At 36.5% G+C, this 288358-nt stretch overlaps 1 protein-coding gene and 1 pseudogene across 4 annotated transcripts; one reads left to right on the top strand and one right to left on the bottom strand.

Annotated features, from left to right (window-relative positions):
• Nucleotides 1–36973: 36973 nt before the first annotated feature.
• On the top strand, nucleotides 36974–38235 carry LOC104681698 (annotated as a pseudogene). The gene has a single exon (XR_750603.2). The product of XR_750603.2 is annotated as a doublesex- and mab-3-related transcription factor B1 pseudogene (transcript).
• A 21516-nt stretch (nucleotides 38236–59751) lies between these two features.
• On the bottom strand, nucleotides 59752–227475 carry HNF4G (hepatocyte nuclear factor 4 gamma). Of its 3 annotated transcripts, XM_030937775.1 has the most exons (12): nucleotides 227164–227475; nucleotides 151717–151748; nucleotides 147316–147435; nucleotides 83095–83263; nucleotides 78989–79083; nucleotides 75902–76008; nucleotides 74214–74369; nucleotides 71329–71416; nucleotides 68732–68884; nucleotides 68364–68600; nucleotides 66094–66216; nucleotides 59752–62629 (listed from the first exon to the last, which is right to left on the bottom strand). In XM_030937775.1, the coding sequence occupies exons 4-12, from the start codon at nucleotides 83238–83240 to the stop codon at nucleotides 62508–62510; spliced, it is 1227 nt and encodes a 408-aa protein (XP_030793635.1). In that variant the 5' UTR covers nucleotides 83241–83263; nucleotides 147316–147435; nucleotides 151717–151748; nucleotides 227164–227475; the 3' UTR covers nucleotides 59752–62507. The 3 variants fall into 3 exon arrangements, with proteins under 3 accessions (XP_030793635.1, XP_010386345.2, XP_010386352.1); XM_010388050.2 differs by lacking the exons at nucleotides 151717–151748; nucleotides 227164–227475 and adding an exon at nucleotides 226966–227092 and having other exon boundaries at nucleotides 62120–62629; XM_010388043.2 differs by lacking the exons at nucleotides 147316–147435; nucleotides 151717–151748; nucleotides 227164–227475 and adding an exon at nucleotides 86976–87181.
• Between the last annotated feature and the right edge of the window lie 60883 nt (nucleotides 227476–288358).

Here is a 288358-nt window from a genome sequence, read left to right as displayed (position 1 = left end):
ACTGATTTGCTTTATTACACTTGGCCTGATTATTTGTATAAAGTGCAGCAAAAATAATTAGTTTTCATATAGGCTGTGTGTTTGTGTGTGTGTGTGTTTGTGAGAGAAATACTGGTTTTTGTTGGTTGGCACAAGATTACAACCTACAATTTCAATGCCCTTCCCTCCCACACAGCTCGAGTGGAAGGAAACTGATCAACACATAGAAAGGAACGGCAGGCTCATAGGTTTAAGCATTTGTTTTTACAAAAAGGAGTAGGATATAGGGGTGGTCAAGTTTTACGGATAGTAACTACATTCTCTCTAGATTGCGGGGGTAAGTCTGCCTGTCTCCCATTTCTGGTACCACATAAAGGACACAGTAAAGTAGGGAAAGGGTTGTATGTGTGGCTGGCCTGTTCTTAAGAGAGGAAGGTGGGATGGTATCTAGTGTGTGCCTGTCTTGGAAAAAACCTGGGGCTGGACCAGTGCCCCTTTCTTCTCAGCCCTCCTCCACAACCTGACTGTACTGCCAGCCGCACCCATGGGAAGGAGGTATGAAGGAAGCCTGAGATCATCCACCTTGAGAAAAGGAAACAGGAAAACTACTTCCTTCCACCTTCTCTGGACCAAATTCCACTTCCCTCAGCTCCAGAGAGCACTGCAAAAATCTTCCTTAGGAATGCTGTGAAGACAAGGGGAAGAGGCCAGCCCAGACAGGTGGTCCTGAGTGGGCAAGAAGAAAAGCTTGACTTTCCATGCAGTACCAAGCAAGGTTGTTTTGGAAACGAGCAAACTAACTAAAAATAGAAACCAATACCATATTGGGTAGCTCCTAAATCCTGAAGAGCATTTGGATTAGGGGTAAGGGCAATTTTACTCCAGCTCCTTGTTTTATAACCCACACCAGGTGCCAAGAGGTTTAAGAACCACGACTGACCTCTCTTTCCCTACAAGCACCATTCCTTGGATTCCCAGTTTTGTTGGGTTTATTTGGGGTTCCTTGCCATCCTCTTCAAAAATGACTCAGCTTGTTGGTTCTTCCGTTTTCTATTAGAAACCCAAGTAGGCTGAAGCCTACTGGGCTGCATTCCCAGATGGTTAAGGCATTCGAAGCCACAGGATGAGATAGGAGGTCAACACAATGTACAGGTTACTGTAAAGGGGCCGGCAAAACCAAAATGGCAACAGGAGTGACCTCTGGTCATCCTCACTACTACACTCCCACCAGAATCATGACAGTTTGCAAATGTCATGGCAATGTCAGGAAGTATAATCCACCCCTTTTTTAGCATATCATCAAGAAATAACCATGAAAGTGGGCAACCAGCAGCCCTCAGGGAGTCTCTGTCTATGGAGTAGTCATTCTTTTATTTCTTTACTTTCTTAATAAACTTGCTTTCACTTTGCACTGTGGAGTCACACTGAATTCTTTATTGCATGAAATTCAAGAACTCTCTCTTGAGGTCTGGATCGGGACTCCTTTCCTGTAACTGCTACAACAGAAACAATTGCTGCAGGGGCAGGGACAGTCAGGGAATGCAAATTTACCTATACAGTTGTAAAGTTATTGCAATGTACATGAAGTGGTACAAGTTTAACACTACGTTGCCTGTTGAAAGTGGAGGACGTGTATCTAGTTCTTAGAGCAACCACTTTTAAGAAGAAATTCTATCTTTAAAAAAAGTATGTAATAGGCAATGCAAAAATGAAAATACATAAACATATAGAAAATAAGCTAATTTTGAATTGGTGATGTATATCTTTGAAGTGATATAATTCTAAGGGAAATAAATATAAATAAATACACCTTCAGGTATATTACAGTAACACCAAAGATAAATACAACCAGAAAAAAAAAAGCCCAATTTTATGCCTAGGGCTCATTAAAATTTAGATGAAAGCATAATTCTTATAAACTAAAAGATGTCAAAAGACAAATTAATATTTCAAATGCTGGGGGAAAAACTCTCAACCTCGAATTCAATATCCAGTCACATAGTTATCATAGAAAAATGAGAAAATAAAGACATTTTCAAACAGAACCAATACATAACTTTCATGTCTTGAAAGAAATGTTAATATTCTTAAATATTTGTTAAGAAGGAAATTGAAGTCTATAGAAAGGCTATTTGGAAATTCTAAATAAATACTAGCTACAAAAACAGGAATTTTTTTTAGCAGAAGTGAAAATCAAAGTAGATATAAAGTACTAGATAACAATAAAATGAAATGAACCATTGGGAAGTTATTTGGACTTCAGATGTTATGTGACTTTGTATTGTTCATGGTGGTGGTAGCAATATTTATAATTTATAATTTAGTAAATGTAGGATGAAAATTAAAATATAAGAGTAACTAATAAAATAATTAAAATATAGTCAATGTCATAATAACTATAACTCTCTCTCTCTCTTTCTCTCTCTCTCTCTCTCTATATATATATACATACCTCTCTTAAACAACGGCAATTCCCACATTGGGGGAAATACACAAAAAGCATAATTTACGCAAAAAAAAAAAAAAAGTTTAATACACACACACACTGAGAGAGGTAAAAAGAAAGGAGTAACTGTTGAGCAACATTACCACCAGACTGAATGTACCTTAAGGGTCAAAGCATGTTGGGATCATGGATTGCCACATAATAGTAAAGTAAAAAAATTACCATAAAGATATAACTAATTATCAATCTATATACATTTAACGTGTTGCCTATAAATTGTAAAAAAACAAGATTAAAAGAACTAGAAGTAAAACAAATGACAGAGTTGAATAATAAATTGGGGTTAAAGTTGAATGTATGTGCTTGTGCATGGATGTAGGAATACATACCTATGTATGTGTATGTAATAGATGCAGGAGGCAGATAAAGGAAGCTACCCGGAGAATCTCCAACCTGCCCTGCAAGTGTTTACATCAGATACCTTTATGCAGATGAGGAAATCTGTCCAGGGTGTCTGGGCATGCAACAGACTGGGGGCCTGCCTGCAGTATTGGTAGAGTGAGGTGGAGCCACCGGGAATTCATGCCTTATGCAGGGAGGAGGAGCCTGGCCTCTCTGCTCCTGTGTCCTGGCCTGTTATTCAATCTGTGAGATGGGGGCCTGTTGGCAGGACCTCTTTTATTCCCTAAGAGCTTTCTTTTAATAAATTCCGCTCTCCTCATCTTTCAATGTGTCCATGTGCCTAATTTTTTCTGGTCATGTGACAAGAACCTGGATTTTAGTTGAACTAAGGAGCAAAAATCCTGCATCATTAGATAGATAGATAGATAGATAGATAGATAGATAGATAGATAGATAGATATAAAGAAACAGAGAGAGAATTCTGAACACACTACTTAAAGAATACATATGGTTTTCTAGTTACTTGGATAATTACACAAATTAAGATTAGCCCACAAAACAAATTTTACAAATACCAAATATTATTCCAAACTTTTTTCAGAGCATACTGATTTAAAACTAAAATTTAGGATACCAGCGGAGCAAAATGGCCGAATAGGAACAACTCCAGTCTCCAGCTCCCAGTGTGAGAGACACAGAAGACAGGTGATTTCTGCATTTTCAACTGAGGAACTGGGTTTATCTACTAGGGAGTGCCGGACAATCGGTGCTGGTCAGCTGTTGCAGGCCGACCAGCGAGAGCTGAAGCAGGGCGAGGCATCGCCTCACCTGGGAAGCACAAGGTGGAAGGGAATCCCTTTTCCTAGCCAGGGGAACTGAGACACACAACACCTGGAAAATCGGGTAACTCCCACCCCAATACTGTGCTTTAAGCAAATAGGCACACCAGGAAATTATATCCCACACCTGGCCGGGAGGGTCCCACGCCCACGGAGCCTTCCTCATTGCTAGCACAGCAGTCTGGGATCTAACTGCAAGGCAGCAGCAAGGCTGGGGGAGGGGCACGCACCATTGCTGAGGCTTAAGTAGGTAAACAAAGCCCTGGGAAGATCCAACTGGGTGGAGCTCACAGCAGCTCAAGGAGGCCTGCCAGTCTCTGTAGACTCCACCTCTGGGGACAGGGCACAGCTAAACAACAACAACAACAAAAAAAGCAGCAGAAACCTCTGCAGATGCAAATGACTCTGTCTGACAGCTTTGAAGAGAGCAGTGGATCTCCCAACACGGAGGTTGAGATCTGAGAAGGGACAGACTGCCTGCTCAAGTGGGTCCCTGACCCCTGAATAGCCTAACTGGGAGACATCCTCCACTAGGGGCAGACCGACACCCTACACCTCACACGGTGGAGTACACCCCTGAGAGGAAGCTTCCAAAGCAAGAATCAGACAGGTATACTCACTGTTCAGCAATATTCTATCTTCTGCAGCCTCTGCTGCTGACACCCAGGCAAACAGGGTCTGGAGTGGACCTCAAGCAATCTCCAACAGACCTACAGCTGAGGGTCCTGACTGTTAGAAGGAAAACTAACAAACAGGAAGGACACTCACACCAAAACCCCATCAGTACGTCACCATCATCAAAGACCAGAGGCAGATAAAACCACAAAGACAAGGAAAAAAGCAGGGCAGAAAAGCTGGAAATTCAAAGAATAAGAGTGCATCTCCCCCTCCAAAGGAACGCAGCTCATCGCCAGCAACAGATCAAAGCTGGACGGAGAATGACTTTGACAAGATGAGAGAAGAAGGCTTCAGACCATCAAACTTCTCAGAGCTAAAGGAGGAATTACGTACCCAGCACAAAGAAACTAAAAATCTTGAAAAAAGAGTGGAAGAATTGATAACCAGAATAATTAATGCAGAGAAGGCCATAAACGAACTGACAGAGATGAAAACCATGACATGAGAAATACGTGACAAATGCACAAGCTTCAGTAACCGACTGGATCAACTGGAAGAAAGAGTATCAGTGATTGAGGATCAAATGAATGAACTGAAGCGAGAAGAGAAGTCTAAAGAAAAAAACAAGAAAAAGAAATGAACAAAGCCTGCAAGAAGTATGGGATAATGTAAAAAGACCAAATCTACATCTGATTGGGGTGCCTGAAACTGAGGGAGAAAATGGAACCAAGTTGGAAAACACTCCTCAGGATATCATCCAGGAGAACTTCCCCAACCTAGTAGGGCAGGCCAACATTCAAATTCAGGAAATACAGAAAACGCCACAAAGATACTCCTCAAGAAGAGCAACTCCAAGACACATAATTGCCAGATTCACCAAAGTGGAAATGAAGGAAAAAATCTTCAGGGCAGCCGGAGACAAAGGTCGGGTTACCCACAAAGGGAAGCCCATCAGACTAACAGCAGATCTCTCGGCAGAAACTCTACAAGCCAGAAGAGAGTGGGGGCCAATATTCAACATTCTTAAAGAAAAGAATTTTCAACCCAGAATTTCATATCCAGCCAAACTAAGTTTCATAAGTGAAGGAGAAATAAAATCCTTTAAAAATAAGCAAATGCTTAGAGATTTTGACACCACCAGGCCTGCCTTACAAGAGACCCTGAAGGAAGCACTAAACATGGAAAGGAACAACCAGTACCAGCCATTGCAAAAACATGCCAAAATGTAAAGACCATCGAGGCTAGGAAGAAACTGCATTAACTAACGAGCAAAATAACCAGTTAATATCATAATGGTAGGATCAAGTTCACACATAACAATATTAACCTTAAATGTAAATGGACTAAATGCTCCAATTAAAAGACATAGACTGGCAAATTGGATAAAGAGTCAAGATCCATCAGTCTGCTGTATTCAGGAGACCCATCTCACATGCAGAGACACACATAGGCTCAAAATAAAGGGATGGAGGAAGATCTACCAAGCAAATGGAGAACAAAAAAAAGCAGGGGTTGCAATACTAGTCTCTGATAAAACAGACTTTAAACCATCAAAGATCAAAAGAGACCAAGAAGGCCATTACATAATGGTAAAGGGATCAATTCAACAGGAAGAGGTAACTATCCTAAATATATATGCACCCAATACAGGAGCACCCAGATTCATAAAGCAAGTCCTTAGAGACTTACAAAGGGACTTAGACTCTCATACAATAATAATGGGAGATTTCAACACCCCACTGTCAACATTAGACAGATCAACGAGACAGAAAGTTAACAAGGATATCCAGGAATTGAACTCATCTTTGCAGCAAGTGGACCTAATAGACATCTACAGAACTCTCCACCCCAAATCAACAGAATATACATTCTTCTCAGCACCACATCACACTTATTCCAAAATTGACCACATAATTGGAAGTAAAGCACTCCTCAGCAAATGTACAAGAACAGAATTATAACAAACTGTCTCACAGACCACAGTGCAATCAAACTAGAACTCAGGACTAAGAAACTCAATCAAAACCGCTCAACTACATGGAAACTGAATAGCCTGCTCCTGAATGACTACTGAGTACATAACGAAATGAAGGCAGAAATAAAGATGTTCTTTGAAGCCAATGAGAACAAAGATACAACATACCAGAATCTCTGGGACACATTTAAAGCATTGTGTAGAGGGAAATTTATAGCACTAAATGCCCACAAGAGAAAACTGGAAAGATCTAAATTTGACACTCTAATATCACAATAAAAAGAACTAGAGAAGCAAGAGCAAACACATTCAAAAGCTAGCAGAAGGCAAGAAATAACTAAGATCAGAGCCGAACTGAAGGAGATAGAGACACAAAAAACCCTCCAAAAAATCAGTGAATCCAGGAGTTGGTTTTTTGAAAAGATCAACAAAATTGACAGACCGCTAGCAAGACTAATAAAGAAGAAAAGAGAGAGGAATCAAATAGACGCAATAAAAAATGATAAAGGGGATATCACCACCGACCCCACAGAAATACAAACTACCATCAGAGAATACTATAAACACCTCTATGCAAATAAACTAGGAAATCTGGAAGAAACGGATAATTTCCTGGACACTTACACTCTCCCAAGACTAAACCAGGAAGGAGCTGAATCCCTGAATAGACCAATAGCAGGCTCTGAAATTGAGGCAATAATTAATAGCCTACCAACCAAAAAAAGTCCAGGACCAGATGGATTCACAGCTGAATTCTACCAGAGGTACAAGGAGGAGCTGGTACCATTCCTTCTGAAACTATTCCAATCAATAGAAAAAGAAGGAATCCTCCCTAACTCCTTTTATGAGGCCAACATCATCCTGATACCAAAGCCTGGCAGAGACACAACAAAAAAAGAGAATTTTAGACCAATATCCCTGATGAACATTGATGCAAAAATCCTCAGTAAAATACTGGCAAACCGGATTCAGCAGCACATCAAAAAGCTTATCCACCATGATCAAGTGGGCTTCATCCCTGGGATGCAAGGCTGGTTCAACATTCGCAAATCAATAAACGTAATCCAGCATATAAACAGAACCAAAGACAAGAACCACATGATTATCTCAATAGATGCAGAAAAGGCATTTGACAAAATTCAACAGCCCTTCATGCTAAAAACGCTCAATAAATTCGGTATTGATGGAATGTACCTCAAAATAATAAGAGCTATTTATGACAAACCCACAGCCAATATCACACTGAATGGGCAAAAACTGGAAAAATTCCCTTTGAAAACTGGCACAAGACAGGGATGCCCTCTCTCACCACTCCTATTCAACATAGTGTTGGAAGTTCTGGCTAGGGCAATCAGGCAAGAGAAAGAAATCAAGGGTATCCAGTTAGGAAAAGAAGAAGTCAAATTGTCCCTGTTTGCAGATGACATGATTGTATATTTAGAAAACCCCATCGTCTCAGCCCAAAATCTCCTTAAGCTGATAAGCAACTTCAGCAAAGTCTCAGGATACAAAATCAATGTGCAAAAATCACAAGCATTCTTATACACCAGTAACAGACAAGCAGAGAGCCAAATCAGGAATGAACTTCCATTCACAATTGCTTCAAAGAGAATAAAATACCTAGGAATCCAGCTTACAAGGGATGTAAAGGACCTCTTCAAGGAGAACTACAAACCACTGCTCAGTGAAATAAAAGAGGACACAAACAAATGGAAGAACATACCATGCTCATGGATAGGAAGAATCAATATCATGAAAATGGCCATACTGCCCAAGGTTATTTATAGATTCAATGCCATCCCCATCAAGCTACCAATGACTTTCTTCACAGAATTGGAAAAATCTACTTTAAAGTTCATATGGAACCAAAAAAGAGCCCACATTGCCAAGACAATCCTAAGTCAAAAGGACAAAGCTGGAGGCGTCACGCTACCTGACTTCAAACTATGCTACAAGGCTATAGTAACCAAAACAGCATGGTACTGGTACCAAAACAGAGATATAGACCAATGGAACAGAACAGAGTCCTCAGAAATAATACCACACATCAACAGACATCTGATCTTTGGTAAACCTGAGAAAAACAAGAAATGGGGAAAGGATTCCCTATTTAATAAATGGTGCTGGGAAAATTGGCTAGCCATAATTAGAAAGCTGAAACTGGATCCTTTCCTTACTCCTTATACAAAAATTAATTCAAGATGGATTAGAGACTTAAATGTTAGACCTAATACCATAAAAACCCTAGAAGAAAACCTAGGGAATACCATTCAGGACATAGGCATGGGCAAGGACTTCATGTCTAAAACACCAAAAGCAATGGCAACAGCAGCCAAAACTGACAAATGGGATCTAATTAAACTAAAGAGCTTCTGCACAGCAAAAGAAACTACTATCAGAGTGAACAGGTAACCTACAGAGTGGGAGAACATTTTTGCAATCTACTCATCAGAGAAAGGGCTAACATCCAGAACCTACAAAGAACTCAAACAAATTTATAAGAAAAAAACAAACAACCCCATCAAAAAGTGGGCAAAGGATATGAACAGACATTTCTCAAAAGAAGACATTCATACAGCCAACAGACACATGAAAAAATGCTCACCATCACTGGCCATCAGAGAAATGCAAATCAAAACAACAATGAGATACCATCTCACACCAGTTAGAATGGCAATCATTAAAAAGTCAGGAAACAACAGGTGCTGGAGAGGATGTGGAGAAATAGGAACACTTTTACACTGTTGGTGGGATTGTAAACTAGTTCAACCATTATGGAAAAGAGTATGGCAATTCCTCAAGGATCTAGAACTAGAAGTACCATATGACCCAGCCATCCCATTACTGGGTATATACCCAAAGGATTACAAATCATGCTGCTATAAAGACACATGCACATGTATGTTTATTGTGGCACTATTCACAATAGCAAAGACTTGGAATCAACCCAAATGTCCATCAGTGACAGACTGGATTAAGAAAATGTGGCACATATACACCATTGAATACTATGCAGCCATAAAAAAGGATGAGTTTGAGTCCTTTGTAGGGACATGGATGCAGCTGGAAACCATCATTCTCAGCAAACTATGGCAAGAACAGAAAACCAAACACTGCATGTTCTCACTCATAGGTGGGAACTGAACAATGAGATCACTTGGACTCAGGAAGGGGAACATCACACACCGGGGCCTATCATGGGGAGGGAGGAGGGAGGAGGGATTGCATTGAGAGTTATACCTGATGTAAATGACGAGTTGATGGGTGCTGACAAGTTGAGGGTGGTGACGAGTTAATGGGTGCAGCCCACCAACATGGCACAAGTATACATATGTAACAAACCTGCACGCTATGCACATGTACCCTAGAACTTAAAGTCTAATAAAAAATAATAAATAAATAAATAAATAAATAAAATTTAACTTTTTAGAAAGCTTAATTTAAAAAAATCCAAAAGTTTAAAACATAGTTCTAATTAACATTTGAGTAAAAGAAAATCATAATGAAAATTACAAAATATTTATGACTAAAAGATAATAATATTACTGCATATTATATGCATGTGTACATAGCTAAAATTAAAAAATTACAGGTTGAAATATATATTAAAAGCTAACAAAAGATTAAAAATTAATAGTTAAAGCATTCTATTTAAAATATTTTTAAAATAATGAATTAATAAAAGACAGTCAAAAAAGAAATAAGACAAAATATAAAATGAAGAAGCAAAAAGTTTATCCAAATCTAAAGCTAGTTCTTTATTATTAATCTTTAATTAAACAGACAAAGGACTGAAGAGTTTATGCAAATAAAATTGAAAACATTAAAAATATAAAAATAACATAACTATAAAAGTAAAATATTTTTGAGAAAGCATCAAACTATGTCAGTCAACATTAAACAGAATAGACAATTATCTATGAAAGTATAACTTTTGAAAACTGATCTAATAAGATACAGTAATCCTGAATAGACATTGAACCATTAAGTTAACTGCATCAGTAGTCAAATATTTTTTCTGAAGTCTCCAAATAAATTCACTTAAAAATTGAGAGTAAGCGATTATGAAGACATGCGTTAAGCAGATGTTTTATAAATACCAACAGAGTTAAAGCATTTGAGATATGGTGCAGCTGTGACGATTTATTTAGTGAATGTTCATTCAGTACTAAAGGATGAAAGTGATGAAATAATATAAAGAAGGAAAGAGAAACGTATTATAAACTTTTCTTGCTGGCTTGTTATTGTTGATTTGGGGTTTCATGATTTTCCTCATTTTATTTTAAATAATTACATAAAACAGTGGCATAGTTTGATCTCCTCCAGTCTTCAATAATCAGGGCTAGCCTAGACACATGGTGGCCCTAAGAAGCCTCATAAACTGATACCCCTTCAAACATATATTGTCAAACTATTTGTAAGCACATTTTGATAAGGAGGATGCTAGCGTGCACCCGGGGAAGAAAGGAAAATAAAGAATTGCTGTGTCAATACTATATTGTCTTCAAGAGTTCATCTCCAAACTCCAAACTCCAAACTTGCATTTCCACTTAGCAAATGATATGATTTGACTGTGTCCCCACCCAAATCTCATCTTGAATTGTAATCCCCATAATGCCCACATGTTGAGAGAGGGACCAGGTAGGAGGTGATTGAACCATGGGGGCATTTTCCCCTATGCTGTTCTTGTGATAGTGAGTAAGTTCTCACAAGACCTAATGGTTTTATAAGGCAGTTTTCACCGCTCTTGCTCCCTATCTCTTGCATTCCACCATTTAAGATGTGCCTCTTCTCCTTCCACCATGCAAGTTTCCTAAGGTCTCCCCAACTATTCAGAACTGTGAGTCAATTAAACCTCTTTTCTTTACAAAGTACCGACTCTCATTTATGTCTTTATAGCGGTGTGAAAATGGACTAATACAGCAGAAGACTGCAATTTCCTCAGAAGAGAGTTTATGTAAATAGATGGGTTTGGGAGCCAAATTTCACCTTAAACATTCCATCTTCAAACTACTCACAGAACTTTTCACAAGAAGAATTCTAGGAAATACTTTTTTTTTTTTTCTATCTTCTTACATTTCTGGTGGTGTTTAACTGCTTAGAGAACATTGAGTAATTTTCATTCTGGTCTTCCCCTTCACCCAGTTCTGACATTTTCAGCATTAATCTTATTAGTGTGAATTCTGAGAAAATCATTACTTCTTTGTCTTGCATGCATTATACATACGATGCTTTCAAAAAATTCTGTTTGTTCAATATACAAATGGTCATTTGGAAAATAGAGACTAATAGAAGATATTATATAAGTGATACCCTAAACATTCTTTTAGTACTCCTCTTTTTTCCCCCCCAAAGCCCTGTATCAGAACTGCTTTTCCTGTCTTGATTTCCACATGCTAATCCCTTCAACTGAGATTCATCACAATCTTACCTAGTCCTTCATAATGTAACTTTTTGGGGTTATATGTCTTCAAAATAATAGCCATGGATAAAATGAATGATAAAACAATGGAAGGTAGGTGAGTTCCATGATAATTTGTTTGCACTATTGAATAATTGCTACAAAATTTAGACTGAACCAGTAATAAGTTTTTTTCCAATGGGATAGCTATCTCAAATCCCTTACATAACATCAAGTAGGAGACCTACAAATATTTATTTATGTATTTATTTACTTAGTAATGAAATCAAATACCTATAGAAAGATCTCTATATAAATCCAGGTAGGCCATGATTCAGAGTCACCTATTACTGCCATTTACTGCCTTTGTCCTCTGGAAAAGTCATGAAGCTTCTCTAAACCTCTATCTCCTTGCTGTAAAATATAGATACTAGTAGTACTTACTTTATGCAAGGGTTTTGAGAGTTAAATGAAAAATGCACATATAGTACTTAGTACAGTGTGTGGAAAATAAATACTTCCTACTATTGATGTTATTTGCTCCAAGTAAACATGAAAATAATTAGGATCCTGTTGATTTAGTGGCTAAATCTAACATGTTTGGTGCTAAAATATTACAGAATACAAACAGCAGAATAAAAAATAAATAGTTTCTATGATATCCTCAAACTCTGGAGTCTAGTGACTCTTGAGTTATACAATTGCAAATTATATTTTTAATATGTATCTATTCACAAACAATTTTAAGCACAATGCTAATGTATTTTTCAATATTACCTTTTTATTTCATTTTATTTTATTTTGAGACTGAGTCTCACTCTCACCCAGGCTGGAGTGCAGTGGCGCAACCTCTTCTCACTGCAAGGTCCCAGGTTCACTCCATTCTCCTGCCTCAGCCTCCCGAGTAGCTGGGACTACTGGCTCCCGCCACTAAGCCCGGCAAATTTTTTTTTTTTTTTTTTTTTTTTTTTTTTTTGGTATTTTTAGTAGAGACGGGGTTTCACCATGTTAGACAAGATGGTCCAGATCTCCTGACCTCGTGATCCCCCCGCCTCGGCCTCCCAAAGTGTTGGGATTACAAGCGTGAGCCACCGTGCCCGGCTCAATTTTACCTTTTTAAAAAATAGATTCATAGCAGCAACCTGGTGGCACTCGAAAGCAATGAGACTCTAGTGTCAATTTCCTTAGTTTTACTTGAGCATCAATATGGCAAATGCGGGGGCAACTGTTTTACTGATGTTGAGAAAATGAAAGTAAAATCACCATTGAAACAAATGGAAGTTGATGACACCCCCATCACATTACATGAGGTAATTGTTAAACATCATTTCTTTGGGGATGTGATTGTTCAGTCCTATTGACATCAGTGAAGATGCCTTCATTATCTAATTGTCCTGACTGTTCATGCAGTGAAACTTAGAAAGTTTTTCTACCAGTACACAGCAGCAATTTGATGAGTTTAATGCTTTTGCTCTTTCAAAACCAAGATTTTTTTTTTTTCTCTAAACGGCCAAAGGCAATAATGCCACATTGCTGTCCGATTATTTGATTTAAGAATCAAACTAAACTCTTAAGTCCAGTTATATCTTTTTGACAGATTTTGAAACACACCACCAGAGCTACACTACAAACTGTCAGAAAAAGTTGTGTTTCAATTGTGTAGCCTCCCCAAGGCCTGGTTACCATTTGGTATCCTTAACTTACTTATTGAATTTTCACTCAAGTAGTCTGGGTTTCTGAGAATTGTCAAGCCTCTCTATTAGCAAGAAAAGCTTATCTGTAAAATGGCAATGAAATCATGGCGCAGCTAGAATTAGGACAATTCACTAATTTTCACCTCTCACATGGAGTATATGTCATATTTGGACATAATCTTCAGTTGGCTCAGAATAATCAATGTCTGGAGAGTTCTTGGTGGAATAAGTACAGATAAAACAAAACTGATCTTTTATGTCAAATTTAAGTATTTTGTTTCAAATCACTATGAATATTGCAAAATGGTTTTGAAGATTATATTAATAGGTTGTAGTAGTTTTCTAAACAGAAGAATCTTTTGGAATACATTCTTTTCTTAAAAAACAGGATAGTAATTCTTTTACACATTTTTGACATTTTATTTTGCTGGCAAATATATAGCGTGTGTGTATATACATACACAGGGAATATATATAATACATATAGATATCCATACACATGTGTCTATGGATATATATATGGATATATATGTGTGTGTACCTATGTGTGATTTCTTAAATTCTGTCCCAAATGTAATTTTTTTATAATGATCAATTACTAATAGTCCTAGAATTCAAGTAATTTACGGATTATGGATCTCCTAGATATAAATTAAACAGAGCAAGTCAAACTGCCATATATGTGGCTAAACGTTTGCTTAAAAACAACTCTTTTTTAAACAGGATATCAGGTAGATTTGCACTTGTAGAACTGCATTTTACAGAATATATAGGATAATTATCTCATTATACAGATATGAGGGTACTGTACAAATGAAGACAGTTAACTTCCCCATAGTCATAGCTATAGCATCAAAGCCACCATTATCCTCATCCCCAGTTCTGATGATTTGCCATTAGTTCATGCTACCAAACATTTATTTATTTATTTAGTGACAGCACCTCGCTCCGTTGCCCAGGCTGGAGTGCAGTGGCGCAGTCTGGGCCCACTGCAACGTCTGCCTTCCAGGTTCAAGTGATTCTCGTGCCTCAGCCTCCTGAGTAGCTGTGATTACAAGTGTGCACCAGCATGCCCAGCTAATTTTTGTATTTTTAATAAAGGCAGGGTTTTGCCATATTGTCCAGGCTGATCTCGACTTCCTGGCCTCAAGTGATCCACCCATCTCAGCCTCCCAATGTACTGGGATTACAGGCATGAGCCACAGCACTGAGTGCCCAATCATTTATTAATTCCAACTTTGTCAACCCAAGCTGGTGTACACAGCAATGAAGTTAACAGAGAAGAGTTCTGGTAATCACTCACCAATTACCATTTTTCTAACACTCTCTCTACATTTCAAAATGTTTCAAAAATAATAGAATGAGTATTCAAAACAAATCTACATTATTCAGAATCTACATTCTGAAACTTTTTCCTCTAAGAATAAAAAATGACTAGAAAAAAATTAGTGTTCAAATATGATTTTCTTTCAAGTAATTTTGGTGGTAAATGTGGTAGAAAAGATAAAACTGAAAAGGAAAATATTTTGTACTTTCACAGTGGGGAGTTTAATTTTGGTAGGTGTAACCTTCTTTATTTTAACCTCAAATACACAACCAACTGGTAGAAGTTCCACAGTGTTACTATTTTTATATATTTGCATACATGGATATACCTAAAAATACATACACACAAACATATTCAGAAAAATAAGAGAAAAGACAAAAATTATCCTTAGGAAATTTCATTTTTGTTCTGTATGTGAGTCCTTCCTTCATAGTATTTCTGTGTTAATTCTCGACTTCAAAGTTCTTTTACATTTTGTTTAAAGATCATGACCTCTATACTTTTATACTCTTCTCTCCTTTAAGTATGCAGCTGCCTCTCCAAAATTCCACAACTTCACACTGTGGCCACTGGCAATAAAATGCAGTGATAGAAAAAAAATTATCTGGAGTGCTATGTGGTTACCATATTAATACTTTCTGTCATTTTTATTCAGGTGCCTGAATGGTGTACTCTATAGCTTGTTTAATATTGAATGATAATATGACTATTCTAATTAAAATGTGTCAATCCAAATAAACATTATGGAATATATAACAATTTTAAAGGAAAATTGAATAAGATTATTTGCTTTTATGCCAGTTGCTGGGGTGTATGTTATTATTTAGATTGGGGAAAAAAAAAAAAAAAAAAAAAAAAGCTTTTGCTATATTCTGATGATTTGGCATGAATTAGTGAAAACAACAGTCTTTTCAAGAAATTCTCCAGAACTTCTTTGGCTACTTTTGACCGATCATCTCAGAAAAGAAATGGAAGAGACGGAACAAAGGAAGAATAGTTGCTTAAGATTTATTCTATGTCCAGCAGCATAATTTGAAATATGCAGTCTATAGCACAACATTTACATTGATAGAAATGTAACATATGATGCATATACCCTAATGTCTATCAGTTTATTCTATCAGATTATTAGAGGATACTGTGACACTATAAAATCAGCTGTTTTTTTGCCACATAGAGTAAATATCCAAAATACTCAGCATCTCAAACTCAGATAATACATACTGGTTTCAAAGAGCTTTGCTGAGTAAAATGTACCTTGTTCTTTATAACTACCTGCTCTCAGTCTTCCTTCCCCTCCCTCCCTCTCACTTTAGATCAGCAGCATAGGTATTCTTTAAAAAGCAAATAAATATATACATATATATTTTTATGTATATATTATATTGTATATTTCTATATATACACATATGCATATATAGATAGAGATATAAAAAATAGCATTGACAGTGTCTATAACTCCTAATTATTTAGTTCTCCGATCTTTTGAGACAAACTTCATTTTTGCAAATGACTAGGTGGAACACTATGCAACTCCGCCTACTACTCTCTTGTTAATTCCAACATGGTGTATGAACATATATCTGGGAAGTTTGCTTTCTAAATATGTTACAGCAGAACCTAAAATCTGCTCAACTGTGTCAGTGCCCTGCAGCAGTTCTCATTTATTTCACTTGAAAAGACAAATTGCATTTTTTGAAGTTGTGCAAAATATTAAGCCAAAAGAAGCAGAAGTTGATCTAGCATAAAGAATAGAAAACAGAAGCAAAAATTTGGAAATTATCTTCAGAGTTACCTGCCGGTGTGGTGTAGGCAGGAACCCAGAAGAGAAATTGGTAAGAGGGTGCAGGGGAGTTTTGTATCCTTTAGGAGAGAATAGACGGGTTGAAGTTGGACTGTTTTGTGTTCGGGCAGTATCCAAGAACTACAAGACAATTAACATGAATTCCCAACACTTAGAAACTGTGCTTGAGGAAATGCTTGACAACCAAGGTCAGCACATCAGCCTAGAGAAAACAGCAGCACGGCTACCAGGTGGAACAGGGAGCATGTCCAGTGTGGAGTGAAAAGCTGTAGCACCCACTAAGCCATTTGTCCTGGGAGTTTCAATTATTAGCAGTTTCCTCTACATGGTTTGTCCTAAGCGAGGCTGGAAAAGAAGCACTTAGCTGACATAGTTGGTCATCTATTGAGTGGAAACAATAGCTTTTGACTTTTTTTAATCAAAATTACTGTCTCAAATCCTTCTGTCGCCTCTATGAAACTCACAGGAGGCCACCAGTATAATGTTGACAGTCTTCTTCCACCTCAACATTGAGTTCATTTGTCCTTCCTAACAGTTTCCATTCAGCAACATGACCTGCATTATTTCATGTCACACTAAGCTTCTTTCATTAGTTCTGATTCGTCAAGAATTCGCTTTTTTAAAAAATTAGCTAAGAGGTTTATATACATCCACACATGAATGTGGGACTAATAAAAATTAGTATTTTAATAGAAAGCTATACTGAAGGAATGTCCCCAACTAAAGCAATTAAGAGAGTACAATGAAAATATACAAGTAATTACATGTATATTGGATAGAGTTATGTACTAAAATATGACTTGCACAGACTGCAGAGAAGAGAAAAAAATATCCTGATAGGTAATTTTTAATAGTAAAGATGAGGATAAAGTTGGTCACTAAAAAAAGCCTTTAAACTGGTTGATATCTTATGAGCTCATATCTCACATACCAGGAAGAGACATTTAACATGATTATGTTCTGAAAAGTCCCTTAGTTAGCCAATTGATCACACATTGAATCTAATAATTTTAGTCATACACACCCTACCAACAAAATAACACAAAAAAATTCTAACATCCAAATTAGCTTCACATTTTTTCTAACTAGTCTTTTGTTTCCACCCAAAAGTTTTAGTTAAGGTGTCAATAAGTCATTTCATAGTCTTAGTACATTTACTCCTCTATAGAAACGCAGCTACTAAAAAATTTTGTTCGTTTGTTTTGCCAAGGTTTGAAACATTTGTACTGCATTTATGGAGAGAAAAGCACCTATTTCTGTAAGCTAATAAACATAGCAGCTGCATCTTTAAGGTTTCATGTGGCACACATTTAACTCTTAAGTAAATGGTACCTTAGAACCTAATAGGCTTCTATGACTAAGTAATTTTAAAAATTTTTGTTTCTCAGAGTATTCTAAAAGTTAAGTTCCAACCATTCATAAAATGTATTTGGATACTGCTTGGCATAATTCAGGTCTTTAACGAATGTTTAATAAGATGTGATACTGAACTGACACAAACAAACTCTAACAATGGAAAATTAGAATCAGATACAGTAACATTCACTCATTGAGATTTGAGATGGATAACACCTGAGATGTTTCTTCTGTCCTATTTCTTATGCTTGAAGTGTTGCCATAATTAACTGTTTTTATTGATATGCTCATTAATTTACTTCATTGCTTCTGAAAGAACAATAACACTATGATGAAGTCATTGAAACCAGTTAAGAACACTGAAGACTTGATACATATCTCATCAAGTATCTGATGTATGAAGTGAGATGAGAAGTAATTTGCTAATTTGTAATTTTTTATAGTCTCTTCTTATTAGGCATTTTTAACATTACTTTTTTACTTCCCTTTCTGTTTGTCAAGATCTGCTATTTTCTCCCTCCGTACATTTCTTTATCTCTCTCTCTCTCTGTCTTTCTCTCTCACACACACACACATCCCTCATTTGTAAAATAATCACAATTACTGTTTATACATTGACAAAACTGAATTTTTTCCCAAATATCAACTTTTTATTAGATCCTATCCCTTTGGGTCCTCATGAATTTTTGTGCATTAGGATCAATTATGATACTCAAGGTATTTTTCTCTTGTCATTTTGACCAAAATAAAATGTTAATTCTACATTTTATTATATTCTTATCTCATATAGTTCCTTAACTACTACCTTATGGTTTAAATAAGAGATTTAATATGATATTTCAAAGTTTCTTCTACCCATCCAAATTATATGCAAAATGTTGATGTGATTATATGTGCATTACTATAAATTCCATCAGTCTCACAAAATTTTCAAAGCTTTTGGTTGTTGAACTTTTATGACTAGCTTACATAACAGGTAGGGACTGCTAACAAAATCCCTCAATTGGCCAAGTAATCACATACTGAATCTAATAATTTTCATTATATACACTTACAAAAAGAAAACACACAGATAATTATTCTAGCATCCTAAATAGCTTCATGTTACTTCTTATTGGTGTTTTTTTTTTTCTTGTTATAACCAGCAAAAAGTTGAAAACTACAGGTTAATCTTAAATATAGCAAATATAGCTATCAATGATAGCAAGTATGCAAGAAATTATTGAGGACATGAATAATGAAGGAGATAATATACAGAAGGAAACAGAAATACTTGTCTACTTAATTTTGCTGAAAACTTTTTAATGATTTATATACCGCCATATAAGCTTTTTTTGTTCATGTATGTACTATTAATGGTAGCCACATTATAAAAAAAAATTTGACAGTCTCAGGGAGAATGTTATTTTTTTCATTAGAACTCAAGCTATTAAATCCATTATCCATTTTTGTTTCCCTGTCAATGCAATCTGTCTCTTTGCTTTGCCCCTATTAATGCCACATTGAAAAATTGAATCTGTTCCCTAAGTTAGTCTCTAACCTCTTTTATTATTTGAAAGAGAGTTTAGTGCTTGGAAACTTGCTCGGGGAAATAGAATTCCCTTCCTAAAATTTTCCATTGCACAAACATCAGTATTGCAAGCATGTTCACTAGTGAGCCTCTGGCCTGCTTTTGAAGAATTACTGAACAAAATGACTGAGGTCAATATAGGGTTTCTCAGAGGCTCTGCTAATTCATATGTTATAGGACGCCGATCCCTTCAGACTGAACAAAAAGCCACTGCTTTCTAATGCCCACTGTATGTGGGGGAAGTGGAGGTGGGAGACAGGATGGGGAGAGATTGTCTGTTTGGTCTATGGGCTGTATAGAGAAAAAACTTAATAAACTCAATGCAAGTTTCAGATATCTTAAAATACATTTCTTTTTTTTGTCCCAAATGTATTCTATTTTTAATATTAAATTATTTTATATATTTCTTGACAAAATTATTGCTTATTATACATAATTTGCAGACATTAGATGAGCTAGAATAATCTGAGTGCTCAGCTCCAACATGTACAGCGGATGAAGTAATCTAAAAAATAAATCAACATTTTTTCCCAGATGAATAAGAAAATAGGGTAGACACATTAGCAGATTTCATCCACCTCAGCCACCCTAAACTCTGATTTCTGTCTCCTGGTCTCTTCAGCTCATTGAGACCACTTTGGTCTGTGTTGGATTTCCCTGCCTACATCGTGGGTTACCAGGTTGGACTGATCCTCCAGGCAAAAAGCTGGAGTGTTTGTAAGACTCACAGCACTTGAAAGGAACACTTTCCCACTTTTGCATTTCCTGCTCTCCAATGTCTAAAAAGAGTATTTTCATACATTTTGTTTAGTTTTCTACGTGTTTAAAGTGGGAAAGTAAATCGATTCCCATCTACTCTCTCATGAAAAGAAGCAGAAATCCCTACCTTTGTTTTTGAATTGGAAAATTTTAAATTGAATTACATGGCCAAGCATGGTGGCTCACACCTGTAATCCCAGCACTTTGGGAGGCCAAGGCCAGCGGGTCACCTGAGGTCAGGAGTTTGAGACCAGTCTGACTAATGTGGCGAAACCCTATCCCTACTAAAAACACAAAATTTAGCTGGGCATGGTGGCCTGCGCCTGTTATCCCAGGTACTCAGAAGGTTGAGGAAGGAGAATCGCTTCAATCTGGTAGGAGGAGGTGGCAGTGAGTTGAGAACATGCCACTGCATGCCGGCCTAGGTGACAGAGTGAGACTGTCTCAAAATAAATAAATAAATAAACCTCTTATTAAAAAGTAAACAAATTATAAATTCAAATATTAATTTTCATAAAAGAAACAAACTCATGTGTATGGCACCCAGAGTAAGAAATAAAATATTAACAACACCCCAAAGCCCCCGTATGTCTCTTTTTAATCATTGTAAACACTGTGCTGACTTTTAATCCCATTGATGAGTTTTGCCTGTTTTTGAACTTTGTAGACAGTTCACACTCTCTTGGGCCTGACTTCTTTTGCTCAGCATTAGGTTTCTATGTTAACTGTGTTGTGGCATATGCTCATTCATCTTGTTGTTGTAGAATATTCTTCTCTATTCAATTTTAGATATACACCACAAAAATGGAGCAGTTTTTAGTTGGGACCTATTACTAATTATGTGGCTACAAACATTCCCATATGCTTCTTCAAAAACTTATATTCATATTCTAGGTATATACCCAGAAATTAAATTGTTGCATTACCAGTTCATTTAACGAATTCCTACTGCACAATAATTATGTGGAGTAATTTTTCTATAAGTCCACTAACAATGAATTATACTTCCATTTGATCCACATCCTCAGTAACACAAGGTATTTTCAGTTTTTTTTAATTGTTAGATATTTGGGTAAATGTGTGTTAGCATTGTAGGGTTGTATTAAATTCTATTTTCCTGATGATGATTAAAGTTTAGCACCATTTTCCTTTTTTAAATTATACTTTAAGCTCTGGAAAACATGCACAGTACGTGCAGGTTTGTTACATAGGTATATATGTGCCATGGTGGTTTGCTGCACCCATCAACCCATCATCTACATTAGCTATTTCTCCTAATGCCAACCCTCCCCTTGTACCCCACTGTCCAACAGGCCTCGGTGTGTGATGTTCCCCTCCCCGTGTCCATGTGTTCTCATTGTTCAACTCCCACTTATGAGTGAGAACATGCAGTGTTTGGTTTTCTGTTTTTGTGTTAGTTTGCTGAGAATGATGGTTTCCAGATTCATCCATGTCCTTGCAAAAGACATGAACTCATTCTTTTTTATGACTGCATAGTATTCCATGGGGTATATGTGCCACATTTTCTTTATCCAGTCTGTCATTGATGGGCATTTGGGTTGGTTCCAAGTCTTTGCTATTGTAAATAGTGCTGCAATAAACATACGTGTGCATGTGTCTTTAGAATAGAATGATTTATAATCCTTTGGGTACAAACCCAGTAATGGGATTGCTGGGTAAAATGGTATTTCTGGTTCTAGATCCTTGAGGAATCTCCACACTGTCTGCCACAATGGTTGAACTAGTTTACAGTCCCACCAACAGTGTAAAAGCATTCTTATTTCTCCACACCCTCTGCAGTATCTGTTGTTTCCTTATTTTTTAATGATTGCTATTCTAACTGGCATGAGATAGTATCTCATTGTGGTTTTGATTTGCATTTTTCTAATTACCAGTAATGATGAGATTTTTTTCATGTATTTGTTGGCCTCATAAATGTCTTCTTTTGAGAAGTGTCTGTTCATATCCTTCACCTACTTTTTAATGGGGTTGTTTGTTTTTTTCTTGCAAATTTGTTTAAGTTCCTTGTAGATTCTGAATATTAGCACTTTGTCAGGTAGATAGATTGCAAAATTCTTCTCCGATTCTGTAAGTTACCTGTTCACTCTGATGATAGCTTCTTTTGCCGTACAGAATCTCTTTAGTTTAACTGGATCCCATTTGTCAATTTGGGTTTTGTTGCAATTGCTTTTGGCGTTTTAGTCATGAAGTCTTTGTTCATGCCTATGTCCTGAATGGTATTGCCTAGGTTTTCTTCTAGAGTTTTTATGGTTTTAGGTCTTACGTTTAAGTCTTTAATCCATCTTGAGTTAATTTTGTATAAGGTATAAGGAGTCCAGTTTCAGTTTTCTGCATATGGCTAGCTAGTTTTCCCAATACTATTTATTAAGTAGGGAATCCTTTCCCCACTGCTTGTTTTTGTCAGGTTTGTTGAAGATCAGATGGTTGTAGATGTGTGGTGCTATTTCTGAGGCCTCTGTTCTGTTCCATCCGTCTGTGTATCAGTTCTGGTACTAGTACCATGTTGTTTTGGTTACTTAGACTTGTATAGTTTGAAGTCTGGTAGCGTGATGCCTCCAGCTTTGTTCTTTTTGCTTAGGATTGTCTTGGCTATAAGGGCTCTTCTTAGGTTCCATATGAAATTTAAGGTAGTTTTTTCTAATACTCTGAAGAAAGTAAATGGTGGCTTGATGGGAATAGCATTGAATCTATAAATTACTTTGAGCAGTATGGCTATTTTCATGATATTGATTTTTCCTATTCATGAGCATGGAATGTTTTTCCATTTGTTTGTGTCCTCTCTTATTTCCTTCAGCAGTGGTTTGTACTTCTCCTTGAAGAGGTCTTTCACATCTCTTATAAGTTGCATTGCTAGTTATAGTATTCTCTTTGTAACAATTGTGAATGGGAGTTCACTCATGATTTGGCTCTTTGTTTGTCTATTATTGGTGTAAAGGAACGCTTGTAATTTTTGCACATTGATTTTGTATCCTGAGACTCTGCTGAATTTAATTATCAGAGTAAGGAGTTTTGGGCTGAGACATTGGAGATTTCTACATATGCAATGTCATGTGCAAACTGAGACAATTTGACTACCCTTTTTCTATTTGTATACCCTTTATTTCTTTCTCTTTGCCTGATTTTCCTCGTCAAAATTTCCAATACTGTGTTGAATAGGAGTGGTGAGAGAGGGCATCCTTGTTTTGTGCCAGTTTTCAAAGGGAATGCTTCCAGCTTTTGCCCATTCAGCAAGATATTGGCTGTGGGTTTGTCATAAATAGCTCTTATTATTTTGAGATATATTCCATCAATACCTAGTTTACTGAGTGTTTTAGCATGAATTGATGTTGAATTTTATCAAAGGCCTTTTCTGCATCTATTGAGATAATCATGTGGTTTTTGTCATTGGTTCTGTTTCTGTGATGGATTACATTTATTGATTTGCGTATGTTGAACCCGTTTTGCATCCCAGGGATGAAGCCTACTTAATTGTGGTAGACAAGTTTTTTGATGTTCTGCTGGATTCACTTTGCCCATATTTTATTGAGGATATTCCCATCAATGTTCATCAGGGATATTGGCCTGAAATTTCCTTCTTTTGTTGTGTCTCTGCCAGGTTTTGGTATCAGGATGATGCTGTTCTCATAAAATGAGTTAGGGAGGAGTCCTTCTTTTTCTATTGTTTGGAATAGTTTCAGAAGGAATGGTACCAGCTCTTCTTTGTACCTCTGTTAGAATTTGGCTGTGAATCTATCTGGTCCTGGATTTTTATTGCTTGGTAAGCTACTAATTACTGCCTCAATTTTAGAACTTGTTATTGGTCTATTTAGGGATTCAGATTCTTCCTGGTTTAGTTTGGGAGGCTTTATGTGTTCAGGAATTTATCTATTTCTTCAAGATTTTCCAGTTTATTTATGTAGAAGTGTCTATGGTATTCTGTGATGGTAGTTTGTATTTCTGTGAGAGCAGTGGTAATCTTCCCTTTATCATTTTTTATTGTGTCATTTGGTTCTTCTCTCTTTTCTTCTTTATTATTCTGGCTAGCAGTCTATCTATTTTGTTGATCTTTTCAGAAACACAGCTCCTTGATTCATTGATTTTTTGAAGGTTTTTTTTGTGTCTCTATTTCCTTCAGTTCTTCTCTGATCTTAGTTATTTCTTGTCTTCTGCTAGATTTTGAATTTGTTTGCTCTTGTTCTCTAGTTGTTTTAATTGTTATGTCAGAGTGTCAATTTTAGATCTTCTCTGCTTTCTCATGTGGGCATTTAGTGCTATAAATTTCCTTCTGAACACTGCTTTAGCTGTAGCACCATTTTCACATGTTTATTGATCATGTGGATATTCTCTTTTGTGAGGTAACTATATAAGTCTTGCACATTTTATATTGGCATGTATTTTGTTTTTGACATTAATTTGTTGAAATTTCTTATATATTCTGATATGCCTCATTCATCAGATATTCATGTTGAAAATATCTTCTACTATATGACCTGTTTTTTCACTATGTCAGTAACATTTTAATACAAAATTTTTAATTTTATTTTGGCATATTGTTTCCTGTTTTTTTTTTTTTGTATCTTTTTAAAGCTTTGCTTAATCCAAGTCAACATTGATATTCTCATTTTTTGTCCCAAAACGCTTTGTTGCTATGCTTTTTAACATTCTGAATTTGATTTTTAACATGGCTGAAGTACATTTCTTGATTTATTTTGTAGATATGAAGATTTAACTGACACCACAACTTACTGAAAAGATCAACTTTTCTCCACTGTGCTGAAGTGTCACCTTGTGATAAATGGGTGTATCTGTTTCTAGACTCACTATTCTGTCCAATTGCTTCATTTTCAGTCTTCACACTATTTATGTACTCTCAATTTCTGACCTTCAAATAGGTTGGTTATATGGCAGTATCCCATAAATTTAGGTACATCACATATACAATTCCATTCAATTAAACATCATAAATAATTTCATACATAAATTCTTGTTTTACTCATGATCATATAGAAGTGTATTGCTTAATTTTCAGGCAGCTGTATATTTTTGATTATTGATTTATAAGGGAATTCAGGGATACTTTGACTCATTTAAAGTCTTTTGAAATTTTTTGAAGCTAGCTTTCTGATGCAGAGAGTAAATTTTACTAAATGTTTCCTGTGCACTTGAAAAAAAATTATTGTCTTATAGCAGGATTCATTGTTCTTTATATGTCAATAAGGTTTTTTTTTTTTTAGATTTGCGACTCAGATTTTCTTCTTTTTACTGATAAGTTTTGCTTTTTTTCTATAATCTATTGACACAACAGTGTTAAATCCCCCAAGCATGATTGCAGATTAATCTCTCTCTCTCTTTTTTTTTTTTTTTTTTTTTTTTTTGACAGAGTTTTGCTTTGTTACCAGGCTGGAGTGCAGTGGTGCAATCTCAGCTCACTGCAACCTCTGGCTCCCGGGATCAAGTGATTCCCCTGCCACAGCCTTCCAAGTAGCTGGGACTACAGGTACATGCCACCCCTACTGGCTAATTTTTTGTATTTTAGTGGAGATGAGGTTTCACCATGTTGGCCAGGACGGTCTCAATCTCCTGACCTTGTGATCCGCCCATCTTGGCCTCCTAAAGTGCTGGGATGGATTCATCTCTTTAATCCATTAATTCTGACAAATTTTGTTTCACGTATTTGAAGCGGTTAATTGCCCCATAACAAACTAGAAGTCTTTGCCTTAATATTTGCATAGCATATCTGCCATGCATTCTTTTTCCAGTTCTGCATCTTTTACGTGAATGTGTCCTCTTGTAAGCAGTATATAGTTTTGTCTGTTTGCTTTTTTTGTTTTTTTATTCTTTTTCCCCAGCCTCAAAATCTTAGTCTTTTAAAGGATATTCTCCATATATATAGTGTACATATTTGTACATTTGGTTTTATAGCAATCATTTTACTATTTTTTCATACTATACCATCTCTTTGATAAACACCTCTTTTATTCATTTAGATCAATCAAATAATTTGAGTACCCTTTTTCCATTAACTATTTTGTTATACATATGTTACCCATATTAAAAATGCATTATTAATTTTATAGTGTAATGCAAAGTATTTCTATTACTACTTATATATCTGACAGTGTGTGTGTGTGTTAATGCAAATGTGTTTGCATTAAAATTTCTTAGTTTTGTTTGCAGCCAAGCATCTTTACATTGCTGACGTATTTGCAGGATTTTTGCTGGGTATAAAATTTAGAGTTAGCAGGTGTGTGCATTAGTGTGTGTTTATGTGTTCAAAGATAACATTTTATCACCATCTACCTTCCATAAATTTTTGAAAAAAATAGTTTTCAGTATTATTTTTACTTTTGGAGTGCAATGTATTAATTTCCTGTTGGAACTTTTAAGATTTGTTTTTGTCCTTCATTTCTAAACTTTTGTTATGATGTACCTAGATGTCACTGGTATTGTCCTATCCATTTGTTTTGTTTTCTATTTATTGTTTCTAGCTTTCATAGATTGTTGCCTCTAGGGTAACAGTTTGAATGGTTTTGGAAAATTCTCAGCCACTATTTCTTCAAATATTACTGTGCTCCTCCTCTTCCACTTACACATATGTTAGACTTAAGCATTTCTCACATCTCTTAAACTGATTCATAAGTTTCTTTATTTCAGATTTCTAAAATTCAGTAATAGAATGTTTGCTTAATTTTTTTAGAAAATTTCTATTTTATGGTAAGTTTTACAATCTTTCAATATTTTTCCATTTTTTTCCAATATTTTCTTTTAAATATTAACCATGATTATTTTAAACTCTTCCTCTGATAACTCTAAAATCTGAGTCATAACTTATATCTTCTTATTTTTCTTGATTTCCTTAATATATCTGTGGTCATTGGTCACAATATTTATCATATAGCATGATAAAATAATTTTAGAGTCTCTAAATAATATAGTGGTCCAGAGATTTTTTCCATTTATTTCCTAGTCACATAGAGGGTAAGTTGGTTACTGAACAATTTCAACTGAAGAATTGGTTTATTCATCACAGCTCTTCTCTCACAAAGATTTCCCTTTGGTACCACAAGATTACTGGAAACTCCACTCTTACTTTCAGAGTCTTTCCAGTTGGCCTCTAGTCACCTGCCATGCATAACTTCAAAATCCATCAAATATCTTGAAACAAATTTGGCTTTGTGTTGGAGGTGTTTAAGACTATAAATTTTCTATTCTACCCCAGCAAGACCATCAGAAACTTTACAAATATCTCTGCACCAGTAATGAACTTTGTCTGGTCCAAATCTGAATTTCTAATCTTTTTCCAGTGTCTAGAGTTGATAATTGTCCCAGAGAAAAAGAAGCCATAGATCATCAGCTTTTCTCCCAAAATATTTTCTCTCCAAAATCATAACACTTAGTACTTCCTTTGCTTTATCAGCTTTTCCTATGCTTTTAAAAACATGACTTTTAAAAATGTACCTGGATTTTTTAGCTTTCATAGTCAGAATAACAGCCTTGCCACAAAGAACAACATCACACTATATCATTTCTATGGAACAGAAACTTCACATTTTTTTCTAACATCGACTGTGTTTTGGATGATTTTCAGGTACCGCATCATTTAACACAAAGCCATTTTATAAGATGTTATCATATGCTCAGTCAATATACTACAATTCTTTAGTAAGAAGACACACAAGGTTAATATTCTTATAAGTTGGTGGTTGAATCTAACTCTCTTGTATAATGACAAAATTGATCTAGGCCTTGTAAAGGGACATTAGATCCCTTGTAGTAGAATTTCAGAGTTTTCATTTGTCGTTGCAAGTATTGTAGGAGTGACATCAGCAACATGGGCAAATAGGAGGCTCCTGACTATACCTCCTTCCACAGGCACATCAAATAAACACTTACACATAGATCAGTTTTCTCCAAGGTATAGCCAAAATCCAGTTGAAAAGTTCCTATACATCAGACTACTGAGAAAATATCCACACTAAAATGGGGAGGAAAAGCAAAGGTAAATTTTTACACAAATCCCACCCTACTCATAATACCTTATATTCAAGAAGAAAACTCCAATTCCTAGCTTTTTCTGAGGGATGAAGGGCTTGTATCGCACATATAGCATCCAAATTTTACAGTTCCTGCCAGAGAACTTGCTTTTTAAATCACTATACTTGACAAAAAGCAGGTACAGGACATCAGAGGATTTCCTTCAATCACAAAGAATAAGGGAGCATTTTGAACCATGCGAGCACTTCTAGCAGCGGTAGCCCCCAGGATCAGCTCAGCTTCCAGCTTCCTCCTGGAAAGCGTTTGGATGCATGCTTTTCCAGCAGTTTTATGTGGCCTGGCTTCTAACAAGCTAGTATCTGAGAGCCTGTGTAGCAAATAAAAAATAAATTTCTTTGAGCTTAAATGGAAATCACGATATTCCCACACCTTCTTCTTCAGCTTGCTCTAGCAATAATTCTACCTCTACAACCTCTGTATGAAAAAAGGTTGGAGGCCTCTGCCTGGAAGAACAGGAAGGACAACACTCCCTGAGCCTTCATTCCTGGCTTGTTCCTGCTGTAAATTTCAGCAGCCTCTCATTAAAGGAGGGCTGGAGAACTATTTGTGCCTGAAAGGGGAAGTGGAAACTCCATGTGCCGTCCTCTTTTGCTTGGTCAGTGACAACTCCAGACAAGATGTCTCCTTGGGATAGAAGAGTTTGAGACATCTCCTTGCTTGAACAAGAGAGAAGACACTATCTTCCATGATTGGCTACAGAAATAAATCCAAACCTGCAGACTTTCCCTAGAAGTATTATCTGCATGCACTGAACACCTCAACTTTTATATCTTTCATCCAAGGGACTGGCTCTTAAATTAACTGGCTCTGGGAGCTGACTAAGCTTTGTACTCTTGTGTCAACTAGACCACACACATACACAAGAAAACATAACTTTTTTTTTTTTTTTTTTTTTTTGAGTTGGGAGTCTCGCTCTGTCTCCCAGGCTGGAGTGCAGTGGCGCGATCTCGGCTCACTGCAAGCTCTGCCTCCCGGGTTCACGCCATTCTCCTGCCTCAGCCTCCTGAGTAGCTGGGACTACAGGCGCCCGCCACCGCGCCCAGCTAATTTTTTGTATTTTTAGTAGAGACGGGGTTTCACCATGGTCTGGATCTCCTGACCTTGTGATCCGCCCGCCTCGGCCTCCCAAAGTGCTGGGATTACAGGCGTGAGCCACCGCGCCCGGCCGAAAACATAACTTTTAAACTTGCAAACATTCAGCATCTATTTCTCCAGCTTCAAAGTAAACAGTCTTATCAAAACTATGGGCATTGCCTTGGACCCTCTCCTTCATGTAGGGCAGAATGAGTGGGATATAAACTTTGGCTCTCAGCTTCTCTGTAAGGAAAGAAGGAACTGAAAAATGCATCTAACACCCTAAGTTTTCCAGTTGTATCCCAAAGGACTAGCTTCCTATCTTTATCAAAGCAATTGCATGAGGTGACACTCTCAAATTTCTTGAGGACCACTAAGAACAAAAACAACATGTTAGACAAGCACAAATTGCTTAGAGGCACCTAAACTCATCCCTGGATAGCTATATAGGGAGAAACATCTCCTACACAAGACTGGTCTGACAAGACTGTGAGAAGCGTTTCTTCTTTCTACTGTGCAGAAACCACCAAGATAGCAAAAAGTAAATAAACAAACAGGGAAATATATTCCAAATAACATAACAAAGTAAATCTCCAGAATCCAACACTAATAAGATTGATATATGTTATTTACCTGTCAGAGAATTCAAAAAGACCATCAGAAAGATGCTCATCAAGGTAATGAGAACAATGCATAAACAAATTGAACTTCAATACAGAGAAAATATTTAAAAGTACCAAATATAAATCAAGCTGAAGAATTTAATAACTGAACTAAGAAATGTAATAGAGTCATTCAACAGAAAACTAGATCAAGTAGAAGAAAAAAATTAGTGAACTTGAAGACAGACTATTGGAAATCATTCAAGATGAGGAACAAAAAGAAAGGAATAAAAAAGAGTGAAGACAGCCTAAAGGACTTACAAGAAACCATCAACTGAAAAAATATATACACATTGTTGATGTACCAGAAGGAGAAAACAGAAAGTAACACAATACCTATTCCAAAAAAAATAATGGCAGAAAACTTCCCAAGTGTGAGGAAGAAAATAGAAATCAGGTCCAAGAAGCTCAATAGACATCTAATAGTATTAATCTAATGAGAACTATGTCAAGACAAAATATAATCAAATTATCAAAAGTTAAAAAGACAGAATATGGAAAGCTGCAGGGGAAAAGCAAGTTATCACATATAAGGGGACATCTGTAAGACTATTAGTAGATTTTGCAGCAGAAACAGCAGGCTACCAGAGAATGCAATGATATACTCAAAAAGCTGAAAGAAAAAAAAAATCCTAACTAAGAATACTATAGCCTTTAATCCTGCCCTCAGAAATTGAATGGAGATAGAAAACTTTCTAACACAAACAAAAGTTGAAGGTATTTATCAGCAGCACACTTGCCTTACAAGAAATGCTAAAAGGAGTCTTTCAAGCAGAAAAATAAGATCACTAAGCAGCAAAATAAAAATATATAAACATATGAAGCTCACTGACAGAAGTAACCATGTAGTCAACCTCAAAACATTTTTATGCTGTGATGGTGGTGTGGAAATTATATCTTTAGTATGAAAATCAAAAACAAAACTATTAAAAACTACAGGAATTTGTTAAGAGACACAAAGTATAAGAGATACTAAATGTGTCAATACAACCAAAAGACAGGAAACTTCAGGCAATATCTGCAATGAATATAGATGCAAAAATCCTCAACAAAATACTAGCAAGTCAAATCAAACAGCACATCAAAAAGCAAATCCATCACAATCAAGTAGACTTTATCCTTGGGATGCAGGGTTGATTCAACACACACAAATCAATAAATGGATTAATCACATGAACAGAAATAAAAACAAAATCCACATAGTCAGAAAAGACTTTTGAAAAAAATCAACATTCTTTAATGTTAAAACCCCTCAATATACTAGGCATTGAAGTAATGTTCCTCAAAATAATAAAAGTCATCCACAACAAACCCAGAGCCAGCGTTATACTGAATGGGCAAAAGGTGAAAGCATTTTCCTTGAGAACTGGCACAAGACATAGATGCCCATTCTCACCACTCCTATTCAACGTTGTTCTGGCTGGGGCAATCAGGTAAGAGAAAGAAGCAAAAGACAATCAAATAAGAAAGAAGAAGTCAAACTATCTCTGTTTGCAGATAATATGATTCTATACCTAGACAACCTCATAGGCTCTACCCCAGAGCTCCTGGATCTGATAAACAACTTCAGCAAAGTTTGAGGATACAAATCCAAAATCAATGTACAAAATCAGTAGCATTTCTATATATCGGCAACATCCAAGCTGAGAACAAAATGAAGAACTGAATCCCATTCACAATAGCTACAAAAAGAATAAAATACTTAGGAATATAGCTAACCAGGAAAGTGAAAGATCTCTACAATGAACATTACAAAACACTGCTCAAAGAAATCAGAAATGATACAGATAAATAGAAAAACATTCCATGGATAGAATCAATATTTTAAAGTGGCATACTGTGCAGAGAAATTTATAGATTCAATGTCATTCCTATTAAGCTATCAATGACATTCTTTATAAAATTAGAAAAGACTATTCTAAAATTAATATGGAACCAAAAAAGAGTCTGAATAGCCCCAACAATCCTAAGCAAAAAGAACAAAACTAGAGGCAGTACATTACCTGACTTGAAACTATACTATAAGACTATAGTAACCAAAGCAACATGGTACTGTTAGAAAAACAGACACACAGAGCAATGCAAGAAAATAGAGAGCCCAGAAATAATGCTTCCCACTTACAACCATCTGATCTTTGTCACAGTCAGCAAAAATAAGCAATGGAAAAAGGACTCCTTATTAAAAAATGGTATTGGAAATACTGGCTAGCCATATGTAGAAGATTAAAACTGGACCCCTTCCTTACATCATAACAAAAATTAACTCAAGATGGATTAACAACTTAAATGTAAAACTATAAAAGTCCTGGAAGATAAACTAAGAAATATCAATCTCAACACAGACTTTGGCAAATATTTCATGACAAAGATGTTAAAAGCAATTGCAACAAAAGCAAAAATTGACAAATGAGGCCAATTAAATTGAAGAGCTTTGGCACAGCAAAAGACACTATCAACAGAGTAAGACAACCTACAGAATAGGAGAAAATATTTGCAAACTATGCATCCAACAAAGGTTTAGTATACAGAATCTATAAGAAACAAATCAAGCAAAAAACAAACAACCTCATTAAAAAGTAGACAAAGATGTGGGGCTTAAAACCTAGATAACGGGTTGATAGATGCAATAAACCACCATGGCACATGTATACCTAGGGAACAAACCTGTGTGTTCTGCACATGTATCCCAGAACTTAAAGTAAAATTTAAAAAATAAATAAATAAAAATGAACATGAACAGACACTTTTCAAAATAAGACTGTACATAGCCAATAGGCATAGGAAGAAAATGCTCAACATCACTAATCATTAGAGAAATGCAAATCGAAACCACAGTGAGATACCGTCTCACCTGATTTAGAATGGCTACTATTAAAAGTGAAAATATAGCACATGCTGGCCAGGTTGCAGAGAAAACAGAATATTTATACAATGCTGGTGGGAATGAAAATTAGTTCAGCCATTGAAGAAAGCAGTTTGACAATTTCTCGAAGAACTTAAAACAGAGCTAGGCCAGGTGCGGTGGCTCATGCCTCTAATCCCAGCACTTTGGGAGGCCGAGGCTGGCAGATCATGAGGTCAAGAGATAGAGACCATCCTGGTCAACACATTGAAAACCCATCTCAGCTAAAAATACAAAAATTAGCTGGGTGTGGTGGTGCATGCCTGTAGTCCCAGCTACTCGGGAGGCTGAGGCAGGAGAATTGCTTGAACCTTGGAGGTGGAGGTTGCAGTGAGCCGAGATCATGCCACTGCACTCCAGCCTGGGCACAGAGCGAGACTCTGTCTCAAAAAAGAACCAAAAACAAAACAAAACAAAACAAAACTACCATTTGACCCAGCAATCCCAATATTGGGTGTATACCAAAAGGAATAGAAATCATTATAACACAAAGACACATGCATGTGTATGTTCATCACAGCACTGTTCACAATTGCAAATATATGGAATCGACCTAATTGTCAGCCAATGATAGATTAGATCAATAAAATGCAGTACATACATATCATGGAACATTATGCAGCCATAAAAAAGAACAAGATTACACTGTTGGCAGCAACATGAATGAAGCTGGAGGTCAGTATCCTAAGCAAACTAATCCAGCAACAGAAAACTAAATATACCACATGTTCACTTATAAGTGGAAACTAAACATTAAGTACACATGGACACAAAGAAGGAAACAACAGACACTGGGGTCCACTTGAGGGTGGAGGGCAGGAGAATGATGAGGATCAGAAAACTACCTGTAAAGTGCTATATTTATTTCCTGGGTGATGAAATAATCTGTACTAAACTCCCATGATATACATGTAAGTTACCAACATAACAAACATGTATCCCTGAACCTAAAATAAAAGTTTTTTTTTAATATGTCAACAAAAACAAATTGTGGAGGGAAATAGTAAAAGTTTGTGCAACTTATCAAAGTTAAGTAAAACTTACAGGATGTAGCAAAAGCAGACTTGACATGGAAGTTTATAGCAATAAATACCTATGTCAAAAAGAGAAAAATCTCAAATAATCTAATGTTACACCTCAAGAAACTAGAAAGAGAAAAGCAAAGTAAGCCTGAATTTACCAGAAAGAAAGAAATAACAAAGATCAGAGTGGCAATAAACAAAACAGAGACTAGAAAAACAACATAAAATATCAACAAAACTGAAACAGTTTTTTAAAAGATAAAATTGACAAACGTTATCTAGATTAACAAAGTGAAAAAGAGAAGACTCAAACAAAATCAGAAGTGAAAGTGGAAAAATTACAGCTAATATCACAGAAACACAAAGTATCATAAGAGACTGCTATGAACAACTCATTGCTATGAACAATTCATCTGTGTTCATCAAGGATACTGGCCTGTGTACACACATACATATATATGTATATCAATATACATGTATGTAGGTATGTATTCCAAGATCTTAGATGAACACGGATATAAAAATCCTCAAGAAAATAATTGCAAACCAAATTTAATAGCACATTGAAAAGATTATTAACTATAATCAAGTAGTATTTATCCCAGGGATGGAAGGATGATTTAACATATGTAAATCAATAAATGTCATCAAAATATTAACCAAATGAAGTGTAAAAGTGATATAATCATCTCAATAGATATAGAAAAAGCAATTGAAAAAATTCAACATTCATTAATGTTAAAAACTCTCAAAAAAATAGGTATAGAATGAATGTACCTCAATGCAATAAAATCCATATATGAAAAGCCCACAGCTAACATCATGTTAAATGGTAAAAAGTTGAAAATTTTTCTAAGATTAGAAACAAGACAAAAATGCCACCTCTTCCCACTACTATTTAATTAGTACTGAACATCTAGACATATTAGGCAAATAAAAGAAATTTAAAATTTTATATGAAAAAAAGAAGTTGAAATTGTCTCTGCTTGCTGATAACATAATCGTATATATGAGAAAGTCCTAAAGACTTAACCAAAAAACTGCTAGAATTGATAAATGAATTCAACAAAGTTGCAGGTTACAAAATTAACATACAAAAATTATTAGTGTTTCTCTACACTAAGAGTAAACGATCTGAAAAGGAAATTAAGAAAACAATCCCCTTTACAATAATATTAAAAAATAATAACATTTAGGAGTAAATGTAACTAAGAAGGGGAAAGATCTATACTTTGAAAACTATAAAACATTAATGAAAGAAATCGAGGAAGATGTGAATAAACAGAGATATCCCATGTTCATGGATTAGAAAAATTAATATTGTTTATTGGCTGAGAGCGGTGACTCAAGCCTGTAATCCCAGCACTTTGAGAGGCCGAGACGGACGGATCACGAGGTCAGGAGATGGAAACCATCCTAGCTAACGTGGTGAAACCCCGTCTCTACTAAAAAATACAAAAAACTAGCCAGGCGAGGTGGCGGGCAACTGTAGTCCCAGCTACTCGGAAGGCTAAGGCAGCAGAATCGTGTAAACCCGGGAGGCGGAGCTTGCAGTGAGCTGAGATCTGGCCACTGCACTTCAGCCTGGGTGACAGACCAAGACTCTGTCTCAAAAAAAAAAAAAAAAGAAAGAAAGAAAAAAGAAAATTTAATATTGTTTTAAATATCCATACTACATAAAACTGATCTAAAGAGTCAATGCAATTTCTTTCAAAATTCCAATGTCATTTTTCACAGAGATAGAAAAGAAATCTTCAAATTCTTATAGAGTCAGAGAAGACGTCAAGAAGCACAAACAATTTTGAATAAAAAGATCAATGCTAGAGGCATAATATAATCTGATTTCAAGATATATTACAGAGCTATTGTAATCAAAACAGTATGAACTGTTAATGCAAAAACATAGACATCAACCAATGGAACAGAACAAAAAACCTAAAAATAATTACATTTATGGTCAACTGATGGTCAACAAATATGTCAAGAACACACAATGGGGAAAGCACAATCTCTTCAATAAATGGTGTTGAGAAAACTGGATATCCACATGCAGAACAATAAAATTGTACTCTTTTCTTACACCATATACAAAAATCAACTCAAAAATGGATTTAAAACCTTACACGTAAGACTTAAACCTGTAAAGCTATGATAGGAAAACATAAGGAAAAGCTCAACAGCATTAGTCTGAACAACGATTTCTTGATTAGAACCCTAAAGCACAGATAGCGAAAGCAAAAATAGACAAAAGGATCATATTAAACTAAAAAGCATTTGCACAGCAAAAAAAAAAAAAAAAAAAAAAAAAAAAAAAAAAAAAAAAAAGGAAAAACACACAATTAACAGAGTGAAGGTACAACCCACAGGTCAAGAGAAAATATTTACAAACCATGTGTCTGATAAGGCTGAGGCAGGCAGATCACTAGGTCAGGAGTTCAAGACCAGCCTGGCCAACATGGTGAAACCCCATCTCTACTAAAAATACAAAAGTTATCTGGGGGTGGTGGTGTACACCTGTAATCCCAGCTACTTGGGAGGCTGAGGCAGGGGAATCGTTTGAACCCAGGAGGTGGAGGCTGCAGTGAGCCAAGACCATGCCACTGCAATCCAGTCTGAGTGATAGAGCGAAACTCCTTCTCAAAAAAATAAATTAATTAATTAATTAAATTAAAATAAAAAATAGATCTGTGGAAAACAATAAAATCTTTACTAACATTATAAATATGTGGTAACATTTTTACAATAATTTATTATAGTGATTTTTTCAAATGAATTGTATATGAAAAGTTTTATTTTTCATGAACTTTGAGACAGTTTTAAGTTTTCAAATTTATATCACAATATAAAACTATATTTCTTTATCTGCTTGGTTTCAAGCTGGTAAGGCTTATTAACTTGTACTCTTGCTTCAAGGATGCAAAATAAAACATTGTTGAAGTAATGATTAGGAAGACAATAATAATATAGGTATGTCACTACAATGATGAGGAATCTCACAAAGTTGTAACACAGCCATGGTTTATATTTGATACACAAAAAAAGGCAAGGTTGTATCACACAGTGATTTTGAAAGTGTGATTAGACTTGCTCTGCAGCTCCCAGAGGTGGTGGTTGTGCTAGGAAGGCTGACCCTGCCAATGGCCGACAAGATGGTGCGCACCCCCAAGAGCTCGAGATGCAGGAACCATGGCTTCCTGGTGCCCGTCAAGGGCCACGCGGGCAAATGCCGCTGGAAGCAGTGCCTCTGCGAGAAGTGCTACCTGATCTCCGTGCGCCAGAAGATCATGGCCGTGCAGAAGGTGCTCAAGACGCAGGCCGCCGAGGGGGAGTAGGAGGCGGCCCTGGGTGCGCAAGGTCCAGAGCAGGCCTCCGGGGCCGCGGCCGCCGCCCCCGCCCCCCTCCCGGGCGCGTGTCCCCGCCCTCTCCCTCCGGAGACCCCCTCCGGAGACGCCAGGCCGGTACCCGAGGGCCGCGCGGCCGCCTGCTTCTTCGAGCGGCCCTCGCGGGGCCAGAGTCCCGGCCCGAGCGCCTTCCAACCGGTTCTGGGCGGCCGCGGCCACGTGGAGCCGAGCGAGCGAGCCGCCGTGGCGATGCCCAGCCTTGCGGGACCCGCTTTTGGGGCGGAGGCCACAGGCAGTGGCTACCCCGGCCCCCTGGACCTGCGCAGGCCGCTGCGGTCCGTGCCTGGCCCGCCGTTCACCGACTTTGGGCGCCCTGTGAGCATCAACCCGGACCGCGCACTGGGCCCTGAGTACCCTGGCGGCTCCAGCATGCACCCCTACTGCCCGTTCCCACTGGGCTACCTGGACGCCCCTCCTGGCGTCCCCCTGCAGCAGGGCTTCCGGCATGTGTCCCGCAGCCAGTACCAAGGCGGAGGCTTGGCATCAGAACCAGTGGGAGACTTCCAGCCAAGCTACTACCTGCCGCGGCCGCCACTGCCGCCCCTTCCACCGCTTCCACCACAGCCCCAGTTCCTCCCGCCAGGCTACCTCTCTGCGCTCCACTTCCTCCCCCACCACCCCCCACCACCACCACCACCACCACCTCCGTCATCTTTCTCACTGACCGTCCTGTTTGATACTGACAAGAAGAACACTGATGATCAGGATGCAGAGGTGCCACCGGGTGAGCCCAGCCAGCCATCGTCTCAGGAGCAGTCCGACTAGGCCCCAGGCCCGCCCTCCAGGCCAGCAGAGTAGGGCACTGGGGGGCGACAGCAACAGTTTTCTTGTCTTCATTCAGTGATGTGTAGGGAGGGAGGAAGGTTGATAGCATAGATGGCAACTGATTCCCAGTTCAATATAGGAGGAAGGAGGGCGATTTCTAAGTTTCAGTTCTGCGGTGTACAGTTGGAGAGGAGTATGGAGGAAGTTATTACCGGGGGAGGACCAGGGCTCTGAGGAGTGGGCGCTAGGAGAAGCTCCCATTTAGGAATGAATTTAACTGTCCTTGGGTTGCACTGCCATTTACTGGAACAAGCCCCAGAGACAATATTTGATTTCCTCAGGCCCCACTCCAGGACAGAAGGCATCATCTATTTCAGCCTTCTGCTGCCTTTGCCTGGTCCTCCAGGGTGCTGGGGGCACCACAGACATCGAGATTCCAGTTCATCCAGGTGGCTGGAGCCAGCAGCCAGGACCAGGGTTGTTGACAGCAGGTTCTGCAGCGTCCTGCCTTGCTGCTCTGTCCCCTACATCTTCCTGGCCACAGCCCCTGCCCCTCTCTAAGGGGTTTTACTAGCAAGCATCCTGGCTGCTGGGGCTACTTCATTTCCCCTCCATAAAGTTTCAGCCATTATGGGCATTGGTTTTAAAAAATTTATTAGTTTGACTATTTGATGTTTTTATAGTGATTGCCAACTTTAAAAAGTAGGCTGTTCATAAGCACTGATGCAGTCCCTAGGGAATAGAATGGTGCCTCTGATCGCCTGTGACATGAACAGTTTCTTCTCTGAGGACAGTTGGCTATTGAAATAAAATGAGCAATGGAAAAAAAAAAGTGTGATTAATATGCAGGTGATTTTTGCATATTTTTCTACTCTATGTACTCAAGGGGACAGATTTATTGAAAACACTGGTACAAAGTTCAAAGATTAACTACATGGCAAGATTTTTTCAGTGGAATTTAACTGCTTAATAGGGGTTATGGATGAAAATATTAGAAAGTTGAATTTGAGAAATCGAGTTTTCTATTTAAAGATCACTTCTACTCCATAAACTCCGTTTCCTCTACACTATTCAGGACCTGGCTTTAATTCTCTCTTTTACTTTGTTTTTCATGTATGTACATTACCTCAGTGTTTACAGCACAGCCTGTAGATTAATTATATAAATAATCATATGGATATGGTTATATAAATATTATATATTCATACATATTTTATATATAATTATATAAAATTATATTTATTAAGTTATATTAACACAATAAAAATACATAATTATTTATATCATATATGTACAGGTTATAGAAATTACAGATATTTAGTGTTGTAGATACAATCTTAATTGAACACTGTGTAATCCAAAGATTTAATTATTGCACACTCCCAAGCCCAAAGTCCAAATCAGATAAATGAGTGACAAGTGAGCATCAAGTCATATTATTGGAAGGTTACTTATAAACAAGATAGTGCTCCTGCTTTTATTCTTAAATACTGAATTCACTTGTGAAGATGATTGTGTCTACATATTTAATAAACTATGGAAGATGCCTGGCTAATAAATGAAAGGTACTTTTGATTTATTTGTGTAAATATTTTCAACCAAGTCAATTATGAGGTTCAACTGCTGTAGTGATTATCTTAGTTTTGTACTTTAGTTAATTGGTTCTTCAATTAGCTATTCAATCCCTACTCGGGACCCTCCCCATTTGTCTCAGACCATTTTCCTTCCTGTTCATGGTTTCTACTATACTTACATATTTGCTCCCCAGACTGAAAATTTCCTTTTGTGAATTAAGTTCCGATGGGAATTCTTTCAACACTAAGTATTCTAAAATCAAACCTTAACAAATAGTTGGATCAGACTATTGCTATGTGCCTCAAGCACAACAAAAAGAGAATAATTTTATGTATACATAATACCTTGAAATCTTATAAAAGTTTTCCTTGAAGAGCTTAGAAACATCTCTCTGGACTTACAGAAGATTGAGAATATATTTTAGCAGTAGGATCCCAGCGCCTGACTATGTTTCATTCACTGATAAAATTACAAGATATATCTGAATGTGAAAATAGTAAATGAAAGAAATTTAAAGAAGATCTGAGAAAGAGGCATGATAATATAAAAGAATAATATTAAGCAAATTCCTAATTAAAGAACTTCTGCTAGCCAAGAAATTCAGGATTTATATTTTAAAACACACTATTAAGTATTTTCCTTTATTTGTTGTAACATCCCTAGTTTTACCGGTCAGATATGGTTTAAGGTTTGGGGTTATTTTAAGCATTAGGGTATATGGTTTCCTAGTTTCATTTTTATATTCACTGCCATTCAGTGACACTCACACTAAATTTGGAAGTGTCAAAGCATTTCCACATTGAAAGACTGCCAAATTCAAAGACTGTAGTTTTGTTTGTTTGGTTTTTCTAATTTATGCTTGAGAGTCAGTTTTATTGTACACTTTAAATGCTTTTAGAGTTGTAATAGTTGGATTGTTTGTCTTCAAGGTTCTTGGTGCAACTTCCATGGCTGCCAACAGTAAAATAGTGCTATGAGCACATCACTTATGCATGGTCAAACTGCTCAAAATGAAAGGTGATCTGATGCACTACTTTGAGGATTATACTTCTTTAAAATATGCTTATTTAAGATATACAATTCTATGACATGAAAGGACTGAATAACCATGATGGTTAATACTGAGTGTCAACTTGATTGGATTGAGGGATACCAAGTATTTATCCTGGGCGTGTCTGTGTGGGTGTTGCCAAAAGGGATTAACATTTGAGTCAGTGGGCTGGGGAAGGCAGATCTACTCTTAATCTGGTGGGCACAATCTGATCAGCTTTCAGCAAATATAAAGCAGGCAGAAAAACGTGAAAAGGAGAGATGGGCCTAGCCTCCCAGCCTACACCTGTCTCCAGTGCTGGATGCTTCCTTCCCTCAAACATGGGACTCCACGTTCTTCGGTTTTGGGACTCAGACTGGCTTTCCTTGCTTCTCAGCTTGCAGACAGCCTATTATGGGACCTTGTGAACACGTAAATTAATACATAATAAACTCCCTTTATATAGATATATATCTCCTATTAGTTCTCTCCCTCTAAGACAACCTTGACTAATACAATAACTATTAATGAAATTCTTGAAAAATCAAACTTAAATTTACTGGTACATTCCCAAATTACCCAGTGTACTTTTTTTTTGTATAATTAATGCAAGAGTAAAGATTCATGGACTGTTAATCTAATTTTCAATATACGTCTTCATTAACTTTATTTTAAAATTTTCAGAAATTTTCACACTTTAAAGAAAGATTTTCTGTTTATGTTTAAATGGCGTAATAAAGCAATACATGTATATTTTAAAAATTAGTTGCAACTGAATAATAAATTTAGTATTTGCATAAAAATAGGGGACAGAAAGGTGAAGACATTAATGTCAAGTTGCTCTGTCTTCACATACTTAAAATCAGTATTTATATTATAAAAAAGCACTGACAATATTTACAAATAAAAATAACATTAATAAGTTAATGTTTAAAACTATAATTTTAACACATAAGCAATGTAGACCACAAAATGTAACATGACTTTACATGTCTACATTAGTTTTATTTTCAACTAGATCATCAATAATATCATACAAAACATAAAGAACTCAAATCAAACTGTAATTAGAAGTACAATGGAAATGAAGTTATTGCCTTTCTGTGGTCTGGAGCTGAGTTATGAAAGTATACTGGCAGAAAAATTAGCCAGACCTTTTTTGAAATTATAGGTCTGTCATGGGAACCACCATTATTAAGCACTTTAGAAAAGTTTTTATTTCATTTTACAGCAGGATTGAATAGGCATTATTTTTAGATCAATTTAAAGTCCACAGCAAAATTGAACAGCAAGTACACAGAGCTCCCTTATGTTCCTACTTCCACACACACACTAACCCCAGTATCCATAATACCACAATGATAAGTTTGCTAAAAGCAATGAACTTTCTGTGATAGCTCATTATCACTCAAAGCGATATCACTTTTCATTAGGGTACACTCTGGGTGTTGTACATTTTATAGGTTTACACAAATGTATAATATGTATCCACAATTAAAGTGTTACACAAAATAGTTTCACTACCCTAAAAATCATCTTTGTTCTCCCTGTTCATCCCTTTTTCCCACTACTGCCAACCACTGATGTTGTTGTCTCCACAGTTTTACCTTTTCCAGAATGTCATATAGTTTTAATCATACAGTATATAGCCTTTTCATATTGGCTTCTTTCACCCAGTAATATGCATTTAAGTTTCCTCTATGTTTTTTTTTCATGACTATCACTCTTTTCATGGCTTGATAGCTCATTCTTTTTAGTACTCAGTGATATTCCATTATCTGGATATACCACAGTTCATTTATCTTTTCAACCACTGAAGGACATTATGGTCCCTTCCAAGTTTTGGCAATTGTGAATAAGTCCGCTATTAACACCAGTGTATTTGTTTTTGTATGGACATAATTTTTCAATTCATTTGGGTAAATAATAAGAAGCAAAACTGTTGTATTATGTGGTAAAAGTAAGTTTCGTTTTGCAAGAAACTGCCAAATTGTCTTCCAAAGTGGCTCTACCATTTGACATTATCACCAGAAATCAGTGAGAGGTCCTCTTTGTCAACCTCTCCACCACCTTTTGATGTCACTGTTTTGGATTTTGGCCATCCTAATCCTAATCAGCCTGTAGTGGCATCTCATTGCTTCATTTTGCCTTCCCTAACGACACATTATGTGGAGCATCTTTTCATATGCTTACTTGCCATCTGTATATATTCTTTGGTGAGGTGTCTGCCTAGGTCTTTTGCTCATTTTTCAGGTTGCTCATTTTCTAATTGTCAAGTTTTAAGAGTTCTTTTTTTATTTTAGATAACAGCTCTTAAACAGATACATCTTTGGCAAATATTTTCTCCCGGTCTGTATCTTGTCTTTTTATGTTTTTGAAAGTATCTTTCACAGATAAATTTTTAATTTTAGTAAAGTTCAGCTTATTGGTTATGTATTTTATGGAACATGACTTTGGGATTTTATTTTAAAAGTCATTGCCATATCCAAGGCCATCTAGATTTTCTCCTATGTTATCTTCTAGGAGTTTTGTAATTTGGCATTTGACAATTAGGTTTATAACCCATTTGAAGTTAATTTTGGTGAAGAATGTAGGGTCTGTGTCTAAACTTACATATTTTGTTGGACTATTTGTTTTCAGCTATCCTAGTTCTCTGCCAGAACTACTTGTTGAAAAGACTATGTTTTGTCATTTGTCAAAGATTAGTTGACTATATTTATGTGGGTCTATTTCTGGGCTGTCTATTATGTTTGCTTTATCTGTTTATTATTTTACCAATATAATTACCTTGATTACCATAGCTTTATAGTAAGTCTTGATGTTGGATATTATCCATCTTCCAACATTGTTTTTCTCCTTCAATATGTGTTGGCTATTCTGGGTCTTTTGACTCTCCATACTAATTTTAGAAATAGCTTTTCTATATATATAAAATAACTCCTTGAGATTTAGATGGGATTGCATTGACTTTATATATCAATTTGGGAAGAACTAACAACTTAAGAATACTGAGTCTTCCTAGCCACGAACATGTAATATCTCTCCATTTATTTATTTATTTATTTATTTATTTATTTACTTACTTACTTACTTCTGTTTTAAAATTTCACTCATCAAAGCTTTATAGTTTTTAAAATATAGATCTTACATACATTTTGTTAGATTTATACCTAGATATATTATAGTTTTGGGTGCTAATGTAAATAGTACTGTGTTTTTTATTTCAAATTCCGCTTGTTTATTGCTGTCATTAAAAAGTGCTTAACTTTTACATATTGAACTTGCATTTCTTAACTTTGCTAGTTCCAGGAGATCTTTGACTGTAGATTTTCTACATAGGCAATCATGTCATCTGTCAAGAAAAACAGTTTTATTTCATCCTCACAAAACTGCACACTTTTTATTTTCCTTTCTGTGTTATTGCATTAGCTAGGACTTCCAGTAAAGTGTCCCTGATCTTAGTGGAGGAGCTTTTCATTTCTCACCGTTAAATATGAGGTCAGTTGCAAGGTTTTTTGTAAATACTCTTTATTAAGTTAAATAAATTCTCTTTTATCCTAGTTTGCTTAGAGTTTTTATCATGAATAAGTACTGAATTTTGTCAAATGATTTTTCTGCATCTATTTATATGATCATGTAATTTTCCTCTTTAGCCTGTTGTTGTGATGGATTATATTAATAGATTTCCAAATGTTGAACCAATCCTGCATACCTGAACAAATCTCACTGACTGTGATGTTTAATTTCTTTTATACATTATTGGATGTGATTTACTCATAATTTGCTGAGGATTTTTGTATCTATGATCATGAGAGACACTGGTTTGCAGCCTTCTTTTCTTGTAATATCTTTACCTGATATTGTATTAGGGAAATGCTGGACTCATAAAATGAGAAAGTATTTTCTCACCTTTCATTTTCTGGAAGAAATAGTAGAGAATTGGGATAATTTCTTCCCTAAATGCTTTGTAGAATTCATCATTAAACACCTCTGGGCCTGTTATTCCTGTTTTAGGAAGCTTAATTATTAACTCAATTTATTTAAAATGTATAAGCCTATTCAGTTTGTCTATTTTTTCTGTGAGTTTTGGCAGATTATGTCTTTCAGTTAATTGGTACATTTTATCTAGGTGATAAAATGTGTAGACATAGAGTTCTCCATAGTGTTTATTTATTATTCTTTTAATTTGCATCGAATCTGTAGAGATGATATTAGTAATTTGTGTTTTCTCTCTTTTTCTGTTAGCATAGCTAAAGGGTCATCAATTTTATTGATCTTTTCAAAAAACCACCATTTGGTTTTGTCAATTTTCTCTTTTGATTTCTTCTTTTCAGTTTCATTTATTTCTGGTCTGATTTTTATTATTTTTGTCCTTATGCTTACTTTGGATTTACTTTTTTCTTCTTTTACTCGTTTTCTAAGGTGAACATTTATATTATTGATTTTAGATATTTTTTCTTTTCTAATATATGCATTCAACACTATAAATTTTCATCGAAGCACTGCTTTCACTGCCTCCCACATTTGGTAAGTTGTATTTTCACTCTCCTATAGATTAATATGTTTTAAAATTTATCTAACATCCTTTGACCCATGTGCTTTTTAGAGGTATATTTTTAAATCTCCAAGTATTTTGGTATTTTTTTAACTATTATTCTGTTATTGATTTCTACCTTAACTTCATTGCAGGCTTAGAGCAGACATTATAAAATTTTTATTTATTCAAATTTGTTCAGGTGCAATTTTATGGTCTGAAATGTGGTCTATCATAGTGAATGTTCCATGTGAGCTTGAGAAGAATGTGTTCTGCTGTGATTGGATGAAGTTGTCAATGGATGTATCTGATACCCTGTTGATTAATGGTACCGTTGAGTTCAACTACGTCCTTATTGATTTTCTGCCTGCTAGATCTGTTTACTTTTGAAAGAAAGGTATTAAAGTATCCACATGTAATAGTAAGTTCATCTGTTTCCCTTTGCAGTTTGATGAGTTTTCGCTTCATCTGTTAGGTGCAAACACATTAAGGATTGTCGTGTCTTCTTAGAGATTGGACCACTTTATCATTATGAAATTCCCCACTTTATTGCTGATAATATTCCTTACTCTGAAGACTGCTCTGTCTGAAATTAATGTAGTTTGTCCTCTTTATTTTGATTAATGTTAGCATAATATATCTTTCTCGTCCCTTTACTTTCGATTTATATGATTCTTTGTATTTAAAGTGGGTTTCTTATAAACAAGACATTCTTGTTTTTTTTTTTTTTTTTTTTTTTTTTCAGTCTAGCTTGGCAATCTCTGCCTTTTAATTGGTGTATTTAGACCATTCATGTTTAAAGGAGTTATTGATTGATTGTCTTAGTCTGTTTGCATTGCTATAAAGAAATACCTGAGTCTAAATGATTTATAGAGAAAAGATGTTTATTTGTATCATGGTTGTGCAGGCTGTACAAGAAGCATGGTGTATGCTAACACCTGCTTCTGGTGAGGGCTTCGGGAAGCTTCCATTCATGGTGGAAGGGGAAGGGGAGAAGGTCTCACATGGTAAGAAAGGAGGAAAGAGAAATGGGAGAGAAGTGCCGGACTCTTTTTAACGACCAGATATTGCAGGAACTAAGAATGAGACACTGAATCTCATGAGAATGAGAATGACACAAGCCATTCATGAAGGATCTGCCCTGTACCCAAACACCTCCCACTAGGCCCCACCTCCACCTGTGGGGTTCAAATTTTAACATGAGATTTCCAGGAGACAAACGTTGAAACTAAATCATTGGTATAGTCAGATTAATATCTACCATTTTTGTTACTGTTTTTATGCATTTTTTCTATGCATTTTCATTCACATTTTTTACTTCACTTTTTTTCTTATTCATACTTGACCTAATAGATAATAATTTGTTCAAAATAATAACAACGATGTATTCCAGCAACATAGTTTATTGGTAAGTAGAATGAATAAGACAATGAAACAAGAGGCAGGAGGAAGATATTAAGAATATTTTGGGCCGGGCACGGTGGCTCAAGCCTGTAATCCGAGCACTTTGAGAGGCCGAGACGGGTGGATCACGAGGTCAGGAGATCGAGACCATCCTGGCTAACGCGGTGAAACCCCGTCTCTACTAAAAAAAAAATACAAAAACAAAAAAAAAAAAACTAGCTGGGCGAGGTGGCGGGCGCCTGTAGTCCCAGCTACTCGGGAGGCTGAGGCAGGAGAATGGCGTAAACCTGGGAGGCGGAGCTTGTAGTGAGCTGAGATCCCGCCACTGCACTCCAGCCTGGGCAACAGAGCGAGACTCCGTCACACAAAAAAAAAAAAAAAAAAAAAAAAGAATATTTTGTTACTAAAAGGTACTAGTTGTGAAATACTATAATGCTATAATGCTATTTGAAAGTGGAGGTGGACTAATTGCAAATGTATATTGTAAACTTTAAGGTATCTACTAAGAAAAAGCAAAGTTAATGCAACTGCTGGCAGGCATAACTTGTTCAGCAAACATTTATTGAACACCTACTATGTGTCAAACACTGTGCTAAGTAGTAATTATGCAAGAGTGAACAAGAAACCATTTCTGTCCACAAGGAGCTTGACTTAAATATCATTAAAAAAAAAAAAAGCGTATTTTTGGAAGTTATATAAAATTGAATGGATATTATGAAAAAACAAAATTAATATTGAATATTTTATAAATTACATAGTCCAGTTGCATCTTGCTTGAAGACTGAGTTCTAAAATCAGAATTAATGTGAGAAGTGAATTGTAAAAGATTACCCTTTAAGCATTGGAATCACATCAAGAACTGTCAGATACTCACACTCAAAGATATCATGGTATTCAGCTGGGCAGGGTGGCACGTGCCTGTAATTCCAACACTCTGGGAAGCCGAGGTGGTTGGATCACTTGAGGCAAGGAGTTAGAGACCAGCCTGGGCAACGTTGTGAAACCTTGTTTCTACTAAAAATACAAAAGTTAGCCGAGCATGGTGGTACATGCCTGTAATCACAGCTACTCATGTGGCTGAGGCATGACAATCATTTGAACCTGGGAGGCGGAAGTTGCAGTGAACCAAGATTGCGCCACTCTGCACCCCACCCACCCAAGCCTAGGCGACAGAACAAGGTTGTCTCAAAAAAAAATAATAAAAATAAAAAAAAATAAAAAAAAAAAAAAGAGATGGTATTGAAACAGAGAAGAGCAAATCACTAACTATTCTCTCATGCTATCTCTAAGAGCAATATTTTGTGAAAAGCAGGAGAAATCTCCTCTACTAAAACTGGTATTTCCTTTTTTATTTTCTGAACAAAATGTTAAATGTTAAATTAAATTTGGCTATAATCCAGTTTCACAATTTAGAAGAAGAAAACTTTTTAAAATCTTATCTTCACTTATTCTTTCTCTAACATTCTTTTTTTTCTTTATAAAAAGCCCACTTTCTGAACTTTATCATTTTCTCTCTCAAAGAAAAAAAAAAAAAAAAAAAAAAAAAGCTTTTAACATCTCTTTCAAGGCAAGTCTACTGGAAACAAATTCTCTCAAAATTTGTTTGTCTGAGGGTACCCACTTTTGAAGGGTAATTTTGCATGATACAGAATTATAGCTTGGTGTTTGTGTGTGTGTGTTCTGTCAACATTTAAAACATGTCACTCTTCTCTCTTCTTGCTTTTATGGTTTCTGAGAAGTCTATTGTAATTCTTATCCTTGTTTCTGTATAAGTAAAGTGTTTTCTTTTTCCTCTGGCTTCTATCAAGATTATTTTCTTTACATTTGATTTTATGCAGTTTAAATATGATAAACCTACTTGCAGTTCTTTCAGTGTTTAACCTGGTTGGTGTTCTCTGAGCTTCCTAGGTCTGTGGTTTGATGTCTGATATTAATTTGAGAGAATTCTGTTATTATTGCTTCAAATATGTCTTCTGTTCTTTTCTATCTTGCTTCTCTTTCTGGTATTTCTATTACATGCACGTCACATTTTTTGTAGCTTTCCCACAGGTCTTCAATATTCTGTTCTGATGCTTCTTTTGTTTTTCTGTCTTTTTTTTTTTTTTCCTCCATTTTTCAGTTTGGGAGGCTGTTATTGACATAATTTCAAACTCAAAGATTTTTTTCAGCTATGTTCTGTCTACTAAGGAACTCATAAAAGGCATTCTTCATTGTTTTTTACCTTCAGAATTTATTTTTGATTCCTTCTTAGAATTTCCAGCTGTCTTCCCACATTATCCATCTGTTCCTGTATAGTGTCTAATTTTTTCACTAGAGCCTTTACCATATTAATTGTAGTTGTTTTAAATTCACACTCTGTTACTTCCAACATCTCTGAAACATCTGGTTCTGGTTCTGATGCTTGCTTGCTCTGTCTTCTCATATTGTCTGTGTGTGTGTGTGTGTGTGTGTGTGTTTTCTACTATGTCTTGTAATTTTTCATTGAAAGGGGGACATACTTTATTGGGTAGAAGAAACTGCAGGTAGTGATAAAATGTGGGGGTAGAAGCTTTCTATAGTTTAAGATTAGGTCTCAGTCTTCTAGTTAGCCTGTGATATGGTTTGACTGTGTCCACATCCAAATCTCATCTTGAATTGGAGCTCCCATAATTCCCACAGGTTGTGGAAGGGACATGGTGGGAAATCATTTAATCATGGGGACAGTTTCCCCCATACTGTTCTCATCACAGGGAATAAGTCTCACAAGATTTGATGGTTTTATAAGAGGAAAACCCTTTGACTTGGTTCTCATTTCCTCTCTTGCCAGCTGCCATGTAAGACCTGTATTTCACCTTCTGCCATTTCAAATATGATCATTTTGAGCTGTATTTCCCAGATTATAATCACATTTTATTTTTCTTTCATTAATATTCCACAACTATAAATAAGTAAATGAACTCCTGATAGTCCCATCACAATATACCATAATATATAATTTGGAGAGGTTTCTCAACATCACTGATCATTAGAGAAATGCAATCAAAACCACAATGAGAAACCATTTCATGCCCGTCAGAATGGTGATTATTAAAAGGTCAAAAAACAACAGATGCTGGTGAGGTTGTGGAGATATAGGAATGCTTTTACACTGTTGGTGGGAATGTCAATTAGTTTCACCATTGTGGAAGACAGTGTGGTGAATTCTCAAAGATTTAGAACCAGAAATACTATTTGACCCAGCAATCCCATCACTGAGTATATATCCAAAGGAATATAAATCATTCTGTTATAAAGATACATGTGAGCGTATGTTCATTGCAGCACTGTTCATCACAGTGAAGACATAGAATTAACCTAAATACCCATCAACGGTAGACTGGATAAAGAAAATATGGTACATGCACACCGTGGAATACTATGCAGCCATGAAAAGAAATGAGATCATGTCCTTTGCAGGGACATGAATGAAGCTGGAAGCCAGTCATCCTCAGCAAACTAACACAGGAACAGAAAACCAAATACCAAATACCACATGTTCTCACTCATAAGTAGTAGTTGAACAATGAGAACACATGGACACAGGGTGGGGAACAACACACACCAGGGCATGTTGGAGGGTGGGGCTTGAGGGAAGGGAACTTAGAGGAGGAGTCAATAGGGGCAGCAAACCACCATGGCAGATTTATATTTATGTAACAAACTTGCACGTCCTGCACATTTATCCCAAAACTTAAATTAAAAAGAAAAGAAAAGAAAAGAAAAGAAAAAAGAAAAGAAAAACTAGGGAAGGTCATTCTCTGTATCTGATCTTATCTGAATCTACCTTGGAGTCAGGAGACAATCTTGGCCCCAGAGTAAATTGTTGTGATTAGTTGGCCAGATCTCAAATCCGTGTGAGATGAGTACTTTGAGCCTTCTGTAACTACAGAAAATTCTCAACCTACAGGAATTAGAGTTGTTCTAATTTATAGCACTCTTGCAATTGCACCTGTGTAATTATTTACGGCACTTAGACCAGTAAGAGCACAGATTATGTCACTCAGGCTGTCTAAATCAGTGAGTATTGCCACATAAAACTTCAACCCCTAGGTTATATCCTTGAAGTCATTCTAGCTACAGGTTTCAGATACACCACCGGTTCCTGGACAAGGATTAACCACATTTCTTGCATCTCTACCATTCCTTTTCCAGCCAGGCATTTCTTATATAATCAATAAATGTGTGAAAGTAGATATTTCATTTCCCTTTTAAATTATTATTTACAAGTTCAAAAAGCCTTATCCTGTACCATATACAGATATTTTTCATTTCATAGTTAAATAATTGTAGTATTTTTAGTCATGCTTATAAGCTGTCAGTGAATAGGTCCTTTGGTAACTATTGCAAAGCATTACCAGAATTTACAAAACAGTATTGGTATATCAGAGTCCCATACAAAAAGTAATATGTAACATATTTAATAATTTTTTGTATATCTTGGAGTTATTGTCAAAATGTTATTATGTGCATCACTTTTCAAATAAAGACTATAGTTTGCAAATTTAGGTTAAAAATTAGTTTACTTATCGGAGCTCTTAAAATTAGCTCTTAAAATTCACATGACAGAATTATTGATGATTTATCATAAATAACCTGAAAAAGAACCACATTATTTTTCTCAATCATATCTTAAGGATAAATTTTTCCAAAAACAATGCTCTAGGAAATGAATGAAAGGGATATGTAACAGTTAAAATACACTGAAGACAGATATCTAGTATCTCCATCAAATCATGATTTCCATGTCATAATTTAATCATGTTTTGTTGAAGATAGTCCTGCCAATGAAATATCAAAATAAATGTTAGGAGATTATTGTTACATTGTATTTGCCTATTCTTTCAATAGATTTTCCAAATTTAAAAGTAATTTCAGCATCTTCCTGGGTTTTTTCTTAACCTGAATTCATTTTTTTCTATTTGTGATGTGCATCCCTAACTATTTCACCTCCATTCTCTGGGTTTTGCAACTTGCCTCTTAGCTAATGCTTTCATTTCAGTTACATTCATTCCATGATTTGACTACAATGACCTTATTTATAATTTTTCTCAACTTTTATGTTCTTTGCGTCTTTGATCCCTCAGCCAAGAATGTACTTCACAACCTCTTCCCATATTGTTCTGTATTCAAATCCTGCTTACAAGCTCACCTCACAAGTATGTCCTCTATTAAGTATCCCCAGTACTCATACTCAGAAATAATTGACATTTTACTTGTGTTCTCAGGCTCCATTGTTTGTATCGTTGATGATGGTGGCTAACATTTATTTTTAGTGCTTGCTAATTCCCAGATTTCATGATAAGCACATTTTATAAACCAACCTGATTCACTTAAATAATAGTGTAACTCATGTTAGCATTATAAATATTCTTTTGTTTGTTTTGTTTTGCTTTGTTTGGAAACTAATACTCAAGAAGAATTTGCAAGTAATTTTAAAGAGATTACACAGTAGAGCCCACATTTGTTCTAGGCTGAGCCTAAACTCTCAGCCTTCATGATGCATTGTATCCTAATACTTATCCCATTCTCTGTTATAAATATTAAGAAGTTATCAGTCTTTCTCACTAGATTTCAAACTCCTTGAGAACAAAGATATATACACGTCATTCATCTTTGTTTCTGGCCACATCCTACTTAGTCTATTTCTTGACCCTAGTCTGCACAAAATAAATATTTGTCAAGTTTTAAATATGCTTATATTGAAATTCTTGATTTCATTTTTATTCTAGAATTACTAGGATATTTTTAACAAAAGTTTCTTTTATGTATATTGGTAGAGAAATGTGGAGGTAATTCTATGGCTGTTCAGTAGTACATACCTTTAATTACACTACTGAAATACCATCAAGTTGTGTGTCTCATGATGCCGTTAGAAATCATTTCAGAATTTCCTTCTTTAGACAAAACTCTAAGTCTAGACTAAGGTCAGTGCTTTGCAAAACAAATGTCACTATGGGTTTTGATTTGCACATCTGATCTTATCTGCCAGCTAACTACTCATTAGATCTTTACATTTATATTTAGACTCAGCTATTACATAGTGCAAGGGCAGTGATGATTTATAAATAAAATAATCAGTTATTTAACCTTATTTAAATTCTGTCTTTTACAGCCGTTATCTTAGGGTGAATGGGCTTTACATTTTTCTCTAAATTATTATTGTACTAAATTCATGTTATTTTATAGCTTAAAAAAAATAAACAGACTATATCGTAAGCATACCTACTAAACTGCCTGTGATCTAATATCTAGTCTGACTAGGAGAATAATTGTGTGAATGACAATTCAGATCAAATGAGCTTAAAAACCCTAACCTATTATAAGGGTAAAAACCTTTGTGTTTTTATTCCAATTTTGCCATATAAAAATATAATACATGTGTTTTGAGAAATATTTTTATACAGTGTATATTTTAAAATAAAGAATATAAACTGAAATCCATATTAAAAATATCCATGAGAAAAATGTATAAGTTAAAAATATAGACAGGGATTAAGTGATAATGTTTCACTTGCTAAAAATTTGAATCATTTTTTACTATTTTTATTTTCAAAAATTAATATGACAGATTATCTTATTAAAATCACGGTTATCTATATTATAATTTTAGATAGCTAATAGTTTAAAATAACCCATTGAATAAGTATATACATATTTCTTCAGCACATTTCCTTCTCAAACTTTACTAACCAAAAATAATGAATAGTGTGACTAATCTCTTGTCTAATTTACAAATCACTATTGATCACCTAATAATTGCTGGGAATTCTGTTGAATCTTGGAAATCGAAAAATGTAGCCAACATGGTCTTTGCTCTTCTGGGGTTCATTGTAAAAGGTAATAAACAACAATTAAAATATTAAAATAAATGCTATAAATAGAAGTATGTACAACAAATAGTGAGACAAATGAGGGAATTCCTTAATGTTACTGAGGAAGATTGTAAAAATGTTCACTCAAGTGTGAGGGTAGTATGCTAACTAAATTTTTAATCTAAATCTTTAAGAACAAGTAAGAGTAAGCTAAGAGATCAAAGAAAAAAAGAAAACACCAGTCAGAAGAAATAGCCTATGAAAGGGTGAAGCTAGAAATTTGTCATCTGGAACTTGTCCATCATGAATTTCTTAACTACAGTATATTTTTCTAACCCAAACTCAGATCTTGCCAGCCTTTCCATTTTATTTGGTATTTCTAAATATCTCTAGTTCAATCTCCTCCACACTTTTTAACATCTCCCTTTTCTACCAATCCATTTATCTTTGATATTTTATTTTACCTGGAAAAAAATTTGAATCATTAATGTTTCATAGTTTTTCTTGTTTCAGTGTGTTTTTCGTTAGATTATTTTATAAGTTTGAATTCTGGTGGTATTGTAGTCTACAAATCTGAATTTTACAAGTGTGGGTTTTACAAATTTGATTTTTGATGATATTGTAATCTATATTGTGACTAATTTAATTTTATAACTCTCTTTGCTAATATATAAATACATTTTGTATGTCATTTTAGGTTGGCTTCCCCAGGAGTAGGACTCTAAGATTTGTGTGTAGGATATTTATTAGGAAATGCTCTAAAAACGCACGCCCAGAAGGGAGGTGGAGACAAACTTTGGTAGAAGAAGCTAAGTTGTGATGGTGACTCAACAAGGGAGTCAGCCATTCCCACAGTGAGAGTTGAAATTGAGATGGCTGTCAGAGTTTTTCAGAGTTGAGGCAAGAGGTCCAGGTCTGGCTCCTCAGATTCACCATTGCATCTCTCTATTAAGCCAACACCGCTGGCTGAATAGGAACCAATAAAACATTCTGTAACACATTTTATCTAGTATCTTTAGACTAGATGATGGCAGACGATAGGGAGTCAGCATATCTTTGGATTCAGATTGTAAATATAAACTGTTTCTGATCCTTCTTTCTGGTAAGAATGCAAAAGAGCATGCATTCATATAGATTAATAGGCACATACCTCACAATTGCAGCCATGCTAATCACTACGATTAGGGCTACTACTTGGTGGAATTCTAATATCCTTCTTCAACATCTATCTGCCCTTTTAAGACATTTTAATGAATTAAGCGGAGATTTAATGGATACCATTATTCTTGCATTTTATAGTTCTTTACTAGATCATAATATTTGCTCCCCCAATATACACTCAAAATGTGATATTCTTATTCTGATTGAGAAGAGCATTGTATTATCTTTTTCCAAACACAGTTGCCCCCAGACACAGCTCTCAAATTTCCTTGTTCTTGCATTTATCATTTCCCTCATTTTTCTTAACACCTGATATATTACACTCACTAGTACATTTTCTTTCATCAATGTACCATTACAGTTCATTATAGGTGAAAATTTAAATAATTGCACTACTACTTTGTGCCAGGAGCTATCCATTGTCCAATAATTACCAGTGACAAGGCTCCCATTGAGAGCTGGCTGTTGGGTAATCCTGTTTCACAGTCCAATAAAGCAGGGAAATTGCTGTGGCCCTGCCTCTCCCCTGGCCCTCCCCTGCCCCTTTCAGCTCATATACCTCAAGGAAAATCAGTGCATCACCTCAAGTATAAGCTCAAGTATCAGCTGAAGCATGGCCAACGTAGGGAGATCCAGTCTCTACAAAAAATTCAAAAATAGCCAGACAGGATGGCTTGCACCTGCAGTGCCAGCTACTAAGGAGGCTGAGGGGAGAGGATCCCTTGAGTCTGGAAGATCGAGGCTACAAAGTGCCCTGATTGCACCACCGCACTCCAGTCTGGGCAACACAGCAAGACTGTCTCACAAAACAAAAAAGCTATCGGCTCAAATAGCTACATTGAAAAGGATGTCAAATTGCGCTCACATATAGTGTTATAGTATACCACATTATTAAGACGTTCTTTTCTAAAATTCTATGTCTTATTTCTCCTATGACCCAGAGCAAAGACTTCCTTCTAATTTTCTCTGTGAAATTAGGTTATATCTCTTCTAGTCTCCACTGAGATATAAAAATTATCTGTTAAATATTTTTAAAAATGGTTTGAAATTATTTAAATAGTACCTAATAATGTAATAAAAATATTGGTTCATTAAGAAATTGGGAAAATATGGGGGTTATCTGTATGAAAGCAAATGTGCTAAAAACGTCTTCTTTCACAGTAGAAACACAAGTAATGTCTAAAATTAAAATAAATAAATAAATAAATACATGTGATTTAAATATGTTTTCAGACTATTGAGAAAAAAATGCCTGATACAGTATTTGAATGTTGTTGCTGCAGAAGTGAAGTTGGATAAGAGATGAATGGTAGGAAGGCGAGTTCCAGGTTTTCATTGTAAGCCTTACGTGTAATTTGTCTTTTGTTTGTTTGTTTGTGTTTAGACGGAGTCTCACTCTGTCGCCCAGGCTGGAGTGCAGTGGCGCAATCTCAGCTCACTACAAGCTCCGCCTCCCGGGTTCACGCCATTCTCCTGCCTCAGCCTTCCGAGTAGCTGGGACTACAGGCGCCCGCTACTTCGCCGGGTTAGTTTTTTGTATTTTTAGTAGAGACCGGGTTTCACCGCGTTAGCCAGGATGATCTCGATATCCTGACCTCGTGATCCGCCCACCTCGGCCTCCCAAAGTGCTGGGATCACAGGCGTGAGCCACCGCGCCCTGACAATTTGTCTTTTTGAATGATGTACACATATTACCTTAATATGAGTGAAAACAAAACTAAACTTAGTAGAATTCCATAAATATAAGATTAATAGGTCCTTATAATTTAAGACATTTTACAAAGAAGGTTTAAACATCAATAGAGGATACCAGCAATTGAAGCATCTAGGTTAAATATTTATATATCAAAAGTACATTCATATAATGTTTAAGCCAATTTAAGGCATATATTTTTATTACTATGACAACACGAGAAAGCAAGAAAAACTACATAACTAAAGTGCAAATGTGAGGATTTTCTTTTCAATCAGTGTCCAGTTGTTTGATTATTTGGAGATGTGCTAGTTAATTTTGCTTTGGACTCTAAAGACAAGTGTTAACATATAAATTTAATTAAATGATGATATGATTTGGCTCTATGTCCCCACCCAAATCTCATCTCTTAATTGTAATCCCCACATGTTGAGGGAGGGACCTGGTGGGAGGTGATTGGATCATGGGGACAGCTTCCTCCATGGTACTCTTGTGTTAGTGAGTGAGTTCTGTGAACCCGGAAAATCTGAGACAGGTCTCAGTTAATTTAGGAAGTTTATTTTGTCAAGGTTGAGGACATGTCCATGTGATGACATGTGCCCAACGTGGTCGGGGCACAGCTTGGTTTTACACATTTTAGGGAGACATGAGGCATCAATCATCATGTAAGAAGTACATTGATTCCGTTTGGAAAGGCGGGACATCTTGAAGCAAGGGCAGGAAGACTAGAAGGGAAAAGGGAGCTTTCAGGTCACAGACAGGTGAGACACAAGCAGTTGCATTCTTTTGAGCTTTTGATTAGCTTTCCAAAGAAGGCAATCCAATATGCATCCATTTTAGTGAGCAGAGGGATAAATTTGAATAAAATGGGAGGCAGGTTTGCCATAAGCAGTTTACAGCTTGAGTTTTCCTTAGTGATTTTGGGGGCCCAAGATATTTTCCTTTCACAGTTCTCACAAGATCTGATGGCTTAGAAGTGTTTGGAAGTTCCCCTCCCTTGTGCTCTCTCTCTTGCTGCCTTGTGAAGAAAGTGCTTGCTTCTCCTTCACCTTCTGCCATTATTGTAAGTTTCCTAAGGCCCTCCCAGTCATGCAAAACCATGGGTCAGTTACAACTCTTTTCTTGATAAATTACCCAGTTTCAGGTAGTTCTCTATAGCAGTGTGAAAATGGGCTAATACAGAAAATTTGGTACTGGGAGTGGGGCACTGCTATAAAGACAACCTGAAAATGTGGAATGAACTTTAGAACTGGGTAACAGGCAGAGATTGGAACAGTTTGGAGGGCTCAGAAGAAGACAGGAAGATGTGGGAAAGTTTGTCACTTCCAAAAGACTTGTTGAATGGTTTTGACCAAAATGCTGATAGTGATATGGACAGTGAAGTCCAGGATGAGGTGGTGTCAGATGGAAATGAGGAGCTTTTTGGGAACTGGAGCAGAGTTCTTGCTATGCTTTAGCAAAGAGACTGGCAGCATTTTGCCCCTGCCTTAGAGATCTGTGGAACTTTGAACTTGAGACAGATGATTAAGGGTATCTGACAGAAGAAATTTCTAGGCAGCAAAGTGTTCAAGATGTGACGTGTTTTTTTCTGAATGCATACGGTGATATGCATTCACAAAGAGATTATCTGAAACTGAAACTTTTGTTTAAAAGTGAAGCAGAGCATAAAAGCTTGGAAAATATGTAGCCTGGCCATGTGGTAAAAAAAAAAAAAAAAAAAAAAAAAAAAAAAAAAAATTCTTGGGAGAAATTCAAGTGATTGACTGCAGAAATTAGCATCAATAAAGAGAAGTTGAATGTTACTAGCCAAGACTATGGGGAAAATATCTCCAGGGCATTTCAGAGATCTTCACAGTAGCACCTCCCATCACAGGCCTGGAGGCCTAGGAGAAAAAAAAAAATGGTTTCTTGGGCCAGGCCCAGGGTCCTACTACTCTGTTCAAGCTTGGGACGTGGTGCCCTGTGTTCCATCCACTCCAGCTCTAGCCATGGCTAAAAGGTACAGCTCACAGCTCAAGATATTGCTTCAGGGGGTACAAGCCTCAAGCCTTAGTGGTTTCCATGTGGTGTTGGGCCTGTGGGTGCACAGAAGACAACAGTTGAGCTTTGGGAGCCTCTGCCTAGATTTCAGAGGATATCTGGAAATGCCTGAATGTCCAGGCAGAAATCTGCTGCAGGAGCAGAGCCCACATGGAAAACCTCTACTAGGGCAATGCAGAGAAGGAATGTGGGGTAGGAGCCAATCACTTGAATCTGCAGTCAATCACTTGAATTTCTCCCAAGAAAATGTTTTTTTTTTTTTTTTTCTATCACATGGCCAGGCTACATATTTTCCAAGCTTTTATGCTCTGCTTCACTTTTAAACAAAAGTTTCAGTTTCAGATAATCTCTTTGTGAATGCATATCACCTTATGCATTCAGAAAAAAACACATCACAGAGTTCCCACTGGGGCCCTGCCTAGTGGGACTGCGAGAAGAGGTCCACTATCCTCCAGACCCCAGTATAATAGTTCCACTGACAGTTTGTACTGTGCACCTGGAAAAGTCACAAACACTCAGAGCCAGTCCATGAAAGCAGCTGTGTGGGGACTCTACCCCGCAGAGTCACAGGAGTAGAGCTGCCCAAGGCCTTGGGGGTCCACGTCTTGCATCAGTGTGCCTTGGTCATGAGACATGGAGTTAAAGGAGATTATTTTGGAGCTTCAAGATTTAATGAGTATCCTGCCTGGTTTTCGACTTGCATGGGGCCTGTGGCCCCTTTGTTATGGCCAATTTCTCTTATCTGGAATGAGAACGTTTACCCAATGACTATATCCCCATTGTATCTTGGAAGTAACTAAGTTGTTTTTGATTTTACACTCTCATAAGTGAAAGGACCTTGCCTTGTCTCCCATAAAACTTTGGACTTGGACCTTTGAGTTAATGCTGGAATGAGTTAAAGATTTGGGGTAATTGTTGTGAAGGCATGATTGGTTTTGAAATGTAAGAAGGACATGAGATTTGGGAGGGGGCAGGTGCAAAATGATATGGTTTGGCTCTATATCCCCACCCAAATCTCAAGTCAAATTGTAATCCCCATGTGTCTAGGAAAGGACCTTGTGAGAGGTGATTGGATCATGGGGGCATTTTTCCCTATGCTGTTCTTGTGATAGTGAGTTCTTACAAGAGCTGATGGTTTAAAAGTGTTTGGCAGTTCCCCTCTCGCTTTCTCTCTCTCCTGCTGCCTGTGAAGAAGGTGCTTGCTTCTCCTTTCACCATGATTATAAGTTTCCTGAAGCCTCCCTAGCCATGCAAAACTATGAGTCCATTAAGCCTCCTTTCTTTATAAATTACCCAGTCTCAGATAGTTCTTTATAGTAGTGTGAAAACAGACTAATACAAATGACTATATAAAATATATTATCAGTGTCTGTAAAAATATGAAATCATTTTTGAACACTAATGAAGAACCTGGTTTCGGTGATTTTTTTTTCCTCAGTTTTTATTTAGAAAGTTTAGTGAAACAAATGTAGCGTCACAGTTTAGGAATACTTTAATCTCACTATAATTTAACATTGTAAAAAATCTACTAATTTTTGATTTCCAACAATAAAATTTATAAAAATAATTTTACATTTATAAAATGAATTATTTCACAATAAATTATTCATTTCTATTACCTGAAAAAAGTTGAATACTATATAAAAGTGATAACTTCCCTTATCAATATTTTGAAAATATGCTGAAAACATCAGTTCCTTTTTTCCAGCATCTTTGGCAGTTCAGTATATAAAAATATAATGTTATAAATCCCCCGACCATAGTTATTGAAGCAGAATCATTGCTAATAATTTCAAAGACATAGCTGTTTAGTTAATATACATGAATAAATTATAGGATTCACTAAAAATGAATGTTATCGTTCATGCTTTAAAGGTATTTGCTATGTTCTGAATTTTTGTGTTTTCCAAAATTCACATGCTGACACCTAGTCCCCAGAGTGATGGTATTAGAAGGTGGGGCCTTTGGAGGATGATTCAGTCATGAGAATTTGTACCTTTATTAAACAGACCTGAGAGAGCTACCTTGTTCCTTTTATGTATAAAGACACAGCTAGAAAATGCCATGTATGATCCAGAGACCTAATTTGCTGATTCCTTAATCTTGGACTTCCCACCATTGAGAACAGTGAGAAATGAATTTCTGTTGTTTATAAGCTGCCAAATTCATAGTATTTTGTTATAGCAGCAGCCTGCACAGACCAAGGCAGTATTTTGTTTTAATATCTTCTAAGGGAACATCCCCCCAAAGTAAACAAAAATCTACAAATGTTATTTGTATGATAAAAATCAAAAACATTCTTATTCACAAAATAGAAACTACAGTAAGTTTTCAAAAACTAAGAGTTAAAAAACTCCCCCATATGATATATTTTACAGTTTCACAAGGGTACCAGGTCTTGAAGGAATTTTATTAAATCTATTAAATCATAGATAGCTTTTAATAATCATTTTTCTACTTTAAGAGTTCAATTTTACTTTAAGAGTTAATAAGTTACTTAATATTACTATAACCTTTTTACTTACAGGGTAAGTGGGATATATGACATCATAATCTTAGACATTTAAAAAATCCTGAGAAAGATTATCTAATTCAATCTTTTACAGCTTGTGATCCTCTTTTTCAAAAAAATATTATTGATAATTACTGAACCAGTTTTTCCAATTTTCCCTCTCCTCAACCAGAGAGGAGCCACTGCCTCATGAGGTGGCCCATGCTTAATTTGTTTTAAAATAAATTCCAGCTCTAAGTGATATCAGAGAGTTTAAGGCTCCAATGAACTGTACTCCTCAGTCTAGAATTTGACATTTGGTACATCCCTGGGCTGCTACATTTTAAAGAATCTGCTAAGCCAGTCATTTTGCTTTGTTTTTGTTTTCATCAAAATCTATGTGGTGAATCTTTTATTTTCTCTAATGTTTTTAAGGAAAAGTCTTGTTAAAACTACAAAAGTGGTTTCTTATTCTAGGCGCAACAAATTTACACTCACCGCTTATCAGTAAATATATATTATAGGCAATATGGTGAATAGTATTCAATCATCACTCAACTGCATATATTTAAAAACCACACTACGAATAAGAAGCTCACATTTTTCATTCCACACCAAAGATTCGTTAAGTCAACTAGACCTGGGTTTGAATGTGATTCTCTCACTCGTTAATGTTGCTGAACTTTTGTTATGTTCCTTAAACCCTCAAGCTAAACTTTCCCTTATTTATAAAAGAGAGAAAATGATATCTCTCCTACAGTGTTATTGTGAGGACTAAATAAGGAACATGGGTGGTAGATGGCTAACGTGTGCTCAGAATCAGCTCTCTCAGTGGCATGGCTTTGGCTAACACAGACTTTCCACCTATAGATAACTCTCCTGGCCACCCTGGGAGCCAGCTGTGGGCATGTGCTAATTTCTAGTCAATGGATAACTATTTCTAAATTGTTTCAGGAGAAAGAAATAGATGGCTCTCTTGGTTTAGTCACTGTTTTAGGGTTTCTTTGTTACAATTCACCCTGTATCCTAACTGATAAAACCAACATGCTTTTGCTTACCATACATCTTCAAATAAAGTCAGATTTCAAAAAGTATCCAGTCCTCCTTGGAATGGTTTTTTGTATTTTTTAAACTTAAGATAGGAATATTTAACTCTAAAGCAAAGAGTTGCTTCTTTACCACAGAATGTCCATAAGAGATTCTTCTTGAAAAAGATACAGCCTATTCTACCGCAACTGCTTTATTTTTCTAATCTGTAAGTTTATAATTTATTTTTAAAAATTTAGCTCATTTTATATTAAACCTGGATTTCTGATCTACTATTTTCAGTCAAAAATGAACACTGTGTTCTGCATCACATCACAATAAAGCAATTATTTACAAATTTAAATTAACATTAATAAAACAAATGAAACTCATACATAAGATTCAGTTGGTTCGGGCACAACGCAGGGGCAGTTGGAAAAAATACCCTATATAAACATCTTCAAACTCAGATACACATTGGTTGCGTGTGAAAGTTTTACATAGTAGCAACAACAAACAGAATGAATGTATGAACAAGAAAATAGGACACCATCTTATAACAGCACCATGAAGAAGCCTTGGCTAAGAGGTTGCCAAAACTGCTATCCTGAGATATTTCAAGATCAACAACTTTTCACATTTATGTAGTGCCGTTCTGAAGTAAACACGTTTTCACAATTGCTTTTGTTTGGAGAGATGCTGGTGTGAAATGACTGATGCTTGGTTCACAGCTATTTTGTACTGTTCTTGCCCAGAGCCTTGTGTTGGGGAAGGGAGTGGGGTTTCAGGAGTTGCTGAAAAAGAATCAGAAAATCGAGTGTGATGGTGGCAGTCAGCCTTCCCCACCCCATTAAACCCTACACAACACCAATACACATTAGCATGATCTGGCAATGTTTTAAAAAGATCCTATATAGAATAGTGATTTGTAGAATGTATTATTGGCCCATGACACACTGTTAGAGAGTACTCTTACCTTACCTCCCAAATAACATTAAATAGAAAGAGATCATGTTAAAAAATTTTTTTCATAGTCACTTTAAGGTGTTTTCTGCCTTTCTTAAAAGCATTTATAAGCATTTGATTCTCTAATAAACCTAACAGGAAAAAAGGCAATGAAAATAATTAACAGAAGGATAGTTTTCTCAAATATTAGAAAGCAATGTTTATAATTTTTACCATCAAAATTCACATAAAATAAAAATATAATTCAGACATATTAAATGACATAAAAAATTAAGGTTAAGGTACTTTATAAATGTTCTGAAATCTAAGTTGTAGTCAAAAGCATCTGAAAAATACTGACTTTTTTCGCTTCAAAATTATTCTGTTACAATCGAGCTTGCCTGTCCCATCCCCTTTGATGCAAAGAGCAAGCCTGAGTAATTGAATAGAAAGTAATTGAATACAAAAAGATTGAATTGAATGTAAAAAGTTAGTTTCAAAACTTAATTGTCTAGAATAGTAGTTCTTTCCATTGTAAAATGTAACCATATTATAAAATAATCTAGGAGTTATTCTGTAATTTTTAGAAACTTGAAATATTTTAGTACTCAACGCTTATTGTTACTGGATTATTCCACATAGTAAACAGAACTAGCAGAAAATGTTTGATGATCAGACTGAGGCTTTGTAAACTTTATAGCTTATGTCTCAACAGTTTCAAAAAATTATCTACAAAACAAGAACAGCCTCCTTTTGCCTAGTGTTCATTAATACATTAGCTTTATATTATTGTTAAGTATGGATTAGCAATTACTCAGAAGCAAAACTTTTAAGTGCCATTTAAATGACAAACCAATATCAAAATCTGCTTTTAAAATTATTTCTGGCTATTTAGACTAGATCTAAGACTGCAGTAGCCTTCTCTAAAAGACCAAGAAAATATGCATGAACTTAACTTTTGGTTGTGTTTAATATCCTGCTTGCATAAAATATAAATTATTTCAAACGAGCATAGTAAAGTCAAGATTTCTTTTACAAATAAATCCCACAAATACTATGTGGAAAGAACAAGAATAAAAATTAGTGTAACAATGTGATTTTTAAAAGACTAGGGTCAGCAAATATGTTTTTAAAATACTAGAATACTAGCCCTTAAAAAGTATTCAACCACCAGCAGAACTGTCCAACTCTCTTGCCAGTTGATTCCTACAATGCTTAATGTGTTGTTAATGTGTTTCATTTTGCGAGTTTATGAATAACTGATCTTTAAGAGACACAACTCCATAAACTCTCTAGTATGGTATTAAGCTTGCCACTCTCTTTCTGCTATTGATTATCTATTAAATGAAAATGGTAAGATCTATTTTGCAAGGATGGTCCCAAATAATGCCTTTCAAGTACATTGGAAATCCAAGATTATGTGATATTTTTCTATAATTTATGTTTTTCCTAACAATTTCATTTATTTCTCTCTCTCATATACTCAAAGAATTTTGGTTTCAGATACTAGTTACACAAAGGTCTACCTGTGCTTGTATCTAAAAGACGGCATGGTAGCATGCAGTTCTGTGGCCTCTACGTTCCCTACCAATGGCTAGAAGTCAGATGGTACTTGGTAAATTGTTGCATTGCATACAACATTTGGGAAAAAAAAATGTTGTAGCTAGCTATTAAAGACTATTGTAAATTCAGTAAGTAATAAGAGTATGCATAATAATTATATCACAATAACTCAAGTCATCTCAGTGAGTTAGTAGGTTTGGTGTTCAGAGGCAATAGATCGAAGGTAAATCTGGGATTAATTACATTAAATTCAGAAGCAATTAATCAGTTAATCTAGATATTTTATCAAATAATTAGAGATCTGTATCACTAGAATAACTTAGAAAAATAAAATTATCATTAAGGTTATAATAATAGATTAACTTAGCTACAAACAATCTCTATGGTATTTATATAGTCATCTGAGTTCCAAGAAGTTTTCATAAGCAGCCCTCACTGCACAATTCTGATGTGAATGAATTCTAGTTACCGTGGCTTAAACAGCACCAGTCTGGCAACAACATGGTTCAAGTTTCAGTCACCACGGTAACTCAAAATTAGTGAGTAATTTCATAAATACAGACTCCACTGCCAACTCTTCAGTCTGCAAACAACTGTCTAAATAACAGATGTGCTTTATGATCAATGACTGATCATGCCATAATTTTTAGTCTATCCATGATTGGTCACTGAGCATCTTCTATTCAGTTCAGGTATGGAAAACAAACTGCATACAGTGGCTGTGTGGCCTTCTTGTTTCCTAGTGGTAAATTCACTCACATTTTACAAAACTGAATAATTGAATTAGAATTGACCAACAACAGTGAAAGTGCAGAAAAGGAATAGAAGGTGATGATGCTGCAAGGGACGTACAAATAGAACACAAATGCAGTCACAGAAGAAGTAGCTGTCCATGGGAATGCTGCCGCTGCTGTCGTTTGAGTCTCTAAATATGCAGCCAAGAACTTAGCGAAGGAAAACTTGTCCACATAAATGAGAAAGCTGGATGTGTCAGAAGGGGAGAAGGTGTCCCAAAAGAAGTGAAAGCGGCAAAAGAAATTTCACGTTAAATGAATTCTCAGAAATATGCCAGGACATTGAGAATACAAGGGATAAAATGTTGAAAGCTGATCCAAACTTCCCAAAGAGTAAAACTCATCAGGGCGTAGAAAAGATCCTCACTTCCTAATGTAAGTTTTAAAAGGTGACAAGAACTGGTCAAACTGCGTTTCACAATTATTTTATAAAGAAATAAAACACTTTGATTGTCAATATTCCTAATGTTTTAATTACAGTGTACCAACTGAAATGTTTTATATTTAATTCTACAAAAAAAGTATAAAGATTGCATTTCTTTAGTTTCCATAAACATTAAGAGAGTTCTCAATGTTTTCACAAACATTTTTGAAGGTCCCAAGCAGGAAATAATTTTCCCATTGATTATTCAGATTCCCTTGCATGGTTTCAGCTTGCATTGTCGTTTTTACGGTCTCACACTACCATGCAGAGCAAGGACTACTTGTATACTCTTTTGTGCTCCCCAGATCTATGAAGTAGAAAGACTTTTCTTACATTTTCATTTTAGGAAGCAAACTGACTTCTAGGGAGAATAAGTGACAAGCTGAATAGCAATCTTCTACTGCTGAGTCCCAGATGGGAAATTACACCAAGTTTTTGCCATTTCTGGTTACTAATAGATTCTTTCCCACAATTCCACTTTTTCTCAGGTAATTAAGAAATATCATGGTTGAAAAGTAGCCTATATACTTACAGATCTGGTCTGCATGAACCAGTGTTGACATAGGACCTAAAAGTATAGTTTGCCCGGTTAATGGATCTTGAGACAAATGTGGATGCATTGGATGATGGAGATGACTACCGTCATTGGAAGCCCCTACAAAAGATAAAAAGATGCTGTGTTAGTGGTATTTAATCAAGGAACAGCAAGTTTACCTTGAAACAAATGTTTTGATTGACAGCTTAAATATTGCTATTTTTGCCAAGTGCTTTTTGGGAATTCAAAAATAAATTGACAGAACCACTGGCATATTAAGAACAATGTCAGCTTTCACTGTACATTGGCTAGATTAATGTTGCATCATATTATGCTGTATATTAAAAATGGACTTTGTGTGCCATTTCCTGGAATCATTAGGTTCGCTGCCTGTTGTTAAGGCAATTCCAAGAATCACTTACCTCAAGTTTATAGTATTTGGGATCACTGTAATAGCATGAACAACTTTCATTTCAGAAAGATATCATTAGGAACAAATTATGCACCAGAAAACTAAAAACAAATATGATGATTTTACAAGGAAATTTAATCTAGATTGGAATGCAAAATAAATTTCTTAACTTATTCCTGACATTTATTGCAACAATGAAATATCATTTTCCCTTTCTACTATTTTGTGTCAATTAATTATTTCAGGAACACAATGTTCATTTTTAAGATATTTTATATACATATATATATATATGTATTAGGTTATATTGCAATTCCAGTATCCTTGAGGTTTTAAACAAATCAGGGCATGAAAAACCATGATATATTTGAAGAGGTCATAAAACCAGGAAATTTGTTTCTGTTTGCCATTTTTGGAAGGATCTGAAAATTTAAGTCAAAGGGACTGTGGAGTAGAGGTGGTGGAGGCTAATAAGAACGGGGGTTGAGGCTGGGCACGGTGGCTCACGCCTGTAATTCCAGCACTTTGGGGGGGCCAAGGCTGGCAGATCACAAGGTCAGGACATGGTGACCATCCTGGTGAACACAGTGAAACCCCGTCTCTACCAAAAATACAAAAATTAGCCAGGTGTGGTGGCGTGTGCCTGCAGTCCTAGCTACTCTGTCGGCTGAAGCTGGAGAATCACTTGAACCAGGGAGTCATAGGTTGCAGTGAGCCGAGATCACACCACTGCACTCCAGCCTGGAGACTGAGTGAGACTCTGTCTCAAGAAAACAAAAAAAGAATGGGGGTTTGAATCTGTCCAAGTATTTTTGTCTCTCTGATGGGTCTTGCAAATTTTCTAAATGTAAAAACTTGAGTTCATTATGTCCTAGCAGAAGGAGAAAAATTCAGGAGCATCACAGTGACTTCAACAGATGAATTAAATATGGACCAAAAAAATCAATGGCTCATGTCATCTACCAACAGGGACAATTTGACTTCTTCTTTTCCTAACTGAATACCCTTGATTTCTTTCTCTTGCCTGATTGCCCTAGCCAGAACTTTCATACCAGTTAGAATGGCAATCATTAAAAAGTCAGGAAACAACAGGTGTTGGAGAGGATGTGGAGAAATAGGAACACTTTTACACTGTTGGTGGGATTGTAAACTACTTCAACCATTATGGAAAACAGTATGGCGATTCCTCAAGGATCTAGAACTAGATGTACCATATGACCCAGCCATCCCACTACGGGGTACATACCCAAAGGATTATAAATCATGCTGCTATAAAGACACATGCACACGTATGTTTATTGCGGCACTATTCACAATAGCAAAGACTTGGAATCAACCCAAATGTCCATCTGTGACAGACTGGATTGAGAAAATGTGACACATATACACCATGGAATACTATGCAGCCATAAAAAAGGATGAGTTTGCGTCCTTTGTAGGGACATGGATGCAGCTGGAAACCATCATTCTTAGCAAACCATCACAAGAACAGAAAACCAAACACCGCATGTTCTCACTCATAGGTGGGAACTGAACAATGAGATCACTTGGACTCAGGAAGGGGAACATCACACATCGGGGCCTATCATGGGGAGGGGGGAGGGGGGAGGGATTGCATTGGGAGTTATACCAGATATAAAGGATGAATTGATGGGTGCTGATGAGTTGATGGGTGCAGCACACCAACATGGCACAAGTATACATATGTAACAAACCTGCACATTATGCACATGTACCCTAGAACTTAAAGTATAATAAAAAAAAAATAAAAAATAAAAATAAAAAAAATCAATGGGTCAAACTTATATTTAGTGTGATTCTAATCAATAAAGTAGAAATTCTTCAATGTACTCACCACCTAGTAGCATTTCCTGAAGCAGATTGTCAATTTTGACCATCCCAAAAAGTTTAACGAACTGTATTTGCTCAATCATTTGCCAAGTGATGCTCTGCAGTGTGGGCAAGAGCAGAAGCAACTCTCCAAACCTTCCCCGGGAGTCATACTGCCGATCATTAATGTAGTCCTCCAAACCGATCTGCACTTGGAACCTCATGTTCTTAATTTTTACTGGATCACTTAGCCCTTTTGCATCTAACCAAGGAATAAGAAAGGCAGTGTACAGATATAACCTAATTAGAGTGTGAGGACAATAAATATTCTAATCTTGAAATGTAGTTTAATTTTTATTATATTAATTCTCTAGTGGAATTTTGAAAACCAACCTGGATCAAAAAATACAATTGCCTTTAAACAAGCATACTCATTGTCATCAATCTGGATTTCTTGAAATGGTCTAACCAGCTCATCTAGAACACGATTGGCCACACGGCTAATCTCAACTTCACAGCTGTTGCGGTGAATAACATAGTTGTTTCCTATGGAAGAGAAAACAATAACAACAAAATAACCACCTGTCTCCCAAAATTGTCAGCATTGTTTAAAATTGAACAAACCTGTGTTTAAAATAGTCTACCCTTGAAGGAATAGTGATGTACTTTCTCTCTCAGTGGTGTTGTTAGTTATGCTGGAAACACTCAAGCATGCTTAAAGGACGAATAACGTTGATAACGTGATCACATGCATTTTAATGGTATCAGTCACTTGCAATAACACAAAAGCGCAGACTAATAACATGCTAATAATTGACAAGAGAAAATCTAAATACAATGATTAGTTTTCTCTGTCACTCATCTATTAGAGTTTTATTCACTAATGACTATAATACAAACCCTAAAGAATCTTTCTTGTTTACAGCAGATTAAAAACAGCACTTTGATACTCCAGGCATTCTAGGCATACACTATGGAGACAGTTTCAACACGTCTAAGTAAAGGAAGCTGATTTTTTTTAAATTAACATATGAATTCTCATGAGTTGCCTCTGATAGTGTATTTTCTCTTCCTGGACTTCTTTAAATAGAGGTGGGATAACCACTTTATAAGGCTGACTTTAAGGGAGTTCAAAAATTGGGTGGCAAGCTAGACCACCTATTCCCTAAATATCTTTCTAACTCAGAAATTCTCTGGCTATAATATAATGGACATTTTTATAGCTTCCAAAAATAACAGCTAAATTGTTATTTTCTGGTTTTATAAAAAGACAAATATTCTAAATTCTTTCACTGCAGGCAAAGACAATCCTCAGGGTAGCAGCATATTCAACGGTACCCTCGCTCTTTCTTTTTTCCCCAGCTTTATGGAGGTATGACCATCAAACAGAATTGTATATATTTAAAGTGTACAATGTGATTTTTTGTTTGTTTGTTTGCAGACAGAGTCTCTCTCTATCGCCCAGGCTGGTGTGCAGTGGCACGATCTCAGCTTGCTGCAACCTCTACCTCTCAGGTTCAAGTAATTCTCATGCCTCAGCCTCCAGAGTAGATGGGATCACAGGCACCCACCACCATGTCCGGTTAATTTTTTTGTATTTTTAGTAGAGATGAGGTTTCACCATGTTGGCCAGGCTGGTCTCGAACTCCTGACATCAAGTGATCCTCCTGCCTCTGTCTCCCAAAGTGCTGGGATTACATGCATGAGCCACCATGCCTGGCCCAATGTAATGCTTTGATGTGTATCTACATTGTAAAATAATTACCATGGTAAAACTAACATATATTTCACTTCACATAGTTAATATCTTTTTTTGAGCTTCACTCTTTCTTTATGAAATGTTAGCTTACCTAATTATTCTGGGTAAACCAATTTAGAACTAGAATTTATACCGTAGACATTTTGTTTTCTAGGTATATTGCATTTAGGTCTACAACGAGAACAGTATGCTAGGTGTTTACTAGAAATGCAAGGAAGGTATTTAATAACATTTCAGGGCATAGTCTCCACAATCACATTATGTGGTTTAGAATCTTGGCTATATTCTTTACTAGCTTTGTGACCTTTGGTAAACTTTCTCTGCCTCCATTTCTTCACCTGCAAAATGGGCTATAAATAATAGTAGTAATCCCTTAGGGCTATTTCAAGGATTAAATGAGAGAATATATATATACACGTAATGTACTTAGACCAGTGCATTTACATAGTAAACCCACAACAATATTAGATATTGTTATATTGTCTTCAATTTATTTATATTTGGGGCTAAAACATCTAGCGCAAAAATAAAATCATCTAGTCATATTTTCACACATGCCAGAGAGAGGTGGAGCTAGTAAGTGTCAGAAAGATCTCAACTCTCAAAATCTAATTGTATACATTAAGTAAAATAGCAGGATTGGAGCAATTAATGAAGACAAACGTTTTTTCTTTATGTCTTCTCTACTCCACCACCCACATCTATTATCCTTCTTTTGCCTTTTCTAGCATTCCTGTCTATCAAAATAGTCATTACCACCAGTACTTTTTTACTTGATCATTTTGTAGCACATCATGGTACTTGATCATTTTGTAGCATATCATGGGCAATAAGATCATAGGATGTAAACTTTTTTTTAAAGCCTATAAAATAAAAAACAGACTCTAAGGAAATATGAAAACACATTGAGACTCCATAAGGAAGCCATATAAGTCATTAATTATTCTTTCTGATATAATTTGAACATACCTCAATATTATGTTTATTGAACAACATCTCTTTTTTATTTTTAAATCTTAATGCTCCCTGATCATCTCATGGACTCTGAACTTAGATACAGTCAAGGCAAGGAAAAATAAGGCCAAGTGAGGACACAATTAAATCCAACCTGTGAAGTGACAGCACCATTTGACAGTGTCTGCAAATACTTGGTACATACAGAACAGACCCTGTATATTATTGCAAGAATAAAATATGCATAATTTATTCTTATATTAAAAAAAAAACTTACCCAAAAGCAAAATATCTTTATACATCATGGATCTCTTTGTAGCTCCAAGGAGTAAGTGCTCCCCTGCGTGAGCTCTCAACAGTGCCACCTTAATGAAAAATTCTAAGTTTAACAATTAATTATAATATATAATGATTAAAAGATGACATGAGTCTTGTTAACTTACAGTGTTCTTTAAGCCTGGGACTTTTGTTGTTGTTGTTTTAACAAACTATAGCATTCATAGATACACACCATCAGTAAACTTCCAGTTTTCTATGTAGCATGTCAACAGAATCAACTTTTCAAAAATTTTAAAACTATCTAGCAAGTCAATACAATAGCAGCAGAAAAAAAAAGCAGAAAGTTAACTGTTTGGAAGGGAAACAGAATCAAACAGACCAGAGTTCAAATCCCAGCATGGCCACTTACTACCTCTTTAACCTTGTGTAAGTTAACCTGTGTGTTTGGAACTTACTCATTTGTTTTCATCTATAATATGGGAGTAGAGATAAAAAAAAAAAAGCTCATCATGTACTCATGAGTACTAAATGATAAAACATATATAAAACTTAATCTCCTGCATGTAATAAACTAAATTAACAAAAGCAAAGCAAAGACTTGTTGTAAGGAAAAGATGGGAGGTCTGGGTTCTGTCACTTTCTAGATTGAACCCCTAACTCTTTGCAGTAAGCTCTCAACTAAGCTTCATTTGTACACTAGATTACCTGCTGGGTATCACCACTAGGAAGTATAGGAAGCATTACAAATTTAATACCTACCAACATAACACTTCTCCAGTATCTTTATCTAGTAAATGTCGCCGTAATCCGAAGTGCTTGTTCACATCAAAACAAGAGACTATTTTGAGCCCTCTCTAACTCTACAGTAAATTCTAGTGCTGCTTCTTAAAATACAAGCCAAAGTGATCCACTTCTTTTCATCTCCATTGCTACCACCCCAGTCCAGGCTGAAAACTCTTTTAATGATTTCTTATTGTCCCTAGACTAAAATCCAAACTCCGCAAACATGGCCTCGCAGGTGATGGGAAGAGTGACAGTGGGTCAGTGCTTTGCCTCCCAGCCCTCATGTCTCTGACTTCATCTTGCAGCACCCATTGTTCACATTGCTCCTGCCTGACTCAGAACCTTGGACATGCTGTTCCTGTATCTGGAGTGCTTTCTTCTGAGATTCTCCTGTGCTTGGCCCCTTGTCTTTCAGGGTCTCAGGTAATAACTTCTCTGGTCCTCAGTTTAAAGTCTCTCTTCTCATTTTATCCCCATTTTCCAACAACTCATTCTATTCCATTTTATAGCATTTTATAGAGCTTATCTCCACTTGGAATGAACTTTCTCATAATTTTTGCATTTTTAAGTTATCCACCTCTCTCAGAGTGTACATTTATGAGAATAGTGAAGAAATCTGTATTTTTACTGCTAAATACCCACACTTCCTAAAACTGAACAGTAATCCAATAAATATTCATTTGATGAATTTATTGAATGAATTTTACTGATTTAGGATTCAGTTTTAGAAACTGTAAAATGAATATGATAACACCTGTCACCGAGCTCCTGAGATAATTAAATCAAATTATGTAATTTATAGTGCAACTGAAAGCTAATTTCCCAGTGCCTTATTCATAACAGACATTTACAAATTTGTGGCTAATTAATAAATGTTATGCTGTTATTATTAAAGAATCAGTTGGCAAATTAAAACTGTTTCTCACTGGTTACTGGATTTTAATTTCCCAATTTTTAAATCATTGTATATATAAGTCAGCAATTTCTAAAGAAGAATGATAATAAAAATATAAAACTGATACATAACGTAACCTTACTTATATTGCTTGGGGTGAGACTGGTAGGTTTTAGCAATTTAGCATTATTCACTCTGGCATAACCTTCTGAGCCATGCTATCTTTATGATATGTCAATATTCATGACTCATACCAGGAAGGCAGTTACAGAGCCTTTTAAGAATTACTTCAGATTTCACTGTATTTTTTTTTTCCTGTCACTAGGTGAAATGCTCTCTTAAAAATAAATATACACTAGTTACGACACTTACCATTGTTAATTTAATGTGACAGAAAGGGAATTTTTCAAATTATTTTCATCTACAAAAAATTATACCCTACTTAGTAAGAACAACTCAAAATGAATCTGAAACCAAAATACTTATCTTTATAATACAATCAGGAAATTCAAGTTTCTAAGCACTTATTAAAATATTATAATGGACATATGATAAAATATGAAAATATAAGTATTAGTAAAAGATCATTCTATATTTCCTTCTATAATTTTATTTCTCTATAAATTTCTTATCATGCTTCTACAGACATTTTTTCTTTTTGCCAGAAACATAACTTTTATACAATAAATTCTAGGATAAAACTGACAGCATGAAAGGTAAAACTTTATGTTAATTGCATGAAGTACCCACCAAGACAACATCATAACCTGTGTGGTTTCTGTCTAGGAGTGACCTGGTATTTCTGAGGAGGTTTATATAGCACCTTCAGTAAACGCCAATACACAACATCCACCATTTGCTTCACAGACATTCACTCTTCTAATATTTTGTCTCACAATGATAGTTACATGCTATCTGCCTTTCTCCCTCACATAAGCCTTTTAAAATTCCAAAAGGGCAGAGGAGTGTTTTGTTCAGTTCTCGTCCAATCAATACATTTGCTACACCCCTAAAATAGAAGTCAAATAGTTGTGCCTCTTGATAGAAAAAGGTGGATGGGTAAGAAAACCCAATCCTTTCTCATAGTTTATCTTTTGTCAAATATAGTAATATAGCATATGCATTACAAATAAAATGGAAAGAACATAAACTTAGCAAAGTTCAAGAAGCATTTTTAAAGCACTTATAAATTTTTAAATGTATACCTGATCATCCAACGGTAATTCACAGAAGGCAGGAATGTATTTAGCCCATTCCACCAAGACTAGGAGCTGCTGTTTCATAGATTCGCAGACATCGCCAATACTTGCAATTTTCTTAACATTTATGTCAGTGCTTGACCCAGGGCTTGAGACTGAGATCTAGCATTAAGAAAAACATGGTATTATCGTTTAAAATCATAGATGGCCAACATTCCCCTTTTGTTTTTTGACTGTGACAAATAAAGACCATAGAAGTAGGCACTATTGTTGTTACAGTATCTTGACAAATACTAAACATTTTAAATTGAAAAATAAAATACTGATTTAAATTGAAAAATAAAATACCTATCAGTTTACAAGTTAATTTAAAACCATTTCATTTATATAGCGCCATCCTCTGGGAGCAGTATCTTATGTTAGTGGTCAAATCTGTACACTAAGTTTTACCCCAACTTTTGAGGAGTTTTACAATCAAAATGGCTATATAAATAGATAGATAGTATCCATATGTAATATGCTCTTTGATTTTATTTTGAATTAAAGGTGATATTTTCTTTAATTTGTGGAACTTTATGAAGAAAATGTTTTCATAAAGATTACCCAGTTGGGGAGACAAGAAGCAAGAACTGTTTGTCTCACTGCATTAAAAGGAAGCCCTTCAAAATTAAATTAAGAAACCAATGTGTGACTCAGCAATGCTGAAGGGCTTAACATATAATAATACACTTGTAAGATTACGTATAATTTTAGACAATATAAAAATATAAGCTAAATAAAGCTTTTCTGCTGAAAGAAAAAAGTCTAAAAGTTTTTATAAACTTATTTTTGAACATGCGTGTGAGTGTATCTTTATCTGTATTTGAATATTTTCTCATAGCTCCCCTTTAAGTCATTCTCTAAAAGCTTTATTGCCCATCAAGCAATATTCAAGTAATAATGATAAAGGTGATGTTAACCTCATCATATTACCCTTGTGTTATCAAAAATGAAAGTAGTTGCATTGACTCATTATAGGACCTGATTAACTACTTGGCAATTTTATAATCTACTTTATAATAGAAAAAAATTAACATTTCTAATAAGGTCAATGCTAAAATAAATTTGATTTAAGGATTTCTTTATGTGACACTAAATAATTTATTTTTATCTATATAACTAATGACTTATTTTTTTAACTGTAGAACTGTTATTGGATAAATTTAAAATAATAAAGTTTTCTTTCTTCTGTGTTTTCTGAATTCTGACTCTTCATTTAAATGTCTGTTTCCGAAGCAGGTCCCAATAATACAGAAGTCATTTCCAATGAAAGAAGCTCTGATAACAAATCTCAACCAAACTCCCCAAAAGTCGTGGTAGTGGGTTGTACAGATTCAATCAATAAAATAAAACACTGCCTACAGACCTTTGCGCTATTCATTATTTTGAATCAACCTTATAAGCAAGCTTTTTTAAAAACAATCTTAGACTGAAATTTATTTTATTTTTCCATTTAAAACTAATCTTGTTCAAGAATAGTCAAAATTAAGTCTGCAGTCCCACTCAAACTTTCAAGGTAAAACTCTTAAATGTGTGTAAATGTAACTTATTTTAGTAATGAGCACATTTGAATAAACTTATATTATTTTGGCGTGGTGTCTACATGGACATTCGATTTTATTAATTAGGGTTTGATGCTGGTGTGCCACAGGTACCTGGCGAGACCGAACTTCAGCTTGTGCCAGTGTGTTAATGGAGGGGATGTTGCTGCCATCAAATGTGCTTCTTCTGGTGCTTATTCTATCGCGTTCATTTTGTACAGCTAGAAGGAAAAAACACAGTATTTACTGAGCACTTCTCTTTACTGTATGTTAGGATATAGAGTTTGAGGAGTTTTTTTTAAGTGAAAAAATTGAGAAAGGGTCTTTCCAAAAGACGGTGGGAGAAAGATATTTTCATTCTGTACTACTCTCAAAAACAAGAATAGTCAGGCTTGTCACTAGAGCTCATAAAACATTGCTGTTTGAGACGTAATGACAGCATGCATGTTAGAAAGTGTTGGCTCAGCCAGTTCTGCCATGCTATATTTTTAATAGCGTGGTTTTCTACTCTCTGAAAGTTAATAAAACTGTAAGATAACTAGAGGAAGAGCATTGCCTATAAGATTGACCAGGTCAAAGATAAGAGTGTATTCACTATCAGAAAATGTGAGTCATAGATTTTGAAACTTCCATTTTCTTTTCTCTATAAAACACTAGCAAAAATGGAAAGTAAACTTATTTTAGTTACAATGACTTTAGGATTACAATATTATGATCTCTTATAAAACACTCTCCATGGGACAGTTTACCAACATTAATAAAGCAAAAGTTGTACTATGGAGCAGTCTCTCCTGAGAAAATTGAGGTTTGAATATCAGCATTTTGGAAAGACGAAGAAATCCTATATATTTTACAGGTTTCTAAGAGAGAGCTAGATCTGCTTCTTTACTTCAGAAAAAATAAATAATAATAATAACAATAATAATAATAATAATGTAGTTCCCCAAATCCCTTACTGAAAACTGCATTTTTAAATATAAGGAAGAGTGACAGGGAAAACATTAACTCACATGTTTACCATCTAGAGAATAAAATCACGCCAAGTGTGGCTCAAGCCTGTAATCCCAGCACTTTGGGAGGCCGAGGTAGGCAGATCACAAGGTCAGGAAATCGAGACCATCCTGGCTAACATGGTGAAACCCTGTCTCTACTAAAAATACAAAAAAATTAGCCGGGTGTGGTGGCCGGTGCCTACAGTCCCAGCTACTCAGGAGGCTGAGGCAGGAGAATGGCGTGAACCTGGGAGGCTAAGCTTGCAGTGAGCTGAGATCGCGCCACTGCACTCCAGCCTGGGAGACGGAGCGAGACCGTGTCTCCAAAAAAAAAAAAAAAAAAAAAAAAAAAAGGAGTGAGTTGTCTGTAAGTTGAAGTGAATCAGTAATATTTTATTTTAAAATCATACTTACTGGTAGCGTGCTCTTTTTGTTTTACAGAAATTGTTATTGATTTTTAACCTAAACTGACTCATTTGGAAATGCATATGCAGCGATAAAATATTAAGATGTTAGCTATGCTTTTATGAATTTAACTTACATGATTATTCTTTAGAAAAATGCTAAAAGATATCGTAAACATTTATAATCTTCTCACTGCTATCATTTTTGACATAAAACTATGTTTCTATTTGTTTCCACCTAATCTTGCTACTATGCTGTTAGTGTAAAAAAGACAAATATGTCAACTTTAAAACTCAGAATTACTTTCCAAACTATTTAAGAAAATTAACACGTTGTTTTATGAACAGAAGATAAAATTTACCTATTTTAAATCATAATTGTATTTCACAAATTGTAAAATTCATGAAGAAAATATAGGATTGTTATTTGCTTACACTTTTGTGGGGATAAACATGGGGTTCAAGTAGAAATGGAGGGAGGCAATTGATCAAGTAAATTAATCCTGTAAAGTGCCAAATAGAGCTTCCTATGAAATTAGAAATAAATCACTTTTTAAATAAGAAAGTGCTTCTCCTTTAATTTTGTGAACTTTGTTTTTTGTTGTCTTCAAGATTACCAACCTGAGCAAAACTAATGGTATTCCTGTATTCTTAAAATATTGAATGACAAAGAAAAAGCTAACTATGTTAAAGATGGGTTTGATATATTTTACACTTCTTTAGTATAGTGATTTCATTTGTTTTTTTAGTTTGTGAAATAGTTGTGAAAAACATCTCTTTGCATATGATAGGCATGACCAAACAGTAAAACTGACAAGTATAGAATTTTGTAGTTGTTACATGCTGTTAAATGTTTACAATGTGTTCAATACATTTGTTTCTAAATTAACCGTATTTAGAATGTAGGAGAATATAATCAGATTACTTAATATATGCAAGATGAAATTAGTACACACTAAAATAGCACATCTAGTCTATTGTCTCGGTCCCTCGATATAATATAAGCTTCCTGAAAGGGAAGATTATTTTGTCTACTATGTTCACTATTGAAGCTTCAGCACCTTGAACAGTGTTTGGAAAATTGCAGTGTTCAATAAGTATTTAGTAAATAAATGAACGCATGAAAAGTAGATGTTCAGTTAATGTTCATTAAAAGAAAAAAGACACTCATTTGTTACTGAGAACAAAAATAAATACATTTGCGTCAGGCGTGGTGACTCAAGTCTGTAATGACAGCACTTTCGGAGGCTGAACGGAGTGGATTACTTGAGGTCAGGAGTTCAAGACCAGCCTGGCCAACATGGTGAAACTCTGGTTCTACTAAAAATACAAAAATTAGCCAGGCGTGGTGATGCGCACCTGTAGTCCCAGCTACTAGGGAGTCTGAGGCAGGAGTATCACTTGAACCTGGTAGGTTGCAGTGAGCCAGGATCGTGCTGCTGCGCTCCAGCCTGGTTGACAGAGCGAGACTCCATCTCAAAAAAAAAAAAATGAAATCTGTAATTTCAACCCACTAACAGAATACTGGTGTACTATTTAGTCAATAATTTTGTTGCCTTGGACAATATAGTGGTGGAGAGAATGATATCCATAATCAGATAGTCACCAGATAAATACTGGCTACACCACTTAATAGCTATATGTCCTTAGACTAAATTCTTTAACTTGAGGAACCATAGATTCCTCCATATTACAGTGAGGAAAATTAGAACTCATGTAAAAAGGTTATAGTGACCAATGAGAATGTGTGCGTATGTTTATCACTTTTCATCAATAATGTTAATTATCATCACCATAATTATTACCTTCTTTTTTCATTCCCGCTCTAAAACACTTTCTTAATCGACAATATCTACATTGATTCCTTTTGTCCTTGTCAACAACACATTGCCGACTGAACCTGTAACATCAAAGATATATTAGTTTGAAAAAAATACATAGAAAACTATAATTTACAAAAAAAAAGCAAATAGACAAATGGATTTTAAATATGTGTTGTCACATTTGATTTGATAAAAAGAAGGTATAGGAACAATCAACTATGACCTTTCCAGTCTCACAATCAGCATGTGCGTGAAAACACGAGCCTCACCTCTCACTTAGTCTTTATAGTAAAATAAAACTGAATGACTATCTTCATTTTGGCTGCTGTGCGTAACCACTTCTATCATGAGTCATGAAAGCCAAACCTAGTTTTGAATATCTTTGGCATTCAAGTTTTTGTTGCTTATTGCTAAATGATTTCAGTATGAAGGAGGCTATTATCAGAACTTCATGGCCCTGCATTTTCATGCTTTTCTCTTTTTAAATATCCTTCTATTAATTTTAAGTGTACCCCACACCCCACTGAAGTTTACCCTACATGGCAAATTATACATCAAGAGGTAATTGAGGACAACATTGAGAGTATAGTCGGCATCATGGGGTAAGACTTCACACACATTATAATGGCTGCAAATGAAATAAAGAAAAAACAAGTGTTGGTGAGGATGTGGAAAAATTGGAACCCTCATACACTGCTGGTTAAAACGTTAAATGACACAGCTGCTTTGGAAGAAAGTTTAGCACTGTCTTTAAAAGCTAAACATAGAGTTATTCTGTAACCCAGCAATGCCATGCTAGGTCTGTATGCAGAGAAATGAAACATATGTACACATAAAAACTTGTTCATAAATGTCCACAGCAGCATTATTCATCATCGCCCAGAAGTGGAGAATATACAAGAGTCTATCAACCGATAATAGAAAAACAAAATGTGGCATGCCTGCACAGTGGAATATTATTATTTGTCAGTAAATAGGAATGAAGTACAGATAAATGCTACAACATGGATAAACCTTGGCAGCCTATTCTATTCTAAACAAAAGAAGTAAGACAAAAGAGATCACACATCATATGATTTTGTTTATACAAAATGTCCTGAAAAGGCAAATTTGTAGAAACAGAAAGTAGATTCCTAGTTACCTCATATTGTTGGGGAAGGAGTTGGGAGGACATGGGGGAGTAACTACTAAAGGTTTCTTTATAAAGTGATAAAAAATGGTCAAATTTGACTGTAGTGATTGTTGCACCACTCTGGATAAACTAAAAAACTGACTTGTGTACTTAACCAAACAAACAAACAAATAAAAAGAGTACAGTCTCTGAAATTAAATCTAAGCTTGGTTCTACCGTTGACTCTCAGCAGAACTTGGGGGTGTTAAGTAACTTTAGTTTACAATTGTAAAATAAAGAGAAGGACTTGCCCAAAAGGCTGTTGTGTGAAAGCACTTCAAATAGTTAGGGGTAAATATTAAGCATACAGTAAACACAAACACTTCTTCAAAACTCTGGCACAAAATTATCCATACATCTGGATATGTACCTGTTTATTTGTAGTTGATGATAAATGATAAGAATAAAGATATACATCTTGTGAAATGTATTTCTTCTAAAAACTATCAGTGTCCACTTAAAATCTAATGAGAAACGAAGCCTATAATCAAATTGAGCTAGAAGAGAAATGTGCTTTCAGAGTGAGGAACAAAGCATTGCTCATTTGGGAACAAATGGCTGATGAGACTCAGGAGAGAGGACCAGATTGACAAAAATACAAGGAGAATGCATTCAATTAACATTAAATTAATAATAAAAATTGAATAAACATATTATTTAGCACCTACAACATACAAGATCCTGGTGTAAGGATTAAACAGATTAATGCTACTTGTCTCCTCCACTCAAAGAAATTACAATCTAACAGAGTATGCATACAAATTGTACATAAGGTGAAAAACATAACATGAAAAGTGTCGAAACAGCAATTAAAAGTGCTTTTGAAGCAAAGCCCAACATCAGTGTGATGAAGCAGTTAGAGTAGAAATATAATTTTGGCATCTAAGGAAATAGATACATTTGAGACCAGCACAACCTGAGCTTCAGAAAGTCTCCATGCCCCTAAACTTGCATCAATATACTAACCATTTTCCAAATGAAAAATCATCACATTTGCTGAATACTAACATATGTAAAGAAAGCTAGGTTGGCAGTAACATTCCTAATAGGAAGGTGCAGGAGTTAAACTGTATCTGTTGTTAGAATATTTTTTAAACCTCTAAAAGCTGCTCTGAGAGCATCCCTTTTCCACTCTTCCCATACAGAAAGGACAGAAGTACTGATAGCCTTTGCGATTCTCTGATTCTCAAAAGTTGTTGGATTTAGTTGTTTGGATCACCGTTACACACACACACACATACACACCCATACACACAGGTATTTCAATTTTAACAGAGCAGATGACTCCAGAAGGTATGGTTTACAGGTTATTCTGTATTTGTTTTAGTTTAGAAGCATTCGTACAAAAATATTTTTGATGAAGGAAATTGATCTACCTTTTACCTTTAGAGTTTTAATGTAAATAAAAGCAAAACTCATCTAAATACACTTTTTTTGTTTACCTAGAAAGTTTTATTTTTTTATTATTTATTATTTATTTTTTTGTTATACTTTATGTTCTAGGGTACATGTGCACAACGTGCACGTTTGTTACATATGTATACATGTGCCATGCTGGTGTGCTGCATATATTTATTCTTCATTTACATTAGGTATATCTCCTAATGCTATCACTTCCCCCTACCCCCACCCCACAACAGGCCCCGGTGTGTGATGTTCCCCTTCCTGTGTCCAAGTGATCTCATTGTTCAATTCTCACCTATGAGTGAGAACATGCAGTGTTTGGTTTTCTGTTCTTGTGATAGTTTGCTGAGAATGATGGTTTCCAGCTGTATCCATGTCCCTACGAAGGACACAAATTCATCCTTTTTTATGGCTGCATAGTATTCCATGGTGTGTATGACCTATAAAGTTTTTAAAGTGGGCATTTTGTATTTTCTTAACCTGCTTCAAACTATCTTGGAAAAATTAAAGAATTATCAGAGAACTAGATAGATATTTGGAGAGTTATATATTAACTTGTGTTGTACCCTACGAAATCACATGGCAAGACTTTGAGAGGGTTAACCTCTTCCCAAATGTCTGATCTGTTCTTAAAAGGATGTAATTCTACACATACCTTTTATTGACAGAACAAATATAGTTTTTTTTGTTGTTGTTAAATGTAACCAGTTTTGTTAATAGCCTATATTCAATCTAAATGTAATCTGCTTTAAAGGACAGTCATACATATGAATCAATATGCAATATGTATACTTAAATCATGTTATTATGTTGACTAGGTGTTCATCTAAAAACAAAAGAAAAAAAAACAAGAAAGCAGCCTACTGGAAATGAGTGACAAATATAATATAGTTAAAGAAGCTTCTGACAAAACATTTAAATTTAATGACAAAAAATATGGCATGAGAAATATATTTTAAATTTTAGGACTGAAAATTAAATTTTACTCATTGATATCAACAAACTACCAAAATATCTTCACTTTTATAATTGTTTTTAGACCTAGGATGTAATGGCACTTAAAAAATCAACATGAAGAAAAATATTCATATTGAAAAATCTTTTAAATGCAGGTTTTAAAATGTTTAGAGGTATATGAACATGTGATAAAACAATAAAGAAACACAAGGAAAAGATAACATGAAATTACAATGGTAGTTACGTCTAGGAGACAAAGGAGAAAAAGTGCCAGAGGAGGTGTCCATTAAAGGTTTCAACTATATTGGTCTAAGCTGGGTGGTAGGTAGGTGGATTTTTTATATACCTTCTATAAGTCTAAAATGTTTCATAAAAAGAACCACCTATGTGAATACATCCTTATACATACCCACACGTTCTGACTTGTACCGCAGTTTAGAGATTGTATTTATAGACTTACAGATACACGAAAACTCTGAATTTTCTTCTCTTACTTTTTCCGTGCCAAACTGAAACACCTGTAAAGATAACTTGACTAAAAGGACATTTAAAGTACCTGCAAGAATAAACGTGACTCTTACGAATGCTGCGTCTGAAGAAACCCTTGCACCCATCACAGCTCGATGCCCCATAGTGTTTTCCTGTTGCTCTGTCCCCACAGATGGCACACAGACAGTTGACACCGTTGTCTGTGGTGTTCATACTTGTCTCTGGGGCAGAATTATCTGTGAATAAAAAAGGAAGATTACAGTTACAGTTAGTACTATTTCCTGATTAAATTGTCCTGCTAATTATTTAGAGGCTCAAACAGTCCGTTCGTTGGCTTCCTGGAGACCCCACACCAGTGCTTTCCTTTTAAGCCCCGCTGGCGGCTTCCGCTCCAACCTCTCCTTTCTTATTTCTGATCATTTAACTTTGGGACACCATAGGGCTTAGTTCTCCAACTCTGCTCTTTCCCAAGGGAGGTTTATCAGTTCCATGACAATAAATATTAGCTGTAGGATGAATAATTCCAATATTTTATCTCTCTAGCCCCGATGTCTCCCATGAGCATCAGCCTGAAATGCCCAAGCACCTGCTGAAGAACTTCATTATGAAATCTAATCAGAATTGTAAATTAACGTATCAAAAACAAAACACTTTCATTTTTCCGCTAGAACTTGTTCTTCTTTCCTTCAGTCTCCCCTATATCAGTCAATGGTTCCATCCAGTTTCCCAGGGCCAATAATCTGTGAGTCTTTAATGTATTCTCTCTTTATCTTTTATAACCAATCCCTTGGTAAGTCCATATTTACAATACTTTTTATTTATTTATTTATTTATTTATTTATTTATTTAATTTTTTGAGACTGAGTTTCCCCTGTTGCTCAGACTGGAGTGTAGTGGGGCGATCTCGGCTCACTGCAACCTCTGTCTCCCAGGTTCAAATGATTCCCACGCCTCAGCCTCCCAAGTAGCTGAGATTACAGGCGTGTGCCACCATGCCAGGACAATTTTAGTAGAGATGGTGTTTCATCATATTGGCCAGGCTTTTCTTGAACCCCTGCCCTCAGGTGGTCTGCCCACCTCAACCTCCCAAAGTGCTGAGATTACAGGTGTGAGCTACCGCGTCCGGCTTGAAATACATATTTAATCCACAACTTTTCACCACGGACATCCTTATTCAATCAACCATCATCTTTCCTTTAGATTATGGCAACAGTCCGCTATCTAAATTCTTTCCTTCCATTCTTGCTGCCCTACTGTTTGTTACCCCAAAGCCACCTAAGTGATATTGCTATAAGTAATTCATATAATGTCACCCTCTGCATCCAACCCTGCCGTAACTAGATACAGAATAAAGTCTAGGCATCTTCCCACAGCCTGTAAACCCTGCATGTCAAACTCCCCTACAACTCCCCCAAATCTCTGATCCCAGTATCTGGTACCACTTTTCATCCAGTTCACTATTCTCCAGCAATACCTTCTTGTTTTGTTTTTTGTTTTTTTTTCCTGTCATTGAAGGCTACTCTCATCTCAGAACTTGTTCACCTGCTCTTCTTTCTGTCTGGAAGGAAAGTTCTTCCCTAAACCTTTCTTTGAGCTAGCTACAAGGTTTCTGTTAAAGTTTCACCTTTTGTGTGAAACCTTCTCTGAACACACATTTAAAAATGTCACCTCCCATCTATCCTTCAAGTAGAATCTAGACCCCTGCTTATTTTAAGTATTATTATTATTTTTTGAGTCAGGGTCTTGCTTTGTCACCCAGGCTGGAGTGCAGTGGTGAAATCCTAGCTCACTGCAGCCTGGACTTCCTGAGTTCAAGCAATCTTCCCACCTCAGCCTCCCGAGTAGTTGGGGCTACAGGAGTACACCACCACATCCAGCTAGTTTTTAATTTTTTTATTGTAGAGACAAGGTCTCACTATGTTGCCCAGGTTGGTCTTAAACTCTTGGGCTCAAGTGATCCTCCTGCCTCAGCCTCCCAAAGTGCTGGGACTACAGGTATAAGCCACCACACCTGGCCTTAGTTTTTTTAAATGGTCTTAGCTTTTTATATAACTTTATTGGTGAAAAGTATATTCAGCATTGGTCTGCTCATTTATTACCCATCTTTACACACAGAATATAAGCCCCATGATGGTAGAGAATTTATCTGTCTTATTTAGTCCTCTGTTTTCCAGTATTTAGGATTATGCCCAGGATATAGTGGGTCATCTAATACACAATTCTGAAGGAAGAATTATTTTTAAAATGTAGATATTTATAATAAAATAAACATTTCTTAAATGAGTTAATATTGTGGATTACATCTTTAAAAATCAATATGCATTCAAAAGATATTAAATATGTAATATAGTAAAACTTTATTACAAAATTTTATATTGACAACTGATTATTGTATAAAAGGATAAAACTAAAGGGTGTCATGTCCTGATTACATTTTGTAACTTACATATGTTCTACTTACTAATATTTCAGTGGAGACAAATATTGTCATATGTAATTTCATGAAGTAGAAAAAAAATTTTAATGAGAATATGCTTAGGGTTAGTCATGTGACATTATAGGATTAAAATGCTAAACATTTTCCTTTTGGTAACATTAAAAAAACAGATACTAACAAAATGAAAGTTAGAACTGTTTGGAATTTATTGTATTCTGAGAGACTATATAGAAATATGAAAAGTTCCACTCTTGCTTCAAGTTTAGTGTCATACTTACATGTTGCTGACAGTCTTATTACAAACAAGTTACACCACACTTTGGATATAGCCATACGAATTCGTTATTTCAGTATATTCGTTAAACATAGTAAATAAGTGTTATGATTATGGTAAATATGTCCCTACCACTTCTTAATCATGAGTGTTTTTTAAAGTCATGATTCTGATGAAATACTCTATGAAATATCTCTAATCAAGTCTAAATATAAAGACACAAAACAGTGACTTCCTGAAAGTTGTACTACAGGTTTATTTTAACTATATTTGAGCTAAATTTTCAGAATTCACCTTTTGACTATTTTTTTAAATCCCCATTAATACGGAACTGCTTATTAAAAATAGAACCAGAACACCAGTCATACAAATTATATAATACAGTAGAATAGTAAGATATCCTCAGTATAAGATATATTCTCAATCTTGCATTAAACACACACACACACACATTTTCCAAAGTATACATAATTACTTGATCTTAGGAGTTCTAACAGTGATAACATATTTTAAACAAGATTTTTTACTAGGTATTAAGTCTAAATTCAAAGTCGATAGTAAACTGTATTACATAAAGACACAAACCCTAAACAACTCATGTCTTATTTAAAGTTAAAATATTACAGTAATTAAATACCAACAGCTTTGTGTGGCTAAACATTAGCCTGTCAAGTGAGGTTATAATGCAAGCCTTATTCCCTTTCATATTTGCATTCAATGCAAAAACCTGATAGTAATTTTAAATGCAGTTTCTCATCAGTACCAATTGAGAACTGGAAATATAATGAAAAGAGCAGACAATCAGTGAAACTCCCTAATGTTCTACGGAAACTTTGTTCCACAAGTCATTTTATATATTTCATAGAAAATATACTTTCACAGCCAATCTGCCAATATTACTTATTACTATGATTTACAGCAAATAAAATAACAGCTAAAACTAATCTTTTTACCTCTCTAACTGACCCCTGACAGAATTCTGACATTACTTTATTACGTAAAACCGGGCTTTCTTACCTCTAACACAAAGTAGCCACAACATTATTAACTTAAATTTTGTAATGAAGTGCAAAAGCTCAGATTTGTGGCCTTAAAAGCAAGCCCTAAACTCTCCAGCAAAAAAAAACAAAAAAAAAAAAAACCAAACAAAACATTGAGCCACCACTTTTGGAAGCTCAGTCTACCTTCTCCAATTATACTTACTTTTCTTTACATCTATAAACAGATGATAACTTACCATTTGAATTATATAGAATCTGCATAGTTTCAAACTCCAAAGTTGTATAAGTTGGGTCCAGAACTTCACTGTAATTTGCCATGTCCATGTCCAGTATTGGTTCTGATACCCTCATCATTGATTTAGAAACGCATATACAAGTGGCACCACAAGCCCAGAGTGTGTGGTGAGTGTTTTGATGTGTTTTGCTTTCAGTCTGTGAGTGATAATCCAAAGTTAACTGTAACTGAGTGACTTAAGAGCTGCAGTGGGAGGGGCTGTAAAACTGTAACCTTCTTCGGCAGGCCATATTCTGCTTATTTCTTCTTTTATGGCATACGAAAGCAATTCCTTGTGATAATCTTGGAATGCTTCATGGTGTAGCCTTATCTGAAGTGCTTAGTGGACTAACATGATTTCCTAAATTGACTTCCAGCAGACAATAAATGAGATCATTAAGAGAAGGATTAAAAATAGAAAAGAAAATCTCATAGGTTTTAAACTGTAATAATAATGTGAGGTATCCCATTTAAGGTGTTGAAATCACATACCTCTCATATTCTGAAAAGTGGGACCGACTTTACTGTTGTAAATTTGGTAAATCAAGTCTGTAAGTTAACATCTCACATAAACACTTTAGAATTTCAAGTTTTCTTTTTTCTTTTTTTTTTTTTTTGAGACGGAGTCTCGCTCTGTCGCCCAGGCTGGAGTGCAGTGGCCGGATCTCAGCTCACTGCAAGCTCCGCCTCCCGGGTTCACGCCATTCTCCTGCCTCAGCCTCCCGAGCAGGGGGACTACAGGCGCCCGCCACCTCGCCCGGCTAGTTTTTTGTATTTTTTAGTAGAGACGGGGTTTCACCATGTTTGCCAGGGTGGTCTTGATCTCCTGACCTTGTGATCCGCCCTTCTCGGCCTCCCAAAGTGCTGGGATTACAGGCTTGAGCCACCGCGCCCGGCCTTCAAGTTTTCTTAAATGTGCAATAAAGCTACCTTTATTTTGGAGTAAAGCAAATTTTGTAATTTGAAATGTGAGGAGTTACGACATACCCTGAGAGCTCCCTAGGCATAACCCTAAAATAGCCTTTAATTATATTCTCTTTAATTATCTATTTATGGGCCTGTGTCCCAACTATGTCAGTAAACTTCCCAAGGGCAGAACCAGTACAGCTGCTAGTACATGGGAGGCATTTAAAACATTGTTACATGTATAATGTTTCATTTGTTTTGAATTTTGATGTCATTAAATTGAAATAAAATTATCCCTAACGTGTAAATCTACATATTCCTATCATCAACCCTCATCTATATAGCATAGTATATCTTCTGTGTGTATATTTGACAAGGAACTTCTAGGGTGTAGGGAATATTTAGACAATAGTACTCAATCAATATATTTTACTTCTGAGTATATGTTTATTGATTCTATTTTCCAAGAAAGAATTTGAGCCCCATTTACATTATAAATTCAGAATGTCCTTTTCTGCATTTGTTAAAGATTGCAGCAAAGTAATATTTCTTAACCAATTTATTAGCACCATAAACCTTAAGAATACTCTGTCTTAGAAACTACTGTACTTTTCACCTGGGAAGGCTGGCCTCTTAAAGACTCTAAACCATGTGACAAACTGTAAAAAAAATAGCCTAGAGTCAATTTAGCAGCCAGATTCACTAAATCAAACAGTGATGATTGGAATAGTCCTCTTGCCCTCATATTCTGTATACTCTTCATTGTGAGGAATATTTTGAAATAAACTTTCTTTTTTGACTGACTTTCTTTAATGAAGACTAGACATAGGTTATTCAGCTTTTAGAGAAGTAGACAGAAGTGGTTTTTATTCTATGAATTTTATTTGAGTGAAGTTGTCCTTATTTTAAATGAGTTAACAAACATTTGTTTTCTATAGGAACCAAAGGGATGAATTGTGTAGAGCCCACAAACTTTCTAATCTATGAAATAATTAACCAATACAGAGGGTTGTCACTGATGGGAGTGTCCCAACAGAAGAAAAAATAAAAAAGAAAAAGACAGGAAAAGCTCATTTATACATCTGGAAAACACTAAAAGAAATATGGCTGTAGCTCAGGAGAACAATGCTGTCATAGTTTCATCCTTCTACCCTAGTCTGTTCCCACGGCTGACAGTACCAGACCCAGGCATTCGACTCTAAGGTGAAAGGGGCTACAGATGGATCTCAGCACAGATCTTCAAGTAGCAATTAGCAACTAATCAGAGCTGGCATTCAAGAAGAAACCTGTGCCCCATTCTTGTTAGTTTATGTTATTTTCTTCATTTCGTAGAGTAAGAACTCAAAAATTTCCAGAAGATATGGTAGATTTGAATAGCAAGCTTATCTCCTCAAATGGGTAATCTTTGTAATGATATTCAGATGTAGAAACACCCATGGAATTCAGCCAGCCTCAGCCTAACAAAACAAGGGGTTTCTTTAGCTTTTCTCTGAAGGAGAGTACAAAGTACAGTGGAAGCCCTCTTTTCTTAAATTCTAGGACTCATAATTTACCCAACTGATTAAGCAAATAAAATAACTAAAACAGAAAGTCAAGAAAAGGTATATCCTTACTTGATCTTATTTTACATAGGGGGATATGGATGCTACCGTTTGTAAAACCAAGACCTTTTTATTAAGTAAGAATGCACTGATTGGGGTTCTTTACTAAATTTTTTGTTCATAAGTCTCACACATTGCCTTTGATTTCTAGTTTTTTAAATTTTTTTTATGGAGAAAAATGTTAAAGCCACTCACAAGGAAATCCAAAGCAAAAATTCTAGAAGGCTTCTAGAATTTTAGTTTTTCAAAATATTGTCTATAATTTAGTCAATTTGCTTTTATCTTCTTCCATGGTATTTCCCTTGGTTTTTATAGTGGAGAAAAAAAAAAAAAAGTCTTTTAGCCAGGCACAGTGGCTCACGCCTATAATCCCAGCACTTTGGGAGGCCAAGGCGGGTAGATTGCTTAAGCCCAGGAGTTTGAGACCAGCCTCGACAACATGGCAGAACCCTATCTCTACTAAAAATACAAAAAAACTAGACGGGCGTGGTGGCGTGTGCCTATAATCCCAGCTACTTGGGAGGCTAAGGTAGGAGAATCGTTTGAACCTGGGAGGTGGAGGTTGCAGTGAGCCAAGATCATGCCACTGCACTCCAGCCAGGGTGACAGAACAAGACTTTGTTTCAAAAAGATAAAATAAAAGCCTTTTAATGCTCATATTGCATTAGATTGCACAATTTTTAACGAAATTGTGAAATGAAATAGCAAGAACAAATGGCAATCATACACTAGGTAACAAATCCAAATGACTCTTGATAAGTGTATAAAGTTGGTAAGATGTGCCTACCCTGAAAACTAATTAGTATGATTTACAAAGGACATTGAGAACTTGAGTTAATCCCAGGTTTTGGCTACATGGAGATTAGAGGCTGTCTTATATTTATTTTAACTTGAGATCACTTGCATTTATAAATTAACTTATATTCCTCTTTATAACCAATCTTCCTCTCTACTTCTAAAACTAGTTCAGCTACATTCAGAATATTTTTATTTATTTAAAGAGGAGAAGGGGAGAATGAAGAAGGAGGATGAGAAAGAAAAAAGTCACAGAAAAACAATTTAAGTTACAGTTAATTTTAGGTTTTCAGTTATGCATCATAATCAAAACACACAGCATACTCTTAATCCTGATTCTTTGTGTTTCCCATTCATTTGTGATTGTGGTGTTTTCATTACTCAATAAACATGTCTGTGGAACAATTGAACAAAATGAAATTATTAAATTAAGTTGCATAAACCTTAGATACTTGAAACAGTTATGGTGAATATATAACTGTTCACATTAAAATTTAGTCATTTTCAGCAAAGGAACTGATGAATATTATCCAAGCAGCCTTTCATGATGGCTTCATCAAGTACTTTACACGGGTAAGTTCATTAAGGGTACATTAGATTAAGAGCTTAAGTAGTTAAAAATAAAACTGTATTAATTTTATGCCTAGGTGATAGTAGAAGAAAATTATCCTTAAATAAATAAGGCCTATGTTATTAAACCCTACATTCAACAGAAATTTGTGAGTGCTTTTAAGTTTACTTCTAAAGATTAAATTGGGAAACACATAATTTATACATAGTAATACATAAAACAGTAATTTATAATAAATAGCACACATTTTCTAAAGTTATATAAATTTAATCTATATCAAAAAATATAAATCTATGATAAACTATGAACTACTGAAATCTCAAAACATGAAATCTCACGTTTTGTAGGCTGAAATGTGCCATCGTAGCTCTAGTCAGGTCAAACACTCCAAAGAGAATGACAACATTATTTGTAGATAAAAGGTTAATTTTAAATAGCATAACTAATGATCTTGAAAAGTGTTTCTTTCAAGCAATAGTTCTCTAAACTGGCATGTGAAATATTTAAATTTCTTTAAAGAAACATAACAAGCAGTGAAAACAGCATAGTGTTTAAAGAAGACAACTCAATTCACTATTGATTCTTCAAGATAATAGCAGAAGCATTTCTATCTTATCTGCAAGACGATTAAGCCATTTAAATTGCTCCATAACTTATATTTGATTTAATCATTCTTTCACCACGTGATAGAAAGCAAGCTAATAAGATGAAGGTTATTTTCATAAAATCAGTTTCATGAAAATAATTTGGAATGCTAATACCAGTATAGAAACATTTTATTGTAAAATAGAGTTAACGAAATGTGTTTTTTTAAACTTATTTCTTTGAGATTTTTTCACTAGCAAAAGTGCTACATATCGATCTCCAAAGCACATCTATAGTTCTTGTTGTTTTCATATTCTACTTTTCAAGCATGAAGATTACACAAATGTGGTCACTAAAAGCAAAATGAAGAAAAATAACAAATCTAAAATCAACCAGTGTATTTTTCAGAGTAAGCAGGAAACCATTAAGTGAAGAACTCTACCCAACAAAAATGACTTTTTAACTCAAAGCAAAGCCACCTTTTGTTTCTCAAAAAGGATCTCAATTAAAAAAAACAATCATCATATTTCCTTGCTGCCACTGTCCTAATCTAACCATTCTTCCTCATTTGAAATAGAAATCTTGTATTTTCTTCTTCCTAATTTTGATGGGAGAAAATAAGTAAATTCACAATTACAACAAACAAAGATGGGTATTTTAATATTTAAGGCAAGTCACTACTATTTACATACAAATAAGTTTGAAATTGTCTCATGATGGGATTCTATTTCCAAAGACCTTTATAAATTTTTTTCCTAAAGCCCAGATTATGTGTACTTTTTAGATAAATAAAAATTTTTTTTAATCTTTTTCCTTTGTTGTTCAGTTTAGACCTATGCAATCTCATTAACTTATTAACACATTTAAACCGAAGCTGTTATAACATGCAAAAATTCTAATTTTGATATTATTTTTGAAACATGTTACTGTCCTCAATTTGTTGAAAATTTTTTAAATTTAAACTGAACTTCTATAGTTTTGCTTACATGGTTTTATAATACTAATATAGCTTTACTTATAGTTTTATATATAATAAAATTCTATAGCTCATTTCTCAATTCACATTCATTTTCAATTCACAAAATGTAGTCCAAAGAACCAATTTTAAATCTTTATTACATCATTACTAAAAAATGCCATTTGATAGTAAAATCTAAAGAAAGTTGACAGAGATACATAAGCACATTGTGAAATAGCTGAATTTGTTTAGAAAGATCCTACTATATTCTTTCTAGTATTTATGATTTTCCTGAACTATTTATATTTATTTTATTTGCACATTAATACACTATGTTATTTAAAACTAGTTATACAAATAAATGTAAAATCCAAAACTAAGGAAGAGTAAAAACTATCATTATTAAATCAGTTACTGCTAGGATAGACAAAATGAGGTTTGCACAGCTCACAGCTAAATGTAACCAAGAAAATGCTCTGAGTAATAAAAGCTTAGAGGTGATATAAGAAATCTGCATATATTAAACCTACCTTCAAGGTCAACTGCCTTGTGATTCAAAGCAGACTCTCCTTTTCAGAAGATAAGGAGCTGATTAGCACTAAATTATTAACTGGAATATAGATTATACTGGTAAGGAAACTAAAGTATGAATATAAGGAACATGTTAGGATTTGCCAGTCACTATTTCTGCATTTCCTTTTTACAGTGGGTATTATCATTGTTGCTACTGCAAACTCAGCAAAGCTAGTCAGAATATTTAAGATTGTAGTGGCATTTTGAAACCAAAGCTGCTGCATTATGCAAAATGACGGGAAGGAAGTTATCAGTTTGGGCCAGAACCTATTGCAAATATGTTCTGAAGAGGTATAATGTTTAAGAAAAATAGCAGCAGTTTCACTACGCTGAGTGCAATTTAGACTTCAACATTTTAATGAACTATAATGTACTATAATGAACATACACTTTAGCATCTGGAAGCCAGAGAAATAAATAAATAAGTATATAAATAAGAGTTAGTTTTTCCATATAAAATACAATATAGATTACATGTTCAGTCAAGTAGTCAAGAACTGCTCAAAATTCCTCTTTAAAGCTTTCTTAGATACATATGGAGAACAATATTTTAATGTGATATTTGATTGGGATAAAAGTAAACAATATTTGCATCTCCATTTAATAGAGGTAGGTATATAACTGGCTCAACTGAAATGTTGAATATTTCACCTCCTTTTTGATAAATGTGTTTTTAGAAAAATAGTATTGGTTGGTTTCTCAAAAATACCATAAGGAACTTTTTTCTTTTTTTGGTTCAAGGATATAGGACATAATTAAAATAATATTAATAGCAAACATATGAATATAATATGAACTAAGCATAATAGGTAAAGTGGTGGCTTTTGTAACACAATCTACACAATCTATTATCACTCTCAAGTAAGAAACCTGGAATTGCTTAATGCCAACTTGTATATTAGGCCAATGATTCAAAAATTCTGGTGCACATTACAATTATCTGGAGAACTTTTGGAGGCCTCCAAGGTTCAAGTTGCATCAGACATGAATTAAATCAGAAAGTCTGGAGGTAGAAGCTGGTATCAGTGCTTTAAAAACTCTTTAGGTGATTCCAATGTGCAGCAAAATCTGAGAACCACTGTTTTAAGATGCAAGTTCTATGAAGGCAAAGACCTTCTATTTTCTATTTACTATTATGTCTGCAGTGCCTAGAACACTGTGTGTCATACAGGAAATGCTCCACAAATACTTATTGAAAGTGTGAATAAAATACATATGCAAATAATAAACTTTGAAGTGTATAGCATTTACACTGAGGATATGAGTACATTTTATGTGTCAAATGCTTTTCTAGTGACTGGATATTTCTACATGAAAAAATAGAGAAAATCCTTGCCCTCATGGAGCTTATAATCAAGTAATCATGATAAAATAATGATCATGATGATAATGATGATGATTTATATCTGTATAAAGAGGCAAATAGCTGAACCATTATTTTTCTACAAGATCCATGAAGCTGGATTGAGAAATAGAGTTAATATCCTATACATTTAGACTTCTGCAACAGAACAAATTCATTGGTTTACAGCTAGATAGAGATGCAACACTGATACTGTCTGACTCTTGAATGCCTGTCTTAATTTGCACGGTAGTTTAGTCATGGGTATTTCAGTGGGAAGTTGCAAAATACACATGTAGGATTACTAGCCTAGGGCTAGTTTAAATAGGAAGAAAAGCTTATTCCATTTTAAATGCAGTCTCCTGTATACGATTGCATATCTACCTCATGATACCAATGCTGACTTTCCAGAGCACAAAGAACATTCTTCTTTTGCCCCATTCACTTCCACTCCAGGCTTAAATATAAGAGGTAATGTTTGGGGAGCATGATTCAATGTGGTATAAAAAACAAGCACTGGAATAGAAGGTGCCCACATAAATATAATTTTAAAAATATACCAAAACTCAACATTGAACATGGTTCTAAATGGTGACATATTAAGATCATTTCCCTTAGTCTAGAAATACTACAAAAGTATGCACTCTTACCAGTACTAATCACTATTATTTTCTTATGTTCTAGCATTTACAATAGGGAAAGAAAAAAATAATGGTATAAATCTTGGAAAATGATATGAAAATAACATTTTAGAAAATAACCAACCAGAAATGAAAACAATAATTAAGATTCAATTTCTTATATGTAACATCTAGTATATAAAAATAACTCTTCTCTCAAAATAACATACGCAGTTCCAAGTACAAAGACAGCTACAGGAGGAATTTATTTATTTATTTTTGATGAGGTAGAGGGGTTTTAGATGTTATGACTTCAAACTCATGTTAAAGAATAAAATTTTAAAAATAGCCAAAAGTTATAAATGAAAGAATAGCGAAGATGATCTTATCTGATATGCAAACATAGTATAAAGCCATTATAATAAAAACAGAATAGTTGTGTTTAGGAATAAATAGAACAGGAGATAAAAGAGACATTCCAATTTATTTGGTGTATATGGCAAATTAATACAGTTGTCTTTTAGAATCCATATGAGGCAGTTTCAGTAACCCTGTGGATACCAAAATCCTCAGATGCTCATTTTGTATAAAATAGCATAGTATTTGCATATAATCTATGCACATCCTTTTGTATACTTTAAATTATCTTTAGATTACTTATAATACCTAATACAATGCAGATGCTACATAGTCATCATAATTGTTTATTTGTTTTATTTTATTATTTTTTATTTATTCTTTTTTGAAAATATCTTCAGTCAGTGATTAATGAAATCTGTGATTATGAAACCCATAGATATGACGGGCTGATTATGTAATATAAAGGTGTTTAAGTTCAGTGTGAAAAAGGGATATTTCGTCCAAATAATTATTTCAGTATTTTATTATCCTAGATAAAGGTAAGTTGGACTCACACCACACCACATAGAAAAATACATGTCATGCATATTTAAATAAAGATGACAAGGCATAACAATATAAAATTGAGCAGAAAGTACCTTTCTTTAGCAGGTAAATAATACCTTAGTGGAAAGATATCAAAGTCCTTTAACCTCTATCTTTTGTAAATGTAATTTTTATCAATTCTAATCTGTTGTATTGAAATGATAAATTTGACTGTTGATATTTGGAATAGAGTTTTACCATATGTCTAGGAGTGCATCTTTTAATTTTATTTTTTCATAATCCTTCATGGAACTTGATGAGCTCTTTCTATCTATACTTAACATTTCTTCATCAAGAGAGAATTCTTCCATTACATTTTTACAGTTTGTTCTTTCTTTATTCTTTTATTACAAAATTTTTCATTATTCAAGTATTATATTTCTCTAGAATTTCTATCTCAAAGGGTTCTTTTAAGGATTAACTAAGTTAGAAACAAAAAGTACATTGAGGCCAAGCATGGTGGCTCACACCTGTAATCCCAGCACTTTGGGAGGCCAAGGAGGATGGATTACCTGAGGTCAGCAATTCGAGACAAGCCTGGCCAACATGGTGAAACCCTGTATCTACCGAAAAATACCAAAGTTAGCTGGATGTGGTGGTGCATGCCCATGGTCCCAGCTACTGGGGAGGCTGAGGTGGGAGAATCACTTGAACCCAGGAGGCAGAGGTTGCAGTGAGCCTAGGTCGCACAACTGCACTCCAGCCTGGGCGACACAGTGAGAGCCTGTCTCAAAAAAAAAAAAAAGCACATTGAACATTGAACAATGCCCACCAGTCTTCTGTCTTGTATGCTTTCCATTATGATTACCATATCTTCAGCTTTGCTCTTGTTCAAATATGTATTCTAGTGCACCTTCTGGACCACTAATTTAGATCTCCATAGCGACCATATTCTCACTGAATCCTACATTTTTGAACTCAAAATCATACATTTTAGTCTTAGAAAATGATTTAAACCTAAAGTTATGTTAAATCTTTATTATCTTTATTCTAATTGTCATCAACCAGCTGCAGAAATTCTGCCTAAATGTCAGTTTGGTACCTGAGTGTTCTACTTACATTTCCTTTATCTGGCTGCTGGGTTTCCTAGGTATTATTATGATTATTATTATTATTATGATTATTATTATTATTATTATTTATTACTGGTGGAGCTTTTCACCTTCATATCCAGATCTGCCTGCCTGAGTATAATAAATGAAGGACTCACGCAGCAGCGTAAGGCACAGTAACCTTGTGGGTAGGTGCTAGAACAGCTAAAAAATTGCCAGTTCTGTTACAAGGTGACAAGTAGAACCTCTCTGCTTGTGATGCCTTCAGCTACAAAGTCTGGTGCCCGGAGGATCAAGGATAGGGGAACTCAGCTTAATGTCACAGCTCTGCTATTTTCCCAGAGGCCTAGAACACCAGCAGCTCTCCAGATATAATGTATTTAGATTGGCACAATCTATCCTTGAGGTGAGTGGGACAGGTCCAGATATCTTGGTTGGAACTCTGATTCTTGCTCCAGGACCCTGTGGCACAGGTCCCCAGGTTCACATCTAGAGCAGGGAACAGTAGTCTCTGCACGCGCACTCTATTCTGCTTTGTTATTACCTTCCTGGCCTTACTGCCACGTGATTTTGGTAGCTCCTCTTCTTGAGAAAGGTGGATGGTGATTGGATATAAGTTTGGAGGAGAGGACAACAAAATTAAGTGTTTAAAAATTAAATATTTTTAAAAAATTAAAAATAAGAAAAATGTTGTGATGAGAAAGGTGATCCAAACTCAGAATCTTAAAAAATACAACAAGAGTCCTGAGCAGGCCTAAATAATTCAAGTAGAAATTAGTGAAAGGAAATTCACATCTAATTTAAGGTGAATCTTCCCCATAGTTCTCTTTCACAGAACACTTTTTCGTTTTTTTGTGGTTCATTTGGTAGTTATGTAATTAATTTCATTTACATTATCATTGTCCATTGCCTATATTAAACTAATAGGATAAAAAAGTGTCACTTATCCCCACTATGGTAGAAAATGGTACCCTACCTTCACCCTCTGTCTCCTAGGCTTATATTTTTGAGAGAGTGGCATTTCTAGACAGTCAAAGAATAAAGATATATCCCATTTTTTGCCTACAGCTAAGATGATATGGTTTGGCTTTGTGTCTCCACCCCAATCTCATCTCGAATTGTAATACCCATGTGTCAAGGGAGGGACCTAGTGGGGAGGGGACTGGGTCATGAGGGTGGTTTCTCTCATGCTGTTCTCATGATAGTGAGGGAATTCTCACGAGATCTGAGGTTTTTAAAGTGCCAGTTTCCCCTCTTTCTCTCCTGCTGCCATGCAAGAGGTGTCCTGTTTCGCCTTCTGCCATGATTGTAAGTTTCCTGAAGCCTCCCCAGTCATGCAGAACTGTGTCTATTAAACCTCTTTTGATCAGAATTACCCAGTCTCAGGTAGTATCTTTATAGCATCATGAGAACAGACTAATACATACGAAAAGCATGAAAAAAGTAGAAGTTTAGGCTTTTCACTTTTTGGGCGTTACTATTTGATGAAACTAGAGAACCAGTTTCATAAATCCAAACAGAGAGGTAACAAAGTTTCCTATGAATTCACCTCTGCAGACCCATCGGAACTCATTCTGTGACATCTGCATTGAACCATTTTAAGACAAATTATTGTAACACGTTACATTTTAGAATTAAATGAGTCATTCTCCCATAATACTGACCTTGTTCTATGAGGGACCTCATTTTTCAAACATAGAGAAAGTGAAGTATTTTACAGAAGAAAAGATAGATTACTAAGATTGCTTTTTATTCCTCTGATAATCACAGTAATGCTGTGAGAGAGTTAGATCAATTGTTCAAATCCTTTATCTTAAAAGTAGAGAAAATACGTTTCATTGAGGTTTTACGTGAAGTTTAAGGCTGCAAACAGCAAGGCCTGAATGTAACTAACCACTCATATTTTCCCACATTATAGTCTTTTCTATATATTGGCAGTGTATCTAACAAAAAACTTAAAGCTGAAAAAATCTAGGAGCTTTGGTAGGCCCATATTATTGCATGCCACTAGTACCAAGACATGGATAAGATATCCATGGACTCGCCCTCATTTTCTGCTTACTACATGGGCCGCTCATATATTATCACTTTTCCCAGCCTTAGGAGTAAGCAGATAAACAAGAGAGAACAAATGAGACAAGGAAATTGCAAAATGCACAATTATGCACTCTCAAATGCACAGGGTTAGAGATAAAGGTATTGCTATCAGGTTTAAAGCCTTTATTCAAGATTTCAAAGAGACAGAAAGGAAGTAGAAGAGTCTATTGATTTCTCTGAACTACTAAATTCCTATCAAATAACAGAGAGCTCAAGAAGCATTGCTTAAATAAAGTTAGCAGAGAAAGTTTTGAATTTTACTTAATTTACACAGAAAAGGAGAAATTCTAATACATACTCAAAGATACATTTTATAAATGAGTTGATCACAGTAACTGAAAGATCTCATATATCTACATTTATAAAATTTACTTGTTTATGGTATCAAAACAGCTAGATGGTGCACCAATTTCAGAAGGAAATATTAAAATTATTTGAATTCTGATTGCAATATAATGAAATTTACTAATGGCTTAAATATGTTTTTGTAGTTGTATTCTTGGAGACTGTAGCTAATACTAGTATACTATAATTTTCTACTTTAACTTCTTAAACACAAAAAGGATGTGTGTGTGTCTATGTATACATCTGTTTGTATACTGATTCTCATTATCCATGGTAATCATTTTTTACAAAGTCGTTGTGAACATTGAATTAGCAAATACTGAAACACTGTTCCTAGGAGAAATAGGGCTATGCTCCTGCGAGCCTCTGGTCACAACATTTTCGTGGATCAATCAATATGTAACCTTCCTTTTGTGTGTGTTTCTATTTAAAGACACTGATTCTCATAAACAGCTCTTATTATTTTGAGATACATCTCATCAATACCTAGTTTATTGAGAGTTTTTAGCATGAAGGGCTGTTGAGTTTTGACAAACTCCTTTTCGACATCTGTTGAGATAATCTTGTGGTTTTTGTCTTGGATTTGTTTATATGATGGATTACATTTATTGATTTGCATATGTTGAACCAGCCTTGCATCCCAGGGATGAAGCCAATTTGACCTTGGTGGATAAGCTTTTTGATGTGCTGCTGGATTTGGTTTGCCAGTATTTTATTAAGGGTTTTTGCAATGATTTTCATCAGGGATATTGGTCTAAAATTCTCTTTTTTTTAGTTGTGTCTCCACCACACTTTGGTATCAGGAAGATGCTGACCTCATAAAATGAGTTAGGGAGGATTCCATCTTTTTCTATTGATTGGAATGGTTTCAGAAGGAATGGTACCAGCTCGTCTTTGTACCTCTGGTAGAACTCAGCTGTGAATCCATCTGCTCCTGGACTTTTTTTGGTTGTTAGGCTATTAATTATTACCTCAATTTCAGAGCCTGTTATAGGTCTATTCAGGGTTTCAACTTCTACCTGGTTTAGCCTTGGGAGGGTGTATGTGTCCAGGGATTTATCCATTTCTTCTAGATTTTCTAGTTTATTTACCTAGAGAAGTTTACAGTATTCTTTGATGGTAGCTTGTATTTCTGTGGGATCGGTGGTGATATCCCCTTTATCAGTTTTTATTGCATCTATTTGATTCTCCTCTCTTCTTTATTAGTCTTGCTCACGGTTTATCAATTTTGTTCATCTTTTCAAAAAACCTGCTCCTGAATTCATTGACTTTTTGAAGGATTTTTTGTGTCTCTATCTCTGTCAGTTCTGCTGTGATCTTAGTTATTAGCCAATATCATACTGAATGGGCAAAAACTGGAAGTATTCCCTTTGAAAACTGCAACAAGACAGGGATGCCCTCTCTCACCACTCCTAGTCAACACAGTGTTGGAATTTCTGGCTAGGACAATCAGGCAGAAGAAAGAAATAAAGGGTATTCAAGTAGGAAAAGAGGAAGTCAAATTGTCCCTGTTTCAGAGGACATGATTGTATATTTAGAAAACCCCATCGTCTCAGCCCAAAATCTCCTTAAGCTGATAAGCAACTTTAGCAAAGTCTCAGGACACAAAATCAATGTGCAAAAATCACAAGCATTCCTGTACACCAATAACAGACAGAGAGCCAAATCATGAGTGAACTCCAATTCACAATTGCTTCAAAGAGAATAAAATACCTAGGAATCCAACTTACAAGGGATGTGAAGGACCTCTTCAAGGAGAACTACAAACTATTGCTGAATGAAATAAAAGAGGACACAAACAAGTGGAGAAACATTACGTTTTCATGGATACGAAGAATCAATATCTTGAAAATGACACTGCCCAAGGTAACTTATAGATTCAGTGCCCTCCCCATCAAGCTACCAATGACTTCCTTCACAGAATTGGAAGACTAACAAGCAGTAAGGACATCCACACCAAAACCCCATCTGTACGTCACCATCATCAAAGACCAAAGGTAGATAAAATCACAATGATGGGGAGAAACCAGAGTAGAAAAGCTGAAAATTCTAAAAATCAGAGCAATTTCTTTTCAAAATAACAAAACTTGAGGCATCATGCTACCTGACTTCAAATTATACTACAAGGCTACAGTAACTGAACAGCATGGTACTAGTACCAAAACAGAGATATAGACCAATGCAACAGAACAGAGCCCTCAGAAATAATACCACACATCTACAGCCATCTGATCTTTGATAAACCTGACAAAAACAAGAAATGGGGAAAGGATTCCCTATTTAATAAATGGTGCTGGGAAAACTGGCTAGCCATATGTAGAAAGCTGAAACTGGATCTCTTCCTTATACCTTATAAAAAAATTAATTCAAGATGGATTAAAGACTTAATGTTACACCTAAAACCATAAAAACCCTAGAAGAAAACCTAGGTAATACCATTCAGGACATAGGCATGGGCAAAGAATTCATGACTAAAACACCAAAAGCAACGGCAACAAAAGCCAAAATTGACAAATGGGATCTAATTAAGCTAAAGACCTGCACAGCAAAAGAAACTACCATCAGAGTGAACAGGCAATCCACAGAATGGGAGTAAACTTTTACAATCTACCCATCTGACAAAGGGCTGATATCCAGAATCTACAAAGAACTTAAACAAATTTACAAGAAAAACATCAAACAACTCCATCAAAAAGTGGGCAAAGGATTTGAAGAGACACTTCTCAGAAGAAGACACTTATACAGCCAACAGACACATGAAAAAATGCTCATCATCACTGGTCATCAGAGAAATGCAAATCAAAACCACAATGAGATACCATCTCACACCAGTTAGAATGGCGATCATTAAAAAGTCAGGGAACAACAGGTGTTAGAGAGGATGTGGAGAAATAGGAACACTTTTACACTGTTGGTGGGATTGTAAACTAGTTCAACCATTGTGGAAGACAGTGTGGCGATTCCTCAAGGATCTAGAACTAGAAATACCATTTGACCCAGTCATCCCATTACTGGGTATATACCCAAAGGATTATAAATCATGCTGCTATAAAGACACATGCACATGTATGTTTACTGAGGCACTATTCACAATAGCAAAGACTTGGAACCAACGCAAATGTCCATCAATGATAGACTGGATTAAGAAAATGTGGCACATATACACCATGGAATACTATGTAGTCATAAAAAAGGATGAGTTAATGTCCTTTGTAGGGACATGGATGAAGCTGGAAACCATCATTCTGAGCAAACTTTAACAAGGACAGAAAACCAAACTGCATGTTCTCACTCATAGGTGGGAACTGAACAATGAGATCACTTAGACACAGAGTGGGGACCATCACACACTGGGGCCTGTCGTGTGGTGGAGAGAGGAGGGAGGGATAGCATTAGGAGACATACCTAATGTAAATGACGAGTTAATGGGTGCAGCACACAACATGGCACATGTATACATATGTAACAAGCCTGCATGTTGTGCATATGTACCCTAGAACTTAAAGTATAATTTAAAAAAGACACCAATTTAATATATATTATTGATTAACATTAAACTCACATCCAACAATACTATAACTCAAATCTGAAAGCTTATCTAACACATATTTTCTCTATAAGGTACATCATAGACCTTTTGCTCTGATGAACACTAGAGAGTAGTTCAACAATATGCTTGAGGACCATTTTAAACACCAACAAAAAGCACAAAAATGAGGAAATCAGAGCACTAAATATGTTGTGAAAAAAAATGTTTATTAACCTGGACAACTGAAGAGTGAGTCCCTGTCTCTACTAAAAGTTAAAAAAAAAAAAATTTAGCCTGGTGTGGTGGCATGCCTATAGTTCCAGCTACTTGGGAGGCGGAGGTGGAAGGACTGCTTGATTCTGGGAGGCCAAGGCCACTGTGAGCTATGATGGTACCACTGCACTCCAGCCTGGGCAACAGAGCAAAACCCTGTCTCAACAACAACAACAACAACAACAACAACAAAGATGAAGAAGAAGAAAGAAAAAAAAAGAACACTTGCTTATGGCATGAGAGCTGAAACAAGAAGGAAGAGCATTGCTCTTTGCCTTGGACTTCAACTGGGAATACGCGCAATGAGTTACTCAAACATTTCCACCACTCTGCATATGTCCAAGAAAGGATGCCAAAGTGTCTAAGTATTGATTTGGAGATTAAACATAAATTTGAGGCCAGGTGCAGTGGCTCAGGCCTGTAAACCCAGAACTTACTTAGCCCAGTGTGGTGATGTGCACCTGTGGTCACAGCTACTCAGGAGGTTGAGATGAGAGGATCGCTTGAGCCTGGGAGATTGAGGCTTCACTGAGCCATGATCATGCCACTGCACTCCAGCCTGGGTGACAGAGTGAGGCCCTGTCTCTAAATAAATAAATAAATAAATAAATAAATAAATAAATAAATAAATTTGAGCGAGTAGAAAATTCATAAATATGGAATTGGCAAATAATGAAGATCCGTTCTATTTACATGAGTCCTGACATTTCAGTTTCTAGCTTCGTTTGAAATCTCCCTCCAACTTACCAAATGCAGTAAATATTTTTATTTAAAATTATATTCTTCTGATTCATCCTCTACATTTGTGACAAATCCCTTTTTTGTTTGCTTGTTTCCTCATCCACCTCATAAATATAAACATTCTCTAAGGTTCATTCTTTAGTTTGCTGCTATAATTTTCCTTTGGAATCTTAATGGTAATTTAAAATTACCATTACTATTTAGAAATATGAGTTCAAATTTTCCTTACAGAGATTGCTCCATTGCAAAATATAATTTTATATCTTAATTGGTTGAATAAGCCTTTTATTCTTAGAGTGCTTTTTGTGTCACACAGGGTAAAACTCTGCCACAACAACGTAAGTGTGGACCAAAATATTCAATCTCATTAATATAAGGTTAATAAAATATCACAGGTGAACCTGTGGAGCTAGCTGGCTTAGAGGTGAGATGTCAAGTAGTACAATGCATGTCTTTTCAGGTCCCAGAGATACTTTTCACAGGGTAATAACTACTCATTAAGCCGAAATATTATTAGAAAAGATGTTAGAGGCTGGGCACGGTGGCTTACGGCTATAATCTCAGCGCTTTGAGAGGCTGAGGCAGTTGGATCACGAAGTCAGGTGTTCAAGACCAACCTGGCCAACATGGTGAAACCCTGTCTCTACCTAAAATACAAAAAACTAGACGGGCATGGTAGCAGATGCTGGTAATCCCAGCCACTCAGGAGGCTGAGGCAGGAGAATTGCTTGAATCCGGGAGGTGGAGGTTGCAGTGAGCCAAGATCACACCACTGCACTCCAGTCTTCCAGTCTGGGCGACAGAGTAAGACCCTGTCTCGGGGGGAAAAAAAAAAAAAACAGAAAAGATGTTGGAAAGTGTGATTGGTTAAATCTGCCAAGACAGTGACAACTCTTTGTCTCATTAGTTCCCAGTGTGGGTCTACTGCTGTGACCTCATCTGTCTTCTTAGCTTCTCTGACACTTTGAGAACTGGGGCTTTAGGAAGAATGAGAACCAGCCGCCAAAAACTGACATTGTTCCCAAACGGACGTATTTATGAAACAGGTTAATACAAGTTTTTTTTTTTTTTTTTTTTTTTTTTTGAGACAGAGTCTCGCTCTGTTGCCCAGGCTGGAGTGCAGTGGCCGGATCTCAGCTCACTGCAAGCTCCGCCTCCCGGGTTCACGCCATTCTCGTGCCTCAGCCTCCTGAGTAGCTGGTACTACAGGCGCCCGCCACCTCACCCAGCTAGTTTTTTTTTTTTTTTTTGTATATTTTGGTAGAGACGGGGTTTCACCGTGTTAGCCAGGATGGTCTCGATCTCCTGACCTCGTGATCCGCCCGTCTCGGCCTCCCAAAGTGCTGGGATTACAGGCTTGAGCCACCGCGCCCGGCCACAAGTTTTAATATACATACACTGGAACCCATTTTCCCACTGCAAATGTAAAAGTTTGCCTTTATAATTTCCCTAATTTTATTTTGGTATAATTATTCTTCAAATAACCCATATGCTATATATGTACATGTACAATCTTAACAAACATAGCAAATTCTGTCTACTTTAATCTTTTTATCAATTCAAAAACCAAGTTATGTTGATTCATCCTAAATAACACTTTTCTTATTTATCTCTACCTATTCATTCTCCTTGTCTTCCTAATTGAAGGTGGAATCACTTCCTGTGTAGGGTATTGCAATATTGTCTTTCAGTACATTTACTTCCTCCATCTTTTCACTCATCCATTTCATTCTGTGTATGTATACAGGCTATTGGTCTTAAAATACTTATTTTATAATGTCATAATTCTGATACACAAATTAATGGCTAACTATAATAAAAATATCTAACATGGACATAAATACGTAAAGTAGGTTTTCAAAACTATGCATGATTCAAAACTAAATGACGAAACATTTCTCAGGATTACCATTTTAATCAGACAGAGTGATCATGTGATTTCTTGAGTCTTTGTCCCTTTCTAAGGAAGATGAGGTTGGGCACACAGCTGCAGAATGTTTTGAATTGTTGACTACAGTTTCCATTTATATGCCTCCCAAATTCAAAGAAATTCCTTACATTATAACTTTGCATAGTTATTCATGTATCTTATGGTACCTAATGAAATACTACATATAATATTTATATCATGCATTTTTATTTAATAACTACATTAATAAGAAGTCAAACCATGTGAAATGTGTGTCCATTATAGGTCTTTTTAAAATCCTCATGTCTCTGACTTAAATCCTAATCTGTGGATACATAGGCATGTATAGTTGTTAAACTTTATCAAGCTATAGGTGGATAATCTGTGCACTTTTCTATATCTATATAAGTATACTCATACGTCCTTGATATATAATCTCACAGCAGATTAATTTTTAATTAAAATTAAAAGATACCCCATATAAGATGTCTTCTAGTAAATATTTTCATTATACTTCTTATATTATTACACTAAGAATATTATTTGATAAAGATATGACAATTATCAATAAAAATATAGAAGTATACAAAATTATTTGTTTCTCATCAGTTATAATCAGTGTGTTACTGCAATGACTTGGTTATCTTTTCATAATGTAATACTCTATTTAGTATTATAAAATAGCATACTATTTTATATAGTAGGGAGAAGTTTTTTAAAAATTCATTGCATCTTTCTACTTTAGAAAAATGTTTGATTTTTCACTAGTCATACCTGGATGCTTTGATAGCACTACTACACATGCCAGTTTCCCCATACATTTAAGACACATTAAAAAGACTCACAGAGATACCTTTCTTCTATATTTATTGTTCATCACCAGGGTTCAAAATATTGGAAACATTAGTTTATTATATATCTAGGAGTGTTTTGTGTGTATGACTGGGAAAAGCAGAAAATAAAATAAATGATTGAAATAAAATACTTTCTATAAAAAAGAGTCATTGCAGTCATGAGACCTAGAGGCCAATTAGAGAGCCTGTGAAATTGAATTGATTCAAGAAGTTTGAATTAGTATCTGGGAGAAGATTGAGAGAGAAGAAATTAATTATTCTGTGGATTTGAGAATATTACTATTTCTTTGCATTATTTACATAGAGCTGGGATTCAAAAATGGTGTTTCTTTTTTTTCTTTTTCTTTTTTTTTTTCAGATAGAGTCTCACTCTGTTGCCAGGCTGGACTGCGGTGGCACGATCTCGGCTCACTGCAACCTCCACCTCCCGGGCTCAAGCAATTCTCCTGCCTCAGCCTCCCAAGTAGCTGGGATTACAGGTGCCTGCCACCATGCCTGGCTAATTTTCTGTATTTTTAATAGAGACAGAGTTTCACCATTTTGGCCAGGCTGGTCTCGATCTCCTGACCTCGTTATCTGCCCTGCTTGACCTCCCAAAGTGCTGGGATTACAGGCATGAGCCACCGCACCTGGCCTCAAAAATGGTCTTTCTGATTGCAAAGGCTTTGTTTCTTTGATGCCATCTCTTTTGAGGTATTCATCAATTCACTTTGTCCAGCTATCTAAAGTAAATAAACTCTAGTGAAAGCATTTCCATTATATAGACATGCTATAACTCCAGCGTCATATTAACTTATATGAAATATCACTCTACCAAAACGTAGGTAACATATTAGAGAAATCATCAGGCTACATCTGTGGTTTCCAATGGCAAGTGATTTTGCCTGCTCTCCAGGCACATTTGACAGTATCTAGAGACATTTTTGGCTGTGATGACTGAGGAAGAAAGATGCTACTGCATGTAGTGACTAGAGGCCAAGAGTGCTGCAAACATCTTAAAATGATGGAGGAGTTGTCCACAACAAAAAATGATCTAAGTCAAATGTTGATAATGCTCAGGCTGAGAAAACTTGACCTATAATATAGTAGATCTATGTCTGCGTTTACCACTCATGGGTCCTTGGGCAAAATATTTAACATATTTCAAATGGGATTGTGATAATGTGTTTCAGTCTTTGAAAACTGTAAGGATGGACATGAGTGTATGGTTGAGCCTTTTGAAGATTCTTATAAAGAACTATTTAATCCATTATGTTATTACTTTCATAACATTAATATTCATGTAAGTATATTCTGGTATATTCCAAGCTATAGAAACACTGCCTCTTATAGATCATCATAATCCCACTATCTCCACAGTCACACAGTAATAGGCATATTTAAAAAGTTTGTTTCATTAAGGAACTAATACACTAGCATAACAATTGTGATTCCTGGGCAGAGTCTTCTACACAGAAGTCTAATGAATACAGCTTTTGTCTTTCATTGAAAAACCTTTATAGTCTCCGAAGCTAATTTTCATAACTAAGTACAAATGTTCACTGACTTGCAAAGGAATCATGTCCCAATAAACCCATCACAAGTTGAAAACATCTTAAGTGTAAAAGTGTGTTTTCAAAGTAACCCCATTTTATGTCTGAATGTATTGAATGTGTATTGCTTTTGCACCATCACAATAAAGCCAAAAATCCTAAATTGGACCATTGTAAGTCAGGGACTATGTGTATGAGGAATGGAGACATACTAAAGTGTAAGATGTGGAGTGACTATCACCTTATAGTAGACATGCGATGGACGTGTTAAAAGCCTTTTTATCCAAAAGATAAGGATTATATTTTTAATGTATCTGCAGAACTCTTAAACTATTATACTTAAAGACCAGCTAGTCTAAGAAGAGGTTCAAAAGGAAACAAGATATATCAAGTAAAAGATGGTACCAAATTAGGTTTCTGTAGTAACAGTATACATTTATCTCAGAGCACAGCTTCAACTGACTGAAACTGCTGGAACCAGAGTTCAGGACTATTAGAACATCCACACACATCCAAATCCTAAAACAAGTAGTAAGAATCCTCACTAAATTAAAACAATGACCACCATTATTAAATGACTGTTGGAAAAAGAAATCATTCACCCACTTATTATATGAAAAGTAAGTAAAATTTATATGAAAATATTATAAATAGATTTGTATACATGCTATCTACATAGAACTGTGCAGCCGCTATCAAGCAAATAATTTACTTGTGTCACACTTTAAAATAACTTTCATCAGTCTTCCCCTAAAAATATATTTCACTGGTCTTCTTTTAACCAGTGAGTCTTAGCTTGGGCTCTATGACTTGAATTTATTTGTCTTCTTCTCATTCTATCTGGGAAAACTTAAGGAATGTTTGTTACTTTTTAACAGTTTTAAACCTGATCTGATTAATATCAAAATACATGTTGTTTTAGAATTGAATAGGTTTTAACAATAGTTCTTTTGTCACTTTCCATTAAAAATATCCATGTGTAAAATACTTCATATTACATCCACTTGCGATAATACTTTAAGAACTGGGCAACAGTAGGCCAGGCGTGGTTGCTCACGCCTGTAATCTCAGAACTTTGGGAGGCCGAGGTGGGTGGATCACAAGGTCAGGAAATCAAGACCATCCTGGCTAACACAGTGAAACCCCATCTCTACTAAAAATACAAAAAACTAGCCAGGAGTGGTAGTGGGTGCGTTTAGTTCCAGCTACTCAGGAGGCTGAAGCAGGGGAATGGTGTGAACCCGCGAGACGGAGCTTGCAGTGAGCCGAGATTGAGCTACTGCACTACAGCCTGAGCGACAGAGCGAGACTCCATCTCAAAAAAAAAAAAAAAAAAAAAAAAAGAAAGAAAGAAAGAATTGGGCAACAGTAAATGCAAATGCAGAAAACTTGGCATTTTTTATATTTAATATTACATATGTTAGTACTTTCATTTCAAATACATTCACACAATAATTTACCTAAGATACTGTCAAAATATCAAAATATTTACAATCTTTATTAAAAAGATAAATTTTTAGGTTACTTGTGAAAGTAAGCTACCTTTATAGAAAAATTAATTTTGTCAGAAAAATAAGCCAAAAGAGCTATTTGGCAGCCAGAATAAGCAAAAAGAGATAGTAGAAGAAAAAAAAAGAAACATGAATTTAATTCACTAAGTGAAAGTAAAATCATAGGCTGGGCGTGGTGGTACACACTTATAATCCCAGCACTTTGGGAGGCTGAAGAGCATGGATCATTTGAGCTCGGGAATTTGAGACCAGTCTGGGCATCACGGCAAAACTCTGTCTCTACAAAAAATATAAAAATTACCCGGGCTTGGTGGCATCCACCTGTAGTCCCCGCTACTCAGGAGGCAGAGGTAGGAATATTGCTTGAGCCCAGGAGGTATAGGCTGCAGTGAGCCAAAATCGTTTCACTGCATTCCAGCTTGAGCAAAGAGTAAGACCCTGTCTCAAAAAACAAAAATAATAATTAAAAAAAGAAAAGAAAAACATAAAAAGAAGGAAAGACAAAGAAAGTAAAATCATAATTTAAAAATTTACAAAGAAGTATAAACATTGCTGGTTATATTAGAGTGACTTCCATTAAAAGAGCAGATAATATTAAATAAAATCACAATAGCGAAAGAAAAAGTTTCTTGTATCATAACTACTATTGAGCTCTTTCTATATTCAAGACACTGTTAAATTCTTTATTATGCTATTTACTGTATCTGTTAGTTAAACAAACAATTATATGGTTGAGGGAAAAGTATTTTCCACCTTTTACAATGGTTTATAGAGAAATTATCTCATTAATTCATTTGTTCAACAAAAAACTAAAAAGCACTTATAATATCTAAGGTAGATGTAAAAAATAAGTAAATAGAGGAAGTAAAGTGAAATCATGAAAGACATTCAATTTAACACAGAGAAGGCTGACAGAGAGAACAAAAGAAACAGAAAACAAATGGAACAAATAAAAAACAACTAGCAAAATGGTCAACTTCAATTCAAGATATTAATAATCAATTTAAATGTCAACGATCTAAATACACCAGCTAAAATACAGAGACTACAAGATTGAATAAATACACACACACACACACACACGCTCACGTGCACAATTATATGCTGCCTACAAAACCACACTCTAAATGCGAAGACATAAACAGATTTAAAAGTTTAAACAAGAAATAAACGTTATATCATTCATATGGTTTGGTTGTGTCGCTACCCAAATCTCGTATTAAATTGTAGCTCCCATAATTCCCATGTGTCATGAGAGGGACCCAGTGGAAGGCAACTGAATCATAGGGGAAGGTCTTTCCCATGCTGTTCTCATGATAGTGAGTAAGTCTCATGAGATCTGACAGTTTTATAAAGGGGAGTGCCCCTACACAAGCTCTCTTGGCTGTTGCCACGTAAGACATGACTTTGCTCCTCATTTGCCATTCTCCATGAATGTGAGGCCTTCTCAGCCATGTGGAACTGTGAGTCCATTAAACCTCTTTTCTTTTATAAATTACCCAATCTCGGGTATGTCTTTATTAGCAGCATGAAAACAGATTAATACAGTAAATTGGTACTGGAAGAATGGGGTGCTGCTTTAAAGACACCTGAAAATGTAGAAGTGACTTGGGAACTGGGAAATAGGCAGAGGCTGGAACAGTTTGGAGGGCTCAGAAGAAGACAGGAAGATGTGGGAAAGTTTGGAACTTCCTAGAGACTTGTTGAATGGTTTTGACCAAAATGCTGATAGTGACATGGACAGTGAAGTCCAGGCTGAGGTGGTCTCAGATAGAGATGAGGAATTTGTTGGAAACTGGAGCAAAGGTGACTCTTATTATGCTTTAGCAAAGAGACTGGTGGTATTTTACCCCTGCCCTGGAATCTGTGGAACTTTGAACTTGTGAGAAATGATCTATGGCACCTGGTGTAAGAAATTTCTAAGCAGCAAAGCGTTCAAGAGGTAACTTGGGTATTGCTAAAAGCTTTCAGTTTTATGTATTCACAAAGATATGATTTGAAATTAGAACTTATGTTTAAAGAGGAAGCAGATCATAAAAGTTCAGAAAATTTTCAGCATGAATAAGCAATAGAAAAGAAAAACCCATTTTCTGAGGAGAAATTCAAGCCAGCTGCAGAAATTTGCATGAGTACTGAGGAGCCAAGTGTTAATCACTAAGACAGTGGGGAAAATGTCTTCAGGGCATATCAGAGATCTTCATGGCAGCCCCTCCCATCACAAGCCAGGAGATCTAGCAGGGTAAAAAAAAAAACCTGATTTCTTGGGCCAGGCCCAGGGTCTTGCAGCTTTGGGCAGTCTTGGGACTTGGTGCCCTGTGTCCCAGCTGTGGCTAAAAGTGGCCATCATAGAGCTCAGGCCATTGATTCAGAGTGTGCAAGCCCCAAACTTTGGCAGCTTACAGGTGGTATTGGGCCTGCAGGTGCACAGAAGTCAAGGATTGAGGTCTAGGAACCTGCCTAGATTTCAGAGGATGTATGGAAATGCCTGGATGTACAGGCAGAAGTGTGGTGCGTGGGAGGAACCCTCACGGAGAACTTCAGCTAAGGCAGTGTGGAAGGAGAATGTGAGGTCAGAATCCACACACAGGGTCCGTACTGGGCACTGCCTAGTAGAGCGGTAAGAAGAGGGCCACCATCTTCCAGACCCCAGAATTGTAGACTTGCACTGTGCACCTGGAAAAGCCACAGAACTTAGCTCCAGCCCATGAAAGCACCCAGGAGGAGGGCTGTACCTTGCAAAGCCACAGGGGTAGAGCTGCCCAAGGCCATGGGAAACCCACCTCTTGAATCAGCATGACCTGGATGTGAGACATGTAGTCAAAGGAGATCACTGTGGAGCTTTAAGATTTGACTGCCTCATTGAATTTTGGACTTGAATAGGGCCCGTAGCCCCTTTATTTTGGCCAATTTTTCCCATTTGGAGCAGGTGTATTTACCCAATACCTGTACCCCCATTGTATCTTGGAAGTAACTAACTTGCTTTTGATTTTACAGGCTCATAAGGGAAGGGACTTGCCTTGTCTTTGATGAGACTTTGGACTGTGGACTTTTGAGTTAATGCTGAAATGAGATAAGACTTTAGGGGACTGTTGGAAAGGCATGATTGGTTTTGAAATGTAAGGATATGAGATTTGGGAGGAGACAGGACAGAATGATATGATTTGGCTGTGTCTCCACCAAAATTTCATCTTAAAATATAGCACCCATAATTCCCATAGGTAATGGGAGGGACCTAATGGGAGGTAATTGATACATGGGATGGGTCTTTCCCATGCTATTCTCATGATAGTGAATAAGTCTCACAATATCTGATGGTTTTGTAAAGGGAAGTTGCCTTACACACGCTCTCTTGCCTGACACTATGTAAGACATGCCTTTGCTTCTCCTTTGCCTTCTCCCATGATTGTGAGACCTCCCTGGCCATGTGGAACTGTGATTCCTTTAAACTCCTTTTCTTTATAAGTTACCCAGTCTTGGGTATGTCTTTATTAGCAGCATGATACAATCATAAAATCATTAAGTAAAATGAAGTTGGAGTAGCTACCTCAATTTCAGGCAAAAAAGAGTTAACAAAAAAGAATATTGTCAGGAGTAATAATAGTGACCTTATATAATGATAAAGGGGTCAATTCTTCAAGAAGACATAAAAATCTTAAATATATACGGACTTAACAAAAGAGCTACAATATATATGAAGCAAAAATTCATAAATCTGAAATATGCAAATTCACAATAATGGTTGAATTCTTCACTCCTCTCTCAGTGATTGATAGAACAAGAAACAGAAATTCAGTAAGGATGTAGGTGACCAACACAATCAATCAACTTTATCTAGTTGACATTTATAGAAGATTTCACTCAATACTAGCAGTATAAACATTCTATTCAAGTGCACAGGGAACATTCAAGAAGATGAACCCTATCTTGGGTCATAAAATAAACATTGAAAAATATAAAGGAATAAAAATCACATAAAGTATAATTTTGGACCATGACAAAATTAAACTAGAAATTAATAATAAAAAGATACCTTGAAAAAGTACTCTAATGTTGGGATATTAAATCAACAACAGCAACAACAACAACAAATAACCCATAGGCAAAAGAGGAAGGCTTATTGAAAAAAAATATTTTGAACTAAATGAAAATGCAACATTTTTAAATTCTGGGTTGAAGCTAAAGCAGTGCTTAGAGGAAAATGTATAATATTAAATGTATAAAGATTAATTTATGTTTCAACTTGACTGGGCTGAGTGATGCTGTTTACAGACAGCTGGTAAACATTATTTCTGGGTTTGTCTCTGAGGGTGTTTCCAGAATAGATTAACATTTGAATTGGTAGACTTAGGAAAAGATGGTGGCCCTCAGGCAGGGCGTGGTAGCTTGTGCCTGCAATCCCAGCACTTTGGGAGGCCGAAGCAGGCAGATCACCTGAGGTCGGGAGTTTGAGACCAGCCTGACTAATATGGAGAAACCCTGTCTCTAATAAAAATACAAAATTAGTTGAGAATGGGGTGCATGCCTGTAATCCCAGCTACTCAGGAGGCTAAGGCAGGAGAATAGCTTAAACCCAGGAGGAAGAGGTTGCAGTGAGCCGAGATCGCACCATTGCACTCCAGCCTGGGCAACAAGAATGAAACTCCATCTCAAAAACAAAAACAAAAACATGGTGGCCCTCATGAATGTCAGTGGGCATTATCTAATCCTTTGAGGGCCCCAAATAGAAGAAAAACTCAGAGAAGAGGTGAATTTATTCTCTCTGTTTGAGTCAGGACATCCATTTTCTTCTGCTTTTGGACATTGGTACTCCAAGGTTTTGGCCCTTTGACTCTAAACGGAGCTTAACCACTGTCTTCCTGCTTCTCCCCTCACCTTCACAGTTCTCAGGCCTTTGGACTGAACTAAACCACACTAGTTTTCCTGGGTCTTCAGTTTGTGGATGTGAATAGCGTATTGTGGGACTTGTCAGCCTTAACAATCATGTGAGCCAATTTCTATAATGAATATATATGTATGTGTCTGTGTGGGTGTGGGTGTGTGTGTCTTATTGGTTGTTTCTCTGGAGAATCATGCCTAATTCAAAGTGCTTATATTAGAAAAGAAGAAAGATCTAAAATCAATAACCTAAAATCACAGATTACTGAAAAACCAAAGAAACTACAGGAAGGAGAGCAAATTAAACCTAAAATAAAGTAATTTAAAAAATACAAAAAATATGCACAAAGACAAATAGCTTATAAATTGCACAGTTGAGAATATCAATCAGATGTTACAGCTCTGAATTCTGGGTGCTTAACTAGCAATGGAACACTGGAAAGACTAGTAAACAAAGCAACACATAGACATTGATGAGCATGAACTAAAATAACTAGAGTAGCGGTTGACAATAATATTTAAGTTAAACAGGAGGTAATCCTTAAAACTTCTTAAGGGTTTATATTATTTAAATGACAAATAAATTTATTAATTTTAAACTCGAATCAAATAAGCAAGTTACATTATAGTTTAATAAGTAAAATAATATTTATAACAGAAAAGAAAAGCTAAAAATGGAGGGAGGATGAAAGAGAAGGTTATTAATCAATGCAAAGGCAGAAAATGATTTTGAAAAAGAATAACTAAAGAAATCACAAAATAAAATGACATATATAAGCAACCATTATAAATGTCACTTGAAAACAAATTTATAACTTTTCTAAAACAATGTAAACAGCAGCAACAAAACATTGTTTATTTAAAAAACGAAAATCTATTGTACAAAATTTGAAAGTAAAAAAGATGGGCCGGGTGCAGTGGCTCACACTTGTAATCCCAGCACTTTGAGAGGCCAAAGCGGGCAGATCACAAGGTCAAGAGTTCGAGACCAACCTGACCAAAATGGTGAAACCCCATCTCTACTAAAAATATAAAAATTAGTGGGGCATGGTAGCGCACGCCTGTTGTCTCAGCTACTTGGGAGGCTGAGGCAGGAGAATTGCTTGAACTCGGGAGGCAGAGTTTGCAGTGAGCCAAGATTGTACCATCACATTTCAACCTGGACAACAACAAAAAGAAAGAGAGAGAGAAAGAGAGGAAGGAAGGAAGGAAGGAAGGAAGGAAGGAAGGAAGGAAGGAAGGAAGGAAGGAAGGAAGGAAGGAAGGAAGGAAGGAAGGAGGAGGAGAGGAGGAGGGAGGGAGGGAGGGAGGGAGGGAGGGAGGGAGGGAGGGAAGGAAGGAGAAAAGAAAAAAGAAAAAGAAAAGAAAGTAAAAAGATGGAAAAAATAAACCAAGCATGCAAACAGAAGACAGATGTATGTCAATATTAGATAAAAAAGAAATTTCAAGACCAAAAAAAAACATTATGAAAGAAAAAGAATCACTATGTAATGGTAACATACTACAATGGAAAGTAAAACTACTAAGCTTATATTTAGCTTATTTATCCATTAATATAGACTAGAAATATACAAAGCAAGAATGGGCAAAATTAGAAAAGTGGAAAATCAATGTTAATTCAAACCTTCGATACATATCTTTTTGCAACTGATAGATAAAGGAGGAAAAAATAAACTAACAGAATGCACATATACAGAAGCCTTCATCTGACAATTAGAAAATATGTTTTTTGTCAATGATTCATGAACATTTAAAAAAATGACCATAGAGAAAGTCTTAACCTAAAATGAAAGAATTATATAGATCACATTCTCTAAATAAAATATAATAAAATCAGAAATAAAAAAATAAAATAATAAAAAGTCCACTTGCTTTCAAACATTAAGAAAAATCTAATCTAAATAATATGAATTGAACTAGAAATTAGAAAGCAAAGTAAGAAAACAATCTACTTTTGCATGAAACAACTATAGTTGGAAGAAAATTTAGAGTCTCAAGTAGAATTTAAAAAGTCAGAAAACAAGCAGCAGGGAAAACTAACACAATAGATATAAAATAGTAAAAATGTGTCAATTATTAAAAAAAAGCAAAGATTAAGTAAAGAGTCTTGACAAGGTCAAGTTTATTATTGCGAAGACAATTAATTGATAATAAATATCTGGCAAGTCTTACCAAGAAAAAAGGAAAAAGATACAAAGAATGTTAGACATTAAAAACAAAATGTCAGAATTATAGTAGACTCTCAAAAATAGTCTGTGAATATTCTGAACAATTTTATGGCAATTTTCCTAAACAAATTGAACTCAAATTTGATCACAAGATGGGCATTTTTCTAAACAAATTTAACAAATTTAATCACAAGAAACAGAAAATCTGAATAAAGTCATCACTATTTTAAAAACGTGGCCAGGTGCAGTGGCTCACGCCTGTAATCCCAGCACTTTTGGAGGCCGAGGCGGGCGTATCACCTGAGATCAGGAATTCAAGACTAGCCTGGCCAACATGGTGAAACCCCGTCTCTACTAAAAACACAAAAATTAGCTGGGCGTGGTGGTAGGAGCCTGTAGTCCCAGCTACTCAGGAGGCTGAGGCAGGAGAATCGCTTGAAACCAGGAGGCAGAGGTTGCAGTGAGCCGAGATCACACCATTGCATTCCAGCCTGTGGGACAAGAGCGAGACTCTTTCTCAAAAAAGAAAAAAGAAAAACTCTATCAGTTCATTAAAATCTACCTAATAATAAAACTCCAAGCTAAGAAATTTTATAAGCAAATTGTATTAGACATTCAAAAAACACATAAACTCAATCATCTATACACTCTTTTAGAAGATAAACCAGAAGTCATGCAAAGTCAGCAATGTATAAAAATAAAATACAACAGGACCAAATTGAATATATTGTAGGAACATTAGAATGACAACATTTGCAAATCTCTTCATTTGATTCACTACATTAAAAGATCAAAATAATAAAGATGTTTTATTAACTCCATTAAGTTGAAGGAGGAATTACAGGACTTTTTGCCTTTAAGAAAGAATGAGTTGGCCGGGCGCGGCTACTCACTGCCTGTAATCCCAGCACTTTGGGAGGTGGAGGCGGGCGGATTACGAGGTCAGGAGATGGAGACCATCCTGGCTAACACAGTGAAACCCCGTCTCTACTAAAAATACAAAAAATTAGCTGGGCATGGTGGCGGGCACCTGTAGTCCCAGCTACTAGGGAGGCTGAGGCAGGAGAATGGCGTGAACCTGGGAGGTGGAGCTTGCAGTGAGTCGAGATCGCGCTACTGCACTCCAGGCTGGGTGACAGAGTGAGACTCCATTTCAAAAATAATAATAATAATAAATAAATAAATAATAATAAATAATAATAAAGACGTTTAAAATAATAATAATAATAATAAAGACGTTTATCTGAAATGAAGTAAGAGAGTCGTTTGGTAAAATTAAATATCCATCCACTATAAAAACTTAGCAAATTGCGAATAAGTGAACTTCTTTAATATAACTTTAAATATTTCATTAAAGGCAATTAGAATCATTTCCTTTAGTGTCATGAAAGACACAAAATGGCTGCCAGCATTGCTTTTCTTAAATATTTTACTAGAGGCTCTAACAAGAGAGAAATGTCAAGAACAAACAAATTTAAAAACATAAAGATTTGAAAAGAAGAAAGGTATCATTATTTTCAGTCAATTTAATTGTCCAAATAGAAAACTCAAAAGAATTTACAATATAATATTAACAAAATCATTCCACAAATTTCCTAGATATAGACTCAAAAATCAAATATCTATTTTATTCCTCTGCACTGGCCAATAAACTAACAAAAAACAATGAGATTTGAAAGGAATAAAATACTTCCATGCACCAAAGGAACAAAAACACTAGGGTACATTGTAATCATGTAGAACAAATTAAAATCTTATTAAAGTCAAGCTAAATACATGCAAACATATACCATATTCATGTATGTCAACACTGCTCAAGTTAATCTATAGTTTTAATTCAACTTTGACCCACATTAAGTACTGTTTTAACTGTATCTTAAGAAGTGATTCTATAATTGATATATAATAGAAGAGAAAAAGGCCCAAGGAGGCCAGGATAATTCTGAAGAACAGAGAAAGACTTCCCAATTACATATTAAGGCAAAGGTACTGTTATAAAGAGAGTGTGGTTTCATAAAAGAGAGTGGGATTTCATTTTATGAAATCCAAATATATGTAGATTAATGACTTACATGTAAAAAGCAAGGCTTTTAGAATATAATAATTATAATGTCAAATATATTTATTGTCTCGGAACAGAAAAATGTATAATACTAAAAGTTGCAAAAAGCACAAACCATAAAGAATATAGTGACACATCTCCTTACATTAAATTAAAAAGAAAACTTTTGTGCATCAAAAGATACCAAAATAAAAAGATAAAGTGCTAGCTGAGTAAACCATTAGGCAGTAATTTACAATGATTGATAAATATGAAGAAACACCATGTTAAATTTTAATTTCAGAATTATTTTTCATTACATAGAATCCAACCACATAAAATATATAGATACATATATATATACACACACACAGGAGATATGTTAACTATGGGGATATTTTCTGAGCAATGCATTGTTAGGCAATTTCATTGTTGCACAAACATCATACAGTGTAATTACACAAACCTAGATGGTATAACCTACTACACACCTGGGTTATATGTTATAGTCTATTGCTGCTACAAGTCTGTATAGTGTATTACTGTACTAAATACAATAGGCAATTATAACACAATGGTAACCATTTGTGTATTTAAATATAGAAGAAGTACAGTAAAAATGCAGTATAAAAAAATAAAAAATTGGTACTCCTGTCAAGGGCACCTACCAAGAAGGGAACTTGGCAACAATGCAAGTTGCTCTGGGTAAGTCAGTGAGTGTGTGGTGAGTGAATGTGAAGGCTTAGAACACATTATTATTATACACTACTGCAGACTTTATGAATACTGTACAATTAGGCTACACTGAATTTATTTAAAAATGTTTTTCAAAAATATATTAACCTTAACTTACTATAACATTTTTACTTTCTACATCTTTAAGTTTTTTTAACTTTTTGACTCATAACAGCTTGAAACACCTGCACATTGTCAACTGTACAACAATATTTTTTCTTGGTATCCATATTCTATAAACATTTTCTGTCTCTAATTCTTAATTTGTGTTACTTTTTAAACTTTTGTTAAAATGTTGAGACAAATACACACACCTTAGTCTAGGCCTACACAGGGTTAGGATAATCAATATCACTGCCTTCCACCTCCATATCTTGTCCCATTGAAAGGTTTTCAGGGACAAAAACATTCATATGCTGTTTTTTTAAAAAAGTCATTATTTAAAAAATACATTTTTTTTTTTTTTTTTGAAATGGAGTCTCACTCTGTCACCCAGGCTGGAGTGCAGTGGCGTGATCTCGACTCACTGCAAGCTCCACCTCCCAGGTTCACGCCATTCTCCTGCCTCAGCCTCCGTAGTTGCTGGGACTACAGGTGCCCGCCACCATGCCCAGCCAATTTTTTGTATTTTTAGTAGAGATGGGGTTTCACTGTGCTGGCCAGGAAAACCTTCATATACATTCATATACATATTCATGGAGCTGTCATCACCTATGATAATAATGCCTTTCTCTGGAATACCTCCTGAAAGACCTGCCTGAGGCTCTTTTATAGTAACTTTTCTTTGAAAAGTAGAAGTACAATCTAAAATAAGGATTAAAAAGTATAGGTATAGTAAATACATAAACCAGCAACATAGTCATTTATTACTAATATCAAGTGTTATGCACTGTACCTAATTGTATGTGCAGTACTTCCGTATGATTGGCAGTGCAGTAGGTTTGTTTACACCAGCATCACCACAAACATGTGAATAATGAATTGCCCCATGACATTATAACAGCTATGACATCATTATCCCTAGGAACTTTTTGGCTCCATTATAATCCTATGGACCACCATCCTTATATGTGGTCCACTGTTGACCAAAACATCTTTATACATCACGTGACTGTGTTTTGTTGTCCAGAACATCATTATGCAGCATATTATGCAGCATACGAGAGACAGAAGATAAAGTTCTATTGATGAGTCTTATCTAAAAGTCTTACTTTGCCACGATTTCCAAATGAATCATGACAATGACTATTAAAATATATGTGTCCCATAATGCGCTATATTAATAGGCATTAGAATGTTCAGGCTTCTCACGTCCAACCCTAATTGCAGAATTCCTGTTAGTCTCCCTAGTCTTTATATACACCTCCTCTTGGCATGTGGTCTCTTCAGACAGATCTTAGATCCAGGACACCAAATATGAATCTTTGATTCCCAAGGGTTTCCACCTTCTACTTCTTTGTCATGTTGGCTCAGTCCTTGGCTCTTCACAATGAAAACTTCCCCTTATACTTCCCTTGGATGTGTTCTAGTCATCTAGAGCACACTAGAACTGGGAATTTGACCCCAAGCCTAACTACAAATATCTCAACTTGCTCCAGCCAATCCTCTTTTGATTTCTCTACTTACAGACCTCAGCTGACTTCTAAATAAGTAGAGTCCTATGGGTATGTCATCCTCCATGATACCTTAAACTCACCCTCTTAGCACATATTTCTGTAATTTTCTGTTTGTGTGTCTCCTTAACCAGACTCTCAGACTTATAGTCACTTCCAGTTCGTCTTTCCTATAAGTCAGTAAAACTGAATTTTCTAAAATTCATTCATGACATCATTCACTCAAAACTCTTCAATAGCTTTCCACTGCTCTTAGGATAGAGCGTAAATTCCTCCTCATGGATTACAAGACACTTCAAACTCAGTTCTGGCCTTCTTCAGCTCCATCTTTTGTCACTCATCTCTTCCCCTCTAACCTTCAATATTAATGAACTTCTCAGTTCATGTTTTCTCTTGCCTCTGTGTTTCCTACGTGGCTATAGCTCCTGTCTTTCCCCTTACTACAATCTGTTCTTCCCCCAATATAAAGATCAATAGTTATTATCAATACTTGAGTTGTGCTTTCAGCTAGATTCTAAGCTCTTTGAAAAGTGGGTTTTTTGTCTTAAAGCTGTATACCTACCAGATAAAAAAATGAGGTTTCAATAGCTTTTGAATAAATGAATAATTTTAAAACTAGAAAGTTCTTTTTTAAGAGATTTAATAAATTTTTCATGCAGTTATTAAGGCCCAATATTTTATTTAACTGTTTAATATATTTAGAATTTATTTGGGGCCATGGTGTAAGATGGAGATCTAGCTTCCTTTTGTTTCTTTTTTTAAGTAAATGTTTTTGTACTCCCATGTCAATCGTCACAGACGCATATTTTATTTGGATATTACAAGATGAAAAAATTGTTCAAGGCTTGTGCCTAGCCCCTTTTCTCAAATACAGTGTGGAAAAGTTCTTTTTGGAGCCAGAGAGTAGAGGAAAGGAGCTCCTGGCCCAATCTCCCGGCCTGTCCTGGAAGGATGGGTTTTTCTGTATACAGAAAAGGGTCATTTAGTCTATTTGTTAAAATATTTTTTGTCTATTCCTGTTCCAACACCATCACTGTATTCTTATAATGTTGTTTAGCCATTGATATGGTTATTCTCCCTTTTATTTTTATCTTTTATTTTCAAAATTATTATTTTATTCTGTTTATTATATGAAAATTAACTTTGGAATCCTTTTCACAAGCTTTGTTCAAACTATAAATTAATTTAAAAACTCCTAAATTCTCCACATATTTTAGTTTTCTTACACAGAAATCTGACAATTTCATTTTTTTATGTTTTAAGTCACTTAATAAGTTTAAAATTGTCTTAAACTTTGTACATCTCTGCTTAGAATTTTCTGAAACACCATGTCCTTTAAAAACATGTAACTAGTTAAATTTTGATGAATTAATTCTTTTTGAACAAGTTTTATAACTTTATTATATATATCAAATAGTTTTATAAAATGCATTATTTGAAAATAGAATAGCAATGCTCATCACTACCTTTTCACGTTTTTAATTATAAAAGTTACATAAGCTTTGATTGCAAATGAAAAATTTAAAGTAAACTTTAAAATTTATGTCAATTAGAATTTTAAAAGTCGGCTGGGTACAGTGGCTCACAACTGTAATCCCAGCCCTTTGGGAGGCCAATGCAGGTGGATCACGAGGTCAAGAGTTTGAGACCAGCTTGGCCAAGATGGTGAAATCCCATCTCTTTTAAAAATACAAAAATTAGCTGGGCCTGGTGGTGGGCACCTGTAATCCCAGCTACTCGGGAGGCAGAGGCAGAAGAACTTGCTTGAATCCAGGAGGTGGAGGTTGCAGTGAGCCAAGATCACGCCACTGCACTTCAGCCTGGGCGAGAGAGTGAGACTCCATCACAAAAAAAGAACGAAAGAATTTTAAAAGTCAGTAGTTTCCTCTTCACTGGCAAATCTCTACATAGAGATAGAGATTGTAATAAAAGAGAAATTAAGGAGATAGATTACATATAAAAATAGATAATATCTGTCCATTTATAATTCCTACATGTAATGTATATGTATATACAAAATGTGTATTTCACAAACACACTCACATATAAACACACAAATGCACATGCAGAATATCTATCTATCTATCTATCTATCTATCTATCTATCTATCTATCTATCCATCTATTATATATGTTCTTTTCGTAAACCTGTAACATTTTTAGGTCCAAATAAAATTGTAATGCTCAACCATCAAAACATGAATATCATTCTACATTAACACATAAAGACCTATCTCATCTTTCAGCCACTGCATAAAAAGCTTTTGCTGTTGTTGTTGTTGTTGTTGCTGTTGTTGTAGTTTTGCCAAAAAAGAACTTTGCCTAGCCCACAATAATTTATCTTTGCACTCTATCACAGAATTGTCTGGAAGAGGAAAATAATCCTTACCAGTTAACTTTTGCTACTCTAAGAGAGAAGAAAAGTAGAATTTAGAAAAATCCAGGACATAAGAGCACATTCAGAAAACATTTAAGAACTATAATTAAATGTTAGTGAACCAGTTCAATCGTGAAATCTAATAAGCTTTGAATTAGAAAGGAGGTCAAAGGGAACTACACTGTAGTAATCAAAATATATGCCTCCTTGTAAGAATTCAGGGATATGAGAATGAGGTGGTTTGTTAATTATTTTCTCTGATTAGGTGACCCACTTCTCCCCATGTACATTTAAATATTAATCAGAGATTCACTTTAGTACACTATTATTCAAAAGGATAAAATGAGGGAAAAGTTCAAGTATAAGATAAACAGCCAGTGAACGTGGAAGATAAGTTTCCTGCTTATTAAACCTAGTATTAAAGCTGCTTGTACATTTGATGGTAGGTTTTATTCTTGCTATCCTATAAACTGAACTTTCATTTTTATAAAATTAGCTTTATATTTTTTAACAGAAATTTCAAACTCAGATTCTTAAAATCTTAAAATCAGTAAATCTTCAACTTTTCAGGCATACAATTATTTAACTTTTATACTACCTAGTTTCTAATATACCAGAAGATTGATATGAAGAAATAGAAAGAAAAGGTATAATTCTTTCTAATATACGCCTAATGTTAAATTACTGACATAATCATTTTTAAAAGTGTACCCAGATTTTTTAAATGCAAATCAGTTTTATTTTCATTAAGAAAAATAACCCACTATACTAACCGATTTTAAAAGTTCAATTTTGCCCCCAAGAATCTTAAACTCTAGAGATGCCATTTCTAACTTAAAAAATTAATTAAAATGCACTGTTAGTTATTACAAACTGACTGTCAAGGGTCATTCCACTTAAATTATTTAGTAGTAACAGAGTTAATTATTCAGAGCTCGTGTCTCTACAAAATGTTTAAAATGTAACTCACAGTTAAATGAATTCATTACATTCTTCCTCAGATGATTTTTAAACTAGATGAAAAAAGTGTCAAGAATTCCCGAACATGTATATTTGCAGCTCTTGTATTATGTTCTTTTTTTAGAACTCTTGCATTACAGAGTTTACAGAATAACTCTATCATAAGGCACGTTTATAACTGTTTGTAAATGGCAAGGCAGTGAAACTGAAACAAAAAGATTGGGAGGTGAAACGATGTTGTTAAATATTTTGCTTTAACTTTGTTCATATTTTAGTGAATGAATATCGTTTCAAAACACTCTGGATCTGAGGTCCCAAACTTTTGAGACCTTTGTACTGTTTGTCTTGTGCTGGAATAAGGGTTAAAGAATGATGTAGAGAGAGAAGCCAACTCAGGTTAGAACACAGACAATTCCACATTCATTTGCATATTCCAAAGGTGTATCTACAGGCAAGAAATGCATAGTATAAATGAATCAGGAAAGGAGCACAGCTAGCAAGGAGCTTAAGGACATCTCAGACTAATGTTCCATTTCGCGGTTGAGGAGACAAAGAAGTTAAGTGACTTGTCAAAGGTCCACCAACAAGTTAGCAGAAGAGTTGAGAGTTTAGAAATCAGTAACTACCAACATTTAGTGGGTAAAACCAGTACTTGTACTGAAAACTAACATTTTCAGAAAAGGTTGGTACAGAGAAACAGAGACCTTCCCTCCAAACCCTAGTAAATTATCCGTAAAACCCTCTGAAAAGAAAATTTCTCAGTGATAACCATGAGTGTTAAGAATTGAGCATATGCCAGATTCTGGTAGAAGTTTCTATAATCACCTACATTAATGAGTGGAATTAAGAAATATTCACTCATCTTTCCTCTCTTGTCCCACCAAATATAGTAGGTATAATTCAAAAGTACAACATTATAAAGTGAAAGAGATTAGAGATTCACACTAGTTTCCACAATTCACAATTCACTGTATAAAATCCCAGGGTTACTTATAAATAAGTAATAAGAGATCATTTTAATTTGTAATGAAAATATCCTAATAAAAAGACCTCATAGAAAGACCATAATAAACAAATCATCATCAGTATAATATAAACTTGCAACTTAGACAAAGGGAAATATAAATAGAAAACTAACATTGGGAAATGTCCAAATTTGATGATAATTACAGTGCATTAACCTCAAAATATATTATGCCTAGAAAATGAACTTTTTGTAAATGACATTATGTGTTGCAGATAATTAATATCACTTGTGCAACACTAATAACAATGTAAATTGCCCTCCTACGAAATGTATATGTACATGTGTATATATGTGTGTAAGGGTATAATATGTATGTATATATCAAGAGTTATTAAAATACTTGTAACTTTTGACCTAGTAATCCCAGTTCTAAGAGCATGTCTTTCTTGAGATTTAGTAACCAGAACTATCTTTGATATTTTAAAGGAGGAAACGTTTGTTAATATAAAAGGTAAAAAATATGTTTTGTTTTCTTCCCTGATCATATCCAGATTTTTTTGTTTTTGTTTTGTTTTTGTTTTTTTGGACAAAGTCTTACCCTGTCACCCAGGCTGGAGTGCAGTGGCACAATCTCAGCTCAACTCACTGAAACCTGTGCCTCCAGGTTCAAGGGATTCTCCTGCCTCAGTCTCCTGAGTAGCTGGGACCACAGGTGTGTGCCACCAAGCCTGGCTAATTTTTATATTTTTAGTAGAGACAGGGTTTCACCATGTTGGCCGGGCTGGTCTGGAACTCCTGACCTCAAAAGATCCACCTGCCTTAGCCTCCCAGCACACCCAGAATTTTATTAGCTTTTAGGATTATGGAAACAACTTAGATTCATGTATTCTAAAAATAATCCACAATTACTCCTAGGCCTTTAGATGACCTGGAACTTTCTCTTTACTAATTTTAAACTGGTTCCAATCCACAGCAAAAGATTACAGCTTGTGACCATGTGATTTTCTCATACATGACACATTCTCACTGGCACACCCAGAGTTATCAGCAATTTTCAGAACTCTGTAAGCTCTCCACTCCTATAAGTACTATAAGGACTCCACTCCTCTTTGTCTGACTCAAAAAATCATTTTATAATTCAAGAGAGTAAGAGTATTTTTAGGTACAACACATTCTAACATACAACACTGAGCTCTAACAAACAACAAGCCTCAGACTTCAGTAAAGCATTGTAAGTAACAGATTATTCAGAACACAAACAATGACTGTGACACATTAGCTCATCACAGCACCATTGATAAAAAGCTCTGATCTAGACCAGAAGCTATTGCAAAAATATCTTGACAACATCTATCATTGGAAGCCAAAGACACTTTACACCCAACTTTCTTGAACTATCACTCTTACTATTAGCAATAAAAATATGGCATTAATTAAGTGATCAATCTATGACATCTCTGTGTTACTTTACATGTTTTAATTTATTTAATACTTACATCTCTGTAGGTGATCACCATTTTTCTCTTTATTTTACAGAGAGGAAATTGAGGCTTAGAGAGTTTAGTAATTGCCCAAGGCTTAGTAAGCAGCAAAACCAAACACAAACGCAGGGCTATCTAATGTCAAAGTCTGCTCTCTTAACCAGTGCTTTCCTTTACCACAGAAAAATGTGTTTAATATTTGAGAATTATTTACCTATGAAGTTTTCTATATGAAAAGTAATCTCTTTTCCCTTTCAGATCCCCCTGCTGCCCTTCCTAATAATATCTCATTATTTTGTAGATATTATGTATCTGTCCAGAAAAAGTGTATGCAAGTAAAAACTGCATGGGTATGTGTTTGTGTACTTTCTTTTTTTATTTTTTTTTTCATTGACCCAGTTATAATTCCAACTTTTTATCTCTTTGGATGAACCATTTCATATAGAGACTTTTCTATGATAAGCTTTTAAAAAATAAGATAGCAAGATGAAAAAGGCAACAATTAATATTAAAATGTTATGCACATTAATGTAAATTATAAAACATTTTATATCTCAAACTGCAAAGGATATATTCTGTGGTTAATTGTTCTTTCTCTATTTCCCCTCCTTCTTTCCAATTGAAAGTATCCACAGCTTAATATTATAAATCAAATTATTAAACTTTCTACTATGTAAGTTTCGGAACTTAGCCATGTATATATTTGCATCTAGATAATTTCTGGAGGATGGAGTAAAGATGCTTTATTGATTCTGTATATTTTATTTGAAAATACTTTTTCAGCAGTAATTCAGCAAACTTAAAGGTTTGTAAAGAGAAAATGTGTTATGTATATTTTATTTAAAAGTGTGATGCAGTTCTCCAAATGCAATTAATTGTTTTATTTATTTATTTATTTATTTATTTATTTATTTATTTTTATTATACTTTAAGTTCTAGGGTACATGTGCATAACATGCAGGTTTGTTACATATGTATACTTATGCCATGTTGGTGTGCTGCACCCATCAACTCGTCAGCACCCATCAATTCATCATTTATATCAGGTATAACTCCCCAATGCAATCCTTCCCCCCTCCCCCCTCCCCATGATAAGCCCCAGTGTGTGATATTCCCCTTCCCGAGTCCAAGTGATCTCATTGTTCAGTTCCTACCTATGAGTGAGAACATGCGGTGTTTAGTTTTCTCTTCTTGTGATAGTTTGCTAAGAATGATGGTTTCCAGCTACATCCATGTCCCCACAAAGGACACAAACTCCTCCTTTTTTATGGCTGCATAGTATTCCATGGTGTATATGTGCCACATTTTCTTAATCCAGTCTGTCACAGATGGACATTTGGGTTGATTCCAAGTCTTTGCTATTGTGAATAGTGCCACAATAAACATACGTGTGCATGTGTCTTTGTAGTAGAATAATTTATAATCCTTTGGGTATATACCCAGTAGTGGGATGGCTGGGTCATATGGTACATCTAGTTCTAGATCCTTGAGGAATTGCCATACTGTTTTCCATAATGGTTGAACTAGTTTACAATCCCACCAACAGTGCAAAAGTGTTCCTATTTCTCCACATCCTCTCCAACACCTGTTGTTTCCTGATTTTTTAATGATTGCCATTCCAACTGGTGTGAGATGGTATCTCATTGTGGTTTTGATTTGCATTTCTCTGATGGCGAGTGATGATGAGCATTTTTTCATGTGTCTGTTGGCTGTATGAATGTCTTCTTTTGAGAAATGTCTGTTCATATCCTTTCCCCACATTTTGATGGGGTTGTTTGTTTTTTTCTTGTATATTTGTTTGAGTCCTTTGTAGATTCTGGATATTAGCCCTTTGTCAGATGAGTAGATTGCAAAAATTTTCTCCCATTCTGTAGGTTGCCTGTTCACTCTGATGGTAGTTTCTTTTGCTGTGCAGAAGCTCTTTAGTTTAATTAGATCCCATTTGTCAATTTTGGCTTTTGCTGCCATTGCTTTTGGTGTTTTAGACATGAAGTCCTTGCCCATGCCTATGTCCTGAATGGTACTACCTAGGTTTTCTTCTAGGGTTTTTATGGTATTAGGTCTAACATTTAAGTCTCTAATCCATCTTGAATTAATCTTCGTATAAGGAGTAAGGAAAGGATCCAGTTTCAGCTTTCTACTTATGGCGAGCAAATTTTCCCAGCACCATTTATTAAATAGGGAATCCTTTCTCCATTTCTTGTTTCCCTCAGGTTTGTCAAAGATCAGATGGCTGTAGATGTGTGGTATTATTTCTGAGGACTCTGTTCTGTTGCATTGGTCTGTATCTCTGTTTTGGTACCAGTACCATGCTGTTTTGGTTACTGTAGCCTTTGTAGCATAGTTTGAAGTCAGGTAGCGTGACGCCTCCAGCTTTGTCCTTTTGACTTAGGATTGTCCTTGGCAATGTGGGCTCTTTTTTGGTTCCATATGAACTTTAAAGTAGATTTTTCCAATTCTGTGAAGAAACTCATTGGTAGCTTGATGGGGATGGCATTGAATCTATAAATAACCTTGGCCGGTATGGCCATTTTCACAATATTGATTCTTCCTATCCATGAGCATGGTATGTTCTTCCATTTGTTTGTGTCCTCTTTTATTTCACTGAGCAGTGGTTTGAAGTTCTCCTTGAAGAGGTCCTTTACATCCCTTGTAAGTTGGATTCCTAGGTATTTTATTCTCTTTGAAGCAATTGTGAATGGAAGTTCATTCCTGATTTGGCTCTCTGCTTGTCTGTTACTGGTATATAAGAATGCTAGTGATTTTTGCACATTAATTTTGTATCCAGAGACTTTGCTGAACTTGCTTATCAGCTTAAGGAGATTTTGGGCTGAGACGATGGGGTTTTCTAAATATACAATCATGTCATCTGCAAACAGGGACAATTTAACTTCTTCTTTTCCTAACTGAACACCCTTGATTTCTTTCTCTTGCCTGATTGCCCTAGCCAGAACTTCCAACACTATGTTGAATAGGAGTGGTGAGAGAGGGCATCCCTGTCTTGTGCCAGTTTTCAAAGGGAATTTTTCCAGTTTTTGCCCATTCAGTATGATATTAGCTGTGGGTTTGTCATAAATAGCTCTTATTATTTTGAGGTACGTTCCATCAATACCGAATTTATTGAACATTTTTAGCATGAAGGGCTGTTGAATTTTGTCAAAAGCCTTTTCTGCATCTATTGAGATAATCATGTGGTTCTTGTCTTTGGTTCTGTTTATATGCTGGATTACATTTATTGATTTGCGAATGCTGAACCAGCCTTGCATCCCAGGGATGAAGCCCACTTGATCACGGTGGATAAGCTTTTTGATGTGCTGCTGAATCCGGTTTGCCAGTATTTTATTGAGGATTTTTGCATGGATGTTCATCAGTGATATTGGTCTAAAATTCCCTTTTTTTGTTGTGTCTCTGCCAGGCTTTGGTATCAGGATGATGTTGGCCTCATAAAATGAGTTAGGGAGGATTCCCTCTTTTTCTATTGATTGGAATAGTTTCAGAATGAATGGTACCAGCTCCTCCTTGTACCTCTGGTAGAATTCAGCTGTGAATCCATCTGGTCCTGGACTTTTTTTGGTGGGTAGGCTATTAATTCTTGCCTCAATTTCAGAGCCTGCTATTGGTCTACTCAGGGATTCAACTTCTTCCTGGTTTAGCCTTGGGAGAGTGTAAGTGTCCAGGAAATTATCCATTTCTACTAGATTTTCTAGTTGATTTGCATAGAGGTGTTTATAGTATTCTCGGATGGTAGTTTGTATTTCTGTGGGGTCGGTGGTGATATCCCCTTTATCATTTTTTATTGCGTCTATTTGATTCCTCTCTCTTTTCTTCTTTATTAGTCTTGCTAGCGGTCTGTCAATTTTGTTGATCTTTTCAAAAAAACAGCTCCTGGATATATTGATTTTTTGGACGGTTTTTTGTGTCTCTATCTCCTTCAGTTCTGCTCTGATCTTAGTTATTTCTTGCCTTCTGCTAGCTTTTGAATGTGTTTGCTCTCGCCTCTCTAGCTCCTTTATTTGTGATGATAGAGTGTCAATTTTAGATCTTTCCTGCTTTCTCTTGTGGGCATTTAGTGCTATAAATTTCCCTCTACACACTGCTTTAAATGTGTCCCAGAGATTCTGGTATGTTGTATCTTTGTTCTCATTGGTTTCAAACAACATCTTTATTTCTGCTTTCATTTTGTTATGTACCCAGTATTCATTCAGGAGCAGGTTGTTCAGTTTCCATGTAGTGGAGCGGTTTTGATTGAGTTTCTTAGTCCTGAGTTCTAGTTTGATTGCATGTGGTCTGAGAGACAGTTTGTTATAATTTCTGTTCTTTTACATTTGCTGAGGAGTGCTTTACTTCCAATGATGTGGTCAATTTTGGAATAAGTGCGATGTGGTGCTGAGAAGAATGTATATTCTGTTGATTTGGGGTGGAGAGTTCTATAGATGTCTATTAGGTCCACTTGGTGCAGAGATGAGTTCAATTCCTGGATATCCTTGTTAACTTTCTGTCTCGTTGATCTGTCTAATGTTGACAGTGGAGTGTTGAAGTCTCCCATTATTATTGTATGGGAGTCTAAGTCTCTTTGTAAGTCTGTAAGGACTTACTTTATGAATCTGGGTGCTCCTGTATTGGGTGCATATATATTTAGGAGAGTTAGCTCTTCCTGTTGAATTGATCCCTTTACCATTATGTAATGGCCTTCTTGGTCTCTTTTGATCTTTGATGGTTTAAAGTCTGTTTTATCAGAGACTAGGATTGCAACCCCTGCTTTTTTTTGTTCTCCATTTGCTTGGTAGATCTTCCTCCATCCCTTTATTTTGAGCCTATGTATGTCTCTGCATGTGAGATGGGTCTCCTGAATACAGCAGACTGATGGTTCTTGACTCTTTATCCAGTTTGCCAGTCTGTGTCTTTTAATTGGAGCATTTAGTCCATTCACATTTAAGGTTAATATTGTTATGTGTGAACTTGATCCTGCCATTATATTAACTGGTTATTTTGCACGTTAGTTGATGCAGTTTCTTCCTAGCCTCGATGGTCTTTACATTATGGCGTGTTTTTGCAATGGCTGGTACCGGTTGTTCCTTTCCATGTTTAGGGCTTCCTTCAGGGTCTCTTGTAAGGCAGGCCTGGTGGTGACAAAATCTCTAAGCATTTGCTTATTTTTAAAGGATTTTATTTCTCCTTCACGTATGAAACTTAGTTTGGCTGGATATGAAATTCTGGGTTGAAAATTCTTTTCTTTAAGAACGTTGAATATTGGCCCCCACTCTCTTCTGGCTTGTAGAGTTTCTGCCGAGAGATCTGCTGTTAGTCTGATGGGCTTCCCTTTGTGGGTAACCCGACCTTTCTCTCTGGCCGCCCTTAAGATTTTTTCCTTCATTTCCACTTTGGTGAATCTGGCAATTATGTGTCTTGGAGTTGCTCTTCTGGAGGAGTATCTTTGTGGTGTTCTCTGTATTTCCTGAATTTGAATGTTGGCCTGCCCTACTAGGTTGGGGAAGTTCTCCTGGATGATATCGTGAAGAGTGTTTTCCAACTTGGTTCCATTTTCCCCCTCACTTTCAGGCACCCCAGTCAGACGTAGTTTTGGTCTTTTTACATAATCCCATACTTCTTGCAGGCTTTGTTCATTTCTTTTTCTTCTTTTTACTTTTGGTTTCTCTTCTCGCTTCATTTCATTCATTTGATCCTCAATCGCTGATACTCTTTCTTCCAGTTGATCGAGTCGGTTACTGAAGCTTGTGCATTTGTCACGTATTTCTCGTGATATGGTTTTTATCTCTGTCATTTCGTTTATGACCTTCTCTGCATTAATTAGTCTAGCTGTCAATTCTTCCACTCTTTTTTCAAGATTTTTAGTTTCTTTGTGCTGGGTACGTAATTCCTCCTTTAGCTCTGAGAAGTTTGATGGACTGAAGCCTTCTTCTCTCATCTCGTCAAAGTCATTCTCTGACCAGCTTTGATCCGTTGTTGGCGATGGGCTGCGTTCCTTTGCAGGGGGAGATGCGCTCTTATTTTTGAATTTACAGCTTTTCTGCCCTGCTTTTTCCCCATCTTTGTGGTTTTATCTGTCTCTGGTCTTTGATGATGGTGACGTACTGATAGGGTTTTGGTATAGGTGTCCTTCCTGTTTGATAGTTTTCCTTCTGACAGTCAGGACCCTCAGCTATAGGTCTGTTGGAGATTGCTTGAGTTCCACTCCAGACCCTGTTTGCCTGGGTATCAGCAGCAGAGGTTGCAGAAGATAGAATATTGCTGAACAGCGAGTGTACCTGTCTGATTCTTACTTTGGAAGCTTCCTCTCAGGGGTGTACTCCACCCTGTGAGGTGTGGGGTGTCAGACTGCCCCTAGTGGGGGATGTCTCCCAGTTAGGCTACTCAGGGGTCAGGGACCCACTTGAGCAGGCAGTCTGTCCATTCTCAGATCTCAACCTCCATGTTGGGAGATCCACTGCTCTCTTCAAAGCTGTCAGACAGAGTCGTTCGCATCTGCACAGGCCTCTGCTGCTTCCCCTGCTGTTTTTCAGCTGTGCCCTGTCCCTAGAGGTGGAGTCTACAGAGACAAGCAGGTTTCCTTGAGCTCCTTTGAGCTCCACCCAGTTCGAGCTTCCCAGCGGCTTTGTTTACCTACTTAAGCCTCAGCAACGGCGGGCGCCCCTCCCCCAGCCTCGCTGCTGCCTTGCGGTTAGATCGCCGCAGACTGCTGTGTTAGCAATGAGGTAGGCTCCATGGGCATGTGACCCTCCCGGCCAGGTGTGGGACATATTCTCCTGGTGTGCCCGTTTGCTTAAAGCGCAGTATTGGGGTGGGAGTTACCTGATTTTCCAGGTGTTGTGTGTCTCAGTTCCCCTGGCTAGGAAAAGGGATTCCCTTCCCCCTTGCGCTTCCCAGGTGAGGCGATGCCTCGCCCTGCTTCAGCTCTCCTGGTCAGGCTGCAGCAGCTGACCAGCACCGATTGCCCGGCACTCCCTAGTGAGATGACCCCAGTACCTCAGTTGAAAATGCAGAAATCACCGGTCTTCTGTGTCGCTCACGCTGGGAGTTGGAGACTGGAGCTGTTCCTATTCAGCCATCTTGCTCCACCCCCCCAATTAATTCTGTGTACTTTCAAAGTACAAATATATTACAATATGCATTTTGTTTTGCACATTTTGTTTGAAAATGTATCCGTATCATCATATAATGGACTACTCCCATACTAATAGACAGTTTCAGACTTTTGCTATTACAGATAATATCATGAATAGCCTACAAACACAATTGCTAACAATGTGTGTCTTTCTAAAGAAAGAATTTCTGAGTCAAAGGTATAGATCCCTTTTTTTTTTAGGTCAAATTACTTCAAAGCAATTATAATAATTACACACACGCCAACAATATATCATAATAGAATGCCTGTTTTTCCACAACCTCTTCAATACCAAACATTAAAAGTCATGTTTAAAAACTGAATGGTAAGAGCAGTATTACATTGTTGTTTACACTTGTGTTTCTTTAATTATTTGTACAGGATGAGGCATTTTACTATATTTTTAAAGCTTGCTTTTTCTTTTGAGCTACATGTTTTTGTCCTTTGTCCGTTAAGCTGTTTGCTATTTTCTTGTCACTTGATAAAAGCTTTTTACATATTAAAATTAACATTTATCTAAAATATGCTATAAACTACTATTTTTGTAATGCAGGTTTATAAAATTCATCAAGTCAAATTTTATTATTTGTTATCTCTATGTTTTATTGTGTTTATACAGGGTATCCTCATAAGGATCAGGGAAAACATGTTCTCTCAATTCTCTCTCTTTCACACAACTTTTATGTATACATTATTTTATGTTTAAACCTTGTTTTTAAGTTTGAGAAATCTATTGTATAAATGCTGACTATAGTTAATAATACTTGCAAATCACTAAGAACATAGACTTGAGGGACAGGCGCGGCGGCTCAGGCTTGTAATCCCAGCACTTTGGGAGGCTGAGGCGGGTAGATCACAAGGTCAGCAGATGGAGACCATCCTGGCTAACAGGGTGAAAGAAACCTCATCTCTACTAAAAATACAAAAATTAGTCAGGCGTGGTGGTGCACGCCTGTAGTCCCTGCTACTCAGGAGGGTAAGGCAGGAGAATCGCTTTAACCCGGGTGGTGTAGGTTGCAGTGAGCCGAGATTATGCCACTGCACTCCAGCCTGGGCGACAAAGCGAGACTCTGTCTCAAAAAAAAACAAACAAACAAACAAAAAAAAACTTCTCATCATGAAAAAAATATAATTATGTGAGATGATAATGCATACGTTAATTAGCTTGGTTCAGTCATTCCATGATACATATTTCAAAACACCAATGTTGTATACCATAAATATATACCATTTTAATTTGTCAATTTAAAAAACAGTTTTTAAAAAATTTTGTTTTATCTGGGATATATTTTGGCATAATATGTGAAGTTGGTAAGCGATGTAATTTTTTTCTCTGATGGAATGCGGACCAAATGTCTACACAACATTACTGAACAAAATCTCTTCAACAATAATTTTTCATGTGAAAAAAATAACAAAACTATGTGTGTTGGTTTAGGAATATATTTGGATTCTGTTTCAACTTACTGATCTGTATATTATGTACCAAATATTACCAAACATTTTTTTTTTGAGACAGGATCTCACTGTGTCAGCCAGGCTGGAATGCAGTTGCTTAATCATAGCTCACTGCAGCCTCAGACTCCTGGACCGAGCCTCTGGTCTCAGCCTCTCAAGTAAGTGGAACTACAGGTGTGCATACCATGTCTGGATCATTTTTTAATTATTTTTTGTGGAGATAGGATCTCCCTATCTTGCCCAGGCTGGCCTCAAGTGATCCCCCCACATTGACCTCCCAAAGTGCTGGTATTTACAAGTATGAGCCACCTTGTTCAACTGTAAACTTTTAAAATTCCTGTAGTTTTATAATATGTTTTAAAATCTGGTACTCTTCATTATTCTTCCCTTGTTAGTCTTTTTTATTAAAATTTCCCAGGATAAATTCTAATATAATTATATATAATAAACTATAAACACATTTTATATGTATTATATATATGTTTATTATATTTATTTATAATTTAGTGGCTTTAAGTATATTCAAAATGTTGGACAAGTATTACCAGTATCTAATTTCAGAATATTTTCGTCAGTCCTCAAAAAGCCAATATACATTAACTGTCATGCCCATCCTCCCTCCCCTTCCCCCTGAAAAATACTAATCGATATTCTTTCTTTATTAAATTTTCTCATTCTGGACATTTCATCTGAGGGGAATTGTACAATATTTTGTGTGCATGTGTGTCTTGTTTCACTTAGTGTAATGTTTTCAAGGTTAATCCATGTTGTAATAGGTATCAACACTTCATTTTTTATGGCTGAATGATATTCTATTATATGAATATAATCCATTTTCCTATCCATATGTTAGTTGATGGAAATACAAATTATTTCCACTATTCAGTTTTTATGAACAATGCTATAGACATTGTTATGTAATTTTGCATATGAACATATATTTTAAACGCTCTTGGGTACATGTTCTAAAGAGAAATTGCTAGATCATATGGTAACTCTATGTTTGTCTTCATGAAAAACTGTTAACATTTCCCAGAGCAGTTGTCCATTTTACATTCCAACCAGTAATATATGAGATTTCAGTTTCTCCATATCCTCACCAACACTTGTTACTTTCTGCTTTTCTCATTATAGCCATTGTGGGAGATGTAAAGCATTGTCTCATTGTTTTAAATTGCATTTACCTAATGACTAACTATGTTGGACATCTTTTCATGTGCTTACTGTTCATTTATATATCATCTTTAAAGTAACCCCTATAAAATCCTTTGCCCATTTTTGATTGAGCTTTCATTGTCTTATTGCTGCAGTGTAAGAGTTCTTTATATATTCTGGATATGAGACCCTTGTCAGACATATGATTTATAAACATTATCTCACATTCGATGAATTGTCTCTTCACTTTCTTGATAATGTCTTTTGAAGCACAGTGGTTAATTTTGGTGAAGTCTAATTTATTTTTTCTTTCGTAGTTGGTGCTTTTAGTGTGATATCTAACAATCCATTGCCTAATACACGCTCATGAATATGTTTTATTTTAAGGGTTTGATAGTTCTAGCAGTTACATTTGTGTCATTGATCACTTTTAGTTAATTTTTGTATGTTATGTCAGGTAGGCATTCAACATTATTCTTTTGCATGTAAATTTCCAGTTGTCCTGGCTCCATTTTTTGAAGAGACTATTGCTTCTCAATTGAATTGTCTTTGTGCCCTTGTCAAAATCAATTGATCATAAACTTATAAGGATTTTTCACCCACTGGACTCTCAATTCTATTTCATTAATCTATATATCTAATTCTTATATTAGGACTGTACAGTTTTAATTACTGTACCTTTGTCATAAGTTTTGAAATTAGAAACTGTGAGTCATTCAGCTGTGTTCTTTTTGTTGTTGTTAAATTTTGTTTTTGCATATTTTGGGTCTCTTGAATTTTCATCTGAACTTTGTTATCAGCTTGTCAAGGTCTGCAAAAAAAGGACAACTGGAATTTTGTTAGGACTATGTTAAATATGCAGATCAATTTGTGGAGTATTGCCATCTTACATATATATTAAATCTTTCAATTCATGAACATGGGATGTCTTTCCAATTACTAAGTAATTCTTCTATTTCTCTCAACAATGTTTGCAGTTTTTAGTGTACAAGTCTTGTATTTCTTTTGTTAAATGTGTTTCATAGTACTTTATTATTTTAAAGCTATTGTTAATGAAATTATTTTCTTATTTCACCTTCTGATTGTTGATTGCTAATGTATAGAAACTAAATTAATTTTTGTATGTTAACCTTGTATCTATCCTACAACCCTGTTGAACCCATTTAGTAGTTTGAATAGCTACTGAGGGATTTCTTGGGGCTTTCTATATAAAACACCATGTCATCTGCAAATTGATATAGTTTTACTTCTTCCTTTCCAATCTGGACACCTTTTCTTTCTTTTTCTTGCCTAGTTGCCCTGGCTTGAACCTCCATTAAAATGCTAAATAGAAGTAGCAAAAAGAGACATTCTTATCTTGTCCCTGACTCCAAATATTTCAGCATTTGTTTGATGTTTGACGTGAGTTTGCCAAAAAATGTACTTTATTTGGTTACTAAAGTTTACTTGTATTTCTGACTTTTTAAGTGTTTTTTCTTAAAAGTGTGTTGTATTTTGTAAAATGCTTTTTCTCTTTCTACTGAGATGATCATGTGGTTTTTGTTCTTTATTCTTTTAGTATGCATTGATTTTTTCATGTTGAACCACCCTTTCATTTGTGAGATAAAGCCCACTTGATTATGGAAGATAATCCTTTTTTTTTTTTTTTTTTTATGTTGTTGTATTTGCCTTGTTAGTACGTATTTTGATGAGGATTTTTTGCACTTATATTCATAAGATTACTGGTCTGTCCATTTTTTTTCTTTTGATGTCTTCATCTGGTTTTGTTATCAGGGTAACATTGGCCTCATATAATAAGTGTGTTTCCTTCTCTTCAATTTCTGGAAGTGTTTTCAAAGAATTTGTGATAATTTATCTTTAAATATTTGCTCAAATTCACCAGTGAAGTCATACAATCCTGGGCCTTTTTTGCGGGGATTTTTTGATCACTAATTTAATTATTTTACATGTTATAAGCCTATTCAGAGTTGCTATTTTTACTTGAGTCAGATTTGATACTTGGGGTCTTCCTAGAAATTTGTCCATTTCTTCTAGATTATCAAATTTGTCATGAAACTTCACTGTTCCTAGTGAACTTTCATTGCTTTTTTGTTTCTTGTTAACTTCAAACAAGTTAGTAGAAGACCCAAAAATTGGATATGGGTTTTGAATAATATACCTCAAAATGAAGAGTCATAATTAGAAAAATATTATTCATTTAGAGAAATTTGATTTATATATAACGTTGTTAAGACAAGAATATATGTATCTCTTGCATTAAGCTTGTCTTTTTTGTCTTGTGTGTTGATAGGGATCCTATGATGGAATTTAAAAATTCTTTGTGGTTCCCAAATGTCCTAGCATTTTCCTGTGGGATGAATACTTCACATTTCTTTTAAAGTTTTCAGCAGGGTCTCTATTAATATGTATACTATATTAATAATATTCCAGTTAATTTTAAGAAGTGTTTGTACATTTTTTGAAACATTTTATAACAAAATCAAAGACATCAGGATAATATTAAATGCAATTTAAGTTTAGTTTCTAAACTGACTTACCATATCATAGCATAAGAATATACTTTTAATTAAAAAAAATTCTAGGAATCTTATAAATAAACTCTTAACCTACAGTAACAAAAGCTGAGAACATAGAAATATCTGGGGAGATTCTTTTTTCAACACTGTAAAGAAATCCATGATATCTAGGAAAGATTAGTGAACAACTAGGAAGAAAGATATTTGATGATAATATGAGTTGAAATGAAATGAAGCCTTTCTGCCTTGAATTTATAATGATTTGCTTGTCTTCAGTAGCTACATGAAACCATTTTATCTTTTCTTTTTTTTTTTTCTGAAATGGAGTCTTGCTTTGTCACCCAGGCTGGAGTGCAGTGGCATGATCTTGGCTCACTGCAACCTCTGCCTCCCGAGTCCAAGCAATTCTCCTGCCTCAGCCTCCCGAGTAGCTGGGATTACGGGCGCCCACCACCACACCCGGCTAATTTTTGTATTTTTAGTAGAGACCGGGTTTCATCATGTTGACCACACTGACCTCGAACTCCTGACCTCGTGATCTGCCTGCCTCGGCGTCACAAAGTGTTGGGATTACAGGCGTGAGCCACCGCACCTGGTCAAACCATTTTACCTTTTCCTCAATAAATTATTTATTAGATGTATTATACATTGTACTTCATACTTCATTTAATATCTCTATAGTATCTAGCCCTCTCCTGGTCTCTATGTGTCCAGCAGTTATGACTTCCTTTTACAAGGAATCAGATGTGGTGTCCTCTGCCTGACAAAATTAAATGTATTTTAATAACCCCAAAACACAAACACAAACGCACACCTTTTCTACCAATAGAGAAAACAGATTTTCTTTTAAAACAGAGAGAATATACAACTCTGTTTGGTTCTTAGTCCTCAAGCCCTTCTCCTCTACGCAGCGTTTACATACCCCATCAAAGCTAGTAAGGAACAAGCAAAGGGCTGTAGACCCTACTCAACTAGATTTTTCTGAATCATAGGGCACTGGAATTAAGGAAATATCTTTTCCACAATAAAATTTGCATTTTGTGTTAAGATAATGTTTCTAAATCTAGTAGACACTGCTGCTCTTCGTTTTTCCAAAAACTGCATTTCTCATAGTCATAAAACTTTAGACAGTCATCAGAACCATAGCAAAACCTTTCTTTGCGTATTTTAATACCATTGATATATATATATATATATAGTTACAATGTATTTGATGCTGCTTCGTTATAATTTCTACATATGCTTCTCTGTTTTCTATGTCTTTTTTTCCACTTTTCTGGTTGTCGTCTTATTAATGTTCATGGAATAAAAACCAAATATTATAAGAGCTCCTTCATGACAACCAGTTATGTTCTTGACCTTTGTAGAGAGATTCTTTTTTTATAAATTAAGTGGTAAGAAGAGATGCAAGATTCTTTAAGAAATCCAACATTTTGGAGTAAATCCCCTCTGAAAGTTATGAAATCGAGAATTCTGGTGGCTGTTTAAAATAACTAGCAGTTTGAAAACGCGCTGAGAGGCCGGGTGCAGTGGTTCACGCCTGTAATCCCAGCACTTTGGGAGGCCGAGGCAGGCGGATCACGAGGTCAGGAGATCAAGACCATCCTAGCTAACACGGTGAAATCCCGTCTCTACTGAAGAAAAAAAAAAAAAATTAGCAGTGCGTGGCCGCGGGCGCCTGTAGTCCCAGCTACTTGGGAGGCTGAGGCAAGAGAATGGCGTGAACACGGGAGGCGGAGCTTGCAGTGAGCCCTGATCTCGCCACTGCACTCCAGCCTCGGGGACAGAGCGAGGCTCTGTCTCAAAACAAAACAAAACAAAACAAAACAAAACAAAACAAAACAAAACAAAACAAAAAAAGAAAGTGCCCTGAGAAAAACTGGTAACGTCAAGCTTTTGAGTGAGTAGTTAAGGGTTGATGGACTCAGGAAACATAAACAAAAAGACCTCCAGTGTTGTGAAGCTAATGTAACAACCACTGAGTTGAAAAAAATTATTATATTAAGATCTATTCAGGAAGCTACTAGAACCCTGCCAGTAGGTATCAGGAAGAGCTCATGACAAGAAAAAAAGAATAAAGGATAACCGTAACTAGAACAGTACTTTTAAAAAGTATCTTTAAGAAGTACATTTTATGGTAAATTTGATTTACTCTTCTTGCAGAATAGTTATCTGGATATCTCAAATTTTTTGCATATTACTTATATTAAAATTGGATTTAAATATACACTACTTTTAAAGAAGTAACGGATTTTTAAATATTAGTTTTGATATTACATTTTTCCCATGGATATTTTGTCATTCAGTTATGAGTTATTAGTAGTACCTGCTCATAACTATAATACAATAGCTCACAAAATTTAAAGACTTTGTTGAAGAGGGAGAGAATAAATAATTGATCAATAATAGGGACAAAAAATGTAGAAATATTGATATTGTTCCATTTCTTTATTAAGGTAAGGGCTATATTGTGCCTATTTCAGTATTATTCTTTATACTGCACATGTAGTGTGTGTGTTTGTATCAAATATTTTGTTATAAAAAATTAAAACTGCCAAGGTGGGCAGATCACTTGAGGCCAGGAGTTCAAGACCAGCCTAGCCAACATGGTGAAACTTCGTCTCTACTAAAACTACAAAAATTAGGCAGGCCTGGTGGCATGGGCTTGTGAGCTCAGCTACTTGGGAGGCTGAGGCACAAGAATTGCATGAACTCGGGAGGTGGAGGCTGCAGTGAGCCAAGATGGCACCACTGCACTCCAGCCTGGGTAACAGAGGAGACTTTGTCTTAAAAAAAAAAAAATTAAAAATGTTCTGTCTTTATGTATGTTATCACATTTGCCTTACACAAGTTCCAAAGTTGACAGAATGCTCAGGCAGAAACAATTAAATGTCAGGATCCTGTTAGCTCCTCAGCTCAGTGAATTCTGAGGCCTACAGAAACATTACAAGTTAGTAATCCAAAGTCATCTTTAATATAATAATAACTTCCCATCATTAACAACTACAATAAATGTGATAATAGTGAATGCCATCACATGGGGATATTAAAAATGGAAACCAGAGATATTACAACTGTATTAAAGTTTTCTATATGACTTTGCATGATAGGAAATTGTTGGTGATTTCAAAGATGACACAATGAGAAGAGTAGGAGGATACTACTTTAAGTTTTAGAAACATAATCTGTGAATCAGTTGCAAAGCATAAATAGAATAAGCAAAAGTCATTTTGTTCCAAAATCTCTGCCATTTTTTCTCTCCTATCATATTCATCTTATTCTGTCTTCAATGTTTTGTTATTTGTTGAGATATACCAGTGTACTATTGGCATCACTTACTAATTGATGGAGACCAAACTATGAAGCTATAGTTTCCTTAACACCAAAAACATCACCTTGCGTATAGATAGCACATCGTAATTCAAAATCAATTTAAATAAACACTGTTTTTGTTACCTTTATAAAGTAGAGATGTTTATTGTTAAATAAATATATTCTTCTATAATTCTGCATTTTAGTGCATGTTTATTTCTACATACACTATTACTGGTATTACCTAAAATTCAATCCTTTCAAATATTACATTTCGCCACCATTCATTCATTAAAAAAAAAAAAATGACCACTTATTATGTTCAAGGCAGTAATCTAGGCAATAATTTCAAGAACTAATAAACCACAATACTGGTCCTTGATAAGACTGTTTCTAAATGCAAGTGATTCATAATATTTTAATGTGTAATCTTTATTTATTACATTCAATAAAAACAAATTTAATCCTTAATCTAGAGCAGTATTCTCAATGGTCACAAATTAAAGCCCAATTTATGCAACTGTAATAAAAGACCTTATTAATGTTCATCTCATTATTTCAGGCAATAAAAATGACTTAAATTTTCACATGTCTATCACATGATTTTTTTCTTAGTCTCCTTGTGTATTGTCAACCAGTGTGTGTGTGTTTGTGTGTGTTGTATGGGAAAGTGGAGGCTTTTTTCCTTACTCTCTGTAAAAATAGCACTTTGTCTAATTTTATTGTCATTTATTTCATGCTGCTTGTTAATGTATTGAATACATACCTATAATCTCGTTAACTGTCTTCTCTTTGCAGAAAGGTTTGATGTTTTAGACAACTCTGATTTCTCTACAATTGTTTCAACAAAGTATGAACTTAGTAAATTTTGTGAATGAACTCTAAGTTTATAATCATTCAGTTTTCCTAATATATACTATTACTATTTAAAATAGCAATATAATGCTGCTCAGAGATATGACACTGGAAAAATATTAATATATGGAAACTAGATTCTATTACTTGGCATTAATGTATATGTCTGCAAATTTGCTTGCAGTGGAAAATGTAACAACAGAGAAAATTAAAGAAAATGTACCTCAATTGTTTGGGACAAATTTTTAAACTTTTTTTTTTGAAAAAGAATAACAATAAAAACATAATCAGGCTTAATAAAATTAACAGATTCAGCAAAGAAGTTTTCTAATTCTTATATATAATCATCAGTGGGAATGATATAGGCTTACCAGACATTGTTTAAACAGGTAAAAAACACTATGAAGCTTACATAACCGATTTTAAAACACTGATGTTAAAATAGATAAAACAGAAAATTTAAAAGTATACTTTTTTGGAAAAGAAATGCAATTAGTAAACAAATATATAGAAAATTTTCATTCTGAACTTAACATTATAAACAATAATTTTTTAACTTTTCCAACTAGCATTTTATTATTTTCAATTACAATACCAAGAATTTATAAGAATGTAGTCAAATGGACCATCTCTTATACTTTTGTTGGGAATATCCATGGTATAAACATTTGGCAAAGCTATTTTGCTGTATGTGCCTTTATAGCTTTTGCCTCAATTATTCAATTTGTGAGAAAGAAAGCACACCTTTTTCTAAGCACTCTTCAGGATGGGGAAGCCCGTGTCCAACCAGCCTTCATTTCTTCCCAGGACATGAAACTCAGTCTACTCAGTATAGTTCAGTCTAATAGTTCCTTTCCCTCCAGATAAGTACCTTGCTTTCTTTTCTGAAATTGTTTACCACAAATTTGGTCCACTGATGAGATTTTCCCTTCTTCCCAAATTTTACTAAATGTATATAAAATAAGATAGATATACATGTTGTCAATACCTATTTTCACACATATTTTAAGTATTTTATGATTCATATGTATATGACTGCATATGTATTTATGTGTGTGTATGCATATATACATATATATACATATATATTTCAGTCATATTCCAACTCTGTTCCCTCATGCATTTCTTGCACAAAGTGGTGTGCAGACTTCCACTTGTTTTTTGTGTCAAACCAATATTATTGTTTAGAGAACTGCACTCTCCCTGCTCCAAAAAGGGAAAAGACAGAGACTGCTTGGTTGAGAAGTTCTTCCTTCACTTTTTCTCAAGAGAAATCAGCCTCCTTGCTTATAAATCAAAGCTAGAAATATCTTTCTGGCCTTCCTCGAGTGGTTTCTGTGAGGGTGGGATGAGCCACTGTGTAAGGTCAGCTGGGATGGATAGAAAATAAAAGTAATGGACTTCAGTGTGACTCAGGACGAATCATTGTAATCCCTTCTAGGCTTTGGTTCTTCTCTGCAAAATGAGGATAAAGAGACCCATCTCATAAAATTGCTTTCAGGAATAAATGAGATAAATTATGTGCAAGTGTTATGTAATCTACAAAGAAGCTGTGGTGAAGGCCATCATTATTGGTGAGAATGGGACACATATGTGAAATGTGCAAACATAAGGGGGTCAGGATAATGCTCCCATCTGGCGCTAGACCGTGTATTTTATCTGAAAATACTCTGCTTTAACCAGCCTTTGGTTTCTCCTTTAATCTTACATTAAGATTCCTCCCTCTCCTACAGGTTTCTAGCTAAATAGATAGTTTTACATTAAACAATTATTAAACCAGATAGCACTCTATCTGATCTCACACACTACTTAGGGTAATTAATACTATCAATACTGAAAGAATTTAGAAAAGGAGTAAACAAGCAGGTGGTAGTAAGAGTGACTAGAACAGTGTGGGGACGTGGCATTTGAACTGGGCCTTGAAACATTGGAATAATGTTAAGAAGCATTTCAAGCCAGGAATTGAGTATGAAAACAGGTGTAGAAAACTCATCTTAAAGGCGATTACCTTCAGTATGCAAGGGAAGAGTGAAATAAAGTCATAGCAATATGTGCTGGCACAAAGCAGTGTACAAGAAAACCAGCACAGCTCTGGAGTAAACCTGGCCTGGAGTGGATATTACTGAAACAGACTTCAAGCTTCTAGCTAAGGGCCTCACTGTCTAAACCAATTGTTTGGGTCAAGCATTGTTCTTTGTGTGCCCATCTCTTAACCACAGTGCCCTGTCTAGAAATAGCTGGACTCTTCTGTTTATAAATCTTCATGGTCTAATCCTTAGTCCTCTAAGCGACTTGCAGTTCCCATTTCAATGAGAATTACAGTCATCTGGCCAGATGCGGTGGCTCACGCCTGTAATCTCAGCACTTCGGGAGGCCGAGACGGGTGGATCACCTGAGGTCAGGTATTTGAGACAAGCCTGGCCAACATGGAGAAGAAACTCCTTCTTTACTAAAAACACAAAAATTAGCTGGCTGTGGTGGCATATGCCTATAATACCAGCTACTTGGGAGGCTGAGGCATGAGAATTGCTTGAACCTGGGAGGCAGAGGTTGCGGTGAGCAGAGATCGCACCACTGCACTCCAGCCTGGGCAACAGAGCCAGATCCTGTCTTAAAAAAAAAAAAAAAAGAAAAGAAAAGAAAAGAAAAAGAAAAAAGGTAAGAAAAGAAAAAGAATTACAGTGATTTTAGAAGTGCGTTTTTGTGCTTCTCAAATTTCTATGACTTAAAAAAGTTGCCTACAAGATAGTATGATTTTAGTGTATAATTACTAACTGCATTTTTTATTCTCAACATGTATTATTGGTATTGTATAAAATATAATTATCATAAATTTAAATCCTTAAGTAAAAAAATTTTGTATCAGCAACATGTTGTAAATATCACTGATACCTAATATATGCCTGTTCTAACAGTCCAAATATATCACATTTATTCTTCCAATAATCCTTAGGATAGATATAATTACTATTATTATTACTACTTCATAGTAGAAGTTGATGTTTATGAGGGCTAATTTACTTGCTTAAAGTCACAGAACTCATAAATGGCAGAGACGAGATTGAAAACCCTGTACTTCCCAAACACAAACTAATGAATTTTGAGGGATGGATGAGAGGAGTAGCTTCTTGGATTTCCAAACTATAAGAGGCACTGAAATAACTCTGGACCTAAATCATCAAATTTATACTAGTGCTGAGCTGACTAATATGGGAAGTTAAGAGAGGGAGAGAGGAAAATGCAAATTATTAAGCACAGACATTTTCTATTGAGTATTTTATATGTGAGTATATGGTTTCAGTTAGCTGAAAGTGAACAATCACAATCTGCTCAAGTTGTTTTTTTACTGGATAAAAAATATTGTTCTTATTATCTACATTATGAACATTTTTAAAATTCTTCAGAAAAATCATAAAATAAAACCTAAAAAGAAATAATCAACAGAAGAGAGAAAATACTTGCCATCTTTTTTCAGAACATTGACTCTACTACATAAGTGTGAATAAATTAAAGATGTGCATTTGCTCTGATAAACAGTTTTTATTAACAGAAATTCTTTTCCATCATTAAATAAATGTTCTTTAAGTACTTCAAACTTTCTAATTTGAGAATATGCTAATTAATTGCCCAGTGCCAGCCTCCAAACATGTGCATATAAACTTTTATGATATTTTGTAAGCAATAGATCAGAAATAAAAACCAATGACAAAAGGCATAATCATAATATGGGCAAGGAAAACCATATTTGTAATAAACGATAGGAAGGAAAGGATTTCCTAAGAAAGCTGTGGTCAGTGTACACTTTGAGACCTTTAGTATATATGAAAGCACAGGCAAGTCAGACAAGAAGGAAAGAGATCTTTACAAGGTGTCCAAGTAATAAATAATTTACAAAGCAATTTAGCAGCCTCAGCAGGCACCACTTACAAGGCTGTGGTAGAAAACGGAGTCTATATTTGTAGAGAAGAGTAGAATCAATACAAGGAGTAAGCTGTCAGTTTTTTCTATAGTGTCAATATCTCAGACTGGCTGCTTTCGCTGGTGCTCCTGTGGAAACAATTTCCAAAAGTATACTATTGAGTGACATGTTGCATGGATTAAATGATTTACTTTAATCCCCTAACTGCACGTTGAAAGACCAATAGCCCAAAAGGGATACTAGAGAGTCTGAGTACAAAGCAACCCATAATAACAGTGTGATTTTGGAATGGTTTATACTTAAGAAAACTCTAGTGCCACAGGAAGTTTCATACAGAACAACAAGTGAACAGTGGTCATGTCATGACAGACATAATATCTGGTTACCAGGAGGATCATTCACGACATTGAGAAATCTGACTAAATAGATTTCTTGGTTAAATTTTTCATTTGTAAGTCATCAGATAAAATGGTGATCTCACCTTGGAAGAGCGATGAGCAATCTAAACTCCCTTTTAGTTTACACCTGTGTGTATGTCCCCACATACAATTTTTTGAAGTGTCTTATAAAACTCAACTATGGTCTTAGCACTAAATAGTTAGGTAGTTTAAATCCTTATTAAATCAGAAAGTCATAGAGTTCAACTGAATGTAAGCATAAAGCAGTAGGCAAATTCAGAGACAAGTGTAACAGGGAAACACTCCATCGGAGCCATGGAGGTAGGTCAAAAAGGTTGGCTCTTCAACACCATTGGTATGTGACTTCAGTCTTTTAAATGAGAAGATGAGGTTCAGTTTATCTCTAGTGTCTTCCAGCACTAATAATTCTATTATTATAAACATCAATTACTGTTTAGTATTAGAGCAGATTGATAATTTGTGAGCTATTGACATGTTTAGGAATATTTGCCCTTAAATTGAAAGGCACCAAACCATTGAGATAAATAACTAAGATGCTAATACATTAAAAAAATGAGTTTCCTTTCCAAAACAGATTCAGCCATTTAGAAGTACTCAGGTAAAATTTGGAAGGTGGAAGAAAGGCAGGAGCTTTACCATTCCTCCAGTAACTGCAGGTGAATAAACACATGGCTCCACCAAATATGAGATGCTATTGTGGCTTCTGGGTTATTTTTCTGGAATTCAGCCACCTCCATATTGGAGGCCTTTTCTTTGATCAGTGCTGGGAGCTTCTTGACTCACCAAAGTGAGTAGTGAGCATAAAAGCTAACAGTGGTCTTTCCTGAATTCTGTTTCTCCAGGTCTTCCATTAGTTTTGTGAGCATTTTGCTCCTGGAACTAAATCCCTCCTACTTCAAACTCCTGAAGTGTTTTCTGCTTTTCTGATTAAACTAAGGAGGAAACAGTACCTTTTCATACTTCTTAACAGACAGAAAACATCACACTCCCTATATTCCATTTTTTAAATTTGAGGAAATAGAATGAGAAAGGCTATCAAAGATACTGAGATAAAGGCTATTAACAATGGCTGATCCAGACTGTCCCCACGTAAACCGCAGTTTTCTCATTTGTAAATTGAAGAATTTCCTATGTTAATCCCTAACGCCCCTAATGTTTTTAAGTCCTGAGAAAGATTGTATAGTTCTAAGCATATTGTCCAAAATGTCCAATGAGGCCGAGCACAGTGGCTCATGCCTGTAATCCCAGCATTTTGGGAGGCTGAGGTGGACAGATCGCTTGAGGTCAGAAGTTCAAGACCAGCCTGGTCAACATGGTGAATTCCCGTCTCTACTAAAAATACAAAAAAATTAGCCAGGCATGGTGGCACACACCTGTAGTCCCAGCTACTCAGAAGGCTGAGGCAGGAGAATTGCTTGATCCTGGGAGGCAAAGGTTGTGGTGAGCCAAGATCATGCCACTGTACTGCAGCCTGGACAACAGAGTGAGACTCCATCTCAAAAAAGAAAAAAGAAAAAAAAAAAAAGCAAAAGAAAAGAAAGTTCAATAACCAATTTTGTCAAATTACATTTAACAACAGCGATTTCTAAACTCCCTAATAAGTGACCCTTGTTTCTAGAGTCTAAAGATATAAAGAAAAATATAAAACAGTGTTCTTACCCTCAAGGAGTGATATGGTTTGTCTGTATCCTCACCCAAATCTCATTTTGAATTGTAGTTTTCATAATCCCCACATGTGGGAGGGATCTGGTGGGAGGTAAGTGAATCATAGGGACGGTTACCCTCATGCTGTTCTTGTAATAGTGAATTCTCAAGAGATCTGATGGTTTTATAAGGGGCTTTTCCTCTTTTCCTTGGCCCTTCTCCTTGCTGCTGCCAAGTGAAGAAGGCTGTGTTTGCTTCCCCTTCCACCGTGATTGTGAGTTTCCTGAGGCCTCCCATCCCTGAGGAACTATGAGTCAAATCTCTTTCTTTTATAAATTACTCAGTTTCAGGTATGTCCTTGTAACAACATGAGAATGAACTAATACAAGAAGTCAATCTTTGTGGAGTGAAATATTGATAATCTTAATTAGCATCAACAAGTGAGAAAAGAAATTATTCTAATCCTAGTTAGTCCTGAAATCCAGAGGAAAATTTATAATTGAGAACTGGAGTGATCATGAAACTGGTTCTAAGGTGGGCTTTAAAAAATAGGTAGATTTTGATTGGTGGGCAAGAGAAAAGAAGACTTTTGGGTTGAAGAAAGGCAAATAATTAGTGTTTGAAAGGATATGTGAGAAGTGTGATTGGATAGTAAGAGTGCCACTATTTTATGGAGGGTTTAGAGAGAACTAGACAGAAAATTTCAGATTTGTTTACATCAATGATTGGAAGCCATTAAAGATTTGTTGAGCAGATCAGTGATATTATGTGTACAAACCAAATAATAAATATAAAAGATCAAATATGTATCTATCCTGAAAGTCTTAAACATGGCAGCTTCTAGAGCCAACAGCATGTTAAACGTAAAAAAAAAAAAAAAAAAAAAAAAAAAAAAAAAGAATCGCTGATCCACACATACAGTTACATGTAAAAGAAAAACCTGTCTGCAAGTTGGCAAAAGGAGCCTGTCCCAAGATAAATATTGTTATAGTGGAATATAAAGGTTGTCAAAATGAGTTTTAAAGCATTTATATTATTCAGAAATGAGTAAACAACTGGGTTTTTAATCTTTGCCAATTTTTAAATTGTTGGAATAAGTGGAATTTTAACTTTACCCAGCTTTTCTTATTTATTTTTTACGTTTTTATTTTTTAGACAGGGTCTTGCTCTGTCACACATGCTGGAGTGCAAGTGGGGTGATCATGGCTCACTGCCACCTCAATCTCCCAGGCTCAAGTGATCCTCCTGCCTCAGCTTCCCACATTGCTGAGACCATAGGCACATGCCACCACACACAGCTAATTTTTTATTTTTTGTAGAGATGGGGTCTCACTATGTTGCCCAGGTGGTCTCAAACTCCTGGGCTCAAGAGATCTTCCTGGCTCAACCTCTCAAAGTGCTGGGATTACAGGCATGAGCCACCATACCCAGCTACTCAGTTTTAAAATTCACTTTTGGAAAGTGAAATTCCAAAATCAACTTTAAACTTTTAAGTGTAGAAAATTTTTGTTTGTTTGTTTTTTGCTTGAATTTGGTCAGCTTCCATCTACAAAGGTACAGATGAACTGAAATTGATTTCTATATGAAATTGATTTACTAGAGTAATTATTACTAATTTAACTAAAGTGTGAAATACTGTTAGGCAAGGACTATTGTTTATAGGAATCCTATTTTCTTCCTAAAGGCTTATCTTACTACTTTGTACATTACACAGATTCAACATGTATATGATCAATGAAGGGAAAACAAAGATGACCAAATCAGGTTACTCAAATCTGGTTATTAAAATATAACAAAAGGTACTGTTAAGGTTCAAGCAGAAAGCATGTTGAGGTCTCTATAAGAAGAACAATGAAGACTTATACTTTAAGACATGCAGAAAACTTAAGGGAAAATTATTTAGCCAAGGCTGATCATAGGGACAATGTCCTTAGGAAGGACAGCCAGTTTCATTTGTAAGGTTAAGGTCAAGAAGTCAAATGTGATGATCAAGAAAGAAGAGCTAGAAATTAAAAATCCAGTTAAGGCAGGGATTGTAATTCATTCCCTCATTCATTCATCCATAAGTCTGACATTAAGGCCTGAATAAAAACGGGCCCTATATAATCATTCAGGGCTGACATTTGATGCTTTGGATGAAGGCTATGGTTGGCAGCTAGAGCAGACCTAGTGGGGAAACTAGTGTCTGCAACAGCCATTAGAATCTGTGTTGGCAGCATGACTTAACTCCAAAGACTATCAAATGCTGTATCTTAAAATACATGTCCTTGTCCCATCAAAAATATCTAAAAAACTAGAGCAATTTGAGCCCAGAGTTTTTCAGGGTCCTTGTTCATATGTACTTACTTCAAGAGTAGGGGCAGTCAAGGCAGTAATCACTGGAAGGTAAACCAAAATAAAAAGTATAAGAGAAAATCTATAGAGATGGATTTTAAATTATGTGTTGCTTTGGTGAGTTTCAAAAACAAAATTAATTTTTGAAAGGCAAGTTTATCTTAAATATTGAAGTTTAAAATAAATGAAATAGATATCTTTAAAACTGAATGATATAAATTTGATTGCTAGTCAGTATTGGTGATAGAGAAATGTCAAAAAGCATAAAAGTTATGCATAGAAAGAAATATATTCAATCAGCTCAAAGTTTTAATTAACAGTTTCTATGGTATAGGTTTAATGTAGCTATCATGCAGATTTTTACGTAGAATTTTACATTGAAAATTTTTAAAATATATTTTTGACATTGATTTTGGGTTAAATTATTCAGAAAAATTAATTGTAAATTGCGGGCCAATTCGCAAGAGAGCGATCAACTTTTCTCTTTTGCTGAGTGAAAACTCTTTGGAGTTTGATGTCAAAATATTTACACTTGAAACCTACCTCCAACATGCTAAGGTGAATAGATTTTAATGGTTTTCTTCCTTTTTATAGAAAAATGATAAGTACTTGGTATAGGGAATTTGGGAAATGTAGAATTGTGTGCAAAAAATAAGAACCAGTGCAATTCTACCACCATTTCCATTTTTATATATTTTCTTCAGAATTTAACATGGTTATAAATTTATTAACAAATTAATATAAAGATTTGTAATATTTCTGCATATTTGACCTACAAAGTTGACCATTTAAATAGAGTTATCTTAGTTACATTCAGTACAAGCACTTACAATCGGCTAAGAACTTGTGCACAACATTCAGAGATGTCAGGTTTACATTGGAGCTGTCTGCTTACTATATAACTCTGGCCAATTTTCTTTCTTTACAATTTAGTTTCCTTATCCATAAAATGTAATAAATATGGTTTCTACTTCATAAGTTTTTGGTGGAGTCTCAATGAAATTACGTCAAAAGTACTCAGAGAGTGCCTTGCAATTCACTCATTTGTTCATTTCCTCAACAAATGTTTACAGAGCTCATTCTATGTCCCAGTCACTGGGACAGGCATTGAGTAAACAAGAACACAGTTACTGCTTCAGTGAAGCTGATAGTCTATTGGGGAAGGTAGACGTTTGAAAGATACCACAAGGTGATTAATAATAATCATAATATATACTATGAAGGGAAATTAGAGTTTTATGAGAACATGTAACTGGGGAACATAATGTGGTCTGCAGTGGCCCTGCAGATCAGCAAGGGCTTTCCTGGAACCTGAAGAAGTAGCCAGGCAAAGAGGAGGGCCAAGAGAATTTACCACGGAGGCCCTTGAGATGGGCAGAAGCCTTGTGCACTGGAGTACTTTGGCTCAGAACTCAAAGATATGTTTCCAAAATTGCAATCAGAAGCACTATACATTTCTAAATATTATCTTTTTTTTCTATTTTTTTTTTTTTTTTTTGAGACGGAGCCTCGCTCTGTCGCCCAGGCTGGAATGCAGTGAGTGGCACAATCCCGGCTCATTGCAAGCTACGCCTCCCAGGTTCTCGCCATTCTCCTGCCTCAGCCTCCCAAGTAGCTGCGACTACAGGCGCCTGCCACCACGCCCAGCTAATTTTTTTTTTTTTTTTTTTTTTTTTTTTTTTTGTATTTTTAGTAGAGACGGGGTTTCGCCGTGTTAACCAGGATGATCTCGATATCCTGACCTTGTGATCCGCCCGCCTCGGCCTCCCAAAGTGTTGGGATTACAGGCGTGAGACACCGCGCCCGGCCCACTCTTTTAAATTATTATTAACCTGAGAGCACTTTTCCATTTTACTGAAAACATGATTTGTAATGACTGTTTATTGCTCATCATGAAGTTGGACCATACTATACTTAGCCATGCTCCTATTTAGTCACATGATTTGTTTCTAATAATTTCTATTTAAAGAAATGCTGAGCTAAACATTCTAATTTACTTAAAATTCTTCTTCATGACACACTGGGTCAAAAGGAAAATACATTGCCAATTTTGCCAAATTTTCTTTCATTAAAACAATAAAAATTTACGTTTTGAAAAGCAGCCATCTGCTTGGGTTCTCTAACTTGAATATTCTTTACCTTTATTTTTGAATCAGTAATACTACTAATAATAAAGTTGTGATAATTCATGAAGTATTTTATGTGAAAGTGTCCACGTGTATAGCAAACTGTACTAAAAGGTCAGTTATATCAGTGCTGATTATTATTGATCAAGACATATCAACATAGAGATAATATATCTAAGAAACTATAACTAATAACACTTGCTAAGATATCACCTTGTCTAATCCTTAATAAGTGTTATTATAATAAATTTTAAGAGCTATTTGATACACAGTTTTTACAGTATTTGTATACATTCTATTTAAATGAATGATTTCTCTCAGTTTTAGAGAGTGGATGTTTCACTTACCTAAGCCCGGCATTAAATACGCGACATTAAACTTCAAGGAAGAGTTGCACCTAATGGTATGTTTACGTTTTACCGAGAAAAAAAGATGGGAAATCTGAACAATTTAGACTGCGAGTCCACTTGGCGAGATGCAGGGGGCAGTGTAACAAAAGCTGAGAAAAGAAATGGCCTCACTGCAGACGTGAGTGCAGGGAGGGGCCAAGCACCAGAGGGAACTTCTCTGGGTGGAATGGGTGGATTGTTTCTTTTTAACAAGAGAACACCTCTGCTTACTTAATGTTAATAGCCGCGTTAAAGAGAAAAGATGCAGAGAAATGCAATCATGCCCTGGGCCATGGAAACCACTTAAGGAATTACATTTGCATTGAAAAGAGAAGGTAACCATCCCTTGACTAATTTATTAAGATAATTTTTTTTTAAAGTGACTTAGTTGAAATAAATGAATAAGTATTTTAATATAGCAACATTCATTATTTGTAGAAATATGATCCATTTTATATTTATTTTAGCAAAATGTAACATGCTATTATTGTCCATTTCCTCATTAAAGAGCTATTGTTTTATTATAAACAAATCATTTCAAAATTTGTTTCATGATCCCTGAGCATGTTCACTTCACATGTCATTGAGTTTAAAAGTGTTCAATTGTCCCTACTAATATTCAGTCACTACTGAATACTCTATTATTTAGTGATAAACAGAACAAGGAACTAGATTCCAATTTTAACCAGAAAGTAAACAGTTAACTAGGAATTACTTCAGCCAACAATAATAAAACAATGGTGTAAATATGTTATAAACACTACTGGTGTTAGATATAGAATCAAGATATGACTGTATCAAATTTTGTTTTTACAGATTAAAATTCAAACATTTTTAATAAGGAAAAAGCAAGCATGATGACCAGCAAGCAGTATTTAAAAGAATATAAACTTGTCAATATTCTAGTGACAAACATCAAAAGGTGATCAGGAAAGTATCCAAAACAAAACAAAACAAAAACCAGCCCGGGGGCGGTGGCTCACACCTGTAATCCCAGCACTTTGGGAGGCCAAGGCAGGCAGGTCACCTGAGGTCGGGAATTCAAGACCAGCCTGGGCAAAATGGTAAAACCCCATCTCTACAAAAAAATACAAAAGTTAGCTGAGCATCGTGGCACGAGCCTGTAGTCCCAGCTGCTAGGGAGGCTAAGGCAGGAGAATCGCTTGAACCTGGGAGGTGGAGGTTGCAGTGAGCAAAGATTAGGCCACTGCACTTCCAGCCTGGGTGACAGAGACTCCTTCTGAAAAAGGAGCGGAAGGGAGAAGATGGAGGGGAGGAGTAGGGAGGGGAGGGAGGAAGGGAGGGGAGAGGGGAGGGGAGGTTTTTAATACAAACTATATCTTTCAAGATCAATACAAAGAGGTCCCATTAAAATCCTTCCAAATTTCCAGATGAGACTTTTAATTTTTTCTAGGCAACTAATTAATCTATCTGCTGCTTAAGGCACTGTGAAATGTTCCTTAATCTCATTTTTACTCAGGAAGGCTTTTACACTGCAAAGCCTCAAGTAGGGGACATTCTGAGGGTGAGACCAAAGGATTTTAAATTTGAGGATGATCCACTTAACCACTTGATTTTCTTGAGGACATTGTCATATTGCTCTTGACAGTTGTTTGCACTAGATTTTTTAAAAATTCAATGTCTTGATTTTATTCAAGCTTATATAAAAAGGCTATCTGAACATTTCAAAGAAAATTCACAAAATTTTCCTGAACAAAGGTGCAAGTAGATTATGTTTATGTTAGAGGATGAAGACAGGCACAGGGTATGCAGACCAGCAGTGCGTACAAGTGGCCATTACACATTTTTTTTGTTTGTTTGGGCATTTTACGTTTTTATTTTTATAAATGAGTTTTCAGATGTCAAAAATTTCTCTAAAAATTTAGATGCACAATTTTTATTGAAATAGAATTTGGCCATGTTGATTTTAAATTTCCCTGTGGACAGTACAGAAATCTCATTAAGGCTGTGACACCCCCACTTGATGAAATGTGTACATCCTAGAAAGTGCCCTGGGCTCCCACCATTATCTTATATTCATTGCCCTACTCTTGCTTATCAGATTTGCCCAGTTCCTGTAAGAATGACAGAAACTCATCAAGTACATAGCAACCATAACAGAACGAAGAACAGGTAAGTGTCTCAAAAATAATACTAACCTACTGTTTTCAAAATTCCAGGGAAAGAAAGTTTTTTTCCTGGCTGATAATTCAATTCATCTCAGGGACAGCCAGAGTCGGACCTTGAAAAACAAATGGAATTTCAACTAGTAAGAAGAGCAGATGGATGTTCCATGAAAAGTCTGGAGTATAATGCAGTTCCAGAAGTGGAAAAGCATAAAATTTGTATGGTAATTCCTGTGTCTGACTCAAGTATAGGAATTAGGAAAAAAATAAATGGCTCATAAAATGTTAAAACTAAAGGAATTTCAAACATAATCTAGACCAGGGGCTTTTCAAACCTTTACTTTATGAAAGTATCTAAATACATTCCAAGCATGCAACTACTGGATAAAATACAAAATCAGAATTGTGTGGGAGAATAAAAAGCATTTCTGATCTGTAGGACTCTACAGAGCACGGTTAGAAAAATAGTGATCTAATTCCATCCTCTGGTGAGAATAATTAGATCCAGCCGGGTCTGTGGCTCACGCCTGTAATCCTAGCATTTTTGGACACTGAGGCGGTTGGATCACCTGAGGCCAGGAGTTCGAGACCAGCCTGGCCAACATGGCAAAACTCCATCTCCACTAAGATAAAAAATACAAAAATTAACCGAATGTGGTGGCTGGTGCCTGTAATCCCAGCTACTCAGGAGGTTGAGGCAGGAGAAACATCTGAACCCGGGAGGCAGAGGTTGCAGTGAGCCAAGATCGCGCCATTGCACTCCAGCCTGGGGAGACTCTGTCTCTAAAAAAGAAAAAAAAAGGAAAAAAAAAGAAAAAGAAAAGAAATGAGATCTAGAGAAATGAAGTTATTTGTTCAAGGTCATTAGGATTGAAAATGAAGAGTCCTTACTTCCTTTGTAGTAATATGTATAACACTATTAATTACCCCAAATATATTTTCTGGCAAGGTTCATGGAAAATATGGTAAAATATTATTTCAATATCATACTTCAATACAAAAAATTAATAAAGTTGGTCTTCTTTAACCTCTGCCTGAATTTTGTTTTACTTTGTCTATTATCTTTATCATTCACTCTTGGTTTCACTGATAAAAATTACTTTTAAAATTAAAACTAAATATCAGAGAGAAGACCTGTAGTCTCTTATCAGAGTGCAGCCATGCTGCAGGATTTAGCCTTGGCTGCCAGCTTTGACACTTTCAACACTCAGTATGTGGTGGGTGCTCTGCCATGGCTATGCATGTATGCAATTTAAATGCGTGCTTCTCAAAGAAGGGGAAATTATTTTTCCCAAATTTTGATTTAATTTTACTGTAGATATTATGTACTTTCCAGTTAATCTTATTAAACTTTTGTGTTATTATTATTGATGAACTTTTTAAATTTAGATTAATAAACCAAAAGTTACCAGGTATATCACACGAATTAGCAAATTATCTAATAGGCAATTAAGCATACATTTAATAAGAATTACATTGTTCTCAGATTGTATGGGAGAATTTTTCCAAAAAAACGCTTTTTTCTATACACCAAAAAAAAAAGTTAAGGATTTTTTTTCTGTTATATACATCATAAACCTTTGTAATATGCTTTTGTTATTTTTGGTAATATGGTATATCCTAATCAGTTAAAAGTGTCATGATAGACTACTTTCCTCAAATTGATACAAATAAACTTGAAAACATTGATGTGATGGATAATCTTCTGGAAATACGTTATTTATCAATACTACAGAAGATAAAGAAATGTCCTTCCCCCCCCCCCCCCCGCCTTATTTTTCAGCTTGTAAAATCTTCCTTTACCTCCATGGTAATTTAACAAATGCAGAACATTTTTCTTATTCTCTCTTGTTATCCAGTTTCTAATTAAAAAAAAAAAAAGTTTGTGCAACAAGTATATAGGCATTCACAGCATAGCTATTTCTTTATAGAAGACATACACACACCAAAAAAAAAAAAAAAGTGCAAATCAAGTGATAGAATCTTGTTAATGATATAGCCCTGATATTAATTTCTATACTGGTTTTATCTCTGAATATTCACTATGTCCTGAATAAGTGTATGGCTCTGAAGACAATCTCCTCAGTTCAAATCTGGGCTCTGCCAAATAGTCTTACATAAAGATTACTAAAAATCAGTCTTCTCCTAAAGATGGTTCACTTGATTCCATACAACCTGTATTTGAAAATCATATTATCTGCAAAATATGCAAGAAATAAAAGGTTTGATTGGTACCATATGCAGGCCATTTTTTAGGTGCACGAATCCACTAACTTCAAGGGCAATTGCTTTCATTCCTTTAGATAAATGAAACCTTTGTCTCCATTCATGAGCAAAGCTAAGGGATATATAATCTAAGAGGCCAATCTATCTCTTAATAAGGGTGGTAGCTTGGTCAGGGATGATTTGGAAGAGTTCCTTTGGAAATAATACTGTGCTTAACAAATAACAAGGGCCAATTCTTTCCTAGATATTTTTCAAGCCGTTTCATATCCCTTTAAAAGTATGCGTTGCCGGCAGGGCGAGGTGGCTCACGCCTGTAATTCCATCACTTTGGGAGTCCGAGGTAGGCGGATAACCTGAGATCGGAGTTCGCGACCGGCCTGACCAACATGGAGAAACCCCGTCTCTACTACAAGTACAAAATTAGCCAGGCGTGGTGGCGCATGCCTGCAATCCCAGCTACTCGGGAGGCTGAGGCAGGAGAATCGCTTGAACCCAGGAGGCGGAAGTCACTGGTGAGCAAAGATCGCGCCATTGCACTTCAGTCTGTGCAGCAAGAGCTAAACTCCATCTCAAAAAAAAAAAAAAAAAAAAAAAAAAGGATGCGTGGCTATCTCCAGCTTTATACAGGAACAAACTAAGACTCAAAAAGGAAGGTACACTAGCTTAAGCAAGAATACATACTGCTTAACAAAGCCAAGATTCAAAGCCTAAATTTGTCTGATATAAATATGCATTCTCATTTCACATTATACTTTAGGACTGAAGAGTCTTAACAAGCCACTTTCTTTAATTTTCAGGGTGGACTCACAAGATCCTGTGCTATGAGTTTCAATGTCCTCAGTAAAAGAAAAACAAAACTGAAAATCCACTGTACCAAAACCTGAATTTTAGAATCCATAAAGCAACAGGTTTTAGGACTTTAGAATGCCTACGGAAGTATTCCAGAATTCTAATATGCAGAATTCCTTTAAACAGTGTTCATTCATCCTTTTGTCCCTAACACTATTTAAATTTCAATTGTCACTCAGGCTGGAGTGCAGTGGTGGGATCTCAACTCACTGCAGCCTCGGCCTCCTGGGATCAAGTTATCTTCCCACCTCAACCTACCAAGTAGCTGGGATCACAGGCACCCGCCACCACGCCCGGCTCATTTTTTCCATTTTTTGTAGATACGGAGTTCTGCCATGTTGCCGAGGCTTGTCTCGATCTCCTGAGCTCAGGCGATCCGCCTGCCTCGGCCTCCCGACGTGCTAGGATTACAGGCGTGAGCCACCACGCCCGGCTTAAATTTCAATGTATATTTATGTAAGCTAATGTATCATGATAATTTTTTTCTTTTTTTTTTCTTTTCTTTTTTTTTGAACGAAATTTCGCTCTCGTTGCCCAGACTGGAGTGCAGTAGCCCGCGATCTCGGCTCACTGCAACCTCCGCCTCCTGGGTTCAAGCGATTCTCCTGCCTCAGCCTTCCAAGTAGCTGGGATTACAGGCATGTGCCACCATACCCGGCTACTTTTGTATTTTTAGTAGAGACGGGGTTTCTCCTTATTGGTCAGACTGGTCTTAAACTCCCAACCTCAGGTTATCTGCCCACCTCGGCCTCCCCAAGTGCTGGGTTTCCAGGTGTGAGCCACTGCGCCTGGCCGAGAACTTTTTAAAATATGTATTTGTATATATTTTTAATGGTGCAAATAGTAATACAAAGAAATGCAAGGTCTAGCAGAATATCAAGAACTGAATTTTTTACTTTCATTTAGTTTGGGTACGGATCCTATTTTAAATATCAACAAATTCAGAAAAGAGGTATTTCTGTCTTGGATACATTTCCATTGCCCTTCTGCTCTCTTTACATGTGTTTCCAAATTTAGTTACCTAGAAATTAACTGTTCTTCAATTTCTGTGCATATGATGAGGCTTGAAGAATTTGATCGTAAATGTAGAGGGTCCAATAGACAACGATATTGATAAAGTCTAACATTTCTCATCCCCCATAGTGTGATTCTAATAAATATTTTCGCACTAAAAGTCCACAGTTTAAAAAATTAACCTAAGAATCTTTAGGAAGTTTAATGGTAGGCTCTGACCTCAGGAAACATATGCATATATCAAGTTAAATGGTTTTCTTTTTAACTGCAATATAACCTTCAAAAACCAAAATATTTCAGACTCTTAAAGCAAAACTGGCAAATGCTTCTATTTCATTCCTACAAACTCTGCTAAGGGTGCTATCAGTTAAAATTGACAAGATGTTGATAAAAACTGAGCATTTGAGAGAAGCTAAATAATTCTAAAGCTAAATACTCAGTTTTTAGTTTTACTTGAAAATAGATAAGACAGATAATCAAGCATTACATTAAACAAAATGTTTATACTTAGTTTTCAAATTGAATCTACCCATGAATATTAGAAATGTTAATACTGGGAGGGGAGGAGGCACTTACTCCTCACTCCTGATGTTTCCTTCTGTACAGCTGGAGCTGACTCCTGACCTCACTGTGCACATTCATTCACCTGCTCCAGAGCAGGTAAAGGAATTTATCTGGCTGGCAAATTTGGGAAGATTAAACTGGCATGCATAGCCCTTCCCGGCGCCTCTTTCTTTGGGCAGAAAGCTATAGGTAGTTCCCACAGGAAATTACACAGACAGGAATTTCTAGAATCTCAACTTTTGATAAAATTAGTCATAAATAATCTACTGTATATGCAAAAACAAAATAACAACAAATTTTAAAAACTATGTTTGTATTATGTTATCTTCTCACAAATGCTAAATGACATAATGGGGTTAATTTTGCCATAATAAAAAGTGCAAAAAGAAACATTAACCTGATATTGAATAGTTGATTTCAAGACATACACTCAAATGCAGAAGTTCAACAGTTTTGACAAGGGTGTGGAGAAAAGGGAATGCTTATACCCTGTTAGTGGTGCAGTCCTATGTTTATTGCAGCACTGTTCACAATAGCAAAATCATGGAATCAACCCAAGTATTCATCAATGAATGACTGGGTGAAGAAAATGTGACACACACACACACACACACACGCCACGGAATACTACACAGCAATAAAGAAAGAATAAAATCATGTATTTTGCCGCTGTATGTATGGAACTGGAGGTCATTATCCCAAGTGAAATAACTTAGAAACAGAAAATCAAATACCACATGTTCTCACTTACAAGTGGAAGCTAAACAATGGACATGGATGTAAAGACGGAAACAATAGACACAGGAGACTCCAAAAGATTGGAGAACAGGAGGGAGATGAGTGTTGAAAAATGGTCTTTTGGGTGCAATATGCACTATTTGAATGACTGGTACACTAGAAGCCCAAATCTCACCATTACACAATATATCCATGTAACAAACCTGCATGTGTACCCCTCAAATTGATAATTTAAAATATACTTTAAAAAAAGTTTAATTTTAAATTCAAAAATGAAGGTCCAACAATTTTCATCAGAAGTTGAAAGTACGTTATTGCTGCATACAAATTGCCAGTTATATACACTCTACATACACCTTCGTTTCTACTCTATTACATAAATTGTACTTCTATGGTTTATTATAAATGAAAAATAAGACAGGAACCGGGTATTTTCTTCTTGACACTTTAAAATAAAACAATAAATGAAAAAATAAAAAAAAACAACTCTGAAACTGTATGTTTTCAGTGCTTATCAATATAACTGATCCATAAGCCATTAGTGGGTCATAAAATAAGAAAGCTCAATAAAATAATTATAACCTCACATGTTTATTTAGTTCTGAGACTTAAATGATGGACCTTTGTACCTGGCCTTGCCTAGAGACAGAGTTTCATTACACGCACACAAACACACACACACACACACACATAAATACACACAGAAACACACAAACATGCATAGGCTTATGTTCTTTTATACACACACAAACACACATAAATGTGCAGAGGCTCATGTTCTTTCTCTTAATTTATACAGACTCACATACACACGTGCTCACAGGATATCTATAATGTTGTCATTTATTTCCTTTAATAAACAACAAAGGGGTTCTATTTGGCTTCCTTTTAAAAATAAATAACTTAAGCCATGGTATTTAAAAAAAAATTATTTGGCCAGGCACAGTGGCTCACGCCTGTAATTCCAACACTTTGGGAGGCCTAGGTGGGCAGATCACGAGGTCAAGAGATTGAGACCATCCTGGCCAACATGGTGAAACCTCGTCTCTACTAAAAATACAAAAATTAGCTGGGCATGGTGGCATGTACCTGTAGCGCCAGCTACTCGGGAGGCTGAGGCAGGAGAATCGCTTCAACCCGGGAGGCAGAGGTTGGCACTGAGCTGAGATCGCGCCACTGCACTCCAGCCTGGGAGACAGAGAAAAATTCCGTCTCAAAAACAAACAAACAAACAAACAAACAAATAAATAAATAAATAAATAAAAACAGGCCGGGTGCGGTGGCTCATGCCTGTAATCCCAGCACTTTGGGAAGTCCAGGTGGGCAGATCATGAGGTCAAGAGATCAAGACCATCCTGGCCAACATGGTGAAACCTTGTATCTACTAAAAATACAAAAATTAGCTGCGCGTGGTGGCGGGCACCTGTAGTCCCAGCTACTCGGGAGGCTAAGGCAGGAGAATGGCATGAACCCGGGAGGCAGAGGTTGCAGTGAGCCAAGATCATGCCACTGTATTCCAGCCTGGGTGACAGAGAGAGACTCCATCTCAAAAAAAAAAAAATTATTACTTTTATTATTGTTATTATTCATCATTCTTGACCTCTGAATTTCCTCTGAATTCAGATAAACTCCAACCAAAAGGAAAAGCTCAACTTATGTGGATACATTTCAAACATTTGTAATTAGATTTCTAACTTTCTCAACTTTTTTCATCAATATTGAACTCATTTTAAGTAGTTTTAAGGACATGAAATCCAAAACCTTCATACAATACTCAATCTTCCTTCTAACTTCCTAATTTAGCCATAATATGGAGAGTGGTCAAAGTTATACAATTTCTCAAGTAATGGTAGTACATTAAACAAATTTAGGGCAAATAAAGAGTATGCTTCTCACCTAGCAAAATAAATGTTTTTACACACTTAAACGTGTCTCTTGTTACTAACACAAAAGTAGTAGGCTAATGTCACATTGTTGATTTAAACTTCTGTTGTAGTCAGTGTTCAAATTAAAGAAAGAAGCATTTATTAACTGTTTGTTTAAGTTTTGTTATCTATATCCAGGATCACTCCCATCCCCCCTGGTCTGAATAGCTAGATTTCAGGGGAGAAGGAATCTCTTTCTTTCAAAGTAATCTTTTTAAAGAACTTGATGCCTTCTTTAATTTCTCATCAATGTCTAGAGATCTCTATTGACTATCCCTAGTTGACCACAAAGATTCTCACCTCCATCCTAACCTTTTCCTAACTCCTACTTTTTGTTCTCTTAATTTTTTTGTTTTGTTTTGTTTTTTGTTTCTGTTTGTTTTTTCTCAGACAGACATTATGTGAAATTGTTCACAATTTGGTCTCCCTTTTGTCATCACACGTTCACATTTTGTTTTAACCTCATTTACCCCAATCATGCCCAAGAAACTGGTTTTCTTATGCAGGTGCCACCAGTTAAAGCCATAACTTTCCTACCCTGTGCTGCCTCTTTTGCATAGTTCTCTGTCTACTCCCCCAGTTACAATCCGAGTGAATCACTACTGTAAGATTAAGCTGTCTAATCTTTCTAACATGTAGTTTTGTTAAATCTTCTTATTGTGAATGATGGAGACAGTCAGAGGCGAAGTGGAGTCCCTGTAATTCTTTAATAGCTAAAGAGCCAAATGGATTCTTCTTCCCCTGGATAGACTTGATTTCACTATTCTCTTCAGCTCAGATTTAGCAAAACTGTTAAACTCACTATTTTCACACAAAACATTCACATGCCTGCCTCATATTTTAGTATTTCCTTTGTCTAAAACCATATTTTTGAAACATTTTTAATCATGACCTACAGTGAGACATACATTTTAACTTGTGATCAAGTATACACACAAGCATATTGATCCAAATGTATTTTATGTATGTATCACACAAAAATCTAAACAATTTCCATGACATAATGACATTTTCACATATAAATTGTGACCCACTCAACATATGTCATTGCCCAACAATGAAGATCAGCCCATTGTTTAAACACTCTGATCTAACTTTTCTAAACCCTTGCCCTTTTTCTAGGACTGGTTCATTTATATACCTCTTTAGCCATTCATTTATTTAATGTTTTAAAACTGTTAATTCCCTGTAGGAAACCAGGCACTTCTCTACGCACTGGGAATAAAATAACAATGAGCGCAGCAAAGAAATTCCTGCTTTCATAGTTTGCAGTGTCCAGCCCCCAAAACAATGATCATCCATGTTCCTCTCTTCTTGATGGATTTACCTATTTCACCCATTTCATGGTTATGTCATAGTACTTTACTTTCTTCATCTTTTAATGTAAGTTCTATCTGCACAAATAGACCGTAACATCTTTCAAGAGAGGAATATAATTATACACATTTGCACTCTGTATCCTTACTTACTAAAGGAACAGGGTAAGGCAAAGAACCACTGAGTTCTAGTCTTAGCTCACCACTTACCAGCCTCACAAGCTTAGGCAAGTATCTTAACTTCCCTCAAATTCAGTTGTTCCATCTGCAAGATGAGAGGGTTTGGCTACACCGGCGATTTTCCAAATTCTACTGTGCAAAGTTTACAGGATTCAATGGAGATGCCAAAGTGGGCCAGGAAAAGGTCTTTTCTCAAAAGGAGGGCAGAGAATTTGAATCCCCATCTCCTGCCTCAACTGAAAATTACAATTTTGTTTGGAAAAAAAGAATTTCTAAGCTAAACACTTTCTAAAGTATTAAATCTCGAGATTCTCCAATCACGTTCTTGATCTTTTTCTGTCAAACAAAGTTGAGATGGGAGGATGAAGAGTAAAGTGGAAAGACAGGAGGTGGGAAAGAGTGGTAAGAGGCAGGGAAGAAAGATGAAAGAAGGGGAAACACTTTCGATAGGGTATACGACTCTGAGTTAGGAACTATGCTAGAATCAGCATATATGTTACCTTATCTTTCAGCAGCTCCACAAGACAGGTATTGTTACAGCCATTTCACACTTAGAAAAATGAAGTTCAGAAAGGGTAGATAACTTGCTCAAGTACCATAAATAAGAAGCCATGAAGCAAAGATCTGTTCTCTTTCCATCATCCCAAGCTGCCCTTAAAAGAAGCTAACATGAATGTTACATTTGCTCTTAGATTTCACCTTAATTAATCCTCGCAACATTGGGAGTACACTTTAGCATTATTATTGTTTTGCCAATTAGAAAACCAAGGTTTAGAGAACTGAAAATTATCTCTCCATTGTCAAAGTAATTCAAGACAAGGTTAGAGCTAAATACCTGAATTCATATTCTGTGCTCTTTCCATCACACCAAACTGCTTCCTAATAAGAAGGAAGGAGACAGAAGATATGGAGCAGGCTGGAGAATTATCAGAGTTCCACTACTTACTTTCAGAGGGTTGTTGAGTCAAATGAGACACTTTAACAGAAAGCACCTTGAAAAAACTGAAACATGCTATCAATGTAAGACATAATTTTAACTATTCAAATCATGTGCACTGAAGATGACATTTTAAATTTTTGTAAAATTCCAGATGGTGATTGCAAATATAAGAGAGTTATATAATGAATTAATTGCTTAGATATACTGCAGAAACTCATATAAAAGGAGGGCAAGCTGACACTTTTCAGATTATGCTATAAGAGTCAGTTACATATGCCTGCTTTTCTGTTCATGATATACAGTCCCTGCTGGCAGTAGAATAATTCAAATTTTCAATTTTTCTTGGATTCCATCACAAACTCAATCAAATGCATGAAAGTCTGTATTTTAATATCCTTGCACTGTGTGAAAAATAATACTATGCTCCACTACCTGAACTCTTAAAGCATTTTTTATTTTGATTGTCTTCCCATTATACTGAGAGATTGTCAGGACTTTATCAGGAAGATCATCCAAACAAACTAGAACATTATTAAGGTTCCAGCAGTGCAGTAACTCACTGAATGTATGAGTGATTAAAAGCCATACAGTTGTGACAAGGACCATAAGGAGATCAGACAAAGAAGTTACATGTCTTTAAAAGAAGAAGAAGAAAAAGAAAAAAAAGACTAGAGTGACTTAACCCTTGTATCTCTTACCAGTGCTAAAACTACAACACTATTTGACTAATATCTAAAGTCTTATGTGACTGGAAATAATTACAGCAAATAATTTCCTGAGGTCAAAAAAATAGAAAACAAGATTAACACAGAATTACAGCATAACTATTGCCTTGACACAATGTCAGGTTTTCAAAAATAATATGTAATATAACAAGATACCCAGACTTTAGTAAAATACCACCTATTTTGTAATTTGTCGTTGGCTTATAGTTATGCTCCTTTGTTCACTGAATTATTTCGGACTTAATAAAATATTCCCATTTCATTTAACAGTCACACAACTGTTAATTAAATGCTTCCTGTTTGCCAAGGATTGTACCAACCACTGGAAATAAGGTGTAAAATGAGAAATGATGATCCTTAAAGGAATGAACAATCTGCAAGGGGAGAGAAACAGCAAAATTAATTTTTACAATAGACTACAATTGAAAAAATGCTATGCTATGTTGTTAAATGAAGTAATCTTGCCATAAAAATATAGTACCAAAATGTTAACTGTATTCTCTGAAGCCAAGAACAGTGATTATATTTTCTTCTTTACACTTTATATGTCCTCTGATTTTTATAAGGATCTTTTAATGCTTTTATAATCAAATGTAAATAATCCATGAAACAATCCTTGAATGGATAGTTGTGCAGAATACAGTGAGAACGCCAGGAGAAGGCCACCGACTTTGTATGAGAATCCCGAAAGGCTTAAGTGCAAAGATAACACCCAACTTGGCTCTGGAAGATGAATCAGGCTTTGCTGAGTGGAGAAGGCAGTGTAGTTGATATTCAAGTAATAAGAGAATCATCTAAAAAGTGAGAGTTTTGAAGTCAGTATTCCATGTAGTTTGAGTGGTGAATGAGAAAGAGAAGATAGCCAGGACTCCAGAAGTTGAGTGGGCCCTCTAAACACGGGATACTTTCAGGTTTCTTTTTTAATAAGATGTCTCTGGCTCCAGAGGTTTTTGAAGTAAAACTCCTGGTTAAAAATGAAAACACTTAATGAAACAAAAATTGAATGAAGGGACTTCAAAGGAACATTCCATTGAAACTGATAGAATTTGTTCACAAATTGGGTATAAGGATGAGAAAGAAGAAAAACTTGAAGGTAGCTTGGGGAGATTTGATGATGAGAAATTAAGGAGCCACAGGCTTAGGTAAACAAATAATTAATAAAATTATGGGTGCTTATTGAGAAAAATTGTCTGTAGATTACTCATCGGACAGTTTGAAACAGAGGTCTCAAACTCAGACAAGAGACTGAGGCCCTTTCTTCTCTGGCTTCTGCCACTTCTACAGAAAGGAACTAATGATAAAACACAAGTAAGTAAATGAGTAGTACCTTTTTAATCAAGTAAGTGAAACCTTTTTAAAAAATCATCTGAGAAAATTTCTGATAATGGCAAAACAAACAAAAGATTATGTATACCAAGAATCCTCAGATTCATATACTATCCCTCTGATGTAGTTTGGATTATTGTCCCAATTACTCAGTGCGTAGTACTAGGATTATACCTCCACACCCTGTGCTATGTAATTTTACAAAGCCTCCCACTGTGGGTAGGGTATATTTCCCCATCCCTCTAAGGTTGGGCTTGCCCTAAAACTGCTTTGACTAAGGAAATGTGAGTGAACATAATGTAATTGCTTGCATAGTTGGGCTTGTTCTCTTGTGCACCTGGGATCTGCCACAAAAAAAAAATTTCCCAATATCTCTACTGCTCCTCCCACCTGCACCTCAGACCTGAAGCCAAGTCAGAAGCCAGGCATGTAACTGATTCAGAAAAGCTTAGCCTAGATCAGCCAAATTACAGCCTTTTAAGTATAAAAATAAAATATCAATAAGCCACTGAAAGTTTTATGACTCTTTTGTCATGCAACATTTTGTAGCAATAGCTAACTAATACAGCTTTTTCTTTTTTTAACCTCAGAATAAAGAACAAAAAGTTGGTTTGGTTTTGTTTCTCAAGTCTTTGGTTTCTCATATAATCATAATCTACTTATCTTAACTTGCTTTCTAGATAATAGGGAGGTGATAACAAGGCTATCGTATTAGGAAGGAGTTGTTAATAAGTAAATTACACAGGGAAAGGGAAAAGCATTGACTGTTGAAACATTTTAGCATTAGAAAACTCTACATATAATTCTTTTTTTTGAGATGCAGTCTCGCTCTATCACCCAGGCTGAGTGCAGTGGCATGATCTTGGCTCACTATAACCTCTGCCTCCCAAATTCAAGCGAGTCTCCTGCCTCAGTCTCCCTAGTAGCTGAGGTTACAGGCGCATGCCACCACACTCAGCTAATTTTTGTATTTTCAGTAGAGACAGAGTTTCACCATGTTGGTCAGGCTGGTCTCGAACTCCTGACCTCATGATCCACCTGCCTCGGCCTCCTAAAGTGCTGGGATTACAGGCATGAGCCACCGTACCCAGCCCTACATACATTTTATGTTGACCTTTTAATTCATTAAATGAACACAAAGTGGGAGATGCAAGCTACGCATGGTTCTTGAGAAATACCTAAGTCACCTCTGCAGAACTTTACGTGTAGAAGAAAAGATAAGGACCAAAGAAGGCCCTCTCCCTGGGGAGTACCAGCATATCAATGAATGGTAGGAAGGAAACCAATGAAAAAGAATGAAAAGAGGATAGATATACAACCAGGAAAACTATATTATAGAATTAAATTGGAGAAAGAATGCAAGCGATTGGAATAATGGAAGATATATTAAAATGGTTTTTCCTTTTAACTATCATTTCCTGCTTAGGCATCTATTGCAACGATATAATTGTTTGTATGGAACATTACATACATATGCATATATGCATATGTACATTTTTGTATAAATATATATGATATCATTTATAACAAGAAAAGAAATCAACAGACAGCAGTGGTTCTTAAAATGTAACGTGAATGTGAATCACCTAGAACATTTGCTACTAATGCAGATTCTGCAAGTCCATTCTAGCCACTCAGTTTCCATGGTCCAGATTAGGACTCTGGATTCTATTTTAACAGTGCACAGAGGTATATCTGATTAAAGTCATCTGGTAATGGCATTTTAAAAAATAATGATTTTCTTGATGTCTAGAAGAAGGAAGTAAAATATATGGATAGATAAAAATTTGTGACTTCACTGTGCTGTTTGCTAATATAAAACTGAGACAGAGTCTTGCTCTGTCACCAGGTTGGAGTGCAATGGCATGATCACCACTCACTGCAACCTCTGCCTCCCAGGTTCAAGTGATTCCCCTGTTTCAGCCTCCCCAGTAGTTGGGACTACAGGTGCGTGCCACCATGCTCGGCTAATTTTTTGTATTTTAGTAGAGACGGGGTTTCACCATGTTGGCCAGAATGGCCTCGATCTCCTGACCTCGTGATCTGCCTGCCTCAGCATCCCAAAGTGTTGGGATTACAGGCATGAGCCACCGCACCTGGCCCTGTTTGCTAATAAAAAATTTCTAATGTGAACCAGTGAGTACTGAATGATAATAGGAATGTGGCCATTCCAATAAAATGGAGTGCAGGTTAAGGACAGTAGAAGAAAGAATGTGTTGCTAAAACGTTTAGCACATAATGAGCACTCATTTCTTGAATAAATAAATAAATAAATTCTTTAGTAGAAAAACTGTCTCAGAGACATATGTGAGCTGGTCATAGGGAAAACCAAAAACCTAGAAATCATCTTACATCAAGAAAACAAATGAGAATGTACAGGAAGATTATATAACGCTAAAAATATTCTAAGGAACTATTTAATGAAAAAATAAAAGAAAAAAGTGTACTCCTCAAATTAAACAACAACAACAACATAGAAGATAAAGAATGAATGGTCAGGCCAGGTGCAGTGGCTCCACCTGTAGTCTCAGCAGTTTAGGAATCTGAGATATGCAGACTGCTTGAGCCCAGGAATTCAAGACCAGCATGGGCCACATGGCAAAACCCCCGTCTCTACAAAAAATACAAAAAGTAGCCAGGCATGGTGGCAGGCACCTGTAGTCCCAGCTACTTGGAAGGCTGAGGCAGGAGGAACTCTTGAGCCTGGAAGTCAAGGCTGCAGTGAGCTGAAATCATACTTCAGCCTGGGTGACAGAGTGAGGTCCTGTCTGAAAAAAGAAAAAAGAAGAGAGAGAGAGAGAGAGAAAGAGAGAGAGAGAGAGAGAGAAAGAAAGAAGAGAAGAAGAAGAAGAAAGAAAGAAGAAAGAAAGAAAAGAAAAAAAGAAGAAAGAGAAAAGAGAGAAATATACAGACGGAATAGAAAAGGAGCGGAATGAGAAAGAAAGAAAGAAGAGAGAAGAAGGAAGAAAGAAGAAAGAAAGAAAGAAAGAAAGAAAGAAAAAGAAAGACAAGAAAGAAAGAAAGAGAAAGAACGAAAGAAGGAAGGCACGGAAGGAAGGAAGGAGGAAGGAAGGAAGGACGGAAGGAAGGAAAGAAGAAGGAAGGAAGGAAGGAAGGAAGGAGGAAGGAAGGAAGGAAGGAAGAAGGAAGAAGGAAGGAAGGAAGGAAGGAAGGAAGGAAGGAAGGAAGGGAGGAAGGGGGGAGGGGAAAAGAAAGGTCAACAAGTCAAGCAAAATCAAGAAAATGGATTTTCACTGAAAGAATGCCAGAGAAGGTAAAATTCAGCAGCACAGTCTAATAAAACAAATTGGATAAATAAAATAAAATCTATAAAAATAAACTTGACTGTAAGGAAGACATTGGCAATTTGAGAAAAGAAAAGAATTGGAAGATAAAGAGGCAGTCGTTGCTTGTTGACAGCTGTGAGGAAAGAAGGGAGAATGTATTAACAAAATAATCCTTGAAAAAAGAAAATTTTGATATGAGTATAAAGGAACAAAATTCTAGAATTATGAAGTTAGACAATGTGGTGTTTACAGTCTCAGAAACATATTTGCATTTTAGAGTATAGTGAGCCTCTACTTGATATTTCCTTAAACTGACTAAAGTACAGATACTAAAAATTGATAGTAAAGATAAAAGAAGCTAATAAATAAATACTGGCCTTTTCTAATTTTCATACATATTTACTCTGTATATATTATTTCATCAGATGCACACAAACACATACACACACCCTGTGACTAGGAAGGAACAAAGTGAAGAATCTATTATCACAGGCTGCTTCCTTCATTTCCAATAGAAGGAGGATTCCAGGAAGACTTAGGAGCAGAATAAGTAAAGAAAGTTCAATTTTTGAAACATGTCCTGATAAACTTTGAGAATATTTTCTAGTTTTTCTTTTTTCCCCTCTGATCAGTTCTTCTTTCCCATTTCTTTGCTTTCACTTTCTTGTTCTTATTTCTACTAGTTGTACTTCCTAAATTAGTTTTCTTTTTCTCCTCTTTTTTATTTCATACTTGTGTTATCTTTCTACTTTTTCTTTTTGGCATAATACATATTTCCATCGCTTACTTTTTAGGCTTCTAATGCATTTTCTGTTTTGCTTATTGTATATTTAGTCTCTGAAACTTCTTTCTGGTTGTATAATTGGTTCTACTTATTTGTTTAATTTTTTAAACCTATAAAATGTGCCATGCATACATAAAAGCAGATAAAATATTGCCTTCAAGATTTTCTTGACTTTCTTATGCCTTTGATTGGCATACAGATGTTTAGCATGAGCTTATTAATATTCACTAAAAATCATGCTTGGCTTTTCACTGGAAACACTGTGACTTTATTGATGAAATTGCAAAGAGTTGACAACCATGATTTATGAAATCATCTAATTCATGAGCATGATATATTATTCTAGCTATGTATATTATCTTTTTTTTTTTTTTTTTTTTGAGACGGAGTCTCGCTCTGTCGCCAGGGCTGGAGTGCAGTGGCCGGATCTCAGCTCACTGCAAGCTCCGCCTCCCGGGTTCCCGCCATTCTCCCGCCTCAGCCTCCCGAGTAGCTGGGACTACAGGCGCCCGCCACCTCGCCCGGCTAGTTTTTTGTATTTTTTAGTAGAGACGGGGTTTCACCGTGTTAGCCAGGATGGTCTCGATCTCCTGACCTTGTGATCCGCCCATCTCGGCCTCCCAAAGTGCTGGGATTACAGGCTTGAGCCACCGCGCCCGGCCTATGTATATTATCTTAAACTTTAACACACATTCTGAATGAAGAAGGAACAATATAGAGAGCTCAATGAAGGACATTTCCAAGGGGAAAATTTTTGCATAGAGTCTATATGAGGCTACATGGGTTAGCTATAGGATCTGTAGAATCCTATATGAGTCTATCTGTAAGTTCTCATAACACCATATCACCCCTTACTGACATCTTAGGAAGTCAAGCAAAAACAGGAGTTCCATTAGCATAAACAAGATGACTACTCCCTCTATTCAAGGATGCCTTAGGAAATGTAGGCAGACACTGTTGTGCCTCTATTCTAACCCAATCCAGCCAAGGATTAGAAAAACAAGGTTTACCACCTTTACATCATGCCTCATTCATTTTCCTCTCCCAACATGTTCTCCTGTTCTTCCTATTTGGACTTCATTAGTGAATTCTCTTTCCATACTTGGATGATGTCTTTTGAACCTAGCAGTCATGATTCTGGAATGTTCGTTTCCTGGTGTTTTCCTGTACACTATTTCAGAAATAAGGGCAGCCACATGTCCCATGATCTAAATCAGAGGAATTAGAAAGCAGTCATTGGTATAAGATAAATCAGTCTGTAATATCTCACATTACTAATATACAATCCGAAAGACTCCATAAAAGTTAAAACAATAATACATAGGCAAAATTACATTGAGTCAAATAAAACAAGACTCTCATCCAAAAAAATAAATTGAGGGGATTTGGAGAATGACAGCTGCACAGCAAGATTAAAGATGTCACACATTCTGAATGAAGAAGGAACAATATAGAGAGCTCCATGAAGGACATTTCCAAAGGGAAAAACTCTGAGACAATATAAAACTTTGAGGGGGTAAAAAACTGAAGGTAAGATAAAGGCAAATTTAGTGCAGGAAACAAAATGAAAGACAATTTGACATTTCAGGATAAAAACAAATCTGCATGAAACTTTCAAAATCAAAAAAAGGAAATACTAGTAAATTTGGAATGGTATTATAGTAAGTAAATATAAATCTAAAGAATATGTAAATTTGAAATGATTTCAAGCAATTGAGTTAAAAAAAAAAGAGAGAGAGAGAATCCATTTTCACATGGTGAGCTTGTTCCCATGAATGCCCTAGGTTTCCTGAGAGTAAAACTACTTCAAAGAACATAGTACACTACGTTAAAACAAGACTCTCAGCATCGAATAATATTTGTGGTTTTGCAACGTTGTTCATACATTTCCAACTTTAAAGTCAACATGTCCAGGCACGGTGACTCACGCCTGTAATCCCAGCACTTTCAGAGGCTGAGGCAGGCTGATCACCTGAGGTTGGGAGTTCAAGATCAGCCTGACCAACATGGAGAAACCCCCGTCTCTACTAAAAATACAAAATTAGCCGGGCATGGTGGTGCATGCCTGTAATCCCAGCTACTTGAGGCAGGAGAATCACTGGAACCCGGGAGGTGGAGATTGTGATGAGCCGACATCATGCCATTGCATTCCAGCGTGGGCAGCAAGAGCAAAATTCCGTCTCAACAACAACAACAACAAAAGTCAATGTATTCATAAAAAGAATAGTTGGAGGTGGTTATAAGAAAACTGTAAATATAAACAAACTTGACACCTGACCAAAGTTAAGCTGCTGAAGAAATGAAAAGTTGAGGAAACAAGAAGGAGCATTAACATCTTCTCTGGAAAGTAGGAGTATAGACTCTGTTGAAAAAAAATAAATGAATGCTTACCCATATTATTTTCAGTTGTAAAAGTAAACTACCCATGTTATTTTCAGTTGTAAAAGTAAACAATAGAAGAACAAAATTTAAAGTATAAATGTCAAATATTGAAAGGAGGGACAAGGAAAGATAGTGTAGTTAGATTGGCCAGATCCTAGACTTTCATATCAGGAGTCAACAACTGTTTAAAAAGTTGCCAAGAATGTGATCAAGAATTATGAGGTAATATTCTAAAGAAAAAGAATTAAAACCCAGCAGTTAGGAGTTCCCTCTGACAATGGGATCAAAGTGAGGGAATGAGGAGGCAGGGGTGATACTTTATATCATAACTTTCCTATAATGTGAGGTTGGGATTTATTTTGTAAATGATTTTTAAAAGGCTGATGTAGGATTTATTTTTCATAAAAGTACTAGTTGTGCACCTATAACAGCAAACAACAATACAGAAAATTACATGCTAAAAAATTAAGTTCCTAAAATGGAATTTAAAAACACCATCATCAAGCTAATGAATTAATTCAGATTCCTAAAGAGGCATTATAGAAAAAAAAAAAAAGCAGACATTGAATATCAGAGGAGGAACAAAAGGAGCACATTGAGCTGCAGAATATTATTTGTAAAATAAAAATAAGGCCCACAAAATGTTTAATATATTTAGAAAATAGTTTATGTAAATTTAATTATTATTAGACATTACTTATAACATGTAAATACAACATGTATTATATTATTTTGTCTTTCTTCTCTATCTTTGTTATTCTCTGAAAATGAAGAAGGATCAAGCATTTGTAGAACACCTACCAGCTAAGTATTTAAATGTTTCCATTTGTTCTGAGGAACAACATTCCTTGTAACTCACCACATCAACTCTAAAGAGACGACATTAAGATATTTATCTGAGGTTATACAGTTAGTAAATGATGGAGCCAGAATTTTTCCAGATTCAAAGCTATTTCTATTACATCACACTACTATAAACATTGTAGTAATCATTAATCTTAATCATTAATCTCTGTGATTATATTTTTTCTCGACTGTATTGTATTGACATATTAATATTAAATACAACAGTCTTCCCTTATCCGAGGTTTCATTTTCTGCAGTTGCAGTTAACCACCAGTCAACTGTAGTCTAAAAATATTAAACTGAAAATTCCAAAAATAAACAATGTAAAAGTTCTAAATGGTTACTGATCTGAGTAGCATGATTACATTTCATGTCATCCTGCTCTGGATGTGAATCATTCCTTTGACTTGAAATAGAGGAGATTGTCCTGGATTATCTAAGTGGGCCTGATATAATCGCAAGGATCTTTAAAGGATAAAAAAGAGAGGAAGAAGAGTCAGAAAAGGAGATGTAATAGCAAAAGCTGAGGTTGGGTAATGAAATTGTGAGCTTTGAAGAAGGAAGATGGTGGAAGGGGCCAAAGAATGGAGCCAAAGATTGGAGGAAGACCCTGGAAGCTGAAAAAGGGAAGGAAAAAGATTTTCCTGGCTTCTTCAGTGGAATGCACCCCTGTTGACACCTTGATTTTAGCCCAGTAAAACCCGTTTTGGACTTCTGACCTTGAGCTGTAAAATAATAGATTTGTGTTGTTCACAACACTCAGTTTGTGGTAATTTGTGACAGCAGAAATAGGAAGCTAAGAAAAAAACAGGCTTACGTCTTGCTCCTTTTGTGTGATTTTGGGCAAGATTCTTAACCTGTATAAACCTCTCCTTATCTGCAAAGTTGAAATCCTAAATATATTTGAACAAGTGTGGTAATCATTAACCTACAGTAACTCATTAAAGGGTGGATATTATCATTAAGTACTAATTATCGAAGAAAAATAACATTTGTAAGAAAAAGTGGTGAAGACTGTTTTCTTCTGCCAAACCCTCAAAGTTAGCTAGCCAGCGATTCTTCATAACATATTAGTTACAAGTTGAAATATGAAGGGGGAAAACTCTTCCAATATTGAAACCACTTCATGATTTGAGCTCATTCACTCCACTCCTTTAATATCTAGCCTCTTTGGGGAAGAGGCAATATCCTTGACTGTCTATAAATTTATGAGTGTAGTTTCTTTTATGGCTCTGAATGTAATAGAACCTAAGTAAATACTGATAAGTTCTCTATTCTTCTGAGAAGTTTCCACCCACATAATATTGTCCTATCATTGAAATCCCCACAGTTTTGATAAGAATGAAGGCAAGAACTCTTTTATATATAACACTTGTCAATTAGAATCAGAACAGCATTCATCATTTTAGTTGGAAAGTCTATAGATTTTTTAAAAACCCACTTGAAGTCTGTATAATGAAATTTTACTCTTATTGTCTTTTGAGCACCTTCAGCTGGTTTGGGAGGTTAATGCTGGCTTTCAAGTTTATTTTTGTCAACCATCCTTTAACATGGTTTGCATTTATAGATTAAATGGTAGATTGAATTAAAAGTACTAAGTATTTAGCACATAAATGTCATCACACTCTCCCCACATAAATCAACCTGAAAGCAGAACTAGAAACCATATCCATCTTTTCAATATAGGGATAGGTAATGTCTTTATTAATTAGGCCTGTAGGAAACTCTATTAATTCTTTCAAACCACTTAATTACTAGTGACTTTCAGGAACTCTTTTTGGGTTTGTTTTTTTCTCTTTGTGTACTGTACAGATATATATATATATATATATTTTTTTTTTTTTTTCTTCAGAACGTATGTATTGATTTAAGCTTTCTTTATACAGGATCATCACACAGCATGAATTAATTAGTATCTACAAGGTCTCACAACTAGGCAAATTCTCACAGAAAACTATGATTACTCTAAAATATATAAAATATAAGGAAAAAGGATTTACTATGTAATTCCCTCTATTCCATGGTGCATGTTTTTTCATTAGTATGTGAATTACTTTAAGACAAACTATGTAACTTGAAAAACAACTCTTTTGGACTCTGAGTACAGTCCTGGAGGGCTTTTCTAGGTGGCTAGCATTCTGAAGACAAGTGCCTGTCCGTGCTGCCACCAGACCATCTGGGTCTGAATCACATCAATGGATAAGTAAGGATAAATGTGTATATGACTAAATGCATAAACGAATGAACACTTCTAGAATGAACACGTATACAACTTAGTTCCTGGGTTTCACATGAGGATATAGCAGAGTTCACTTATCTTTTCCAAACGAAGTCAAAGTATACAGGTCATTTATAAACACTACTACACAAGCCAAGTATGAACTTAAGACTTATAATATCAAGACTAGAATAAATCTTTTATGATCCAGAATCCTATCACTCAACAAATCAACTATTTTTTACATTCTCCTATTGATTTCCTGATCACATTTTATATAGCTTATTTGTATAGCACAGAGAAATCAGAGTTTTTGCTACATAATGAGAAGAATTTAGGCACAAGTTTAAAATTCTGCATGTACATTAGGCTTCATAATTTTGATAGGCCACAGTGATTTTCCTTCCTAAGAACTCAGGACACTTTATGAATATTATGCTGACTAAGAATGCAGTCATGTACTGCTGAGATACATTTGTTGTCATTATTTAACTAACATTCTATTAAATTTTATATAAGTGTTATTTACCTAGCTAGTAGAGAGTTCCTTCCTACTAGGGAATAGGAATTACCTTCCTTTATATAATCCCACTCTGCCTGAAGGGTGAAATTGCTAGATAGACTATTAGAAATGGAGCCAAAGAATGGAGGAAGACCCTGGAAGCTAAAAAAGGGAAGGAAAATGATTTTTCTGGCTTCTTCAGAGGAATGCACCCCTGTTAACACCTTGATTTTTATTGAATGAATGTAGTCACTGTAAGCAAATAAAAAATAGTGGGAAAAATTGTGAAATGCCTAATATTTCATATTCTATTTTGAATATAATTACAATAGTTTGTTCCATACTCTTTACTGCCTGAGATAAAGATCACTACTGACTTTTAAAAATGTACATTTTTGGCTGGGCACGGTGGCTTAAGCCTGTAATCCCAGCACTTTGGGAGGCTGAGGAGGGCGGATCACGAGGTCAGGAGATCGAGACCATCCTGGCTAACACGGTGAAACCCCGTTTCTACTAAAAACACAAAAAAATTAGCCGGGCGGGTGGCGGGCGCCTGTAGTCCTGGCTACTCGGGAGGCTGAGGCAGGAGAATGGCGTGAATCCAGGGGGCGGAGCTTTCAGTGAGCTGAGATCAGGCCACTGCACTCCAGCCTGGGGCACAGAGCAAGAATCCGTCTCAAAAAAAAAGAAAGAAAGAAAAAAATGTACATTATTAAGGATGATCAGAATGTTTTCAATAATATATCCATTAAACAGCAGTTAAAATATAAAAGTCATTAGAAAAATAAAATAGAAGAAGATTGTCATTATTCCCTTTAGTTTTCACTTTTGATTTAAAAACACACACGAGATGAAAACTGTGTTCTTAACTTTGACCCAGTTATGATGCTGATGCAACCTGAACTATGCCCCTAAATGCCAACCTGTAAGTGGAGGTTATTGCTTCTTTCCATGAAGGTGTAAAATCAATTCACCACATGTGCCAGACATTTAGGAAACAAAGACATTAAGAAGACACAATTTCTGTCTTCAAGAAACTTAGAGGATAGTAAAACATTTTTACATTTTTTTAATGCTCAGAGACAAAACAGCTTTTTGTTTATTTGTTACTGTTGTTGTCTGAGTAGATACTATGAAAATTTGATCCCAGTATCATTTGGGAAAATTAAGCTTTGAAAATCAGTCTGAATGTGTCTTTAGCTTTAGAGTTTCCCTCCACTTTGACAACTATTCTTCCTTAGAAGTAAAAAAAAAAAAGTTTAGACCATTAAATATAAACTAACAATAGTCTTCTTTCTACTGATTTTTTTCCTTTCTCATCTCCTTAGTGAGTTTTACATTTTCCTCCCAACTGGGTATTTAACCCTCTTGTATCTATTTTCTTTTTCTTTTTCTTTTTTTTTTTTTTTGAGGCGGAGTCTCGCTCTGTCGCCCAGGCTGGAGTGCAGTGGCGCGATCTCGGCTCACTGCAAGCTCCGCCTCCCGGGTTCACGCCATTCTCCTGCCTCAGCCTCCCGAGTAGCTGGGACTACAGGCGCCCGCCACCGCGCCCGGCTAATTTTTTGTATTTTTGGTAGAGACGGGGTTTCACCATGGTCTCGATCTCCTGACCTTGTGATCCGCCCGCCTCGGCCTCCCAAAGTGCTGGGATTACAGGCGTGAGCCACCGCGCCCGGCCTTATTTCTTTATCTCTATATACATTCATTCAGTGATTGTATGTACAATAGGAGCAGCTACTTTTATCGTTACCTCCTAAATGTGTATATCTAAACCTAACCGTCTACCAGTGAGCAGGCTAGTCTTAAGATATAACTGAGGCTTGACTTGGTGGCTCACTCTGTAATCTAAGCACTGTGGAAGGCTGAAGTGAAAGGGTCTCTTGGACCTAGGAGTTTGAGACTAGCCTGGGCAATATAGTGAGATGCTGCCTCTACAAAAAAAAAAAAAAAAAAAAAAAACATATATATATATATATATTTATATATATTTATATATAAAACATAATAACTCATTACATTTTCCTCAAAATTGGTATCTTTCTTTTTTGTTCTCTACTGCAAAAGGCCATCATCTTACTCCTGGCAATATAAACATACACACACACATGCACACACAACGTTATATGCAATTCAGATACACTCCTGCATCCCTGTCTCCAGTAAATGCCTTACTCTGTGGCAATGCTCTTATGAGAAAAATATCTATGCAATTCAGATACACTCCTGCATCCCTGTCTCCAGTAAATGCCTTACTCTGTGGCAATGCTCTTATGAGAAAAATATCTTTATGTAGAGCTAGACCTGAGCAGCCACCACACCCATTTCCCCAATCCCTGCCCCAGATATTCCACATGGCTTTCAGAAGTATTTTCTATAGCAAACAACAGAAGACCCACCTATTAGATTCAATGCAACACGTCAGGCCCCAAGGAATTTCCAACCTCTCTAAGAAACTACCTCTCTACTTAAATAATCCTTAGTAAGATCTAGAGGAATGTCATTAGAGTCACATAGACTCAGGTTTTAATTCTGATACCCTGTTACTTGCTGTGTCATTCTGGACATGTTCAGTTTAGTTAAATAACAGTGTTAAAAATATTTATCTCAGGCCGGGTGCGGTGGCTCAAGCCTGTAATCCCAGCACTTTGGGAGGCCGAGACGGGCGGATCACGAGGTCAGGAGATCAAGACCATCCTGGCTAACACGGTGAAACCCTGTCTCTACTAAAAACTACAAAAAACTAACCGGGCGAGGTGGCAGGCGCCTGTAGTCCCAGCTACTCGGGAGGCTGAGGCAGGAGAATGGCGTGAGCCCGGGAAGCGGAGCTTGCAGTGAGCTGAGATCTGGCCACTGCACTCCAGCCTGGGTGACAGAGCGAGACTCCGTCTCAAAAAAAAAAAAAAAAAAAAAAAAAAAAAATATCTCAGAGGCGTATAGAGGAATAGGCATAAAGTGTATAGCCAGTGACCAATCTCCCTTCTATCTTAAGTTCAAGACAGAGGATCATATAAAACCACCTGACAAGTCAAGGAACCACCTGATTATGTCAAATAAGGAACATGGTGCCAGGACGTTAATACAAATCTCCATCTGATCACTTTCTCTTAAATTATGTGGTATGTAAGAGGTGTGGTTCCTCGTCTTTAAAACTGATGTATGTGGGTCCTCTTTACAACTGGACTAAAGAACTATCTACAACTATAATAAAGAGCCTCAGGATCTGTTCTGAATACTTCAGATGCTTGGTAAATGATTGAATCAATTAATTAGCCAGTGGATCTGTTCTAAATATATTAGAGACTGGATAAATATTTAAACAAATTAACTAGTTAAAATATTCTTAGGGCAGGTATTCACACCTTAATCTCAACACTCTGGGAAGCCAAGGCAGGAGGATTGATTTAGCCGAGGAGTTCAAGACCAGCCTGGGCAATATAGTGAGACCTTTTCTCTACAAATAATTTTTTTTTTTTTAATTTTTTTAGTCATCGTAGCACACATCTGAGATCCCAGCTACTCAGGAGGCTGAAGTGGGGGAATCGCTTGAATCCAGGCAGTCGAGGCTGCAGTGAGCTACGATCATGCCACTGCACTCCAGCCTGGGCAATAGAGTGAGACTCTGTTTCAAAACAAAATAATAAAAATTAATTCATTAAAATAAATTAAATAAATAAAATATTCTTTATTCTATGTGGCTTTTATATAGAATGTTAATTTTACCACTTTCTGAAGACTAGGAATAGATTTTGGTTACCAACCTGGAAAGACTATCATTCTCACCCTTTCTAAGGAAATATTTCTGAGTCAATGCTTTCTGTTCTATTTAAAAATAAAATAAATCAGGCTTAAAAATGGCTCAAACAAGATAAAACATCAAATTTAAACTTGAAATGAAGACTAAGTAATCCAATAACACAGGAGAAGTTATTCTCTTCAGAGGAGCATGCATTCAGGGAAATAAAAAGGGGATTTTTTGAAACAATATTTCAAGCGTACAAATCAGCAAATGCTTATAATATTCCCTAAATTTCTTCTCAAAAACTGTGTTACATCTCAGGCCACATACCACTTTCAAATGTTTTTATTTTCATTCTTGGTAGGTACTCAATGCATTTGAGATTCATTCTCTTCTTTTCTGTTTATTTCTGCATTAATGATATAATATTACGTCAAATTTTGCACTTCCCAGTTAAGATACAGAGAATAAGATCTCAAATATGTAGAAAATGAGCCTTACTGGATGTATATGAGGCTCTGGACAGGTTTATACAATTCTGTGTACTTCTGAACAAAGACGTCCCCAGCTACACCCAGATAAGAAGTGTTCTTTACAGATCTCATAACCGCTTAGTCAAATTATGTTCATAAAACGGCAAAGCTCGTATAACTTGTTGCAGCTAGCTCTGATTTAAATATCTAATTCTACAGAATTGGTAATAATTGTATTACTTGATTAAATGAAGACCTTTCTGTTTTGGTTTGACTTTCTTTGTGTGATTGGGAGATGACATCAAATCAGTCTTTATACAGAAAGTATGCAAACACTGCTACCACTAATATTTTAGAAGCAGCAAAAGTAACTTGTAGAAGAAATTATATTCACAGTGCATTACAGTTATCTAAAAAAATTAACATCGTACTAGAAAATATAGAGGCAATAATCACTTCTATGAGCTTTTTAGAGTTATTATATTTTACTAATTCAATGATATTATGGATGTGTCTGCAAAATCAAACATCGAACTGAAATGATTTATCAGAATAAATGTTAGCAGAAGAACATTTTCTTTAATTACTCACACATTTCATTTTGCTTTACTTTAAGTTGAATTATTCAGAAAATTATAGTTCCCCAAGTTCATGCATAACAGCAAACACCAGGCTGGGCAATTGATTGAATTGTTCTCTGGAGCACAGTACCTAAACATTACTCACCACATTGATTATCATTGTGGCATGTGTGTAACTAAAGATACCAACACTTCATGGAAATTAATTTTTAATTATTAATCACTTCCTATCTGCCTAAAAGTAATATGATTAAGTAAAAACAAATACAATCTCTCCAGATAAAGACAGTTGGAAGAGGTATATGGAATATAATGCTTAAATTTATAAAAAGTTTCAAAAATTATATGTTTCAGGAACTGCATTTTGTTTTTACAAAAAGACTATGAAAATCTGGTACTAATATGTTAGGAAGTCAGTCTCCAAAAACTTACATCAATGTTTTATCGCTTTGAGAGTTGATATACTTAATTTGGAAGATAAGTTATTTGTTTGATTTTTGATGAGACAGAATAATACATTTGATGAATGTATTGCTTACACAAAAGGGATGATGTGAGCACAATAAGAAAGGAGAGACTAAAAACCTTTATCTTAATTTTTATATATGAATGGCAAGCATTCCCTCCAAAATGCTAACATATATACATGTGTTTCTACATAGTTTGTTTCTTGCTAGAAGATTTTCTTTTTTTTTTTTTTTTTTTTTTGAGACGGAGTCTCGCTCTGTCGCCCAGGCTGGAGTGCAGTGGCCGGATCTCAGCTCACTGCAAGCTCTGCCTCCCGGGTTTACGCCATTCTCCTGCCTCAGCCTCCCGAGTAGCTGGGACTACAGGCGCCCGCCACCTCACCCGGCTAATTTTTTTGTATTTTTTAGTAGAGACGGGGTTTCACCGTGTTAGCCAGGATGGTCTCGATCTTCTGACCTTGTGATCCGCCCGTCTCGGCCTCCCAAAGTGCTGGGATTACAGGCTTGAGCCACCGCGCCCGGCCGAAGATTTTCTTATAAAACTGCTTTCATTCAATCACTCAAAAATAGGTTTAATGATACTCTAGGCTATGTTATCTTCTTAGCACTGGGGATATTCCCTGCCCTCATGGACTTTATTCTGGTAAGCAAGAGAGATACCACAAAAATAACTAAATATATTACTCAAAATGTCAGTGACTACTTAATGAAAAAAAATGAAGAAGGATGAGGTGACAGAGTGATTAGGGTTATTTTGGGTAGGTTAGTTAAGAAGGCCACTCTAAGAGAATGACACTTAAGAGACCTGAGCAAATAAGGAGAAGAGGCCTTCTGTGGCGAACACAGCAGGTACAAGCCTGACACAGCAACAAGCTCTGTATCTTCTGGAAATCATTGTGGTTGGAGAGCAAGGAGGTGGTAAACAGTTGGAGATGACATAGAAAGGTAACAAGTGGACTACTGTGTGCTTACTATTAGTGGGTACCAAGTGCCAGACACACCATTCGATGCCCAGGATAATAAGAACTTCATGTACTGAGGTTTTATGATGTACTGGGAAATGTACTAAACATTTTATACTTATCTCATTTAACCCTCAGTACCACCTATCTTAATTAGCTCAGGTTGCTATAACAAAATACTAGAGACTGGATGGCTTAAACAACAGAATTTTATTTCGCTTGGTTCTTGGGACTATAAGTACAAAATCAGGGTGCTAGCAGAATTGAGTTCTGGTGAGGGCCCTCTTCCTGGCTTGCTAATAGTTGCCTTCTTGCTATGTCCTCCCAGGGCTTTTTCTCTGTATGTGGAGTAGGGGAGAGGGGGAGAGGGAGAGAGGGAGAGAGGGAGAGAGAGTGTGTGTGTGAGAGAGAGAGAGAGAGAGAGAGAAATCTCTTCTTCTTCTTCTTATAAAGCAATTAATCTCATCATGAGAGCCCCACTGTATCACCTATTCTAATATTAATTATGTCCTGAAGGCCCCATCTCCAAATACCATCACACTGGGATTTTAACATATAAATTTGGGAAGGATTTTAACATAAAAATTTCGGAAGGACAGGATTATTCAGTCCATGACATCAACCTTGTGTGATACACATTATTTTTACTTATTTTATAAAACGAAGCAAAAAACATTAGGATCAGAGATATGAAATAACTTGCCCACAAAGAAGGCAGATCAAGGTCTTAGTCCTAGTGTGTCTGGAGCTGGTTCCTTCTGGTGAGTTCCTGATCTCATTGACTTTAAGAATGGAGCTGCGGACCTTCACGGTAAGTGTTATAGCTCTTAAAGATGGCATGGACCCAAAGAGTGAGCAGCAGCAAGATTTATTGTGAAGAACGAAAGAACAAAGCTTCCACAGCATGGAAGGGGACCCGAGTGGGTTGCCACTGCTTGCTGGGGCGTGGCCAGCTTTTATTCCCTTATTTGTCTCTGTCCCTGTCCTCCTGGTAGGTCCATTTTAGAGAACGCTGATTGGTCCACTTTACAGAGCACAGATTGGTCCATTTACAAACCTCTAGCTAGCTACAGAGCGCTGATTGGTGTGTTTTTACAGAGCACTGATTGGTGCATTTTACAAACCTCTAGCTAGCTACAGAGCGTTGATTGGTATATTTTTACAGAGCACTGATTGGTGCAGTTTACAAACCTCTTGCTAGACAGAAAAGTTCTCCAAGTCCCCTCTGGACCCAGGAAGTCCAGCTGGCTTCACCTCTCACCAGGAGGCTCAAATCAGTGTAATTAGTCTTGGTGTCATTCTGCTTCTGGCAAGGAACAACACAGACATATGCCTATTGTCCTGAAACAAGGAGTCTGGTTGCAGATATTAGAACAGCCTGGCATAGAAAATAGAAAGCTAGGAAGGCCTGACATGATATTAGAACAGCCTGGCATAGAAAATAGAAAGTTAGGAAGGCCTGACATGATAGCTATTCTCTAGGTGAACTTTGGCAATCACTTAACGTTTTTAAATTTATATAATCGGTCATTTCTTCATTAATTTATTCTAAATGTATCTAATATAGACCAGGCCACGTGCTCAAGAACCAAAATTAATAATAGAGAGTGCCTTCAATAATCTCTTATTCAAGTGGAAAAGCAAACATATTCACTCTTCATAAAAGTGTTCATATTTTGATTATCTAGTCGTGAAGAGCATAAGCTTTAAAATAGGACTGTCTGGTGTGGAACTATGGCTCAAACAGTTACTAATTGCATATATTAGTCTTTTGTTTTGTTTTGTTTTGTTTTGAGACGGAGTCTTGCTCTGTCGCCCAAGATGGAGTGCAGTGGTGCGATCTCGGGTCACTGCAAGCTCCACCTTGTGGGTTCATGCCATTCTGCTGCCTCAGCCTCCCAGGTAGCTGAGACTACAGGTGCCTGCCACCACGCCCGGCTAATTTTTTGTATTTTTAGTAGAGACAGGGTTTTGCTGTGTTAGCCAGGATGGTCTCTATCTCCTGACCTTGTGATCCACCCACTTCGGGCTTCCAAAGTTCTGGGATTACAGGCGTGAGCCACCGGGCCTGGCCACATTAGTCTTTAAATTCACTAAAAAGATACTCATTTGGAAAGTGATGACAATAAATGTGCACAAACCTTGAGGTTGTGTTAGGAATAAAGAAGTCTATAAATCATGTACTTTGGTGTTGGACACATACTAATGTTGTAACAATCATTTGTTATTATAAATATTACTACTGTAACCACTAGAAATGGTATAATAGCAACACTGAATATTATAACTTTTGTTCTTTAGTAATATTTATTTATATTATTTATTATAAAATTGTAAAATAACTTTGAATTTGTTGAATACTAGTTTGGCAAAAATATCCAGTAGTTTCCTAACATATGATCTCCCTCCTTCCACAGCAAAAGATTTGTATCTGGGCACTTTGGAAGTGAAGATCACATTCCCAGCCATACTTGCAGCTCAGTGAAGCCATGGAACTAAGTTTCCACCAATGGAATGGGATCAGAAGTGATGTTTGCTACTTAGGTGCCTGGGCCTTCAGACATTGCTCATGAAATCTTCCATGCTCACTCCTTCCTGCAAGCTAGAGTATGGTGTGGCTCTGATCAGGCCTCAACCTAACAGAACAAGATAAGGCCCTAGAGCAAAAGCTGTAAAACTACCAAATTGTTTGTCTTGTAAATAGTTTTATGGGACAAACAACAAGACTGGAGGCGGAGGCATCACACTACCTGATTTTAAAATCTACTACAAAGCTCTGGTAATCGAAACATCATGGTACAGGCATACAAATAAGCACATAGACCAATGGGACAGAATAAAGAGCCCAGAAATAAATGCATACACTTAGAATCAATTGATTTTCATTAAAGATGCCAAGAACACAAAATGGGAAAAGGGCAATCTCTTCAATAAATGGTGCTGGGGAAAACTGAATGTTCACATGCAGAAGAATGAAATTTAACCCTCATCTCATACCATTTACAAAAATCAACTCAACGTGGATTAAAGACTTAAATGTAAGACCTGAAACTATAAAACTACCAGAAGAAAACATAGGGGAAAAGCTCCGTGACATTTTTGCGGGCAATTTTTTTTTTTTTTTTTTTTGATATGGCTATAAAAGCACAGGTAACAAAAGCGAAAATATACAAGTGGAATTATATCAGACTAAAAAGCGCTGCACAGCCAAGGATACAATCAACAGAGTAAAGAGACAACCTGCAGAATGGGAGAATAGATTTGCAAGCTTTACATTTGTAAGGGGTTAATATCCAAAATATGTAAGGAACTCAAACAACTCAATGGCAAAGAAAACAAAACAAAAACAAGTAAATGCCCAAATGGGCAAAGGACGAGAACAGATATTTCTCAAAAAAAAGACATACACATGGCCAATGGGGTATATGAAAAAATGTTCAACATTACTAATTGTCTTAGTCTGTTTTGTGTGGCCATAACAGAATACCACAGACTAGATAATTTATAAAGAAAGTTATTTCTCACAATTTTGGAGGCTGAAAAGTCTAATATCAAGATGCTAGCATCTGGTGAAGGGCTTTTGCTGCATCATCGCATGGTTAGGGTGGAAAGACAAGAAAGCACACAAGACACGCAGTGAGAGAGCTGTGAACTCACCTTTCTAACAAACCCACTCTAGAGATAATGACCCACTCCCATGATAGTAACATTAATTCAGTTATGAGGACAGAGCCCTCAGGGCTTAAAAGTCTCTAAAAGTTCCCATTTCTCAACTCTTGTTGCATTGTGGATTAAGTGTTCAACACATGAATTTTGGGGGGCACACTCAAATTGTGGCACTAATCATCAGGGAAACACAAATTAAAACCACAATGAGATATCCCCTTACACTTGTCAGTTGGCTATTATCAATATCAAGATGAAAGACCATTAGTGTTAAAGACAATGAGAAGAAAAGGGAACCCTTGTACACAGTTGGTGAGAATGTAAATTAGTACAGCCATTATGTAAAACAGTATGGAGGTTCCTCAAAAAATTAAAAATAGAGCTACCATATGATCCATCAATCTGACTACTGTGTATATATTCAAAGAATATGAAATCAGTATGTTGCAGGCCTTAGGAATACTTATGGCTATTAATGTTTGATTTTTGTTTTATTTTTCTTATTGGAATTGGATCAAATATATGAGATCCCTCCAAAACACACCTATATTCATTGCAGCACTATTCACAATAGCCAAGACAAGTAATTAACCTAAGTGTCCATCAATCAATAAGTAGATAAGGAAAATGTTGAATATATACACAATTGAATGCTATTTGGCCTTAAAAATTAAAATTTTATTTTGTAACAACATGGGTGAACTTGGAGGACACTGTGTTAAGTGAAATCACCCAGGCACAGAAAGACACCTGTCACAGATCACACTTCTTTGTGGACTCTAACAATGTCAGACTCAGAAACAGACAGCAAAATGGTGATTGCCAGAGACTAAGGTGGTGGGGAGTAAAAGGATCCGGGAAATATTTGTCAAAGGATACATTTTAGTTATACAGGAAGAATATTCATAACAGTATCCAGCAGTACTTATCAAACAGTTTCCCCCTTATATATATTACAATAACATATTATAAGCATGCATTATACTTACATCATATAATCTTATATTAGAAAAGTACAAATACCAGGTTTTGTTTCAGAGCTTTTATGTTGTTTCATTGCTCTACTCTTCATTTCTCAAACCAGTATGATAGAGCTTTTTTTTTTTTTTTTTTTTTTTGAGACGGAGTCTCGCTCTGTCGCCCAGGCTGGAGTGCAGTGGCCAGATTTCATCTCACTGCAAGCTCCGCCTCCCGGGTCCACGCCATTCTCCTGCCTCAGCCTCCCGAGTAGCTGGGACTACAGGCGCCCGCCACCTCGCCCGGCTAGTTTTTTGTATTTTTTAGTAGAGACGGGGTTTCACCGTGTTAGCCAGGATGGACTCGATCTCCTGACCTCGTGATCCGCCCGTCTCGGCCTCCCAAAGTGCTGGGATTACAGGCTTGAGCCACCGCGCCCGGCCTAGAGCTTTAATTATTATAGTTTTAGAGTTTAATTAACATCCAGTACGACAAGTTGTCCTTATTTATTTATACTGATAGCTCCTAACTTTTTGAGTCCTATAGAGTGGGGGATGACTTTGAAAATTTTATTTGGTCAAATGATAAACACAAAATGAATTGCAATTTATTGATTTATTACAACTACAAAAAAGATTGACATAGAAGGATGTACAGAATATAGATAGGTGAAAAAAATCACATGCCATATATATCATATGTTCTCACTTTTCATAAGTAAACCAGCAAATACGTTGGATGCGGAGCACATGCCTGTAATCCCCATCACTGTGGTGACTAAGGTGGAAGAATTACTTGAGCCCAGAAGTTCAAAACCAGCCTAGGGAACATAGTGAGACTCTCATCTCAAAAGAAAAACAAAGTAAAACACCGAATACTTTAAATTTTATAGAATTCTTCATTATGAGGCTAAAATAAATAATTTTTGACTACCAATGTATAACTTGTTATGCTTTTAATATATATTTTGTCATATAATTATTGCAGTAATTCAGAAGTTATTAATACTATTGCTATTTTCATTTTACAGACTGGAAAACTGGATAATGCAGTTATATGATTTGATTAAAATAGTTAAGTGTCTTAGTTCCTTCAGGCTGGTATAACAAAATACCATAAATTAGGTAGCTTATAAATAATAGGAATTTATTTCTCACAGTTCTGGAGGCTGGGAATTCCAAGATCAAAGCACCAGCAGATTTGGTGTCTGGTGAAGGCCGAGTCTAGGTTCATAATGGCAGTTTCTCCTGTTCTCCTCTCATGGTAGAAGAGACTCGTTAGATTTCTAGGGCCTCTGTTATAAAGAAACTAATCCCATTCATGAGGGCAGAGCCATCAGGACTTAATCACCTCCTAAAGGCCCCACCCTCCTAATACCATCACCTTGAGAATTAAGATTTCAGCATATGAATTTTGGGGAGATACAAACATTCAGATCATGAAGGCAACACGTAGTAGATTCTGAGATTGAACATTCCTCTCTTCTGTCACACTTTCCAGTCATGGTCATCTGACCTTGACTGTACTGCTTTACTTATTCTACAGTTGTTCTGGCAAACTCACAGAATATAGGCATTTTATTTTATTTTTATCCCTGAACATCTTAAAAACCAGGTTTTTATATTGTCATGATCAAATTTCTATATTTGTGCTGGGCTATTCACATGTTTTTAAATGTATTTCAAAAATATTTTTTAAAAGTCTTGCCTATTTATAATTTTAGTAATTTTATTATAAAATATATATGCAAAAGAATATTTAATATGTGTTGAGTTTAATAACAATGAAATGAATATCCATATGCCCAATATCCAGGTTATAAAGTAGAGCATATACAGTAATTTTGAAGTGCCCTCATACCTGAACTTGGTTGAATCTCCACTCCCTGGGGTAATTTCTATTCTGTGATAATACCTTCTTGCATTTCTTTGAGTTTTACCACATACCTATGATTAGTAACAATTAACTATTTAGTTGTTTCTCTTTTGAATCTTTATATAAATAAAATACTACTGTAATACATTCTTCTCTGACTTGATTTGTTTTTCTGAACATTGTGTTTATAAGATTCATCTATGTTAATAGACACAAGAATGCTTTATTTATTTTCTCTACTATATAGTAAATCATCACATGAATATACCACAATGCATTTATCCATTCTACTATAAATGGACATTTGGGATGTTTCCAATTTTTGCTTTTGCAAACAGTATTGCTATAAATATTCTGGTGTATGTTTCCAGGTGCAAAAATCAATGTGTGGCTTGTGGACCCAAGCCAGTTCGCTGATAGTTTGCTACAAGTTTGTGATGGGATAAGTACAGAAATGAAGAGCAAGCATTTAGAAATTTTAACAGTAATCTGGCTTTGCTATAATATCCAAGCACAGAATTAGTGAACTCATATCATTTAATAGGACTTGGCTAGTTTGATAATGTTGAACTCACAGTATGACAAAAAACAATTATCAAGATCTGCTATACATTATGCCTACAGTTAATAATAAATATCCTCTTGTACACTTCAAAATTTGTTATAAAGGCCAGGCACGGTGGCTCACATCTGTAATCCCAGCACTTTGGGAGGCTGAAGAGGGCGGATCACTTGAGACCAGGAGTCTGACATCAGCCTGGCCAACATGGCAAAACCTCATCTCTACTAAAAATACAAATATTAGCTGGGTGTGGTGGCGCACACCTGCAATCCCAGCTGCTCAGGACGCTAAGGTATGAGAATCACTTGAACCTGGGAGACAGAGGTTGCAGTGTGCAGAGGCTGTGCCATTGCACTTTAGCCTGGGTGACATTGCGAGACTCTGTCTCAGGAAAAAAAAAAAAAAAAAGTTCTAATCCTGGCTTTAAAAAAACTAAAAAAATAAAAATTTGTTACAAAGTAGTTCTCCTATTAAGTATTCTCAGTATTCTTAAAACATTCTAAAATTATTCTTAGTATTCTTAAAATAAAAACTTTAAAAAACAATTCATTTAAAAAACAAAAAAATTAAAAAACAAAAAAATTCTTAGTATTCTTAAAATATTCTTAAAATTATTCTAAGTATTCTTAAAATAAAAACTTTAAAAAACACACATACAAGTCATGCACAATAGAACCATGTAATATTTTTAAAATTAGATTGGGAACTGCACTCTAAAAGTGTATAAACCAGCACTATAGCAAAACCTTGTCTCTACAAAAAAAATTAAAAATTAGGTGGGCATTGTGGTGCCTGCCTGTAATCCCAGCTACTCAGGTTAAGGTGGAAGGATCACTGGAGACCGAGAGGTTGAGGCTGCAGTGAGCCATGATCACATTAATGTACCCCAGCCTGGGCAATATAGCAAGATCTTGTCTCAAAAATAATAATAAGAAGAAGAAGAAGAAGAAGATAAGAATAAGAATAAAAATAAGAAGAAATGAATTAAAGTGTAAAAAAATGGGATAAAGTTAGGACATACGTTTTTATAAATACATGTATAGTCTTTTAATTTAAAGTTAAGCCTACTTTTAACATTTATAATGTAACATTATTAACTAAATTAGGGCTGTAAAATTTGTGTATTTATTTTTAATGTTTAATTTATTGACAGTAGTATAAGCTTCACGTTTTTTTCCTTAATTTTGGTCAGGATAAGGTATACCTTTTCAGAATGTAGTGGTAACACTAAACAAAATAATGAAAAATAAACAAATTTCAAAGAAATAAAACATTGTCTTCCATATATGTGATTTAGTTTCTTAGTCATAATTGTTGGCAATCTGTGAAACTACACAAATTCCTATTTAAACATAAACACTTCATAGATGGTTTTGAAAAGCAGTTGGCGTTGTTAAAGCTCAAAAATCATAAAAAGTTGTTGAGACATTAGTGAAAGACTGCATCAAAAGTGTGTTAGAAATGATAGCTGCAACCACTGCAAAGAAAGTAGCTCAAGTCCCACTTTTCAATGACAGCATATTTTAAAACACTACAGAAAATGGAGAAAAATAGTGGACCCACTCACAGAACAAATACAGCTAGGAACTGGATGAATGCAAAAATATCATGAACGTGGCAGCTATTTTGATTTCTGTGTAAACAGTATAGGCTGGTAATATAGACAAGTATTTTCTGAACATCATTGATGACTAGAAGCAACCAGCTATAGATTTGCAAAACTGAAGAGGATTACACTGACTAATAGCTGGGAGTTTAAGTTTCATTAAGATAATGTTCTGATGGCACAGTTGCAATGACAAGGCAATATGTGGAATAGTTATGCAGATTAAGAAGCTTTCACCTTCAATACTGTGTTTGGAAACTGGAAAGAAAAAAAAATTTAAGGAGCTTTCATGAGAATAGAAATCAATATTCTGATTGCTTCACCAAGAAAGACTTGCTATAAAAAAAAGTCTTAGTGATGTAGTAAAAACCAAATTCTCTAAAGAACAGTTTTAAGTTAGAAATTATTATATTATGATCATAGCATGTAAGCTTATTGTATTTAAAAAACTATTTCATGTGGAGGCATAAGGCTTAATAAAGGAAAATGTTCAATAGAGAATGTTTAAACTTTTTGACATGATTTCATACATGGGAACTCTTAATCTTTGCAATTATTAAACCATTTTGATCCCAAGTAATGATATGATTGAGACTGCCAGACTTACTTCATTGTCTTTATCTTTAGTATATTCATTGCTCTTCATATATCTTTCTAAGAAAAAAAGTAATATGTTTTTCAATGTTAGATAAAAAACAAAAATGAAAGTCAGAAGCCTAAAAGAGCAAAGTTTTTAGATTATTGTGACATGTCTTGTAATTTAACAAAATTATCAGTGAAGATCTTGATATTGCACATCAGCAAAAAACTTAGCATTGAATCCTATGAATCCGATAGAGTACTTTGGAATTTATTTTCATCAAATTTCAGACATGTAAAAAATTCATCATTTAAGTTAACTATAAATTAAGACAGGTTATGGATGGAGATTTGAAAATGAATTTTGAAAATACTAAGTAATTATGGCATCCGCCTGCAATCCCAGGCTCCGTGGGTTAATGTTGTATAAAAGTTAAAAATAATTATATTTTCATTTACTCTTTGGATGCTTTAATCTCATTACTATGAATTAATCCTGAAGATACATCTCCAACCATGATAAATATATGCACAATGTTATTTATTATAGGATTGTTTGTAGTTACAAATATTGAAACTGCCTAAATATCCAAGCCTAGGATGCTGGTTAAATATACAATGAATACACATATATGATGTAGTACTATGCAACTACAAAGAAATAATGAGGAGGATCTCTATAAATGGATTTGGAGTAACTTTCAAGAGATATAATTAAGTGGAGGAAAAAAAAAGCAAAGTGAGGGAAAAAGAAAAGCTTATATATTTACCCTACTCGTGAAAGAAAAAAGCAAAAACTAATACAATATATTTGCTAATCTTTATGAAAAATAATCCCACTGAAATTGGTTACATGTGATTGGAGTATAGAGTAGAAGAGATAATGAGAGTGTGAGTCCTGTTGTAATACTTTTATATATATCGTTTTTACTTTTGAAAGCATAACATACATATTATAAAATTTCATTAAATAAGAATGGAAGCAGAAAGAAAACCATAAAACAGAAAGAAAGCAAGGTAAAATGCATGAAGGTAAATTGTATTCCAAATGAATATCATAACTGAAAAGGAAGAAAAGAAGGGAGGGAGGGATGGAGAGAAAGAAAGAGGGAGGGAGATTGAGAGGAAAGAAAGGAATTAATCCAAATTTCCTGTGAACTCATTAATTGTCTGTATTACCTCAGTCTGGAGCAGGGTTGGATGTTAGGGACAGGGAAGAAGTTCTAACATATCCAGTACTTGTTTTAAGTTTTACAGTGGTACAGTGGAAGTAATTCTGAAACAGTTTTAGATGTCAATATAGGACTAAACAAATGAAAAAATGTTTTGTAGTTATTGGGAGCCAGGGCTCTGGCTGTACAAGAAGAGACAAATAGGGAATGAGAAAAGTCAAGAAAGATCGTCTGGTGACAGATTAGAATTGGAGGTATGAGAGTGAACTCACGATTTCTTAAATATGCATATGTTTATGTATATGCATCATTACATGTACATACCTGTCAACATGCTTTTGTGAAATTGATTTAGTGTAACAAAATATGGGAACAACTTCAATAATACGGTATTCCTTGTAGTGTTGTCATCAATCCAATCCAGTTTAGATACATCAAACAAGCAAGGAACGAGCTTGTCACATTAAAAACTCTATTGATTGCATACTATGAATATTCAAAGTGCTCCTATAGTCATAAAATGTATGAAATGCTTATTTCATGCATAGCATTTTATTTAGAAATAATTGTGGAATGACAAAAGGTGACAAGCATAATGGTGATTATTTATATTAATTTATAATAATAACACTTTCAATGAACAACTTGTTTGGTTTGCCTAACTGTATTTTCATCAGTGTTACTTTATATTATTTTATTAAAATATAATCATATGTCTACCGAATCTATTTTTTTATGACTATGTTTTTAAATTTTTTTGTTTTCCGGAAGTGTATTAACATTTCTTGTTGTTGTTGTTGTTTGTTTGTTTGTTTTTTGAGACAGAGTCTTGCTCTGTCGCCAGGCTGGAGTGCAGTGGCGTGATCTTGGCTCACTGCAACCTCCACCTCCTGGGTTCAAGCCGTTTTTTTAATAATTTATTTTTGTCACATTTTATAAAAGACCGGAAATTTTAAAAAACATTCTTCCTTTGTCCTGGAGAGTTTAAGGCCCCTTGCCCTGACATATACTTAGCAGAGGAACTGCTTTCTCAGTGTTATAGCTTAACTTTACCATTGATTCCAAATAGATTTCTAAAGGGATTGTAGAAAGATTCACTTTGCCTACAGCGTATGCCAGTTCCTGTTGCTCCCTAATGCTGATAGTGTTATACACTTAACACCTGGAAATATGATGAGTATAACAGAAGAATTTCAGTTTAAACTTGCTTTTCTCTAATTATAGACTAAGTGCGAATATGCTTACAAATATTTCTATGAAATGTCTATACCTTATTCCCACTTTTCTATCAGGTTTTTTTTTAGTTGACTGACTCTGACTTTTTATATTGGAAACTTTGTTGGTCATGGGCAATGCAAATATTTTCTCCCAGCTTTTGGAATGCCATTGCAGTCTTTTATAGCGTCTGACCACCAACAGAGTTTTTTTTTGTTTTTGTTTTTGTTTTTTTGTTTTAGTTTTTAAAGAAACAATGTTTTTCTGATACTCAGCTCAGGCTGAAATGCAGTGGCACAATCATAGTTCACAGCTGCTTTGAACTCCTGGGCTTAAGTGATCCTCCAGCCTCAGCCTCCTAAGTAGCTGGGACAACAGGCATGCACCACCATGCCCAGCTAACTTTTTTATTTTGTGTAGAAACAGGGGTCTCACTGTGTTGCCCAGGCTGGTTGCAAACTCCTGGCCTCAAGTGATCCTCCCATGTCAGCCTCCCAAAGTGCTGAGATTACAGTTGTGAGCCACTGTGCCTGGACAAAGTTCTCATTTTAAACTTTAAATATGTTTCAGTGTCTCTCTCTCTCTTTTTTTTTTTTTTTTTTCTGAGAAGGAGTCTCTCTTGTTGCCCAGGCTGGAGTGCAGTGGCGTGATCTCGGCTCATTACAAGCTCCACTTCCCGGGTTCACGCCATTCTCCTGCCTCAGCCTCCCAAGCAGCTGGGACTACAGGCACCCACCACCACGTCCGGTTAATTTTTTTGCATTTTTAGTACAGATGGGGTTTCTCCGTGTTAGCCAGGATGGTCTCGATCTCCTGACCTCGTGATCCGCCCTCCTTGGCCTCCCAAAGTGCTGGGATTACAGGCATGAGCCACTGCACCTGGCGTTTCAGTGTCTCTTTACAGCTTTGCTTCTTTTTAAAAGTAATTTTTTTCATGAAAAGTAATCAAAAGGATATTCTCTTATGTTCCTTTCAAATTTTGCCTATTAAGCCAATTGGAACTGAATTTTAAGTGTGAGGTGGGATCCAGTTTCATCTTTTCTATATTAACTACCAGTTTTCCCAGTATCTTTTGTTCAGACAACTACCCTTTCCCCACTGATCTGCAATGCAGGCTCAGAGAATGAGTTTCCACAGAAGTGTGGGTTGTTTATGGGCCAAGCATTCTGTTTCAGCAATATATTTCTAAACTAACAATACATTGTAATAATTATAATAGATTTAAAATAGATCTTGATATCTGATAGGGGAAGAGGTCTTTCCTTGTCCTACTTTTTCAAGAGCAAATCAGTAATTCTTGTCCATTTCATCTACCACATAAATGTTCAAATGAGCTAGTCAGCTTTCATGAAAAGTCCTGGTGAGACAATAGGAATTGCATTAAATCATAAACCAATTTGAGTAAGACTGTTGTTTTGAAAACAGTGTCCTCCTATTTATAATTTTTGATTTATTTAAGTGTCTTCTAATGTTTTTCAATACAATTTTATTCTCTCCCATGTAAACAACTTGCATTTTCCCATTATTCTGAGGTACCTTATAATTTATGTTGCTATTATAACAGAATATTTCGAAGTTAAGACAGTAACAGCAGACTATTGATATACATAAATGCACATGAATGCTGTATTTGGATTTTATAGTAAAAAATTACTAAAAATTCTTCTATAGATTTTTTTAAAATAGGAAGTCCTGTCTTCTATAGAACATTAAAATTTGTTTATTGGCTGGGTGTGGTGGCTCACACCTGTAATTCCAGCACTTTGGGAGGCCAAGGCGGGTGGATCACCTGAGGTCAGGAGTTCGAGACTAGCCTGGCTAATACGGAGAAACCCCATCTCTACTAAAAATACAAAAATTAGTTGAGCATGGTGGTGCATGCCTGTAATCCCAGTTTCTTGGGAGGCTGAGTCAGGAGAATTGCTTGAACCCGGGAGGCGGAGCCTGCAGTGAGCCAAGATCTTGCCACTGCACTCCAGGCTAGGTGACAGAGCGAGACTATCTCAAAACAACAACAAACAAAATTATTTTTTTCTTTTCAGAGCCTAATAGCTTGTTGCTTTTTCTCTGGCCATTGCCCTGTGTCCAGTCTGCAGTACGGTGTTGAATTGATGTAGTAAAAATAGGCATCATTGATTTACTCTGGATTTTAATGTTTCACCATGGAATGAGACATTTAGGAAAAAAAGTTTGGTAATGGCACTTTATTATAGTAAAGGTAGTCTCTTGTATTTTTAGGTTGTTAAGCTTTTTTAACAAATACATGAATTGACATTAATTTTATAGGTTGTTTTTCTGTATTTGTAAGATGACTGTAATAGATTTTACTTCTAACCTATAAATTTGGTGAATACATTAGTAGATTTCCAATAATGAAACAAGTTTGCATTTCTATAATAAACCTGTGATCATGATTTATCTTTTACAAACAAATTAGATTTTGTTGTCCTAATATTTTGTATAGGGCCTTTGCATCTGTGCTTGAGTCAGATGGACCTACTATTTTTCCCTTCTTGTATTTTGTGTTGGTTTGAGATCAGAATTACACTAGCCTCATGAAATAAGTTGGAGAGTGTTCCCAAATGTTCTGTTCTTTTAAACAGTTAAAGTAAGACTGAAATTACAGATTCCTTAACTGTTAGGTAAATGCACCTGTAAAATCATTTATTGAGATTCATACGTTCTTTATGGAGAGATTTTTGACAACGGTTTCAAGTCCTTAATGATTATCAGACTACTAAGTTTTTCTATTTCTTCAAATGTTATTTTTGAGAAATTATATTTTTGTGGACACATTACTATTTTAAATTTTTTAAATTTCTGTGAAGCTATTTATCGTGTCCCTGTATTATCATTGCAATACCTGCTACATCATAGTTATATCCCACTTTTCTTGCCTGATTTGTGTGTGTGTGTGTGTGTGTGTGTTGGCCTTGTCGTTTGTGTTCTGGAATCATTTTGTTAGTAGTTTTCAAATTTTAAGTGTTGTTTTTCACTCCCTATTTGTCATTCTCTATTGTATCATTATTCATTTATCATTATTACATTATTCTTTCCTTCTACTTCTTTGTGTTTATTTTGTTGTTCTGTTTCTGACTTCTTTAGTTGGGTGCTTATCTCATCTATGTGCACTGTTTTTTCCTATATTATAAGCTTGTTGAGGCCTTAACTTCCCCTTTTGTTTCTGCTTCAGTGCTATTCCAGATGGTTTGATATGTGGCATTTTCATGATCATTCATTTTTAAACAATTTCTAATTTCCATTATGATTTCTTCTTGGAAAATAAGTTATTTAGGCTGGGTGCAGTGGCTCACGCCTGTAATCCCAGAACTTTGGGAGGCAAAGGCGGGCAGATCATGTGGCCAGGAGATCGAGACCATCCTGGCCAACATGGTGAAACCCCATCTCTACTAAAAATACAAAAATTAGCCGGGCGGGGTGGCAGGTGCCTCTAATCCCAGCTACTCAGGAGGCTGAGGAAGGAGAATCGCTTAAACCTGGGAAGCAGAGGTTGCAGTGAGCCGAGGTCTCGCCACTGCACTCCAGTCTGACAGCAGAATGAGATGCTGCCTAAATAAATAAATAAATAAATAAATAAATAAGTTATTTTAAGGTATCTATTTTTGATTTCCAAACTAGAGGGTTCTTATCTTTATATTGAATCCTATTTTAACTGTGCTAAAGTCAGAGACTATAGTTATATGACATTAGTCTTTTGCAATTTATAAAATCTTCTATATACTTACTGTTTTTTGGCTGGTCAATATTAGAATTGCTGATATAGTTGTCTTAAAGTTTCCAGCTGTAATGATATATTAAAATGTATGCAAATTATTACCTAGTTTATTCTGACATTATACTTGCATGCATAAAGGTTTAAAATTGTATCTTCAGCTAAGCTTGGTGGCTCATGCCTGTAATCCCAGTACTTTGGGAGGCTGAGGTGGGAGGATCACTGAAGCCCAGGAGTTTGAGACCTGCCTGTGCAACATAGTAGTGAGACCTTGTCTCTACTACTACTACTGCTACTACTGATAATAATAAGAAAACATTTGAAAATCAATCAGTAAATACAATCATATTTTCTTGTTGAGTTGAGTTGCTTAGAGATTTAATGGCCTAAAGCAACAATTAAAATTTATCTTAAAGTTCCTTTCTTTTTTTTTTTTCCTTTGTTCTGAGACAGGGCCTGTCTCTGTTACCCAGGCTACAGTGTCATGGTCCCATCAAAGCTCACTGAACTCTCAAACTCATGGGCTCAAGTGATCCTCTGCCTCAGCCTCCAAAGTAGCTAAAACTATGGGTGCACACCACCATGCCCGGCTAACTTTTTTCTTCTTCTCTTTTGTAGAGATGGGGTCTTGCTATGTTGACCAGACCGGTCTCTAATTCTTAGCCTCAAGCCATCCTCCTGTCTCAGCATCCAAAAGTGCTCAGATTAGAGTCATAGGCCATCTGACCTGGCCTTCTTATAGCTTCTATGGGTCAGAAATTTGGGGGCAGTTTAGCTGTGTGGTTCTGTTTTGAGATCTCTCACAGGGCACACTCAAGGTCTTAGCAGGAGTAAAGACATCCAAAGACTTCACTGGAGCAGGGGATCTTTTTTGCAAATGGCTCACTCAAATAGCTGGCAAATTGTTAGTGTCTGTTGAGGCTTCAATTCATTAAATATGTACCTTTCCACAGAACTGTCTAAATGTTTACACAGAATTCCAGCTGATGGTCCCCCATAAAGTGTTCCAAAAGAACAAGGTGAAAGCTACATTGTGTTTTATAACTTAACCTCAGAAATCACACATTGTCATTTCTGGACTATCTTATTGGTTAAAAAGATCATACCTATTCATTCTTAGATGAGTCTTATAAAAAGCCATGAATACCAGAGGACAAGGATTGCTGGGTGGCATCTCAGAAGCTAGCTACTATATAGAACAGTATTTTTGCCTTAGAATTTCCTTTTTATGTTATTTAAAAAGTAAATTTTGGCTGGGCATGGTGGCTTATGCCTGTAATCACAGCGCTTTGGGAGGCTGAAGCGGGTGGATCATCTGAGACCAGCAGTTTGAGACCAGCCTGGCCAACATGGTGAAACCCCACATATACTAAAAATACAAAAATTAGCCAGACATAATCCCAGCTTCTTGGGAGGCTGAGGCACAAGAATCGCTTGAAACCAGGAGGCAGAGGTTGCAGTGAGTCAAGATGGTGCCACTGCACTCCAGCCTGGGCAACAGAGTGAGATTCCTTCTCAAAAAAAATAATAATAATAAATTAATTAATTAATTAATTAATTCTTTTTTTCTTTTGGTATATCTTTTCCCATATTTTTACTTTTAAAATTTTCTGTAGTCTTTTTCTTTTTTCTTTTTTTTTAATACAGGGCTGTAAGCCAGGTTGGAGTGCAATAGTGCAATCATGGTTTAACCTATAGCCTCAAACTCCTGGGCTCAAACTATCCTCCCTCCTTAGCCTTCTGAGTAGCTGGGACTACAGGCACATCATGATGCCTGGCTAATTATTTTTCTTTTTATTTCTGTAGAGATGGGGTCTCCCTATGTGGCCCAGGCTGGTCTGCAACTCTTTGGTTCCAGCTATACTCCTACTTCAGCCACTGTTGAAAGTGCTGGGATTACAGGTGTGAGCCACTGCACTCAGCATCTATATTCTTTAGTTTAGGTGTGTTCCTGTAAACAACAGAAGTGGGATTTTGTTTGTAGTGTTTTGTTTTCTGTCTGATAATCGCCTTTAATTGAAAATTTAACTCAACATATTTATTGTGATAACTGATATGTTTAGATTCATGTCTATCATGTACTACTGTCTTCTATTTTCTATATTATCTTTTTCTGCTGTTTAAAAATCTCGATCAACGTTCAGTGATTTCACTGTAATATATCAAACCGTTCTGTGATTATACCATAATTATAATTAACTTAAGATTTGTTTTGCTATGTGAATATGAAGATCCATGTCTTTCATCAATTCTAAAAGTAATTCAACTATTATCACTTTAAACATCTCACCCATGTTTTTTCTCTTCTCTCATTCTGGCTCTCCAATTAGATGTATGTTGCAATTTCTCTTTCTGTCCTCCCTATCTCCTAAAGGCTCTTGTATTTTCCAGCTCTGTCTCCTTGCTTTACCTTCTATATACTTTTCTCAGATCTATCTTCTATTTCAAAAATTACCTTTTCAGCTATGTCTACTCTGCTGTATAACACATACAATAAATTTCAACTTTCATTTGTTAATTTTTCTTCATATCTCAAAATTCTCTTTGGTTATTTTTTAAATGCATCTATTTGTTTTTATAGTCTTCTGTCTTTTACCATATTTTTAATAATCTATATTATTGAACATCATATATAATTAATTTACATTCTACAAATGAAATTTCTAGCAACAACAATCTTTGTAATCTACTTCTGCAGTTTGTTTTTACTGATTTCTTTCACTGAGAAGTTCTATTCTGTCTGTGTTTAGTGATTATCTTTTTAATGCAATCTCATGTCCTTTGAAATTTTATCTATGAGAGTTATTTTGGACCTTTATTTAAAGTGTTTTCTTTTAACAGGATTTTTACTTGCTTCTTCAAAGTACTTGGGGACACTATCAACCAAGTGTCACTTAAAAGTAAAACTTTACCTTTAGAGGTTTTGAGGTTACATACATACTATGAATGTGGCTTACATAATGGAGAAGTTACGAATTTTCTTCTGGTGAAACTTTCCTTTTCCTTCACTATACCCAGAAACAAATATCTCCCTCAACAGCATTCTCTCTCTCACTCTCTTTCTCTCTCTCTCTCTCTCCCCTCCCTACCCCCATCTCTTTTATTTACTTATTTAATTCACAGTAAGTATTGCCTTTCAGGGATCATATTCATGCCGAGGTATTTGCAGTCAAATCTGCCAGCTTTTGCCAGCCCAAACTAAATTTGTTTACAAAAAAAATGGTCTTTTAAATCCTAGGCTACATGCAATGAAGAACTGCCAAACATCTTCAGAGAAAATGTCTGTTTCAGTGACATTCATCTTGCTTACTTCTCTTGATTTGTTATTTCATGCTGTTCATGGACTCTGAGAATTCCCCTTACTTTCCACCAACTCAGCTATGCAATTAATTTTTTTTTTAATTTTTATTTATTTATTTTTTTGAGACGAGGTCTCACTCTATTGACCAGGCTGGAGTGTAGTGGTGTGATCTTGGCTCATTGCAATCTCCGCCTCCTGGGTTCAAACGATTCGCCTGCCTCAGCCTCCCTAGTAGTTGGGACTACAGGAGCATGCCATCATGCCTGGCTAATTTTTTGTATTTTTAGTAGAGACGAGGTTTCACTGTGTTAGCCAGGATGATCTCGATCTCCTGACCTCATTATCTGTCGGCCTCGGCTATACCGTCTGGAATCTTTAGGTTTTTTGTTAATGAAAGGATTTCTCTAGACATTTGGTCTACCATACTGTCAGAAATTCAAGGAAAGGATAACTATGGGATTTCTGATTGGAAGACTGCAAGGAAAGGCTATGATTCTAGCCTTCTTTCTTCAACTCAGACTTTTGGACCTGATGGTCCTTTCCACTTTAAAAGGAACAAAACACAGAGCTATGCTTCACTTCACTACACTTTTATGAAACGTCATGATCTTCACTGATCCTGGAACAAGGCTTACATTAGATACTACCAGCTTCATTATGAGAAGTGAGTATTAATTAACCATGGTGAGTAGCAAAGAACCAATAATCCTCCATTATGTGGGATTCAGAGTCAGAGACTCCTGTGGTGGAAAGCAATCCAGAGATTCCTATGGTAGAAGTAGGGACAATGGTAAGAAATTGAAATGGAAGAGAGAAAAACAGAACCCAAACACTTACTCTATATTAATATGTCTGTATGTTGTCTAAAGAACAAAAAAAAGAGAGAAAAAAATGGAGTTACACTATATTGAAGATTGAATTCCAGACAAAATACATTGTTGAAACATGACTTTTGAAAGACAAAGTCTAAATTGAGTCAGTACCTGCTCTCAGAGATCTAAGATGCACAGATGTTAGGCGTAAAAATCTGACCATGTTAGAGAGTCCTATTTAACCTTTGGTCTTCTTCCTATATTCTCTCTCTGTGAGGGGTACCACCAACCATTCACTTAAGCAAGCTAGAAACTTAGAAATTATTCTTGAGGAATTCCTTGCACACTTGCCATTTCCAAATTATTACCAAGTCCCTTATATTTTGCCCTCAAAATTTCTCTGAAATCAATCTACTCTTCTGATATCCTCTACCAGTAACTTCCGTTAAGCTATCATGATCTGGCGCCTGAACTACTAAAATACTGTCTTGACTGGTCTTCCCGTATCTACCTTTGCCTCCACCCAATCCATTTTTCACCTGCCACCAGAAAAATATGTTCAAAATGTAAATCTGTTGACATCATCTCCCTGCTTAAAATATCTCGGTAGCTTCTCATCAACATAGGCAAAGGCAAAAGCATTAATATTTATCTACAAGATTCTTATTTTGACCCTTACTACCTCTCAATATTTTTCATGATACCGTTTTCTCCAGCTATACTGGCCTTCTTTATTTTCTTCATGTGTAACAGTGCTCTCTCCTGCACCACAAGGCCTTTGCAAATATTCCTCTTTTTTTCCTTTGTTTTCTAAGCTAATTTTCACTCATCATTTAGATATCAGCTCAGTTCCCACTTTCTCAGTGAAGCTCTTTCTGCACTTTCTTGATTAGATTGTATCAGCTATTGCATAGTCTTATGGCATCACATATTTCTTATTAAATAAGCCTGGAGTAATTGCAGTTATTGAATTAATGTCTACCTTTACTGTAGCTGGAAGCTCTATAAATACAAGGATATTACCTAACATATTACTGCCCCTAGGAAATAGTTTATTTTCTTTTTAATTTTAAAATATATCAGAGATGAAAGCATACATATAATGCATTTGTGTGGATAAAAGGCTAGCAATAAATGAAACACCAAATAACCTACCTAAGTGAAGAAAGAGAGCACTGACACTCTGGGAAAGCCCTAGTTGTGCCTCTCTCCAATCATATACCCACCTGCTAGGTATAGATTAAAATGATTCAGCATTAACCTTAGGTTTTGATCAATAACAAAATGTATGTAATAATATTAATACTCATGTTGATGGGTATACCTCTAGTTTATATGTTCTCACCACAATGTAATGTTCCATTGTACCTATATAGAGCAATGTCTTATGCATATTGATGTACATTGGGATTGTCTGTTGATTTCTACTACTAAAAACAACATTGCTTTGATTGATATTACTGTACATACTTCCTCTTATTCACGTGCAAGACTTTGTGAAGGGTGCAAACCGAGGAAAAGAACTGCTGGCTTAAGGTGCTACACAAACCTTCAGGGTTCATTTGCATTAATCAAATATAAGTTATTTGATATAATACACATAACATATATGTACATTTATAGGGGTAGTATATAAATTCTGTTTATTTTCCACATTTTTCTCAATATACCCTGCTATTATCCAAATCAAAGAAATATAGGCTTATTATAATTTAACCTATTATATTTTCATTCATTCAACAAATACTTATCAAGGCATTCACTAGCTGTCATGTAATATACTAGATGCCGAGATAGTCTTTATTTTATTTTATTTATTTATTTATTTTTTGAGACGGGGTCTCACTCTGTCACCCAGGTTGGTATGCAATGGTGCAATCTCAGCTCACTACAACCTCCGCCTCCTGGGTTCAAGCGATTCTCCTGCCTCAGCCTCCCAAGTAGCTGGGACTACAGGTGGGTGCCACCACATCAGGCTAATTTTTGTACTTTTAGTAGAGATAGGGTTTCACCATGTTGGCCAGGCTGGTCTTGATCTTCCGACCTCAACTGATCCACCCGCCTCAGCCTTCCAAAGTGCTGAGACTACAGGTGTGATCTACCGTGCCTGGCCTGTTCTTAATTTTTTAATATTTTTATTTCAACACTTAATTAGAGTCTGGATGCCTGTCAGATGTTCAACATCACAGCCTACTCACTGATATTCACAAGGTAACATGCATTCTAAGAAATACAGAGAGATCATGAGTAAAAGAATACCTGCAAATAGCCAGTACATGGTATGCTGTAAATTTTTGATAAGACTGGTCTAAAAAGATTACTTATTATCACCTCACTTCTCATGTAATACCAATATCATTGAACATTAACTAAAACTTTTTTCAAAAATAAACCACTTAAAAAACAATATGAAAAAGAATACACAGATTTAAAATGTTTAAATCTGATTATTAACTTGCATTAAAAATTAATCATTGTATTTATCCCTAACCCCATCATGATCCCAGGCCTGAAAAAGGTGTTACATGATGGAGTTTTAACAAGTGACTGTAATACTCCCAAGTACTGAACTAAACATTAACATAATTTGATCAGTGTCAGGGAGTTCCATAGTACTTAGCCAATCATTATCTCTTCCCATCTACTCTTTTCACTAAACAACCTTTTATCCTCCAATAAATAAAAATTGAAATAATGGAAACATTGTCTGGTCTGCACCTCAACAATATTATTAAGGTTAAAAATGTGGCCATAATTTAGGTGTCCCAGAGAGAAAATATTTATTGCCGGCACACCCTAACAAACAAATGAAAGCCTGTGTTGAGGGAAATGTTTTTCTGAGTTCACTTCCTGGTTCAGAGGTATAAAAGAATATATAAAAGAAGTGTCTGCTTAATTTAGAGAAAATTATTCTATAAGATGACCAGAAGAGATAATTTATAAGGATAGCTTAAGTTCTTTAAAATATATCATTAAAAGTATGATAAGTCTAGAGGAAGTGCAATGGGGAAACATAGAGATCAGGGAAGATGTGATTCTGGACAGACACAATGGCATGAGCGAAATCCATGAGGAATGGAAGTGAAAGGTACTTATAGCCAAAACAGTATGATAATAAAAGTCCAAAAACTTAGGAATATATTGCTGTGAAAAAATAGTTATATAGTTGCAAGTGCAGTAAGCTCATACAGAAAGAAAGGAAATGACCAAAGGCAAGTGGAATTAGTTGCTTCTGCTACCACTTTTCTAAATTATTGAATCTCTCTCCTTTCAAATGATAGTATACTATTCTTACCAATTGACAAAATAGAAATATTTCCATTCATATTTTAAATAGATTTTATACCTTAAAAAACTAATATTAGCTAAACACATGTATCCCCTATGGTCCAGTAAATCCACCCTTGGAAATAGACCCATCAGAAAGGAGTGCTCAAGTCCAGTAAAAGACTTGTAAACTATATGCAAGACAGCTTTATTGTAATAGCCTAAAATGGGAAACCTAACTGACCATCGACAGTAGATTTGGTAAATTATTTGTGGCATATTCATCCAATGGCACACCACAGAACAACAACAAAAATACACAGCAAGACAGTAAAATAGGTGAAATTAATCTATGCCTGGTTAGGAGCCCAGTGATACTTTTGGGGAGTTGGAAATTTCCTATGTGGGGTAGCAATTGTTACAGAAGTGTGTATGTGTGTATATATATGTAAAAATTTGAGTGTGCGATTAAGATTGGCTACCATTAACTTTAAAAAAAGTCATTTAAAAGCAAAACCAATACAAGGGTATATGTAAAAAGGCAGAAAAAGGCTAATTTGTTGACTCACTAAATTAACTTCTGGAAGTTAATACTAGATAAGTTGATTTTTTAAAAGCTGTATTGGGCTGGGCGCGGTGGCTCATGCCTGTAATCCTAGCACTTTGGGAAGCCAAGGCAAGAGGATCACCTAAGGTTGGGAGTTCAAGATCAGCCTCACCCACATGGTGAAACCCCATCTCCACTAAAATACAAAAATTAGCCAGGTATGATGACAGGTGCTTGTAATCCCAGCTACTCGGGAGGCTGAGACGGGAGAATCGCTTGAACTCGGGAGACAGAGATTGCAGTGAGCCGAGATCGCACCACTGCACTCCAGCCTGGGTGTCTGAGCAAAACTCTGTCTCAAAAATAAATAAATAAATAAATAAATAAATAAATAAATAAATAAATAAGCTGCATTGATGTTGGTGAAGCTGCAGAGAAAAGGAAATGCTTCCACACTACTCATGGGAATGTAAATTAGTTCAGTCACTGTGGAAGGCAGTTTGCAGATTTCTCAAAGCACTAAAAATAGAACTCTCACTTGACCTGGCAATTCCATTACTAGGTATGTACTCAAAGGAAAATAAATAATTTTACCAAAAAGACAAATGCATTTGTATGTTCATTGCAGCTCTATTCACAATAGCAAAGACATGGCATCAACCTTGGCACCCATCAATGGTGGATTAGATAAAGAAAAGATTATATATATATATATATTATATATATATATATATACACACACACACACACACACACACACACACACACACACCATGGAATACTATGCAGTCATTTAGAAAATAAAAAAATCACGTTCTTTGCAGCACCATGGATGCAACTGGAGGCCATTATCCTAAGCAAATTAACACAAAAACAGAAAACCAATTATTGCACATTCTCACTTATAAGTGGGAGCTAAATCTTGGGTAGACATGGAGATACAGTTAGAAACAGTAGACTCTGGGAACTCCAAAAGGTGCGAGGGAGAGAAGGGGGCAAGAGATGAAAAACTTCCTGTTGGGTATTATTGCCACTATCTGAGTGATGGCATCAGTAGAAGCCCAAACTTTAGCATCATCCAATATACCCTTGTAACAAACCGGCACATGTGGCCCCTGAATCAAAAATAAAAGTGGAAATTTAAAAAATAAAATAAAGGTAAAAAATTTAAAATGCTGTACTAATAAACATTCTCAACCTGTACAAAAATTTTAAAAAGGGTTAGGTAGATTGTATTATTTCTATTTAATGAACATTTAATTTGATATTAAGAAGATAATGCTAAATATTACTCTAATAAGAAAAAAATTCAATAATCAATGTAAAAATCCATATACATATTACTCATAGTGAATAAATATAAAACATACACCTGCCAACAAACACACACATACAAGAAACTAGACAGGGCCAGGCGCAGTGGCTCACGCCTGTAATCTCAGCATTTTGGAAGGCCAAGGCAGGTGGATCATGAGGTCAAGAGATCAAGACCATCCTGGCCAACATGGTGAAACCCCGGGTCTACTAAAAATACAAAAATTAGCTGGGTATAGTGACGCGCACCTGTAGTCCCAGCTACTTGGGAGGCTGAGGCAGAAGAATTGCTTGATCCCAGGAGGTGGAGGTTGCAGTGCACCAAGATTGCCCCACTGCACTCCAGCCTGGGCGACAGAGGGAGACTCCGTCTCAAAAAAAAAAAAAAAAAAGAAATTGGGCAGAACGTTTCAAAGAAGGAAGTATGTGTGTGCTGGATAGTGATTTAATTTTCATTTAAAAATTTCTTTAAATGTTCTGTTTCTGCTTTTATAATTAAGAATAGTCATAAATGGCCAGGCGTGGTGGTTCACACCTGTAATCTCAGCACTTTGGGATGCCGAGGCAGGCGGATCACGAGGTCAGGAGATGGAGACCACCCTGGCGAACACGGTGAAACCCCGTCTCTACTAAAAATACAAAAAAATTAGTCAGGCATGGTGGTGGGCGCCTGTAGTCCCAGCTAGTCAGAAGGCTGAGGCAGGAGAATGGCATGAACCCGGAAGGCAGAGCTTGCGGTGAGCAAGATCGCGTCACTGCATTCCAGCCTGGGCAACAGAGTAAGACTCCATATCAAAAAAAAAAAAAGAATAGTCCTAAATAAATTGAAAGTTATGAGAGCTAACTAATGTAAAATGTTATTAAGGGCAGAGTTAAGCCAAAAGAAGAGAGATTATACTTTCAGATAAGGTGAATGACAGGGAAGACATGGAGGGAGAAAAAAGTATAAAATTATGGAAAAGGGAAAAAAATTCCTGGCCAAAACTATTTCAAATGGATGTATAGTTGGGTATAAGTTTAAGGACTAGGAGAAGGTCAAGGAAGAAAGACCGAGTGTTGAAAGAAGGCATTAAGGCAGCTGAATCTCACAGAGGAAGATATAATGTGGCAGTTAAGCCCAGGAGAATATCATCTCTGCTCCTAACTGGTTGTGTAACACCCATCTGTAAAATCGGAATGATAATAATATAGTCATCAGCTTGTTATGAGGACTAAATGAACTAATGCTGATAAAGCATTTAGAGCAGTGCCTGCAAATATTAAATGCTCAATAAATATTAGATAATGTAGCAAGGAAATAAAAGTTTTCAGAGAACACAAGGAGGAAAGATTAATTTCACTGGATTATTTCCTAAATTTAGCCTTTTTAAAAAAATCTTAAAATGTATAGCCTTATCAAAGTTAATATATTTACTTTGATAATGATTTTCCTCATCACTCAGAAATTTGACATTCATTTTACATAGTATCCACTGAGGCCTGATTCACACAATTGCAGCTTTGCAGAAATCCAACATGAAACAGTAGCTGAACAAGCACTGGCCTGATCATATAAACAATGGTGCTTATTTCCATGTGAGCCTCAAAGCTAATTTAACACTTAGAAACTTAGTGGATATCATAATGGCTAGAAAACAGATAAATTACTCTGGGGAAAATATTAGCTTTTGGTTCAGTATTCAACAAAGCTATTATTACTTCAGTAATAGTCTGTCATCTGGACCTAGAAAATCAACACTGTACAGGTAAAATACCTTCCTATTTCCCCACCCCTCACAGCGTGGTAAAATATATGGAACAGTCACTAGGAGCTTGCATTGGTCACTGATCTCAATTTCCTTCTCTGAAATTTATTTTGTTGTTATGCTTCCCCTAAAGTTATTTTGCTACTGTTTTCTCAGAGTAGAACATAACAGCATAATGAACAGGTAAGTAACTTCCTCCATCTACCCTCCAACTGGCACACACACACATAGAAAGAAAGGAAAAAAAGAGTTGTTTCCAAGGTCTGCATCATCAACCATATAAAGAAGAAAAGCATGCCCTGTTGCTCAAGGCAATCTCCACGTGCACCATGCATGTGGAGAGATGAGATGGCGTATGCCAGTACTGGCCTCTACCAGCAGCAGCATCACCTGCAAACTTGCTACAAATGCAGGTGCTTGGCACCATCCTAGACCTACTGAGTCCTGGGGTGAAGCCAAAAAATCTCCAGAGTTACTAGCTTCCCGCTGATTCTGATGCCCACTCAAGTTTGTGAACCACTTGCATGTGCAATTTCCGTGTAAACTGCCTTATGTAAATCTTAAAAGTTGTCGAAAGTCTAGCAGCACTGTCAACTATCCAGTGTAAACTAACCCCTGTCAACCTTATTTATCTTCAAACATAATTAAGATAGATGATAGGTTTTTCATAAACGCAAGAAAATATTTTTCCCATAAATCTATTTAAAAGTCATTGAAAATAGAAAGCTGGTATATCTAATCTAAAAAACCATTTCAAAGTTAAATTGTCACAAAAATTGAATAAAAAGTCATCCCAGACGATAAAAGAATGGTGCAGACTAAACTTCCTTTAAATAACCTTTAGACCTGGACTGACCAATTAGGTAGCCACTGGCCACATGTGATCACAGAGCTCTGAACTGTGACTAGGTGAAGTGAGATATGCTGCAAGTGTAAAATGCACAGATTTCCAAGCCCTACAATGAAAAAGGAACAGAAAAGATCTTATTAATAATTTTGTTTGCTTTGTTTTTTCTTATTAATAATTTGTCCATTTATATTGGTTATACATTGAAGTGATTATATTTTTAATATATTCAGTTAAATATAATAGATTATTAAAGTGACTTTCCTTTGTTTCTACTTACCTGCAATGTGGCTGTAAGAGAATTAAAAGTACACATGAGGCTGAATTGTACCTTTTGTTGTCCAGTACTGCTTTAGAGTCCTCAACTAGCATTTCTTAGTAATCATCATATCTTAATCCAAACAAAAATAATTATATCATGTCATATACAAATTCAGGTTATATGTAAAGAATGAGTCAGAGTTATTTTGTTTGTTTGTTTTGCTTCATTAAATACTCAGTATCCTAATTTCCTTTCTCCTCTTGCTCCCTGGTCTCCTGTGACAATATCCTCTCAACCTTCTGCTGCTGCTAGACCTCCCAGTCAGCTGGGTCTATTCAGTTATCTCCAATCATCAATAAATACGAAAAAAGACACCTGTACAAATCAGAGGAAACTCACAGAAACTGAGAACTAAAGGAAAAAATATATTCATGTGATGTTTACGGATGGGAGGTTGGGTAAGGGTTTGGAAGGAATATTGAACAAAATGATGAAGGCCCTGAGATTAAAAAAAAGAAAAAAAAAGCTTGACTAATTTAAGGAGAATAAAGAAAACTCAGATGTGACTAAAACTTGGGGGAGTCAAAGAGAGTTGCAAGAGGTAAGATCTCTCTTACCTCTCTTGGCTTCTGGCTGAGGCCAGAACATCAGATGCCTCATAGGCCACAACAAAGAGTCCGGGCTTTATTCCTAGTACAATGAGAACCAATCAGATGATTTTAAGCAAGAAGACATCGTATTCTTATTTACGTTTTAATGCTCCCTTGAAGGGAGCAACATGGTTACTGAGAAAGCAGTTCGTAGACTTACAGCAGTGGTCCAGGTACACAATTGGCTCAGACAACATAGTAGCTGTAGAGGTAAAGATAAGTGGAAAACGTGAGGCCCATTTGAAGGTAATATTGGCAGATCTCTAATTTACTGATGAATTAGATAAGATGTGTAAGGAGAAGACAGAAATTAAGAAGACTCCTGGCTTTTGATTTAAGCAAAAAAAATTGGGAGTTCTTTTTTTTTAACCTAGTTCTGATATCATAAGAGGAAATTAAAAATAATAGAGAAAAAATATTTCAGTTGATTAAACAACTGCCAAGTACCAGAAATGGTGCTGAGTGTTGTCTTATATATCTTGTTCAATTGAAGATTCTCAGGAATCCTATGTAAGTAAGTGGTGGTATCCCAGATTAGAGATGTGCAAACTGAGGCACAAAGAAGTTAAATAGCTAGGACCTGATAAATTTCTCTAAATGAACAAACTACTGTTCCTAATATATTTATTGCAAGATGGCTAAAGCCATAACACAACTAATCACTCACTGTTTTAAAACAGACTCACGGGAGTGAGCATACTCTTCCAAACATCCATGAGCTGAAATTACACTGTAAGTGACACTGAAGTGTTTGTGGGCGTGAATCATGGAGCTTGTACTACAATAGGAGTTGTTAGGATTTTACCTGAGAAACTCTGAAATCACCTGTTTAATGCATAACTTCAAATACAGAAACTGCCCTTTGTATCTTAAAGGCTTATGTGTATTTATCTCTTTCAAACAGACAGAGGGGATGCCACCATAGATAGTGTACCTCGGAATGGGTCTAACATCTTGAAACTTTTGCTCCGCATGAAGGGTGCTTTGCTGTGTTTTTCTTTCCGTTGATTCAAGAGAAGTACACAGTGTAGTAGCCTCTGGATTATTGTTTGTGTAAATTCAACGTTTCTTACTAAAACTCACCATTTATAAATTAAGGTGATACATAAATGCCTGTATGAGGACCTGAACCGAGCAGAGTACAAAAGCCTCAAAGAAATACTTAAACTGCTTCTCCCAAATGTAAACACAGTATCTGCCTTGCTTTGGAGTTCAGCTTACTTTGGCACTATTGTTTAACTTCTGATATAGTCTCAGGGACACAAACATGCATGCCCACAGAACTTCCCTCTGCTGCTATTTAATCAAAACACTATCGTTTACTCAAAGGCCATGATGGGAAAATAGTGGTTTGTACATAAGTAGCAGACAAAAATAAATTTTTAAAACACAAGAAACTTATCACAGGCGGGCACAGTGGCTCACTCCTGTAATCCCAGCACTTCGGGAGGCCGAGGCGGGCGGATTACCTGAGTTCAGGAATTCGAGACCAGCCTGACCAACATGGAGAAACCCCGTCTCTACTAAAAATACAAAATTAGCCGGGCACGGTGGCTCATGCCTGTAGTGCCACCTACTCGGGAGGCTGAGGCAGCAGAATCGCTTGAACCGGGTAGGTAGGGGTTGTGGTGAGCTGAGATCGCGCCATTGCACTCCAGCCTGGGCAACAAGAGCGAAACTCCATCTCAAAAAACAAACAAACAAACAAAAACAAAAACAAAAAGAAAGAGAGACAGAGAGAGAGAGAGATTTATCACTAGGTTATTCATGAAAGATTCTTCTTTCTATATATTCAGTGACTCCAGATATCATCCTCAAGTCAGGTCAGTTTTGCCGTTTGTCCTAGCCAGAAGGATTTGTCAAAGGGGGAATATGGTAAGGCCAACAACGAGGAAAGTGTGGATGAGGATGAGTGTTAAGAGAGAGGAAAGCTTTCTACAAGTAAACAAATAGTTTGGATTCTAGATGTTTGAATCGTGTTGACTTAATTGATAGTCAAAAACAAATACACGCATAGACTGTAAGGAAGATTTAAAGCATCCAAGCTTCTAATGAGACAAAACCATTTTATGGCTGCTCTGTTATTATTGGCTGAACTGTGTGCCCCTCCCCAAATCATATGTTAAAGTCTTAACCCCCAGTAGTACCTCAGAAAGAAATAACTAAGGTGAGATGAAGAAGTCATGTTGGTGGGCCCTGATACAACATGACTGATGTCCTTATAAAAGGGGATCAGGACACAGACAGACACCAATCTAGGGGCAGCCATATGAGGACATCAGGAGGAAGCAGCCATCTGCAAGCCAAGGAGAAGGGCTTCAGAACACACCAAGTCTGCTGAAATCTTGATCTTAAATTTCTAGCCTCCAGAACTGTGAAAAGATAAATTTCTGTTATTTAAGCCACCCAGTATGTGGAATTATGTTATGGTGGCCCTAGCAAACTAACACTGCTACCTAAAATATATATGTGTGTGTGTGTACACATATATATTATTATTATATATATTATATATAATAATATATTATATATTATATATATATTATATTAATATTATATATTATATTAATTCTTTTTCTTCATTTAGGAAAAAATGTATTTTTTAAATAAGGTCTGTGTATTTTTCCTATAACTGTAATAAACTATTTTTTAAAAGGTGATATGCAATCTCTTTGTTATACATATTTTTGTAGAAGTGAATTTATATTATTCTAGGTTACATTAATTTCCCACATTTTTGTCCCATTTTCTTCTTTTATCAAAATAATCTTCATTAGTTTTAATGGCTCTTCTAATTTTGCTTTTTCTTTGCTTTAAATTTACAAATCGTTCAAGGAATAATACTTAAGTGTAAGAATGGCATTAATGATAGATAATGGAAAATACAGCAAATGATTAAGAGTGGTTAAGTTCTTTTATTTAATTCAATTAAACTTAGGATGAAGCATTTCATATATTTACAACCTAAATGCACATGTGTATTTACACGTGTTAATATTCTGATGTATGTTATTAATGCATGTAAATAATATATACACACAGATATACACATATGTGTGTGAGTGTGTATTGAATATATATAGGCCAGGCACGGTGGCTCACGCCTGTAATCCCAGCACTTTGGGAGGCCAAGTGGGGTGGATCACAAGGTCAAGAGATCGAGACCATCTCTTGGTCTTGCCAACATGGTGAAACCCAGTCTCTACTAAAAATACAACAATTAGCTAAACATGGTGGTGCATGCCTATAGTCCCAGCTACTCGGGAAGCTGAGATAGGAGAATCTTTTGAACCCAGGAAGTGGAGGTTGCAATGAGCCAAGATCATGCCATTGTACTCCAGCCTGGCAACAGGGCAAGACTCTGTCTCAAAAACTAATAATAATATATATACTAGGCCGGGCGCGGTGGCTCAAGCCTGTAATCCCAGCACTTTGGGAGGCCGAGACGGGCGGATCACGAGGTCAGGAGATCGAGACCATCCTGGCTAACACGGTGAAACCCCATCTCTACTAAAAAAATACAAAAAATTAGCCGGGCAAGGTGGCAGTCGCCTGTAGTCCCAGCTACTCGGGAGGCTGAGGCAAGAGAATGGCGTGAACCCGGGAGGCGGAGTTTGCAGTGAGCTGAGAGCCGGCCACAGCACTCCAGCCTGGGCAGCAGAGCGAGACTCCGTCTCAAAAAAAAAAAAAAAAAAAAAAAAATATATATATATATATATATATATATATACACACACACACAGATATACATATATTATGTGTGAATGTGTATTTAATATATATATGTTATATATGTGTGTGTGTTTGTGTTTCTATGTATGTATGTATATTAGTATCTTGGAATAAGTGATTTGTATATTATAACACCTACCATAGTCCAATTTCAGTGAAACTTGTAGTTATTTTCCAGACTAATTTGCCAGTTCCTAAATTCCAAAGATTTTATTTTTTTTAAGTCACTTGAGCCACGACATGTTTTGCAAATAAAACCCATTCAAAAACTCTTGCCTAATTGAATTGTAACCTTTTGTAACAAAGGATACATTTTTATCATAGCTACTTCTTTCAAAGAAATGTTAGCTCAATTTTACAAACGAAACGTCAGATTTTGAACTCATTTATAAGAAAAAATACGTGTTTTATGTACTAGAAAAACCACAATGTTATCCAAAATTGTTTTGGGCTTAAATCATAAAACTACATGTTATGCAGGCACACTATTTATTCTCCATTACAACTTGAGTAATGTAAGGCAGCTTGAGGACATGAATTCAAAATATTCTCTACTTACACAACAATTACTTTGCAAGTTATAAAAGTTTTAACATTCTGGGAATCTATGCATAAATAGAAGAAAAATATGACCATTAAAATTCATAAGCCATGTGGTAATGGAGAGTAATTCAATGCATGTTACATGTGCTAGGTACAAATATACCCAAGTTTCCTATTTAATATACCCATAATGAGGATAGTTTCAGGTAGCAGGATTCTTTGTCTAGAAAGGAAGTGACCAATTAAATTAAGAAGGAAAGAAAAATTCGCTTTTGAAACATCCCATGTCTTTTAAATTGTAAGCCTGACTTCCTAAGAAGTTTTACTAAGTGGTTACCCATCAAGAAACTTTCTAAACAGTACTTATTTGTGATTTTTGAAGAGAAGACAGTAAGACATACACATGTATAATTAACTAAGTATTCAAAACTTATCGTGCAAAAACTAGATAAAAATTAATACCATAAGCACCAGGTTCTATTTGATCAAACATGTGACTATTACAATTTTTATTCCTGATTTCATAAATTAGTTTCAATTAAAATATCATGTTCAGGGTTTTACAAAATCTATTCTAACATGTCTCAGAAGTCAATCTGCCATATCGTTTATTTACACATGAAATATCTGTTAAATTACTTTCACCTAATTGATGCTCAAATTGAATTCAGTGAAATCATTCATATGTTTCATATAAATAATTGACAGAACACAGAGAAGGAGAAAAATAAAATTACGTTATTTCATTTTTAGCTTTAGAAGATACTGTAAAAACCGAGGTGAGATTAATAGCATAAGACCTTATTAGTATTAAAGTTATTATCAGAAGAAATTGGGCTCTGGAGATGAATGGCCTTGGTTCCTATTTAATGCTTACACTGGTTGTTTAGTCTCACTGGGTATTAATAACATCTCCTTGACTCAGTTTCCTCAGCAGCATAGTGGTGATAACAATAGCTTATACCTTATAGAGTTATTGAAATAATTAAACAATTTAATATATGTGAAACACTTAGTGTCTAGCATATATAAACTGAATAAATGTTAACTCCCTGTAATCCCAGCTGTTCAGAAGGCTGAGGCAGGAGGATGGCTTGTGGCCAGGAGTTTGAGGCTACAGTGAGCTATGATCACACCACTGCACTTCAGCCTGGGTGACCTCATCTATAAAAAATAAAAATAAGAGAATGTTGACAAGTCACTGACTAGTCACAGCAGTGTGTATGTGTGTGTGTGCGCACACTTGCACGTGCATGCACATGCTCGTATGTGTGTGTACCAAACCTACAGAAATCAGAATAAATATATAGAAATATTAATATAGAGAAGAGTCAAGATAGCAAGCAATCACAACATTTGTTAAGTACGTCCACCTTTTGCCAGACTCTATGCTGAGCACTTTAAATGCCTTCTTATTCATGTCTCACAATGTACAGTGAAGTGGGCAGGCAGAGCTCCAGGAAGTTTGCTAACATGCTCACATGCTCAAAGCTGCAGGCTTGAATCAAGTGTATTTAACTCCAAAACCTGCAAGTGTTTTTCATCATCCCAAACTAATTAAGTAATATGAATGTAAACAGAATGATTTTTAAATTTATTTTGAAAGAAGTTCAGGCCTTCTAGGTTTATCTGTGAGAAAACGGCAGATCTCATGTGAAGTCTGGTAGACATGCTGTACAATACATGAGCAGTTCTTAAACTGATTTTGAAATGATCACACAAAAGATACACAAATAACATACAGTAATGTGTATTAGCATATTAAACATAATTACTTTTAAAATCATTTTTACCTTCCTTATATGGGTACACCATTTTAATATGGAGAAGCCACACGCTTGCAAGCAGACTTCAATTTCTCTGGGTTTTAAGCCACTGTTACTTTACCATAAAAAATAATCTATAGGAGTCAAAAATGGGTGAAAATTTTGAAAACACAGCAAATCAGGACATTTCAAAACTTCCAAGTAAGTTCAAAAACTGAAGAAAAAAATGAAAACTTCCAAATCATGAGCCTGTTCAGCAGGTAATTTTCATTCATGTTTCTGAAGTTGATCTGAGGTTCAAATTGCATGTCAGCGGTATGGAGAAAAAAGTCGGGGCAGAGCCCTGAGCAAGACAATGAAATCAGAATATACTGAACAAAAGGACTGTGTTTGAAAAAGTAAGTTCTTTGAATTCCCATGAGAAACTAAAAATAAAAATCATGAAATTGAAAATAAAGACTAGAACTTGATCACATTATTTTTTCTTAACAAATTGACCCATATAATTTTACTTTACCTAGAGTCAGGTTACAAATAAAAGACAACTAAAAAATAATTCACAGAATCTAAAATATCTTCTGAGATTTTGAAATTTTTGTGAACCGTTCTATAATATCTGTGAATTGTCATTTTAAAGTACAGCTATACACACCAACCTTTATCAGAACCTATTGTACCACCTGCCAGAGCTCAGCAGGACACTGTCTCCTGCCCTATCGGGAAAGTGCCCTTCTGAGCCCTTGTAGACCAATCCAGTTGTCATTCTTTCCTCACATCCCATTAAATTTACACATGCATGACCTCCCCCCATGCCCCCCCCACACACACACACATGCACACACTAGTTGAAAAGGCATTGGCTTAAACTCCAAAAACCTATATTTGATATTGACTTCGCATGGCTCCAAGTCTCTGTACCTTCACATAGTTGTCACAGGACTAAAGTAAACTAATGCAGGGGAAACACTATAGACTGTGTATATAAAAAATATATAAACTGTAACACTCAATTCTTAGTACAACTATTGTTGTTGTATTGTTGTTGTATTAGAATTAGTGCTCACAAAAGAGTCTAAATTCCATAGCATGACACAAATAGGTCTTTATATTTAGGCTAATCTTTATGTTTGAAAACTCATTTTCTATCACCTTTTTCTATTTTACTGCATATTGAGGCCTCGTAAATCCAATTTTTCATTTTTTTCATTTGTACATGTAATTCCCATTTATGATTATAATATCCTTTACCCTTTTTCTGTTGATCAAATCCTATCCATTGTACGAGAATAAATTCATGTGGGGAGAAAATATTTTCAAAACCCATATCTTAAAAAGGACTGATATCTATAATATATATAGAACTCTTCTAACTTGATAATGAAAAAAAAAAACAAATAATTCAGTTTTAAAAGAAGGGGACTGCACAGGATTTGAGCAAAACTTCACCGAAGATAATCATTTATGTTACATAAGTTCGTGAAAAGATTTTCAGAATCATTAGTCACTAGAGAAATACAAATCAAAATCACAATGAAATATCTCATACCTTTTAGAATGTCTAAAATTAGAAGACTGATCATACCAAGTGTTGATTAGGATGTAAAGAAACTGGAATTCTCAAGCCCTACTGGTGGGAATGTAAAATGGGACAACCACTCTGGAAACCAGATTGATAACTTTCTGCCTTTGACCCAACCATTCTATTCCTAAGTAATCATATAAGACAAATGTAAGTGTATACCCCAAGACTGGACACAAGAAAGCTCGTAGCAGCGTTATTTGTAATAGCCAAAACCTGGAAACAACCCAAATGTTCATCAAGTGAACGAATAAACAAATTGCAGAATATCTATACAACATTATGCTATTTAGCAAAAAAAAATTTTAAAAAGAACTATTCATACATGCAAGATATAAATGCATCTCAAAATAATTACACTGAGTGAAATATGCCAGGCACAAAATAACACTGCATGACCCCATGGATATAAAATTCCAGAAAATGCAAACGAATTTACAGGGGAGGAGGGGATGGCAAGGACCAGGAGAAAGAGTGTATAAAAGAGCTTTAAAAAGCCTTTGGAGGTGTTGGCTATATTCACTATCTTTACTGTGGTGATTTCATGACTATACACATATATCAAAACTTCTCAAATTGTACACTTTAAATATATGCAGTTTATGGTATATCAATAATACCTCATAAATCCAGGGTTTTTTTTTTCTCCCCCAAAGGAATAAACTCCTGATGCACACAATAAGATGAATGAATCTCAAAATAATTACGCTAAGTTAAAAAAAAAAAAAAAAAGACATAAAAGGGTACATACTATATGATTCCATTTATATATTATCCTGGAAAAGGCAACATTAATGACAGAAATCAGATCTTGGTTTCCTGGGGTGTAGTGGAGGGGAAAAATGACAAAAGGGCACAGGGAGTTTGAGGGAGATGGGCACAGAAATATTCTTTATCTTCATTGTGGTAATGGTTACAAAACTACATACCTTTTTCAAAACTCACTGAAGCACATGCATTAAAAGGGATTTTACTGATTGCAAATTATATCTCAATAAATCTGACTTAAAAATAAAGATTTTTACATTTAATCACTTAACCTACTCCAGGAAAAGTGAGTAGGCTTTTTACTAGGTTTTAATAATAGTTCCCCAGGACTCAACAATTATACTTAGCATGGTGAATAATAAATTTTTAATTTTTTTTTTTTTTTTTTTTTTTGAGACAAAGTCTCTCTTTGCCACCCAGGCTGGAGTGTAATGGCACAATCTCAGCTTACTGCAATCTCTACCTCCTAGGTTCAAGCAATTCTCCTGCCTCAGCCTCCCAAGTAGCTGAAATTACAGGCGCCCACCACCATGCCCGCTCTAATTTTTTTGTGGGGTTTCACCATGTTGGCCAAGCTGGTTTCAAACTCCTGACCTCAAGTGATCCACCTGCCTCAGTCTCTCAAAGTGCTAGGATTACAGGCATGAGCCACCACACTCAGTCAATAATGTTTTTAAAATAGATATCCCCAGTCAGACAGGAGAACCTTAGGAAAGGGTTGTTTCCAAGTCATTGCTGAGAAATATAGAAATGTAGGTCAGTTTCAATCTCTCTCACCCCTTCATCTTACATATTCTGTAATCATTGAATTCACTTTAAATACCTTTGAAACCTACAGATTCTAATCTTTTCTTATCTTCATTGCCACTGGACAATTTCTTACAAATTCTTACTAATCCCCTCCCCTCCCCTCCTATCCCCTCCCCTCCCCTTCCCTCCCCTCCCCTGCTCTCCTGTCCTCCTCTCCTCTCCCTTTCTTTCTGTCTTTAATCCATTTTCCAAAATGCTGCCAGTCATTCTTTAAAAAAAAAAGAAAATCTTAACTCAACATGCTTAAAATTTTGATGGCTTCCCAGTGCCTAGCAGACATCGTCGGATCCTTGTTACCCACATTCAATACTGTTAGAATCTGGCCCAGTGTTCCTTCCCTACTTCATCTCTTGCCACTATTCCTACTCCAAGTGCAATCTCCTCTGCCCCAAATACTTTTCTAATTCTTCTCTACTCAGCAAGTTCTCATCAGAAGTCATTAACACTTCCTTGATATGTCTCCAGGCTATTCAAGCTAAAAGTATCCTTTTTTGCTTCTGTTTTCCATGGTATTATATTAATTACAATTATTTATTATCCCAATATAATAGTGTCACCTTACATTTGTCTTTGAGGTAGATTATTACTGTTTGCAGGTAGAGACATTGCTTTACTTATATTTGTATTCCAGGTACCATGTACAGACCCTATAACTTAATTTCTGCTAAAGTAATGTGTATTAACTTTATTTGAAACCTATAACTATGATGTCTGAAATAAGAAAATGCAAAAAAAAAAAAAAAATTTTGAAACACAGTCCATAATCTTCAGTCAGCCAAGAGCGTAAGCAAAGCACAAGACCTAAGCCCAAGGGAGCAAAGATTCAAAATACTTAAAACATTAAATTGTCAGATCCAGTTGACATCATACTTTCAAATGATATCCTACTATTAAATAATGATACTTTTAAATTAGATGGGGAAAAACTGTCCAGATTTCTTGTCAACTTTTTGTTATCCTTTATAAATATGATTCTTCTCTACTGAAATAGAGTGTACGGAGTGTCAAACATTCAACAGATAAAATGCTTGATTTAAATAATGCAAGAATTTATCCACATGTATTTTGAGAGTAAGAACTATTTTCTCATTTCATAGCTATTTAATCTGAAGAAACATTAAATGACTTGCTCTGGGATACACAACTGACAGGGGACAGAACTGAGATCTGCACACAGGTGGGAATGACTCTAAAGCCAATGTTCCAGCCATTGAACTATACTTGGTATGATTTTTCTCTACACTGCTTAGCTGAATGCTCCAAGAAATTAGAGACTCTCTTTCTTATTCATCAATACATCTCCAAGGCCTATTTGAGGGTTTGGACAGGTTTCCAGGGGTCCACAATTTTCTGAAGCTCTAAGTACTTTGTGTATATAAATATAATAATCTCTAGAGAGAAGATCAATAAAAACAAGTGACACCTATTAAGAACTTACAACAAGTTAAGCAGTGCTTTAGATGCATTATCTCACTCTATCATAAGAACAGCAACACAGAACACATACCTGGTACTCAATGTGCCAGGCAGTGTTCTAAATGTTTCCCATGGATTAGCATATATAATTACCCTACCAATTCTATGACACAGGTATTATAATTGCAAACATTTCAAAAATGAGGAAATTGGACCTCAAAGAGGATAAGTTGATGAAGCTCCCCCTCCCTTCGCATTTAGTGAAAAACTGGGCTGGGATGTAAACCTTGCCATCTGACAACAAGGCCTGCCCTTGTGACTTATACACCACAGAACTTCCCATGAAGCTGGTCATCCTCAAAGACCTTCATGTTCTTCAAACTGTTGAGTGTCACACAAAAAGAAAAAAATGAACTCCCTATTCGTTTTCCAGGAAACCATCTTGATAAAAATGAAAGCTTTTCGGGGGAACATCAGATGTTATCAGCTAATTCTATCATGTAAAGAGCATACTCTATCAACACATTTTAAAATATAAGGTAGGGAAGAACAGGCAATAAGGCAGATCTGTTATACAAGGTCTACCCATAATGAGTGGGTAAGATAGTATTGAGTTACAAAGATACATATGGAAACAAATAGCTCTGTATAGCTCCTACAAATTATCCAACAGCAGCAAGGGTGCTGATACCTCTTACAGATATTTTGTGGCCTAGAAAAGTGCCTTCCCCGGGGAATATTTAGCCAAAAGCAAAGGGACAAGGCTTGGCTTGTGGGTAGTGTCAAGGTTTCAACTCTTCCTCTGCTCAGTTAGGCACCTCTGTGCAGTGAGCAACTCAATGAGAACATGGAGCAGCCATGGTTCTGTTCATGACCTAGAGTCGACATGCCTGCATTTGAATCCGCAACTCTATCCCGTGTAAACGTGTAACCTTAGTTATTTCATTTATATCTGGTTCACTTTTCCCATCTGTAAAGTAGGAAGACTGTTAATATGAATGGCATAAGAAGGCATATAAATTGCCTACAATAGTACCTAGTGCATATTAAGTACTCCATAAGAATTACCTTATCTGTATGTGTGTGTGTGTGTGTGTGTGTGTGTGGTGTGTATTCTTTAAAACATAAGAATAAGAGTAAGCCATATTGGCAGAGTTCCTTATGTCTGTATATGAGTGTCAGGACTGACAGCAATAAGCATAAATACCTTTGAGGAGGGTGGAGAGAAGTAATCGCAAGGGCTGTGTTTGTTTCAACAATATACCCAGTTGTTTCGTTTGCACGGATAACTTTTTAAAGGATCCAGAGTGATAAGACCTCATTTAAAATCATACTTTTGTCCTAGGGGTGTGAATCTTCTCTTAGGAAGGGGGCGAACATGTAGGTACAAACCACAAAATCACAACTGCAACATGTTGTCATTGCAAACATGGTCCACATGTTTGCAGTCTAGAAATGCTCACTTATCATGTGTCAGTAACTCCAGCCATTCAGTAAATGGATAGTTAGCAACAAATGCAGTAGATTCTTTTACAAGCTCAGAATAAGGTGGTATATTCAAGTGTATTTAATTCCATTCCCATTTTATTATATTTTTAAAGCGAAATTCTCAAAATCCCCAAGTCAGATGTTCTGGGACTGGTTTATACAATTCCCAACAATGAGTAATCAATTTTTCAACAATAGATTGACAACATTCTAAATAAGTCATTATTATCAAGTGTTGGCAAGCATGGTACAATAAATACACTGTGGGTGTTTAGAAAGGCTCTTGGCAATATCAATCAAACATCTCCCTGGTGCCAGCAATTCTCTTCTCAGAATAAATATTCAACAGTACCCATGCAAAGATAATGCATGTAGATATTCACATCACTGTTTGTAATACTTAGAATTGAAAAATCCAAGTGAATATTCTGAGGGACATTGGCTGGTTACCTTGGGTAGATATATTTAAAAAAAAAAAAAAAAATCTGTATATATTGACAGATAAACGTTTGAAAAATATTAAAGAAAAATAAATTTCAGAATACTAGTATGATATGAACCATTATTCAAATTTTAAAACAATAAAAGAAAAATTTCTGTGTTATATACATGGAGATTAGAGAAATACAAACCCAAACATCAACAGAAGTTACATATGCATGGAGGAGGGGGGCTCTTTTTATGTTTTACTACAATTTTGATGTTGTTTTATGAGAAAATATTACCTTCAGAATTCATAGAAAAAAACAAGAATTTAAAATAAATAAAAACAGGCCGGTTGTGGTGGCTCACGCCTACAATCCCAGCACTTTGGGAGGCCAAGGCGCGTGGATCACGAGGTCAGGAGTTCAAGACCAGCCTGGCCAACATGGTGAAACCCCATCTTTACTAAAAATACAAAAATTAGCCGGGCGTGGTGGTGGGTGCCTGTAATCCCAGCTACTCTGGAGGCTGAACTGGGGAGGCAGAGGTTGCAGTGAGCTGAGATTGTGCCACTACACTCTAGCCTGGGTGACAGAGCAAGACTTCATCTTGGAAAAAACAAAAACAAAAAACAAGGCACTCAAAAACAAATACTTATTATTTGCATAAGGAGTATTTTTTTTTTTAAATCTTAGCAATCCCTAAAATAAATTTGTGCTATCCCATATGCCTATAACCGTGATTAAAGAATGCAATGTTTGTGAGATCTTAATAAACACACTTTACTGAAAGGGTTGAACCTTCACAAAGCATGTTGGAAAAATGTCCTTATTTGCACGCCCATAACTGGAGCTCAGGAGAAATGGGAAGACAAACGGCTCTCCATTTTCCACTCCATTTTGAAAAGTGAAAAGTGAGCAATTTACCAACACTCACCACCACCTCCCTCTCCTTGCCACACCTTCAAATGATACCAGGAAAGAGCCCAACACTACTTGTTCACCTACTTCAACCACACAGCAGATCAGGTGGCCTGAATACGAGTGTCCACAGGACAGGAAAAGAGAGGGAGTGGTGGTGAGGACGTGGGGACAGGAGGACTCCTATGGAAAAACGGTGACAGCTGGACAGGAAGAACAGTTTAATGACAAATAACCGCCTCTAAAAGGAGAAGAGAAACCTGTAAAATGAACGAGAAAGCAGAAGAAACTAACAAAAACAAAACCAGGAAATGGTGCTCTCAATGAGTATTTAATTTCCAGGACGTCCCATTCACTTTTGAGCTTCTGGATTCTGTATTCTCTTACCCTTGCCCTCAAGTGAAAACTCGTGCTGATTGTTTTGCTTGTTGGAGCAGTGCTTTGACTCAGTTCAGAGCAAGATTTATAAGCACAGATCATCAGGTATGAAGCACATATATTCCATTCTAAGATCTTATCACGTGCTGGCTTATTTCAGTTAGACACAGAACGGTTATTGCTTAACTGGCACGTTGTTAACTAAGCTTCCAAAGGACATTTCATTCCAAAGTTAGCTAGGAAGGTCTCAATATTATATTTAAAATATCCCCCAACGGCATCACCGGCAGATGCCGACTCCCAAAATCTGTCCACGAGAGACGGATGGAAGCTGAGACTTGAGCAAAGGCCATGCTAGGGGTGATGCTGCAGGACCAAGCACCTCCCCACAGGCCTCCAGGGTCCATGAACATCCATTTATCCTGGACTTGCCTCAGGCCACAGAAGTACTTACACGGAAGACCCCCTAGAGACCTGGGAATCACATGACCCGCTGCAACCCCCAAAGCTTTCTCTGCACCCAAACAAATACAAATACAGCTCTCTCTATCTCGCTCTCTCTCCTCCCTTCTCTCTTTCTTTCTTTTCTACGGTGAAGGACTGGCATCTTTCACTTCCCTGCTCCCCCTACTCCCTGCTGCCCCACCTCCAGCGCCTTCTTCCCTCCAGCGCAGCCTGGGCGAGGCCTTGAGGCATCTGCTTTCCACACGGACCGGCCTAGGGGTCCTAGGGCTCAGCCCCTCCTTCAGCCGCCCGAGGGGAATCGAGGCTCCTCCCGCCCGACAGTCGCCGGGGCGGTGCACTGCGGCCAGCCCGGGCCCCGGGCGGCGGCGGAGAAACTTACCTGCGCGGGCCGCTCCCGGAGCTCCCGAGTCGCAGTCAGCCGCGCGGCCGCCGCCGCATCTCCTGGCAGCAGGTCCCCCACCCACCCCGCCGCGCTGTCCCGCGCCGCACTTTTCCCAGGCTGGGAAGTTTGCTGAAAGCCAGGAGGTGGGAAGTGGGGGTGGGGCTGAGGGTACTTGGGAGAGGAAGCTTGAGGATTTTGTTGTTGTTTGTTTGTTTGTTTGTTTTTCCCGATCTCTAGCAAATATTTTAGACCATATGCTGGGAGAATATTAGCTTTGCTCAATGGCGACAGGGCAGCGGCCTGACTCTCACAGTTCGATCGATTTACTAAACAAACTGAAACGTGGGTGGGGACGTTAAACAGTAACCAGTAGACTCAATGAAAACTGAAAGCAGCGAGGCCGCCACCGCCTCGGCGCGCGCATTTCCCTGTTCCCAAGGCCCCAGGGCGACCGGCGGTCGGGCAAGCAAGTCCCAAAGGCCGGTCTCCCGAGACCGCAGCGGCTCTCCCGGGCCTTAGCGGGGCCCAGGCGGTGACTGCCGCCGCCACTGCCGGAATCTCCACCATCCGGGCGAGGCGCCCCGCGCTGCACCGCTCTGAACTGGAGCGGATCGCTCTCCGCCTCCTACACCCTGGGGAGCCCCGGAGGGTCCGCGCCTGGAGCCCGAGGCCAGGGTTTCCTTCACTTGACACGTGCTAAGTCCCCTCCCCCGCCCCGGGTAACGCCTCGTCTTGGGCGATGTCAACCCTGGCTTGTGGAAGTGCTTTTGGACACACGGTAGCAGGGGGAAGCTTGCTGACCCTAGAATGCTGATTTCATCCTGAGCTCATGAGGTCCAGAAAAGGCTGGAAGTATCTTTAAAGGGAATTAAATGGGTTCCTAGGGGCAGCTCTGAAGCCACACCACTAGGGGAAGCTCCCACCGTGGATTATATTCTACCATGACGCTCCTGACCACCTAGCTCGGCAAGAGTTCTGGGAAGAGGAGGGGGAATGGTTTTCCGTTCCCATCCGTGCCAGCTACCTGTGGTTTTAGTCTTTAAGTACTTCTTTACATATGTATTTGATGGAAAACTTCCTTTTCTCCCTCCCATACCCTTTAGCTTTCGACTTGCAGAAGTGGGGCTCAGACCCATCCCAGATGCGCTGATCTTCTTGGTCAGGCATTTGTTCACAAGCAATATAACCAGAGAGCCGGCTTTTAAAAACATCTCAACAATTTAACTTCGTGGTTTCAGGAATGAGTGACTTCAGGTCAAACAAGTAATTATCATCATGAGATAAATAGTTACTTAATCCGTAAGATTTTTCTTTTCCTACCAAAGAGTTGGCTGATATTTTAAGGCTGTAATGACAATGCCAGGGAGATCAAAGAGCTAGGTGTTTTTTCTTTTTCTTTTTAGATCGGATTTACTAAACTTTCTCAGTTTCCTCCTTCCAAATATCTTGCTGAAAGGTTCTTTGAAAAACAAGTTGTTGGCTGTTTTAGAAATTAGGACAAAGGGGAGAGATCATATACTATTTTTCTATAAATCGACCTTTTTGAACAAAACATATTCTTTGATTCCTTGTTGCCCACGCGGTTTGCAAACCGTGTCAAGAAAGTGGCCTCTGTTCATGTCGCACATGGGAAACCATCCAGACAAGGGAGAGGCAGAAGAGTTACAATTAACGGGTTATATTTATTATGCAAATCTTTCATAGGTGTGTTGTTTACAGATCACCTGTGGACATTCTCTTTAAAAATATTTCCAGATACTTGGAGAATGAAGGTTGTTTTATTCTATGCCAAAATGTAGATGTATAATTTCCATAAAACACAAAGTCTGGAGATAAGTTCTTCATCCTCATTCACAGAAGCTTTAATGACACCTGACATCTGTTGTTCTCAGCAGAGAAATAATATTTTAATTCAATAGTCTCAGTTTATTCCACTGTTAATCCGCGATGTAAGTGGGTTGGGTTTTGAATAATCAATTCATTACTGGTATGTGGTAGAATAGCTGATCTACCAGGAAATAGTCATATGTTCTGTGTGCAAAATTATTTTGACACAATATGTAGAACTTTTGTGATAAAATTTGTCAACACGAGGATTTTCAATAATGAGAAAAAGTCATGCATTCAAGAACTTAATCTCTGCGAAGTCTTATTATTATCTAAGAAAAACATTGCATTTGTTCAATTTTTAAAAACCCCTGAGAAGAGTTTGGGTAACACTGCCAACCCTTCTGTGTCAGGAGCAAGAAGGAGGGGTTTCAGACGAATGAATGGATGAAGGAATAAATAAACGACGTTAAGAACTAGAAGAAGGGACAAGGATTTGACTCCATTCTGGAGCTTGGCGGTTTTTACTAGATAAACCAGTGCTACATGACCAAGCTTTACAGCATCACTTATATTGTTCCTGAAACTAATTTATTACGATTCTCCATGGCATGGCTTTAAGCTGCTGAAGATGAAAAATGTGCTCTATGGAGAGTCATCCCCTGATGCTTGGGGGTGGGTGGGTTGGACAACAATGAGAAGAAAGCCTCAGGATAATTTTTCAGGGAAAGGTTCTCAGCAGATACAATGTTCCATTTCGCTAGTTAGCGGTTTGGGGGAAATTATACACATATATATTTATGTTGCATCTGCTCTTTTAACCTAAAACTAAATACACGAAATGTGGCGTCAAAAACCCTTTACTTCACTTTTCTATTAAATGTCTCGTTTAGCCTGTACTTTTCCTTTTCTCTTTGGTATTTAATCTTTTTTACACCATTCCACCCACCCCCTACCCCCACCCCCACCCGCACTCTCGCGCTTCCCTACGCCACCAAGATTGTCTTGATAAGAACTTCAGGTTCTCCCAGGAACCGTTCTGATACTATTAATTAAAAGCAGTAGCCTCAGGCAGAGGGCTCAGGAAGTAGGGAGGGTGCGGGCCGGCGCGCACAACCTCAGGGAAAAGGTCTTTATGATTTCAGCATCCAGAGACCATATTTCCGAGGGCAACTCTGCGCCCATGTCCTGGCACATGAAACCATCACCAAACGCGAACGGGAAGTGTCCACTTCCTGCCTAGGTGCTGCTGGGGCCGCTGCCACCCCTGTTGACCGGATTCAGAACCCGATCTTTCGCGACCGCTGTGGCACCCACACCGGTGTCGCTACCTCCCCGCGCAGGCTCAATTAGTGGGTATTACCGCCCACTTTTACACAAGTTTACACGCAGGAAGAGGGGTGAAAAGGAAAAAAATTAAAAAGCTCACGCAGTTCCCCTCCCATTCTTTTCTAGATTTGGGCACAGCTCAGTGACACCTTCAAAGCCACTCGTATGGAAAGGACCGCGGGCGGGACGCGGCCGCCGGGACTCAGGTTAAATTTAGTCCGTAGCTGAGCTAATCGCTCCTCCAACTCACCCAATGGACCAGTGTTTGACCCAGGGGGCGAAACAACGGATAAAGCAGTCTCCGCCAGAATTTCAAAAACTCCCTGGAGGCCACTGAATGTTTTATGCATCAGAAGGGAAGGCTGGGATTCCGGTCACTGTGGCTAGGATGGGGGAGGGCTCGGCCAGCAGGGTGAGGGTGGGGGCGGGGGCGGTTTCAGCCTTAAGCCATCCAGGCCTCGGGTTTATGGCCCGGGGCTGCTTCTGGCTGCGGCTCTCTACCTTGTTGCCCCGGCCTCTTTCAAAAAAGCACAGGTTTTTTGCTCCCTGGCGCAGCCCAAAGCGAGGGCACAGATTGTAGGAGCTCTAAATCTGCAGACTCGAGCCTCTGGGAAAAGGGATGCGAGGCCATTTCATCTTCTCCGACCTGTACCGTAGCCTTCAACGACGTCCGCCCCTGCTGAGCCTGGAGCAATAGCAGACTGTAACTGGGACCCCGGGACTTTGGTACCCTCCTCTGCTGTTTGATTTGTCCGGCTTTCCACGGGGTGTCCACTTCTTAAAGACTTAAATTTAACACGGTGAAACAAGAACAACAATAAAAATCAGTAGAACAGACACATTGAACATGGTACAGGGATTGATTAGTACTCCCAGTCCTACCATCACTGCGCAGACTCTAAAAAGAAAAGAAAACAGTCCATACACTTGCATGACCCGTTTGGTGGTCAGACATTTAAAAACACTAAAGCTGCAGGCGTGGCCTTCAGGACTGGCCACCCTACTTGGCCCCACATTGACCCAGATAAAAATTAGTCTTTATTTTGCACTCAAGTCACAGATCAGAAGCACCCAGAGTAAGTTCAGATTAAGGAAGGCCAAGGAATGTTCCCAGACTCCGTTACCTGTTAATAAAAATGCAAAGCCAAGATTTCAAATTGAGCGTCTAAATTGAAACTACTCTGCGTATGTTACCGGTCTGACTGAGACACCGTGAAAATCGAACACACTTAATAATTCTCAATGTCAAGGTATGGTTCTTGTACCAAATAGGCAAACTACTAGGTTGGATCCCTTCTCTTCCCACCCCCATCTTTGTAGATTTCCTGCTGAAGTATTGATTGCCAAGGTCTCTACAAGATTTGCAAACTTTTACAGTCATTTATAGTGCATGCAATAAAAACAGGTGATATGAGCACGCTAGTTCAAGGTGTAATGCAAAGATGTATTCGGTGCCCTTGGCAACTATCTGTGAGACCTGTTTGTCTTTGCAGAACCCGCCCTTCACTGCAATGAACCCCTCTGTAACAAAGATTGGCCCTTTACGTTTCCAGGGCCTTGGCCCCTCAGTGGAAAGGCACACACGTTTCAAGTAGAAAACTCAGTTATTTCAGCTGTATTTCAAGCAAGGAAAAAAAAAAAAAAGAAAAGAAAAAGAAAAACTTTAAACAAAACGGTGAGAAACAAGGAAAGAACTATTTAAAATTCCCCAATTTCCTACTCTCTTTTTTTCATAAAGGAAACAAAGTAAATCGACGAACAATTTACAATGTACTCTCTCACTGCCCCTTGCAATTGGGCAACAGGGATCTTTCTACTGTGAAAAAATAAAAGAACTGAGATTACACAGAGACTACACCACATTTTGGATCGTATGTGTCCAAAGAAGAAAGAAAAAAGACGGAAAATGAGTGTATTGTATGAAAATACTTAAAAGCCTTATTAGAAACCCTATCTTCCTTGACCAGTTTTACCAGTCCTTTTTTTGTTTGTTTGTTTTTTAGGATCTATGTAGGAGACTGGGGGAGGGGTCTGAAGATAAAATGATTCATTTCTAAAATGTTGTGCTTTGAACAAAACTGGTTTTCTCATCTAGTGCTGCAAATAAGAATAGGTGACAAAATAAGTTCAAGAGATCTATTGCACAACATGGAGGCCATACTTAAGGTATTGTGCTTTTAAAAAATGCCAAGAGAGTGGATGTTAAGTATTCCCCTCACAAATATGATAACTATGTGAGGTAATGCATTTGTTAATTAGCTAGGCTTAACAATTCCACAATGTTTATATATTTCAACACATTATGTTGTATATAATAAATACATACAATGTTATATGTCAATTAAAAAATAAATGAATTTAAAAGTAAAATAAATAGGATATTTCCAGTACTCCATAAACCCTGCCAGTCACTACCTTCTTCCGAAGGTAGCCACTATCCTGACTTCTAACCCAATTAGCTTTGACTATTTTTGAACTTTACATGAATGCAATTACAGTGAGCTTTAAAAAAAAAAAATAGGTGACACCTAGCTCCTGAAAAGCATTCAGAATCCTATACCTGCCATCTAGTGGGCATAAGAGAAAATACAGATTCTAGGTATCCTCCAAAGCCTCTGAGTCTAGTTGTTTTCTTATTTACAAACCAAAACAAGTATAAGAAATGAAAGAAAAATGTAAAATTAAAGCTAAAGTGAAAGAAACACACTATTGCACTAGGGAGTGTTATAACATAATCATTCAATTTATTTCCTTTTGTATGTATTAATCATTAAGGTTACTGATTTTCACTCAGATCATCAATTTATTATAATACTAGTTTTTCTTCTAAATATCTTCATATAAATTTTATGCTATTTGTTTTTTATGGATTAAATTCTCTATCAGCTTTGGATCCAGTTGATATACAAATTTCAAGAATTCGAAAAACAGCTAGGAGGTACCTACTTCCTGTTTGGACTCTGAAAATACGCGCACAAAGCCATCTCTCATTTTCGCAAAAAGAAAGAGAAAAGGAGGATGAAAAGGAGAAGGAACAGCAGCAGCAGCAAAGAAAGATGGAGTTGATTATACTTACACACTCACATGCTTGCTTTTGATACCTTGCTATAAATTTTATACTCCTTCAAAATTAGACCACATCAAATACAGTTGGTTCTGCATCCCTGGATTCAACACACCGAGGATCGAATATATATGTATATATACACACATGTATATATATTTGTTTAAGACAGGGTCTCCCTCTGTCGCCCAGGCTGGAGTGCAGTGGTGCACCTTGGCTCATTGAAACCTCTGTCTCCTATGCTCAAGCAATCCTACCACCTCAGCCTCCCAAGCAGCTGGGACTACAGGCATGCACCACAATACCCAGTTAAATTTTGTGTTTTTAGTAGATGCTGGGTTTCACCACGATTGCCCAGGCTAGTCTTGAATTCCTAAGCTCAAGCAATCCACGTATCTCGGCCTCACAAAGTGCTGGTGGCATGAGGTATCGCACTCGGTGGAAAACATTTGGGGAAAAAAAATGAATGGTTGCATCTGTACTGAAGATTTACAAAACTTTTGTGTTGTCCTATTCTCTAAACAATATAACTATTTATATAATATTTATGTTAAATTAAGTATTATAAGTAATCTAGAGATGATTTAAAGTGTACTGGAGGATGCATTAATACTTAGGTGATATGCAAATACTATACCTTTCCTTTTTCTTTTCTTTTTTTTTTTTTTTTTTTTTTTGAGACGGAGTTTCACTCTGTCACCAGGCTGGAGTACGGTGGCATGATCTCAGCTCACTGCGACCTCCACCTCCCGAGTTCAAGTGATTCTCCTGCCTCAGCCTCCCGAGCAGCTGGGATTACAGGCATGGGCCACCACCCCCAGCTAATTTTTGTATTTTTAGTAGAGACAGGGTTTCACCATGTTGGCCAGGATGGTCTCGATCTCTTGACCTTGTGATCCACCGCCCTCTGCCTCCCAAAGTGCTGGGATTACAGGCATGAGCCACTGCACCTGGCCTATACCATTTTATATTAGAGATGAATATTCTCAGATCTTGGCATCTTAAGGAAGTCCTAGAAGCAATCACCCATGGATACCTAGGGACAACCTCATCAAAAACAAGTAACAATCTACTTGGTAGGGCAACTGAAAACTACTTTTTGTTGAAGTTCACATTATAAAATATTTAGCATATGTAGAAGTCTTACTGATGAAATAACCATTAAAAAATCATCACTATATTTTAATGATAGCTGACATTTTTTATTTTAAGGGTGCTTTTAATGTGCCAGGATTGTTTTATGGGATTTTAAGTAGTTAACACATTGAGTACTTACAACAGCCCTGGAAGATCTGTATTGTAAACACCGTTTTACTAGCGATCCTGGAAGCTGAGGAATCAGGAAGTCATGAAACTGGTAGGTCAGAGCTGATAAGGTTCCAGAGCCGAGGGTGGCAAGGGTGGCGTGCACTTTTAATATCATGCTGCCTCCCATAAACAAAAGAGGCAAAAAGACATCACTGCAATTCAAGTTATGGGCTAAAGGAGTCTGAGGGACACAGCAAGACTCCATCTCAAAAAAAAAAATAAATATAAAAAAATAAAAGAGATACAAGGTACATCCAAAAGAAGCATTTGTTTGAAGGCACAGTCTGTAATATAGCAGACATCTAAATGAAAAGAAAAAAAAAATCAGTTAATTGACACTAACTATAAAAATCAAGTACTAAGAAAAATATATGTAAAAAGCAAAAAATATATTCACTCATCTCATCTATTTAGTAAAATTTTTGACCACTATCATTCAAACCTTTATTGTAAATTGATTCTACAGTCTATGCCCCTCTGTATTTTAATTTCAAGTAATGAAGTTACCGATGCTACTGCAAACAGTTCTTGAAAAGCCCTCCAACATACTGCCAAAAATTTGTCCCTGAACTTAGCTGGCCTCATCATCTCAATTATTTTTCCACTTTGCCTCATTCTAATTTCCAATTTTATTTTATTTACAAAACAAAATGTAAGTGTGTTCTGAACATATTTTTCTATTACCTAATTACAGAAAACATTACCTTCTTTTCAGGACAGTGACTGTGTAAACCTAAGCTGGTTAAATGTATTCAAATTCCTCAATAATTGTATCATGAGAATAAGACTTCTCTTCCATAAGCATATTGCTCATTTTAGAAACTATAGGTGAATGATCAATCTCTGATGCAATATGTTTTTTTCTTTGTTGTAAGTCAGAATATTTGAAATATTAATGATGACTAATTAAGTAGCACTGTAGCATGTAGGTATTAATTTATGAGTAGTGAATGTTTTCAAAAGCTGACAGCAGCTGGCGCGGGATTCCTGCCATGTTTTAACACGAGAAGCCACTAGTTCTGCCTTCCTGATCTCTTACATGCCTCCAATCAAGATCACACAGCAGACAAAAGCTGAAACTACAGCAGTCAGGCCCTTTGTATCTCTCTTGTGTATCCATGTAGATTTAAGTGCACCTTCCCCTCCTCAGGAAGAAATATTGACACTCTCACAGGAAAAAGAGATTCAACTCCTGTTTATGGTTAATCCGTCCACCTGTGTTCTTCATTCCATCCCTTCCTGCCTATGCCTGGCCTTGTTCTACCAATTACAGTATTTCTTTTTCTTATGTCTTCACACTCTCCCCCTCCAATGGTTTCTTCTCTGCAGACTATAAATAGGTTCAAGTCTTACCAACGAACTAAAACATTTTTAAAAAGCAAAAGCAAAATTTCCTCTCTACTCTGTCTCCTTCTGGTATTGCCCTATTTTTTTGTCCTTTGCAGCCAAGATTCACTAGCCAAGTCGACTTATGGTCTCCTTATCAACACCTTTCATTCACTCTTCCACCCACCATAATCCGGCTTTAGCTGGTTCCACTCCAGGGACTCTGCTCTCAGAAAGGGCCTTAGTGGCTTCCTGATTGGTAAATCCAATAAGGACATGTTCAATCCTTATATTAAGCTCACCAGAGTCTACGTCTAACCCTCTTAGCATTCTTTTATCTGTATTTCTTAACACTTTGCTCCGACCATCCTATAACAACTGCTGTTTCCTAAGATTCTTCCTTTATACTTTTTTCTTCTGACTCTTCCTGGGAAACCCCATGCACTCTAACAGTTTTACCTACCACAACATTGGCTGTTGATTCCTTAAATTATACTCAAACCCAGATCTTCCCTCTAAGTATCGGTATTATAACAGCTTTGGCTCACCTCTCACCTTCCAACTGGTGTCTTCTATACCTTTTACAGGCACTTTAAACTCAGTGTTTTCTAAATTCATCTTATCCCCAAATATGTCTTTTCTTTGGATTAATGGAACCGTTATCCAGTTGACAAAGCTAGCAAAATAGGAACCGTCAGTAATTCCACCTTCTTTAATACCTTGAGTTAGTATTTGCATTCATTTATTCCAGTGGATTAAAGATTTTATTTTTCTCATATAACAAAAAGTCTGGAGATTGTGTAGTCTTGACCTGGTAGGGCAACTAAACTGCAATCAGGGCTCAATCGCTTTCTATTTTCCTGTCCTACCATTCTTAGAGTGGGACTTTTATCTCATGGTTGCAATATGCTTCCTTTATTTTATCTGTATTCCAGGCAAGAAGGAGGAGGAAAACCAAAGGGCCAAAGGACCATTCTAACTAGAATTGCCTCCCTTTAGATGGCTCCACTACCAGACACCAATTAGCAACGTATGTGTATGCTTCGTTGGCCAGAACCGGATCAAGAAGATACTGTTTATAGTCATAGATTACAGGAAGGTTATCTTCAGTAACCAGACTGCCAAACCAAATACATTTGGGATTTTGTTAATACGTACTAATAAATTGAATTTTGCAATATAACAAGCTACCTCAGAATATAGTTGCTTAAAACAATGATAATATTATATCTCACAATTCTTTGGGTTGGTGGAGCAGTTCTGTGACAGCTCGACTGAATAATATGCAATGGCCTTAAACTCTTGTCTAAGACTTCAACTGGGATTGCTGGCCCTTCCTCTTTCTCTATATGACCATTCATGATCCAGGAAGATATGACTTCTCATGGTAGTCTCAGCATTACTAAACAAAGGAAGAGAAGGCAAGCTCCAATACACTAGTACTTTTTAAGCATCATTCAATATTATGTTTCTTAACGTCCCATTGATTACAGCCAATGACATGGCTAATCCAAGGTTCAAGTAGAGAGAGAAATATTACTTCCTGATGGGAGGATGGCAAACTCACAATACTTATAGGAAAGGGAGAAATTTATGGTTATTTTTTCCCGAGTCTACTACAGTAAGGAAGTATAGAATGGACACGATGTAGGTAAAACCAGTGGCTGTCTCATCTTTTATATTTTACTATCTTTTAACCTGTTAATATCTTAATTAACAATACTTAAAGAAAACCTGTGCATTCTAGGCATCCCTGTAACTTTCTAATTTCCAAATCAGTGATTGTTAAATTTTCTTAGGTTTAGGTCACTTTGAAAATCTGATCGAAGTTATGGTATATTATGGACTGAAGGTCTATGTACCTCCAAATTCAAATGTTGAATCTTCAACCCCTAGCATGACTGTATTTGGAGATGTGGCCTCTAAAGAGGAGGTAATTAAGGGTAAATGAGGTCATAAGGGTGGGGTTTAAATGTGATAAGATTAGTGGCATTGTAAGAAAGAGACACCAGAGAGCTCCCCATCTCTTCTTCTGTGTGTGCACATTGACGAAAGACCACGTGAGGGAGGGGATAGTAAGAAAGCAACCATTTGCAAGCCAGGAGGAGAATCATCACTGGAAACCCAGCTGGAACCTTGATCTTGGACTTTTAGGCTCCAGAACTGGAGAATGTAAATTTCTGCTACTTAGGGCACCCAGCATTTTGTTATAGCAAATCAGACTAATACAACTACTTTTTATCTAATTAAAAGTCTTTACATTGAGTTTTTGTGTGTGTGTTAAAATTGCAGCTGGGATTTCAGTCTCCTGAGTGGATCCTGATAGATGCAGGAGAGAGTGGTGAGAAGGAAAGAGGAGGGATTTATCTGTGAGTTCTCTTCTAACTATTGTTTCCTATTGTCCAGGTTCTCAATGCCCAGAGTTTATTTCATGGAGAGATACCTCTCTAGACATTTCTGTGGTGTCTCCTATTCCCTTCAGGAGCCTTTGGATAAGTTACATTACTCTGGTCTAATAGTGACAGGAAGAATTGGAATTTCAGTAGTTATCTCAGGAGGCAGAATTGCTCCTGTATCAACTGGAATAAGTCCCATTTATACTTGGTTGCCTCAGTGGTGACTGGGTGGAGCCCTGGCAGAGTTGGGCCCCATCATGGTGGCAAGGACTTGATCCAGATAGTGGATGCTCCATCAGCCTGGACTACAAAAGTGGGCTTAGAATGGAGTAGGTCTCCAGCTGCTCTGCTAGGGATATTTATGTAAGTAAAAACATTCCTTGTTTTTTTAAGCTGAAATTTGTGAATATGCTTGATAATGTAATATAAGCTAACCAAATTTAACTGAAACAGAAACTCATACCAGAAGTGGTGTGCTAATTACAGAGAAACAAAAACCTTATTAAGTATGTGGCAATAGTTAAATGGCTGGGCATACATAGGTGGTGAGAAAACTGGTTTCAAAATCTGAAATTCATAAAATGTGTCAGTGAAGCATCTGGTAAACTGTTGATTGTATTAACTTGAAAGTCAGGTTATATAAGTAGTTAACTTGAGCTGCAGGAAACATGCTCTGAAAATAGATGTTGGTAACAATGTTTGTTGCTGTTGGCTATGTTTGGCAATATATTACAAGAAAAAATGATTTTGCTGATTTATACACATAAGTGAAAGAGAATAAAGAAATTTAGGAAAATTGTACAGTTGGAAGATTAAAATATTTCTTAACTCTAACAAGCAAAAAGTAAACATAGCTCACTCAGCACATGGCAGGTAGAGAAGACATCATCCTGGTTGATAAGTGGAGTATAGGTTGTCCCTGGCACAAGGTGGCAGAATAATTGCCAAAGATTTCAACAGAGGTGACCTCAGAAATTGTTCCAGTGAGGGTGGGGGTGGGGGATGTTGTGGAAGATATGATAATAATATAATTTGGTGTCATTTGAAAAGAATATGTATTTGAAGAAACATGAGGGTAGCAATGCTGAGTTCATTGATTACTGTTAGATTATATTACCCCTGCCGAAGAATAATGAGAGAGTAAGGACTGTTAACCAGTGGTAAATACCTAACTGTGAAAGCCAGAGAGTTTCTGTCTCAAGTTTACAAAAAATGCTATTATACTTGGAGTGGAAGGGCGGACACGTTAAGGTTACACTGAAGATCTAGTTGTCAGAATAACAGAACTCCTGAGATATTTGAATGCTCAGCCACGGCATGTCTGCTATATGAAAGTTAGGGCTCTGGTAAAGAAAATTTCGAATCCTGAATCATGGTATACAGTCAACCAGATGAACTGACCATAAGAATGTTGTCTCTGTAACTTCCCTGGGTCTTCTGGGGGTACAGAAGTGATTCATTCTTCCCTAGTCAGGGCTAGCATTTCCTCTGTGCCAGAAGATGCTGCAGAAACCTGTCTCATTCAAGGGAACAGATGGCTCCCTCCCCTCTTAGAAGCTGCTCACTTTCTGACCTGCATGCCAAGTTGATAGCTAGGGTTATCTCCCAGCATAACCCATACAACGTTGTATGTAACTAGGGGTATGAGAGCAGGACAATTACTACGGGATCTACATGACTATGGGGTCTATGCATGACTCAGAGTCAACCAGCTTCACTGAAATCTGGATCAGCCTTCCAAGGGTATAACTGGGGCTGGGCGTGGTGGCTCATGCCTGTAATCCCAGCACTTTGGGAGGCTGAGCAAGCAGATCACTCGAGGTCAGGAGTTCGAGACTAGTCTGGCCAACATGGTGAAGCTCCATCTCTACTAAAAATACAAAAATTAACTGGGCATGGTGGCATGTGCCTGTAATCCCAGCTACTTGGCAGGCTGAGGCACAGGAATCACTTGAACCCGGGAAGCAGAGGTTGCAGTGAGCCAAGGTCATGCTACTGCACTCCAGCCTATGCAACAGAGTGAGACGCCATCTCAAAACAAACAAAAAACAAAAACAAAAACAAAGATATAATTGAAATACCACATTGGAGGAAACACTTGAAAGGGTGGGGTACCATCTTTCAGGATGGCTGTATTTATTAAATCAAACACCCCTACATGGCCTGTGTCCACAAGAGAAAAGATACCTAGATCCAGGAATCAAGAGGTGGAAGCAAAAGTGGCCTCTATAACCATTGCCCTCAATGACACAATGGGAAACACTGTACTTCTTGTTTCCACAAACTCTGGGCCCTGCAGTTTTAAAAGTTCTAGTCCCCAGAGGAATGTGATCTTAAAGGGAACACAGCAAGGTTGCCATTGAACTACAAGTTACAGCTGCTATCAGAGCACTTTGGATTCCATGTGCCCAGGGGCCAGCAGACAAAAGAATCACCATACTGAGCAATTTCTGATGAGCAGGAAGAGGTAGGGCTGCTTGTAGATAAGTAAATTCCAAAGTGGTAGCTGAAAGTGAGGGGAATTTGAATGAATGGTGGAGGAGAGGATGAGTGCTATCTCTAGGATCAACCACAGTGACAGAGACTGCTGTTCATCTCACTAACTTCCTTCTTCTGGGTTCCAAACAGGAAGAGGGATCCCCAGGAAGTGTGGAGGAGCTGCTCCCTGAACCTGTGTGAGTGTACCTAAAAGACACAATGGGTGGATTGTGGTGGCCATAAGTACATGTCTTGCAGACCTCCAAAGACAGGGAGCTTCACTAACCGATCTGCCACACTTTGACATCCGTCATCAAGCCTGCCCAGTGGGACATTTGCCACAGGTTTCACACTGGTGGTGACTGAGTGCACCAGGGACACAAATGCAGTCCCTTTTCTACTAAGGCAGGCTCATTTGAGATAAGGTATTACTCTAATGGCTGATTTTGGCTCCAGAAACCCCTGGCAGCCTTGCTGGACCTTCTTTTGACTGTGTGATCATGGAAGATTCTTCTACCTTCCTGTCCTCTCTCCTTCACTTAGGGTCAGGTTTACGTCATGCCCTGATGTCTCTCCCAGCTTCCCCTGGCTCCTTCCCTACTTTTTTTCTCACAAATTTTTCTCATAACAAAATAATTGCATATTTACTTCCATCTTGGGCATCTGCATCTTGGAGGAACTGAATGAACACGTTGTTCTGCAGGTAGAAGACCCTTGCAGAATCTGATCACCTGGATTTTAGAATTGCTATAGAACAGGGGCTGCTGCATGATGGCCATTCATCACTTTTCTACATGGGAATGTTTTTAGTGGATAAACTGTCCTTTTTCATCATTTATTATTAGGGGAAGAGTAACTTGCCTTTTTTCCATGGTTATTTGAATTAGGAGGAGTATATCCAAAGGTGCTATAATGACTATCACACATTATCCCAACTTTAAATAATATAATGCTTCACCCAAAAAATGTGGAGTTTGGGCTCAGTGTCATATTGGTTGGGACTTTTGTTTTATTTTCATTTATCTATTTATTTTTTTGAGATGGAGTTTCGCTCTTATTGTCCAGGCTGGAGTGCAGTGGTGTGATCTCGGCTCACTGCAACTTTCGCCTCCCAGGTTCAAGTGATTCTCCTGCCTCAGCCTCCTGACTAGCTAGGATTACAGGTGTGTGCCATCATGCCCAGCTAATTTTGTATTTTTAGTAGAGACAGGGTTTCAACATGTTGGTCAGGCTGGTCTTGAACTCCTGACCTCAGGTGATCTACCCACCTTGGCCTCCCAAAGAGTTGAAATTACAGGCGTGAGCCACCATGTCCAGCCCTGTTTTATGTGCCTTCATTAGTGGGTGAGTGTATTTTGTCTGCAGATGAGAGAATGAGCCAAATATTTGAGTGCAAGATTTGGGCATTATGGTGTTCATAAAAGCTATTTACTATTTCTGATCTCTTCCTTCCAGGGAAATGTTAGATAGCATTTCCTGATCCTACCTTACCAGGTGGGCCTGAGTAACCAGATATGGATAAAAAGTTCTAAGTGGAAGGACATGTGCCTTTCTAGGCAAGAACATCTAATTGCCAGATGTCTTTTTTCCCTTAAAATGATGGCAGCAATGTTTCTTCAGCATGGATTCTAAAGTAGGGACATCGCAAAAGAGAGCAGCCAGATGACACACCAAAAAATATCCTGCATAAGTGAGAAACAAACCCTTAGTGGTGGTGTTTTGTTTTTTGTTTTTGTTTGTTTGTTTTTCTTTTGAGAGTGAGTGTCTCTGTTGCCCAGGCTGTAGTGCAGTGGCACCATCTTGGCTCACTGCAACCTCTGATTACTGGGCTCAAGCAGTCCTTCCAACTCAGCCTTCCTAGCAGCAGGGATTACAGATGTGCACCACTATGCTGGGCTAATTTTTTGGTAGAGACAGCCTGTTTCCTAGGCTGGTCTTGAATTCCTGGGCTCAAGCATCCTGCCGGCCTAGTCTTTCCAAAATGCTGAGACTACAGGCATGAGCTATTGTGCCTGGCCTACCTTCTGTGTTTTAAGCCTTAAAATGTTAGTTATCTGAGTGTAATTCAACTCAGAGATCCTCAAACTAACTGTGCATCAGAATTACCTGGAGCATTCATTAAAATACAGATTGGGAGCCCACTTTTTGTTTCTAATTAAATAGGTCTGAGGTGAGACCCAAGAATCTGCATTTCCAAGAAGTTCACGGTGATGCTGCTGCTGCTGGTCTAATGACCACATTGAGAAATCTCGATGTTTGCAAGTATTAACCTTAACATTCTTCTGTAACCTCATGTAATGCTCATATGTAACTATGAGCATTAAGCAGTTAAGGACACATATGATAAGGTCATTTTTCTACACAATCAGAACTCTATTCAGCTCCTAAACAATTGGAAAATTGCTTTTACCATCAATGGAAATGGGCTATACTCCCATATGTACTCTACAGTGTGGACATTATATTGAGTCAGCAGCAATAGCAGATTCATGGAAAGACAGTAATTTGGGACCATGCATTAGAAAAGAAAGCATTAGTAGCTGTAATACATTGCTCAGCATTCAGAGAACAGAATGTACTCTAGTTAATATAACCAGGAATGGTTTTAATATGCAGTATTAAATAGATTACCAAAATGTTAGGAAGGATAAAGAAACGAGTCGTAGGGGCTGTGTCTGTTCTGTTTACTACTGCGTCTCCAGTATCTGCAAGTGCCTTGTACTTCATATATATATTTGACTGGATAATAGCAAAGAATTCGTGAATTTTATTTTAGTTTCTTTCTGTTGCCTATTATGGCTCATTATCAGCAAATGTGTGGAGGTTTTAACTGAAAACTGTTTAACATTAAATTGTTTTGACAGAAAGTTTACTCTTAGATTTGCTCTACATCTGTGTGGGTAATAGGTAAGTTATGGGCTGTGTGTGGTATTCAGGGCAAAATTTCTCAAGAGGTGAGTTTAGAGATGTTATGGATAATTTTCTAGAAGCAATCAGTTCCTACTTTTACTGAAATAATCCTTCAGAGACTCAAGAAATAAAACATGTTTTAAAATAAGCATATTTTCATTGAACTATACACTTAAAACAATTCATTCTCTCATATTTCAATTATACCTCAAGAAAATTGATTTAAAAACTCAAAAAAAAAGGTCTTTTTGCTTTTTCAGGAATTTGTAAAATTGTTGAAATAAGATACATTCAAAGATCCTGAAAATTATGTGCAAGTAAAGAACTAATCAAACACTAGATAAAGAGATTTATTTATTTATTTACTTATTTGTTTATTGATTTATAGACTGGTCAAGGTGGCTCACGCCACCAATCTCAGCACTTCGGGAGGCTGAGGAGGGTGGATCACCTGAGGTCAGGAGTTTGCGACCAGCCTGACCGACGTGGTTAAACCCTGTCTCTGTTATAAATACAAAAAAATTAGCCAGGCATGGTGGTGGATGCCTGTAATCCCAACTACTTGGGAGGCTAAGGCAGGAGAGTTGCTTGAACCCAGGAGGTGGAGGTTGCAATAAGCTGAGATTGCGCCGCTTCACTCCAGCCCGGGTGGAAGAGCAAAACTCCATCTCAAAACTTAAAAATTAAAAATTAAAAATATTTATTTATTTATTTATTTATTTATTTGAGACAGAGTCTTGCTCTGTCCCCCAGGCTGGAGTACAGTGGCACGATCTTGGCTCACTGCAGCCTCCGCCTCCCAGGCTCAAGGGATTCTCTTGGCTCACACTCCCAAGTAGCTGGGACTACAGCCACCTGTCACCACGCCCAGCTAATTTTTGTACTTTTAGTAGAGACAGGGTTTCACCATGTTGGCCAGGCTGGTCTCAAACTCCTAACCTCAAGTGATCCACATGCCTCAGCCTCCCAAAGTGCTGGAATTACAGGCTTGAGCCACCACACCCAGATAGATTTATTTTCATCTAATACAATTTTCATAAAGATTTTTTTTTCTAATACAGAAACTGAGTCCACAACCTAATCTGTTTCACTTATAGAAAAATAAAGTCATATTGAAGCTTGTGTTCAGGAGTGAAATAACTATTTTTGTAGCTGAACATTAAATTAAAAAAAAAAAATTCTAGCAGCTGGGTTTTTGAAACCTGAATGATTAAGAGGGAAAGAGTTGAAAGAAAGATCATTGTTATTAGGTTCATTTTTAAGCAGTGTTAGAACAGTAAACATGGGAAAACATACATTGTCTTGATCCTCTTTATTTATCTGAGCAAATCTGTTCAGGAAAATGTTGTATACTACTAAGCACTATTTATATTATATATTATATTATATTATATTATATTATATTATATTACCATGCAGTGCTCAGTACACATAATGCTAGCTCTCTCACATTCTCTGTTAACATCAGTAGAACATTAATTGGTAATTGTGTGGTAACTATGCAATTAACTCATGTCACCACTGTACCTTTTCATTAGTGTCTCCAAGAGTAGTATTACCCTCTCAGTGACCTCAGCATAAGTGATAACATCCTTAGCTGTTAAAGTGAAAAAAAAAATTAAGTGAATTTAGTGTTGTGAAGGGTGATGGAGCGACAACCTTGGAGACTGGAGCCCTTTTTATCTATCGCGTGGCACAAATAGTGAAAATGCAAACCTCTCTAAGCAGCATCATTAGTACATCTCACCCCTTTTCTCTAAGAATAGGAGATTTCTTACTTATTCTTTTACTTGTTAAGATGACTTGCAAAGTCACCTATTGTGTTTGCAATTTTTCCCAGGGAGGTTAACGGCTGTGAGAGCTCTCCCAGTGTCACAGGCTCATTCATTTTTCTGTTCCCAGGCAGTGCTCATGCTAACTAATACACTTGGTATATGTGTTCTTTAAGCACAACTTTGAAAATTCTTATCATGGATTCTCACTTATCAAGTGCCTACTTGGGGTGTAACCAAAAACCATTAAACATTAAATTACTTTTACAGAAAAGTCATTATTATATTCAACCTTGGTCAAGTTTTGTTCTTTAAGCTCACATTCTTCCTGAAAATAAAATAGAAAATAGATTGTATATTCAATGGTGTAGCCTTGCTCAAACTATGAGACATTGGCGACAAAAACTCTTAAGCTGGAGGGTGGGGGCATCTTAATGATTAAATGCATGGGCATGGAAATCAGAGTCACCTGGATTTGAGTGCAGGTGACAACATTACCTGAGCACCTAAGAAGATATAAGAACACAAAAGAAGAACTGAGGTATTAGAAAATGCTTCCTTCAGGAAATAATCTCTCATCTGTGACATGAAAAAGAATCAGAGTTAGCTAGACACAGGAGAAACGTTGTAGACAGACAGTCTAAGAAATTGGCTTTCACAAAAGCGGTATTATGAGAGAGAGCCCAGCATACCCAAAGAAACATAAGACCTCTGAAATGGAGCTTGAGAGGGAGGGATCTTTATGGGGTATGACAGCTGGGGAGGTAGACCGTCATCTGCTCCTGGAGGACACAGAGCAGGGGTGAGGCTGCAATTCTGTATGTTCTGGGCAGAAGGAAGCCACCTATGGGTCATAAATGTGTGTGTGTGTCTGCATATGTGTGTGTCTTTATGTGTGTGTGTGAGTGAAGGGAGGAGGTATGGAACGTAAAGTATAGTAAAGGGATTTTAATAAAATTTATGCTTTAGAAAGATCACTCTGGTTGCAGTGTGGATAACAGAGGGAGCAAAAATCTATGTGGGGAATCAGTTAAAAGCCTATATCAATATCCTGGGCAAGAAATGAGAGTAGTCTGTACTAGAGTGTTGGCAGTGAGGATGTAAAGATGGGTACAAATTCAAACACTATTTAGGGGCAGAACTGATAGGACTTGAATATTAGAAGGTGACAAGAGGGAAGATGAGAGACGACTCTCACATTTTGGCTGACCACACTAGATGGTTATCTACTCACGTGGGAGACGCTAAAGAAAAAGAGGTTTCTGTAAGAAGACCTGGGATTTATTGAGGTGACTTTAGGATCTCTGAGAGTAGATGAGACCATAGCATCTTATATCAACTCTTTTAGTAACTTGTAACCACTTTTGTCCCTTTTAATCCATTTTCCCCAGTGAAGCTAGAATCATCCTCCAAAATGCTAAATTTGATTACAACACTTCTCCTCCTGCTTCAAATCCTTAAATGACTTCTCACTGCACTTAAGATTTTTTAAAAAGTTAATAGAATCTAAAAAGCCTGCATGACCTGGTCCCTGGTTCTTTGGTTGATATTAGATTATGCCACTCTTCTCCTTACTCATTATACAGCCTTTACTCTGACCTTTCCATTTCTTGAAAGCACCACAGCCTACAGTACACATACTCAACAATCTTGGCTTATTTATCTTCTACCCATTCTTCAGTTGTCAGCTCAAACTTCTTGAAGAAGACTTTTCTGTTACATATTCTCTTGGCCCTTGCAATTTTCTTTTATAACATTTATCATTGTAATGTATCATTGTGAGACTGTTAAATTTCAATACATGGATTGGTTGGTAGAACATGACAGTTTATTTGGATGCTTGTGGTAGGCAAAACAATAGCCCGCAAACAATTTCCACTCCCTAACTTGGAACCTTTGAATATGTTCATGTACATCCAAAGGACTTTGGTAGAAGTGATTAAGTTAAGAACCTTGGACATGGGGTTGTGACTCATGCCTGTAATCCCAGCACTTTGGAAGGCCGAGGTGGGCAGATGGCTTGAGCTGAGGAGTTCAAGACCAGCCTGGGCAACACAGTGAGATCTTGCCTCCACATAAAATACAATAAAAAAATAAGAAAAAAAATGTTAAGAATCTTGACATGGGGAGATTATGCTGCATTATCTGAGACAGCTCAACCTAATCTCATGAGTTTATAAAGGCAAACAATCTTCCCCAGATGTTGTCAGAGAAACAGATGTGATGACAGAGGCAGGGTCAAAAAGATGCTGCTTTGCTGGTTTGAAGATGGAGAAAGAAGATCAAAGCAAAGGAATGTAGGCAGCTTCTAGATGCTATTATGTTGGTGAAAAAGTAATTGCAGGTTTTGAGATAAAAGTAATGGTAGAACCGCAATTACTTTTGCACCAAACTAATAGACAAAGCAAGGAATTCTCTAAGAGTCTCCAAAAAATTTTGCAGCCAGGCTGCACGTTGATTTTAGCTTAGGGACATCTGTGCTGGATTCCTGACCGATTGAACTGTAAGATGATACATATATGTTTAAAGACAATACATTTCTGGTCATTTGTTACAGTAATAATAGAAAACTATTAAACATTAAATTACTTTTACAGAAAATTCATTCTTTTATTCAACCTTGGTCAAGTTTTGTTCTTTAAGTTCGTGTTCTTCCTGAAAATAAGATAGGAAACAGATTGTATATTCAGTGGTGTAGCCTTTCTCAAACTATGAGACAATGGAGAGGAAAACTCTTAAGCTGGAGGGTGGGGGGTATCTTAGTGGTTAAATGCACGCGTGGGCTTGGAAATTAGAGTCACCTGGTATTTGAGTGCAGGTGATGACATTACCTGAGCACATAAAAAGATATAAGAACAATTGCATCTATAAGATGTAATATAGTGCATTTGTGAATTATGTTTACACTATGAGTAATTTAATTTAAAGTATGTTTCTGGTTCACTGGTTTCCTAATTCTAAAATTTTCATGGTTTAATGTTGCTGAGTTTCATGAAAATATAGTATTCTGAATTGTCAGTACAAAAAACTGTCCTTAACTTTGACCTTCTTAATGGAATTCATGGCAGCATTCATTACCTCAATTGTTCCACATCAGACAAAAATAAACTTCTAAGTCTCTATATTGAGCCTATAAATTGATGAATAAATTATCAAATTGTTATTAAAATTAGCTTAGGTGATTATTACTTTTAGCATCTGATAGCTTTGATATAAAACTGTCATTATCTAACTCTATAAAGTTCTTCTTTTGCTAAAGGATCTAACAGTCTATCAATAACCATTTCACAGGCGGGGCGCGGTGGCTCACGCCAGTCATCCCAGCCCTTTGGCAGGCTGAGGCAGGTGGATAGCTTAAGCTCAGGATTTCGAGATCAGCCTGGGCAATACGGCAAGACCCCATCCCTACTAGAAATACAAAGACACAAAACAAAACAAAACAAACAAACAAAACACAGCCGGGTATGGTGGTGTGCACTTGTGGTCCCAGCAGCTCAGGACACTGAGGTGGAAAAATCTCTCGAGCTTAGCGGATGGAGGTTGCAATGAGCTGAGATCACACCACTGCACTCCAGCCTAGGCAACCAAGCGAGATGCCATCTCAAAATAAATAAATAAATGAATAAATAAATAATAATAATAAAAGATGAGGAAACTTAAAATAGGGACATAAAATTGTATTATTCCAGTGTGTCCAATCTAAAAAAAAAAAAAAAAAAAAAAACTCAATCATTTCCTAATTCCATAAGAAATAGTTATATGAGTAAAATTAACGATTACAGTCACGTGCCATTTAATGATGTTTTGGTCAATAACAGACCGCAAACATGATGCTAATCCCATAAGATTATAATATGTGAGCCCTGAGCTTGTCTTTCTACAACTAGATGGTCTTATCTGGGGTTGATGGGAGGCAGTGGCAACCAAAGTGTGTTGCTTATGTCCAGTCTACTCCATAATCTCATTTTGGTTGCTGTCACTGCAGAAAACCCTGCTTCACGAGGATAGGATATTGGAAATAGAAGCAGGCTTTTCAGTGCTTTTGTGGCAATCTCAGGATATTCTGTTTTGACTTTAATCCAGAATGTATAGAGATCTGAAGTTGTCTCAAACATACTTTTAAAGCCACCAGATGCAGCTTTAAAATTAAAGTACATCAACTCTCCACTAAAAAGCCTGCCACCAGATGCAGCTTAATTGTCACTTGCCCACTCACTGATAAGGTTTTGATACGAGTCTGCAAGCAATTAGTTTATTATGGTCTCTGTGCAATCAAACCTCTCTGCTAATGTTAATCTGTATTTGCAACTGCTCCCCAGTGCTAGCATCACCGCCTCAGCTCTCCCTCAGAACATCAGGCATTAGGTTCTTCTAAAGACCATATGCAATCTAGACCCTTTGCATGTGCAGGTCATGATACGGTTTGTGCTCCTATGAAAATCTAATGGTGCTGCTGATCTCCCAGGAGGCGGAGCTCAGGGGATAATACCGGCTATGGGGAGTGGCTATAAATACAGATGAAGCTTCTGTCACTCGCCTGCCGCTCACCTACTGCTGTGCGGCCTGGTACCTGACAGGCCACGGACCAGTACCATACCATGTAGCCTAGGTGTGTAGTAGACTCTACCATCTAACTTTGTGTAAGTACACTTTATGATGTTCATACAATGATGGAAGTGCCTAATGATGCATTTCTCGCAATGTATCCCAGTTGTGAAGTGACTCATGACTGTATATGAAAAATCATACATCACAGTGCGATAAGTAAATGTACCTTTTGCAGCCACACTTGTTCAATCTTTGTCTTCAAGCATAATTTTTTCAAGTTAACTGCTTCTTTTTGGAATACTTGTTGATATTTCTTCATCAGACATACTTCCTCTGGTTTTTAGGTGGTCAGTGATATCGTTATAGCCCCCATGGTGGATGGTAGAGGTCATCACATATTTTGAACAAGTTAACATGTTCATTATCAATTCTCTTGAGAAGCAAAGTGTACTACTAAATTTTTCCTAAATGTACATTTTCTCTTTTTTTGGTGGTGGTGTTGGGGAGGGGGTGGATTGTTGCCAAAGGTATTTATTACAAAATAAAACAGTATATTTTGACATGTTTGATGACATAATGGTTCATTCTCTATTTCTAATTTCGTGTAGTTTTAACCTATAGATCTCCTTGTTTTTTACTGGACCCCATTACTAGTGTCTTCTGGAACAGCCGGAACACCAAGTAGTCATCAGAGAGAGCATATATCATTCCCCCATCACCACTAAGGCCACAGGTGTTAACTGTCCTAAGCCACTTGTGTCCATCTGTGTGTCACACAAAATGTTATGCTAAAATTTTATCTGGAGCTCTGCCTCCCAACGTATTTTTTGATGCAGGCTGTGTGACTCTATTTTAAACAGGATAGATGTTTTAGCATCCTTTGCCTCCTTCAAAACTTAATAATTTTGTCAAAAAAAAATGAGCTAGGCATACCAATTCATCAATATCTATTTTCTTCCATGAAGCATTCCCAACTCTGATGCAAATAGGCTTCTTGCTGCTCCATCATGCTTGCAGTCCACACAGGCCTGGGCATATCTGCCTTCACAATTTAAATGGCTTAGGCCTTTGCTCTGGAAGATCTGCCATCTGCTTTTCCTCAATTCTCTGCATTCCTGTTATTTCCCAGAATAATAGAAACTCCCCAAATTTAAGTTTGAAACTTGTAGTAACTGACATGATTAGCTGTTCTCTTGAAACAACTTTGCTTTTCAAGTTAATCAAACATGCTGTCACTTCACAAAGCCAATTGGACCAGAAATGCTTATTTATTTATTTTTTGAGACATGGTCTTGCTCTGTCACCAGAGCAAGCTGGAGTACAGTGATATAAACCTGGACCACTGCAGTCTCAATCTTCCAGGCTCAAGAGATCCTTCTGCCTCAGCCTTCCAAGTAGCTGGGAACAGGCATACACCACCACATCTGGCTTATTTTTTGTACAAAGGGGCCTTGCTATATTGCCCATGCTGGTCTCAAACTCCTGGGTTCAAGCAATCCTCCTGCCTTGGCCTCTCAAAGTGCTAGGATTAAAGGTGTGAGCCATCATGCTCTGCCTACTTTTCTTTTTTGATACTGAATTTAAGGTCCATTTTGAGTCTCCAATGTTCTCTGTCACAGAAATTTAATTTTAGTGAGTTGCAGATAATTTTAGTTAATTCAGGATCCTTCCTCAGTCTTCTGCCTTTACTTCACCAAAATTCTTAGCAGCTTCTTCATGCCAGACACAGACCAGCAAAGGGTCCCTTGTGTCTAGCTGTCCCGGTTTGCTTCTTCTGAACTGTACATGTGCTGGAAGATTCTTGATTTTTGGTCCAGCCAGTTGTGGCTGCATTGGTTTTTGATCTTGACTATAGCCTTTGCTAGATTCATCTCATTATTCTGACAATATTCAGACGTGGACATCACTATATCTCATCCAAAGTACATGTGACCAAAATGATGCAGAAGAAAATCAGTCACTACCAGATGCCATGTTTGAGCCTCAAGAGAAACCATACTTCTAAGTCAGAAATCAAACTACATCAGACTAGTCTGTATTACAACAAAAAGAGCTACTACACAGCTACATCTTTATTTTAGTAAACTGGGACATGTTTTCTGTGCTGGAATTTAGTAAATTGGGACATGTTTTCTGTGCTGGAATAAAGGTAAAGTTTTCTCCCTCATCACTGTCATTTTTTTTTAAGTTCTTGGTTCTCTGTATTTGAAATCTAAAATATTATTTTCATATTTCAGCTTATTTGATTTTTACAGAAGTGTTTTATAAATAGAAAAATTATGTGACCTGAATTTGAAAGCATCGTGGGGTGTAGAAGACAAAGATACACGATAGTTCATAAGAAATTGACTTGTTCAATGTAGTTATGCAATTTTAGACATTTGTTTGGTTCATTAGCAAGTATACAGAAGTAGGATGAGCTCTGCAAACAAGAAAACCTATGCCCCCACCTTCATCTCAGAAAAGACAGATTAGCTAAAATCTTTTTACATGGGGCTAATATTTAGTTTCCCGCCTGTACTATGCACTGTTCACCCCAGTGATTTGGACTAGTTCTTCTGCCCTCATAACTTTCATGGACCCTGAATAACTTAATTGAGAAAGGAACAGATCTTAAAAACAGATACTTTTTAAGAAAAACAATGTAAATTCTTTATTCTATTTCAGGTGAGACAAACAAAATAGACTTGGATCGCATTTTGAAAGAATTCTTCCATTTTTAATTGTCTATATTCTACCATTTTCTCCAAAGAATTTATAACAAATTCCAAGAGAATCTAAATTGTTGCTTCAGTCCAAATGAGATGTGCTTACAGAAGCCAGTTGAGCTTCTCATCCTTTCTTCTTTTTTGATTGTTAATACTCTTCTAGTGGCATAAATGTACCTGTTTACTGAGGAGATAGGGCTCTGATTTTAACCCTCTTTTTTTTTTCTTTTTTTCTAGAAGAAGAAGGATGGTGATGACTTGGCATCTCTAACAGTAAATATAAAGATGCAGAGTTAGCAGACCTCATGTTTTTTTCTTAAACTACCTTCAAAGCAGTAACAAGATATATCCTGCGGGAAGTTCCTAACATTCCATTTTGATACTTTACTATCCACAAACATTAGCTGAAGTACTGTGTGTTCAGAGCTATTATCAGGACTAAATAGGTTTAAAGAGCAGCAAAAGACTTGTCACTTTCTGTTAAAAAATCTAGAACCTAATTGAGACATCCAAGACATAGTTATAAGAAATTATTAAGGACATAAATATCTCATTATTCTGCAATTTCAAATAAATGGTCAAATTTATACTTTGTGGCATTACAAAAAAGATATAAACAGAGTGGGATTACTGAACAGAGAGGTTGATGACGGTTGGAATTCCACAGACGTCAAGATTGAAAAGAAGGTGCATAAGTCATGCCTGGAATTATGGGTAAGATTTGGAGAGACTGAAAGCAGAGAAGTCATTACAATTCTCTTCCACTAAAACAAATGCATTTGTCTGTTTTTGTGTTTGATATAAATCTTTATTCCACATTCAATATCTTTACCCTACTCTCTAAACCTTCTATCTTCCTTTATTTTTTTGACACTGGTACCTGTCTCACCAATGTTTAAAAAAATCATTATTTTGATCCATACATAGTTGCAAAGCAAAATTTCTTATGAATATATTTTAAAACTCTATAGCTTTGATTCATAAATTCAGCCCATAGATATTTCCTGTGATCAGTTTACCTCAGAAACCACTCTCTCTGTTCAGAGGAGATATGAGGGATGGGGGCAGAGGAAAACATTGAAAAACTATCGTTTCTGCTTTCCAGGAGCTTGTTGTTGTTTTCATCTGCACAGCCTTCCTCCCATTTTCTGGGTAACATCAGAACAGTCCCACCTCCAACTCGCCTCACACCCCACACAACCTTTGAGACCTACTTTCCCTTTTAGTAGCTTTTAGTAGTTTATAATGGGTGGCTAGTCAGAGTACTCTGCCTCAGTCTATCCCATTCTCCAGACAAATGGAGGGACACATCTTGGGCTGAGCTAATGATTACTTTCCATATCTTGGATCATGGTGTCATTTCTACTCTTTCCTCTTGAATCAGAAACTGATATGATATAAACTCAGACAAGTTCCTATGCAGCATTAGTCCATTTTCTGTTGCTTATAACAGAATACTTGAAACTGGATAATTTATGAAGAAAATAAATTTATTTATTGCAATTATGGAGGCTGAGAAGTTCAAGGACAAGGGACTGTATTGGTGAGAGCCTTCAAAGTCTCAAGGCAGCACAGGGCATCACGTGGTGAGGGGACTCAGTGTGCTTGTTCCTGTCTCTCTTCTTTTTATAATGTCATCAGTTCTCCCAAGTTGAAGGAATGTGTGTTTTGATAAAGTGCCAAAAAGCCAAGAAAAACCATTACGCTCTTCAAGAAAAAAAAAAAGAGAGAGAACCTGCCCTAACAGTGATCAATACTTACCCTAAAGCTGCAGTAATTCAGTGAAATATTTGTGCATTGATAGGAAGATAAGCACGTACACTTGGAAATATCCATTGTGTTAAGCATATTTATTCTTTAAACCTTTTGAGAAATGGAATTTTCCGGATTTTTATTGTGCCTCACTTTCTTGGATCGGCATTATGTTGTGTCTAATGTGGTCTCAGATAAATGGCATTCTTCTGAAAATGTAGAAATGTCCATGGCAACAAGAAAAATACAGACAAAATAAAAATCACAATTTTTAGTTAGGCATGGTGGGTTAGGCCTGTAATCCTAGTTATTTGGGAAGCCGAGGTGGGAGGATCACTTGAGACCTGGAGTTTGAGACCAGCTTGGGCAACATAGAAAAAGACCCTCCCTCTACAAAAACTAAAATAAAATATACAAATTGGCCAGGTGTGGTGGTGCATGCCTGTAGTCCTAGCTACTCGAGAGGATGAGGCAGAAAAATTGCTCCAGTTTAGGAGCTCCAGGCTGCAGTGAGCCATGATTATGCCACTGCACTCTGACCTGGGTAACAGAGCCAGGCCCTGTCTCTAAAATATATATATGATATATTTATATTTAGATATATGTATTTAGATATATATATATCTCAAATATATAGATATGTATTTTTTTTTGCTGAAAAATCACAATTTTGTTTGCAACTAGCAAAGAACAGTGGATACAAAGAGGCTCAATAAATTGAATTCTAGAGAGAAACAAGCTCTTCACAGGTGAGCAGACAACCATGATGTCAGCTTCCATTACTAGGGCTGGGTATCTAGTTTAGATAGGCCTGGACAGAGAAAAAGACTGACATAGGAGAAACTCTTCCAAGAATAGAATAAATCAGCTAAGCCTTAGATAATAGTGTAGGTTGAAGAGATGAAATCAAACAAGAAAGAGTGCAATTATAAAACTAACCCAACCTTGTTCAACTTTGGGTAATAAAATAGTGAGTTATTTTTCAGTTGCCATAGACCCCAGGTTGCAAGTTATGTCACCTAAGCATGCTTAGATAAACCAAGTGTGCAACCACAGGAGGAAGGTAAGTGCTTGGACCAAGAAACAGGACCAAACTAAGAAACTGACACCACACGGCATGATCCATGATCTAATCAGACTGAGCCCTGGCATCACCCCATGATGCGATCCAATAAGATCACACCTCCCAACATCACTTACTGCAAGATCCAATCAGCTTGCGTCTTATTACCCTCTGCCTATAAAACCTGCCTCAGCCTCCAGCTCAGAGAGACAGATTTGAGCATTGCCTCCTATCCCCTTGCCAGGTGACTCACAATAAACCTTTCTCTATATGAAAATCTGATGCTTTGGTGTTTGGCTTTCCAATGCATGTAAGCAAACAAATCCAGTTCAGTTTGGTAACTAGAGCCCTGAATCCAAAACAAATTGCTCTACCTGACAGTTCTCTTTTGGCTCCAATCAATACAAGCTTGAATTTTGCATCCTCTCTGCAAAAAACAAACAAACAAACAAAACAAAACAAACAAACAAAAAACTTGATTTGAGAGAAAAGTGGGAAGATATCACATAGAAGTACATTTAATCATGGATTGCCACATGTAAATCTCAACTTTTGGTTCAAAAATATCTGAAATTGAAATCCAATCCATTTTCATCTCAAATATTGACATAATAAACATGGTAGCAACATGGGAGGTTGAGAATGCCTCTGATCATGGTCAAATTCAACTGAATTTAAAGGTACAATCCAGCTTTAGTTCAATTCAGCTTCAGAAATTATCTAAATAGTCCTCTACTCATTGTCAGGCCGAGGAAAAGGGTTGCACTTTCTGACAAATAAAACTAAGTAAAACAAAATCATATTTTAATCTCCACTGTTCTCTGTACACAATGACTAGTATACAATTAAAAGTGACAAAACAGCAAAGAAAAAGGAATAAGTGACTCATGAATAAGAAAAACACACAAGGTTTAAATTAGGTTGTTTAAAATGATTATTACAGATATATGAATAAATTTAGAGAAAAAGGTGGATACAGTGAGTGAAAGGATGAGGCATTCCAAGACACAAGTGGAAATTCTGAGAGCAAAACCTGCATATATATATATATACACACACACACACACACACATACATATACAGTCTGAAATCAAACATCTATTCATTGGGTTGAATAAAAGATTGAATACCACAGAATGATAAATGAAATTAAAATAGAGTCATAGTAATTATTCAAATTGAAGCAGAAAAAGAAAAAAAGGGTGGAAAAAATGAGAAAAGCATCACTACCTGTAAGATTTTATGAAGTGGTCTAATATACATGTAATTGAAATTCCAGAAAGAAGAAAAAAAATGGAATGGAAAGAAATGTTGGTGAGGAATTTTTTTTTTTTTTTAGATGGAGTCTAGTTTTGTTGCCCAGGCTGGGGTGCAATGGTACAATCTCAGCTCACTGCAACCACCACCTCCCAGCGTCAACTGATTCTCCTGCCTCAGCCTCCCGAGTAGCTAGGATTACAGGTGTCCACCACCATGCCCGGCTCATGTTTGTATTGTGTGTGTGTGTGTGTGTGTGTGTGTGTGTGTGTGTGCGCGCGCGCGCGCATCAGCTGTTGCTTATTGACATATAGGTAGGCTCCTTAGCAACAGGCCTGGAGGTGCTGCAGTAGTAGGGGAAAATGGAAGGTGGAGGGTGGAGTGTTTTCTACAGTGCAGCTGAGTGGAGGGCGGGGACAGGTGCAGATTGGGGAGGCCCTGGTGGTTGGGGAAGCAAGTAAGGGCCAGGGTCAGAGTTCACTTCAGTGGAACAACTGCCCGGTGCCCTAAGGCCCCTAACTCTCGCGGGCTGTTTCCTGACCCCAGGCCAGGGCTGGGAGTCCTCTGGGCATCCATTTTCTAAAGGAATTGAACAGAGTAAACACAAGAAAGGAAGTTGTCACCTCTCCAGTCCAGCATTCCTCCTTCTTCCCTTGATTGGGTGGGGCCACTTGATGGGCAGCCAGGCTCTGGGCTGTCCCACTAGAGCAGGCTGTAAACACAGTAATGTTTCAGCGAGGCGTTGATCTTCTTCCCTGGTGTCCCAGTCCACCAGTGCCACATTACAGCCCGCAGTGAGCTCTACAAGCGTTGATGGTCTAATGGATGGGTTGGGGGAAGGAGGTAGGACAGGGGCTGGAGGAGGGGCTCTGGGGTCCATTACCGCACAGAAACAACACGCATGGTGTTGGTGAAGCCGGAGCCAGGGCGCCACCCAGTCAGCACAATGAGCACATCTCCCTCTTGAAGAAGGCTTGGGCGTTGCCAACATTCATGGCCAAGTTCACCCAGAGGTCCACGTCCTCAGCCCAGGCCTCCTGGACTGGGTTCTTGCACAGCACAGGGAAGATGCCACGGTACAGGTGGGCCTAACGAGCTGTCTGGGCATTCCATGTCACAGCAATGATGGGGGCATGTGGGCAGTATCTGGCCACCTGGTGGAGCAGATCTGCCAGACTTAGTGAGTAGCTGGGATTACAGGTTCCCGCCACCGTGCCCGGGTCATTTTTGTATTTTTAATAGAGATGGGGTTTTGCCATATTCGCCAGGCTGGTCTCCTCCCAAAGTGCTGGGATTACAGGTTTTAGCAACTGTGCCTGGCCGATTTTACAATTTTTATAAAAAGCGTTAACATACAGGTTCACAAATCTCAATGGCTCTCAACCAGAATGAATACAAAGAAAATCACACCTCTTCATATCGTAGTCACATTACTAAACAATAAAGAAAGACAAAAAAGAATTTTTTCTTAATTGTTTGAACCTGGGGGGTGGAGGTTGCAGTAAACTGAAATTACACTACTGCACTCCAGCCTGGGCAATTAAGTGAGACTCTGTCTCACAAAAGTAAAATAAAACAAAATAAAAATAAAGAAAGAGATTTTTAAAAATCTTTAGAAAATATTTAAAATGCTCCAAGAAAGGTGAAGAGAAGACACAGAAGTCATATTACATAAGCAACAACAATAATTTTTTCCTCAAAAACAAGGCAAGCTAGAAGAAAATGACATGACACCTCCAAAGTGTTTTTCTTTTTCTTTTTCTTTTTTTTTTTTTTTTTTTTTTTTTTTTTTTTTTTTTTGAGACGGAGTATTGCTCTGTTGCCCAGGCTGGAGTTCAGTGGCATGATCTCGGCTCACTGCAACCTCTGCCTCCCAGATTCAAGCAATTCTCCTGCCTCAGCCTCCCGAGTAGCTGGAATTACAGGCCCCTGCCACCACGCCCGGCTAATTTTTTGTATTTTAGTAGAGATGGGGATTCACTGTGTTGCCCAGGCTGGTTGCGAACCCCCGAGCTCAGGCAATCTGCCTACCTTGGCCTCCCAAAGTGTTGGGATTACAGGCGTGAGCCACTGCGCCTGGCCTAAAGTGAGAAAAGAGATAAACCTGTCATTTAAACATTTAAAAGAGAGAAATCTGTCATCTAAAATTTGATGTAGCAGGTATTCAAAAGTCAAGTTGAAGTAACGACATTTATTTTTTCTTTATTTATTTTTGAGACGGGGTCTTGCTCTGTCACTGAGGCTGGAATGCAGTAGCAGGATCATAGTTCACTGCAGCCTCGACCTCTTGTGAGCAAGCGATGCTCCAGCCTCAGCCTCCAAAGTAACTGGGACTATAATAGGACACCACCATGACAGGATAATTTTTATTTTTTTTAAAGACAGGGTCTCACCATGTTGCCCAGGCTGATCTTGAACTACTGGACTCAAGTGATCCTCCCCTCTTAGCCTTCAAAAGTGCTGGTATTACAGGAATGAGCCACCATGCCTAACCTCTATAAAAAAGGAAATATAAATGGCCAACAAGGGAGTAAAAAGATGATCAATCCTATTTGTAGTCAAGGAATTGTGGAATTTAACCAAAATGTGATGCCATTAGATAACTGCTACTACACAAAACTTGAAAAGTCTGACAATAACATATTTTGGGAAGTGTGCTTAGTAAAGGAAACTCTCCTCCAATAAGAAGAGGGGGCTACATATTGGAGCAACTACTTTGGGAAAAATGTTCAGCTGTAGAATTAAAGATACAATACAAATATAGTAAACCTAGCAATTACACTCGTAGAATCATGCCCTAGAGATAGTCTTGTACATTTTCTCCAGGTTGCATGTACAAGAATCTTTTTTTTCCTTTTTTTTTATTTATTATACTTTAAGTTCTAGGGTACATGTGCACAACATGCAGGTTTGTTACATAAGTATACATGTGCCATGTTGGTGTGCTGCACCCATTAACTCGTCATTTACATTAGGTATATCTCCTAATGCTATCCCTCCCCACTCACCCAACCCTGTGACAGGCCTCACTGTGTGATATTCTCCACCCTGTGTCCAAATGTTCTTATTGTTCAGTTCCCACCTATGAGTGAGAACATGTGGTGTTTGGCTTTCTGTCCTTGCGATAGCTTGCTCAGAATGATGGTTTCCAGCTTCATCCATGTCCCTACAAAGGACATGAACTCATCCTTCTTTATGGCTGCATAGTATTCCATGGTGTATATGTGCCACATTTTCTTAATCCAGTCTGTCACAGATGGACATTTGGGTTGATTCCAAGTCTTTGCTATTGTGAATAGTGCCGCAATAAACATACGTGTGCATGTGTCTTTATAGCAGCATGATTTATAATCCTTTGGGTATATACCCAGTAGTGGGATGGCTGGGTCAAATGGTTCTAGATCCTTGAGGAATCACCACACTGTTTTCCATAATGGTTGAACTAGTTTGCAGTCCCACCAACAGTGTAAAAGTGTTCCTATTTCTCCACATCCTCTCCAGCACCTCTTGTTTCCTGACTTTTTAATGATTGCCATTCTAACTAGTGTGAGATGGTATCTCACTGTGGTTTTGATTTGCATTTCTCTGGTGGCCAGTGATGAACATTTTTTTATGTGTCTGTTGGCCGCATAAGTGTCTTCTGAGAAATGTCTATTCACATCCTTTGCCCACTTTTTGATGGGGTTGTTTGGTTTTTTCTGGAAAGTTTGAATTCTTTGTAGATTCTGGATATTAGCCCTCTGTCAGATGAGTAGATTGTAAAGTTTTTCTCCCATTCTGTGGGTTGCCTGTTCACTCTGATGGTAGTTTCTTTTGCTGTGCAGAACCTCTTTAGTTTAATTAAATCCCATTTGTCAATTTTGACTTTTGTTGCCATTGCTTTTGGTGTTTTAGACATGAAGTCCTTGCCCATTCCTATGTCCTGAATGATATTTCCTAGGTTTTCTTCTAGGGTTTTTATGGTTTTAGGTCTAACATTTAAGTCTCTAATCCCTCTTGAAGTAATTTTTGTATAAGGTGTAAGGAAGGGATCCAGTTTCAGCTTTCTATATATGGCTAGCCAGTTTTCCCAGCACCATTTATTAAATAGGGAATCCTTTCCTCATTTCTTGTTTTTGTCAGGTTTGTCAAAGATCAGATGGTTGTAGATGTGTGCTATTATTTCTGAGGGTTCTGTTCTGTTCCATTGGTCTATATTTCTGTTTTGGTACCAGTACCATTCTGTTTTAGTTACTGTAGCCTTGTAGTATAGTTTGAAGTCAGGTGGTGAGATGCCTCCAGCTTTGTTCTTTTGGCTCAGGATTGTCTTGGCAATTCAGGCTCTTTTTTGATTCCATATGAACTTTAAAGTAGATTTTTCCAATTCTGTGAAGAAAGCCGCTTGATGCAGATGGCACTGAATCTGTAAATTACCTTGGGCAGTATGGCCATTTTCACGATATTGACTCTTCCTATCCATGAGCATGGAATGTTCTTCCATTTTTTTGTGTCCTCTTTTATTTCATTGAGCAGTGGTTTGTAGTTCTCCTTGAATAGGTCCTTCACATGCCTTTTAAGTTGGATTCCTAGGCATTTTATTCTCTTTGAAGCAATTGTGAATAGGAGTTCATTAATGATTTGGGTCTCTGTTTGTCTGTTATTGGTGTATAAGAATGCTTGTGATTTTTGCACTTTGATTTTGTATCCTGAGACTTTGCTGAAGTTTCTTATCAGCTTAAGGAGATTTTGGGCTGAGATGATGTAGTTTTCTAAATATACAATCATGTCATCTGCAAACAGGGACAATTTGACTTCCTCTTTTCCTAATTGAATACCCTTTGCTTCATTCTCCTGCCTGATTATCCTGGCCAGAACTTCCAACACTATGTTGAATAGGAGTTGTGACAGAGGGCATCCCTGTCTTGTGCCAGTTTTCAAAGGGAATGCTTCCAGTTTTTTCCCATTCAGTATGATATAGGCTGTGGGTTTGTCATAAATAGCTCTTGTTATTTTGAGATATGTTCCATCAGTACCGAATTTATTGAGAGTTTTTAGCATGAAGGTCTGTTGAATTTTGTCAAAGGTCTTTTCTACATCTATTGAGATAATCCTGTGGTTTTTATTTTTGGTTCTGTTTATATGCTAGATTATGTTTATTGATTTGTGTATGTTGAACCAGCCTTGTATCCCAGGGATGAGGCCCACTTGATCATGGTGGATAAGCTTTTTGATGTGCTGCTGGATTCAGTTTGCCAGTATTTTATTTAGGATTTTTGCATCAATGTTCATCAGGGATATTGGTCTAAAATTCTCTTTTTTTTGTTGTGTCTCTGCCAGGCTTTAGTATCCGGATGATGCTGGCCTCATAAAATGAGTGAGGGAGGATTCCATATTTTTCTATTGATTGGAATAGTCTCAGAAGGAACGGTACCAGCTCCTCCCTGTACCTCTGGTAGAATTTGGCTGTGAATCCGTCTGGTTCTGGATTTTTTTTGGTTGGTAAGCTATTAATTATTGCATCAATTTCAGAGCCTGTTATTGGTCTATTCAGGGATTCAACTTCTTCCTGGTTTAGTCTTGGGAGGGCGCATGTGTCCAGGAATTTATCCATTTCTTCTAGATTTTCTAGTTTATTTGCATAGAGGTGTTTATAGTATTCTCTGATGGTAGTTTGTATTTCTGTGAGATTGGTGGTGATATCCCCTCTATCATTTTTTATTGCATCAATGAGAATGTATATTCTGTTGATTTGGGGTGGAGAGTTCTGTAGATGTCTATTAGGTCTACTTGGTGCAGAGATGAGTTCAATTCCTGGATATCCTTCTTAATTTTCTGTCTCATTGATCTGTCTTTTATTGCACTTATTGCATCTATTTGATTCTTCTCTCTTTTCTTCTTTATTAATCTTGTTAGTGGTCTATCATTTTTCTTGATATTTTCAAAAAACCAGCTCCTGGATTCATTGATTTTTTGAAGGGTTCTTTGTGTCTCTATCTCCTTCAATTCTGCTCTGATCTTAGTTATTTCTTGCCTCCTGCTAGCTTTTGAATGTATTTGCTCTTACTTCTCTAGTTCTTTTAATTGTGATGTTAGGGTGCCAATTTTAGATCTTTCTTGCTTTCTCGTGTGGGCATCCAGTGCAATAAATTTCCCTCTACACACTGCTTTAAATGTGTCCCAGAGACTCTGGTATGCTGTGTCTTTATTCTCACTGGTTTCAAAGAACATCTTTATTTCTGCTTTCATTTTATTATGTACCCAGTAGTCATTCAGGAGCAGGCTGTTCCTTTTCCATGTAGTTGAGTGGTTTTGAGTGAGTTACTTAATCCAGAGCTCTAGTTTGATTGCACTGTGGTCTGAGAGACAGTTTGTTATAATTTCCGTTGTTTTACATTTGCTGAGGAGTGCTTTACTTCCAACTATGTGGTCAATTTTGGAATAAGTGCGATGTGGTGCTGAGAAGAATGTATATTCTGTTGATTTGGGGTGGAGAGTTCTGTAGATGTCTATTAGGTCCGCTTGGTGCAGAGCTGAGTTCAATTCCTGGATATCCTTTTAAACTGTCTCCTTGATCTGTCTAATGTTGACAGTGGGGTGTTAAAGTCTCCCATTATTATTGTGTGGGAGTCTAAGTCTCTAAGTTTCTTTGTAGGTCTCTAAGGACTTGCTTTATGAATCTGGTTGCTCCTCTATTGGTTGTATATATATTTAGGATAGTTAACTCTTCTTGTTGAATTGATCCCTTTACCATTATGTAATGGCCTTCTTTGTCTCTTTTGATCTTTGTTGGTTTAGAGTCTGTTTTATCAGAGACTAGGATTGCAACACCTGCTTTTTTTGCTTTGCATTTGCTTGATAGATCTTCCTCCATCCCTTTATTTTGAGCCTATGTGTGTCTCTGCATGTGAGATGGGTCTTGTGAATACAGCGCACTGATGGGTCTTGACTCTTAATCCAATTTGCCAGTCTGTGTCGTTTAATTGGAGCATTTAGCCCATTTACATTTAAAGTTAATATTATTATGTGTGAATTTGATCTTGTCATTATGATGTGAGCCGGTTATTTTGCTCATTAGTTGATGCAGTTTCTTCCTAGCATCAATGGTCTTTACAATTTGGCATGATTTTGCAGTGGCTGGTACCGGTTGTTACTTTCCATGTTTAGTGCTTCTTTCAGGAGCTCTTGCAAGATAGGCCTGGTGGTGACAAAATCTCTCAGCATTTGCTTTTCTGTAAAGGATTTTATTTCTCCTTCACTTATGAAGCTTGGTTTGGCTGGATATGAAATTCAGGGTTGAAAATTGTTTTCTTTAAGAATGTTGAATATTGGCCCCCACTCTCTTCTGGCTTGTAGAGTTTGTGCTGAGAGATCCTCTGTTAGTCTGATGGGCTTCCCTTTATGGGTAACCTGACCTTTTTCTCTGACTGCCCTTAACATTTTTTCCTGCATTTCAACTTTGTTGAATCTGACAATTATGTGTATTGGGGTTGCTCTTCTCAAGGAGCATCTTTGTGGCATTCTCTGTATTTCCTGAATTTGAATGTTTACCTTCCTTGCTAGGTTGGGGAAGTTCTCCTGGATAATATCCTGAAGAGTGTTTTCCATCTTGGTTCCATTCTCCTCGTCACTTTCAGGTACACTAATCAGACATAGATTTGGTCTTTTCACATAGTCCCATATTTCTTGGCGGCTCTGTTCATTTCCTTTTACTTTTTTCTCTAAACTTCTCTTCTCACTTCATTTCATTCATTTGATCTTCAGTGTCTGATATCATTTCTTCCAGTTGATCAAATCTGCTACTGAAGCTCATGCACGTGTCACGTAGTTCTCATGCCATGGTTTTTAGCTCCATCAGGTCATTTAAGGACTTCTCTACACTGATTATTCTTGTTAGCCATTCGTCTAATCTTTTTTTGAAAGTTTTTAGCTTCTTTCCGATGGGTTCGAACTTCCTCCTGTAGCTGGGAGAAGTTTGATCATCTGAAGCCTTCTTCTCTCAACTCGTCAAAGTCATTCTCCATCCAGCTTTGTTTCGTTACTGGCGAGGAGTTGAGTTCCTTTGGAGGAGGAGAGGCACTCTGTTTTTTCCCCATCTTTGTGGTTTTATCTACCTTTGGTCTTTGATCACAGTGACATAAAGTTGGGGTTTTGGTGTGGATGTCCTTTCTGTTTGTTAGTTTTCCTTCTAACAGTCAGGATCCCCAGCTGCAGATCTGTTGGAGTTTGCTGGAGGTCCACTCCAGACCCTGTTTGCCTGGGTATCAGCAGTGGAGGCTGCAGAACAGCGAGTATTGCTGAACAGCAAATGTTGCTGCCTGATTGTTCCTTTGGAAGCTTCATCTCAGAGGGGTACCCGGTTGTGTGGGGTTTCAGTGTGCCTCTACTGCGGGATGCCTCCCAGTTAGACTGCTCGGGGATCAGGGACCCACTTGAGGAGGCAGTCTGTCCGTTCTCAGATCTCAAACTCCATGCTAGGAGTACCACTCCTCTCTTCAAAGCTGTCAGACAGGGACATTTAAGTCTGCAGAGGTTTCTGCTGCTTTCTTTTTGGCTATGCCTTGCCTCTAGAGGTGGAGTCTACAGAGGCAGGCAGGCCTCCTCGAGCTGTGGTGGACTCCACCCAGTTCAAGCTTCCTGGCAGCTTTGTTTACCTACTCAAGCCTCAGCAATGGTGGGCACCCCTCCCCCAGCCTCCCTGCTGCCTTGCAGTTTGATCTCAGACTGCTGTGCTAGCAATGAGCAAGGCTCCCTGGGCACAGGACCCTCTGAGTCAGGCACAGGACATAATCTCCTGGTGTGCCGTTTGCTAAGACCATTGGAAAAGCACAGTATTGTGGTAGAAGTGACCCGATTTTTCAGGTGCCATCTGTCACAACTTCCCTTGGCGAGGAAAGTGAATTCCCTGACCCCTTGTGCTTCCTGGGTGAGGTGATGCCTCGCCCTGCTTCAGCTCATGCTTGGTCAGCTGTACCCACTGTCCTGCACCCACTGTACAACAAGCCTCGGTGAGAGGAACCTGATACCTCAGTTGGAAATGCAAAAATCACCCGTCTTCTGCCTCGCTCACACTGGAAGCTGAACACTGGAGCTGTTCCTATTCGGCCATCTTGGAACCGCCCCCCACAAGAATCTTTATAGTGATTTTGTTTGTAGCAGCTCTAAACTGGAAATAATGCAAGTGCGCATTGATGCTAGAGTAGAAAAAAACATATACATATGGGTGTGTGTGTATTCATTCATAGCTGTATATATAGCTGTATATATATGTTTTCATAGCTGTATACAGTTTGAATGAAAGTATATATATACATATTCAAATTCTATACAGCTATGAAAATTAACTCAGTGCCACTGCACACAACATGAGTAAATCTCACAAGTGTAATGTTGAAAGAATTAAGATATAAATGAATGAATATGGTATGATTTCATTTACATGAAAATCAAACCTGGAAAAACTTAAAATACATTGTAAAGTGTTCATGCTGCTGTAGTAAAATTATAAAAAAAAGAAAGCAAGACAGTATGAAGGGGTCAAATGGTGAAGTTTTGGTTATAGGCAAAATTCTTGACCTATGTGGTAGCTATTTGATTGTTAACTTTATAATTACTCACTTATATGTAATGAATACATATGTAATCAATTCTCTAATTTTACAGTAAAAAAGTATTGTTATAATACTAATGTTTTCTTATTATTTTCAAGAAGGGATATTTATTAACCAGTAGAGTTGACTTTTAGACCAGAAATGTATGTCTCTGGAATCAGTACTCTTCTCCACTCATTAAAATACAAGCCAACAAAAATGGTTCTGAGAATAGTATTAAAGGGCCAAAACTCTTGGTATAGAATGTTCACACCAATATTCTAGACAAAAAGCTTAGGTAGGTGTAGGTAATAAATATTTGTTTCATACATATGATTTAAGCATATTTGCTTATTCTTTTGTATCTTTAAAATTTGATGTTTTCAGTTGTGTTTTTTTTTTGTTTGTTTTGTTTTGTTTTATTTTTGGCTTGAGTGGTACAGAATTGTACTTGAAGTCAGGAATTGAGGAAACCAGTCTTGACTGTCTTCTCTGTGTTATATCTACAGAATGATTATAAAAATCACCAGTTTTAATGAGAACTTATTAGTCACATTGAGATTTCTAGATTTAAATGTTAAAATTGAAAGTTTAGTGGTGTTGAGCTTTTTAATTTTTCCTTGGTTTCCTTTGTTATCAGATTCATTGACTTTTACATTTCCATCATAACCTCACTAAAACATTGTGTATTGTTTCTATACACTTTATTGACTGAAGAACTCACTATTCATAAAGTTAGCAATAAAATTACACAGAAGAAAAGTATTACACATTTGAAAATCAATTCTGAGCAAGGGTTTTATCTGAACAATATGTGTACACGAGCCTTCACATTTAAATAAACATTGAGTTAAATATAATATACAAGGATGTCATGAATGCCTAGCAAAGTAGTAACAATAACATTATTGTTATGCAAATGCACTGCTAATCTCATAAACTTGCATTTTTTAGCAACTGTTATATTTTAGTATATTAAGAATATCACTGCCTTTTGGGAAAAATATAGCACATGAATTTTTAAAATAGTTTTTCATTTATTCACTTTCTTTTTTTTTAAACATAGATCTATAGCAAAATATTCCTCTGGTAAATTTACACATTTATTTTGCCTCTATTTGCAAAACTTTGCTAATAATATCCATAATAATTTTTTCATTTTATCATAGTCATATTAAATCATAAACTAGCTTTTATTTTATTGCTTAGAAACAGTTACATTGAAAAATGTCTATTTCTCTAAAAGACATATTCAGAATATTTGTAAAATTTTCTAAATGAGCAATAATTTCTGAAAGCATTACACACGTAAGGCATTACATAGGTAATAGCAATACGTAGGTAAATCTACATAGGTAGTTTTTTTCTTGCAATTAACTTTCTTCAAACAACATATGATCTTTGATATTTTTGTACTTTAGTCAAATGTAACAATGCTAGGATATGTTTATATATTACCACTTGTATATGTCTTTAGGTTATTTTTTAAAACCTGATCTATACTTTTTTATATGTTTATGAATCCTGACACCTGTCATAATGTATGTATTAATATATGCATACTGATTGAAACGTCCTATATGCAAACATAAGTAATATATAGGTATTTATAAAAAGCTTATCCATAATCCATAATTATTCAACCTTATGAGTTTAGTTTATTTGGAGCTTATATTTTAAAGGAGCTATCATCTCAAAAGTGTAATGATGGTGTAATTTATAATGAATAGCCACAACTATGTCTATTGCTTAGTAATTGATATATAATAGAAAGAGAAAAGTACTATGCCTTAAAGAAAAATATAAAAGTAAATATACATCTATAAGAAATTAAAATGTCTTAGGTGATTCTTAGAATCATGCAAATATTAAATTAGTATAAGAATGGCTGATTTTTTAAAATACTGTATACCAGTGTTCAACTTTGATGGAAAGATTCAAATGTATTTCCCTTAGTAACCACCAGATGGCTACATGGACCCTTTCTTGATATTGAAGTTTTGTTTAGATTTTTTCTCCCGGCTAGTTTTGATGGAATTTTGACATAACTGAAGTATAATAATATACTAGATATGAATGCTATGACATATGTGTGTGTAGAATTGTTTCTTATGATTTAGTGTAAGTAATGAAGACTACTATGGATGAATTTTAAAGAATTCCCAAATAAGAGAACTTCGGCACATTAAATATTTAGCTATAATTTAGTCCAAACTCCTAATTTTATGCGTTAGGAAATTGAGATTTAAAAGATATGCGTTTCTCCATCTTTTTGGGCTTATTTTCACTGGCAAAGTCAAGTCCAAGTGCATTATCCAGATAATTCAATTCAGCATTGGGAAAGGACATCAGAACCACCCGCAAAGCTGCTCTACACATAAAACCCAAGATGCTAATTTCTTTGACTTATTCAGGAAATTATATTTATCCAAACATGGACAGTTTTCCTTTTTGTTTTTCATTATATGTTTTTTATTTTTATAGTTGTAGGTGATACAAGTGCAAATCTGTTACATGGATTCGTTAAGCAATAGCGTAGTAGTGAAGTCCGGGCTTTTAGTGTAACCATCACCTGAATAGTGTATATTGTAGCCATTAGGTAATTTCAAATCCCTCCCACATTTTCAAGTCTCCAGTGTCTATTATTCCACTCTGTATGTCCACAAATATGAACATTTTTATTCTGCTTTTGTTCTTTCAGCACATTCATAGGGGAAAGCAGGAAAACAGTAGAAAGTCTAAAATATTTCTTCATGATTAAATATAGTCAACATATTTTTCTCTGGAACACACACACACACATATATTTTTAAATTAGCTTTATACTACCATCGAAAATCACTAAAATAAGTCCAGCCTCAGTGGCTCACACCCATAATCCCAGCACTCTGGGAAGCTGAGGCATATGGATTACTTGAGGTCAGGAGTTTGAGACCAGCCTGGCCAACATGGTGAAACCCCGTCTCTACTAAAGTACAAAAATTAGCTGGGCATGGTGGCGCTTGCCTGTGGTCTCAGCTACTCAGGAGGCTGTGGCATGAGAATTGTTTGAACCAGGGAGGCAAAATTTGCAGTGAGTCAAGATCGTGCCACTGCACTCCAGCCTGGGCAACAGAGTGAGACTCTGTCTCAAAAAAAAAAAAAAAAGAAAAGAAAAAAATCACTAAAATAAGAAAATTGCAACTCTATCAAGTATTATCATTCAGTGTAATAAATACAATGTAATAAATACAATGTAAGAAATATTTGTATAATGTACATTAATTTAGCATAATTTAGAAAATATTATTTTCCAAAAACAGCGTTCAGTATGTTATAATTTTTCTGAACTATATTTTGTTTTAGATACATGACTTTGAGTATACCTTTGCATTTTTTTTTTTTTTTTTTTTTTTGAGACGGAGTCTCGCTCTGTCACCCAGGCTGGAGTGCAGTGGCCGGATCTCAGCTCACTGCAAGCTCCGCCTCCCGGGTTTACGCCATTCTCCTGCCTCAGCCTCCCGAGTAGCTGGGACTACAGGCGCCCGCCACCTCGCCCGGCTAATTTTTTGTATTTTTTAGTAGAGACGGGGTTTCACCGTGTTAGTCAGGATGGTCTCGATCTCCTGACCTCGTGATCCGCCCATCTCGGCCTCCCAAAGTGCTGGGATTACAGGCTTGAGCCACCGCGCCGGCCTACCTTTGCATTTTTATAAAATTGTATTTAAAATCATAACCAGTGATACTAAAATGATTATTATTGGCCTTTATTCTTTCTTTTGTGGGAGAGTATAGTTGTGTAAGCTCACAACTATGAGATTTGACTCAGAATAAACAAGTTTCCTTTTTCTTCCAAAAATTCAATTTAAGCCTGGGAAAGTTAATACCACCTTGCTACAGTCCCGCAGCAAAGAATGGAAACAGAGTTTGGGGGAGTGCTGTGGAATGTCCAGGTAATAGCACTTTTATGCACTCAGAATTTACCCACTACAACTCAGATACGTTAACCTGTGGCATGATTTATTTTCTAGAATTGATCTCATCTTCATCTCAAGCACTCTTTCTCAGTGACCAAGGAGAGGATAAAAGAGAAAAGGAAAATAAAACTTCAATCTTGTAAGCCAACACTTGTTCTGGTTGTTGATGTCTTTCAGATAGTCATGTCGAACTTCTCATCAGGAAGAGTTTTCTCTTCCCCATTTCTTTCCCCAGGAGGTATAATAATGATGCAGGACAAAGAGTCTCTAATCTAATGGTGGGGAGGAAAGAACCTCTGTCTGGCCCACCTTTTTCTGAGTCCATGCTATCTCCATGGAGATGTCCTGGGGGCTTCATGTCATTGGGTGTCCTGCAATAGTGCAACTCTGAAAACCAGCTTTTCATCACTTCTCTATCCTCCTCTCAGCCATCAAAAACCCCTGTGTGTGCCACAGAGGTCACAGGCACTGGCCCACACTGCTTCATGACTTGAAATATTTACTCATGCTCTGTTTCAGTGAAACCGTGATGTTACACTGTTTCCTATGATATAGTCTCCTCTCAGCTTTCCAAACTTCCTCCTGTGTTCTATCATTTCTTCTCAGAACATCCTATCTCCTCTTCCAGGGTTGACCTGAGTAGCTGAGTAGAAGGGAAGTTGTTTCTGCCTCATGGTTGTCCTCTTCTCCAAATCTTTCCAACCTCGTCCCGATGCCGAAGGTTGGTCTTTTTCCTTTAAATTGCGCTGATGTTCTTTACTCTTTACTGTGACTTTTGTAGGAAAACCCTATGCTGAGACCCTTAACCTTTGCTCCAGCTTTACAGTGGGAAGATTTGTGAACTGCAAGATGATTTCTTCTTTCAACAACGACTAGTGTTCAAAATTTTCATTTTTTTATGAAAGCATATATCTAAAAAGGTAAATCTGAGACTCAAAGTTGAGCAATAACTACTTTATTTTAGGACCTGTTCACCCTTGCCAATGAAGTAAGAAATTAAAAAAATAAATAGGTATGGAGACTAGGAAAATGAAAATTGGTAGTGGAAAAATAACCATTGATATTATATATCGAGTCAACTATAAATGTTTCATTATTAAGCCTTAAGTAGTAAAAATTCTCATGCAGAGTCACTGTGTTCTTGATATTGCTTCACAACTCTCAGCAATAAACACTGCAACGGGATAAAATTTGTATTTGATTACCCCTGTTTTTTGTCCAGAAAATAAAACAGTCTGGCTCATGTGAAAGCTCGTTTACTCATTCATTCATTCACTGCCAGATAAATATAAAAAATAACAACAATAATAACAACACAATCCCATTTTTACCCCAACAGTCTCTGTACAGCATTGTAGTGTTTGAGAAAGCTTTCGAGACATCGTTTTTTTAAAAGGGCAAAATCAGGGCATCTGTTTATGGTTCATTTTTTTATGCTGCAGTTAACTTGAGAGAATCCTCTGAGGGGAAAAATTGGTCCTATTGCTTTAGTATTACTTTTATAATCAGGAAAAAAGAGCATCATAAAAAGACATGATTTTGACCTCACACTGGCCCAGGGTTTGGCAGCTCTAATTACAAAGTGAATGTACCCAATATCTTACAGAATAAAGACCTTTTATAACAAATAACCTTTTGATGGGGAAACCACACTGTTTGTACACCAAAAAGTAATTTTAAGGCTTCTCTTGAGTTAAAGCCAGGGTAAACAGAAGCTGTAGCTTCTTGCCCTTCTTTTCTCTTTACCAAGGAATCAAAGCAGATCTAGTTCAGCATTCTGCTTTTACAAATATTCTACTGTCAATTTTATGCAGTTTGCAAGGGCAAAATCTCTTCCAGTGACATTTTGGAACAAAAATGAAAATTCTGGATCTATGGTTGTGTGGTGACTAGATTTTAACAATCTGTACAGAAGAAGCTTTATTGTGAGGGAAGCCAAATTTAATACTGCAATGTTCCAAAGACTTGTCAACAGTTCATTTAAGGAAACATTAAGGAAACATCTCACTCTTGAAATTTAATTTTGACCCATTTTATGAAAGTTGGAAAGCCTGAGTATTTTTTTGTTTTAGTAAAGAAACATTTTTGGGAAACCTGAGTTTATCTCCATAACTTAATGTATGGAGATGTAACTACATTGAAGATAGGTTTATTTGGATAGGAAATTTAAACTACATACTTCTTTAAAATTGTCCAGTGACAAGTTAACAGATCAGATCAATTTTAACAACCACCAAAAAATAGCTCTAAAAGTGCAGCCATTTTGCAGACTTTAATATTTTAAGAATTGATAATTTTAGTCTTATAATTAAATGGCCCAAAATAATAGGCAATTTATAGACCTGCACTTCTTGTTCTAATAAACATTTCAAACAGAGTAAGTATTCATAGACTAAGCTCAAATAGAGTTTAAGAAGTTCTTCATGTAGTACTTTGTTTATATGTCATATAGTATCCCGAGAGTCCTTTACAATTTACAAAACGATTTCATGTACTTTATTCCACACTTTATTCATGTTCCACTTTATTTCATGTACTTATTTCGTTTTATATACCTGCTATAGGCTGGCAGTCCTTTTTGAAATTTTATATTTATTCTCACTTTAAACATAAGTAAATCATGAGACTTAAGTATGTTGACTAATGTTATATAACTAAATAGTGGACGAACCACAATATACTCAAGTGAAGGATTTCTGATTCTAAATTATTTGCAAATACTTCATTTTTCCTTTGATATGAACATACCATTCATTTATAAATGTGTCTTCTTTCTTCTTACTGGATATTTAGAACACCAAGATATTATATAAGTTTGACAGGGCTGGTTGTTGTTAAGCATCTCTTCTAAGCCTTTAATGACAGTTTCTCTCCCTTTAATTACGTCTCTAGCTAGGGAGAGCAAACTCTGGAGAATAGGACATATATCTAGCTTTGTGCACACTGAATCTATGCACTTAGTTAAGCATCTAGCATAGAGTAACTCCTCAATAAATTGCAGCTGAAGGAATTAATGAATGAGTAAAATAGTAATAGGTTACTTCTTCACATGAGAAGAAATATAGTACTTGTTTTCTCTGAGTTTCTCTCAGTTCTAGCAGTGAATTGTGGAACATTGGAAGAGAGGTTGCATTTTCCCCTCAAAAGAACCACAATTTTTTTTAAACTTTGACTTTTCTGCCTTTTTAATAAGTTCATAGGAAATTTTGTTTAGGTTTTGATACTTCATACTTTTAAAATTAAGTGTATTACTTTGATAATAAAAAAATCCTGTATTATTTTATTGTTTCATCACCTGGACTAATCTCAAATATCAGTTAACAACAAAACTCATATAGTTTATATAATAATGAAAACATTGTACTTTAGAGGTAAAACTCATACACAATTGGTAATTAAGATTTCATTATCTGGTCGTTTCTTAGGCATTTATTTCTTAAAATTTTCAGTTACTTTTCCTTCTTCTATCTTATGTATACTGCAGCCTGCTTAATCAGGCCAAAGTTAATAGTCTGTAGATATGATGGCTTTTGCATACCTCCTACTAAATTATTTTTCCTCAGTCTTTCTCTTTTCCATGATACTTTCAGTTATTTTCTCTTTTTGGGGGGTGGGGTGGGTGGGGTGGAAGTTGAGTGAAGGTCTTGCTCTGTCACCCAGCCTGGAGTGCAGTGTCACTATCATGGCTCATTTCAGCCTCAACTTTCTGGGCTCAAGTGATTTTTTTTACCTCATCTTCCCAAATAGCTGGGACTACAGATGTGCAAAACCATGCCCTGCTAAGTTTTAAATTTTTCTGTGGAGATGGAGTCTCACTGTGTTGCCCAGGCTGGTCTCAAACTCCTGGGCTCCAGCAAACCTCCTGTCTCAGCCTCCCAAAATGCTGGGGTTACAGGTGTGAGCCACCAAGCCCAGCCAGTTATTTTTCTGGGGTGAACAAACAAGCAAAGCTTTAATTCCATCAATCTCTTGCTCTTAAACCTCAACTGGCTTCTTATTCTCTAAAGTAGTGGTTCTTAAATTAGAGGATTCATAGCAAAAATAGCAGGTACTATTTCTAACAAACTCATCAGGTGATTTTGAAGAACACCAATAGTTAAAAGCAATTGCTCTGATGAATAACACCTATAATCTAGCAGGGTATTCCATATCCTTGGCCATTTTTTTTCCATCCTACCTGCATCATCTTATGTCTGCCTCTAACTTCTGTTGCCCTACGTGTAACCTCAGTTTCAATCAAACCACATTCCTTGCCATTGCTTAAGTTCACCAAATTTTCCCTTCCTTCAATCTGTGCCTTTGTACATGCAGTTCAGCCTGCCTAAAATTTTATGCTGTATGCATTTCTTTTCATTAAGTATATATGCAGGCTTTCCCTAGTACCTAGAAAAATAAAGGAAACGTAATCGAGAGTAATAACTCTTGACTCTGAATACTTTCCCTCACTATGCAGACTTCAAAGGTCGTTCTATTTTTGGAATTCAGTGAATTGCAGAGCTTATACCAAATAGTGTTGCACTTCCTCATACCTTTAATTGTATACATGCCACTTTCAGTCATGAAATTTATCTGACAATCTCAAATATTTGGAAACAAATAATAAGAAACCAAAAGAAAAAGAAACTCTGAAACTCAAAATAGCATCAGTAACCTATGTTTATACATACTACTTACGAGAAATATATGAATCTATTCATTCCTAATTTAGACAGAATTTTAATAAACTTACTTGTCTCTTCTCCTAGTATGCAAAAAATAAGAATCAAAACTTGGAAAAGAGGCTTGGATGAAAGATAAAGTGATAAACTAGAGCTGACATCTAGAACGATAAAAAAAAAAAAGAAAGGAAAGAAAGAAAGAAAGAAAGAAAGAAAGAAAGAAAGAAAGAAAGAAAGAAAGAAAGAAAGAAAGAAAGAAGAAAGAAAGATTCCAGATCTCAGAAAGCTCCCTAGCACCTTAGGAATCTTTAATATAAATGGAAGGTATTATTTATTCTTTAGTTCAACTTTTTTTTCAATATCTATATATCTTTAAAAATTAAAATGAGTAAGTTTTGTTTCCACCATCAAGAAAGCTGAGAACCATAATTATATCAGGAAACAGCCAATGATGTCGATAATCTGATTATTAGGAAACATTCTACTTACATTAAACATCTTCTGTTTATGAAGGCAGGAAACTGTTCAGTGCATTTAAGAAAGGTACCTAACTCAAGCTGTTAGAAAATAATAGTAAAAATTGAAATTCTACTGTCAAATGTAGACCTTTGATATCTGTTTTATGGGTAAAGTGGTCTTATCCACTCGATCACATGAAAGGCCCCAGTGGTATCTATTAGACTTCTATTGCACCAGCATGGGCTGGGGATATATTAGGCAATCAATACTTTTTAAAATTTGTAAATTACTTTTTTATTTTTTGAGACAGGATCTTGCTATGTTTCCCAGGCTGGAGTGCAGTGGCATGATCATGGCTCACTACAGCCTCAAATTCTGAGGCTCAAGTGATCCTTTCACTTCAGCCTCCCAAGTAGCTGGGACTACAGGCGTGCACCACTATGCCTGGCTAATTTTTAAAGACTTTTTCTAGAGACAAAGTCTCACTATGTTGCTTGGGCTGGGCTTCAACTCCTGGGCTCAAGCTATTCTCCTGCCTAGGCCTCTCAAAGTAGGTGTGAGTCACTGTGCTCAGCCCATTTTGTTGACTAATAGACTGACAAGGAGTTCTGAGCACTTGGAAGGTGGATTGAAGATATTCAAACATTTTATTTGGATTAAGAGAATAAACCCATATATACTGTTCTGCTTCAACCTTTTTAAATGAATGTGTAATATGTAGACATGTTCTCACAATTCCGAACCAACATCTATGATTAAAAATACCCAAGCAAGCAAGTGAACAATCACTATCCAGTCTGTCACCTGAGTCACTGGTATTACTCTAGGCCCAATTTTCATTTTCCTACTTTCATCCTTCTCACTTTTCAGCTAACCTGCTTTCCCGGATTGCAGTTTGCTTCTGTGATTTATCTACTTTGATTGCCAACTTGTTCTAGGGACTTTCTGCATCCTTTTCAAACATGACTCTCACTTACGAGACCTAGTAGAAATATCGTAAGTATTGATTGAGGGATTTCATATCTCAGCCTGTTATGTCTAAGGATGGAATAACAATAGCAAAACAACAACAACAGCAACAAAACCCACCAAATCCTCTCTATATAGCATACTATGCTTGACATCGTGTTTATTTAGATTTTTATTCATTTCCTAATTTTCACAACCTTTTGTAAAAGCTGTCTCATAAATGTAATATTTCCATTTCCCAAAGATGTATTTGGGGGTTAGAGACATCAAAGTTATCAAGTGTCAGCAGCAATTTTCAATCTGGGTCTGTTAAACCTTAGGTTGTTCTCAATCATTACACACTGCAAATTCTGCTGGTACTTAGTGCATCAGTGTTCTGTTTATTTACATATTCTATTCATTATTTATTTAGTGCCAGATACTGAAGATAAAAAGATGAGTAAAAGAAACCATAATTTTCCTAAAGAGATCCAACTTGTCATGTAGATACACATGTAAACAAGCAAGTACAATGCAAGTGATGAAAGCTCTAATAAAAGCAACTAGAAGAATTAGAAGAAGTTGTGAAGATATGAAGAGGAAAGGTTCTGACCTTCCTCTGGGGCCAAGGAATGAAGCGATTATAGAAGATGTCCCAGAAAAGGTGAAGCTTAAGCTAAGCTTAGGGTAAATACGAGATTGTCAGGTCAAAGATGGTGCATATGTGAAAGGATATCTCAATCCCAAGCCTCAAAATTAGACTAATATTAAGAAGAATTAAGACTAAAATATGAAGCATGTGTATTGCATTCTGATTACTTGAAAATTAATTTTGCATGAAGTATATTCATGATAATATTCCACTAAGAACTATTTTTGTGAATACAGAAAGAAATCAGTTGTATCAACAGCAAAAATTTCAGATAAGAAAGTTTTTTCATAATGTGAAGGATTAAGTTAAGCATATCTGAGTTTCAAAGTGATAGAATTACTGTGCAATTTATTCACATATGTAGGTTTTTAAAATTTATTTTTTATTTCAATCATTTTTGGGGGACATGTGGTTTTTGGTTACACAGATAAGTTCCTTAGTGGTGATTTCTGAGATTTTGGACCATCCCTCGCTTGAGCAGTGTATACTATACCCAATGTATAGTCTTTCATTCCTTATTCTCCTCCCACCCTTTCCTTCAAGTCCCCAGAGTCCATTATCTCATTCTTATGTTTTTGCACCCTCATAGCTTAGCTGTCACCTGTAAGTGAGAACATACAATATTTGGTTTTCCATTCCTGAGTTACTCACTTAGAATAGTGGCCTCCAACTCCATCCAAGTTGCTGCAAATGCCATTATTTTGTTCTTTTTTATGGCTGAGTAGTATTCTGTGGTCTATATATATCACATTTTTTTAAATCCACTTGTTGGCTGCTGGGCATTTGGATCTGGTTCCATATATATATATAGTTGTATATATAAACTGGTTCCATATATATAGTTATATATATAAACTGGTTCCATATATATAGTTATATATATATAAACTGGTTCCATATATATACTATAGTTTTTATATATAAACTATATATACACACATATATATGGAACTATATATATTTATGGAACTATATATAGTTTTTATATATAAACTTTAGTATATATAGTTCATATATACATGATTCCATATATATATTAATTCCATAGATATATGGTTCTCTCTGTGTGTGTGTGTATATATATTAATTCCATAGGTTATTGGGGAACAGGTAGTGTTTGGTTACATGAGTAAGTTCTTTAGTGGTGATTTGTGAGATTTTGGTGCACCCATCACCCAAGCAGTATACACTGCACCCTATTTGTAGTCTGTTATCCCTCACCCCCTTCTCACCCTTTCCCCCTGAGTCCCCAAAGTCCATTGTGTCATTCTTATGCCTTTGCATCCCCATAGCTTAGCTCCTACTTATGAGTGAGAATATTTGATATTTGGTTTTCCATTCTTGGGTTACTTCACTTAGAATAGTAGTCTCCAGTCTCATCCAGGTAGCTGCGACTGACATTAATTTATTTATATTTATTGCTGAGTAAAGTTCTATTATATATATGTATCAAATAGTGTTCTATTATATACATATATAAAAGAGTCATGTTTGAAAATGATACTATAATATATATTATATATGTATAACATATATAATATATATTATATATAAATATATAATATTATATATATTATTGTATATATACCACATTATATAATATGTGGTATATATACACTACAATTTTTTATCCACTCATTGATTGATGGGTATTTGGGCTGGTTCCATGTTTTTGCAATTGCAAATTGAATTGTGCTGTTATAAACATTCATGCGCAGGATCTTTTTCATATAATAATTTCTTTTCTCTGTGTAGATATTCAGTAGTGGGATTGCTGGATGAAATGGTAGTTCTACTTTTAGTTCTTTAAAGAATCTCCACACTGTTTTCCATAGTGGTTGTACAAGTTCACATTCCCACCAGCAGTGTAGAAGTGTTTCGTTTTTACCACATGCCCGCCAACATCTGCTATTTTTTATTTTTTTATTGTGGCTATTCGTAGGGAAGTTCTCAGTATCCCTCTTACACCGTTGGAATTATTTTCTTAAATTTGGATAAGGATTTAAAGGAGCAGTTGGTTTGGCTCCCCCATGGTGCCCAGGTCTTTCTTCCTCTAGCCCTCCTGCTGTCTCTTGATTCTTGGTCTTCCTGTCCCCTATTCGGTGACATGTATGGAGGGACCCCACGGCTTTTCACTGGGAAAGTGCTTTTTACTAGGCTCTTTTTCTTCTTCCTCTTTGAGAGGGAACATGGTGGGGAGAATTCCTTGATCCAGCAGAGAGCATAACCTATCTCTTCTTGTGAGGATGAGGTTTTATCATTCACATAGAGAATTAAAGCTTGGCACACCCAATCCTCATCTGAGCCAAATGTAGGCCAAAAGACTGAAGGCTTACGAATGGGGTCTTTGGACCAGATAAAACAGCAATAGTTTATCATCTTTTCCTTTGTCTTGTCCCTGGTTCAAGGGTTGTCTCTCCAAACCTGCAGCATTCTCCCTAAAGAACTGTCAGGGGGAATGTTAGAGGGAGTGTCTTTGCTTCCCTCTTTCCTTTGTCCCCTAGGCCTAGAATTTCTGTTTCTCATTTCTGGTCAGTCTCTGTGTGTGAGCTTTTTCCCATACACTCAACCCTCGCTACTGGAGGTTTCCGGCTACTGGAGGAATCACTTCGTCTGTCTCTGGCCATTTCCCTCAAGGGAGAATGAAACCGCAGATTGGGACTCTGCACTTGCTTCGTATCTAGGATACATCTCAATCACACACACTCAACATCTGAAAATATCCAACCACCAAGGAAGTACTTATAGTTTACTTTTCCCACCTTGGTTCATGCACAAGGTTGCCTGGTTGCTGCAGTGCCTGCTTTTCTTCCTATATTGCCTCTGTTGCCTCCTGAATAACGGTCTCTGGTTTGTCTATGGCCTCTGTTGGGAGCTGGGACACCTGGACAGAGTGGGCCATCTAAATCGGGTGGGACACGTCGCCTCCCTCAGCGGAAGTCCCACTCCGTGCAGGTGCAGAGATCCCAGAAAGGCCCCCAGGTTTGTGAGAAACACACATTCACCATCCAAACCCAAAGAATAGACTCAGAGACATGAAGAAGAGTGGAAGTGAGACTTTTAGTGGCAGTCTTCCAAGATCGAGTGTCTGGTAGGCAGGCACCCCTAGGGCAGTTACAGCAGGTAATTTATCTCCTAGCTACACAAGTTCCTCTCTGAGTTCCTCATTGGCTGAGTATTATGGGGTTACAATTTTCTCAAACATTACCTAAGTTTCATTAGTCCCCTTATAAGGTTACACTCCAGTCCCCATCCCCACTCAAGTTTTGATTCCCTAATAACAAAAACTTTCTTTCCTTTTATGGACTGACCCCTCCTCTACGTTCTGTTTGCTTATTGTGAGCTTCTAGGTGCATGAGCCATGCAGTTTGTTACATCTGCATGCTGACTGCCAGTACTTAGATTGATTATGCCTTGAAAATGGATCATTTAAAATGTCTTCTCACACCAGAGGTTTTGACAGGTTGTATCACTATTTTTGTTTAGTTCGAAGAATTTTTAAGTTTTCATCTTGATTTCATTTTTGACCCAATGATCATTCAGAAGAAGTTTATTTACTTTCCATGTATATGCATGGTTTTGAAGGTTCCCTTTGGAGTTGATTACCAGTTTATTCCACTGTGGTCTGAGAGAGTGCTTGGTATAATTTCAATTTTCTAAAATTAATTGAGGCTCATTTTGTGGCCTATCATATGATCTATCTTGGAGAAAGTTTCATGTGCTGTCAAATAGAATGTATATTCTGTGGTTGTTGGATGGAATTTTCTGTATATAACTGTTAAGTCCATTTGTTCCAGGGTACAGTTTAAATCCATCGTTTCTTTGTTGTCTTTCTGCCTTGATGACCTGACTAGTGCTGTCAGTGGGGTACTGAAGTCCCCTACTATTGTTGTATTGCTGTCTATCTCATTTCTTAGGTCTATTATAATTGTTTTATAAATTTGTGAGCTCTAGTGTTAGGTGCATATATGTTTAGGATTGTGATATTTTCCTGTTCGACAAGGCCTTTTACCATTATATAATGTCCCTCTTTTTCTTTTTAAATTTCTGTTGCCTTAAAATTTGTTTTTTTCTGATATAGTAGCTACTCCTGCTTGCTCTTGCTCTCCATTTGCCTGAAATGTCTTCTTCCACCCCTTTACCTTAAGTTGGTGAGAGTCTTTATGTGTTAAGTGATTCTTTTGAAGGCAGCAGGTGAATTGGTGCCTTCAAATTGATGAATTCTTACCCATTCTTCAATCCTGTACCTTTTAAGTGGAGTATTTAGGCCATTTACATTCACTGTTAGTAGTGTGATGTGAGTTACCATTCCATTTATTTGTGCTATTTGTTGACTGTATACCTTGTTTATTGTTTATTGTTTTTGTTTTCTAAATTGTATTTTTGTTTTATAGGTCTTGTGAGATTTATGCTTTAAAGAGATTCTGTTTTGATGTGTGTCAAGATTTGTTTGGGAGGCGGTTCCAAAATGGCTGAATAGGAACAGCTCCAGTCTACAGATCCCAGTGTGTGAGACGCAGAAGATGGGTGACTTCTGCATTTCCAACTGAGGTACCGAGTTCATCTCACCAGGGCTTGTTGGACAGTGGATGCAGCCCATGGAGTGTGAGTCAAAGGAGGGCAGGGCATTGCCTCACCCAGGAAGCACAGGGGGTCAGGGAATTCCCTTTCCTAGCCAAGGGAAGCTGTGACAGACAGTACCTGGAAAATCAGGACACTCCCACCCTAATACTACGCTTTTCTAATGATCCTAGCAAATGGCATACCAGAAGATTATATCTCGTGCTTGGCTCGGAGGGTCCTGCACCCACAGAGCCTTGCTCACTGCTAGCACAGCAGTCTGAGATTGAACTGCAAGGCAGCAGTGAGGCTGGGAAAGAGGCATCCACCATTGCTGAGGCTTGAGTAGGCAAACAAAGTGGCCAGGAAGCTCGAACTGGGTGGAGTCCACCACAGCTCAAGGAGGCATGCCTGCCCCTATAGACTCCACCTCTGGGGGCAGGGCATAGCTGAACAAAAGGCAGCAAAATCTTCAGAAGACTTAAATGTCCCTGTCTGACAGCTTTGAAGAGAGTAGTGGTTTTCAAAGCACAGAGTTTTAGATCTGAGAATGAACAGACTGCCTCCTCAAGTGGGTCCCTGACTCCCAAGTAGCCTAACTTGGAAACACTTCCCAGTAGGGGCCGACTGACACCTCATACAGCCAGTTGACCCACTCAGACAAAGCTTCCAGAGGAAGGATCAGGCAACAACATTTGCTGTTCTGCAATATTTGCTGTTCTGCAGCCTCTGCTGGGGATACCCAGACAAACAGGGTCTGGAGTGGACCTCCAGCAAACTCCAACAACCAGCAACTGAGGATCCTGACTGTCAGAAGGAAAACTAACAAACAGGAGATCCACACCAACATCCCATCTGTATGTCACCATCATCAAAGACCAAAGGTAGATAAAACCACAAAGATGGGGAGAAACCAGAAAGAAAAGCTGAAAATTCTAAAAATCAGAGTGCCTCTTCTCCTCCAAAGAAATGCAGCTCCTCACCAGCAATGGAAAAAAACTGGATGGAGAATGACGTTGGCAAGTTGACAGAAACAGGCTTCAGAAAGTTGGTAATAAAAAACATCTCCGAGCTAAAGGAGGATGTTCAACTCCATTGCAAAGAAGGTAAAAACCTTGAAAAAAGATTAGAGGAATGGCTAACTAGAATAAATAGCATAGAGAAGAACTTATATGACCTAATGGAGCTGAAAACCATGGCACAAGAACTACATGATGCATGCACAAGCTTCTGTAGCCGATTGATCAAGTGGAAGAAAGGGTATCAGTGATTGAAGATCAAATGAATGAAATGAAGTGAGAAGAGAAGTTTAGAGAAAAAAGAGTAAAGAGAAACAAAGAAAGCCTCCAAGAAATATGGAATTATGTGAAAAGACAAAATTTACATCTGATTGCTGTACCTGAAAGTGATAGGCAGAATGGAACCAAACTGGAAAACACTCTTAAGGATATTATCAAGGAGAACTTCCCCAATCTAGTAAGGAAGGCCAACATTCAAATTCAGGAAATACAGAGAATGCCACAAAGATACTCATTGAGAAGAGCAACTCCAAGACACATAATTGTCAGATTCACCAAAGTTGAAATGAAGGAAAAATGTTAAGGGCAGCCAGAGAGAAAGGTTGGGTTACCCACAAAGGGAAGCCCATAAGACTAACAGAGGATCTCTCGGCACAAACTCTACAAGCCAGAAGAGAGTGGGGGTCAATATTCAGCATTCTTAAAGAAAAGAATTTTCAACCCAGAATTTCATATCCAGCCAAACTAAGTTTCATAAGTGAAGGAGAAATAAAGTCCTTTACAGACAAGCAAATGCTGAGAAATTTTGTCACCACCAGGCCTGCCTTACAAGAGCTCCCTAAGGAAGCACTAAACATGGAAAGGAACAACTGGTACTAGTCACTGCAAAAACATGCCAAATTGTAAAGACCATTGATGCTAGGAAGAAACTGCATCAACTAATGAGCAAAATAACCAGCTCACATCATAAAGACAGGATCAAATTCACACATAACAATATTAACCTTAAATATAAATGAGCTAAATGATCCATTAAAAGACCCAGACTGGCAAATTGGATAAAGAGTCAAGACCCATCAGGGTGCTGTATTCACAAGACCCATCTCACGTGCGGAGACACACATAGGCTCAAAATAAAGGGATGGAGGAAGATCTACCAAGCAAATGGAAAACAAAAAAAGCAGGTGTTGCAATCCTAGTCTCTGATAAGACAGACTTTAAACCAACAAAGACAAAAAGAGACAAAGAAGGCCATTACATAATGGTAAAGGGATCAATTCAACAAGAAGAGCTAACTATCCTAAATATGTATGCACCCAATACAGGAACACCCAGATTCATAAAACAAGTCCTTAGGGACCTACAAAGGGACTTAGAGACTTAGACTCCCACACAATAATAATGGGAGACTTTAACACCCCACTGTCAACATTAGACAGATCAATGAGACAGAAAGTTTAAAAGGATATTCAGGAATTGAACTCAGCTCTGCACCAAGTGGACCTAATAGACATCTACAGAACTCTCCATCCCAAATCAACAGAATATACATTCTTCTAAGCACCACATCATACTTATTCCAAAATTGACCACATAGTTGGAAGTAAAGCACTCCTCAGCAAATGTAAAACAACAGAAATTATAACAAACTGTCTCTCAGACCACAGTGCAATCAAACTAGAACTCAAGTTAAGAAATTCACTCAAAACCGCTCAACTACATGGAAATGGAACAGCCTGCTCCTGAATGACTACTGGGTACATAATGAAATGAAGGCAGAAACAAAGATGTTCCTTGAAACCAATGAGAACAAAGACACAGCATACCAGAGTCTCTGGGACACATTTAAAGCAGTGTGTAGAGGGAAATTTATTGCACTGGATGCCCACAAGAGAAAGCTGGAAAGATCTAAAATTGACACCCTAACATCACACTTAAAAGAACTAGAGAAGCAAGAGCAAACACATTCAAAAGCTAGCAGAAGGCAAGAAATAATTAGATCAGAGCAGAACTGAAGGAGATAGAGACATAAAAAACCCTTCAAAAAATCAATGAATCCAGGAGCTGGCTTTTTGAAAAGATCAACAAAATTGATAGACCACTAGCAAGACTAATAAAGAAGAAAAGAGGGAAGAATCAAATAGATGCAATAAAAAATGATAAAGGGGATATCACCACCAATCTCACAGAAATACAAACTACCATCAGAGAATACTATAAACACCTGTATGCTAATAAACTAGAAAATCTAGAAGAAATGGATAAATTCCTGTACACATACACCCTCCCAAGACTAAACCAGGAAGAAGTTGAATCCTTGAATAGACCAATAACAGGCTCTGAAAATGAGGCAATAATTGATAGCCTACCAACCAAAAAGAGTCCAGGACCAGACGGATTCACAGCCCAATTCTACCAGAGGTACAAAGAGGAGCTGATACCATTCCTTCTGAAACTACTCCAATCTATAGAAAAAGATGGAATCCTCCCTAACTCATTTTACGAGGCCAGCATCATCATGATACCAAAGCCTGGCGGAGACACAACAAAAAAAAGAGAATTTTAGATCAATATCCCTGATGAACATTGATGCAAAAATCCTCAATAAAATACTGGTAAACCAAATCCAGCAGCACATCAAAAAGCTTATCCACCATGATCAAGTTGGCTTCATCCCTGGGATGCAAGGCTGGTTCGACATATGCAAATTAATAAACGTAATCCATCATATAAACAGAACAAAAGACAAAAACCACATGATTATCTCAATAGATGCAGAAAAGGCCTTTGACAAAATTCAACAGACCTTCATGCTAAAAACGCTCAATAAATTTGGTACTGATGGAACGTATCTCAAAATAACAAGAGCTATTTATGACAAACCCACAGCCTATATCATACTGAATGGGAAAAAACTGGAAGCATTCCCTTTGAAAACTGACACAAGACAGGGCTACCCTCTCTCACCACTCCTATTCAACATAGTGTTGGAAGTTCTGGCCAGGGCAATCAGGCAGGAGAAAGAAATAAAGGGTATTCAATTAGGAAATGAGGAAGTCAAATTGACTCTGTTTGAAGATGACATGATTGTATAGTTAGAAAACCACATTGTCTCAGCTCAAAATCTCCTTAAGCTGATAAGAAACTTCAGCAAAGTCTCAGGATACAAAATCAATGTGCAAAAATCACAAGCATTCCTATACACCAATAATAGACAAACAGAGAGTCAAATCATGAGTGAAATCCCATTCACAATTGCTTCGAAGAGAATAAAATACCTAGGAATCCAACTTACAAGGGATGTGAAGGACCTCTTCAAGGAGAACTGCAAACCAATACTCAATGAAATAAAAGAGGACACAAACAAATGGAAGAACATTCCATGCTCATGGATAGGAAGAATCAATATCATGAAAATGGACATACTGTCCCCAGTAATTTATAGATTCAGTGCCATCCCCATCAAGCTACCAATGACTTTCTTCACAGAATTGGAAAAAAACTACTTTAAAGTTCATATGGAACCAAAAAAGAGCCTGAATTGCCAAGACAATCCTAAGCCAAAAGAACAAAGCTGGAGGCATCTCACTACCTGACTTCAAACTATACTCCAAGGCTACAGTAACCAAAACAGCCTGCTACTGGTAAGAAAACAGATATATAGACCAATGGAACAGAACGGAGCCCTCAGCAATAATAGTGCACATCTACAACCATCTGATCTTTGACAAACCTGACAAAAACTAGAAATGGGGAAAGGACTCCCTATTTAATAAATGGTGCTGGAAAAACTAGCTAGCTCTGTATAGAAAGCTGAAACTGGATCCCTTCCTTACACATTACACAAAAATTAATTCAAGATGGATTAAAGACTTAAATGTTAGGCCTAAAACCATAAAAATCCTAGAAGAAAACCTAGGCAATATCATTCAGGACATAGGAATGGGCAAGGACTTCATGTCTAAAACACCAAAAGCAATGGCAACAAAAGCCAAAATTGACAAATGGGATCTAATTAAACTAAAGAGCTTCTGCACAGCAAAAGAAACTAACATCAGAGTGAAGAGGTAACCTACAGAATGGGAGAAAATTTTTACAATCTACCCATCTAACAAAGGGCTAATATCCAGAATCTACAAAGAACTCAAACAAACTTACAAGAAAAAATCAAACAACCCCATCAAAAAGTGGGCAAAGGATGTGAACAGACACTTCTCAAAAGAAGACATTTGTGCAGGCAACAGACACATGAAAAAATGCTCATAATCACTGACCATCAGAGAATTGCAAATCAAAACCACCGTGAGACACCATCTCACACCAGTTAGAATGGTGATCATTAAAAAGTCAGGAAACAACAGGTGCTGGAGAGGATGTGGAGAAATAGGAACACTTTTACACTGTTGGTGGGACTGTAAACTAGTTCAACCATTGTGAAAGACAGTGTGGTGGTTCCTCAAGGATCTAGAACTAGAAATACCATTTGACCCAGCCACCCCATTACTGGGTATATACCCAAAGGATTATAAATCATGCTGCTATACACACACATGCACACATATGTTCACTGCAGCACTATTCACAATAGCAAAGACTTGCAACCAACTCAAATGTCCATCAATGATAGACTGGATTAAGAAAATGTGGCACATATACATCATGGAATACTATGCAGCCTTAAAAAAGGATGGGTTCATGTCACTTGTAGGGACATGGATGAAACTGGAAACCATCATTCTGACCAAACTATCTCAAGAACAGAAAACCAAGCACTGCATTTTCTCACTCATAGGTGGGAATTGAACAATGAGAACACTTGGACAAAGGGTGGGGAACATCACACACTGGAGCCTGTCATGGGGTGAGGGGAGAGGGGAGGGATAGCATTAGGAGATATATCTAATGCAAATGACGAGTTAATGGGTGTAGCACACCAACATGGCACATGTATACATATATAACAAACCTGCATGTTGTGCACATGTACCCTAGAACTTAAGGTATTAAAAAAAAAAAGATTTGTTTCAAGATTTAAAGCCCCTTCTAGCAGTTCTTGTAGTGGTGCCTTGGTAGTGTTGAATTCTCTAAACATTATTTTGTCTGAAAGAGACTGTATCTTTCTTTCATATACAAAGCTTAGTTTCGCTCATACAAAATCCTTGCCTGATAATTGTTTTGTTTGGGGAGGTTGAATATAGGGCTCCAATCCCTTCCAGCTTGTAGGGTTTCTGTTGAAAAGTCTGCTATTAATCTGATAAATTTTCATTTATAGATTACTTGGTGCTTTTGTCTCACAGCTGTTAAGAGTCTTTCCTTTGTCTTAACTTCAGATAACCTGATGACAATGTGCCTAGGCAATGATCTTTTGGCGATGAATTTCTCAGGTGTTCTTTCTGCTTCTTGTATTTGGATGCCTAGGTCTCTAACAAGGCCAGGGAAGTTTTCCTTGATAATTTCCCCAAGTATGCTTTCCAAACTTTAAAATTTCTCTTCTTCCTCAGGAACACCGATTATTCTTAGGTTTGGTTGTCTGACATCATTTCAGATTCCTTGGAGGTTTTGTTCATATTTTCTTATTCTTTTTTCTTTATCTTTGTTGGATTGGGTTAATTTGAAGACCTTGCCTTCAAGCTCTG

This window comes from Rhinopithecus roxellana, chromosome 9, assembly GCF_007565055.1.
Source record: "Rhinopithecus roxellana isolate Shanxi Qingling chromosome 9, ASM756505v1, whole genome shotgun sequence".
NCBI classification, from domain to species: domain Eukaryota; kingdom Metazoa; phylum Chordata; class Mammalia; order Primates; family Cercopithecidae; genus Rhinopithecus; species Rhinopithecus roxellana.
Note: the sequence above shows the minus strand (reverse complement) of the source record. Positions and strands in the feature narration are given on the sequence as shown.

Excerpts from the sequence above, each read along its gene's own strand:
- HNF4G (XM_010388043.2), bottom strand. The coding sequence starts at position 87,093 with ATGATGAGGGTATCAGAACCAATACTGGACATGGACATGGCAAATTAC. Across the intron at positions 83,264-86,975 it reads GATTCTATATAATTCAAATG|ATAATTCTGCCCCAGAGACA; the intron begins GTAAGTTATCAT and ends TTTTATTCACAG. Across the intron at positions 66,217-68,363 it reads TCAGGAAATGCTACTAGGTG|GGGCTTCCAATGACGGTAGT; the intron begins GTGAGTACATTG and ends TATCTTTTGTAG.